Here is a 288,358-nt window from a genome sequence, read left to right on the forward strand (position 1 = left end):
AATCCACATGCATACAGCCATCTTTTTTGTTAAAAAAAAAAAAGCTCAGGTAATACAGTGAAATAAAGATAATCTCTTCAATAAATGATGCCGGCAAGACTGGATTTATAAATATAGAAGAATGAAATTAGATCCGTACCTCTCACAGTATACAATATCAACTCAAGATGGATCAATGGTGTAAATTTATTACCTGAGACTTGGAAGTTACTGGAAGAAAATATAGGGAAACACTTCAAGACATTGGTATAGGGGATGATTTCTTGGATAAGACCCCCCAAAGCACAGGCAATGAGAGCAAAACTAAATAAACTGGGTTCTATCAAACTGAGAAGCCTTTCTCACAGCAAATGAAATGATCAATGGAGTGAAGAGACATCCAAGAGAATATGAAAAACGAAATTTGCAAGTCACCTACCTAAAAGGATTAATATCCCAAATATATTAACAACTTAAAAAACTCAACAATAAGAAAATAACCAATTGTCAACAAATATCTTAGAAAATGCTCACTATCACTAGCCATGAGTTTTCACATCACCCCTGTCAGAGTGACTAAAATCCAAAACAGAGAGAGTAACAAATGCTGGCAATAATGTAGAGAAAGATGAACTGTTTTACACTGCTGGTGGGAGTGTAAATTAATGCAACCACTGTGGAAAACACAGTGGAGATGTCTTAAAAACTAGAAATAGACTTCCCAAATGATCCAGCAATCCCACTACTGGGTATATAGCCAAAAAACTTGAATACAATCTATCAAAAAGATATCTGCACTACCATATTCATAGCAGCACTGTTGACAGTAACCAAAATTTGGAATCAACCAAGGTATCCATCATCATATGAATGGATAAAGAAATTATGATATACATATATATATATACATATTCATACATACACACACTATAATATTATTCAGCTATAAGAAAGACTAAAATTCTATCATTTGCAGCAAAGTGAATGTAGTCAGAAGATATCATGTTGAATGAAATAAACCAGATTCAGAAAGACAAATGCTGCATGTTCTTTCTTAAATGTAGGAGTTAAAATTTAAAAAACAAACAAAAGAAAAATAAAGAAATGTCTGTGTGTGTCAGTATGGCCTGCAATATAGTTTTTGTGAAACTTTGATACCTTTGTCAAAGAGTGGTTAAGATTATTATACTACTACAGCTTTAACGATCATGATTAACTTTACTGTATAAGAGTGAAATGTTCATTTTTCCATTCAATTATTGTTTTTAGCCATTGTCTTTATTCCCATTAAGTTAGTGTCTTTTGCCTTTTTACTTTTTAAGATTCTTATTCAGTAGAGTTAATGAGAGAAGGGGAGGGAGTGAGAGAATATCATTTATGCTCTTAGAATTATAACAACAAACCATATACAATCTGTTAAAAACTAAAAATTTAAAATACATGAACAAAAAATTAAAATTAAAATAAATTTTAAAATGCTTTTCAATTTAAAATATTTTCAAAATTTGATGGCCTATTGAGACATCACTCTATCATAAATCAAGGAGCAACTGTACATATGTAATCTAGGATAATTTTTCTATTTTAAACCAGAGTTCCTCATTAAGAACTTTAATTTCATCTGCAAAATCCTTTTCATTCATGTAATGTGACATCTTCATTGGCATGACACTATGGACAAAGGTCATGGGAACAAAATTCTCTCTATCATAGGTAGAGAATTAAGTTATAAAATGTTTTGATACAGTAGAGGCATATCAAATAAATTATGTCTGAGAATAAAGCTCTACCAACTCACAATTAATCTTTCCATGATGAAAACTGCATTAAAATTCATTTTAAAAGTTTCTATTTGGTGGACAATAACAGACAGTCAAGAAATGTACATTTCATATTTGTTGTAGACTAGAACTACTGGAATCAAGATATGATTACATTTAGTACCTTTTGGTCTCTGGTATATAGCATAATATCTGACAAAAATACTCTCAGTATTTTTTTCAAACATAATCATAGGATTAAAATATTCATCATTTTTGATCCAAAACAACTAACAACTAAAATAGTTTCCAGTATAAGAAAACAAAAAGCAGCTTTTCTATTGTTTACGACCAATGTCTATAAGAGGTAAATGAGAAGAAATTGAATCTGGAACATTAAGCAAGAGTCAGGTCATAAAAGTGTTTCTAAAACTGGCTGAAAAAATGATGTTTGTATAAACAGCATGAAGGCTTTTTTAAATGATCTTTTGATCTTTAATGTAAATTAAAGCAATGTATTGCCTCCTAATAGGAGGGACTATGAGGGATTTGAGGGATAATATGTGTGTCTTATTAAATGCACTATAGGCACTAATAAATAACTGATGCTTTGAATAGGTAGTTTCTATTTTTCTATGAAATCATATAAATTATTACCTGTTCTATCTATATGTAGCTAAATGTCATGATCTTATTACAGATTCAAAATCATAACAAAGTGTACATATTCTCTTTGATTCATGATTAGATACAAAGAAGATTCTGATTGCAAAATTTGTGAAATTATCATAATCAAACATATTTCAAGTGAATGCACCTGCTTAACTCCATGGTTCAAAACTCTCCAGTGCCATTTAAGTTAATGACAATCTCCTTGACAACTTGGAAAGTTTTGCATTTTCTACTTCCTGGCTACTTCTGCATTTTCTTATAGCAGCTATCTACCTTACTGTTTGATACATTAAAATTGAAATGTTTTTTTTTAATTAAAAAAGTTCTTTAAACATTTACTGTAATGCCTACTTCCTTCAAGATCTTTTACTCATAATTGTGTCAGTTGCAATATACCACTTTTTATTTTAAAAAAAAGGCTCAATTCAGTATAGATTTGTTATTAAAAAGACTTCAGAAAGTTTTATCCTTTCTCCCCTACTCTACATTGTAAAACATTGAAAACAGCATAAAAATATTTATAGCTTAAAAGTTTCAGAGCTGGCATTGTGGCATAGCAGGTAAAGCCACCAGTCTGCAAAGCCAGCATCCCATCTGGTCAACTGTTTGAACCCTGACAGCTCTACTTGCAATCCAGTTCCCTTCTAATGCCTGAGAAAAGCAGCAAAAGATGGACCAAGTCTTTGGGCCCCTATCACCAACATAGGCGACCAGATGAAGCTCCTGGCTGTGACCATCAGACAGTTTGATATATTCTTTTTATTTATTTGAAAGTAAGAGGCATTTTTTTATTTGCTGTTCACACCCGATGTCAAAATAGCCAGGATTGTGTCAGGTTGAAGTCAGGAGCCAGAAACTCAATCCACATCTCCCATGTGGGTCATAGGGGTCCAAGTATTTGAGCCATCATTTGTTGCATACAAGGATACACATTAGGAAAAGGCTAGAATCAGGAGTGGAACCATAAGTTAGCCCAAGGTTCTCTACCAATGGGATGTGGGCATCCCAAACAACTGTCTAACCACTAGACTACATGCCTTATTCCTTCTATTTAGTGTTCCTTCCTCCCATTGAATGGAGTAGTTTGGTATTGGAGTTTCTGAGTTAATCCTTTAATTTTTTTCCCCCAATCTTTATATTTTTGTGTTGTTCTGCTTTCCAGAAACAATGCTAGAATTATTTCCCAAGTATAATACTGAATTTTATAATCATGCCATAACATTTTTAACTCCTAAAATATCTTTGTTTTTGTAGTATTCTACTCCTTTGTTTCTTCATGTAATACACTTGCATTGTTTTGAGAATTTAAATATAATTTGTGAACATTTTTCTTTTCTTTCTCACTGTCTGTCTCAATAATATGACTTTTTCCTTCACATATATTTTAAATTAATGTAAATTTTAATTTTCTACATTTAACTAGAATCTGCAAATGCACTCATATAGTTCTAAATAGAAGCAAAATTGACCATTTATTTTATTTTATTTTTTTGACAGGAAGAGTGGATAGTGAGAGAGAGAGACAGAGAGAAAGGTCTTTGTTTTTGCCATTGGTTCATCCTCCAATGGCCGCTGCGGCCAGTGCATCTCGCTGATCCGAAGCCAGGAGCTAGGTGCTTCTCCTGGTCTCCCATGCGGGTGCAGGGCCCAAGGACTTGGGCCATCCTCCACTGCCTTCCCTGGCCATAGCAGAGAGCTGGCCTGGAAGAGGGGCAACCTGGATAGAATCCGGCACCCCAACCGGGACTAGAACCCAGTGTGCCGGCGCCGCAAGGCGGAGGATTAGCCTGTTGAGCTACAGCGCCAGCCAAAATTGACCATTTTTACTAAGACCAAAACCCAAATACAAGGAGGTATATCCTGTCTTTTAATTTTACTTATAGACTTATATTAAATTTCTTTTTTTTTTTTTTAATTTTTGACAGGCAGAGTGGACAGTGAGAGAGAGAAACAGAGAAAAAGGTCTTCCTTTGCCGTTGGTTCACCCTCCAATGGCCGCTGCTGCTGGCACGCTGCGGCCGGCGCACCGCGCTGATCTGGAGCCAGGAGCCAGGTGCTTCTTGTGGTATCCCATGCAGGTACAGGGCCCAAGCACTTGGGCCATCCTCCACTGGGCAACCGGGACAGAATCTGGTGCCCCCCCCACCCCGACTGGGACTAGAACCCTGTGTGCCGGTGCCGCAGGTGGAGGATTAGCCTAGTGAGCCGTGGCGCCGGCGAATTTCTAGAGTGACTTTAAATGTGCAGTATTGTAATGTGATTTTCTAAACTTCATATCTAAGCCTTTAGTTTTATTTCACTGAAACATATTCATCAAGTGATCAGTTTTGTTACCCTGATCAGCAAAGAAACTGAGAAGGAAACATTAAATCAAATCTTATAAGGATCATCCTGATGAATTTTTGCCTCTGTTGAGACATAATAATCAATGGCCTCAAATCTTCACCCTTGTTTTGGCCACATAATGGTTGTAGTATCTTCTCTGTCAGTTGGCTTTAGGCTTGGACATTTGTTAGTACTGGTTAATAGAATAGAATGCAGATAGAACTATCAGTGTTCTTAGACATTAAGAAATTTCACATTTCTTTTTTGTATTCCTTCTTCACCTTATGCCATGTCATTAGAAAGAGATTCCACTGGATTCACTGGTGAACAGAAATAATCAAAAGGATGTATCCAGGCCGACGCCACTGCCCACTAGGCTAATCCTCCGCCTGCAACGCTGGTACCCTGGGTTCTAGTCATGGTTGGGGCGCCAGATTCTGTCCCGGTTGCTCCTCTTCCAGTCCAGCTCTCTGCTGTGGCCTGGGAAGGCAGTGGAAGATGGCCCAAGTCCTTCGGCCCTGCACCTGCATGGGAGACCAGGAGGAAGCACCTGGCTCCTGGCTTCGGATCGGTGCAGCGAGACACCCGCAGTGGCCATTTGGGGGGGGGGGGGTGGTTCCGTGAACCAACAGAAGGAAGACCTTTTTCTCTGTCTCTCTCTTTCACTGTCTAACTTTGCCTGTCAAAATAAAATAATAATAATAAAAAAATAGGATGTATCTGGGGAGGAAGCACCAGGGTGTGGAGGGGGGCATGGATGGAGACGGAGAGAGATACAGAAAGAAACAGACAAAGAGGCAGGGAGAGTGTGCACAATTTATTATAAGGGATTGGCTCCAAGATTATGGAGGCTGAATATTCCCCCTATCTGCATACAGCAAACTGGAGACCCAAGAGAGTTGATGCTGTAGTTCTGAAAACTAGCAGTTCTGAGACCCAAGAAAAGCCAGTATTTCAGTTTGAATCCAAAGGCAAGAAATGACCAATATTCCAGCTCTAGACTGTGAGTCATGAGCAATCTGCCCATACTTCAGATATAGTTTGCTTTTATTTTTAAATATAGATCTTTTATCAAGATGTATTTATTTATTTTAAAGGCAAATGATGAGAAAGACAGGGGAAACAGGACAGGGAAAAGAGACAGAGAAAGAGATACAGAGGATCTTCCAAATACTGGTTCACTCTCCAAATGGTACCAATAGCAGGGGAGGGACCAGGAGCCATGAACTCCCAGCAAAGGCTCAAGTGCTGAAGTCATCTTCTATTGTCATCCTAGGTGCATTAGCAGGATGCTACATTGGGAACAAAGTAGCTTGGGACTCCAATGAGCACTTCAGTATGGGATGTTGTATTGTAAACAGAGGCTTAACCCTGTGATCCACAATGCCCAGCCCAGTTTACCTCTTTTGTCCTAATCAGATCTTCATCTTATTATATGAGCTCCACGCAAGCTAGGGAGGACAATTTGCTGTAATGAGTCTACCTAATCAAGTGTCAATCTCATCCTTAAAATTTCTCATAGATACACTCAGAATGTTGTTGCAGCAATTTCTTGGCCTCTTGGTGACTCAGTCAAATTGGCACCTAGCTGCTACTACCAGCGAATGGGTCCCTGTATAAACTAGAGTTGTACTAGTAGAACGTAAGTAGACATAGCTCAAAACATACTCCAATAATCCAACAAACCACAAAAATAAATTATTTTCTTTAGTCATTGAACTTGGAGTATATAGTTACATAGAAATCATTAACCTACATATCCAGGGGCCAGTGCTGTGGCTTAGTGAGTAAAACTGTCACTAGCAGTGCTAGCGTCTCATATAGACACTGGTTTGAGACCCAGCTGCTCCACTTCAAATCCAGCTCCCTGCTAATGTGAAAGCAGTGAGGATGGCCCAAGTGTTTGGGCACCTGCACCCATGTAGAAGACCTAGAAGAAGCTCCTGGCTCCTGGCTTCAGATCAGCCCAGCTCCAACCATTGGAGCCATTTGTGGAGTGAACCAGAGGATGGAAGACCTTTCTCTCTGACTCTGTCTCTCTCTGTCTCTGTCTATCTCCCTCCCTCCCTCCATGTCTATCTCTCTCTTTCTTTGCCTCTGCCTCTCAAATAAATAAATAAATCTGTAAAAAATACATCCAGCACTTTTCAGATAACTAAGCTGGCCAAACATACTAGTAAGATTACCAAGCAAAGTCATACTAAGACATTCAATTCAAAGATCACCACTGATAGCATAAATATTTTTTATTTGGATTGTTAGCACATTTGCAGTATTAGAAATCACAAATACATGCTGGCGCTGCTGCTCACTAGGCTAATCCTCCGCCTGTGGTACCGGCACTCCAGGTTCTAGTCCTGGTTGGGGCGCCTGATTCTGTCCCAGTCGCTACTCTTCCTGTCCAGCTCTCTGCTGTGGCCCGGGAGTGCAGTGGAGGATGGCCCAAGTGCTTGGGCCCTGCACCCGCATGGGAGACCAGGAAGAAGCACCTGGATCCTGGCTTCCTAGGGGTGCAGAGAAGGCCATAGTGGCCATCTGGGGAATGAACCAATGGAAGGAAGACCTTTCTCTCTGTCTCTCTCTCTCACTGTCTAACTCCGTCTGTTAAATTAAAAAAAAAAAAAAAAGATAAATAACCAAAGCACTTTTATTTTTCATTTTGCATATAGCATGTCTGTGTAAGTACTTGCTTTCTATACTTGGTTTTCTAATATAATTTCTCCCATAATTTATGTTAAGCTAACCAATTTTCTGTTCCTATACTTGTCATCATTTAATGTCTTTCTGATAAGTGTGTTATGACAACCACTTTCTAGTCTTAGGGAATTTGATGTGTCAAAAGTGCACTTCTAAAATAGAATTTGCAACCTCCATAATTTCTGCTCTACTCACTACAAAGTCTACGGAAGTGTATCCTGTGTATTTTCAACACAGAGTATTTATTTCCCTGCAGAACACCTGTTGATACCCAAATGAGACTAAAGATTTTTGTGAAATGAAATAAATTTCCTCTTGTCTAAATTTCACCTAACCTCCAATGTAAAGTACTTAAATTATTCTAGAAATAAAGAAAAATCTAGTGACAATTAAGTCAAATGTTGAATCCAGATGAGACGCCCGGACTTGAATGCTGTGCCCACCACTTACTAGACACATGCTGTTGGACAAATGACTTAAGTCTCCTGTCATTTGTTTTCCTCACATTAATTTCATGTTTGCTGATTCCTTATGATTATTACAAGAGATATGTTTGCAGATAGTTTAAATGCAGTAAAATTTTCAATATGGCACTTTAAAAATTTTTATTTATAGAATACTCAATTAATATGTGAAGAAATTACTAAGGACACATTTTACTCCTACAGAATATTTTATTACTAAAAGCTTCATGTAGAGTCTATTTTGTAATGATTACTAGAATAAAAATAAGGAGAAATGATTAGCAGACTTGTGAGATCATAATATCTGTGTAGGGAAATACATTAAATAGATCATTTTGTCATTTATAGTCATTAGAACTTAGTCCAATTGGGAAACTGCTATTGTTACTAGCAGTACAGTGCTATTATGTTTGTATTCCACAAAAAAGAAAGAGAATATCTACTAAAATTGGTTTTAGTACCATATTACATTAACTATGAAGAGTAGAAAAATTTTATATACTATAAAAAGTATATTATAGGGGCTGGCGCTGTGGCGTAGCAGGTAAAGCTTCCGCCTACAGTGTTGGCATCCCATGTGGTGGCAGTTCCAGTTCTGGCTGCTCCAGTTCTGATCTAGCGCTCTGCTATGGCCTGGGAAAGCAAAAGAAGATGTTCCAAGTCCTTGGTCCCCTGCACCCTGCATGAGAGATCCAGAAGAAGCTCCTGGCTCCTGCCTTCAGATCTGCACAGCGCTGGCCCTGTGGCCATCTGGGGAGTGAACCAGCAGTTGGAAGAACTTCCTCTCTCTCTCTCTCTCTCTCTCTCTCTTTTTCTCAGTGCTTCTGCCTCTTTATAACTATACCTTTCAAATAAATTAAAAATATTTTTTAAAAAGTACATTCTACATAGCAAAAATAGCATTTATGGAGAATTCATCATGCTCTAGTACTTTGCTACACATTTTTGACACTGATTAATTGAAAATCCATCAGTCTATGAGAAAGCTATTGTTGCTTATCTTCATTTTATCAGGTGGAAAACCTTTGTTGAAAAATTTATGTGGCTTGCTTTAATCAAAAAGCTGGAAGCAGGCACAAAGCCAGTGTCCATAATAGCTGTAGACCATTTACATCCATAACAAATCTGAGATGTTGGTTGTAACAAAATAACATACACTGTTGAAATTTACATCTATAATTCTGATTTCTCAAAAAAGTCTTGATTTTATAGTTCTCTCAACTATTAGTTCTTCTTTTATAATAACAAATGCATGTATTGGACCACTAAGTGAAGATTCTCTTGTAGATCTCTAAGTTTGCTGCTAACTGAACACAGGATTTTTCAAGTACCATTGTGTGCATTGTATGTTAAATGCTTGCCACCATCCTTCAATTCATCCCTAAAACAATCCCTCTTAGTTTGGGAAAATGAACTTGTCAACAAGCTATTCCTAAATTCCTGTTGTCTCTTACTTGAGTATCACATCACCTCCACTTTTACCTGAAGAATCAGAAATGTTTCATAACTCACAGGCTTTTTTTTCCACCTAGGATATCCAAAATGAAACGTTCCTCCCACAGGAAAATATCCCGTTAAGTGGTGTTTAAATCTGAGTAGTGTTAGCATACATCCAAATGCTCAAGATAAAACGCTGATGTCACAATTTGTACCTATTCTCTTATATTCCATATCCATCAGCAATTTCTGTGATCCTATCTTTTGAAAATTCCTAGACTCCTTAAAGCAAGCTACCAGAATCACAAATCTGTATCATTGTAATGCAATTCTATTAAATCATTCCTCTGCAACCACTCTTACCATTTTTACCAAGGCAGTTTGTTTACAGAGCAACTATAATTAGGTCAAGATCCTTATTTTAAGATATTTCAACTTCTTTAAAAAGTAGTTTTGATAAGGCCTGTTATTGTCTATTGCCACTACTATCTTCTTTGCTCTACCATGTTGATCTTTTTTCAATTCCTTTAAATGAAACTTAGCCTTCACTGCTGGTCCTTATTCATGGTCTTTCATTGTTTCAACTTGCTCTTCATCTAAATTTTTATTTTGTATTCTTCATATCACAGCATAAAATTTCCTCACATAAAATATTGCTGATTCCAAATATTTATATTTTCCTTAGTCTCACAGCACTGTGCACCTCATCGTCACAGATTTTCCCTATTTTAATTGCAATTTTTTTGTTTGTAGCTGTTGTGTTAATGTCTGTAAAAGACCTGTAAATTCCACATGAACTTAGATAATGTCATTTACTGAGCACTGAAAATAGAGAACCCTTCACAAATGTTGTTATATTCTTTAAATTATTTATTTACTTTCATTTGATTTGAAAGGCAGAGAAATAGATATCACATCCACTGATTTACTCCCTAAAGGTCTGCAAGAGCCAGGGCTGGGCCATGTGAGACAGTCATCTAAAACTCAATAAAGGTCTCCTAAATGGGTAATAGGACCTTTAGGAGGCATGTGTTAGAGATCAATAATATGCTTGACTTCATGAATTCATGCACGAAAGACAATTTAATGGTAAGCAAAATTAAAGTAGGAATATGATGCATTTATTTTACTTGGAAGAACTTACATTGTCTGGGGACTTATAAAAAAATGCAGATAAAGGAAAAGGCTGGCAGGGGTTGTCCATCAATAGCTTTTCCCTAAAGGTTTTCACCTGTACATTTATTTCAAATTACAAATGGAAACTATTCAATATTGTTTCAGCCAGGGACAGCATGATCTGGCTTTACTCACTAGAATGGATTTTTGAAAAGGTTTGAAGCAAACAACTGAATTATAAGCCTTCATTATACCCAATTGTTGAGGATAAGTAGAATCAGTGCTGAAAAATCTTTTCTAAAATTTACTGGATACATAGAAGATAGAGATAATAGAGAATGAAGTGATGGGGACAGAGAGGACAGATTACATCTTAGTTAGCAACTATTTACTGACCATAAACTCTTACAGGTCTTAGATGAGTTACATGTTATTTGTAAGTTCAGATGTATTTAATTAAAAACTAAAGAAACTAAAATTTAAGGAAAAAAGTGATATTATATGATTGTTCAATCATAAAAAGTGATCGAATTTGCAAAAAAAGTTCAATCTAATATTCAACAGATCCAAAATCATTCAGATTAAAGTCCTCTAATTAAAAATAAACTAGTAAGTAATATACATAATAGTATTTGAAATATTTTAAAAGCATGATACAAAATTAATGAAGACCAATCTATTCATCTGAAGTTTATCCACTCTTTATCAAACATGAACACAACAACCTCCTTCCCAAGAAATGTCAATTTACCTTCACATATTCAGAAACGTTTGCAATAACTTCAGTCTATTCTTTGAAGAATTAAATTCTGAGTACTCAGTGCATTCTTTATTTAGCGCATTATTCTATTCTTCCCCTAAGCCAGCTGCTTAGTTACCTACTTAGATTTTGAATTTTCAGCAGTTTTTAATAATGCTGACTTTTCAGAGTTTTTACTGTCATTTCAATTATAATTTTCACCAATATATCTTTTCAAAAACACAATGTGCTTAGCGATATTAAGAAGCATAATTGCTCCTGGGCTGAAAATGCATGGTCTAACAAATATGCAGGCAGTTTTCTTCAACTTTCTCCAAAGTAGCTTTTGAGTTAGAACTAACAAACATATTATTAGTTTTTCTGAACAATTTATAAATAATAAAATTGTGTGTACTGATATCTTTTGATTATAAGTACTGTGTCTTATTTTTCTATTTGTAGACATGAATTCTATCGATTTCTTGATTTTTTTCCTCTTCCCTTTAAAGAACAAAGGTTTCCGAACTGACAGACTTACGCAATAGAAGAAAACTTTTTACTAAAATATAGATAGCTGACTGAAACAATAAAAAATAGTGAAAATATGAACTTGAAAGTAATTAAAATTTCCAGCTGCAAACAAAAATCTCTGAAACTTACTATATAGATACACTTATCCTTCATTCATGCAATAGCTCAAGAAATGTTTATTGAGTACCTACTGGAAGCCTGATACTGTCTTAGACATTAGTGACAAACAATGTAACAACATCCCTAAGCCCAACTCATCTATACTCTAGCAGAGGAGACAGTTAACAAGAAAGTGCATGCTTGGATTATGAGAAGATAAGTGTCCTAGGGAGAAAGAAAGTTGGATAAGGGAGATGTGCTAGTCAGTGTCTAGGAGCACCCAATGATCTCCCCCTCCTGTTGTTCTAACTCTTGTATAGTACACTCCCTGACTATCATAGTTAAGTATATTCAAGTACTGTACCTACAACAGTACTTGAACACAGTATATCAAGCAATCTGAAATGTTCACAGAAAATGAGATTAAAATATAAGCTTATTTTAGTGCAAAAAGCTTTGAAATGCATGCACAGTTATTTTTCGTAGTATAAATTTTTTGAACATGCATTTTATAATAAACTGTTATCTATATCATGCAACAGAAATGATCATATATCACTTCCAAGATTAAATTATAAAAGAGTCCTGCTTTTTCTTAGGTATGTCATCTATCTAGGCTTACTTGCTTTGGAGAAAGCCAGCTACACACACACAAACACACACACTTACATACTATAAAAGGCTGCAGAGAGGGCCATGGTTCACACGGTAAGAATCTTAAGTCTCCAGTCAACAGTCAGTGAAAATTTGAACATGCCAACAGTCACATGTCTGAGTTTGGAAGCAGATTTACTTCCAGATAAATCTTGAGATATGAACGCCGTCCCAACTACTCTGTTGTCTCTGATCCCACGAAAGACTGTGGCCAGAACCACATTTCTAAATGGCTCCCAGATACTTGATCCATTTAGAATCTGTGGAATAATAAATTTTATTTAAGGTATAAATATTACAAAAATAGAAGGCCGGCGCTGCGGCTCACTAGGTTAATCCTCCGCCTGCGGCACCGGCATCCCATATGGGCGCCGGTTCTAGTCCCGGTTGCTCCTCTTCTAGTCCAGCTCTCTGCTGTGGCCTGGGAAAGTAGTGAAGGATGGCCCAGGTGCTTGGGTCCTTGCACCCATGTGGGAGACCAGAAAGAAGCACCTGGCTCCTGGCTTTGAATCGGCACAGCTCCATCCGTTGTGGCCATTTAAGGAGTGAACCAACAGAAGGAAGACCTTTATCTCTGTCTCTCGTTATCACTGTCTGTAATTCTACCTGTCAAATAAATTAATATTTTTAAAAATTACAAAAATAATTTAATATACTTAAAATCTGTTTATACATTTATCACTAAAATTATAAATATATAGGATATATTAATAACTTCCATCCACTAGATGTAGAATTTCCTGGTTATCAATTTTTTCCCTACTCATCAATTAACATGTGTTAAACATTAATTGAGTTGATCCATTAATAAAAATGGACCATGTTGTTATATAAGTATATGTTATTGACAAACATCCAGCTCACTTATAGATACATGTGTATATATACAAAGGTGATCATATATATATGTATATATATATATATAAATTTAAAACTGTTTTACCAGTCTCATTTCCATGAATTAACTAGATACAATCTGAAGTCTTCTTTCTTGATGAACAATTGGATTAATTCTAATAATTTTTTGAAATTTCATAAATAGGCCTGTAACAAAATCTAAATTGCATCATAAAAGTAGACATATGAACAGTTTCTTGAAAACACTGAAAGAATGATGAATGAATTCAACTGAATAATTCATTGAAGTTTTGACAGTTTTTTCCTAAAATTGAATTAATGTAATTAAAATTATTCAATTATTAACCAAAATGCAATATCTAAATAATACATCCTAAGCTCTCTATTTCTTAATAACAACATAGTAATTGACTGAATATTTGATTGATTTAGTGGATTCGGAATTGATTCTTTGCCTGTCTGTACCTCCTTCCCTCTTTCCCCTTCAAATATAAAACCAACATTTGATGAATAGAATAACAGCGCACCCTTATTGTGAAGATATAGTCAAGTCAGTCTACATTAATACACATTGTTTCTAAATGTAAACATTTTAATGAACTATTCAGATTCACTTAAGATCAAGTCTCCACCTTTAATCTATCAACCATTAAAACTGAAAATATATCTTAATAAAAATAAGAATGGAAATAGGAGCAGAAGGAGGAAGAAGGGTGGGAATCTGGGTAGGAGGGAGGGTAGGGTGGGAAGATCACTATGTTCCTAAATTTGTATTTATGAAAGGCATGAAATTTGTATACCTTAAATAAAAAGTAACCGTGTAGCAATTAAAGATGTTAGAGGGCCCAGTGCTGTGACATAGTAAGCTAGGCATCCCTTGTAGTTAGCTGTTCTTGTCCCAGCTGCTCCTCTTCAGATCCAGCTCACTGCTTGTGGACTAGGAAAGCAATGGAGGATGACCCAGGTACTTGGGCACACACATGGGAGACCCTGAGGAAGCTCCTGGCTCCTGGCTTCTGATTGCCTAGCTCTGGGCATTGAGGTTTATTTGGGGAGTGAACCAGTGGATAGAAGACCTTTCTCTAAGTCTCTCCTTTTGTCTGAGACTCAGCCTCCTAAATAAATAAATAAAATCTTTTTAAAGTACTTCTATAAAATATTAGAATTTAAACACCTTCATGATTTTTGGAGAAACAAGTCCCACTCCACACAAAGCATTCTGGCCCTGTTTAACCAAAATTCATGTCATTCTCACATGCAATATGCTGTCAAGTCCATTCTCCAAAGTCTCAAAGTCTTCACTCAGTTCAACATTAATATAAAACTTGTTATAATTTAGTAACATGTCATGAAGGGGGCGGAGCCAAGATGGTGGAAGAGTGAGGGCGCGCACCAACAGTCCGGGAAAAGATAGTTTAACAAAAGTGAGTTACTGTACCCTCAGGAAAAGACTCAGAAAAAAAAAAAAAAACTGCAGAGGAAACTTCCGGATCTAGTGGATGTGACAAAAAAAAAATAGTAAATATCTATAGTTTTATCTGAGACCCAAGGCAAACTTCATGAACTTGTAGAATCAAAACAAGTTACTTAGTTCAAAGATATAACAGCAAGGCAGGAAAAAGGTACTCATTTCCATTCCAAATTGGAGAGACAAGGAAACAGAAAGGATTAATAAGTTAAAGCAAAACCAAAACCAACAAGATAAACATTAAGTTCTACAGTGTTGGGTGCTGAGCTACCCATGTCTTGGAAAGCCCCACCCTACAGCTTTGCTGGTTGCAGCCCATTCTTCATTTTTCACAGTTGGAGTCTTTGCAGTTCCACTAGGCATTACCCTGGTTGGGATTCCTTGCAAGGGTTCTTTCTGGCCACCACTTTTTCCAAAAGATCATTTGAAGTCTTGGTGGAGTTCTCCATGCCTCCATGACTCCATTGGTCTTTGCCCATGTGCCTGCTGATGCTTGTACCCTTTCCAAGATTGTCTGCGTTACTGCTTGTAGTGTTTTTCAGCAGATGACTCACATTTCCGGCCCTCTACTATTTTGGAGGTTCCTCTGCGACTGTAATCTGAGAGCTTCACTGCATATTACTTCATGCAAGGGTTCCAGCCCCACTGCACTACTCTGCCTAGCCACCAAAGGTTTCCTTTGAAATCTTGGTGGAAGCTGACATGACCTCATAATTCTTGAATGCCTGGAAAAAAAAGCCCTATATGGATGATGCCCAGATTTGCCACCAGCAGCAGCCTCAACTAGAACTCCTTGCTGAAAGGACTCTTTCCTGGAAGACCTACATTCCTTAGTTAGCCAAACTACAAATTTTCAAAATGTTTATATTCTGCCTACTGATTCCTCCAGTTCTCATTGTAAAACTTTCTGAGAGCAGTCATTAACACTCATGCTGCTGCCTGAACACTTTCCTGTCTTGAAATTTCTTCTAATAAACAGCCCAATCCACCATTAGCCTCCCACAAAGTCTCAGGATAGGGGCACAGTGCAGCCAGATTTTTGTCCACAGTATGGCAAGGGTGATCTGTCATCCAATTTCCGATAAGATACTCATTTCCAACCAAAACATCCTCACCAGCATGGCATTCATTATCCGCAGTTCTACTTGCATTCTGGTCTTCTGAACCCTCATCTGAATTTCTCATAGCACTCAGCTTACAGCTTTCTAGACTTTCTCTGAATGTTATGAGCAATTCTGATGAGAGTTCTACTTTTTATTACCTTAAATAACATATCAGATAGGAGATTTTTGGGAAATAAATTGTTTAATTCAGCTCATACATTAGATGTTACAGTTCAGATTCAGACGTCACAATAATTCTGTATCATATGGAGGTTGAATACGACAGGTTAGGGGAATGACCTTTTTTGTGAGCCTGGAAAGCAAAGAAAAAGCTTGGAAGCACTAGAACTAAAATAATCAATGCTTTCATGAGGACCACCCTCTGAGGACACAGCCCCTCTAAACACCTCCCAGGAGACCAACCTCTCAAATGCCATAATTACATCAAGTATCCACTCTTAATCCATCAACAATTGATATTAAGACATCCGAGTTTAAATACTGTCATGAATTTTGGGCAGATAAAGCCTACTTAGCCCATAATAGCAGCTGAAAATGGTATGGTGAGACATAAGAGGAAACAAAATTGAAATGGAAAATGTAAGCAATGTTCGCCCCAGAACTTTTTGGAAGAGGGAGAATTAGCATCCCTCTTTCAGCTGTTTAGATCACTGACAAATCTCACATAATATTAGAAACTGTTACAAACATCTGTTTTAAGTTATACTATTTTTTTAAAAACCAACTTATCTCAGGGCCAGTGCTGTGGCATAGCAGTAAAGTTGTCCTCTGCAGTGCTGCATCCCTTATGGGTGCTGGTTTGAGTCCTGGCTGCTCCACTTCCGATCCAGCTCTCTGCTATGACCTTGGAAAGCAGTAGAATATGGCTCAAGTCCTTTGGCCCTTGCACCTGCTTGGGAGACCTGGAGGAAATCTCTTGGCTCCTGGCTTTGGATTGGTGCAGCTCCTGCCTTTGCAGCCATTTGGGGAGTGAACCAGTGAATGGAAGACATCTCTTTCTCTGTCTCTGTCTCTGTCTCTCTGTCTCTGTCTCTCTCTGTCTCTTTGCCCCTGCCTCTATGGAACTCTGCCTTTCAAACAAATAAATAAATTTTAAAAAAATGATTATACCAGGGCAAACTCATCTACAACTCATCACATATTCGATGCATGTCACTATTTTTGTGACCATCTTCCAATTAAACAATGCAAAAGACTAGCTTGGGGAACAGGCTTGTGCAAAAGTCATATGAGTGACTTTCAGGCTGAATATTTGAGAACTAAAATAATTTTCCCATCTTTCCAATAGAAAAATTTTGTTAAGTCAAAGATAATTTTAGAAGTTCACATGTTTTTGCAATGTTAACTAACCTATTTGCCTAATAAACAAACTCACTTTATTATAGCTTTATATTCATTAAACAATTTAGTTTTTGACTACCTAGCTCTAACTATTAAGAATGTGTCATCATGCCCCACAGAAAATTTATGTACATTTACAAGTACATATCCTATTGTAAATTAGTAAATCAGTAGAAGAATTTTAATTTTAGTCTTTCAAAAGGATAAGTGCACTTCTTATATGTAAAAAAAGTTTTAGATCTAAAATACAATCATTGACTGATCTTCAATAATTCTTCTATGAACCGTACTCTTTTTTGATAAAGATTTATTTTATTTATATGAAATACAGAGTTACAGAAGGAAAGAGAGGGGGGAAAGAGAGAGAGAGAGAGAGAGAGAGAGAGAGAGAGAGAGAGAGAGGTTTTCCATGTGCTGGTTCACTCCTGAAATGGCCACAGCGACCAGGGCTGGCCAAGGCTGAAACCAGGAGCCAGCAGCTTCTTCCAGGTCTCCCCTGTGGATGCAGAGACCCAATCAACTTGGGCCACCTTCTGCTGCCTTACCGGGTGCAATAGCAGAGAAGCGAAGTGGTCGGGACTCATACTGGCATCCACATAGGGTGTCAGCACTCTAAATAGTGGCTTAACCTGATGTATCACAGTGCTGTCTCTGGTACTCTCTTCTGATGCACACAAATGCGTCCCAGCAAAATGTATTCATGTATTTTCATTCTCCAAATGCTTTATATGTTTTATATTTAAGTACTTTTTACAATATAAACTTATAAAACATTTATTAAAATCGTAGAAGAGTATATAGAGATCAAAATAAACTATGTATTTTCATTTTATCCAAGTATCATAAATATCATTCAATATCCTTTTGAGTTTAAGTTTTTGCCTTATAAATGCTCTAAAAGCCCCAAGATCAGAAGTGAATTAAATGTACAACAATACAATTTATATTTAGGTTTAACCTATTGTCTGGATACAATTTAAGTATATCTTTTACTTGTTCTGCTTTTGGCTCAAATACAATTTTCGGCAACTCATTCCTCAGGATTCTCTTTTTTAAGCAAACTGTCTTTTTAGCCCTCTTTATATATCCTATTTTCCAGACCATTTAGTATTATCATCCCTCAGTGCAGTGCTCTCTGGATCCTTTACAGATTTTTTTTTATGTTCTTTAAAGTTTAAGACATAAAAGCCTCAGAATAATATAAACTTAGCACAAATAAAAAAATCCATGTGTACTGATATTTTTGTGAGTCAGCTGTTCTCTGTATAATTCAGAGTAAAAATCAAGTCTGAAAGATAACATGATTTGACAAATAAGATATTTTGCTTTTAAAAAGTTGCTTTGATAATATGATGCTTCCATGACACTATGAAAATGCATTTGGATATACTTCTTGTTTCCCACTGATGTCAAAGTGAACCCAATATACATTGAAATCTGGTCAGTGATTTAGGCCAGTGATTGCTTTTCACATATGTTACAGAGATGCCAAGCAAATGTTAGACATAAATTCAAGCATTTTTTATTCTATATGTCTTTAATAGTATTTAAACATAACCTTAAACTTTTTTATTATATGATTGTTAGTTTATTTATATCTTTTGAAAAAAAAGAGCTATACTTGGTTGAGTTCTTTGTTTTGGTTTATATTTTTATGTTATGAATTACTTATTTTGATTTTTTGCATAAGTGTAGCATAGATATTGTGTTTGAATTTTAACACATCTTTAAACTAGTTTCTTTTTTGTAGAATAATAAGTAGACTTCAGGTTCAAGTGCTGCACAATTGATTCTTAGTCTTAGATTAATTGACCTCTGAGACCTAAAATTAGATTACAGGCCAATATACTCATTTTGTTGTGAATTACTTAGGAGACAATAATCCTATTAGTGTCCCCCTTAGAGTCTATGATTTCATTCCTAAATACCAACATCATGGTTTCCAAAGTTTTCTTATAGAACATTAGTTCTTCAATGTTTTTTATCAGCAGTAGTTTCCAATGCCAGTTAAGTTTGGGAATCAAGGCATATAGCATACCATTTAAGAGGTGTAAAATGTCCATTGAAACTGTCAAAACTCCAAGGACTACTTAAATAAATAAATGTATTTAATTTTTAGCAACCAATTTTACTGAATAGTTGTTTATGTATATATAAATGTGTACAAAGTCCATCAATATTCCACAGAACTTGTGCAAATTATGCTCTATAAAAAAAAAAACAAAATTTTCAAAATGTATCTCCAGACCAGTGATTTCCAACTTCAGAACTATTGAGATTTTAGAATGGAATATTTTTGTTGGGAGATAGAGGCCGCTGTCTTGTGTGTTGTAGGATATTTGGCAACATTCTGATCTGTAACCTCCATATTTTAAAACCAACCAAAAATGCCTCCAAATGTAGTCAAATGTACCATGGGAAACAGAAATGTTCCCAGTTGAGAACTATGGCTGAATGAAGACAATGAAAAGCTCTATTCAAACAAGTATTTTCCACTAAGGTTTGGACTTACTGACTGGAGGGAGTTCTCAATATCACAAGGAACATTTAGGTAGAAAAACTGAGCCAAAAAAATGTAGGAAGATATAGGACATTAAATGATTGAGGAATTAAGTGTGTATCCCTGCCTTCTCTTAATTTTAGTACAATTTATGGATATGAAACAAACACGTTTTATCCTCAAAGAACGAAATATTATTTTCAATCGCTTATTTTTTTGTATTCTTGCCCACCTTCTTCCCATTGGAAAGAGTTAAGGTTTCTTTAAACCTCTTCTTAATTCACTTGCACAAGCTCCCTGAATAACTTAAACTACTCTCCTGAGTTCTAATAGTGCCTCTGTCTGGTGACCTGAATTAGTGTGGCAGCAATCTTGACTTTCATCCAGATATTTCCCATCTGGATTGAAAGCTTTACACAGTACCTTATTCCCTGCATCCTGTTCCTCATTTTTAACTTATTGAAGGACCACCATCTTCCTGATCATGAGTGATAATCCCAATTCTTGATGCTCCTTTTTCTTTTTTTTTCTCCCCTAGTCTCTCCTCTCCTCCCCTCCCCTCCCTTCTCCTTTCCTTTCCTTTCCTTTCCTTTCCTTTCCTTTCCTTTCCTTTCCTTTCCTTTCCTTTCCTTTCCTTTCCTTTCCTTTCCTTTCCTTTCCTTTCCTTTCCATCTTCTTTTCTCAATCATCATCCTACCTAATATTCTTTTGTTTGCATCTATTTCCTTCACACTAATCTTTCACTATGTCTAATTTCAGATCTTTATCACTTTCAAGGATCCCTTATTTGCTCATTCACACCCAGTCTCTTCTTGAATCATTTGTTTCTAGGGCCCTTAGAGCTACTTTTATAAAAAGAATACATATCATCCACTTTATTTTTCTTTCATTTATGTGTACAAAAATATATTCTGACTTTTCTACTGTGCATCAAAAACTATGGTAAATGTTGAGGAAGTTATAAAGCTCCTTCTCTTACAGCATTTACACAGTGGTAAGCAAAAATGGAAAATAGCAAGTAAAGAAATAGGTAAAATGAATATAAATTATTATAACTTCTTAGAAAGCAATAAACAAAATACCAAGATAGTATGTAACTAGAAGAGTAACTGGGGATTGGGACGAGGTCATATTCCAGATAATGTCAGGGAAAACCCATGAGAAGAGCTACTTAGTTTGAAACCTAAAGGGGAAAGAGCATCTAGATCTATCAGTTGTGAAAGAATTGAAGGCACAGAATCCCTTTCTTTTAACGAACTGACCTCACACAATAATGGGAGCTGAATCAACAATCTCTGTGAGGTTTCCGTCATCGCATCCGATATTAGAGGCTCAAATTAGCAGAAAAGGAAGTTGGAGAGAAAAGAGTTAGGTGAGGAGAGCTAAAAAAAAATCAAGGATGGATAAGAATGTACTGGAACATACCTCAGTTTTTCACGATCTCCAAATTACCAACAATTCAAGTTCCCAGATAAACTGGAACCTTGTCACAAAGTTAACATGTTCCTATATCAGAAACTGAAGAATTCAAAAGAGGATCTGGTACTGTCTGCAGGATCCATAGGCTAAACTGCTCTTTCTCGCTTTAAAAAAAGTAAAAAAAAAGTTGAACCAGTAGATATCAAAAAGCCTGTGAAAGCAACCACACCTGCATACAGTTCCCAACTATCCAAGTATAAAAATAAAAAGTTATGCTCCTCTTCCGCCTTCCAAATCTGATGCCAAACATCTTTTGTGTAACCTGCTAATTTACATCTATGCTGGGAAGAGATTTCTAGAAAATGTGTTTCACCCTTAGTTAAACTGACATAATCAAATTCTACTATCCTAGCTAGACAAGGAACAGTAAAGGGGGCATCCTAGAAATTAGGGCTAATATAGGTGAAATCCCAGAAGCATTAAAGAGCTTGGTGTGTTTCATAAATTGACAACAGAAGAGGATAAACAACAGTAAAGGAACAGGAGAAGAGCATGAAATATTTAGGAGATAAGCAGGGTTGAGACAGTGCAATGTCACGAGTTATGTAGGACCAAAAAGTAATGTTTCTGTCAAAATCATCTGTTTTTTGATAAGGCAGGATCAAGTATCTTAGTTGTGTGTACTAGCTGTAAAGTGAGGTTACAGCATCGATAGCATTACTTGAAACTCAGAATGCTTACCATAATCCTCTGGAGAGCTATGAATGATCTCATTTGAACCAGAATAACATAGACATTGGTTCACAACAGAGTACTCCTGTTAATTTGAGTGTTTTCCTTCAAAATTCACCTTTCTTTTTCTTGGGCCCTAGAGGATGACAAGGTAAGATATTAAAGAGAGATCAAGTTAATTGGAGGTAAAGTATTGAATATTCTTGTATGACAACACACTAGAATATAAGCTAGGCCCTGCTTATATTCTTAATAGAAAGATCTTGAAGCTAAATTCAACTTCAGATGGATTACAGTGAGAACCCCTTTGCAGGACTGCTTTACTTTATATCCCTCCTCCTTATCCCAGGTTTTGAATAATGTAACTCTTCCCTCTTCTTCCACTTACACAACCCACTTCCTTCTAATGGAAGATATTTAGATCATGAGGGATTCTTCATGCATTAGTGCCATTTAAACAAGGGCTTGAGAGTACGAGCAGTTTGCTCTCCTTCTTTCTCAAATGTGTCACGTGACGCCTTCTGCCATGTCGTGATGCTACAAGAAGGTCCTACCCAATGTGGCCCCTAGAACTTGGCCCTGCTGGTCTCCAGAACAGTGAGCCAAATAATTGTTTATAAGTTACCAAGTCTGTAGTATTCTATTAGAGCAATACAATATCGACTAAGACACGGTATGAAGCACTTATAACAGCATCAGGCATTATATAAATTACCCTTCAGTGTGGATGTGGGTGTGTACACATGCATTCATATGCATGTTTTACAGATATATATGTGTTTTTAGTATGCATGTTTTCTGCATATGTATGTATATATTTGTAGTATGCCATTATATCTCCTATCATAAAATGATGATTTTTTTAATTACCAGATAACTTCATAGCTTATGACTTCTAAGGATCTGAAGAGCTGAGGTATCTTAGACTCCTCAAGAGAAGAGAGATGAAACTGCTGCAATTAAGCTTATTCACTGCATCAATGAGAAAGGCTGCAATCTTGTATGGACTGAAAAGAAAGTGAGATTTTCACAATTGCCATGTAGCAGGATAACATTTCAATTATTATACTGTTTAGGAAAGGTTAAAGTCTCAAAAATGTAATTTTTATTCAGCATTATTGCAGGGACTACAATTTGTTCCATCATTTCAGTATAGAGAATCAGAATCGTAGATGATGAATGTCTTTTAAAAGAAAAACATTTTCAGCTCTAGAGAGTAATTTATGAGACTATATTCATATTATGAACAGAATACAGAGTGACACGAGATGCTCACAGTGCCCTGTTATTTACCAGTGGTCCCTTGTTACTTGTCTCGATATCTATTACTCTAAGAAGTGGTGTTTATTGGTTCTTATTTTTCTCCTTCATGTGAGAAGAACAATAGCTGTGCTCCTCTTCACAAGGTCATGTTGGCCTTTCCCATCCCTTCCTGCTTTTTTTCTGCTGCTGTAAATTACACACATAGCGTTTAATACAGCTAGGAACAACAATCAAGATGATGTTTCATGTAGGAATTATCTAGATTGTTGCTACTTTTTCAGAAGATGCTGTATAGTCTGTTACCTCTGATGTCCCCAATTGTACTAATGGGACCATATATCAACTGAGTCGCAGTTGTTGAGCAAAAGCAGGCATGAGAATTAATCCAATCAAATCTCCTCATTTGACGCAAGAGCATACAGAGGTCCATAAAGGCAATACTGACCAAGCTAACTGTAATCCCGTTCGTAAAAAAATAAATCCAATTTCATGATCAAAAAAATAAAATTATCACCATCATAATCAGAAATAGCTGTTTAAATAAAGAGGCAAAGTAATTATGCCAAGAAATTTAAAATTATAATAGATTATAAAAAAAAACAGTAGGGATAAAGAAAACAGCTAGTTATAAAAGGATTCTAAAGAGACATATCAACAAATGTAACTAAGTAATCAAAGTCTTATTGAGAGTTAAAAATCCAACTCTGTTCCTAGATAAATCATGACTGGTCCTTTGCTTATTTCCCCAAAATGTTCAAAAATAAAGAAACTACATTAATGAGGTACAGTTGAATATGTTCTAGATGTTTCATTTATAGAGGAAAGGACTCCTGTGAACACAATAATGCTATTAAAATTTTCCAAAGTTCTCTTTAAAGAAAACAGTACAAAATAGTCTATGAAACTGTAACGAAGCACTAAGGGAAATAAATGTGGAATATGATTTTGCTTTTCTAGATATAAAAGAAGCAGAAAGTGAGGAAACATCTCTGGGAGTGATCAAATGCAGGGAGGAAGAGCAAGACTGGGGGACCAAATGTCAGGGTTTCCTCCATACAACAAATAAGACAAACTCCTTCCAAATGACATTCCTGAGCTTTCTCACTGAGATTCTGTTACTCATGGCCTAAAATAAAGGGTGTGCTTGGTTCCTTGGGCAGGTGGGTAGTCAAAATAGGTCATCAAATCATCAAACTGAAAGAAAAAAAGATGAATTAAAGTATCAGATGACCTTGTTTCTTTACTTCTACTTAAACAAGTAATACCATTCTTTAAAAATTTATTCTAGATGCATTGCCAACTTCCATTTCAGCTTACCTACAATGGCCTTAATGTCACTAGCTATAAAGTATATTGTAGGCCCAGAAACATCACTTATAGCCTTCATGTTCTTGTCTGTGAATTCTTACCAAACACATTTCGTCAGTTTCAACTTGTCCTAGTGATCTATTACATTCCGTTCCACCTCAGTCATAATACTTATTTCATTTTAAACAGTTATTTACTTTCCCATGGCCTCTACAGGACTGGAAGCTCCTTAAACACATGGTTTCATTATTTTTGTATCCTCATACCTAGCAGTGTGTTTGGCACTTTGCAAGCTTCCATTAAATCTTTGTAGAGAACTAGAACAATGAATATGTAAATGAGCAAATAAATAAGAATAGCCAATCTGTTAACTTCAGGTTATCTTTTTAAAGTCTCAGCAATCCTCACAAGGGTTCATCTCAGGTCTTATGTTTCACAGTGTCCTACACTTTTGTTGAATTGCATAGCATAGAACAAATACTAAATATTATTGTATGCCATAATTTAACTACATACATAGTCTACTGTGACACACTGCAACAACATGTTAGATTACAGCTTGTTATGATTTGTGTGCTTTACAGATACCCCTCTATAAAGTAAACCCAATTTAGAATTTATCATTTAGAGGATTATTATAATATATAATCTTTCACAGTCTTGAAATGCATTATACTCCAGGTTTCTAAGTGAGGAACTTGAGAAACACACACCTATCCACATATAAAAGAAACAAAAACACAAGTCATGCTGGCCCTAGTGGATTTTTAGTACAAGTGGGGAGTCTCACCAGAAGCAGGAAAGAGAAAAATCAAGTGGTGTTTTTTCTAAAGTACTTTATGATATCACTCATTGTTACTCATTCAACATTTGTCAAATAGCCATTCTGCAGAAAGCTCTAGGGCTATTAAGGCTAGAAAGAGAAGAAAAAAAATCTCCCTTTCTAATTTCTTATATAAAAATCACATTTGAAAGAACATTTGGGGCCAGCACTGTGGCACAGTGAGTTAAGCACCAGTTGTGATGCCATCATCTTATACAGGACTGTGAGTTTGGAGGGTAGTTACTCCGCTTCTGACAAATTCAGCTGTCTTCTGATGTGACTGGCAAAGCAGCAATTTATGGTGTACATCCTTGGACCAGCCATGTAGGAGACCTAGATGGAGTTCCTGGCTTCTGTCTTCAGCCTGGACTAGAGTGACTGTTGGGGCCATTTGGGGAGTGAAGAAGCACATGGAAGATCTCCCTCTCTTTTCTCTCGCTCTCTCTCTCTCTCTGTTTTTCAAATAAATAAATAAATATTTTATAAAAATACCCAAAATCTATTAGTAATGTTTTTGCCAAGCATTGTTCCTAGTTCTGTATATAACTCATCTCATAAAATTTTCACAGCAATTGAACTGAGATGACAGAAACTAAGTGACCTGCCCAGTGTCCCACACCTAGAAACAGCTGAGGTTAGGATTCACCCTGCAGTCTGGCTCTGCAGCTGACTTCACAGAAGTCATCCATTCACGTCACAAAATGCATTTTAATACATAAATATATAAAGTTTTATTTATCAATAATAGAAAACAACATGTTACATGTTTGATCTTTACAAAGACATTCTTTTCTCTCCCCCCCCCCCCCCCACACCTGAACAGTTCTCTATTCTTTCCCAGGATTTCACTTGTAAGTGGAGTTCTTGCACCAAACTCCCTTATGGGAGTTTTTACTTTCCAGGAGATGTTGTTTTAAAGGTACTGAGTATAGTGGCCAGGGCTGTTGTGTAAAAGGTCAGTCCTTCACCTGCAGGGCAGACATCCCATCTGGGCCTGTTCATATCCCAGCTGCTCCACTTCCTATTCAGCTCCCTGCTAATGTACCTAGCAGCAGAAGATGGTTCAAGTACTTGGGCCCCTATGCCCATGTGGCAGACCTGGAAGAAGCCCCTGGCTCCTGGCTTTGACCTGGTCTATCCCTGGCCTTTGCGGGCATTCGGGGAGTGAACCAGCAGATGGAAGATTCTCTCTCTCTCTCTCCTTTCCTCTCTGTATTTCTGCCTTTTAAATAAATAAATTTTTTTTAAAAGTACTAAAAAATAATAATAAAGAAAAATGGTGTGTGTAGTTTTCCTATCATGCCACTTGCTAGTTCTATAAGTTAAATTATATAACTTGATTGAAACTTCCTGATCTAGTCTGTGAACAAAACAGAAAAATGATTGAAAATGAAGTAATTAGCCTCCTTGAGGACATCTGTTGACAGTATCATGTGGCAGTAGGGGAAAAAAGCACTAAAAAAAATTTCTAATAGACAAATGCTGAAAATATCACTCAATCAGTTAGGACTGGTATTCATCCAGCAAATCATGATAAGAAAATATTGATGATTAAAATATTGAGGTACTTCCTAGAAAGTTAGTAGCTGCTTATGGATCCTAAGTCAGAAAAATAAAAGGGGCCAGGACTGTGGCATAACTGGTAAAGCCGTTGCCTGCAGTGCTGGCATCCCTTATGGATGCCAGTTCAAGTCCCAGATGCTCCACTTCCGATTCAGCTCTCTGCTATGGCCTGGGATAGCAGTGAAAAATGGCCCAAGTCTTTGGGCCCCTGAACCCACACAGGAGACACAGAGCAAGCTCCTGGATAGAAAATATCTCTCCCTCTCTCCCTCTGTGTCTCCCTCTCCCTCTGCCTCTCCCTCTCCCTCTGCCTCTCCCTCTCCCTCTCTCTCTCCCTCTCCCTTTCCCTCTCCCCTCTCTGTGTAACTCTAACTTTCAGATAAATAAATAAATCTTAAAAAAAGTAAAAATGAAGCCTGCTTCTGTTAGACTCCTCCAAATGCCTGATTCAGATCCACAACGTAATCCTTTCTAATGAACAGACCTTGTGATATGCTCTTTGAAGAGATGTTCGGAAAAGACTCTTGCTTTAACAAATATTTCTTGAGCATACCAAGTACCTCTCAGAATGAGACTTATGTGACCCTGTAAGAGAACCCAAGGTCTGTGCATAACCGTTTAGAAAAGAAAATCAGTTTTGCAAGCATCTGTTTTAGAATATGACGAAAGTCTGACTTGAAAAATCAGTATGACATACAATTTTCTTAAGTGTTTAGATGATTCTCTCTACTATCTAAGTGGATTACACTTAATGAGAATTAGGGATTTAAGCATTCTGTTTTATTCTCTACTAAATGGTATAAATTGTTTGTGTTCTTCTCAATAGTTTATAAACTCACAGGAAGATTTGGCACCTGGATTCTCATTTACATTTGGTTCTTGCTGAATGTTGCATGTGCTGCAGAGCCGTTTATTACTTTCCAGCAATTTTCCCTCACCTTAGCCACTAACGACTCATTACTAATCCATTATACTCCAGCTATTCAACTTCTTTACGGCATAAAATTGTACTTCATTTTTTAAAAAAAAATCTGTGCTTTCAATCTAAACCGGGGACTCCACTGATGTACAGATGCAAAATATGCTTGAGTAAGCTTTCACACGGGAAACATTTTTCTGCAAGATAAAGCTTGTTTCATTAAAGGAAAATGAAAACGTTGACAGCCAGATATCAACTAATCAGAATCTTAGTCATTAATAGATATTATATCAAGTGTAAGTATACAAGAGAGAACAGTTTGATCTAAAGACAATGGGAGTAAAAAAAACATTCTGATATTAATAATGAAAAGCATTTTACAGTGGATGCTATATCCACCTAACAGAGTAAATTACGCTGAGAAATGAAGTTTAATGGGGACACAGCATGGAGCTTTCTTTCTATGCTCCTATGTTTGAAAAACTGTCTTTATTGTCTTAAATTTAATAGCTGGTTTATGAAACAAACTGATAACAGGCAGAGTAAAGGGAGAAAAGGCATAAAAACTTGTTAATTGTTAATGTCACACACAAGAAGATTATTAGGGGAAAAAGTAAATATCCACACTATTGGTGAATTTGAAAGTTTACATAGAATCTTAATAGAGGAAGGAAGAGAAATACATGTCAATTATGAGAAACTACATGATTTTAGGAAGGATGAGTATGTTCTTTTAGAAATAGTTTGGACATAGCATAATATTTGACAAAGTTTGACTATATCTCAACTTAAACTCTCCTCTCCTCTAGGAAGAGTTGATTGTTCCTGGTTGATGAAACAGCTGCAGGATTTTTGACAACTGAATTCCTTTTTGTCAATAAAAAAGGATAACAGAGTTCAGAGAAAGTTACCCTCTCCTCTATTTCTCAAATACCTTCAGCTTAAAATTATTGATATACTAAAGTATCATATTTTGGAGTGGCATGCATCAAATAAATTCACAATCATGTTTTGAGATGGTACACTCTGGTATGCAACAATTGAGATCAGATAATAGAAACCTAGGTACTAAGTCAACTATTCCTAGATGAGCCTACAGAGAATAAGAATATCAATGTGCTGATCATAACTAATTTGTTTATTGCAACCCTGCAATGAATTTACAAAGGCAAATTACTTCCAAGGATGTCCTCTAAAGTTCAAAAATTTCCCATTTCTAGTTTTATTCACAAAATGTTATACATTAGAATACCTTTCCCTATCCAATTTGGTACTTTGTATAATCCTGAGTCTTAAGTGAGAATTTAACTCAGCAAAAATATGCAAATACATTAATTCTTTTGTTATTTCAGGGAGTCTTCCATGGTGGTGTAGTTTAGTGGACATGCAAGTTGGACTAAGGGTTCATTTGTAAATTTAAATTAAAGGAAAGCAAGCTTAAAGACAGAAATCATAACTGTTCCCTAAATATTTATTGCCTATGCTCTGTAGCTTTTCAGTGAGATTAGAAAATCAACAATTGGGGCCCTGCACTGTGGAGCAGTCATTAATGCCCTGGTCTGAATCGCTGGCATCCCATATGGGTGCACGTTCAAAACCTGGCTGCTCCATTTCCAATTCAGTTATCTAATATGGCCTGGGAAAGCAGTAAAAGCAGCAGAAAATGGCCCAAGCCCTTGGACCCCTGAACCCACGTGGGAGACCCGATAGAAGCTCCTGGCTCCTACCTTTGGATTGGCCCAGCTCTGGCCATTGCAGCCAATTGGCGAATAAACCAGTGGATGGAAGACCTCTCTCTTTCTCTCTTTCTCTCCTCTCTCTGTGTAACTCTGACTTTCAAATAAATAAATAAATCTTAAAAACAACAACAACAACAACAACAATCTCAGGATGTTATAAAAGGAAAAATAATAGATTAATGAGAACCCAGAAAATATTTTGCAGCCAAAAAAAGAAGGAATATATAAAAGGATATGAGTTAGATTGCATTGGTTCTAATGCATTTCCAGCTAACACGGAAATCATAATTATTTATATTATTCACACATGCATTTTTGTGAAATCTTCCTTATGAAAAGAGCCTGTATAGAATTGTTATATATCATAGATGTGATTTCCATTTATTCATTTTATCATTTCATAGGCTGTTAATCTTCTTAGGAATGAGTTTGCCTTCTTTATTTCTGTATTACTAAAAAAAAGTTTAGTTTGTGATTTAAAGTACCCCAATATAGTTATTGAAAAGATCATATGAAAATATTTCAAAATTTATGAAAAAACTTTGAATAAAAGATAAGTTTATGTTGACACAAAAAGTTTGAGACTCATGCATATTAGGGCTGTTCAAAATACTGTTGGAAAATTCACATTATGAAAAAAAAACTACATGTGATTTTAAAGTTTTTGAACAAAATAAGCTTATCTTTCAACTCCATTTTTTCACAAAATTTTGAAGCACCCTTGTTAGCAGAGATGACTGGAATAGAGGTCCTTGTCTTCCCACAAGAAACGAATTTCATTTCAGATGTGAGACAGATAAGTAAGCAAAGTAGCAAAGTTTGATAAGGAAGTGCATCTGACTGGCCATATGGGCATTTCTTCAGATGAGGCTGAGAGAGTGTGCCAGGCTGGACTCACATACATTCAGACTGGAGTTCTGTGGGTATGTGGTCCACTTTTTCCCTCCCACTCACTTTTCTTCTTGGATGAAGGGCTTCCTGTCTATAAAATTTATTAAATTCCTCCCAAGGTTTTATTCCCCAATGCCATCAAACTGGGTAGGCTTCTTGGTGTCAGGTCAGGAAGCTTCTCCTGTGGTGTCCCCAAGGCAAGAAGGCTGGGATCATCCACAAACTTATTGGAGGACTTTGTGTAAAATGTGTAAAGTGTGGCTGCTTGCAAGGCATGCTTCTAAGGCTGTGACAGTCCTTCCTGTAGAAGCTTTTTGTCTTTTCCTTTCAGCCCCTTTCAAAAAGATAGGCTAAAGTCTATCTTCCTATTTAACACCCTCATAGAGTCCAACAATACTCAGAAAAAGGCTGAAAGAAAACAGTTGTAAAAGATAAAAAAGCAACTAAAATTAATTATTAAAATCTAATTACTTCATGAGATTTATTCGTTGAGATAGTTTTTAAATAAACAAATGTTAAATTCTAATTCTACCACTTTTGAGTCATGTATAACATTACCTCCTTTAGCATTTATTGTGCTAGTATGAATTATACAATATCTATTCATTTACTACTTACTGTAAAATAAGTCACTAATCATTTCTAAAACAAGTTATTAAAGTTGAATTACATGGGGGCCAGCGCTTTGGTGCAGTGGATTAACGCCCTGGCCTGAAGCACTGGCATTCCATATGGGCGCTGGTTCTAGTCCTGGCTACTCCACTTCCAATCCAGCTCTCTACTGTGGTCTGAGAAAGCAGTGGAAGATGGCTCAAGTCCTTGGGCCCCTGAACCCGCGTGGGAGACACAGAAGAAGTTCCTGGCTTCTGGCTTCGGATCTGCGCAGTTCCAGCCATTGCGGCCAATTGGGGAGTGAACCATTGTATGGAAGACCTCTCTCTCTCTATCTCTCTGCCTCTCCTCTCTCTGTGTAACTCTGACTTTCGAATAAATAAATAAATCTTAAAAAAAAAAAGTTGAATTATATGAGCAACTTTTGGGATGGTTAAAACTTAATGTATGAGGTCGGCGCCGTGGCTTAACAGGCTAATCCTCCACCTTGCGGCGCCGGCACACCGGGTTCTAGTCCCGGTCGGGGTGCCGGATTCTATCCCGGTTGCCCCTCTTCCAGGCCAGCTCTCTGCTATGGCCCAGGAAGGCAGTGGAGGATGGCCCAAGTCCTTTGGCTCTGCACCCGCATGGGAGACCAGGAGAAGCACCTGGCTCCTGGCTTCGGATCAGTGTGATGCTCCGGCTGCAGCGGCCATTGGTGGGTGAACCAACAGCAAATAGGAAGACCTTTCTCTCTGTCTCTCTCACTATCCACTCTGCCTGTCAAAAAAAAAAAAAAAAAAAACTTAATGTATGAGATGGTACAAACTACTAAATGATAATTTTTAAAAAAATCAAAGTTGATTTTGTAGTATGAACTTCATGATATTGTAGGTTTTCAGAAAAAGGAAATCTTAAATTAGTAATCATGGGTGCAAAAACAAAGGAAAATTTCAAAAGACATTTTTTAGAGTAAGAGGAATATATAGAGGTAGAATTAAGTAATGGAAGCGAGGATAATGTTGACAAGTAGTAAAAATGCAAGAAGATTTTAAAGGGAATGCACATTAAAACATGAAATAAAATGTACACTTGATAATAACTAGAGTTATGCATAAGCTGTAAGAGAGACAGATATCTGAAAGAATTGGGATACCATATATAAGATTTGATTTTCGAAGTACTTTCCAGTATCCACAGCAACACTGGCCACATAGATACAGAAAAAAAATAAAATAAAATGAGTGCTGATGGAATGTACTACAAAAGCTAATGCACTTGGAGTAGCTGAATAAATTTCAAGCTACTAGATTGTCCTGACATTATTTTGAACATCTCCCTGTGGAACTAAAACTCATATGTTTCATCTTAAGATGTGATAGAAAGTAGCAGGGAATCTCACATAACATATTACCTTTAAGACAAATGTGTTATCCCAAGTGGTCAGTCGATTCATGTCTAGACTTCAACAACTATTCCAATTTGAGAGAGAAATGTGGAGAACAAACTCATTGCTAATAACTGAATGCTGCTACTGTCCAATGTTGCTAGGTTTTAGTAATGTTAGAGCATGGCAAAGAAACCAAATCCAGCACTGAGGTCAAGGTGCCTGCAGGTGGGGACAAAAAAGTCATCACCAAGAGTTTTTGGGAACACAACAGTTCAATCTAAGAAATGGATATGGTTTTATCAACAAGAATGGAACCAAAAAACGACACATTTGTCTGCCAGACTGTCATAAAGAAGAAAAACCCCAGAAGTCCCTTCTCAGTGTAAGAGACTCAGAGATTGTGGTTTTGGAAGTTGTTGAAGACAAAAAGCGTGTGGAGGCAGCAAATGTTATGAGGCCCTGTTAGAGCTCCAGGGCACAGCCCTAAACATTACAGACTCTCTCTGTTGTAGTGGTCCTCCATGCAATGACCAGAAGAGTTACCAGAGCAGTGAGATTGGGGAAAAGATGAGGAATCAGGGATCACTCCTAAAGGCCAGGCCCAACCATGCCAGTCCTACCGCAGGCAAAGGTTCACACCTTAGAATATATGGAGACCCCAAGGGAATGGATCATGGTGTTGCCAGCCTTCTGTGCTGTGATAGGAAGTGCTGGCAACCAGGGCTCAGAACAAGGTAGACCAGTGAGACATATTGTGTATCTTCCTTACATTCCTCAATTCTGCAGGGGTCCTCCTCACCAAAAACAGCCTACAGAGGACTGCAATGAAGGGGATAAGGAAAATCAAGGTGATGAAACTCTAAGATAGCAAAGAAACAAAAGTAGCCAGCCTACCAGCTGAGAATTCCTTGGCTAAGAAGCTGAAAAGGGCATGGGTGAGCAAATGCCTGACTAGCATCTCTACCATCATCTGGCTTAGGCATCCAACTATAAGGACTGAATGCGAAATGCTAGCAATAAGAAATGAACAAAAGATTTAGCATAAAATTGTTTAGAGAAAATTGGGATTTGAAAATTCTATTGGCTACCAGATTTCATCTTATGTAAGGAGTTATAAAGTATTTGTAGTGTGTGGTCTTGTTACATGAGAGTCTTAGTTATTGATCTATAGAGCTTTCTAATGTTGTCATAAGTGATTTTGAAAATTAGACAGGATAGAATATCTGTGAGACTTTCAGCGGTGAGTGGCTATGGAAAGCAGAGGCTAAAAGCAGAAGTGGATAAAAGCAACATTATAATATTGTAGGATCAGTTGGTAGAGAGGTTTATAAATCAGAAAATTACAGATTATAAATAAAATGTATATGAATGTTCTAAATTGGTTATCTCAAAAGAATGTTGAGAAGGAGTATAAAATTGAAGATAAAGGATATTCAGGAGAAATAACATTCCAAGTGTATTGTGAGATAATAGAATTGAACAGTCCTGATATTACTAAGTGTTAATAATGAATAATACATGATGCTAAGCTGTTGATTGTATTAAAATCTGTAGTTGATTAAGTTTATTACTATTGATAGCAGTTGAAATATTTTAGTCCTGTTAAAACATTAAGGGTAGGTTGCAAAGGAAGATATGCAATATATTTAAAATTTCACAGAATACATTTTTAGACACTGATATTCAGTCAAAATTAGAATCAGCTCAAATTTCCTTAATGCTTGTTACAGACCAGGCACTATTTTAAGTCCTTATCTGTATTGACTCATTATAATAGTGCATTTCTTTTTCCAATCAGTCCTCTAAGAAATGTGCTATGATTACAATTTTTAGTAATAATTTAAAAAAAGAACTTGAGGCACAGTCCATTAAAAAAGCAGAAAATATCTAAATTAGATAACATATTTTCATCCAATATATCAAATAAAAGTTTAAAATCACAGTAGATTTTTAGAACTGAAAGGCAAATTCAAGCTTCTTTGACATGGCATCTCATCTTACAAAACAAAAGTAAAAATAGTTGAGCCCTATGCCTCAGCCAAAACCAAGACCACCATGATATCCAAGCTCTCTTAATACCCAACCATTGCTTAACATAAATATGTTTTATTTCAGATATGGGGAAAATAATAATACCTATGCTAAATGGTGGCTTTGAGAAGCAAATTGGCTAATTCTCATCAAACATTGACAATCCTGTCTGTTACATAATTACTGCTCAATCAATTTATACTAATATTGTTTTATTAACAATTCACTTTCCTCAGCTTAAAATATTAATTTCTTCTGAAATTCTCAGTTTTCTCTCAGGCAGTTCCATCATCCTCAGGCTTTAAGTCTTTTAAAATGGCAATGAATTGCATAAATGCTCAAATCCTAAAATTCATTACCAATCACCTAAATAATATCTAAAGATTTTTAAAACTATTTTTATACTTTTAAAAGTTGAAAATGAATGATGTTTCCATGTACTTATTAGTGTCAATTATTATGTTTGAACAATTTAAGGATGTTCTGAAAGTAGTCATTGTGTTTGTTAAGTAATGCATGCAGGAGTGAGGTTAACCCTGATGCTACAATACATAACTTCTTCTTTTCCCCTGGTTTGGGATACTTTTGCAATACATAAATTCTTTTCAAGGTAATACTGCTGAAGTTGGGAGAAGATGGGAAGTCTTTGAGAGATAGGAATTACATATTTCACCACCTAAATGGCAACAATGGCTTGGGGCTTGGCAAGGCTGAAATCAGGAACCTGGAACTAAATCTAGGTCTTCCACATTAGTGGCAGGGGCCCTGGCACTTGGACCATTTCCCACTGTTTTCCCTGGCACATTAATAGGGAGCTGGATCAGAAGTGGAGTAACTAGGACTGCAACCAGAGATCAAGTGGGATGCCAGCATTACAGTCCGTGGTTTAACCCACTGAACCACAACACTGGTCCCACAATTTTGCTGTTGAGTTATTTAGCATCACATTATGATTTCCAGTTCCATCTCCATTAATTATTCTCCAATGGAAAATAGTGGCTGCATTCACAGTAAAGCGTTTTGCAAAAACTTTCACAAATAGAGTAAAAAATTCCTAGATAACAATTTATGCTTATTTTCCCACCATGAGCTCAGTTTGTGCTACATAAATCTAGAGTGTATCATTTTACCATTTATGTAATTGACATTTACTGCAGTTGTTAAATTTTCAGTTAGAATACTCACAATACAGTCTTGTCAGCTTTAAAACTATTGGATGTCAGGTGCTATTTGTGGGGATTTGTATTTTCAATAAAATGTCCTCCAACATTAGCAGCTGTGTTTTGTCAAGAAGTTTTAAATCCATAGCATTCAGTTCCTTCTTCCTTTCTTGAATTCTACTTGCACTCCTATTAACTTGGCAAAAATTTATGTCTGAGAAAAAGTTCAGATGGATAAAGAAAGGGAGAGAAGAAGGGAAAAGCAAAACAGATAATGGTAATTTCAGAGCATTTTCTCCTTGGCTTCTCACAAACCATGTGTGGACAAGAGAAGTGGCCATGATTATATTAATTCACCCGCTATTTCTGTTCTCTAAAAGTTATTGCATAATTTAGAATTTTTAAATATTATGAGAGTTTTTCTTAATTTATATTAGAAAAGTTAATATTATTTACTTAAGACTAATTAAACCAAAGAACTAAATATTTATGTTAAAACACAAAATAGATCCTGTGGAGTTCAGTTTAACTTATTACGTCAGTTACTAACCAAATCACATAATCCTTATTGTCAGAATGAGAACACTTGTATACCTTCACAGTAAGTTTTTTTCTGTCTCTCTACCACTTGTCCTGGTAGCTCGCTTTATAAACATTTTATTTTTAAATGATTTTCATTTTATAAATTAATTATAAAAATATTGAAATTTTCAAAGAATACACAACACTCATATTTATCAAAAATTTTGAGGGCTTCACAAGGAAGACAAAAGGAAGTATATCCCTTTCCCAGAAATGGCAGTAATCAGATTTAAACATTTTTGTTAATTGCAAAACACTTAACAAGGCACAGAGAAGAGGAGAGGAAACATCCAAAGAATTTTATGAGTTGTAGAACAAATATGTAAAGGACAAATGAATTACCATACCCAAAGAAACCAAATCCCAAAGGTCAATTTGTAAATTCTGAAGTCATGGTGTTAGTGTTACCCATCCAAAACTGTGAGCCTACACCCTAGCAAGTTCAATTAAATGTACTAGAAGGACTTGAAACACAAAGTTGTTTATTTGTAGCACATAAGCAGACCACAGAGATCCCTTTCTCAAAGCCATGACCCTGAGCAAGGGAAATCAGGTAATTTTTTTTTAAGAAAAAATGATTATGCAAGAAGGAAAAAACTTGTCATCACAGGTAGAGGGAATTGCAATGTCACATAGACCCAATCCAGAAACATGCAACCACAATGCATCACATGTTACGGTAATGGGCTGAAGATCATCCTTAGTGGAAATTGTAGTACTAAAATAAAGTCCAGGGTGATTGCCTTTGCAGTAGTAGATGGAATAGTTCAGGATGACTTGTGATTATATCTTTTCATGGACTATAAATGAAAACCTGCAAAGCAACTTGCAGCATATTAGACACCTTGGAAACCCTACGTCCTTTAAGTAAAAATGAGTCTCCACAAAGATATTTGTGCTGCTTTGGCATTAGCGATGGTATTACCATTGAAGTAACATATCCTATCCTCCAGAAATCCAAAGGTTCAGAGATTTTTAGCATCTAGTATTTCTGAGGGAGATGAGAGAGAGTGAAAGAAAGATTAAACTAAGTAAGAACAGTTGGAATATTTATTTATCTTATTATATCTTATTATATCTTATTATATCTTTATTTATCTTATTAAAGATCTTCACACATGCTGCACTTCAAGGTAGTTTCTCTTCCTTTATTTTATCAGAGGTTTGGAGTTTTATTCTTTAAGAGAGCAAAATGGAGACACTGAGTACAATGGTAGTCCCAGGTGTAGATATAAAAGGGGCTGAGTAATTAAAATTTGTTGTTATATATAATGTTGAAACACCCAGTCACCTCTGCTTCTTCTAATGAATTCTAGAAAGACTTATATACAGCTTATATGTGCCAGACATGAGATTGGAAGAAGTTTCTATGAGGAATATGACCCTAAAAATATGAAATCTAACATAAAGTTTCCTCAGTGAAACTGTACAAGCAGTATACACTATAATGAGGTTCACAGTTAACAATCCCTATGCACAGACACTGAGTCATTGATCATTTAGTATTCAGTATCAGATAGGAACATGCAGATATTGTTAGGCATTTCAGTTACCTCTGTAATACATAAAAAAGCAATGAAGCGGATATCCAAAAAAATAATAAAAACATCTTGCAGGGAGCAGAGTCTATGAGTTAATAAAAACTTTAAAATAACTATTAGAATTTCCTATCAATAAAATAAAATATTACAGATGTAAGAAAATATAATATATCAAGTAACACAAATATCAAAAAGAGCTCAAAGAAGTTAATAATATGATACACTAAGTAAAAGGGTGAAAGAAAAAGTCGACAAATTTTCTAAAAAGTAGAGCATGAAAGTTGAAAATTAGGAGAGTAAGAACAAAATTATTGAAACATTGTTTTCATATGTTTCATGAATAATAGAAATTCCAGATAGATACATCAAAATAGAAGACTAACAATTAAAGAGAAATAACTTTATAATGTCACGAGAACTGAAAGAGGTAAGTTTCTAATTGTAAAGGACCACTGTTTCTCCAACAAAGAAAACGGAGAAAGAACAATATCAATTCTTACCATCCTGAAATTTTACAGTACAGAAAGTAAACAAATTATTTTAAGGAGTTTTTTTAAGGGGTTTGAGGCATTAAAAAAATCAGTTACTGATATTCAAAGACTGTGGACAGAATGACATGCAACTTCTCTACAGCTACATTGGAAGCTAAAGAAATTAAAGCAAAGGAAAGTAACATTCACCCAGAATTATATATATAATCAAATTATCAACTAGATGCACAAGTAGACTAAAGGAGTTGAGGCAGTGTGGCATTTGGCTAGGGTCAAGATGCCAAATGGGGTATACTTTTCACATTGTACAGCTTAGGATTGACTCCTGGCTCTATGCCGCCCTCTTCCAGCTTCCTTTTAATGCATACCCTGGGAGGCATCAGATGATGGCTCAGTTAATTGGGTCCCTGCCACCTGAGAGACTTGGATTGAGTTCCCAGCTACGGACTTTGACCAAGCTCATTTTTGTGTATTATGGCCATTTGGGGAGTGAACCAATGGATGAGAGCTCTCTTTTGTCTGTCTCTCTTTGTCTTGGTCTCTCTGTCTTTCAAATAAATAAAGTGAAGACTTAAACTTTTTTAAAAGAGTAGACCATGATATTTTCAGCTTTGAAAATACCCTCCAAAACATGTGTTTCTTTCTCAAACTCAGAAAACATATTGTGGGGATAAATTGTTTTGGTTTAGCTTTTGTTTAGTCAACAAACTTCTTAAATTATAGAGAAACTGAAGTCATATTACTTTTATATGAATTTTTCCCCATTACCCATAAGCTTAAATCAGCATTCAAATATTATTACTCCTTTTGGAGTTATCATTATATGATTTTTTTAAAAAAGCTGATCTAGTGACACAAAATAATGCTTACAGAGTATACAAAATAGATTTTAAAGAATTGAACTTTGTTAGATTGATAGGACCCACCTCAATAAAGGAATATATGATTTGCATTTGTCTGTGCTAAGACAAACTGAAATCCAAAGAGAACTTCCAGCATTGAGAGGGAGAAATAATGTAAGTCATCCCTCAGTACTCCTCAGAGCCATGTTGATTCACAGTGAACCTCTGAAGAAAATGGAGCAATGACTGTGAAATTCTGAAGGCCCAAGAAAGGCGTGCATGGCTTTTAATTGTTCTTTCCTTCCTTTTGTACCATTGTAACTACTTTAAAGATTTATTTATTTGTTTGCTTATTATTTGAAAGGTATAGTTATAGGAAAGAAGGGATGGAGAGAGTAAAAGAGAGAGAGAATGAACTTCCATCCACTGATTCAATAACCAAATGGCCACTATGTCTAGGGCTGGGCCAGGCTGAAGCTGGGAGCAAGGAACCACATTTGAATCTCCCATGTAGATGCAGGAGTAGGCCAAGTCTCTTGGCCATTTCCCTGGCTTTCCAAGGCATGTTGGTAGGAAGCTGGATTGCAAATGGAGCAACCAGCACTCAAATTGACACTTACATAGGATGCCAACATCATAGACAGAGACTTAAACCATTACTCCACATTGCCAGCCTTATTGGAAATTTTTAAACATATGCAATTCTAAAAGCTTAGAAAAGTATCAAATATTTTTATTGGTGCAGAATTCTGAATTTCTGTTTTCTGCCAGTTCCACCACATGCAATGAAGCAAAATTATAATGAAATCAAAGAAACAAATAAAATAAGTACTGGATAAATAGATTAGCTGTTTATCTCTTGAGATATTTCAGTGTAGGACTTCTCTTCCTGTACTTAGATTCTTACTAGCCTAATACTTGGGGTGGTTTTTTAAAATTAGAAAATCATTTCTAAATTCTGTATAAGGAAAGAAATAAATAAGGGACTAAGTATTTCCTTCAAAGACAGTTCTCAGTAAAACTATTAAAAGGAATTTTTAATAGTATTTATGGCTTTGCTTCTTACTGGTCAAAATTTAGTAAACCTTATTGTATAGAGACTGAGAAATATAGATCTTATGTTTCTAAAATAAGCCCAAATTTCATAGTGTTCCATTTGAATATAAAAATATTTATGATACATACTGCTCAATAAAAGAAAAAGCACTAACTACGTCTACTTTACATTTAATAGAATATAAAAGTATGTCTACAAATAGATAATGGATGACAAGTAAACAAGAAAAAAATTAAACTACTATAATTGCTTGGGATCAGGAAGTTGATTTTTTTTTCTTTTATTTCATTTAAATTTTGTGTTTTACAATAGGTATTATCTTAATTGTTTATCAGGGGCAATTAAGGAAAGTAAGAAGGGACCTTGAAGTTTCAATTTGACTTTTTCAAGTTTCTATGTAAATATTTTGATTTCAGTGATCACTAGGGCACTTGAACCACTGAGGATCTTCAAACTGAGGCAAGGATGAGCTGAGGTTATCAGTCTCTCCCTGCAGCCTTCCCTGCATGACAGCCTTGCCTCCACAAATCAAACCTTACTGCCACTCCCATGCAATGAAAAACCACCGCTTCTGTAGTTTGATTGCTTAAAACTAGTACAGGCTAAAAATAGTCAACAAGGCAGCCAATAGCATACCCATAATGACTTTAGCTAAATACAATGTCATTATAATAAAATTACTATGGCTCACACCCCTACTCAGGTCACACACCTGAAAGAGTGCCATTTGTGGCATTTCCAAAACATAACAAGGAAATGAGGAGTCGGGGGGACTAAAGTCCCTACCCCCAATACTACTCTCTACCACCTATGACTCTTGATAAAATGAAGGAGTGGACATAAGCGTGTTTTATGTAGCTCTGTCTTGAACATGCCTGCACACCATTGTGAGTCTGTACTTTGGCTTTGCATGCAAATAAATCTTGCTTCTCTGCTAACCTTTACCTACAAAATGAACACAAAGAAAGCTTATTATTCACTGAAGACTCCATTTATTCTGTTCTTTTAATTTTTGTCCTGTAATTATGAACAGCTGATATTTTAGTGCAAGCAGAGGAGGCATTATATAAAGTCATTTAAGCAATTCAAAGATTGCTGATAAATTATTCACTTCCTAAAATTAGTAAATGGAAAGCTAGCTAACTATTATCATTACCATTGTTTACCAATATTTGAATCACCACCCTGGCCTTCCAGCCATGTGGAAGATACACTCTCTAAAATGATAACGCACATGAATTTATTCTGATTGATGGACTGTATGTAGAACCAAATTGCCTTGGTTTCCTTCTTTCATTCATTTAGTTTTTATTTATTTGAAAAGAAGACTGACAAAGAGAGTGGGAAAGAGAAATAGAGGGAGATGCCTTCCATCCACTGGTTCACATCCTAAATGCCTGCAATATCGAAGACTATGCCAGGACAGAGCTATGAGCCAGGAATTCCATCTAAATCTCTCATGTGATTGGCAGGCACACAAAGATTTGAACCATCTTCCTTGACCTTCCCAGGTGCATTAGCTGGAAGCTGGTTTGGAATTGAAATAGCCAGGATTTGGACCACTGCTGTGAAATGGGATAACCACTGCACCACAGAGCTGTCCTTGCAAGCACCTCACTTTCTTACTGGAGACTTCATTGTCATAGGCTATAAAGTTTCATTTTCTCTGTTTGGTCATTGTGAAAGGCTCATTACCAAAAGATTCTGCTGACCAAATCCCCTATCAGTCATTTTAGATATGTGTACCTAACAAGAAATAAACTTCATTGTACTTAGTAACTGAGAATAAGGGCTATTTGTGCTCACAGCATAAGCTAACCTATCTTGATATAAAAGTCTTAATGTATAAATCAACAATTACATTGAGGTTAAAGTTTAATAGTGTGAAAGGTATAAGATTCATGAATTCTCATTATATAGACTTGGACCCCAATTTCATTAAAAGCGATTAATTATATTTTAAAGGTTTATTTATTTATTTGAAAGGCAGAGTTACAGAGTGACAAAGAGAGAGAGATACAAAAAGAGAGAGAAAAAGAGATCATCCATCAACTAGTCCATTCCCCAAATGGTCTCAAGGGCTGGAGCTGCGCCAGTCTGAAGCCATGAGCCAAGAGCCTCCTCCAATCTCCATGTGGGTGCAGGTGCCCAAACACTTGAGCTGTCCTCTGCTGCTTTCCCAGGTGCACCAGCAGGAAGCTGTTGGGACAGCCAGTACTTCTAATCACTCCCACACAGGATACCAGCACTAAAGGCAGTGGCTCAACCTGCTATCCCACAGCACCAGCCCCCACTAATTGTTTTATTATTTAGAAAAGTTAAATGGCACATTAATGTAGTACATATTTATGAGGTACTTTGTGAGGTTTTGATGCTTGTATGCATTGTATGAGGAACAATTAGGGTACATATACCTACCTTTTCAAACATTTAACATTTTTAAATGGTGAAAACATCCAAAATGTTACCTTTCAGGCTCTTTTCTTTTTATTCATAAATATACATACATTAATATTATCTATAGTCACCATATTGTGCAAGACAACTCAGAATGTGTTACTACTATATAATTATAATTTTTTTCTGTCTCTGCCTGACTTATTTTTTGTTTTGTTTAAGATTTATTTTATTTATTTGAAAAAAGAGTTACAAAGTCAGAGGAAGAGAGATAAATCTTCCATCCCCTTCCATCCCAGCTAAAGTTGTCTCTTCATTCTGTTGATTTTTTCCTATGCTATACGGAAGCTATTTAGTTTCATGAAATCCCACTTAACTATATTTTCTCTTGTGCCCTGTGTTTTACAATCTAATCCAAAAAGCCTTTGCTTATTTCAATATCCAAAATGTTTCCTTTAAGTGTTTTTCTTATAGTTTCAAAGTCTAAGGAATAAAACAAGCTTAAAATAGAAAGTGTAAACCACAATTTACTTTTTTAATCTTAATATTTTTGTTGGATGTTTAGATTTTGGCAATATGGAGTTACAGTGGTCAGTTCTAGTTTTAAACACTCCCATATGTACACGTGTTTATACATGTGTATGTGTTCATAATAAGTCAAGTCTAACTAAATGTAACATAAATATGCCTGACTTTAGATATTCACTTTATTGAGTTCTGATAATTTAAAGCTATGATCACCATTGAAAACAAGATGAAAAATATTTTTATCACACCAAAGTATTCTTTTTGCTGTTGCTTACTAGTCAATCTCTCTTTCTTGTTCTCCAGAAACCTGCTTTATAATTTCTATGGTGACAGACTAACTACTCTGTTCTGAAATTTAATATATATGGAAACATAGGATTGAACTCTTTTGTTTCTAGCTTCTTTTGCTTAGCGTAGTGTTTTTCTTACCATCCTCATAGGTAATAATTGAGGCTATGAAGATGAGTGCTATCTCCACTGGAGAGCAGATAGAAAGTGCCTTTAGGGTTAGAGAAGAGGAACATTCTGCAAAAAATAAAATGGAAATAATTATAAATATGATGGTCTCTAATTGAAGAGTCTCCTGAAGCTGCACTAAGGATTCCACGGGAAAAAATGGGAATCCCTTAAGAATAATGTTACTGTGTTGAAGAATACTATTTAGGAGGGATGTTGTGGTTGCAATTTTATGTCCTCCATAATTAGAACAAGCTTTCTACTTCCAAGTTATCTTCAACTGTGCATGCCTTAGTGGAAGATGTTACATCTGAAAAAGTCAATTAAACTTTTCTTTCTGCTTTGTGGTTGGCTAGAGAATAGCTATTCTGACTCTAAAAATTAAATGCTTACACTTCCAGGTTTAAATTCTGAAAAATTAGCTACCAAATGGCATGTGTATATGCAGTCATTTTTCATGCAGTTTTGGCAGTCATCACTGGGATGGTCAAGTAGTGGAGACAGTGATAAGTGCTCAGCGGCTTTAGTGCCAACAGTAGTAACCAGAAGATCCCCCAAGAATGATGTTGGCTCTCTTTCCCACTTCCTAGATGCTCTGGGCAGTTGCCCAGTAGCTAAGCCTGTTTTTCAAGTCTTTTAATATTATAGATCATGCCATATCTTTCCAGCAAATTCTTTTCATGCTTGTGTTTTAAAAAATATTCTGTGAAATGTTGTGTTACTCTGTTGCAACAAGATGGACACTTACTAAAATTATGCTCTACCTCACCAAATCTGCTGTTACAGCTTTTCATTGTATTTTTAATCTGGCATATTGAATTTTTGATCTATAATATTTCAGTTTGATTTCTCTTCAATATCTCTATCTTACTGAAAAATTTTACATACATTTCATGCATGGATTTCTTTAAGTTATTAATTTGCTTCTCATTGCTTTTGAGTAATCTATGATAATTTTTTAAATTCATTTTCACTCATTTCATCAATCTCTGTCTACACATTCTAGTATTGAAGTGTTATTGTGTTCCTCTGGGGTAGTCATATCGCCTTCCTTGTTTGTGTTTCTCATGATCCTACATTTACATTTTTTAGAAAATTTATATTTAATAAATATAAATTTTGAAAGTACAACTTTTGATTATAGCAGCTTTCCCCCTATGACCACCCTCCCACCTGCAAACCAGCCCATCTCCTACTCCCTACACTTATTGTTTTGGCATTTGTGTAACCACCTGTTTGTTTTCTCCTCTGATGGCTTTTATCTTTGAAATACACCTATGTGGCTTAATGGAGTGTCTGTTCCTTAATTGGATATTCAGAGGCATGTGCTGAGTGGGGCCATGGAAGTCTGGTCAGTGCTTGTGTATGGTACAAGAATACAGGATGAATGACTCTCACATTGGGAATGGTAGATCTCCTCTAGTAGCAGCAGAAAGGAGGGTATGACCATGTGAGCTGGTGTGATCACTGCCTCATCTACTCTCTGCTGAAGAGATCAATGCCCAGCATGAGCCTACAGAGTCTACACAACCCTTCCACACATTCACCAGAACCACATGAAGGAGCAGCGTAGTCCTTAGTGTGAGCACAGAACCCTCTGCAATGATCCACTCCAGGCACTCAGGGAATTCTAAGCCTCTGAAACCAGACACAGTGATTACACAGAGAAGTAGCTACACTTCACACTCTATTGTGCAGTCACAAATTTCACACAGTCAGTACTCATGGCTCCCATAGTCACATGGAGCAGGGGTCCACACTCAGTCCAGAGAGGCTGCTCCATCCATGAAGAGAGCCAAGGCATTTCTTGAGCCAGCAGCCTGTTGGTGTTCCATCTTGGTAGTTTTTGTTCAGGTGCCAGTTATATAGAGTGGAGGAGAGTGTCTCAAAGATTTGAATAGTTGCCCTGTCCTCTTCCAACCCTCCAGGCCAGATTCAAGCTCAGTGAATGCTACAGATTTATCCCTCAGAAAAAAGAATCCCATAGTCGCATGCACACAAGCCTTAACATCCTGTACACACCTTTCAAGATGGTACTTCCTCTCTGCTATTTCCAGGAGCCCTTGACAGAGCGTTGGGGGTGGGGAGGGCAGTAGACCATGTATAGGCACCATGCTTCCCTGCCGGAGCTCCAGGCTATACTCAAAGTCAGTGTGGTCCTCAAGGTTCTCCCTCAGGCAATATTACACAGGATACTGCAGTCTCCTCTCATTTCTTTTTTTTTTTTTTAAGATTTTATTTATTTATTTATTTATTTATTGAGAGGTAGAGTTACAGACAGTGAGAGGGAGAGACAGAGAGAAAGATCTTCCTTCTGTTGATTCACCCCCCAAATGGCCGCAATGGTAAGAGATGCACCGATCCGAAGCCAGGAGCCAGAGCTTCTTCCAGGTCTTCCATGCAGGTGCAGGTGTCCAAACACTTGGGCCATCCTCCACTGCACTCCCGGGCCACAGCAGAGAGCTAGACTGGAAGAGGAGCAACCGAGACTAGAACCGGTGCCCATATGGAATGCTGGTGCTGCAGGCAGAGGATTAACCTACTGCGTCCTCTCATTTATTTTTAAGAATATTGAATGTTCCCTATATTAACTATGTTGCCATGAGCCAGGTATTTAATCATTTTTAAAGGTTTATTTATTTACTTAGTTGTTCGAAACAGAGAGAGGGAGAGTCAGAGACAAATACACAGACAGAAAGAGACAGAATCCTCCTTCTGCTGGTTCACTCCCCAAATGGTCAATGGTCAAGACTGGTCCAGACCAAAGCCAAGGGCCTAGAACTCCATCCGTGTCTCCCATCTAGGTTATAGCGGTCAAGAACTTGAGCCATTCTCGAATGCTTTCCTAGGCACATCAACAGGGAAATGGACCAGAAGTTGATGCTCCAACATAGGATATAGATGGCACAAGTGGTGGCCTAACCTGCCGTGCCACAACATCAGCCCCTATTTAATCCCTTTAAGCTTCAATTTTCTCATTAAAAAAAAAGATATATACCAGTCTTAATGGGGACATGTGTCCTCAACAAAACTCAGAATAATAGTGCTACCCAATAATTAAGAATGTTATATTAGGAGTCACAGGGCCTTCATTAAAATCTCCTCTTTATCATTCATCAACTAATTATACTTGAGTAAATGATAAAACCTCTTAAAGAACAAGTTTTTTCATCTAAAATGATATGAATATTTTGAAGATGTTGAAAAATAAATTGATCAGAGTTGCTCAGAGTAATAATTCACTAACTCTATCCATGAAATAGTTCCAACTTAACAATGCATTACCAAGAATTGCATAGTTGACTGGAAATACTGAGAGAATGTGGGATGAGGGTTCATGTTATACAATACACATCAAAGTCTTATTCAAATTGCCTACATTATGGTTCACTTCTTCTCCATTAAGATATTTTTTCTGTAGTTTGCTGGTTCCTCTCTGTTCTTCCAAATACATTAAATGATCTCATAAATCATTTTTGTTATAGTTATTACTCTTGATTCCAGTACCTTGATTAGTTAAATGAAAACCCAGAGGCACCCATGGCATTGATAACTTATTATCCTCTAACAAATTTATGAGAGAGACTCATTTGCTACCACATCACTAGCGACTTATCTTATTAACTCAACAAAGCAAGACTCTGTATGAAAGACGACATGTCTCAAACAAAAATGATTATGTCTAAATAGAGACATATAAGAATTATCCTTTTCTCATGAGCCTGTGGAGGGATTAATGTAGGTAACTGCTACGAGAAACTACTTCAATACCTTGCTCATAAAAGGTAAAATGTTCATGTTAGTAATTTATATTAGTTACTCTAATTAATAGTGTAAGAATCTCTTTACAAATTTCTCAGGATAGTATTTTAGCTTTTAATGATGTTTACCTTTTTAATCCTATTTGTTAAAAATTATTTCTTACTCCTGAGGTTAGTTTATTCACCAGATTCAAATTTAATTCACATTTGAATGTGAATTTATGCTATTCAAGTCAAAATGAAAGACTAATTAAATGAAAACCGTAGAATTTTTTGCCTGCCCAGATTATATTGAGTCTTATTTGGTGATTTTAAAGTCTTCATTAGTGTTTCAAACTATCTTTTCTCTTTAAAACTATGTAATATAAACAACTTGGAAAAGAGCATGAGAATAAAAGATCATGAGAAGCTCTTGTATTTAAGATTTTTAAAATTATTTAAGATTTTTGTTGTTATTATTTTTTTTATTAAACTTTTATTTAATGAATATAAATTTCCAAAGTATAGCTTGTGGGTTACAATGGCTTCCCCCCTCCCATAACTTCCCTCCCGCCCGCAACCCTCCCCCCTCCCGCTCCCTTTCCCCTTCCATTCATGTAAAGATTCATTTTCAATTCTCTTTGTATACAGAAGATCAATTTAGTATATATTAGGTAAAGGTTTCAACATTTTGCCCATATAGCAACATCGAGTGAAAAAACTACCATTGGATTACTAATTATAGCATTAAATAGCAATGTACAGCACATTAAAGACAGAGATCCTACATAATTTTTTTTTTCAAAATAATTAATTTTCTATGCCATTTCCATTTTAACACCAGGTTGTTTTTTTTTTTTTTTCATCGGGATCTGTCCCTAATGTGTCGTCTAAAGCCAAGTGATGCTATGACTGGTACTGAAACAGTATTTTTATACTTTGCGTTTCTGTGTGGGCGCAGACTGATGAGGTCTTTGCTAATTATATACTGAAGTGATCTTCTGTATATAAAGAGAATTGGAAATGTTATTATTTTTTAAGAATTATCTTATTTATTTTAAAGTCAGAGTTACTGAGAGACGTAGAACCAGAGAGAGAGAGAAGAGAGAAAGGTCTTCCATTCTGCTGGTTCCCTTTTCAAATGACTGCAATAGCCAGAGCTGAGCCAGGAGCCAGGAGCCAGGAGCCTAGAGTTATTCGAGGTCTCCCATATTGGTGCAGGGGCCCGAGGAGTTGGCCATCTTCTGCTGCTTTTCCAGGCCATACCAGAGAGCTGGATCAAAAGTGGAGTGGCCGGGACTCAAACTGGTGCGCATGCAGGATGCTGGCACTGCAGGTTGGGGCTTTAACCCACTGTGCCACAGTGCTGGCCCCTATTTATTATTTTTAAATTTATTTATTTGAGAGGCTTAGTTACAGAGAGAAGGAGAGACAGAGAGAAGAGTCTTCCATCTGCTGGTCCACTCCCCAAATGGCTGCAATGACCAGAGCTGTGCTGATCTGAAGCCAGAAGCTGGATCTTCCTCCAGGTGTCCCACATGGATACAGGGGTCCAAGCACTTGGGCCATCCTCAACTGAAGTCCTAGGCCATAAGTAATAAGCTGGGTCAGAAGACGAGCAGCCAGGCTACAATAAGTGCCCATATGGGATGTCAGCACCGCAGGTGTAGGCTTAGCCTACTACACATCAGCTCTGACCCCAGGAAGCTCTTTTTTTATATCATCAAAATATTGTAAGATCATACATTTTAGAATTTGTTTCTTTTTCATTATATTAGTATACTTTAACAAGTTCATGGAAAAAAAGGAAGTAAACAATAAATTTAGATGCTTTTTTTTTTTTTTTGACAGGCAGAGTGGATAGTGAGAGAGAGAAACAGAGAGAAAGGCCTTCCTTTTTGCTGTTGGTTCACCCTCCAATGGCCGCTGCGGCCAGAGCATCTCGCTGATCCGAAGCCAGGAGCCAAGTGCTTCTCCTGGTCTCCCATGCGGGTGCAGGGCCCAAGGACTTGGGCCATCCTCCACTGCCTTCCCGGGCCATAGCAGAGAGCTGGCCTGGAAGAGGGGCAACTGGGATAGAATCCGGCACCCCGACCGGGACTAGAATCTGGTGTGCCGGCGCCGCAAGGCAGAGGATTAGCCTGTTAAGCCACGGCGCCGGCCTTAGATGCAATTTTTAAAAATCTATACATAGCTACTTTCATAATATACTTTTCGAATACACGTTTGTTTTTAATTTGGAATGCACATCAACAGAAAGAGAGATCTTCCACCTGCCAGTTAACTCTCCAAATTGCTGCAAAAGCCAAATGGGGCTTCTGAAGCCAAGAACTACATCCTGGTTTCCCACTGCACATCCTGGTCTCTCAAATGGGTAGCAGGGTTTCAGTACTTGAACCATCTTCTGCTGCTTTCCTAGATGCATTAGGAGGAAGCTGGATAGATTGGAAATGGAGCAGAGGGACTTGAACCTGCACTCTGATATGGGATGCCAATATCACCAGTCACTGCTTAACCCACTGTCCCATATTGCTGGCCCCACTATGAAATTTCTGATGACTCCAATATACTGTTTTCATGCTTACCGAGCCTCTAAGTCAAAATTGCAGTGAACATATATTTAATTTGAAATGTTTAAAAAATCTGTTTAAAAATGTGTGGCAGATTTTCTTAGTTTTCTTAAGACATACTGAACAATATTCAGGAATATTTGGATAAGGTTTTCTAAAATTATAACCTCCAATCTTCAACAAAAAAAAATGCTTTGCACATTTTCTTTCTGAATATTTAAAATTTTTACTATTAATTATGATAAAAGTGAAAAATACTAAATGAAATCCCAGAGTCCCATTCACTTCTCAAAATCAGAAGACAGACCTAAGTTGCTGAGAAAACAAGCAGCAAAGATTCGTGTATTGATAGCATACAAAATGCATGATTGTATCTGCCTCAAGAAGAAAAAGAAAGGACCCAGTTACGTGGGAAGATATTGATATTTTTAAATCCTAAGACTGTTGGACCAAAGCTAGTGTGAAGATGCAGGAAATTTAAAGCCTTGAGAAGAGATATGTAAGGGGACTTGTTTGGTGGACAATTCTCATTCTGAACAACCAATATTATATTTCTCCCCACTCAATAAACTCTCTGCATCTTTATCAGAGGACAAGCACTCTGCTTAGAATGTCATTGAGAAGGAAAAGTGTCTTTAAGCCTGATTATATCTAGTTTGAATGATAAAAATCTGAAAATAAACTATGAGCAAGCAATCACCAAGGGCAATATAGATATATATGCACACAGCACAGATGTGGTCTGTGGAATATCACCATGTGATAAAGCAATGTCTTAGACTTAGAAGTTACTAGTAAGTGTTTTGGGAATTTAATTGAATAGATATATTCCTAAAATACTTTCATTTAAGAAACAAAGTGAGTATTGGAAAACTAGAAGACATTTTGGAGCTAAAGCCATGTTTCTGTAAAACCTGACTCTACATTCCACCACCTAGATCTTCCCAATATTAGAAATTTCATAAAAGATCCCAATAAAAAGGTAAGACTTTCCATAAACTTGGGGTCCTCAGGGTTACAGACTGAGTGCACAGATAAAAGAGAAATAACCCCACTTTGAAATACAGTAATTTGTTATGAACTTCGCATTGAATTGATGAGAGAAGATATGCTCTGGGAGTTTGCAAGCACAAAATTATCATTGTAAGGCTTTGATCAAAATCCATACTAATGCTCTGCTCTGAAAACATCAATAAATTTTTTTCTTTAAAATGTCACCTAGTTTACTACTGAGAGAAAACTAAATTATTTCTATAGAAATGGTACTTCAATTTTCTCTTTAAAATATGGCCATAAATTTCTAGGAAAAATGGGCAGTTCATATTCAATTCTTCAAACATTACATGAAACAATACTCCATTAGTTCACCAAAGTTAGCAGAGATAGGGGAGAAAAAGTTTTACATTATCATATCAAAATTAGATATAAAATTTTCCAGAAACACAATATACAGTAAAAAAATACATTTTCTTTAAACTTTAAAAAAAAGAAAGATAATGAGATACTTAATTAGATTTACTGGGGCCAGTTTTGTGAGATAGTAGGTAGTTGCCACTTGTGACACCATCATCTCATATGGGTACCAGTTTGTCTCCTGGCTGCTCCACTTGCAATCCTGCTCCCTGATAATGGTCTTTGAAAAGAAGTAGAAGATGACCCAAGTGCTTGGGCCCCTTCCACCCCAATGGAAGACCCAAATTAAGCTCCTGGCTCTCGGCTTTCTCCTGACTCAGCCCTGGTCGTTGTGACAACCTGGAGAGTTACCCAGCAGATGGAAGACCTCTCTCTTTCACTCTCCTCTTTTTTCTCCCTCTCTTTTTGTAACTCTTTCAAATAAATAAATAATCTTTCTAAAAAATCAGAATTTTCAAGTAACAAAATAGAGCTTTTATAAATCATTATATTAAATAAATATAGATCAAATAACATATTAAATGAGTTAAATGAGGATTATTGCAAGGAAAATAGAGAAAAATCAATTATCCACAACATAACCCAAAGGGATAAAGTGAAAGGAAATATTAAAGGCATTATATGGAATATTAGGCATTGAAAAATATAGAATATTAGGCATAAATAAAGGCATTTTATGGAATTTTTTCAGAGGTATGTCTCTTTGGAGTTCAAGAAGGCAATAAGACAGAGTAAATGAGGCAATAAATGAGGAACTGAGAAGACAATTACTTAAATTTTTTTCTACTTGTGAATAATGAAAAAGAAAACAGAAATCAAAACCAAATCCAGAGACTGGCATTTAGCCTAGAGAGAAAGAAGAGAGAGAGAACTGGAGACATCAAGGGTCCTCCTTGAGTAATTAGTGGAATTCCTCCCATTCAGGTCATGCAAGTGAAGAAAATAACAAAGACTCATTTAACAGACTAGAAGGAAGAATACATGGCATTCACAAAGGCAAGAAATAATACTCAAATGAAACAAACTGGAAACACCCATAACTCATGAGACATTTGATTGAATACTCAAAAATAGGCAATGCTACTAGGCAATAAGTACCACCATGGTATTGCAAATACCATGTAAAAATATCTTAGGGAGCCAGATAATTGAAATTTGTATTATTGCTATATTCTACTTATTGAAATAATTAAGAGACAAGTAATTTCATTTAAAAAGACCCAAATTAAACTTTCTTATAAGAATATTACAGTGTCTGAGATAGAAAAGTCATAGCATGGGATCAGTAACTGGCAGAAGACTTGAGTAAGTCTTCCACAGAAGAAAAAATGCTGTTGTGCCATAAATTAAAAAGTACTAAATCTCATCAGTAATAATGAAAAGGAAAATAAAACTAAAAAAAGGCTTCTACTTGATAATCAGCAAAAAAAGATAATTTTATACTTTGATAAAGTGTAGTGAATAGGACAAACCATGAAAATTCTTTCATCCTTAGTTTCAGTTTTTGGAAGGAAGTTTTGCACTGTCCTATTAAGTATCTGAAATATAGGTTCTACAAAGCAGAAATTCCATTCTCAAGTAAGCATTCTAGAACAAAAAGCCCATACATGTGCACCAGGAGACTTAGAAAACAATTATAAAAGCCTTAGGCAGCACCAACTGTAAGAGAAAAAATAAAACTAGAAATGCCATAATTGATCATCAAAAATTTTAAAAATTTATAAGTTTATGTATATAAGATAAAACTATAAAGAATGACAGTGTACCTATTCCATGACAAATTAATTTGGGTGGGATATGTGTTAGAAGAGGGACTTGGAATCATCCAGAAAGTAATTTTAATGATATATTTCTTAACATGAAGTGTATACATGGACCTTGCTGTGTAAGCAAATGTAACATGCAAACAAGGCATGTTACTCCAGGCCTGCTGGAGTCACATTATTGGTGAAAACTAATAGATACAGAATCAGCAAATCATATCTAAGCTTTCCATTCACCTATAACAACCTCTGGTGTTAGCTGAAAAGCCAGATATTGGACTCAAGGAGTCAGTCTCCAATATTTGATCTATATATTTCTTGAGCCACATGATTAAAGAACCAGCAATTCATTTACAGGTGTGATCAGTAGTTGGCAGTTCTGTGTTTGTGGCTAGGATTAGCAGCATCTACCCAAACATTACAGGGAGTTAGTGTGCAAATCCTTTACTTGAAGCTTTATGTCATAAAATTAAATTGTTAGGATTTACCATGCCATCATTATTTATGGTTATGGAAGCACAAGCTCTGTTCCTCACACCTGGGATCATATTACAATTGGGCTGAGTGAAGACTTGAAACTCACCAAGATTAATGGCCTTAAGCACTGGACCATGCTGGTTTCCATGGCGCTTGACAGGAGTGTAGTTCTTTTCTAGAAGGGCAACATACGGAAGATAAATTTTATACAAATTAAGGACCAGCATTGTTACACAGTGGGTTGAGTTGCCACTTGCAAGTGCTGGCATTGTATATATGGTGTCTGTTCAAGCCCCAGCTGCTCTGTTCTAATCAATCTGCCTACTAATGCACCGGGAAAGGCAGCAGAAGATGGTCCAAGTATGTAGACATCCGCCACCCCTGTAGGAGGCCAGGATGGAATTCCTCGCTACTGGTTTGACTGGTTAATGGCTGTTGCAGCCATTTGAGGAGTGAACCAGCAGATGGAAGGTCTCTTTATGTGTTTCTTTGCATGTATCCTTCTCGTTATCACTCAAATACATAAATATATAATTTTTTTTAAGATTTATTTTATTTATTTGAAAGAGTTACAGATAGAGACAGAGAGAGAGGTCTTCCTTCCACTGGTTCACTCCTCAGATGGCCGCAATGGCCGGAGCTGCGCTGATCTGAAGCCAGGAGCCAGGAGCTTCTTCTGGGTCTCCCACATGGATGCAGGAGCCCAAGGACTTAGGCCATCTTCTACGGCTCTCCCAGGCCACAGCAGAGAGCTGGATTAGAAGAGGAGCAGCCAGGACTAGAACTGGCGCCCATATGGGATGCTGACACTTCAGGCCAGGGCTTTAACTCACTGCACCACAGCCCCAGCCCTAATAAATAAAATTTTTAAAAAACACCTCAGCTGTTACAAATGCATCCAATATCAGCACACTTCAATCTATCAAGTATAATGGCAAATACCAATGGATCTAAAGGCAGATATTGACAATATAATAATAGTTGGGAATACTTTACTTACTCTAACAGTTGTAATATTCAGATAGAAAATCACGAACACTAGTTCTGACTTACAAACGGATTTAACTGACATATACAAAACTTTCTACCCAACAGCAGAAGAAGACCATGCGTTCAGGCAAATACAGAACATTCTCCAGGCTAGAGCATATAATGAGTCACAAAATGAATCAACAAATGTAAGAGAATGAAATATTTTCAATTACCTTGCTGAACACAACAGAATGAAACTGGAATTCAACAATAAAAATTTAAAAAGGAAATTTACAAATATGTGGAAACAAAGCAACATAGTCTTAAGCAACCGCTCAGTCAAGCAGGAAATTAAAGTGAGAGACAAAAAGGGTAGGACCACCTCAAAACCAATGGAAAGAAAAGTGCAGCACACCAAAACCTATGGGATACAGCAATCAGTTATAGGAAGAAAATTCACAGTGATAAAGGCCTATATATATATATATATATATATATATATATATATATATAATTGACCTAATCGTATACTCTATGAAGCTAGGGAAAAAGCCTAAAATAATTTAAAAAAGGAAATAATAGTAACTAGAGCAGAAATAAATCAAATAAAGAACAAAAATAGAAAAAATAAAACTAAGAGTTAACTTTTAAACATTATGTATTTATTATTTTTGAGGAGAGAGAGAGAGAGAGAGAGTGAGACTCTGAGACAGCACTCCCATGTACTGGCTCACTCCCCAAATGCTCACAATGACCAGGGTTGGGCCAAGACTGAAGCCAGAAGCTGGGAACTCAATCTAGTTCCCCTGCATGTTTGGCAGAGAATCAATTACTTGGGCAATTATCACTGCCTCCCAGAGTCTACAATAGCTTGTATCAGGAATCAGAGCCAGAAATTGAACTCAGGTACTCCGATTTTGGATATGGACATCTTAATAACCAGGCTAAATGATTACTGCTAAGAGTTTGTTTTTTAAAATAAGAAAAAATTGAGAAAGAGAAAGATGATAAATAAAGTACATGAGAGAACACATTACAATAACTGCCTCCGTAAATGAACAGAGTCATAAGGGACTATTTGAAACATTACACATCAATATTGTATAACCTAGAAGAAATGAATAAATTCCTAGAAATATACAACCTGTTAAAACTGAATCGAGAATAAATGAAAACACAGACAAATATCAAATAAGGATATTAAATCAGTAATGAAAAATCTCTCATATGTGGTAGGTGTTGTAGTGCAGTGGGTTGAGCTACTGCTTACTCTGCTGGCATCACATGTTGGAGAGTTAGTTGGAGATCCATTTACTCTACTTCTGATTGAGCTTCATGCTAATTTTCCTGGGAAAGCAGGCACTTGTCACCAAGGTGGGAGATGAGAATGGAGTTCCTGACCCCTGGTTTCAGCTTGGTTCATCCCTGACTGTTGTACCTATCTGGGGAGTGAAACAGTGGATGGAATATATCTCTCATTCATTCTCTCTCTCTCTCTCTCTCTCTCTCTCTCTTGTTCAAACAAATAAATCTTAAAAAGAAAAGAAAAACTGCAATCAAAGTAAATTTAGATTCTGAGAGCTTGACAGATGAATTCTACTAAACGCTCAGAAAGAATTAATACCAATTCTTCTTTTTTATTTTTATTTGAGAGAGAAAGGTCTTCCTTTGCCATTGGTTCACCCTCCAATGGCCGCCTCGGCTGGCGAGCTGCGGCCGGCACACCGCGCTGATCAGAAGGCAGGAGCCAGGTGCTTCTACTGGTCTCCCATGGGGTGCAGGGCCCAAGCACTTGGGCCACAGCAGAGAGCTGGCCTGGAAGAGGGGCAACTGGGACAGAATCCGGCGCCCCGACTGGGACTAGAACCTGGTGTGCCGGCGCTGCTAGGCAGAGGATTAGCCTGTTGTCCTGTTGAGCCATGGTGCCAGCCAATACCAATTCCTCTTAATCTCTTCCCAGCTTCCCATGGCATCCCGGCTTCACTTCTGATCCAACTCCCTGATAATGCACCTTGGAAGGCAGTGGAGGATGGCCAAGTGTTTATACTCCTGCACATACATGGGAGACCTGGAGGAAGCTCTTGGCTCCTTGATTCAGGACAACCCCTCTCTAGCCACTGTGGCCATTTGGGGAGTGAAGCAGCAGATGCAAGAGTCTCTCCCTCTCTCTCTCTCTCTCTCATTCTGTCTTTCAAATAAATAAAAATTAATCTTAAAAAAATAACTCTCTCAAAACAAAGAAGAGCAGAGAAGACTTTCAACTTGTTTTATGTGGCACTGTTACCCTGACAGAAAAATCTGGCAAAGATATTGAAGAAAGGAAAACTGCAGATAAATATCCCAGATGAACAAAAATGCAAAAATCCTTATCAAAGTTGCAAGCAAAATTCGACTGCACATTAAAAAGATTATACACCATAACTAAGAGGAATTTATTCCAGTAATGCAAGGATGATTCAACAAACCCACAAATCCTCTGGGATGCAACCTGTTAATAAAATGTTTTAAAAAATCATTTCAAGAGACACAAAATCATTTAACAAAGTTCCACACCCATTCATTATGAAAAAATTCATCAAAATAAGGATGAGAAGGTTAGGAAAAGCTTATATAAAATGCATGGCTAGCATCCTAGTCAATGGGGAAAATTGAAGCTTCCCGTCCAAGACCTGGTAAAGTGTAAGGAGGCCCACACTTGCCACTTCTTCACATCAAAATTCTAGAAATTCTAGTCAGAGTTGCTAGACATAAAAAATAAGCACATTGGAATGGAAAAGCTAAAATTATCTTTGTTTGCACATTACAGAGTTATGTACATAGAAAATACTAAAAATTCACAAAGAAACTCTTAGAGGGGTAGGAATTTGGCAGTGGTTAAGATACTGCTTGACATTAGTGCATCCCACATCTGAGTACCTAGTTCAAATCTCAGCTCTTCTGTTTCTGATGTACCTTCTTGGTATATAAGAAGATAATGATAATTATCACTGGGTTCCTGACATGCAGTGAGAGACTCAGACTGATTTCTGGGATCCTGCCTTCTGCCTATCCGAACCATAGCTATTGCAAGCATTTGAGAAGTATAGTCTCTCTCTCTCTCTCTCTCCCTCTCCCTCTCCCTCTCCCTCTCCCTCTCCTTCTTTCTTCTCTTTCTCTGTCTCTTTAACTTTCAAAATATAAAATAAAAACAACACCACAAAAACAAAGAAACTTTTAGAACTAATATGAAATTTCATATTTCCACATAAAAAAACCAATGTACAAAGACCAATCATGTTTCTATACACAAACAATAAACTCTCAGGAAAGAAAATTAGGAAAACAATCCCATTCAAGCAGGAATAAAAATAATAAAATATGCGGCTGGCACTGTGCTGTAGCAGGTAAAGCCCCCTCCTGCAATGCCGGCATCCCATATAGGCACCAGTTCTAGTCCTGGCTGCCCCTCCTCCGATCCATCTCTTTGCTATGGCCTGGGAAAGCAGTGGATTATAGTCCAGGCTCTTGGGCCCCTGCAGCCATGTGGGAGACCCAGAGGAAGCTTCTGGCTCCTGGCTTCTGACTGGCCCAGCTCTGGCTGTTGCAGTCATTTGGGGAGTGAACCAGTGGTTGGAAGACTTTTCATTCTGTCTTTCCTTCTCACAGTCTGTGACTCTAATTCTCAAATAAATAAATAAAATCTTTAAAATAATAATAAAATACTTATAGATAAACATAACCAGAGAGGAGGAAAGACTAATATGCTTGAAAATATAATATATTAATGACATAAAACAAATAAATAAGTAAAAAGAAAGATATTGTAAGTTCATGGGTTGGAAGAATTAATATACTTGAAATGTCTTCACTGCATATTCAATAAAATCTCTGTGAATAAACCAATGACATACTTGACAGAAGAAAAAAATCATAAAACTTTAATGGGACAATGAAAGATCTAAATAGGCAAAGCAATCGTGAGCCTGTAGAAGAAATCTGGAGGCAACACACTTCATGATTTAAATATACAAAATATACATTACAAGCTACCATAATAACAATTTGATATTGATATTAGAAACTGGCATATGGATCAATACAACAGAAGAACCTATACTCCACTTATCTTTAACAAAGGTGCCAAGGACACAAAGCTGATAAAAATTTGTCTATTCAATAAATGGTATTGGGAAAACTAGATATCCACATGCAGAAAATGAATTTACACCTCTACCTTATACCATACACAAAAATGAACTCAAAATTTATTAAAGACATAAACATTAGACCTGTCAACTTAAAATTACTATAAGAAAACATAGCAAAAAATCTACATGACATCGGTCTGGGAAATGCAGTTTTAGATACAGCCTCAAAAGATAACAAAAGCAAAAATAAACAAAGAGGCTTGCCTAAAACTATAAAAGATTCCACAAGGCAAAGATAACAAAGAGAGAAAGCAATCTACAGAATAGGTGAAAATATTTGCAAGCCATATCCCATATGAAGTGTTAGTATCCAAAATATTTAAATAACTCATACAAATTATTCTTTTTAAAGTAGCTATCTGATTATAAAATGGGCAAAAGAACTGAGCAGACATTTCTGAAAAGCAGATGAATAAATGAGTGACAGGTATAGGATAGGCTACTCAACTTTTCTAAACATCAGGGAATTACAATACACAATGAGAAAATATCATACAACTTGTACAATGACTAATATTAGGAAATTAGAATATAAACAATGGTAAGGATCTAGAGAAACAGAACCCTTGCACATTGTTGGTGGGAATGTAAATTGGCAAATCCAATTCAGGAAATATAATGGAACTTCCTCAAAAATTAAAAAGAGTATTGTCTCATGATTCTGCAACACCACTTTTTGTATAGATGCATAGGAAATTAAATCACAATCTGAAAAGCAATATCTACACTCTCGTTCATTTCAAAACTATTCACAATTGCCAAGATATACAAAGAATATAAAAGTCTAAACATTTATGTTCTTGTCACATCTTGGCTAAAAGGCATATATATATATATATATATATATATATATATATATAAACATATATATACACACATATAGATGGAAGGATATAAATATAGATTGATGGATATAGATCTACACTTAGGTATCTATCTATATATAGATAGATACATAGACATAACTATCTATATATATGTAAATATGTATAGATTTATATAGAGAATACATTTTTTGCAAAGATTTACTTACTTGAAAGTCACTGTTGCAGAGACAGAAGGAGAGATAGACAGAAAGGGACATAATTTTATCCATTGGTTCACTGCCTAGATGGCTGTATTGGCCCTGGGCTGGGCCAAACCAAAACCAGGAGCCAGAGGTTTTATCTGGATCTCCTGTGTGGGTGGCAGGAGCCCAAACACTTGGGCCATCCTCTATCACTTTTACCAGATACATTAGCAGGGAGTTGGAAAAGAAATGGAGTACTGGGACTTTACCTGTGGCAGCCTTACCAACTGTATTACAAAATGGGCTCCAAGAATACATTTTTACAAAAAGTTGATGCAAATTCAAATTAAAAGGTAAGCTTATTTTCATGCAAAAAATGAAATATGTGCATATGAAGTTTTGTCAGAATTTTTATGTAGGGTTCGATGTTTGGACTAGCAGTTAAGACCCTGATTTTGATGCCCACATCCCATATCAGAGTGTCTAGATTTGAGTGCTGGGTATGGGTTCCAATTTCAGCTTGCTACTGCAGCAAACAGCATGAAACATTAGGTTATGGTTCAAGTATTTGGGTCTGTGCCACAAATGTGGGAGATCTAGATTGAGTTCTTGTTTCCTAACTTCAGTCAATCCAAGCTCCAGTGATTGCAAGCCTTGGGAGAGATTTTTGCTCCCTGGGGAAAGATATGCTTATGGCATATATATAGATATTGAGAGAGAGAGACAGAGAGAGACAGAGAGACAGAGAGAGAGAGAGACAGAGAGAGAGATGTCTCCTGCTTTCTCTATATATTAGTAATCTCTCAGCTTATCTCTCTTATCTCTCATCTATGTCTCTTATGACCCCACCAGTTAGGAATCATGCTTCAAACCATAGCTATAATAATTGGTTCTACGCAGCACTTGCACCATTTTTTAAACAAAAATACACTATGTAAACATTTCCTCTACCATCACCTCCAACCTCAGTAAAAAAAAAAAAAAAAAAAAAAAAAAAAGTTTAGCTTTCCAACCTTATATTTGGTAAAGGGAGTCCATTATGACATAGCACATGTCTTATGATCTGATTTTGTCTCATTAGATAGAAGCATCCCTTGGGTAATACTTTTGTTCCCTTAGATGACATACTTAATGCAACATGGGATTCAGAAGGGTGAAAGTATGGTATTGTAAGATGGAGAACCAGAGAAACATAAGTGGGAAAAAAAAAGCCTAGGAATGATTTAGTGACATAAAATGAGAGATGTGGAAGCAAACCTTGTTGAAAAACTGTAGTTCACTGAAGTTCCACTAGTAGAGTATGGAATGTGTGAGAGATGTAACCCAGTGCTTGGACTGAATTGTGTGTCCATCCCAAATTCATATGTGGAAGCCCTAACCCCTGTGAGACTGTACTGACTGGTGAAAGGGCTTTTAAAGAGGTGATTAAGGTCAAATGAGAGCATAAGGATGGAGCCCTGATCCCACAAAAGTGGTATTCTCATAAAAGAAGAGACATCAGAGGTCTCTTTGTAATGTGAGGTTACATTGAGAAAGTGGCAGTCTACAAGCCAGAAAGGAGAGTCTTACCAGAACCTGAATCAGCCAGCACCTTGGCTATATGTGAGAAATAAATTTCTCTTCTTAGAGCCATCAGTCTATGATATTATTTTGTTATTGCAGTCCAAGCAGACTGCAGCAAAATAAGTAGAGATTGAGGATACATATCCATGGAAATCAGGTGAAATAAGTGGAGCCTGCAATCCTGGGAACAGTGCAGTTTGATTTCAGTATGCACGAAGGCATTTCTTAGCGGAAGCTGCTTTGTTTTGAATGGGAATGTGCATGCTGCTATGGCTATGTGGTGTCTTAGCACTGCCTCACACTTGATCTGTCAGATTTCAAGTGTTTCACATTTCTCTGGACCAGAAAAAACTCTCAAATTATTTGTTATTTTAGTCTGAATTAGTTATTGGAAAATTTAAACTAAAATTTTAAATGGCTCATGGAAATGGGTAAAATATTTATTCCAAAAGCAAGAAAGGTAAATATATTTCTGTCAACACTAAGCTGGATACTAATAATACAGATCTAAATATAGTTCTTATTATTGTGCCCAAATATTTCAAAGTTGAGACTAAATCTGGGAATAAAACTGCCTAAGAAGTGAATCCCAGAAAGAAATGATTCCAGGAATTAGTCAAAATAGAAAGGATGCTTATCATAGGAAACCTAGGATACATGAAATGTTTTCTAAATGATCATAAATAATAGCGTGGAAAATTGGACGAAGCTTCATAAAATCAGAGTGAATCAAATACAAAGACTAAATAATGAATAGCATGTTTACTGATGAAGAAAAAAATCAAAGGGGGATTAGACAGCACTCTGAATTAAAGTGAAAAGCAAGCTGTTTCAAAGTGGTAATACTCATCATGCCCCTGGGGGCAGCAAGGATTAAAGAATAGTTCAGCTCTGAACTATATTTCAGATATCATCAAGTATTTTCCAATTCATTATGCATTTGTTCAATACAAAATGTTTGAGCATATTTCCTGTTTACACAAAAAAAGGCTCATAAAACATAAAATGGGGAGACTTAAAATGTAGGATTCATTCATTCTAGTGGAAGTCATTTGATATCCTACCATGGCAGTAAACAGTTCATTTTTATATGATTCAAAGTCAGGAGAGATGACCTGGGATATCTCATTAGTCATCCTGGAGAAACTCCTAAACCTGCCTTACTGCTTTTAGAAGTGATCATAGAGAAAATAAAGCCACCATATTTTTGAAGATGAAGAAGGAAATGAGATTTTGGATGAACAACAGCAAGAAATTTAACTGCTTTGAAATTTACTCCAACAGGGACTGGTTGTCTGATTGTGGATCAAAGGTTCATGGGATGTAGTTTTCCAAAGAGGAAGCCAGACCTTAACGAAAAGGATGGAGACAGTTCTTTGGTGAATGGTCAGCATGATCACTAAGCCTTATGGCCTTGCAAGATAGACAAAATTTTTGTAGCTGAATTTAGCAAGGAGCATCAGAAAAACCATCATCACTGGCTAGGGTTCAAAAATTAGGAATTAAAACCAGTGTCAGTGGCTGGAATATTTCTTTTAGTATGATGCCATCTATGTTATACTTTCACAAGTGGCAGGGTTTACTTTGCTTTGAAGCATGAACAGTATTTTGTTTCAGTACTTTTACCTCATCCATTCTCCCATCAATGAACATGTTGCTGTTTCTCAGCCTTGTGTATAGTGCTACACTGCTAATGGACATAGCAGTGTAGATATCTCTTCATGGTTCTGATTTCTATTCTTTTGGCTATCTACCCAGAGAGACAGTATTGTTAGAGTGAATGATTGTTCCAGTTTTAACATTCTAAAACAGCCACCATTGTTGTCCTACAGTGGTTATATTATTTTACCTTTTTACATCCCAACAATATACAAGGGATCCAATTTCTCCACATCCTCACCAACACTTACTTTTTCTTTTATTTAATAATGGCCATATTAAAGGTGTGTGGCAGAATCTTTTCATTGTTTTGATTTGTAGCTTCATGAAGTTTATTAATCATGTTGAACTTCTTTTTTTTTTTTTTACTTTTTTTTTTTTTGGACAGGTAGAGTGGACAGTGAGAGAGAGAGACAGAGAGAAAGGTCTTCCTTTGCCGTTGGTTCACCCTCCAATGGCCACTGCGGTTGGCGCGCTGCGACCAGTGCACTGTGCTGATCCGATGGCAGGAGCCAGGTGCTTATCCTGGTCTCCCATGGGTTGCAGGGTCCAAGCACTTGGGCCATCCTCCACTGCACTCCCTGGCCACAGCAGAGAGCTGGCCTGGAAGAGGGGCAACCAGGACAGAATCCGGCGCCCCGACCAGGACTAGAACCCGGTGTGCCAGCGCCGCAAGGCAGAGGATTAGCCTAGTGAGCCGCGGCGCCAGCTCGTTGAACTTCTTTTCATACATCTATTGACCATCTGTATGTCTTCTGAAGAAAACTACTTGAGATTTTTTCCTATTTTCAATTGGATAATTTGTCACAGACAGAAAAAATATTTCATGATTCAACTTAATGGGATATCTAAAGTAATCAAATGCATAGACATAGAATAGAATCATGGTGCCCAGGGCCTCAAAGGAAGATGGCAATGAGAAGTTGCTGTTCAGCAGGTATTACATTTCAGATAAGCAAGATGATCACTTCAAAAAGATATTCTGTACAACATTGTGCATATATTTAATAATACCATATTTTTCACTTAAAAATTTGTTGAGAGGAGTTGGCATTGTGGCACAATGGACTGAGCCACCATCTGTGACACAAGCACCCCATATAGGCACCAGTTCAAGTTCCAGTTGCACCACTTCTGATCAAGTTCCCTGCTAATGCAACTGGGAAAGCAGTAGAAGATGGCCCAAGTACTTGGCCCCTGCCACCTACATAGGAGACCTAGGTAGTGTTTCCAGTGTCTGACTTCATCTTGGTCCAGCCCTGGCTGTTTACAGATCCAGGGGGTGTAAGATCGCTCTTATTCTCACTCTCACTCTCATTCTCACTCTCACTCTCACTCACTCTCACTCTCACTCTCACTCTCACACTCTTTCACTCTCATTCTGTGTATGTGTGTGTGTGTGTGTCGCCCTCTCTCTGTAACTCTTTAGAATAAATAGATAAATAAATAAGTATTTAAAAAATTGTTGAGGGGCCAGTGCTGTGGTGTAGCAGGTAAAGCCATCGCCTATAATGCCAGCATCCCATATGGGCACTGGAGTTGCCAGCTGCTCGCTTCCAATCCATCTCCCTGCTAATGTTCCTGGAAAAGCAGCAAAGATGGCCCAAGTACTTGGGGTCCTGCACCTTTGTAAGAGACCTGGAAGAAGCTCTTGGCCCCTGATTTCAGCCTGACCTAGGCACAACTGTTGTGGCCATCTGGGAAATGTACCAGCAGGTGGAAGACTTTCTCTCTCTCTCTCTCTCTCTCTCCTTTCTGCCTTTCAAATAAATAAAAATAAAACTTTTAAAAAGCATTGAGAGTAGATCTCATGTTCTTACCACAATAAAAAAATGAAAAAAAAACACATCAGATGGAATATCATTATCAAATTTTTCATAAGAGCATTGTATAATTGCAAGGGTAAGTGCAGCAGGCTTGACCACATTTGGTATACTCTAGTGGCTTCAAAAAATCTCAAGTAGACTCTACTAAGAAAAGTCAAAGTAGGGACTGTTAGATTTCTCTTCTTTTTTGATTTTGAATTAAATTAATATGGAACTTCTTAACTGAGTTTCCATGATATTAATATCTTCCTAATATTGTAGACACTGATATGTTTTACAATAAATTCACTTATCTTTTTGCCTCCTTAATGGCCCTAACCATGTACCTTCTCTGATATAATTGACAAAATAGTGGTGCTTCATTTTCTTAGAATGGTGGTTGCAAAAGTATGTTCAAGTCATAATTAAATATGACATGGGCTATACTCCAAATATCTTGCTGAATTTTGTAGATGCAGCATCCATGGAACTGGGGTATATCAGAGACTATGTCAGGTACGGTAATTCTTTCACATGACTGCATCATGAATAAATCTGGTGAAAGATGTACACATCTTTTAAAGTGAGTTAAAATTGACAATAATTTATTAGGTAATTAGGAGTATTAAGTGTTTCGGCGGCTCCCCTAAAGTCATATGTTCTCAGTTAACTGTGATCACCTCTCATTTCCTACTTTTTGGCATACTTCTCCAGGCTACCTCACAAATTCTGCTATTCTACCACAGAGAAATTAGTTACAAGTTGGAAAAATCGAATCGTTGATGTAATAACCTACTGTAGAGGAGAGTACAGCTGGACACGACTGATGATTCCTTGCTTTACTAAAGTTCATACAATGTAAAGTCATTTATGTAGGCTCCTAGAAGTACCAGTTGCACTAATTTCCTGAGTGACAAATTCTCTACTCTGTCACTTCAAACAGATGAACAGACTTGTCAGGGAATGCAACTGTGGACTTGGGCTGATTTATCTCTTGTTGATCTCTGACTATAGTTTATTTCTGGGGGAATACACAGACCTCTAACCAGCCATAAAAAAATGGATGATGGCTCATCTCCATTAAACTAGGATAGGGAAGTAATGGAATTAGAGTTCAACCTTAGGGAGATTACTTTGAAGAAAACAACTGCAGTTGAGAACAACTAGAACACATTTATGCTTCAATCACAGAGATGGGGACTGGAATTACAAAATCATAGGAGATATGAATGTTTTTCTGTAAGGAATTCATAATTAAGGTAATGAGACATTATGCATGCACAAACCAATTAGTGAACTACATGTCTTAAAATGAATATCTCAAATATTTGAAAATCATTCAACAGCAGAAAAATATTTCAGTAAAAGAAATAATTTAGAACAAATATTCATGGTCACTCTTTCTGTGGAAGTCAGGAAACAAAGAAACTACTCCAGTCTAGGTAACATGACTAAGTTAATGAGTTTATAGGTTGAATTATTTTCTTTGGTGGAAAAATATCACTTCTTTGTAGTCCTCTGTCATTGCTTCTGCTTTTTATTGTTACCAGAAAATGTTATTTAAGAGTCAATTTCATTGTTGGTTCTTGTCAAATCTGATGGAAATATGAAAATTTAGATGAATAGGAAAATGGGTTGACATCGTTGTTTTTTTCTCTTTGAATCCATCTTTATTAGGGTAGTCATGGTGCCAAAAATTTGCTAGTTGCATATATGCTCCAAGAACCATGAAGATGCTCCATGAGCCCTGAATATCAGAGCACAAATACATTTTGGTTTGCATTAATTGTTACCATATCCCAACACAATGGTATTTGCTATTTGAACATTAACACATTATGTGAAAGCAGTGATGGTAATGGATTCCTTTAGCATTGTTATATTAATCCTTTAAGGAGTTTGAAACCAAATTAATCAATGGAAATAAACTTTCTAATTTGATCTAATTTAAATTAATAAATTAAAATCCTTTCATCCTAAATAAAATGAGGTTTGAAGTTGAGTAGAAAATTTGGTGTAGTATTAAAACGATGTGGTAAACTTCATATAAAGCTAACAAAATATAGATATGTTTGTCCAAGTTTAAATGATTGAATTAATCTAAGATATTTAGTTAAAAACAAAAAATACATTGGCAAAAATGATTCCCTTTATTTTTTTTTATTTTTTAAAACAAAATGAGGGCTTATATTTCATGTTGCTTTATACACTCTTCTCCTCACACAGAACCAGGAATGTTAGTTTTCCTAACCCAGGTAGGCACTGATACTGATGGACACTGCACACGCATGTACACACACACACACACACACACACACCCTCCCCCCAAACAACAAGATCTATAGCATGGCAAAGGGAAAAGGTTTGCTATCGTATTGATCAAAACCCCTGGAGTCAACAGTCTATCTGAACTTAGAGGATATGCTATTTTGATCTTGAGTCTACATTAAAGGCATCTATTTATCATGTTCTGAAATAAAGAACTTTGGATAGTAACATCATTTTTTTCCTTAAAATTCTAGAAATAACATCAAAAAGCATGATTTTGTTTTGTTTTTTGGGATGGAAGAGGAGAGAGTCTAGATTTTCATTTAGCTAAAAATCAAAACAACTCCGGCAAAAGGAAATAGGCAATTCACATAGCCGGCCAACATCTGAGGTATCATCAGTGAGAGACAAGGTCCCAGTCCATTCCTACTGGCCGAGCCAATGCTAATAAATGGGAAGCTTATGGATCTGCACAGCAAATTCCAGCAGGACAAGATGACTCTAAGCTTGTATTCAGAGCCTTAGAAGCAGGACATTAATAAGCATGTAGTATTTCAGTGAAAAGAGTACAGGAACACCTGACAGTGCCCTTCCACCTGCTTTATCAATGTAGCCCAGTCACAGCTGCCTTCTACAAAGAAACAGAAAGCCTTTCTAGATAAGTACACTGAACCCAGCAAAAAATCTGCACAAATGCTACTATATACCATTTCTCAAACAACCCAGGCCTTCTGCTACTCACTGGGCTGCTCCATGTCTCCAATATGGCCTGTGGACACATACTCACTAGGCATTGCTGGTTTTGGAAAACCTAGTAAAGTAACAAGGCAATCAGTGGTTTTACTGAACTGTACATATAGGTGGCAATTTGGAAAAACACCTACCACAGGCATTTCTCAAGCCTAAAATACTGTGACCTTGCTATTGCTCCTTTGACCAGATAATTCCCTTTAACTAGTTATCTATCTCATTTACACTAATCAAGTTTTAAATATCCCACTGTTTTATAATATTATACTAGTTCTTAGAGTACTTCATAAACTGTATGTACCCAGTAAGAATTTGTAGGGTTAAGAAGTCAAGAACAAAATTTAAAAAAAAAAAAAAAAAAAGGCTGGATTGTGAAGTAACCACTTGAGACACTGGCATCTCATATTGTACCACCAGTTCCAGTCCTAGCTACTCTCCTTCCATTTCAGCATTATTGTTGATGTGCCTGGGAATGTCATGGAAGATGGCCCAAGTACTGGAGCCTCTGCCACTTATGTGGGAGGCCAGTATGGAGTTCCTGGCTCCTGACTTCTGCCTGGCCCAGATCTGGTTATGATCATTTGGAGAGTGAACAAGTGAATGGAAGATATATATATATATATCTCTCTCTATCTCTCTCTCTCTGCCTCTCTCTCTGCTTCTCTCTATGTCTCAATCTCTCTCTGACTCTGCTTTCAAATACATAAATAATAAATAAATCTTAAAAAAATACAGAAGATGGTAGACTCCACTTGGACCACAAAATTGACAGAGTAAGCACTATTTTCTTTCCTTAGAAGCCTAAACATAAAGAGAACATAAATGGATGTAAACCATATATATTTTGTATCCTTTAGTTCATTGTAGACTGATCTTTACAGAATGTATGCCTTTAACCTGTACTACAGGATGTTATAAGAGAACTCATTTGTATATATGCATCTATAGGTTGATGACACATAGATGATAGATAGATAGATACATAGATAATGTACAATATTTGAGGTATTACTTGAAATATAATCTATAGTATCTTATTTTCTTTTCTAAATATTTCATTTATTTATTTGACAGGTATAGTTACAGACAGTGAAAAGTAGAGGCAGAGAGAAAAGTCTTCCATCTTTTGATTCACTCCCCAAATGGCCTCAACAACCATACCTGGGCAGATTGGAAGCCAGGAAACAGGAAGTTCCTCTGGGTCTCCCATGTGGGTACAGGTGCCCAATCATTTAGGCTATCTTCTGCTGATTTCCCAGATCATCAGCAGAGAGCTGGATCAGAACAGAAGCATCCAGAACTAGAATCAGTGCCGATATGGGATGCTGGCACTGTAGGTGGAGGATTAACCTACTGCGCCACAGTGCCTGCCAGTATCTTCTTTGTTATATGCTATGAAGATGGTCTAAATACATACTATCAGAAAAACTTGAATTTATCCTAAAAAGTGATGTACATTAATCACATATATACTAAGACTATCATTTGATTGTATTTATCCTTTATTTTTAATGACCTGAAAAAGAATACAGGTCTTTATAGTGTAGATTTTCTTAATTAACATTAAATTTGGCTTCATTATATGATGATGTCATGCTCACTTTTTCTAATCCCACCAATTGTCATATTAGCTTTTCTTAATCATGATACATGTAGTTATACTTTAAATTGTACCAAACTAGACAAACCTACTTGTGATTTATACTTATATATATATATATATATATATATATATAAATTTCTTTTTTTAACTTTTATTTAGTAAATATAATTTTCCAAAGTACAGTTTATGGATTACAGTGGCTTTTCCCCCCCATTACTTCCCTCCCAACCTCACCCCTCCCATCTCCCACTCCCTCTCCCATTCCATTCACATCAAGATTCATCTTCAATTATCTTTATATGCAGAAGATAGATTTAATATATATTAAGTAAAGATTTCATCAGTTTGCATCCACACAGAACATAAAGTGTAAAATACTGTTTTAGTACTAGTTATAGCATTAATTCACATTGGACAACACATTAAGGACAGAGATCCAACAGTGACTTCTGTTGTTGACTTAACAATTTGACACTCTTATTTATGGTGTCAGTAATCTCTGTAGGCTCTTGTCATGAGTTGCCAAGGCTATGGAAGCCTTTTGAGTTTGCCAACTTCGATATTATTTAGACAAGGTCATAGTCAAAGTGGAAGTTCACTCCTCCCTCCAGAGAAAGGTACCTTCTTCTTTTCTTCTTTGATGGCCCATTCTTTCTACTGGTATCTCACTCGCAGAGACCTTTATTTAGTTTTTTTTTGTTGTTGTTGTTGTTGTTGTTGTTTTTTTTTTTTTTTCCAGAGTGTCTTGGCTTTCCATGCCTAAAATACTCTCATGGGCTCTTGAGCCGGATCCGAGTGCCTTAAGGGCTGATTCTGAGGCGAGAGTGCTATTTAAGACATCTGCCATTCTACGAGTCTGCTGTGTATCCCACTTCCCATGTTGGATCATTCTCTCCCTTTTTTATTCTATCAGTTAGTATTAGCAGAAACTAGTCTTATTTGTGTGATCCCTTTGACTCTTAGACCTATCATAGTGATCAATTGTGAACTGAAATTGATCACTTGGACTAGTGAGATGGCATTGGTACATGCCACCTTGATGGCATTGTATTGCAATCCCCTGGCATGTTTCTAACTCCACAGTTTGGGGCAAGTCCAATTGAGCATGTCCCAAATTGTACATCTCCTTCCTCTCTTATTCCCATTCATATTTAACAGGAATCACTTTTCAGTTAAATTTAAATGCCTAAGAATTATGTGTTAATTAAAGAGTTCATTCAATGATTTTAAGTAGAACAAAAAAAGGAATAAAATAGTACGTTGTACTTCGACAGTTAGGACAAGGGCTGATCAAGTCATTGTTTCTCATAGTGTCCCTTTCACTTCAACGGGTTTCCTTTTAGGTGCTCGGTTAGTTGTCACTGATCAGGGAGAACATATGATATTTGTCCCTTTGGGACTGGTTATTTTCCTCAGCATGATGTTTTCCAGATTCCTCCATTTTGTTGCAAATGACCAGATTTCATTTTTTTTACTGCTGTATAGTATTCTATAGAGTACATATCTCATAATTTCTTTATCCAGTCTTCTATTGATGGGCATTTAGGTTGATTCCATGTCTTAGCTCTTGTGAATTGAGCTGCAATAAACATTGAGGTGCAGACAGCTCTTTTATTTGCCATTTTAATTTCCTTTGGGTAAATTCCAAGGAGTGGGATGGCTGGGTTGTATGGTAGGGCTATATTCAGGTTTCTGAGGAATCAGTTTGGGACTTACCACCAACCAGGTACATCAGAATCTCTGAACCTGACAGTGGAACACAGATAATGTTTTAATTTGACACTCTCCTGTTCAAACTTATGTACAGAGAAATTTGAGAAGCACTTTCTTAATGTGGCAATCAATCTCCGTACATAGAGATCAGTTTAGAACAGAATATATGACTCAAAATACGTACCTAAACATATTAATCAGGAAAATCGCTGATAGTTGAAAGAAAAGAAAGTTTCTATATCAGGAGAACTAGCTTCTGGAATCAAGCTGTCCAATATGGTAGCCACTGGCCATAGGTAGCTATTTGGGGTCTGAAATGTGGCTATGACAACTGAGAGCTGGAATTGCTAATTTTAGTTTATCACATTTTTACTCTTGGAAAATGTTTATTTTAGAATAAAATTTTAGAATATAAATCCATTTTCTCAACTGTATATTTTATGAAACATGTATTTACATACATATATACTTAGTGTGAAAAGTAATATAAAAGGTCTCAATAATTTATGCAAATTTTGCGATGGAATAAGATTTTTAATCTATTAAGTTAAACACAACATATTACTAAAGTTAATTTCTGTTATCTTTGCTTTTGTTAAAATTGATAACAAGAAAATTTTAAATTTTATATTTTTGGTTAATGTTACACTGCTCCTGGACTTCACTGTGCAAGTATGGGTGATTATAAGGCATTCAGTGGGCATCTTGCCATCAGCATGAGACAAAAGCACAGGGTATGGGAAAGTCGAATTAGAAAAGAGAAATAACAAACCTTTTTGAAAACTGCTGATTTTGCCAGGCTGCCTGAAAATTTCAGTTACTTTTCCATCCTTTCTGAATTACTTATCCATTGCTGCTTAACAAATTATCCCCAAAATAGTGGTTTAAAACAATAGATTGGTCTGACACTGTGACACAGTGGGTAAAGTCACCACCTACAGTTCAGGCATCCCAGAAAGCATTGGTTCAAGTCCCAGCTGCTCTACTTCTCATACAACTCTCTACTACGGCCTGGAAAAGCAGTAGAAGATGTCCCAAGTACTTGGGCCTCTACACCTGCATGAGAGACCCCTATGAAGCTCCTGGCTCCTGGCTTCAGATGGGTGCAGCTCCAGCCATTGCAACCATTTGGGGAGTGAACCAGCTTATAGAAAACTTTTCTCTCTCTCTCCTTCTCTCTATAACTCCACCTATCAAATAAATAAATAGATGCATTTTTTTAAAAAAAGATATTCATTATTTTACAATTTCTTGAAACATGAATCTAGACAAACCTTATGAATCTTGACTGGTTACCTGTGCCTCAATGTCTCTCACAAAGTTGCAAGCAAGGTGTAACCAAGGCTTATTCTCACCGATGGTTTGACTGGGGAAAGATCTTCTAAGACTACTTATATTTTTATTTGTCAGGGTTTGGTTCTTTATACAATGTTGGAAAAGAACATTAGGTCTGGGGCCTGCATTGTGGTGTAGTGGGTTAAGCTGTGGCTTATACAAACCACTATCCCTGCTCGGCTTCTGATGCAGCTCCCTACTAATTCACCTAGCAAGGCTATTGAAGATGACCAAATACTTCTGCCATTGCCAGGAAAGTGTTTCTGGCTCTTGGATTGGCATGGACCACCCTTGCTGTAGCAGCCATTTGGGGATTGAACCAGTGGATAAAATATTTCTTTCTCTCTCTCTTTCTCCTTCTCTGTGCCTTTTCTCTATCACTCTGCCTTTTAAACAAATAAATCTAAAAAAGGAAGAAAGAGCTATTAGTTCCTAGTTGACTGTTGGCCAGCAGGCACCCTATGGCCTTCGCTGTGTTATCTCCTCTGCACTGGACAGCTTACAACATTGTAACTGTTACCTCAGAGCTAGAAAGCAAGTGAAGAAATAAAATGAAGGCCCAAAATGATAGTCTATTACTTCTCCATATTCAGTTCATTCTTGTATTAGATCCAATCTATACTTAAATGAAGTGAATATGAAAAAACACAAATCATTAACACCATCTCAGAGACTTCCTGCCATTGTTCTTCATGCTCCCTATCTCCAAGCTCAGAGGTAATCATTGTTCTGATATTGGAAAATAATATTTATAGTTAATTTTTATTCTTTTATCTCAAATCATTACAATTATAATGTTACTAGGTTTTCTAAGGTTTGTTTATACACATATCTATTTCGTACTTTTATTTTTCTGTCTTAACAGAAAATTAACACATAATATTGCATGTATGAGTTACATTCATGCTGAATGTAATTGTTGTTACTGGATCATCTTACTTACAGTTTACTTCCTATGTAATTATATTACTAAATGAATAAGCCACACTTTATTTATGCCTTCCTCTTCTAAGTAATATTTTCTTTTTTGCTGCATATTTATTCAAATGCAATATTACAAAATACATTGTTATAAATTTTCCTGTACATCTATGAGAGACTCTATTTTCTAGGATTACTTGGGTATTAAATGTATACAACTTCAAATGTGTTATATATTGCAAAATTGCTTTCCAAAAATTTACACTAATTTGTGATCTCACCAACAAAGTTGTTAGTTTTTATTTTACTAACACTAAAATCATTGAGATTAACTACATTCTTTCTCTTTGATGGTTATAAAAATTGTACTTTACTATGGTATTAATTTTCATTTTCCTGATTACTCCTGAAGTGGTTCATATGCAATTTACTTTAATATGTGAGTTTTTGAGGCTTCAATGTGTGTATACTTTGTCTCTTCTCTAATTAGCTCTTTATGGTTTTATTTATTTAATCACTGGAGCATTGTATGTACTCCTGCTACAAAATCTGTATCCAATATATGGGTGATATATATATATATATATATATATATATATATATATATATGCCAATTTACAATTTGCTGTCTTTTGGTTATGTGTTTTAATCATACAAAGACTAATTTTAATGTATTACTTTCATTACTATATTTTTATGATTTATAGCTTCAGATCCTGTTTAAGGAACTGTTACTACCCCAAACTCATAAGTATATTCTATTATTTACATTCTCCTTCTACTCCACTATCCACTTATTTCTATTTTTTAAGATTTATTTTATGTATTTGAAAGGCAGCAATAGAAAAGGAGAGAGAATGAAAGACAGAGATATTCCACCCAATGGTTCGCTGGTTCACTTTCCAAAAGGCAACGGACAGAGCTGGACCAGGCTGCAGCCAGGAGCTGAAATCTCACCTGTGTCTCTCAAGTGGATGACAAGGGTCCAAGTACTGGGAGCATCTTCTGCTGCTTTCCCAGGCACACTAGCAAGGAACTGGAGTGAAAGCAGAGCAGCCAGAAATTTAACCAACAGTCTGAAATGGTATGCCAGCGTGGCAGGCGGTAGCTTAACCCTCTGTGCCACAACACCAGCCCCCACTTGCTTTTTAGTTGTTTGCATCAGTATTTCTTGGCATTTTGTAACAAGAGGTTTTTTAGATTTACCTTAGTCTGTTTTCTTGTCTGAACCACAGACAATCCAACTTAACTTTTAAGCCACTCTGTAACTTTTTAAATTACTTGCAATTAAAATAATTCATAATGAAATAAGATACATGAAAATAAATATTTTAATAAATTTATATATTATTGAGATATACTGTTATGCTGTGGTTATAAATTCCAAAACCCCAATGAGAAAGGTTTATTTCCCCATTATGCATGTCACCCTATGCATAGACTCATGCAGGTGGAGTGTAAAATCAGAATCAAAATGGAGTGAGTGTGGCTAAAAGTTAATTGCAGATCTCTTGCTTCTGTACATATTAGCTTTGCTTGCTAACGTCTAAGGGTGTATCTTGTGAAACTATGTGGGCCCAAATTCCCAGGAACTAGGTTGACCGAAATGTGTGCTTCACTGTTATCCTACAACCATATCTTGGATCTGTTATTGGGTTTGTTGTTGTTAACTGTTATCTTACAACCATATTCTGGTTTTCCTCTTTATTGTTCACTGCATACCAGAGGTCCGGTTTGAAATTGTGAGCCCTAGTGGACAGAATACTATAAAAAGCTGTGTAACCTGCTGTTGGGGGCTGCACTCTGGTAAGGAGTGTTGGTCCTGATCAGTGGCTGGTCCCGATTGGTTACCTTGCCTCTCATTTGTCTCTCATTTGCTTCTCATTTTCAATAAATTTAATGTGTGACTGTCACTGGTTTTTGTAACATTCTATTTTAGCTGACAAGTGGATGCAACAGGAGGAGCATATCATAAAATTCCTGACTCTGGCAGAGGGAAGAAGCATAATGGAGAAACAAGTTTTTCCACTGGGATTTTGGAATTTATCACCATGGCATAGCCTAGTCTATCTTGGTAATAAGTAAGTTGATACAAATTGGGCAAGAATTCATGTCCATATCATAATAGCTTTTTTTTTTAAAGAAGTATCTTTGTATTTCTCATGTTACAAGTCCTTTATGGCTTTACTTTTGGCTCTGTTCCCCATATTCTCACCCTAGGCCTCAAGAAAACACAGGCAATAACTATCTGGATCATTGCCACTTGCCAGGTAGAGGAACCAACTAGAAGGAAAATCACCTTTGACCTGAGCTCTGTCAGCCTTGGTCTGACACATCAATTTCACACACATTTCCTTTTAGTTGGCTTCCTCAGAAGTGATTGCTCATGTTAAAGTGACATCATTAATAAATAATAGCAGCCGAACCCAGAAGTGGGAAAGGGAAGTAGGACCAAAATGAAAGGAACTCACTAAGTTTCTACTAGCAAGTAAAGTGCCCTAAAGGTAAATCTGACCTCATCATCAGGGCAGCTCTGGAGGCTGGTGATCAGTCCCAAATATTGTCCTGACCAGAGGGCACAGGACCTATGTGACTACACCCCTTCCAGGTCAGTAACTCTTTTAAGTTGTTCATTGTGATGCTGTAAAATTCCATGTTTCTGGGATGTAGTGCACCTGAAACATCATATATCTGGATTATCTCAGTGAAAACCTGAAAGCCATTGTAAACACAGTGAAGGGTTTTCAGGGGTAGGAGGAAGGTACATTGATAACTAACACAAAGGCACATTTCAATGGCTCTGAATAACACACAAATGTACACACATACACACCTACCCATTTATGGAGAAAAGCAGTTGTCATCCTGTCATATTAGCAGGAAGAAGAACTGACAATAGTTAGTGAATGACACTAATGACATCCACAATGCAACATGGGATAGAATAGTGGTAAAAAAAAAAAACTGAGACTAGTTCAATTTTTTCTAAGTTACTTGAGCAAGAAAGGAGTTATGGAATCAGGCAACATTCCAGACAAAAGACGGTTTGTAATGCTTCCCACCCCAATATATGTATAGGTTGTATTTACAGTAAGAGAAAAAGTGACATACAGAAACAGCCAGATTGCTTGCAGTCGGTGTTTGCTTTACATGATCATGCATTAGCAGCTTTCAATTTCTTTTTAGTTGGAAGCTCAACTATTATGATCATGAGACTCTATTGTTTATTACAAGGGCATATTCTTCAGTTAAGTTACAGTTTCTTTCATGTTAAGTTAGTACAGTTTGCTATGTATGATGGCTTCTTTAGGTCAAACTTAGCATTCACATACAAAGGCTGATTTGACTCGAATTTGTTTCAGTGTAATAATTGAAAGAAATATAATAAACACTTTCTTAGTGAAACATTATGGGATAACGAGCTGCTTCCAATGTGTCCTGGAAAGCTGAAAGGAATAATTGGAGGAGATAGAAGACAGAATCAAGAAAGATGAAAGAAAACAAACAAGGGTTGAAGAAGTGTTTTATTAAACTTAAAAGTCCTTAGGGGACCTGCACTGACGCCAGTTAGCTAATCATCTGCTTGTGTCACCAGCATCCCACATGAGTTTGAGTACAGGCTACTGTGATTCCAATCCAGCTTACTGCTAATATGCTCAGGAAAGCAGAATATAAGCCAAGTACTTGGGCTCCTTGCATCCATTAGGGAGACCTAGATGGAGTTTCCAGCTCCTGGCTTCGGCCTGGACCAGCTCTGACTGTTGTAGCCATTTCAGGATTGAAGCAGTGAGTGGAAGATCTTTCTCTCTATCATTTCTTCCCACCCTCATCACTACCTTTCAAAATATATAAATGCATATTTCAAAAATAATAACAAATAAAAGTCTTAGAAATATGTACTTGCTGATGTAATAATATGAAAGGTGAGTTTGAAGATATACAAAAGAAGAGATAATAGATGACAAAGTTTTATATGAAACACAGAGAGTGAAGTCACTTGTGTAGGAAAAGACTTTGTTTTCAGCAAGGTGAAACAATACTATTTCGTATATAACAATAATTGAGCATGCAAATAAACCTACAGACATGGGGAAGGGAAGTAAGGAAGTGCTCAAATGTTGGCACCCCTTTTGTTCTGAATTTTAAACACCAAGACATATCCTGAAAGAGTGGAAAGAAGGAATCTGGGTGTAAAAATAAATTTGAGGTAGATCCAGAGGGGAATGTACAAGGTGTGCCCAGGTTTATGATGAGGGATGTATGACAAAAAGGAGGACCTAGGTAGTGAGTTTGAAGTAGAATCAATCCACACAGTTGCTCTGTGCATTGAGCATTTCTGGTACTATTGCACAGAAGAGTGTTGTAGAGTCTGGGCACAACATTCAATAGGGAAAATGGCTTAATGCTTTTGACTAGAAAGTTATTAACAGGAATTATTGTTTTGAAGTCTTGTAAGAAAATAACAAAAGCCAAGAGAAGGTGGAGTAACAGAGAGCATAGAAGGTTAAGGGTTTTATCTGAAAAAAAAATCATCAAGAATAAAACTAAATAGAATAAAAGATTAGAAATGGAAGAGATTTTAAAAATAAAGGAAAGAAATTGTAAACATGTACAATATTGAGTTTCTTAATGTGGGTATTCTGGTATTTAGAGGATAATCATATGGACTGTATGATCTCAAACTGATGATAAAATCAAGAGGTTAAGGTAGGTTTTGAGTAATTAATTTACATGTAATGATTGAGAGGCAGACATTATAGCTAAATAGTGAAGATGCTGCTTAGGCCATGCACATCCAATAACATAATGCTTGTGTTTAAGTCACTCTGCTCCTAACACAACTTCCTGCTAACGTGCACCCTGGGGACAGCAGATGAATGATGAAGTACTTGAGTTTCTGCTACTCCTGTGGGAGATCCAGAGGGAGTTCCTGACTCCTGGGTTCATTATGGCACAATCCTGGTTGTTGTGGCATTTAGGGATTGAATCAAGGAATGGAAAATCTTCGTTTCTGTATCTCTCTTTCTCACCCTATGAAATAAATGAGTAAAAAAATAAAAAAGGAAATTGGTTTAATACTATAAAGAGTTATATGCCAACAGATTGGAAAATCTGGAAGAAATGGATAGATTTCTGGACACATTCAATCTACCAAAATTGAATCATGAAGACGTAGAAAACCTGTTGAATCAGTAATAATGATACCCAACAAAGAGCCCAAGATCAAAGTCTTCACTGCTGAATTCCACCAAACTTTTAAAGAAGAACTACTTCCATACTTCTGAAACTATTCAAAACAATTGAAGGGGAGGGTATCCTCCCAAACTCCTTCTAGAGGTCAGCATCATCTTAAATCCAGAACTAGAAAAAGATACAACAAAGAAAGAGAACCATAAACCAATATCACCAGTAAACATAGATGCAAAAATACTCAACAAATAATAAAATACAAAATATAAAATAATTAAATCCAACAACATATAAGAAAGATCATTCACGTGGACCAAATGGGATTTATCCCTGGTATGCAAGATTCAAAATATGCAAATCAAATTGAAGAATAAAAACCATACTATTATCTCAATAGATTTGATAAAATACAACATCCTTTCAAGATAAAAACCTTAGGCCCTTAGGCTAATTGGGTATAGAAGGAACATTCCTTAACACAATGAATGCAATATATAACAAACACGCAGCCAACATCTTATTGAATGAGGAAAAATTGGAAGCGTTTCCACTAAGATCCGGAAACAGACAAGGATGTCCACTTTCACAATTACTATTCAATATAGTACTAGCAGTTTTAGTCAGAGCCATTAGGCAAGAAAAATAAATCAAAGAGATATAAATTGGAAAGTAGGAAGTCAAATTAACCCTGTTTGCAGATGACATAGTTGTATATATATATATATATAATATTACATATTATATATATATTATATGTATATAACATATATATTACATATATATGTGTTATATATATTTTTGTTCTTACATATATGTAAGAACATACATAGATATATATGTAAGAACAAAAAGGCTCCACTATGAGACTATTGGAACTCATGACAGAATTTGATAAACTCACATGTTATAAAATTATCATATAAAAATCAATAGTCCTTGGGCCCCTGTAACTGCATGGGAGACCTGGAAGAAGTTCTTGGCTCCTAGTTTTGGAGCAGCCCAGCCTTGTCCGGTGCAGCCATTTGAGGAGAGAACCAGTGGACAGAAGATCTTTTTTCCTCTGCCCTTGCCTCTCTGTAACTCTGCCTTTCAAATAAATAAAATAAATATTTTTAAAAAATCAGTGGCCTTTGTATATATAGACAATGCTATGCACTAAGAAGGAACTTGTAAGATCAGTACCAATCTCAATAGTTATAAAAAACTTAAATATCTTGGAATAAATTTATCCAAGGATGTGAAAGAGCTCTGCAATAAAAATTATGAAATGTTAAATAAAGAAATAGAAGATGACACAAAAAAATGGAAAAATCTTCCATGTTGATTGATTGGAAGAATTAATATCATCAAACTGTCCATACTAGCCAATGCAATTTACAGATTCAGTGTGATATCAATCAAAATACCAAGGACATTCTTCTCAGATCTAGAAAAATTGATGCCAAAATTCATATGGAAACACAAGAGACCCTGCATAGCTAAAAGCAAATTTAAAAAATAAAAATAAAGCTGAATGCATCACAATACCATATTTCTAGACATATTACAGGGCAATCATAATCATAACAGACTGGTACCATCACAAAAACGAACATGTACTCTGTTGACTTTCATGACTTGGCTGGGCTGGGAGGAGAGCTGGCCAGGTAAAGGCAGGGGGCATCTCTAACAAGAAATTTACAGTTCTGCCTGCAATGTTGCTGACCCTACTTGACCACACCCTCAGCTGCAGTGGTCACTTTGGAAGTTGGGCTGAGTGAAGGGCTTTTCAGCTTAGAGCCAATAAGATCTGTGGCTCTGACCTGGGCATCCTTCGACTCCAGGGCAGGTCCATTTCCAGTGATCCAACTCTTGGCAGAGCTGCCAGGGCTCTTCACAAGCTGACTTCTGCTGAAGCCCAGGCTTACCACATTGAAAGCCACTGCAGTGGACTGGCCTGTTGGGTCTCCTTGAGGGCAGATCACTGTACAGATCAGCCATTAATAGGCCTGCCACCCATTGCTTCTGATGCCTAGCTTTCTTTTCCTCCTGGTTTGTGTTAAAGCAGACCAGAGGATGCAAGTCAAGGGAGTGCCCAAGTCCCATCTCTAATCTTCGGTGGCCTGAACTACAAGTCTATAGTCACAGGCATGTTCTGTAGTAGTTTTTCTAAGGTACACAATGCCCATGAGGAAAATTGTATTCTCACTTTAAAACTTTCTTTCCCTTTGTTCTGAAAGGGAGGTTTTTTCTACTTACTGTATTCTTTGCTGATGGCGAAGTGAATCTAGCTATGAGCTTATAAATTAAGCTCTTATTTTGGCTATGCTATTCCAGAAAAATGTTAGCCATCTCTTTTATAAGGTCTAAAGATTAAATTGTGCGTCCTACAGATTCCTTCATAACAGAATTAGTTTCCTACCTTGAAGAGAATAGAGAAATGAAAGAACAAGTTGGGCTTAGAATAGAGAAATGAGGGAGTAAGTCCTAGATCGCTTGCTGACAATAGCAATATCACATGAATACTTAGCAAACAGTTTCAACCATTAGATAACAACTTAAGAAAACATTTACCAGAAGGTCCAATGCCTTCTATAAATTTTAAGAATCATGTATTTGAAAACACCTCTTAAATATCTAACATGGTGTAGTTTGTTTAGCCAGTAAACTTAAGCACAACCATATAAAATGGTTTTAGTTTCTTTCTACCAACAAGTTTAAAACATATGATACACAGATTCAGGTCACACAAATTAAAATGTATCTTTGATTGATTTTAGCAGCTTAAATTTATGGACAATCTTATCTATAAGCCATTTAAAATAAAACTCTTAATAAAATTTCCCCATGTGGACATACAATATGTACACACATATAACATAGCATAATAGACCAATATAGCAATTTTAATAATAGCTTTTAAAATCTTTAACTCTTTTTGTAGATTGTCAATGATTTGAATTGCTTTTTGTTTTTAGTAACCTCAGTTAACCATACTTTCTCTCAGTTGGTACTGTTAATACATTATTGGCTTCATCTGTTTACAGAGCCATCCCAAAGTACTGAATACAATGGAAGTGGCTGGAAAAAGTCCATAGGAACCTATAGGAGGACAGCTACACACAGAACCAACAACGCTTTAGTTTTATGAGCAGCACATCATATATAACTGTGGATGACAAAAGACTTTAAGTCGCCATATTTAAAATTATAAACTCATAGACCAAATTTGATCTTGTTATGAGGTGATTATTCAAATCTTTGAAAATAAGCACATATTTACATAACCCATAGCTCTTAATAAAAATTCAGTTGTTTTTGAACAATTAGAATTTAACAGACATCAAGAGAACATAATAGATTACTTTAACACATTGCTTTAACAGAGCATCAGAGTTTAATTCTATGTCAAAGAGAAATTGAGCTTCCTGTGATCTTTTGCTGTGAGGTTTCCTTCCTTTACCTTCTTGCATATTGGTGACCATGTTTCTGTGTTTCTGTGTGTAACACATCTTTAAGCATCTTTTGCAGGGCAGGATGAGTGGCAACAAATTCTTTCAGTTTCTGTTTGCTATGAAAAGTCTTAATTTCACCTTCATTCACAAATGAGAGCTTTGCAGTGCCTTCCCCTAGGAGGTTCACACCTCCCTTAGGATATACCCCATGTGAAGAGATAGATAGGTCTGGGCCTCTTAACTTACAAGGCCTAAAGCCCACCAGATTATTATCAAGCCCCTTCTATCAGGTTCTATTTGCCTCTCAATCAGAAAACTTAATTGTAGCTTAGACAGCACCTTTCTTAGCTCCTCTAATAATGACTCTGTCCTTTGTTCTAGACCCTGTCTAGCGTACTCGGGCCTCATTCCTTCGTAATCATAACCTCTACTCTACCACCAATGGCTCTACTCCCAACCTGTGTGTACTGATGGTCCTCTTCCCCACTTAATGCTGTATAATTGTTCAAACCTGGTTAATGCCACTCTTAGGATCATTGGTTACTATCCTCACTCTGTCTTTTATGACCTTGTCTAAATATGATCAGAGTCAGCAAACTTGGAAGGCTTCCATAGCCTTGGCAACTCATGACGACAGCCTAGGGTGGTTACTGGCGCCATAAACTAGAGTGTCAATTTGTTGGGTCAACAACAGGAGCCACTGTGCACTTGCTCCTCATGTGGGATCTCTGTCCTTAATGTGCTGTACATTGTGATTTGATGCTATAACTAGTATTCAAACAGTATGTTTCACTTTGTGTGTCTATGTGAGTGCAAACTGTTGAAACCTTTATACTAAATTGATCTTCTGTGTATAAAGAGAATTGAAAATGAATCTTGATGCAAATGGAAGGGGAGAGGGAGCGGGAGAGGGGAGGGTTGCGGGTGGGAGGGAAGTTATGGGAGGGGGAAGCCACTGTAATCCATAAGCTGTACACTGGAAATTTATATTCATTAAATAAAAGTTTAAAAAAAAAAACGAACACGTAGACCTTAAACAGAAAAGAAATGCCAGAAATCAATCCACACATTTACAATCACTAATCCATCAATCTACAATCTTTGATAAGTGAGTTAAAATTAATCCCTGGAGAAAGGACAGTCTCGTCAACAAATGGTTCTGGAAAATTCAATCTTCACATGCAGAAGTATGAACCAAAACCTTTTTTACAACTTATATTAAATTCAACTCACAATGAATCAAGGATGTAAATACATAGTCTAATATATCAAATTACTAGAGAAAAATATCAGGGAGCTCTGTAAGACATTGTCCTAGGCAAAGACTTCTTGGAAAAATCCCAGAAGCAGAGGTAATAAAAGCAAAAATAGAAAAATAGGATTACATCAAGCTAAGAACTTCCGCACTACAAAGGTAGTATGCAACTGATAAAGGATTAATATACAGAATCTGCAAAGAGCTCAAGAAACTCAACAACAAAACAAACCCAAACAATTCAATTAAGAAATGGGCAAAGGACTTCAACAGGCATTTTTCAAAAGAGGAAATTCAAATGGCCAACACACATGAAAATTGATCAGGATCAGTAGCCGTCATGGAAATATAAATCAAAGACACACTGAGATTACATCTCACCCAGGTAGAAAGGTAAACATCCAAAAATCAAAAAACAACAAATGCTATTGAACACGTGGGAGAAAAGGTACCTTAATATTCCATATTGGAAATATAAACTCATACAGTCATTATGGAAGACAACATGGAGATTCCTCAGAAATATGAAAAGAAATCTCCCATATGATCTATTCATCCTACTCCTGGATTTTTATCCAAATAAAATGAAATCAGCATATGAAAGAGTTACCTGTGCATCCATGTTTAGGGCAGCTCAATTCACAATAGCTAAGATATGGAATCAAGCCAGATGTCCATTAACTGATGATTGGATAAAGAATATGCAGCACATATACTCTACACAATACTACTTATCTGAAAAAGGAAGAAATCATGTCTTTTGCCACAAAATGGGTGAAACTGGAAGCCATTATGTTTAGTGAAATAAACAAGTCCCCAAAAGACAAATATATGTTTTTCTGATTTCTGACAATTAATATACAGAGCACAAAAATATAATGTATATGAATAAAGTTGACATTTTGAGATTTGAATATATTCTTGTCTATATTCTTGAAGAACAGAAATTTTTCTACTTACCACTTTTTGAATTATTTATTAGGTGGAGGGTTAAGCTTATGATTCTAAAACCAACTGAAAGTAAGTCATTGTATCAAAAGAAAAAATAGAAAGGAAGAAGGAAAGAGAGTGCAAGTGTAGGTAGCCAGGTAGGATAAAATGGGAAGTATCATTATGTGTTTGAATCAGCATATATGAAATACATTAAGTTTTTTCACCTTATATAAATAAAATTTTTAAATAAACAAAAAATAGAATAAATTGTTTGAGATGCTGAGAAGTCCAGGATATCAGATATAATGTAATTTTTGAACATTATGCCTATCTTGTGAGAGGCACACAATTTGTTGTTGAAATACTTTAGTTAGAATCTTGATCTCAGAGCCAGAGTTGTGATGTAGTGTATTAAGCCTCCTCCTGCAACACAAGCATCCCATGTGAGAAGTATTTGAGTCCTAGCTGCTCCATTACTGGCTTTGGCCTGGCCCAGGCCCAGCCACTGTTGCTGTTTGGGGAGTAAAGCAGCAAATGGAAGATCTCTCTGTTTCTTCTCTCTCTCCATAAATCTGCATTTCAAAGTAATGAATAAATTTTAAAAGTTGATTTTTCACAAAAAAATTCTTAAAAACAGATTACTGATCTCTATGAGTCAATGTCTAAAATTAAAAATTGTGATTGTTACTTTCTGTCCTACCTCCTTGGCTAGTTGATATTATTAATGATATTCTTTATCTTGGCAATCAAATAGAATAATAAATATATTACTTAAAATATCAAGTGCTGGACAAATATTATGTTGCTGAACTGGATTATACACTGGAAATCTCACATAATCACCAGCATAATACTGTGCATTATAGCTCTGTAGTGTGGTAAATTGAATTGGTCCAATATTTGAAAATATTAGGTATCTGTACTCTTTCTCAAAAGCAGTGTGATTAAGGAAAAAGAAGCAGCTGACATGAGATCATATAGAATTGATCAAAATTCTCCCTAGATAAACAAGACTAATTTGATCTAAGTTACTACCATTGTCTAGGAAATATGATTGAATAGTCAGCAGGAAAACCAAATCTCAACTCCATCCAAGTAATAAAACACAGCAGGATACATTATTGTTACATTAAACACCTGAAGTGAGTTAATGTGTTTATAATGTGCTTTCTTTAAACAAACCAATTGTAGCATGCACAAGTAGTAAATTATTATCAAGATTAGTAACTGAGCCTAGGTCTTACTTTTTATATTCTTCCATAGATTAATATTCATGTTACTACTTATGCTTCATATTACCAGAAATGTTTACTCATCATGAATTATTAATTCTTTCATATACATGTTTATTATTTCCTTCTATCACATAAAATACTTCCTAATTAGAATTATATGTGGAAGTCAACTATAGTACATGCCATCCAGGTGGCATATGTGTGAGCTATGATTATTTTCTAAGAAAAGTCACATTACAGCCACATTAAGTCTCTGGTCAGGAGGAGGAGACACAAATATAGCAATAGCAAAATCTACTGCTTCTTAATATTTAAATGGAGATGTCCTCAAGGAATTTATAATCTGATGGAGGAAGAAAACATAACAAGAACAATAACTATAATGTAACAAAAATTAATTTAAGCTCCACAGAGAGATAAGCTGGAGGGTACACACGGAGATTAAGAGGGCAGCCTATAAGGCATTTCTCTGGAAGCCTGAGGGAAACTTTCCTAGGGAAGATGATATTTTAAGTAAGCCATGAAAGGTAAGCAGAAATTCTACACCAGAAATGGGAAGAGTTGTTAACAGAGTATAATGGACAGTTATAATAGTTCTGAAAAATGTTTTGAAAGCACGAGGTATCGCTTTTTAAACTATATTCTCATTATAAGTGTCTTATACAATATTTTTATTAATAAATGCATATGTAAATTCAATAAATAAATATTTACTGATCTTTAATCCTGTTCCATGCACAATGGAGAGAGTTTAGGATGGCTTGACAAAACACTCCTGTACTAGTGGATGAAAAGACAAAAAAACCAGGAATATAACCTATTTATAGATAAAACTACCAGAATTTTCTGTGGACTATAAGAGTGTAAATGAAACAGAGAAGTTAAGAATAACCACAGCACTCTGATTTATCCAGTAAATAGATAATGCTGTCATTTACTAAGGTGGACAGAGATTGAAGGCTTTTCAGCTTAAGAATTCTGGGACCCATTTCTTACCTGAAATATGATCATGAATGTGTTTCTGCATAGAAATCGTTTTTCCCATGTTTAAGAGACTGTAGACATGAATGGATCTTTTTATTTTTCTCTTGAGATTTGGGAACTAAATTAGGTTAGATCTTGTACCTTCTCCACCTGACCAACCCACCAATCCATCTCTCCCCAACACTTCCATTTCTACATTGTCAGAGACAGGTCACTACGGACCCTTTCTTGGTATACGTTGAACCACATACAAAGATACTGACTACTCTTCCTCAAACTCCCTCCCCTTAGATTTGAGTAGCAAGGTCAACCACAGGTTTCCTTTGCTTGAACTTCTATAGAGAGTTATATCCTCCTTCACAAAACTTATCCTGACAAAAGAGTATTCCCATTTTCTCTTCATTTATCAAATCAATTTGACCACTCTAGTAGGGTGGAAAATGGAACTCCTGCTTTGGGAATTTAAACTTTAAGTGGCAATCACTTTGTGTTCCTTGTGCTGGTTTCTGCATGGTAAACACTCTACTATTTAGCAAACTCTATGAACAGGAAAATACTGGTTATAATTTGCACCTGAGTTTATTTTCTTGTTTTCAGAAAAATCAAATGCCTTTAAATAGATCTCTGTCAAAAGTTTGTATATTTAACTTTTATTTACTGGGCCACTGAATCATCCTAATCTATATAGTAAGCAAATTATTATTACTATTTTTTGACAGGCTGAGTTAGAGAGAGAGAGAGAGAGAGAGAGAGAGAGAGAGAGAGAGAGAGAAAGGTCTTTGTTTTTCTGTTGGTTCACCTGCTAAATGGCCGCCACGGCCGGCACGCCATGGCCAGCAAGCTGCGCAAATCTGAAGCTAGGAGCCAGGTGCTTCCTCCTGGTCTCCCATGGGGTGCAGGGCCCAAGCACTTGGGCCATCCTCCACTGCCTTCCCAGGCCACAACAGAGAGCTGGCCTGGAAGAGGAGCAACCGGGACAGAATCCGGTGGCCCGACCGGGACTAGAACCCCAGGTGCTGGCGCCGCAGGTGGAGGATTAACTGAGCTGCTGCACTCGCTGCAAATTATTTCTTACTCATCCTTAAGGAACATTAGATTTCACTGACGCAATTGTAGTTATTGTTTTGGCTTCCAATTTCTTCTTTGTTTCTCTCATATAGCATTGATTTTCCCCATGGGAAGTGATTTTCTGATGCTCTCAGTTCCATACTAGTCTTAATTTTGTGACATACACATACAAGACTAAATCAAGTTAGCCACAAAAATCATATTACTGGTTCTGAATACTCCCAACATATTGAGATTTTATTTTTCAGTATGGTTTTTGGTACCACACTTTTCCATGAGTTGTGATTTCTCCTTAATAAATGCATCAAATTAGTTTTATATACAGTACACATATAAAGAGTTTTGGAATTCTAATGGTAGTATAGGGGTTGGTGTTGTCATCCAGTTAGTTCAGCCACCACTTTGGACAAGAGCATCCCATATGTGAATAATTGAGATAGAGTTTGCTTGCAATCCAGCTACTTGATAATATGCACCCTGGGCCGGCACTGCGGCTCACTAGGCTAATCCTCCGCCTTGCGGCGCCGGCACACCGGGTTCTAGTCCCGGTCGGGGCACGGATCCTGTCCCGGTTGCCCCTCTTCCAGGCCAGCTCTCTGCTGTGGCCAGGGAGTGCAGTGGAGGATGGCCCAAGTGCTTGGGCCCTGCACCCCATGGGAGACCAGGAGAAGTACCTGGCTCCTGCCATCCGATCAGCGCAGTGCGCGGGTTGCAGCGCGCCTACCACGGCGGCCATTGGAGGGTGAACCAACGGCAAAAAGGAAGACCTTTCTCTCTGTCTCTCTCTCACTGTCCACTCTGCCTGTCAAAAATAAATAAATAAATAAATAAATAAATAAATAAAAAAGATAATATGCACCCTGAGAGGCAGCAGGTGATAAATCAGGTAGTTTGGTACCAATCACACATGTGGGAGGCTCGGATGAAGTTCATGTCATCTGGCTTGAGCCTGGCACAGCCCTGGTTATTAAAGGCGTTTTTAGAGTGAACCAGCTGATGGTTCGGTATCTATGCCTCTGACTTTCAAATACAATACATAAATAAACATTTTAAAAAGTTATTGATGTGTGTCAAACTAAGGAGTGACATGACATATTAGTATATAATGTATTAGGATAATTAGAGTTAATATAGTGAGAGAAATATTAGTTAAGAGAATTTTTAATTCATCAAAAGTAAAAAAGTTTTCAGAACTGAAATCATGACAGAGGAGATGAAAAAAGTGGAAAATTTTAAAATATAATTTTAAAGTATAATAAACAGCAACTGGAGACAAATTGATTATGTGAAGTGAGAGTAAGAGGAACACAAGGCTGATGCCACGTTTTTGGATTTGCCAACTGAGTTGATGGCCATGTGATTCTATGAGACTGGACATTCAAAAGAAAAAATAAAAAAGTAAACGATAGTTTCAATCATGCTGTTCCTGAGCTAATTGTAGAGTTTAGTGTTCAGTTGGACATGTGAGTCTGAAGCTTATTAAACTGGTGTTTAATTATCTAATTGACAGAATCATCAGAATAAATGGGAATTGACTAATACATGAGAAGATTATCAAAACCTTGAACTGTAAAAGATAAGGAAAAAGATTCTAGGTGCCAACTCTTTGGTGAACTAGGTTAAGCCTCCTCCTACAGCATGCCATCCCGTACTGGTGCTGGTTCGAGTTTTACCTGCTCCACTTCTGATCCAGATCCTTGCTAATGGCTTGGGAAAGCAATGAAAGATGTACCAAGTGCTTGGGCGCCTGAACCCATGTGGGAGACCCGAAAGAAGCTCCTGGCTCCTAGCTCCTGGCTCCTGGATCCAGATTGGCCCAGCTCCAGCTGTTGCAGCCATTTGGAAGTGAACAAGCAGATGGAAGACTTCTCTCCCTTGCTCACTCACTCTCTCTTCTCTTGGTAACTGTGCCTTCCAAATAAATCAAATAAATATTAAAATAAAAAAGAAACCTGATAAAATACATCAAGATAAAAAAAGGTAATTCCAGAGTGTATGGTGACCTAGGCTTCTTCTTTAATTTTTTTTTTTTTCAAATGAAAATTAAAGACACAGAAAGACAGACTGAGATCTTCCATCTGTTATCTCACTTCCACAGGCAGGGGAGCAAGAATCTTATTCCAGATCTCCCATGTGGGTGGCAGGGGCCCATGTACTTGTGCCATTACCTGCTGCCTCCCAAGGTGTGCATTACCAAGATGCTGGATCAGAAGCAGAGGCTGCACTCAAATCCAGGTATTGAGCGCTGTGGAATACAGGCATCCCAAGTGTGCCCTGAACTGTGCAGACAAACCCTACCCTGACCGGAAATTCTCAACAATACTTCAAGAAAAAAAAGAACAATGGCAAATACCCAGGTATTCGATCAAATAAAATCTATAAGTCTCCACTGCATTTCTCAAAAATAAAGGTGTATGTGGTACTTCAAGAGAAATGAGTAAGAACAGAGGACAGATAACAGTGAATTGTTCATGAGTGGAAGTGAAGATGAAGCGACCCAAAGAAAATCATTTTGAAGGAATGTAGAGAGGGTTGGGATAGAGACTGGCTGAGAAGTATGACTAAAAATAATGTGAGCATCAGAGATGTTTCAATATTTGTAGAAGGATTAAAAAGAGAATTAAAAAGAGAAGTTGAAGACGGATAATAGCAACAGTGTGGCCTCTTCGGAGCAGAAGTAGCAAGTTTCAATGGCCTGGTAGAATGATTACTCTATTTCAATTGCAATTTAGTGGAGAAAAAAGCCAATGACTTAAATTACAGGTAATTTTGCAGATTTGATTGTTTAGTCTTTGGGGAGAGCCCATCTGACCATTCCAGTTCTAAATGAGTAGATGATAGAGTCATCTCCAGAGTGACATCAAGAGTCCTGATAGAATTAGAGATTTAAGAGAAGTGAAGAAAACATAAAACTGCTTTTATGAAGAGAACAAGGGACACTAACAAACAGGCTGAAATTTCCATGCTGCACTGCATACCCAACAAATAGCTAAACATGGATTTATTAAGGAAACACTGCTCAGTTAATGAGTGTTTTTCTAATTTCTTTTTTTAATCCCTTAAAGTGAAAGATAGGCTGGTTAATGGTTTGTTAGCCAGCTGAACTTATTTCATGTAAGAGATTTTCCAAGCAGTAGCTCAGCAAGGAATGAGAATATCAACAAATGTCAATGGGCATGTATATAAGAAGTCATAGATACTGTTTCACTCAGTCATATAATGTAAGTGCCATGTTATTGTGCAAGGTAGCAACTATACTTTGCCTTAAAGTCAGAAAAAATATTTTAAAAGTATTTACTTTCTGGCAGGAATTAATGATTAATTAATTATAAGAGCTTGTAAATATGTAATTACTTTTCTTTAGAATTATGTTAAAGGATATATTGTTATTTTTGTGCTTCAGTTAAAATACAGTTTGGAATGTACAACTATATTTTTATGTATTCTGTCATATTGAAGATGTTTTAAACTATCTATACCTATATCCAAGAGTTAAAATAATAATTTCTAGAGACCTTCCACTTCCTTGAAATTATTGCATTTCCCATAAGCAAGATTTACATAATTGGTTTGCATTACATTTTAAGCTGATGAAATTTTAAAGTAAAACTTAAATTGACCATTATTTAACAGTTTTCTGTAGCTTGCATGTATGGGGCTTCCTTAGTCTGTGAGTACAAATTGAATCCCATTAGTGTTATAGCTGTATCTTAGTAATGCCATTGCTTCATCTGTGTAATAATAGGGTGCCAAATGACAAGCTTCCCTTTAGTAGTGTCTCTGCAAGTCTTTAAGAGTTGTGCATGTGCCCTTGATCCTTGAAATAGTTTCATAACTCCACCCGACCACTCACAATTATGCTACTCATACTGTGCTTCTCAAGACCACCTGAACTCCAAGAATGATTTGCAGTCCTGCATGTTCAGCTCCTGGCTGTGTTCCCAAGATTTCTTGAAACCACATGCCATGTTTCCTAAGTCCATGGCATTACTTGCATTGTATGCCATTCCACTCTTTTCTTCTTAGGCCACATTTCTGCCATGCACTGAATTCCGATCACTAACTTGTGACCTTCCAGAGGCTTCCTTGAGGTTTCCTGCTCCATTTCCCCTTATTTGGGCTTCCCTCTCTGGTTCCCTGATACTACTTCTCCTATTAGCTTTACTGTTTTGGAGCCAAACATGGATGTCTCCAATAATAATTGCCCTTTTCTCCAGTATCCTTCAGCTGAAGAATCATGCTATTTGTATACTTTCTTATAGTAGTAATGAAACCACCTTTGTTTTGTTAATGGTAAAAATATTTCTATTCATGATTAAAGAGCATCATTAGACCATTAGTTGTTAGAAGTCTTTCATTTGCAGCTAAGTCATGCCTCTTGCTTGCTTTATACTTGCGTGTGTTTTTTCCATATGTCCAACGGCATGAACATGCTGCAAGACTGATTAGATCCAAAGTAAATTTAAGTACGGTCACTGGGTTCTCCTAGAAACTACTTTACTCTGGCCTCAGAATCAGCCCTTAAGGCATTTGGATCTGGCTCAAGAGCCCATGAGAGTATTTTATGCATGGAAAGCCAAGACACTCTGGCAAAACAAACAAACAAACAAAAAACCTAAATGAAAGGTCTCTGCGAGTGAGATACCAGTAGAAAGAATGGGCCATCAAAGAAGAAGCTACCTTTCTCTGAAGGGAGGAGTGAACTTCCACTTTGACTATGACATTGTCTAAATAATATCGAAGTTGGCAAACTCAAGAGGCTTCCATAGCCTTGGCAACTCATGACAAGAGCCTAGGGAGATTACTGACACCATAAATAAGAGTGTCAAATTGTTAAGTCAACAACAGGAGTCACTGTGCACTTACTCCCCATGTAGGATCTCTGTCCTTAATGTGTTGTCCAATGTGAGTGAATGCTATAACTAGTACTGAAACAGTATTTTACACTTTATGTTCTGTGTGGGTGCAAACTGTTGAAATCTTTACTTACTATATACTAAATTGATCTTCTGTATATAAAGACAATTGAAAATGAATCTTGATGTGAATGGAATGGGAGAGGGAGCAGAAAAGGGGAGGGTTGTGGGTGGGAGGGAATTTATGGGGGGAGAAAGCCATTGTAATCCATAAGCTGTACTTTGGAAATTTATATTTACTAAATAAAAGTTTTAAAAAAAGAAACTCCTTTTATTCCCTGATCAGAGTCACCTTCCATAAATCAAGATTTTTTTTAAGCACAGTAGATTTACCCTCAGGAACATCATTCACCACCACCCCCACCCCCACCCCCCACCACCAAATATTTTAGTTTTTGTCATACTCCCTATTTATGTTAGTAACAGTCTTTAATAAAAGATGCTTTTCAAAGATTTGCCATTACATGATTAATGCTAGATCATGGACAGAGCTTAATTTATTTCCCAGTGCATCTTTGACTTATTTATTGATTGGCTGATTTGAAAGGCAGATTGACAAATGAAAGATGGAGGGAGGGGGTAGAGATAGATACAGACCTTTCCATTGTTGATTCACTTCCCTAATAGCTAGAACAGTCAGGTCTGGGCCAGAACAAAGCCAGCTAACAAATTCATCCCGATCTCCCACATGGGTGGCAGGGAACCAAACACTTAGGCCATTCTTCACTGCTTTCCCAAGTGTATTAGCAAGAAGATGCTTTGGAAGTCAAGCAGCAAGGACTCAAATTGGAACTCAGATATGGTATGCAAGGTCCTAAGTGGAGGCTTAACCACATGTGCCACAATGCCTGCCCCATATCTTTGACTTTCACACAGACCGTTTGGTGCTACTAAATTCTAAGGTCAGATAATATTAGCCAATTTTTAGGCATGGAAAGCCAAGACACTCTGGAAAAAAAAAATTAAAACCCTGTGATAAATTATAAGTTCACATTACTCAAAAAATCCAGAGCTCCTGGTGCAGGAACTGGGTCATAAATACTTCTGTTCTTTGTCATCCTCAAGTCTGAAACAAGAATAAGCTCACAAAGTAGCAAGTACAGTTTCTGTTTATTTCCCATTGGCTAGAGTTTAACAACATGACCACACTCTGTTACACTGTTTACTAGGAAATGGTAGTCTATATTCTGGGCAGACATATGTCTTTCCAAATTTGAGGTTATATTTCTGTGTGAGAGAAGAGGGTAGTAGGTCTTGGTAAACACCAATAATCTCTCCTACAGAAAATAACTGCCTATGTTTAATTTGATACAGTGTGGAAAATCCCAGTAAGATCTGATCATTACTTAAGTTTCCCCAAGAAGAAGAAATACTCAAAGCTCTACTCCTTTGATAGAGAGCTTCTTTGGATATGAGTGAATGGTTAGTAAAGAAAGAGTGCAAATGAGAAGGGGCTGGACAAACTATATACTTTTGAAATTCACTTAATCATTAATGTTCTCCAGAAATATGTACCATTTTGAGTTGAACTTGAATAGTAAGAATGTTTGTTCCCCTTGTATTCTCAAGGCTGTTTTGCTGATAACATTTCTTACATCCAGAAAACAAAATGACCTCTGTCTTTTTTTTTATGCCAGAGGCATGAGAAATTGATAGATTCATTCACTCAACACATATTTTTCAAAGGAACTGCTATATACGAGTGTGTGTTTAAATGCGGAAACATATTATTTTGTTTTCACTTCAAGGAAAATGGGATGTTTTCTCCCCACCAAAAACCATTTCAGAGGTCCAGATTGATGATTCTATGTATGCCTTGAAAGAGTATAGAAATATTTATGACTCATACATGGAGGCTTTCTGAGGTTAGGAGGAGAAGCATGCAAACCACACCATTTGGCTTAAGCAGAAAGAGTGGATTGGCAAAGGGTTCCTGTGCATATATGAGGTGGGGGAGGGGGTTGTGGGCTTTGGACTTCCTGATAATTACCCAGGGAAGGAGTTAGTGTGTGTTTGTTGTTTTGTTTTGTTTTTATCAGCTTGGCCACATGTTTGGAAAGAAGGAAAGATAGTAATCAAACAACAAAAAATGGAATCATATACTTTATTATAAATCCCATTACTAGATTTTTTCATATATTTATTTTATTTTTTATTTTTGACAGGCAGAGTGGACAGTGAGAGAGAGAGAGTCAGAGAGAAAGGTCTTCCTTTTGCCGTTGGTTCACCCTCCAATGGCCGCCATGGCCGGCACGCTGCGGCCTGCGCACTGCACTGATCTGAAGCCAGGAGCCAGGTGCTTCTCCTGGTCTCCCATGGCGTGCAGGGCCCAAGCACTTGGGCCATCCTCCACTGCACTCCTGGGCCACAGCAGAGGGCTGGCCTGGAAGAGGGACAACCGGGACAGAATCCGGTGCACCAATCGGGACTAGAACCCGGTGTGCCGGCGCGCTGCAAGGCGGAGGATTAGCCTAGTGAGCCACTGTGCCAGCCCCCATTACTAGATTTAATGTGTCCTTGTATATAACCTTAGTTTTCAAAACTTCTTATACCTCGTAATATAAAATTGCCCGGCATTTTAGTACATTTTCTGTCACTATAATGAAATACCCAAGGCAGAGTAACTTATAAAGCACAGAAGCTTACTTAAATCACAGTATAGAAGGCTGAAATTCTCAAATCAATGGGACCCATGTGTTGTACCTCTGCATCTCTGGTGAGGGCCCAACAGTAGATGACAGCATGGTGAGAGATCATGTAAGAGGGAGTGATCCCAAGCCAGAGGGCAGGAAGAACCAACTAGCTTTTTTATAACAACTTGCTCTCACAATAACTATCCCAGTTGTCCTACAAGTGGTACTTGAATCCCTTCTGGAGGCAATTCCCAATGACCTTCCAAGAGATTCCATTTCTTAAGATTTATTTATTTATTTATTTGAAATGCACAATGACACATACCCACATACTCAGAGAGAGGCACACAGAGCAAGAGAGAGAGAGAGAGAGAGAGAGAGAGAGAGAGAGAGAAAGAGGGCTCTTTCATCCACTGGTTCACTCCCACAATTATCACATCAGGACTGAGCCATGCCGAAGCCATGAGCCAGGAACCTCATCGAACTCTCCCACATGGTTGTGAGGAACCCAAGCACTTGGACCATTCTCTGCTGCTTTCTGAGGCAGGCAGACACTTAACCCACTGTGCCACAACACCAACCATGATGACCCTCTTCTAATGGTTCTACAACAGCTCCAACATCGCCACATTGAAGACCAAGCTCTCAACATGAGTGTTTGGGGAACATGAGCAAACCATATCCAAATGGTAACATGTTGCAATTATCCAACCAAGTCATGTGTTATTAACTCTAGTACATGAAAACGTGATTAGGATCTGATGTGGATGCCATTTAAATAACCAAGAATGAAAAAAAAATGGAGTTTAATTTACTGTTTCAGGTAAAATTCATATTAAACACATGAGCTTTTGAAAGAGAAACAAGTATGAAGAAAAATAGAAATGATTCATGGTATTATTTGAAAAAAAAATATGTAATTGTTTCTTTCTCATCACTTTTGAATATACTAGAGTACTTCAAAAAGCATATGAAAAATGGAATTAAAAAATAATGTGCATTTTCCATGATCCTATTGAAACCCCTCACATAAGTATCTGCGTATGATTCTATGTTTACTTGTTTATATCTATATATAATTATGCAAATCTATATCTTCATATAATTTTTCAAGTCTGACAATAATTATATTTTAGCTTAACATTGTCTAAATTACCATTCTCTATGTAAAATACCTTTCAAATAATTGTACTGTGTATATATTTCAAATATATTTAAACATGATTTTTATATAATAAATATTTAATTTTATCATAATGAATAGAGGAATTAATTTTGTCACTAAAAAGTCTGAATACCATTCTAGTTAATTAGCTTATGTTTTTGTAAATGAGAGCATAGAGTCAAATACATAAAAATATTTCATGTTTTAATAAAACTTACAATAATTCCCTATCACATTATGAGATTAAATATGAGAGGCCAGTGTTGTGGCGTAGTGCGTCAAGTCCCTGCCTGCAACTCCGGTATCCCATATGTGCACCAGTTCAAGACCCAGCTTCTCCACTTCCATTCCAACTCCACGTTAAAGTACCTCGAAAGTCAAAAGAAGATGAGCCTTGAGGCCATTTGGGGAGTGACCCAGTGGATAGACGATCTCTCTCTCTCTCTCTCTGTCTCTCCCTGTCACTCTGCCTTTCAAGAGACAGAGAGTGAGAGAGAGAGAGAGAAGAGTAAATATGAGTAAATTTTATCCAGTAGTGCATATGTATGTTTTTGCATCCCTCATACATATGTGTATTTATATTATTTGTGATAAGATGGCTGAGAAAGATGTCAGTTATTTTATCCACACATTCTTGCTGCTGCTAGACAGTTCTCCACGAATTTCTATTGCATCAACATATCCACAGTTTACAGGTCCTGGCTCCAGAGGTATTTTTCCCAGAATGTTTTTACAGGACACTCTGGAAAGCTCAAGACAGGGACTCCTACAGCACATGTATTTACATTTCCATGTAGTGAAGATAACATCAGTGATGGCTTGTGGACTGATTTAAAGATGATTTTCCCATGAGACATTGCAGATTAATATAGAGGAAACTCTTCTCCAGAAGACATTGGCTTACATTATAAGGTAATAATGGCCTCAAGAGGGGAGGATGGATAGGTGCGCCAGCAGCCATTTGCTAAGATCAGGCTGTCCAAAACACAGGAGACCTCTCCTGCAGCATTTCCTCACCATAATTTCATGTACCACCTGGCCCTCATCATGTTGCTCTGTGGAAATTAGGGCTTGGAGAATGGAAGCAAGATGTTATTCTGCTTAATATTTTTTGCAATGATGAATAAATTTTGCCTCTTGCCTAGAGGTCTAGTTCTTCCACTGGGGTAAAACTACAGTTATGACAAGTTAATTTGTTAGCTTGCCAGTGTAGTGAAATCTTAGACACCAGTTACTAGTGTGATGATTAAATGCTATATTATTGGTGGAGTTGAAAATTATTTCCTGTATTGAATGGAATTTGTTTTTTATATATACTAAATTGACTTCTTATAGGTTTGTTCACATTTTAAAGTTATTTTTGATTACTAAATAATGTGTATCCTTATGTACACAATGTGCATCCTTTGTTGTATTTTCTTGCCCCTTTGATCTTTAGCTTTTAATTCTATTGATTAGTTTTTTCAATGTGTACTAACATTTGTGAAGATATACTATAGTTTTATATTTTTATTCTTCTCATTAATATTTATGTTTAGAAAAAATCTTCCAGTTCCAAAACCTCTTTATTTCCCTATTCTGAACTTTAACCATCTCATAGTTCAAGAAATTATCTTATTGCTTTTTATATGGTGATTTTTTTAAAAAAAATTAATCTTTAACAAATCTGGAGTGTATTTTGGTATGTGGCGTACCATCAGAACTTAATTAAAAGTCATAAAGTATATTATCGCTTTCACAAACACTATTTGTTGAAACATCCCTAACTTAATTAGCTCTCAGTGTTTTCCTGTAGATCTGTTCCTTACATAACTTAGAGCAAATGTTAAAGTAGTTTTGTGTTTGAAATTATCTTATAACCTTGATTCTTTAATAAAAAAGTATAATTTAAGTATACAATTGGGATAAATTCTGATAGTGATTTAAAAAAATGATAAGGTATATCTTTAAGTCATTCATTTTATGAATTATTTGATTACACAGTTGACCCTTCTCATTTCCTCATGGGTTCAGACTCAGTAGTCCTGAAATATTTAGTCCCAAGCACATGTCTATATGAGGACACTTCAAAAAAATTGTGGAAAACAGAATTAAAATAGAAGTTGATTTGTGATGCAAAAAAATTGAAATTCATCCAGTTTTTTCAAAACATGTATTTTCCATAAACATTTTTGAAGGCCCCTTATATTTTAAGTTCTCTCCTTGAAAATCTGTGATTCAGCAAACTTTAAAAATCCATCTTATACATATTTGAAGGTTGATGATCCTTGATTTATGTATCTATTTAACACAAGAGAAGAAAACAAATTACCATGTCAAAGCATAATTGCCTTATAAAAGTGAAGTAAATAGCCTTAAAGAAAATCTCAAAGACTGGTCTTTTGTGATGCTAACAGAAGAAATGGTGCTTCTCTTTAATATAGAAATGTTCATAGTAAGCTAAGCTGGGTTATAGTAATTAGAGAACATTGAGTTACTGTATAGGATAATGTCAAGAGAATTTATGTTCTTTATAAGTCCTCAATGCAAGATCTATAGAGTCTGGGATGGCTTTACAATTGGCACAATAGTTCAGAGAAGGGTTTTAGGAGGAAGTATCTAATCTAATTAAATGGTAATTTTTCACTAAAACAAGCAGGTACAGAATGTGTGGAAATAGTAAATGTATAGCTAAAAGAATTTACAAAAGGAAAAGTATGTAGCCAGCATGGATGCTGGCTAGGGCACATCATAATCAATAGCCCCCTTGCTGCCTTTATAATCAAAAAGTCAAATGGGTGTGGATACCAGCTTGTACAAGATTCATGGCCCAATTAGAAGTCCATACTTCCTCACTCCCTGCAGTTCTCAACCATAATTGTTTCCTAGCCTTCCTCTGAGGTAGCTAACATTGCAGAAATAAAGGATAAAGGATACCTGACTACCCACACACATAGAACCTGTTTTTGCACTTACCTAGGGATTCTAAGTCAATAAGACAGTAGATAAACATTGTTTGTTTAGATCTTTTTGCTTAATCTCATGAGAAAAATCTTACCTGCTTGTTTATTGCCAGTGGTAGCAGCTGTAGTGTTAACTAAGTTCTATAAAGACTTCTACCCAGATCTCAGCACAATTCTTATATCAAAGTATCCAATTAATATTTTTGACAGAACTATGGTATCTTTTAAAAAATAGTAAGTATTTATTTTTATGTATTTACTTGAAAAACAGGCAAGAGAGAGTGTGTGAGAGGGAGAGAAACAGAGAGAGAGAGGGAAAGAAAAAGAGAAAGGGAAAAGGAAAAAGAAAGAAAGAGAGAAAGACTTCCCATCTGCTGGTGCACTCCCCAAATACCCTCAACACCTGCTGTTGATCAAGCCAAACTCAAGAGCCTAAGATTCCATCCAGATCTCCCACATCAGCGGTAGGAACTCAATGACTGTGCCAACATCTTCTGCCTCTCAGAGTGTGCACTAGCATTAAGCTGGATTGGGAGTGGGCCAGGTCTTGAATGTAAGCATTCTGATATGGGGAACAGGCTCCTCAAGTGGCAGTTGAACAGCTATGCTTCAATGTCTCTCCAAGCAGCACTACCGAAAGCAAGGAAAGAAACAAAAACATCCCACATTAGAAGGGATAAAACTATTTAGTCCATTCAACATCTCTGGAAACAACAAGACACCCTTATAAACTGTCTTACAACATTGAAATGGACATTCTCAAAAAAATTTTAACTCATCATGTAAAATAAATTTAGTAATCTTCAATAATCTTTAGAAAATTTCAATACATTACAGGGGATATTTGCAGTTCATGTCCCATCTAGGAACCCCATATGCTGAAAAATCTCTAAAGATGAATTTTGATCATAAGCCAGTGTCTTCAGTTTCCTTCAAACCTCTATGTATGAACTTAATTGAGTCTTAGAGGTTTGTCAACATACTCATTATTTTCTGCAAGTTTTCTGGTTAACTTGAGTTTGTCCTTATCACAAAGTACCTGCTCTTCTGGTAGGAAACCTACTTTTAGGCTTTCATTTCCCTCTACAGCAAATTCAGCTGCCTAGTGATAAGAGTATCCATTCCTTTTGAATAAAAACTAAGGTACCTGAGAAGGTTCTGTCTGTTGCTTTGAAGCTTTACTTTCAAAGTTCTCAAAGATATTAGAATGAATGAATGCTATACTAAAATTAATAGTGACAAAAGTATTTTAAGAATTTCAGTATCTGTGATAAAGGTTTTGCCCTTAGCTCCTGTAACCGTTGTCTCTGCTCCAAAACAGAACTCATGAATCATTCTCTATGAGCTCCTTCTGATAATGCCATTCCCTATTTTCACTCAGAAGCCTGATGAAGAAAACTTTTGGGAAAGTTTAATACAAATGTATTATCAGTATGTCTTAGTGTCTTTCCCAAGAATAAACAACATGTACTCCTACATGATCTTTAGTCCAGAAACTCAGCTTACCAGAAATACCTGCAATTTAAGACTGCTCTTGAATTTTATTGGAAAAAACCTTATGAGGCATTGTTCACTTTAACATGTGCAGTAAAATTTCACAAAATTGATATTTGGAATCCTGTACCCCAATTAAGGATATATATCCACCTCCTAAATTAAAATGCATAACAAAATGACTTGTTAAGAAATTTGGATCTGGTATGAACATTATGGTACAACGAGATAAACTGCTGCTTGGGACATTCACATACCATAGCAGAGTGCCTGGTTGAAGAGGCAGATATTGTGAGCTTCTGATACAGTTTTCTGCCAATATGCCTTGGAGGCAGCAGATTGTGGCCCAAGTACTTGGGTTTCTGCCACCTATAGGGGAATTCAGGATGGAGTTCTTGATCCCTGGATTCAGCCCGATTGAATCTCAGCTGTTGTGTGCATTTGGGGACTAAACAAGCGGGTGGAAGATATTTTTTTTCTCTCTTTTTCTATCTTTTCTCTCTCTTTCTTCTTTTTCATTCAAATAAATAAAAAATTTTTTAAAAAAGAAGTTGGACCTAATGCAGACAACTAGAAAGAGCCTCTACACCTCTACCCATATTTTTCAGATCAAAACATTGATCTGTATATAATGAATGAAAAAACTCTTACTACTATCAGTGTTTCTCCTCTTGATTTGAGTGGCTTTTTTTCCCGTTTTGCCTTGGATTTAGAGATCTTGATAATTGAAATGAGTTTACACAAGTTACTTTCCCAATCATATTAGTATGGGTACCAATGATTAAACCTTGGCATTTAGATGACACTTGGCACCTTTGAGTTCACTTTCTAGCTAAAGAGTTTAATCAGATTGCTGACTTATACCATTTAAAACCATATCTTGGTAGAAGAGAATAACATAACTTTCTTGTCATTAAATATTGCTAAAGATATTTTAGAGGAATTAATTTAAAAAGGGGAGGGTTGTGGGTGGGAGGGAAATCACGGGGTGGGGGGGAAGCCATTGTAATCCATAAGCTGTACTTTGGAAATTTATATTCATTAAATAAAAGTTTTAAAAAAAATAGTAAAAAAAGAAAAGACAAATATGAAGAGAAACCCTCTAGACTAGTATTCCCCAAAAGATGCTGAATGTTTAATTGTATCTAATGATTTAAGGTCACTGAATCAGGTTTTGCAAAGAAACCATAAATGAACTTCCTACATTTCTACCTTCCAGTAACAAATTAGAGTACTCATTGCCTTCTACAATCCTTTAAAGTAAATTCATATTTTCTCTGTTAGCTTCATGCCATCTCTATGAAATGGTATAAGATATGTTCATGTTCAGGAGACAAAAAGCATGTGCATGTTTTGAAACAGTAGTCTCCCCCCCAACTCCCACCCCACCACCAAAGTTTCTATGATTCATAAGGAAATGCATGTTCCTGTGATGAATTTTTATGATTTTTAGGCTCTCAACCTCCTAAAATATACAATAATTAAAAATGCATTTAAGTTTCATTTAAGAACATTTGTTCCCCCAAATCATTCAGGATTACAAAAAAATTATCTGATTAGTATGTTTTGATATTTAAATATGGCCTCTAGGTCACATTACTTTAATATTTTTATATCTCAGGGATCCAAGGTTACTAGAAACTTCCTACTAATTAGACAGGTATTACAAACTACCTCAATTTTCTGGTCTTCTAATAATAGACCCCAATTCCTAACTATATGCAAAAACATTACCCTTATTTTGCTTAACGTTTTGAAAAGCTTAAGTGAATATGGCCTCCATTTAGAAAGACATGATAATAAATTTCCAGCAATATATTAATTGGAATCTGAAGAAGTTAAAGCCTGAATAAAGATATAACAATCTATTTCTACCAGTGAGTCCTGAGTGGTTGTTTTCTTTCCTAGTATGCAACTTTGCCAGTGAAGCAAAAACTCAGAAACAGGAATCATTATGTCATGCTGAAAGCAAGTAGGCAGCCTAAGTAAGATGCATTGGTCTAAGCTACTGCTTAGGAGGTCCACATTCCACATCAGAGCACTGGTTGAAGTTCTGGCTACTCCACCTCCGATCTACCTCACTGCTAATGAGCCCTGGCAGCAGTGGACGATGGCTCACTTACTTCCGTTCCTGCTTTGGAACAGCTATAGTTATTGCAATCATTTGGAGAGTGAAGCACTGGATGAGACCTCTCTCTCTCTCTCTCTCTCTCTCTCTCTCTGCTCTCTGTGTGTGTGACTTTCACTCTACCTTTAGAACAGGTAAGTAAAAAAAAATTATAAAAAAAAATAGATATAAGAAAGGAGGTTTGTGTTTAGACAGGCATTTGGGCTAGTGGTTCAGGCACTGGCTTAGCATCCTCCATTGGATACCAGGATCTAGTTCCTAAGTAAAGCTTTTGCTAATACATACCCTGGCAGGCAGTGCTGATGGTGCAAACAATTGAATTCTTCTCACTCATATGGGAGATGTGGATTGTGTTTCTGACTCTCAACTTTGGATTCAGCCCAGCCCAGCCCCACTGTGGAAATTTCAGAAATAAATCAGCAGATGAGTGCTCCTGTCTGTCTCTCTATCTCTCCTTGCCTTTTTCATATGTAAATAAACAAAAATTTAGAAACAGTACTTTGGCTTTTCATTTTTTTTTTTTACTTTTTTATGTCCTTATATTTAACCTTCAGCAGTTTTGTTTGGTTTTCATTTCTTTGAATTCAGTTTAAGTTTGTATTGAATTTCCATTGTTATGAACTCTGTTACTGATAGCTGTGGTAAAAATCTACTATTTTCCTCTCTGTCTTATGTTTTGTACTAGTTTTAAATTGACATAAATTGGTCAAAATATTCTCAAAACACACAGGTATAAAAGTTTAATGGAGAAGAAATAGAAAACCTAAATAGTCCTATATATGATAAATATATAAAATTTTCATTATAAGTAAATAAATTGCCAGTCCTTATTTCCTGGTGAATTCCATCAACCTTTTGAGAAACCATAATACCAATTTTAAACATATTTTACTTTAACATAAAAGAAGACAAATACATTTTATAGAGCTAGAATTGCCTTACAAAGGCAGAGAAATAGCAAGAACAACTACAGAACTATCTTATGTAAGAATGTAAATGTAGAAATCCTTATCAAACTATCATAAGAATAATCACATACAATAGTAAATAAAATGATAAACAATCATTGTTAGGTTTCAGGATCTTTTAGGTTCTAAGATGATGATGTCTAGACAGAGGGCATGGGGTATGAAGCCAAGCTTCCTTCTGTTTGAGCAGCAGGCAATATATTATCTTAGCAGTTTGAGATGTCCCAGGTGAGGGTCTTTCCCAAGCAATACAAATTCCACTAGCCTTTGAATTATCTTTGCCCACTTTCATTGAGATTTGGCATGGGGGGGTAGGGATAGGCCTCAGTAAGATTTATCTAGAAATGCATTGTGGCATGTATATGGAAAAACTCCCATTAGTTACACACTGTTCAAATTACTGCATATGACAATGAATCTTCTAAAAATATATTCCTCACCTTACTTAATGCTCTCAATAACAACTTTCTCAAAGAACATCAGGTAGGCTGGCGCCGCGGCTCACTAGGCTAATCCTCTGCCTTGCGGCACCAGCACATCGGGTTCTAGTCCCGGTCGGGGCACCGATCCTGTCCCGGTTGCCCCTCTTCCAGGCCAGCTCTCTGCTGTGGCCAGGGAGTGCAGTGGAGGATGGCCCAAGTGCTTGGGCCCTACACCCCATGGGAGACCAGGAGAAGCACCTGGCTCCTGCCATCGGATCAGTGCGGTGCGCCGGCCGCAGCGCGCCTACCGCGGTGGCCATTGGAGGGTGAACCAACGGCAAAAGGAAGACCTTTCTTTCTGTCTCTCTCTCACTGTCCACTCTGCCTGTCAAAAAAAATAAATAAATAAATAAATAATTAATTAATTTTAAAAAAAAAAGAACATCAGGTTTGTTCTAATGATATCATTAAAGTTTTTGTCTTTTTTTTTTTTTTTTTTAGTATTTTATTAAGCCACTTCACAATGTTCCAATATCTGCTAATGTGTATTCACAAGGATGTCTCCATACATTTCTTTCTGCTTTGTCAGTTCACAAATTCTGGTAATAAAATCTCTTTTATGTATTAGTTTAGAAAAAGTGCCCGTAAGTTCAGTGACCTACTATAACAATGAAGTCTGTTTTGTTCACAAATCTAAAATCTTAACTCTTGTTGGGGATGCTTGTAATTTATTCGTGTTGTATTATGTGGGTCACCTGCAAAGCTGTGGAGGAATCATCTGAAGTACTATTCATTTCTACTGATTTATATATTGGTGATTTGTGTGAAAAGCTCAGAGATAAGGCTTGGAAAACTGAATTTCTTCTGATATTTCTTTTTATCTCAGTGTGGTTTCTGTACCTAGTCTTAGGATGTCAGACTGTTCACATATTACTTTAGGATTCTCAAGATATTTACTCTAGGAGATCCAAGTGGAAATCTGATTTTCTGTCTTACCTCCAAAAGAAGTTGTTATCATTTCTTTCACACTTTTTTGGCCATTATATTAGTTTCTAAGGGCTGCAGTAACAAAGCACTGAGACTGTGTTACTTAACAGAGATTTTTTTTTTTTTAAGATTTATTTATTTATTTGAAAGAGTTACACAGAGAGGAGTGGCAGAGAGAGAGAGAGAAAGAGAGAGAGAGAGTCCAGAAATTAAAACACATACAAGCAGCTAACATATTTTTGACAAAGTACCCAGAACATACATTGAAGAAAGGATAATCCCTTCTATAAATGGTGCTGGAAAAACAGGATGACGCAGCCAGCACTGTGGTGTAGCCGGTAAAGCCACTTCCTGCGGCACTGTCATTGCATGCAGGCACTGGTTCAAGTCCCAGCTGCTCCACTTCTGATCTAGCTCTCTGCTATGTTCTGGAAAAGTGGTAAAAGATAGCTCAAGTCCATGGGCCCTGGCCCCCATGTGGGAGACCTGGAAGAAGCTCTGGCTCCTGACTACGGGTCAGCTCATCTCCCACTGTTGTGATCATCTAGGGGGCGAACGAACAGAAGGAAGACTTTCTCTCTCTCTCTTTCTCTCTCTCTCTCTCTCTCTGCCTCTTTGTAACTCTACTTTTCAAATAAAATAAATAAATCTTTAAAAAAAACGGGATGAATATATGTAGAAGAATGAAATTATAACTATACTTCTCACCAAACACAAAAATTAACTCAAGATGAATCAAAGACCTAAAGTTAAGTCCTGAGACTATAATTTGCTGGAAGAAAATATAGGGGAAACACTCCAAGATTCTTAGAGAAGAACCTCAAAGCATAGACAACAAAAACAAAGCCAAACAAATGGAATTATACAAACTCAGAATTTCTACAAAGCAAAAGAAACAGTTGATATAGTAATGAGACATCCAACAGAATGGAGAAAAATATTTGTGATAAAGACTTTAGTTCAGCATTAATATAGGCAATGAGTTTACTAATACTCAACTGGAAAGATGTTCATTTCACCCATATACACTGAACATTAAAACAATCATCTGAAAAAAGGATTAATATCCAGTATATATCAGCTATGCTGAAAGCTCAACAACTACAACAAAATACAATAAGGTTAAGAAATGGGCAAAGGACCTTTTTAGACTGTTTTCAAAATAATAAATACAGATGGTCAACAAATATATGAAAAAAATGCTCAATATCACTAGCCATCAGGGAAATATAAATCAAAACTAAATGAAATATCAACTCATGCCATAAGAATGCCTAAAATCCAAAAGAAAAAGAGTAGCAAATGCTAGTGAGGATGTGGAGAAAGGGGAACACTTACACACTGTTGGTGGGAATGTAAATTAGTGCAGCCACTGTGGATGACATTATGGACATTTCTTATAAAAGTATAAATAGGGAGGCAGTGCTGTGATGCAGTGGGTTAACCTGCTACCTGAAGCAAAAGCATCCCATATACAAACCTGATTAAGTCTCGGATGCTCCATTTCCATCCAGCTCACAGCTAAAGTGGCTGATAAAGCACCAGAAGATGGCTCAAGTTCTCGAGTGTCTGCACCCAGGAGTTGCTGGCTCTAGGATTAGGCCTAGCCCAGCCCTGGCTGTTACAGCTATTTGGGAAGTAAGCCAGTGGATGGAAGATCCCTCTCCCTCTCCCTCTCCCTCTCCCCCTAACCCCCCCCCCCAACAATCCTGATTTTCTAATAAGTAAATAAATAAATCTTTTTAAAAATCTAGAAATAGACTAGCTATATGAGTCCTCATTCCCACTACTGGATATATACCCAGAATATGAACAGGATGTGTCAAAGAGTTAACCTGCACCACCACATTTATAGCACTACTGTTTAGAATAGCCAAAATATGGAGTCAACCAAGATGTCCATAATCATATGAACAAATAAATAAAATGTGATATGTATGCACAATGGAATGTTATTCAGCCATAACATAGAATGAAACTCTACAATTTGCTTAAAAACGGATGCAACTTGAGGACATCAGGCTGAGTGAGATAACCCAGACAAAGAAAGACAAATACTGCATGTTCTCCCTTATATGTGGGAACTAAGATTAAAGAAGATAAATAGATCAAATAACAAAAGCCAAAAGAAGAAAAACCCTGGTGCAAATCAATATACTATGAATATATTTTTTTGGCAAACTTTGTTTTATATCTTTGTCAAATCAGTGGTTAAGAATGTTATACTACTATAGTTTTAATGATCTGTGATTGTTTTAATGTTTATTGTATATTGGTGAAATGAACATCTTTCTGTTTGAGTATTGTTAAGCCCATTTCCTATATTGCTGCTGAACTAGATTCTTTTTACTATTTACATGTTGATCTCCTTATTTAGTGGTGCATTGAGCTCTTGACTGTAATATTAATTAAAACTATGTTATCTCATAAGCTTAAAAGAGAGAAGAAAAGGAAGGAAGGAAGGAAGGAAGGAAGGAAGGAAGGAAGGAAGGAAGGAAGGAAGGAAGAAAGAAAGAAAGAGGGAGGGAGGAAGGAAGGAAAGAAGGGAGGGAGGGAGGGAGGAAGGAAAGGAAGCAGGAAGAATGAGGGAGAGAGGGAGATAAGAAAGTTGGGGAAGCCTGGGAAGGAGGAAGGAAATATCATATTCTTAGAATTGTGTCTATGAACTACATTGAATCTGTTCTCTTTGTGTTAAATTACTAACATGAAAAATATAGCAGCATTTAAAAACTGCGCATACATAAAGACTATATTTAAGGATAGGAAACAAATCAAGTGACCTTTTAAGCAGTTCTTGAATAAGTACATCATTTTATAACGCACTCATTGTTTAATAATTAATTTCTATACTCTGAGAACAGTTTATCATTTGTCCTGTCCAGTTCCTTTCTTTTCTTTCAGTAAAACTATACTTCTCATTGACAATAGATACATTTAGGGCACTTGATTTAAAACCATTTATTACAAAAGACATTCTGTTTCTGACAATGCATTAATTGTGAGCCCTTCTTTTCCTCTCCCTAATTCTGCAAGACAGAAAATTCCACATGGCATTGCATGTGTATTAAGATACTCCTGTACTGTAGCTTGGGGGTATTTTTCTCAAGAAATTGATTGATTTATATAATTTAGATTCTACATGGAAAAATATTATATTCAAACATACTGAACATAAAGTTTAATCTGTTATCCAATTTCTGCCCATCTTTTATTCAGTTTAACTACTTTCTTCTCTTCTCTAACTCACTATTTTATCTGACCATTCAGATGTTTAAAGATAAGCCAGGACCTTAACATTACAATGGAAAATGTGTGTTTTCTAAGGAAATTTAAGAACAGTGTTAAAAATGTTCTAAATCCTATCTTTTTTACTCTATGATCATAATTTTTGCTTTCATAATCCTTAATGCGAAAATTTTAATGGATTCTATATTCTTTGTGTGATCTTTAAATTTTGTTATTTGTTTCTTAATATTAATTGTATTTGCTTGTTTAATCAATGAGAATATTGTTACCAAAAGTAACTTTTCCTATAAAAAAGTCAAGTTGAATAGGATTGCCATAATTAAAGTAACAGTGCAAATGACTGCAATAATTATTTCTCTGATTATGAAATAGAGACTAGCAAAAAAAAAAAACCTCCAAAGACATTATAAGCCCTAATATTTATTTAAAGAGAGTAAGCTACAGAATTGTCAAGTAATTTATAAAAGGGTCAAATAAATGTATTAAAATTGTATGCTGACACATAATTTAAAAATATAGAGCACATCTCAAGTCCGGGGATCTTCTCCAACTTATTGCTTATTGCTCAAATACTTAGCTCAAGTTAATTTGTTTTATTTTTCTGAAAGACAGTTCTATAATACTTGGGGAACTGTTATCTAAATTCAACTTCTCCAAAGCAATATTTTCAAAGAGACTAAAGATTTTCCAAGTTAAGTACATCGATCAATTGCCAGAGGGCATTAGTCATTTTTAACATGGATTTCCATAAAGTATTTGTTTTTCCCAAATTCAGAGGCAACAAGGTATGCTGAAGAGTAGCCACTGAATAACGAGATTAAAAATCCACAATGGGAAATTCCCATACTATTCAAGGCCCTTTACCTGATATTACTTAGTAAAACCTCATACATTTTATAAGCCATCAGAATGTCTCCTTACCTGGAATTTATTGTTACAAGAGTTTTTTGCTAGTTTTTTGTTGTTTTTTAGCTGATTTTTAAGTTTCTACTTTTGTTTACTCCAAATGTATGACTAAGCACAAAACTCTACTGTGGCTAGGAGCTGTAGCTTATCACACAAAATTAAAAGAAATATTAATTTTAGAGAAAAAAAAAGAATAGTTTTCTATGTGGTTTTAACTGTCTAAGGGGATTGATTCTAGATTTTTCCTATATGTGGCTTTAGTAGATGTGATAGTCACCTTTTCATTTGCATTGGAATCATTTGAGGTCTTACCCTTTGTGCCACATAAGGAGAGACTAACTTGGTATGTCTGGGGGATGGGAGGCAATAGTGGCTTTGGGAGAAACTAGAAACAATGAGGGAAACAAATCCATTTTTTGAATAACTAGGAATCCACAATGCAATTTTACTGAGGTTTAAAATATGATTTGTAAAATGAAATTCATGTTTTATGGAGTGGATGAAAATGATATAAATAAAGGCAAAACAGTTAAGTCAGTACTAAACAAAGCAGTTCTCAGTAAGAAATAGTTTGTCATCTAAAAGACAAGTCCCCACACACTCCTCATCTTTGTCCTATTTTCATTTATTATTCCTGTTTCATTTTCTTGGAAGGAAAATAATGGACTCTGTATTTGATGGGACATATATGATCCTGTAGAAAGAAACTCAATGAGAAATTTTTTAAAAGATTTATTTATTTATTTGAAAGACAGAGAAAGAGAGAAGGAGAGAGAGAGAGGGAGGGAGAGAGGTATTTCATTAGCTGGTTAACTCTTTAAATAACCACTCCTCAAATGGTCACAATAGCCAAAGCCAGGAGCTCTCTTCTGGGTCTCCCATGTGAATTCAGGGACCCAAGGACTTGGGCCATCTTTCATTGCATTCCAAGGCACTTTACCAAGGAGCTGTATCAGAAGTAGAGCAGCTGGGACACCAGCTGGTGCCCATATGGGATGCTGGCACTGCAGGCGGAGGCTTAACCTATTGTGCCACAGCTCTGGCCCTTCAATGAGAAATTTTTCAGAAGAGTTTTTGCTATTTTTATAAGAAATTTTCTTTAAATATGAAATCACAATTTCATATGTAGTCTAATTGGAGAGAAATTTGCACAATCAGACTAATAAATCAAAGAAACAACCTGGCTTAATGAAAATAGTCTATTCCCACTTCTTATTAAGGTAACATTTTTTTTTGGTTAGATGATTTCTATATGTAGTCCAAAAATATTCTAAACATAGAAGAGTAGTAAGTTAATAGTAATTTTCAAGGAATTCAATAACCTTAGAAATGATCTTTTAGTATCATTTTTCCCACACGCCTAGCTATAATTTATGTATTGTTTTACTATACTTCTCATATTTTCATTTTTAAATGATCATTTTACAATAATTATGTAGATATCAGTATATCAGTGCCGGCATTTTGGCATAGCAGGTAAAGCTGCCACCAGTAACACCAACATCCCTCAGGGGTACCTTTCATGTACCAGCTGCTCCACTTCCATTCCAGTTCTAAACTAATGGCCTGAGAAAAGGAGTGGAAGATGGCCCAAGTGTTTGTGCCCCTGCCACCCATGTGGGTGATCCCACTGAATCTCTTTCTTCCTGGCTTTGGCGTAGCTTAGCCCTGGCCACTGCAGCCTTCTATGTAGTGAGCCAGGAAGATCGAAGATCTCTCTCTCTCTCTCTCTCTCTCTCTCTCTCTCTCTCTCTCTCCATCTCTCCCTGTAACTCTGACTTTCATATAGATAGATAAACCAAAACTTAAAAAATATAAATCATTATTTTATGTTCATAAAATGTCTAATATTGCTTTTAATATGTACCACACCATCTGTGAAAAAGCACAAAAACATACTGCTTATATTCATAATATTATTTACAGTAATATTAAAGGATTTGGTTTTAGACTTTATTTATTTGTAAAACCAAAAGCAACAGAGAGAGAAAGAAAGACACAGAAAGAGATTGATTGTCCATCTGCTAGTTTACTTCCCTATGGGATTCAATAGCCAGGTCTTGGACAGGATAAAGATAGGAACCAAGAGCTCCATCCTGGTCACTTACATAGGTATCATGGGCATAATCTTTTGCTACTTTCCACTTCCATTAGCAGGAAGCTGCATGAGAAGGAAAGCAGCCAATATTGGAACTGACACTCTGATATGGGATACTGGCATAAAAATTGGTAAATTAACCTGCTGAGCCACAAGATAAATGCTTTATATGGGTGACTAGTACCTTTGAGTCTATTTATTCAAGAGATTAAGCAATTATAGCATTTTTGTTTGTGTCTCATGAAAGAAGACACTGTGCCAAGTATGTAATCATTTAACTGATATCTTGATTAGCAAACTAATGCTTTCAAAATTCTCTAATATTCAGTCACAGTTTATAAATATATGACTTAGGCTTCTTTGGAGCAGAAGAAAAAAATAAAAATACTTGAAACAATATTTTAGAGGCTTTTATTAACTTTTATAATCTTCAAAATAAAATCTTACTAGAATATATCATATTTAGAGTTGGAAGAAAACTTAAACCAGTTTGAACATCTGCTCAATATAATAATCATCTCTTATAACAATGTACACATTCATTTAAAATACATATTAAGGGGATCCCAACATGTCTGAAGACAGAAAAGACATACTGCTTCAGAAGAGGGGAAAATACCAGCAAAAAAGCTGAGGAAGTGCATTTGCAGGGGAGTGTTAGAAGTTTGCAGTGGAAATTCTATATAAGAAAAAGGGATACCATGGTGCAGCATGGAAGGTGTAGATGGACAGAAACAAGCATTAACACCACACACAGCCACCACAGCCATAGCTGTAGGGTACACCAGCTTTGGAGAACAAGGTGGGAGTAGACTGTGACAGCCCGTGCCATTGATAATACTGCCAGAGAGAGAGAGCATTGTGGATCACACTCTTTGAACCCAGCCTGGATCCCTAATTGTGTGCAGGGTACCCATCCACTCCAGCAAAAGAAAAGCACATTTCTTTTCTCCTCATCCACCCACAAAGGTGCCCAGAAACTGGCAGGTAGAAGGCAGCATTTTGATACCATTAGTAGCTATGGCAGCTCGTGTGCACCCATGTGTTATAGGGATTTTACAAGAAGAAAAAATCCACATACCCCAGTGACTTTGAGTCTGGCAGGGAGTGTTGACAGGGTTCTGGGCACCCACATAGGACTGTGAGATGCCACCATCCTCTCAACATATCACCAGCTCTAGGGCTCAAACTGCCAAGGCAGAGCACCCACAGGGAGCTGGCTCTGGGAATGTCTCTGCTGTCTCTGTGGATGAGACAGGCTAGTGGGGTGGAGTAGACCCTCTACATCCTGTGACTATGAGATCCTTATGTGTTGTGACTCTGGGAACTCTGTAACTGTTCTATAAGTGTGGGGCTGAGTCTCAGCACAACAGTGTGTAGAGCACCAGGGTTCCAGAGAGCCCTGATTACCTGGGACAGGTCATTGCAGAGGGATTTGTGCTGACACTGAGAACTTCAGCATGGATACTTTTAGCAGTTCATGTGGCAATGTGGGTCAATGTACCACCCAATGTGGGCTAATCCTAGGTGTCAATAATATTGGAAGACAGTAGGTGAGCATGTGATTATACCAACAGAGAAGGCCATATCCTTTCTACTGCTGACAATAGAGGAGATCTATCATGCCCAACTTGGGTGTCATCCTGGTTACTCACCCCACCCTGGGGCACTGATCAGAGCTCCCTAGTCATATCCAGCACATGCTTTCAGACATTCACTGAAAGAGCAGACACTCCACTAAGCCACAAGGCATAGATCAAAAATAAAAGCCATTAGAGGAAAAAAAACACACACAAATATTTTCACAAATGCCAAAAATAAATGCATAATTAAAAAAAAGAATAAGGAAGACAATGTGACCCCTCCAAAGGAACACAGCAGCAGTAAAATATTAGAATGTGAAGATGAGGAGAAATGCCTGAAAAGGAACTTAAAACAATGATTGTAGGATTCCTCAGAAGCAATGAGAAGGAAATTCAGAAGTTAAAGTAATCCACACATGACATGGAGGAAAACTTTTCCCATGAGATTGAGTTTTTGAAGAGAAATCAAACTGAAATATAAGAAATGAGTAATTCATTATGTCAAATGAAAAATATAATGGAAAGCCTTAACAACAGACTTAGTGAGGCAGAAGACAGAATATACCAGCTAGAAGGCAAATCTTTGGAAATAGATAGACAAGGAAGGAGGAGGAGGAGAAGAAGAAGAAGAAATTAGAAAAACTAAAAACAGTGATGGGGATTTATGGAATGCTATCAAATGACTCAACATTATGGTCTAAGGAAGTCCTGAGGTATGAAGAGAGATAATGGATTAGAAGGCCTATTCAGAAAAACAATTCAGAAACTATTCAGAAAAACAATTAAAGAAAACATACCTAATCTGGAGAAAGAAAGGAATGTCCAAGTACATGAGGCACATAGACTCCTAATAGACTTGACTAGAAAAGATCTTCACCAAGACACATTGTAGTCAAGCTTTCAACAGTAAAACAGAAAGAAAAGATTCTAAAATGATCATGAGAGATATACCAGAGGATCACCAATTAGACTCACAGCTGACTTCTCATCAGAAACACTACAGACTAGGAGACAAATGGAGAGACATAGCCCAAGTCTTAAAAAAAAAAAAAAAAAAAAAAGTCAACCTGGTATACTATAGCCTGCAAAACTCATATTTCTGAATAAAAGTGAAATAAAGGCCTTCCATAACAAACAGAAATTGAAAGAATTTGCCTTTGTCACCACTAATCCAGTTTTACAAAAGATGCTTAAGGATGTGCTATACACAGAAACACAGAGAGATAGTCATCATTAGGTAAGAAAATAAAAGCAGAAAATCTCCCAGTAAAAGTACAAAGGAAATCCAAAGCAAACAATGGGAATATATTTGGAAAAATTGTAGGGCTAAGTTGTTACTTATCAAAAGTAACCTTGAATGTAAATAATCTAAATTCTCCAATTAAAAGATACATACTGGCTGAATAGATTTAAAAAAAGACCCTTCTAATTGGTGCCTACAAGAAACACACTTCACCAACAAAGATACTTGTGCATTGAAAGTGAAAGGATGGAAAAAATGTTCCATGCTAACAAAAAGAAAAGTAAGCAGATGTAGCCATCACAAAATCAGACTAAGTAGACTTTACTACAAAAATTGTTAAAAGCAGCAACGAAGGGCATTATTTAATGATTAAGGGATCAATTCAACAGAAGAGGTGACTATAACAAATGTATATGCACCCTATTATAAGGTGCCTGGCTATTTGAAACAAATGTTAATGGTACTAAAGGGAGACATAGAGGACAATGCAATAGTAATGGGGAATGGAACCTCAACACTGAACTTTCATCAATGGAAAGGTCCACTACACAGAAAATTAACAAACAACAGAGCTAATTGACACTATAAACTGAATGGACCTAACTGATATCTTTAGAACCTTTCAAACCACAGTTGCAGAATACACATTCTTTGATCAGTGCATGGAACTTTCTCTGGGGTAGACCCTATGCTAGGCCACAAAGCAAGTCTCAGCAAATTCAAAAAAACTAAAATCACACGAAGTATTTATTCTGACCACAATGGAAAAAAAGCTGGAAATTAACCACTCAAGAATCTCCAGAAAATAGGTAAGCACATGTAGACTGAACAACACATTCTTGAACAAAAAGTAGGTCATAGAAGAAATTAAAAGGGAAATAAAAAAAATTTCCTAGACATGAATGAAGACAATACAACATATCAAAAGTTATTAGATAAGCAAAGGGAGTGTTAAGAGGGAATTTTGTATCAATTAGTGCCTACATTAAGAAACTGGGAAGGGATCAAATTAATCAATGCATCTCAAGGGCCTAGAAATACAAGGAAACAAACCCAAAATTAGTAGGAGGAAATAAATAATTAGAGATGCCATAAATTAAATTTAAGCAACATGTAGTACAAAAGATCAGTGAAATGAAGCTACTTTTTTGAAAATATAAACAAAATTGATATACATTATATTGATATAATAATATCATAATTATTATTTATACATATTATACTCAAACACATACCAATTATCAGTTGATATCCAATCATAAGCTGATAGACATCTGGGTAGATTCCATATATTATATATTGTTAATTTAGCTGCAATAAACATGGGGGTACAGATAACTCTTTCATGTGCTGATTTAATTTCCCTTGGGTGAATTCCCAGCAGTGGGGTTACTGTGTCATGTGGTAAATCTATTTTCAGCTTTCTGAGATAATTCCATACAGTCTTCCACAATGAATGTACTAATGTACATCCCCATGAACAGCGGATTAGTGTACCTTTTTCCCCACATCCTCACAAGCATTCATTGTTTGAATAGACATTTTTCAAAAGAGGAAATTCAACAGACAGAATTGTTTGTGGTAATTCTGACCTGAAGCTTCATATTTTTTAAAGATTTTAAGGCAAAAATATTTGAAAGGCAGAAATATATATATATATATATATATATATATATATATATATATATGAGAGAGCATATATATGTGAGAAGGAGACAGAGAAAGAAAGAGAGAGCGGATCTTCCATCTACTGGTTCACTTTCCAGCTGGGCCAGGCCAAAGCCAAGACCCAAGAACTTTATCTGGGACTCTGTTGTGGATGACAGGAAGTCATCCACAGGAAGTCCTAGGGATATCATCCACAGCCTTTCAAGTCACATTAGTAGGTAGCTGGTTTGGTAACTCAGAGTAGCTGACTCAAACCAGGCACTCCAATATGGGCTGGGAGCATTCTAAGTGGTTGCCATACCTGATGCATCACAATGCCTAATTCAGGAAATTTTGCACCTCATAAAAATTTTAGAATCAATTTGTTCACATTTGTCTCCCCCCAAAAAAACAGTTATTGGTAGTTTGAATGTAATTGTATTATCTTTATATTTCAGTGGAAAAAATTCAGCATTTTCAATACCGAGTCTGAATATTTATGTACGTTAACATCGTTTCATTTGTTTAACTCTTCTTTTATGTCTTTCAATGATATTTTGCACTTTTCTTTCTAAATTTCCTTCTCTTTATTTATCATCTTATAGTATTTATCTCATTCATTTTTATATATATGAAACAAATTATATGAACATGTAGAAATTTTAATGAACCCCTATATGATTCATTAAGTATATTATACTCATATCATTAATATATAAACATATAGTTTGAATTTACCTCAATTTTAAAAATAATAGCCTCCACTAAGAATAGATAGAGCACAACAACAGAAAAACTAAAGCTGGAGAATGTCAAAACTTGCATCTTCATCTTGGATTACTTCATGGAATAATCTGAAGTAAATGCAATTATTTTTAATTTTTAAATAATGGTATATGTGAATGAATTGTACCCCTTATTTGAGTTTGTATATAATTTAAAAAGAATACACAAGGCAAAGATTTAAAAGACAAACACAATAAAATAAGTTTTGCAAATAAACACGTAGCTAAAAAATGCAGTGTACCAACCATGCATTTGCTATTGGGGATTTACTCAGAAAAAGTGTTTCCCCTTGGCCACAGGGTTGAGATTCCAGAGTCAGTAACACAGTTTTCCAAGGCTGCACTGAGAAGCCCAGGCAGGTACTGGACCCTGCTTGGTGTCAGCAGATCTTCATTCAGCCTGACATTATAAGGATGGTTCATAGCCCAAAACTTCACATCCTCTTGAACCTCACACGACTGATACTCCCACCGATGCTACCTTGTGTTTCCCTCTTAACCATTTCCACAGTGCTCTCTGAAACCCCTTTTTCAATGAAAAGATCCTCCTGTAACCTGAAATTCTGCACAGAATTCTTCCTCTCTGCCTAAAGCTAAACCTTGCCTCACATCCCCCAAATTGAGGCTTTCCTAAAGAGAAACTATGTTCATTTTTCTGTCCTTTTTCTATCTCTGGACAAAGATATAATTTTGTTACTATTCTGCCATGCTTCCTTGTCATTTCTAAGTAATTTTTCCTTCAAGAATAGTGTGGACTTTGGGGACAGATTGCTTAGTAAAGTTTGGCTCCACCATTTTCTAGCTACATGGCCTTGGGCAATTAATAATTATTTCTGTGTCTCTATGTTGTCAGCTAAGAAAACAGACACCCAAAACACTTACCTTGTAGGCTTGTTGTTAGAATTAAGTGAGCCAATAAAGTTAACACACATAGAAATGGCTTCTGAAGCATAAATTGATTACAATATTTTTCATATACAATCATTGCTAAATCTGTATCTGTTAGTCTCCACCATTGGTTTCATATACAGTCTTCATAACACCAAAAAATCTTAAATATTCCATTTAAAAAAACACTCTTACTGTTGTTTCCTCTATGGAGAATTCTGCTCACTTCATATATTATCTTGTGATATAATTTCAAACAAGTTTATCTAGCTCTTATTTGAATGATGGTTTGACATTGGTTTACATATGTGTATGATGAACATATAAACTGAAAAAAATTACTGATTTTATAAACATCACTAAAAACATCACTAAAGAAAAATTAGATAAAAATTTAGATTGGTACTAGTTCTTAAATCTATGGAGTAAATATGATTAAAAGCAAATACAGAAGGATACTTAGGTACTATAACCATATATATATATATATATATATATATACTCACGTATTAGACAACCTTCAAGAAATGACTTAGTTTGATGTTGTTCCCAGTATCTCCAAAGGAAATATGGAAAACATAAAGTCCTTCCAACACCTACTTAAGTAAGCGTGGAGGAAGATCCTCCTCACAAGGAATCTTTCAGATGAAACCACAGCCCCAGCTGCCAGTTTGAAACCCAGTGTTTATTGACTAAATAATCAGGTACCTGACTTACAGAAACTGTAAAAGAATAAATGCTTGTTGATTTAAACTTTAAAGATTTGGGTCAATTTATTATATAAGAGGAGACTTGGAAAAGCTCATGACAGGGGCATACTACCTTTAAATTTCATTTCTTCAAAGATTTATTTAGTTGAGCGGCAGAATTACAGAGAGAAAAATAGATAAAGAGAGACAGAGAGAGAGACAGAGATAGACAAACACACACACACACACACACAGAGAGAGAGAGAGAGAGAGAGAGAGAGAGAGAGATCTTCCATCCATTAACTCATTTCTCAAATGGCCTTAATTGCCAGGGTTAAGCCAGGCTGAAGCCAGAAGCCAGGAACCTCTTCTGGGTCAACCACACAAGTCTCAGGGAACCAAAGACTTGGGCCATCTTCACCTGCTTTCCCAGGCACCTTAGCAGAGAGCCAGATTAGAAGTGGAACAGCTGGGAGTAGAACCGGTGCCCATAAGGAATGCAAGTGCTGCAGGCAGCAGCTTAACCTGAAGTGTTATAGTACTAGCCCCTAAATTTAATTTTTATGAATGTTTTAAAGCCCACTCACCCTTCATTTTTCCTATATGAATCTAATGTGAATTTTCTTAGTGCAAAATCTGGATTTTATATTGGCTTCTTCATAGGTCTTTATAACTCCTATAAATGTATAAGCCAGCTAAAGAAAGATCATTAGAAAATCAAGCAGAACACTTAAATTCTGTATCCAGTAGCAAGAGTTATTAATAATGCTTAAATCAAATCTTAATGCATACCCGTAAGAGTATCAGGTAAAAAGGCAATTAAGGTCAGTAACACTTGAAGCATATACAATGCTAAAGGGAGTTATTGTGTTACAGTTTTTGTCAAATTACCAATAGCTTCTTTCATAATGAATATGTCATGAGAAAACCAGATTGAATTACATTTAATATTTTTATAAAGATGGCTTTGAGAGCAATAGTAATGTTTACCTTAGAATTCTTAGTCTATATTAACAAAACTGCTTTTTGAGGAAATATTTACATTACTTATTTATGATTTGACTCATCATATATTGGAATAACTACACTGATATGTCTCTTTTACTATTCATTTAGTAACTTTTGAGGAATAGTTTTCATTGTTGCTACTTTTTAAAAAAGCACACTGAAGCCTGGAGTGTTTTAATAGCTTATATGGTAATATCTCAGTTAAAAAGGAATAATGAGCTGGATAGCAAGCAAATGTGGGAGATTTAAAATCTCATTTAAAAACAAAGAATTATAATTCATTGTTTTAGATTTTAAAACTCAATTTTATAATTTATTTCCCACTGTAATTCAGACAGAATTATATATGTAAGATGTTAAAATGAGTTATATTGAAATAAAAATTGAGTTGTGGGTCTTGGTGTAAAATCAGTTTGAACAAAACTGAGTTATGTGTATGTAAACAGATTGTGTTAAGGAATTTCAGAGCTGTTATCTATATTGAGAATTATGTTTGCTACATAGACAATTTTAAGCAAAATTTACTTGAAGAAAAATCTATAAATAAGAGCACAGCACTTACAAAGACTTCCACAAAACAAAGCGCATGTGTTGCACCATTTGAATCACAAAACATTGTAAAACACAAAGTGCTTATCATGCTCTCCCAAGCCATGGCTAACAATCATAATGACTGCATAATGCGTTTTTCCATCACTGTATAAATGCAATCACATGTCTGATTTCTATCACTCAGTTTGCATTTGTGATTTTTATTTGTGAATTAATGGATTGGTGTGTATGTGTATGCGTGTGTGTGTGTGTGTGCAGTTATAATTTATCCATTGTCATTGCTGTGTAATGTTCTAGTTATGGATATATAAAAATTTAGGAGTTGTATAGTTGCAATGAAATTTAATGCTAATAAATGGAGACTATTAGCAAACTACAGTTGTGGAAATTCTTGTACATATCAGTTTATTTTCACATACATATGTATGTGTGTATGTATATGTCTCTTTTTTTTTTCTTTTTTTTTTAGACAGGCAGAGTGGATAGTGAGAGAGACAGAGAGAAATGTCTTCCTTTTTGCCGTTGGTTCACCCTCCAATGGCTGCTGCGGCCGGCGCATCTCGCTGATCCGAAGCCAGGAGCCAGGTGCTTCTCCTGGTCTCCCATGCAGGTACAGGGCCCAAGGACTTGGACCATTCTCCACTGCCTTCCCGGGCCACAGCAGAGAGCTGGCCTGGAAGAGGAGCAACTGGGACAGAATCCGGTGCCCCAACCGGGACTAGAACCCAGTGTGCCGGCGCCACAAGGTGGAGGATTAGCCTGTTAATCCACGGCGCCGGCCAGTATATATCTTTTTATTTTATATGGGCACTGGTTTGTGTTTTGGCTGCTTCATTTTTTTTGGAAGGTTTATTTATTTATTTGAAAGGCAAAGTTACAGAGAGGCAGAGAGAGGTCTTGTATCCTGGCCAGCGCCACGGCTCATGAGGCTAATCCTCCGCCTGCGGCGCCAGCACCCCAGGCTTTAGTCCCAGTTAGGGCATTGGACTGTCCCGGTTGCTCCTCTTCCAGTCCAGCTCTCTGCTGTGGCCCGGGAAGGCAGAGAAGGATGGCCCAGGTGCTTGGGCCCTGCACCCGCATGGGAGACCAGAAGGAAGCACCTGGCTCCTGGCTTTGGATCAGCGCAGCACGCCAGCCGTAGCGGCCATTTGAGGGGTGAACCAACAGAAGGAAGACCTTTCTCTCTGTCTCTCTCACTGTCTAACTCTGCCTGTCAAAAAAATTTTAAAAAAAAGTCGTCTTCTATCCTCAGGTTCACTCCACAAATGGCTGCAATGGATGGTGCTGTGCTGATCCGAAGCAAGGAACCAGGAGCTTCTTCCAGGTCTCCATGTCACATGGGTACAAAGGCCCAAGTTCTTGGAACATCTTCTACTGCTTTCCCAGGCCATAGCAGAGAGCTGGATTGGAAGTAGAGCAGCCGGGACTGGAACCGGCACCTATATCGGATGCTGGCACTACAGCAGCTTTACCCCCTACACCACAGCACAGGCCCTTGCATATGTCTTTTGGTAGATGTGCACTTGCGCAACTGTAGGGGGATTAGAATTATAGGGGAATGGCCTGTTTATTGCAGTGGACTGAATGTTAGCGTCCCTCTAATGGTCTTATGTTAAAATTTAATCCTCTCTGTGACAAAAGATGGTGCTGAGAAGAAGTAAGTCATGAGGACTCTGCTTTCAAGCGAGGACATGGGAAGAAGGCATCATCTATGAACTGGAAAGCAGGCTCTCACCAGACCCTGGATATGTCAGCTCTTTGATCATAGATTTTCCAAATGCCAGAACTATGAGAAATAAATTTCTGTTGATACTAACCTGATTAATTAATATTGTTATAGCAGCCCAAGCAGACAAACACAATTTAGTGTGAGTAGAAACTGCCATTTTTTTTTCTCCAAGGTGATTATAATAATGTGTATTTCAATGGCCGTGTAAAAAGACTTTCCCTTTGATTTATTATTTTGCCAAACTTTGGTATCTGACTTTACTAATTTTCCTTCCTTTCTGATTAGCTCATCTTGTGTCTGACATGCTATTGTGGTTTTGATTTGCTGATCTTTGATAATAAATGGAAGTTGCAACTGTCTACTTCATTATTTGCCATTGGATAACCCATTAGAGCATTTTTAATGAACATATACTCTTCTATTGAATGGAATCCAATTTGCTAATTTTCCTTAATAGCACTCAGTATACTATTTAAATTTTCCTTCATGAAATATTATATAGATAGCCCCATAAATTGTCCTCTGAAAGCCATGATCTGTCACATTTAAATCTACATTTCACTCAGGACTGTATTCCAGGTGTCCGAAGTAGTCCTTAAGATTATTTTATATACATATGAATATGAAATTTGCACAGTAAGTATAATTTTTAAATATCCTTCCACATTTATGGAAGATCTTATTGATTATCAAGTGAATATATATTTGAAGGTATATTTCTGAAGTTTATATTTAATATAGTTTTATATCCTTATTCCATACTACAGATACTGCTGTATTTCCTATATGCACTTTTTAAATTTTTAACTTTTATTTAATAATATAAATTTCCAAAGTACAGCTTATGGATTTCAATGGCTTTTTCCCCCCCATAACTTCTTTCTTTTTGCCAGAGTGTCTTGGTATTCCATGCCTAAAATACTCTCATGGACTCTTCAGCCAGAGCCGAGTGCCTTAAGGGCTGATTCTGAGGCCAGAGTGTTGTTTAGGACATCTGCCATTCTATGAGCCTGCTGTGTATCCTGCTTCCCATGTTGGATTGTTCTCTCCTTTTTAATTCTTTCAGTTAGTATTAAAAGACACTAGTCTTGGTTATGTGATCCCTTTGACACTTAATCCTATCACTATGATCAATTGTGAACTGAAACTGATCACTTTGACTAGTGAGATGGCATTGGTACATGCAACCTTGATGGGATTGAATTGGAATCCCCTGGCACGTTTCTAACTCTACCGTTTTGGGCAAGTCCGATTGAGCATGTCCCAAACTGTACATCTCCTTCCTCTCTTATTCCCACTCTTATATTTAACAGGGATCACTTTTCAGTTAAATTTAAACAGTTAAGAATAGTTGTGTATTAATTACAGAGTTCAACCAATAGTATTAAGTAGAACAAACAAAAAAAAATACTAAAAGGTGTAAAGTATTAAGTTGTCCCTCAACAGTCATGACAAGGGCTGATCAAGTCACTGTTTCTCATAGTGTTCATTTCACTTCAACACGTTTCCTTTTTGGTGCTCAGTTAGTTGTCACCAATCAGGGAGAACATATGATATTGTATTTTTGGGATAGCTTATTTCACTCAGCATAATGTTTTCCAGATTCCTCCATTTTGTTGCAAATGACTTGATTTCATTGTTTTCTTTACTGCTGTATAGTATTCTATAGAGTACATGTCCCATAATTTCTTTATCCAGTCTACTGTTGATGGGCATTTAGGTTCATTCCATGTCTTAGCTCTTGTGAATTGAACTGCAATAAACATTAATGTGCAGACAGCTTTTTTGTTTGCCAATTTAATTTCCTTTGGGTAAATCCAAGGAGTGGGATGTCTGGGTTGAATGGTAGGGTTATATTCAGGTTTCTGAGGAATCTCCAAACTGACTTCCATAGCGGCTTTACCAGTTTGCATTCCCACCAGTAGTGGGTTAGTGTCCCTTTTTCCCCACATCCTCGCCAGCATCTGTTGTTGGTAGATTTCTGTATGTGAGCCATTCTCACCGGGGTTAGGTGAAACCTCATTGTGGTTTTGATTTGCATTTCCCTGATGGGTAGTGATCCTGAACATTTTTTCATGTATCTGTTGGCCATTTGGATTTCCTCTTTTGAAGAATGTCTATTGAGGTCCTTGGCCCATCACTTAAGTGGGTTGTTTGTTTTGTTGTTGTGGAGTTTCTTGATCTCTTTGTAATTCTGGTTACTAACCCTCTATCTGTTACATAGTTTGCAAATGTTTTTCCCATTCTGTCGGTTGCCTAACTTTCCTGACTGTTTCTTTTGAAGTACAGAAACTTCTCAATTTGATGTAATCCCAATTGTTAATTTTGGCTTTGACTGCCTGTGCCTCTGGGATCTTTTCCAAGAAGTCTTTGCCTGTGCCTATATCTTGCAGGGTTTCTCCAGTGTTCTCTAATAATTTGATGGTTTTGAGTCATAGATTTGGATCTTTAATCAATGTTGAGTGAATTTTTGTGTAAGGTGAAAGGTAGGGTTCTTGCTTCATGCTTCTGCACGTGGAAATCCAGTTTTCCCAGCACCATTTATTGAATAGACTGTCCTTGCTCCAGGAATTGGTTTAGATCCTTGAACAATTATAAGTTGGCTGTAGATATTTGGATTGATTTCTGGTGTTTCTATCTTGTTCCATTGGTCTATCCATCTGTTTCTGTACCAGTACCATGCTGTTTTGAAAACTACTGCCCTGTAGTATGTCCTGAAATCTAGTATTGTGATGCCTCTGGCTCTGTTTTGTTGTACATGATTGCTTTAGCTATTTGAGGTGTCCTGTGTCTCCATATGAATTTCAGCATCATTTTTTCTAGATCTGAGAAGAAGGTCTTCGGTATCTTGATTGGTATTGCATTGAATGTATAAATTGCTTTTGAGAGATTGGACATTTTGATGATATTGATTCTTCCAATCCATGAACTTGGAAGATTTTTCATTTTTGGTATCCTCTTCTATTTCTTTCTTTAAGATTTTGTAATTCTCATCGTAGAGATCTTTAACATCCTTGGTTAAATTTATTCCAAGGTATTTGATTGTTTTTGTAGCTATTGTGAATGGGATTGATCTTAGCAGTTTTTTCTCAGCCATGGAATTGCCTGTATATACAAAGGCTGTTGATTTTTGTGCATTGATTTTATATCCTGCTACTTTGCCAAACTCTTCGATGAGTTCCAATTGTCTCTTAGTAGAGTTCTTTGGGTCCCCTAAATAAAGAATCATATCATCTGCAAAGAGGGATAGTTTGAGTTCTTCCTTCCCAATTTGTATCCCTTAAATTTATTTTTCTTGCCTAATAGCTCTGGCTAAAACTTCCAGAACTATATTGAGTAACAATGGTGAGAGTGGGCATCCCTGTCTGGTACCAGATCTCGGTGGAAATGCTTCCAACTTTTCCTCATCAATAGGATGCTTGTCGTGGGTTTTTCATAAATTGCTTTGACTGTATTGAGGAATGTTCCTTCTATACCCAGTTTGCTTAGAGTTTTCATCATGAAAGTGTGTTTTATTTTATCAAATGCTTTCTCTGCATCTATTGAGATAATCATATGGTTTTTCTTCTGTAGTGTGTTAATGTGGTATATCACATTGGTTGTTTTGCTAACATTGAACCTTCCCTGCATACCAGGGATAAATCCCACTTGGTCTGGGTGGATGATTTTTCTGATGTGTTGTTGCATTCTATTGGCCAGAAGTCAGCTGTGAATCTAATTGGAGATCCTCTGAGAGTAATCTGACTTTTCTGTCTTGCACATTTTAGAATCTTTTCTTTATGTTTCACTGTGGTGAGTTTGATTACAACGTGTTGTGGTGCGGATCTTTTTGGTCATGTTTATTAGGGGTTCTACGAGCTTCTTGTACTTGGATTTCACTGTCCTTCTCCAAACCCAGGAATTTTTCTGCTAGTATCTCACTAAAATTAAAAAGGCATTCTAATCCTTTCTCTCTCTCCATGCCTTCAGAAAATCCTAGAACCCTAATATTTGTTTTTTAATTGTATCCTGTAGATTCCCAACAATAGTTTTTAGATTTCTAATTTCCTCTTCTTTTCTTTGGTTTGACTGTATACTTTCATGTGCTCTGTCTTCTAAGTCTGATTTCTCTCTTCTGCTTCACTGATTCTGTTTTTAAGGCTTTCAAATGCGTTTGTCATTTGATATATTGAACTCTTCATTTCATTTTGATTTCTCTTCAATATCACAATTTCATGTCCTACTAGATTCTTCATTTCATTTTGATTCCTCTTTAAGATTTCATTTTCATGAGAGAGATTTTCTATCTTGTCCAGTAAGGATTTCTATAGTTTAAGAATTTGTTTTTGAGTACTTCTAAATATTCTTATAAATTTTTTGAAATCTGTATCTTGCATTTCTTCTATCTCATAATCTTCATAATCTTGCATTGGAGTGTCATGTTCATTTGGGGGCATCGTAATGTCTTCCTGGTTCTTGTTTCCTCGTTTTCTGCATTTGTTCATTGGCATTGTGGAGATATTCTTTGGTTTCTTTTTTTTTCCCTTTTCTCGTTATACTATAACTCTAGATTAAGTGGACTGTCTGCTTTTGGTGGATCTTTAGAGGCTTGTGATGGGTGTGGCCAGAGAGCTCTGTTTAGTTCTTCAGGGTTAAGGTTGTGTCAAAGGTGACACACCCAGGTTTGGTGTGGTAAATCTTCTCTCTCTCTTTCTCTCTTTTTTATTCAGAAGAGATGTAATTCTGCACAGATGAGCTATTCTCCTTGAAGGCAGTCAGTGTCTGAGTGCTGGTCCCTATGGGTATAATATTCGTCTACTCTGTCCCAAGGACCACACAAAGATCTGTGCATTCCTCAGTGTAAGCTCAGATTCCCCTGCAATCACCCACTGGGTTACCAAGGTTACCGAGTTTCTGGCATCTCCCACCAAGTATTCACGTCTCAGGCACTCCATGAGTTCTCTCACACATCCTCAGTTTTTTTTTTCACAGTCTCAGTTCATAAGCTCCACACATTCACTAGGTCTTAAGTTTCTATTATTTCTCCCCACCAGAGTCAGGATTTTCCGCTTGGCTGAGGGCAGGCGCAGCCCTGAGCTGGTGCAGCTGTTACATATGTCCAAAATGGTGTCTGCTCTTTGCCTTTGTAAGGTGAGTGGAGAGAGAGAATCATGTCTGTTCTGGCCCCTTTTATTATTATTTTTTCTCTCCTCTAGTTAGTCTGGTGAACTTTCCCCCACGGAGCTTCATGCCTCATTCCCTCTAGGCTCTTCCTGCCACTTCCCTGCCAGTGTCTCTGGCTACTGAGGTTTTGCCTTTCCAGAGCTGGTGGCTAGACTCGGCAGCTGGGGTCCCGAGCCATAGATGCCTGTGCCCACCACATAGGTCCACTGTGTACCACTAGTTCCAGAAGAGTTTCCTCTGCAGTTTTTTTCCCTAACTCTTCCCTGTGGCTACAGTATCTCCACTTTTATTAAACTATCTTTTCCCGGACTATCAGTGTGCTCCCTCCCTATTCTGCCCTCTTGGAGGACTCCTCCCAATCCCGCTCTTTTATATGTAAGTTGTGGTATATGGTGAATCATTCCATTAGCTACTTCATCTTCTATAATGTTGTTTGCCTGGTGTAGTTCAGATATGTGTATGTCCAAATTAATTTTAGAAACAGCTTGTGAATTTCAAGAAAAGAAATATCTGCTAAAAGTTTGGGATGCAATTTAATGTATACATCAACTTGGAGGAATTTATATGTTAACAGTATTGAGTCTTAATTTAATGAACATTTTATCACATTGTACATTTAAACTTTTGATTTTTCTCATTAATATCTTAATTTTTAATAAAGATATCTCACACAGCTTTGCTAAAATTATTATAAGATATTTGATATTGTAATGCTATTGTAAAATACACTTTAAAATGTTATTATTTATTACTGGCATACAAAAACACAATTATTTCTACATTTCAATCTTGTAGTGAGCATTTTTCTCTAATTTCCTGTTAATTCTGATAGTTAAATATGCCAATATGTTTGATTTTTATGCATAAAATGCATATCATATCTTCTACAAATAATGAAATTCTATTTTTATTTCAGTTTATATTTTTCTTTTCTTATTAGATTTGCTAATTTTAACTAAAGGTTAAGTATAAGTAAATAAAAATATCAAAGGTAATGGAGGTATTAATTTTTAATAGCCTACTTTGAAGTAGGATATTTGCTGTAAATTTTTGGTAGGCATTATATATTATCTTAAGAAATTTCTATTCTGTGAACATACTTCAAAAAAGTTTGTGGGAAATGGTATTAAAAGTTGCATGTATTTTGCAGCAAAAATATTTTCAAATCATTTTGTAGAGTTTTCATTATGTGTAGTTTCCATTAAGTTTTTAAAATACCCTCTTATTTCTGGATTACTAAAAGCTTTTATCATGAATTGGATACTAAATTTCATAAAATACTTTTCTGTATCTACAAAAATATGATTTTTCATGTTTAGCTCATTTAACTTATAAAAAAGTTATGCTTATAATGTTTTCAACGCAAACTTCCCTTAAGTTCCTGAAAAGTAGCACTTAAATAATATTTTTCTATGTATTGTAAGATTCTATTTGTTAAAACTTTTTGCAGGATTGAATCCCTCTATATATCTATATATGAAATTAATTGGTACATCATTTGCTTTCATTATTCTCTTTATTTATTTTTAAAATTTTCATTTTATTTGAAAGCTAGAGAGAATAGCACAAATACCCAATGAGATTAAAGCTAGAAGCCCAGACATTATTTGCTTTTTCCAAATATTTAAGCTTAACTTAATCCCTGATTTAATCACAGATACTTTATAAGTCTTTATTTTAATTTTGAAAGTATTTAGAGATTAAGCTGAAATTATTGTCTCAAAGTAGACTTCAGTAAAATCTCATAAATTATAATATACCCAACTTCATCATTTAATTGAAAATATCAAATTTTTGATCGACATGTTCTGAATTTGTGAAATAAGCATTATAATACTATGCCATTACACATTTTCCTGACTTAAACCATAAATTGTGATATAATAAAATTTAATAAATAAAAATAAAGATAAAAGTCCGCATTCTGTTATAAAGTATCTTTATTTTCTTTATATCTGAGTTTTCGCTTATTGTTGTTGTCCCTCAGCTCAAACAGCACTTGTTGGCTTATTTTTTGCAATACACATCTACTAGTATAAAAATCTCTTTGCTAGGAACTATAAGAAGACATTTTAAAACATTTTTATTTGATCATTTTATTTATTTGAAAGACAGAGAGACAGCAAGAGATACAGATAGATATCTACCATCTGACGTTTCACTCCTCAAATGCCCCTAACAGGTATCATTCTGGACAGGCTGAAACCAGGAGCCATCTAGGTGTCTTTGTTGGTGGTAGAGATACAACTACTTCAACCATCACTGCTGCCTCCCACAATGTGTATTAACAGTAAACTCTAATTGGGAGCAGAGCAAGGATTCCCTCTCTCTCTCTCTCTCTCTCTCTTTTTTTTTTTTTTTTCAGGCAGAGTTAGAGAGAGAGAGAGAGAGAGAGAGAGAGAGAAAGGTCTTCTTCCATTGGTTCACCCCCAAATGGCTGCTATGGCAGGCGCGCTGTGCCTATCCAAAGCCAGGAGCCAGGTGCTTCCTTCTGGTCTCCCATGCGGGTGCAGGGCCCAAGCACTTGGGCCATCCTCCACTGCCTTCCCGGGCCACAGCAGAGAGCTGGACTGGAAGAGGAGCAACCGGGACAGAATCCAGTGCCTCAACCAGGACTAGAACACAGGGTGCTGGCACAGCAGGCAGAGGAATAGCCTAGTGAGCTGTGGTGCCAGCCAACAGAGCAAGGATTCTAACATAGATGTTATGGTATGGGATGGGGGCATTTCAGCTGCTACACCAGATACCCAACCCAAATACATAATTCTATTAAATCTTCATTTTAATATAACTTTTTTTTTGCTGAGCCTGAAAACGTTTTTTTTTATTTTATCGTATTAATGAGATTCCATTGTCTTCTGACTTTCATTATTTCTTTATAAGAATTCTATACTTTTTCTGATTGTTTTTATTTAATGCATGATGTACCATTTTTGGTCAATTTCCAAAAGTTTTGATAATTAATAGTTTAATTGTACTGTGATTTTATATACTTTTTTCATTGCACTTATCATGATTACCCTTCACCAATCTCCTGGAATATGTATAATGAAGTCTTCAACATATTTGGAAATATTCCAGCTTTCATTTATTTTTCTGTTCCATCATTTTTGGTATACATTTTTTTTAAAAGATTTATTTATTTATTTGAAAGTCAGAGAGAGAGAGAGAGAGATACCTTCCATCTGCTATTTCACACCCTGGATGGCCAGTGACCAGCTCTGGACCAAGCTGAAGCCAGGAGCCAGGAGTTTCATCCAGATCTCCCATGAGGTTGGCAGGGGTGCAAACACTTGAGGCATTTTCCACTGCTTTTCTCAGGTCATTAGCAGGGAGCTTGATTGGAAGTTGAGCAGATGGGACACAAATCAGTGCCCATATGTGATGACAACATCACAGGTAGAGGCTTTACCCAGTACACAACAATGCTAACTGCTTTGCTATCCCTTTTTATAACTGTAGTTACATGCATGATACATAATTTTATACTATCCTAAAACTGTTTTTTTCCTTAATATGTGATACCTTTATTAGTACTCAATGCCACTGGACACTTGCTCTCCAATATACAATATACTATTAAGCCCATGAATGAAATTTGTCATTTCAGAAACTGCATTTTTTGGGGCTGGCGCCATGGCTCACTTGGTTAATCCTCTGCCTGTGGTGCTGGCATCCCATATGGGTGCCGGGTTCTAGTCCAGGTTGCTCTTCTTCCAATCCAGCTCTCTGCTGTGGCCCAGGAAGGCCGTGGAGGATGGCCCAAGTGCTTGGGCCCCTGCACCTGCATGGGAGACCAGGAAGAGGCACCTAGCTCTACCTGTCAAATAAAAGAAAAAAAAACTGCATTTTTAGTTGTATAATTTTATGTGGTTCTTTTCCAAAGTCGACTTTAGTAGCTGATAAGCTGATATGCTTACATATAATAATTGTTATTAGTATAATTTTCTAATAAGTGTTTAATTGTACTCAAAAAGACTTGGGAGATGCCATTGTGCTATAGGAAGTTAAACCACCACTTGCTTGTTCGTTCAGATCGAGTCCCAAGTGCTCCACTTCAGACCCAGTGTCCTGATAATACACTTGGGAAGGTAGTGGAGAGAGGCTCAGATTCTTGGGCCCCTAGCACCCATGTGGGAAAACCAGAAATAATTCCTGGCTCCTGGCTTTGACCTGTGCCAGACTTGGCTGCTGTAGCTATTTAGGGAATCAACCAGCAGATGTAACACATCTCTCCCTGTCTTTTTATGTTTCCACTACTTCCTTTGTCATTCTGCCTTTTAATATATAATTAAACAAATATTTAAAAGTAAAATACCTGCCTACATTTCATTTTTTTTTTTTTACTGTTTATTCAGTTGATTTAGATAGCATTTCCCTGTTCCTTCACATGTCTAGTGGTATTGATTACTTGTTGGGGATTTTTATTATATATTGGAAGGACTCTAAATTGTTTCTTTTTGCTGAAAAGATATTGATTTTCTTATGTATAGACTGAAAATTGCTGACTTGTGTCCTTGATCATACACAAGCTTGCTGTTTACATTTTAAGAGTAATTTTATTTTCATTTTTTATATTTTTTGTAATGAAAACTCCTTATTTCTGAGCAGTCTTTCCTCCTGAGACATTGTCCTTTTTGGTGGTCACAGGAATATCTAGCATGTTTACAAATCCCATATTGCTTGTTAAGATTTAATTTATAAACTCTATCACGTGGTAGATAGAAGTAGAAATTTAATTAGGTTATTTTAATCTGCTAGCTACTGCTCTCCCTGACGTTAAGAGGCCGAAGATGAAGTCTGTCATCAAAATGTTAAGCTCCCTTCTCTGTGGCTCATTTCTTCTTAATTTAAAAAATATTATTTAAACAGAGCATATTTATGGAGTACAGTGTGATATCTGGTACATATATTCAGTGAGTGATGATCAGATCAGCTTAGTTTGCATTTCCTTAGCTACAAATATTCTTTCAATTTCTTGGCTTGTTGTTTAGGGCTGATGCTGTGGTGACTTAAGCCGCTGCTTGCAATGCTGGGATTTCACATCAAAGTGTTTGTTATAAACTGCTACCAATCCAGATGACTGCTAATGCTTGGGAAGGCAATAGAAGATGTCTCAAACTCTTGTGCTCCTGCCATTCATGTTTGATACCAAGGTGGAGTTCCTGGTTCATGGCTTCTGATTGGCCCAGATTTGCCTGTTGTGGCCATTTGGGGAATAAACTATTGAATATCTCTCTCTCTCTCTCTCTCTCTCTCTTTCTCTCTCTCTTTCTCTCTCTCTCTCCCTCCCTCCCTCCCTCCCTCTCTCCCTCTCTCCCTCCCTTCTTTTTAAATAAATAAATAAATACTGTTTTGATTTAACAATCAATAATTGTATGTACTTACGCGGTATGAGGCACAGTGTGAAATCTTGTCACATACAATGCACACGGATCAAGTCAGGAGAATCAATGCTTGCCTCTCCTTGTCATTTACTTTTTGTTAGGAAGCACAAGCTCCTCTCTTTTGTTTGTAACACTAAACACATGATAGGCTGTTGTAAACTGTAGTCTTCCCACTGGGCTGTAGAACACCAGCGTTTATTCATTCTATGTTTCATTACCCATTACTTAATGTCCTCTACCATTCTTTTTTTCAAACTTGCCAGACTATAGTAAACAATATTCTATTTGTAGGAGAACTTTTCTTAGTGTCTATATATAAGGAAAGGGCTCAAAATTTTTCCTTCTGTGTCTGGCTGATTTTGTTTAACACAATGTTCTTTTTTTTTAAGATTTATTTATTTATTTGAAAGTCAGAGTTACACAGAGAGAGGAGAGGCAGAGAGAGAGAGATCTTCCATCCGATGGCTCACTCCCCAGATGGCCGCAATGGTTGGAGCTGTGCCAATCCGAAGCCATGAGCCAGGAGCTTCTTCCCAGTCTTTAACATGGGTGCAGGGAGCCAAAGACTTGGGCCGTCTTTTGCTGCTTTCCTAGGCCATAGCAGAGAGCTAGACAGAAAGTGGAGCAGCCGAGTTCGAACCATCTCCCATAGGGGATGCCGGCACTTTCAGCCAGGGCGTTAACCCACTGCACCACAGCACCAGCCCCAACTCAATGTTCTTTAGTATCACACATTTTGCTGCAAAAATAACAGGATTTCATGGTTGAATATAGATTTTTTGTGTTTATGTATTACTTTTTCTTCATTCATCTGCTAATGAACACTTTGGTTGACTTTATATTTTGGCTTTTGTGAATAGTGTTACAATAAATATGAAAGTGCAAATGTCTCTTTGACAAAGTGATCGCATTTCCCTGGGACCAAATAGTCAAATAGTGGGTTTTCTGTAACAAATGATAGATTTATTTTTTAGTATTTTAAAGAATGTCCATACTGGGTTTTTTTTTTTGTTTGTTTTGTTTTTTTTTGTTTTTTTTTGTTTTTTTTTTTTGACAGGCAGAGTGGATAGTGAGAGAGAGAGACAGAGAGAAAGGTCTTCCTTTTTGCCATTGGTTCACCCTCCAGTGGCCGCTGCGGCCGGCGCATCTTGCTGATCCGAAGCCAGGAGCCAGGTGCTTCTCCTGGTCTCCTATGCGGGTGCAGGGCCTAAGCACTTGGGCCATCCTCCACTGCCTTCCCGGGCCATAGCAGAGAGCTGGCCTGGAAGAGGGGCAACCGGGACAGAATCCGGCACCCCGACCAGGACTAGAACCCGGTGTGCCAGTGCCACAAGGCGGAGGATTAGCCTGTTAAGCCATGGCGCCAGCCTACTGTTTTCTTTATTTTTAAAAATTTTACTTATTTTATTTGAGAGGTAGAATAACAGACGGTGAGAAGGAGAGACAGAGAGAGAGCTTTCTTCCATTGGTTCACTCCCCAATTGGCTGCAACAGTTGGAGTTAGGCCAATACGAAGCCAGGAGCTAGGAGCTTCATCTGGGTCTCCCACATGGGTGCAGGGGCCCAAAGATCTGGGACATCTTCTACTGCTTTCCCAGGCCATAGCAGAGAGAGGGATTGGAAGTGGAGCAGCCAGGACTAGAACCGGTGCCCATATGGGATGCTGGTGTCACAGGCAGAGGAGAACCTACTGCCCCTCATACTGTTTTCCATGGTGGCTGCACTAATTCAAATACTCAACTTGTATAAGAATTCCACTTTCTGGCCGGTGCCGTGGCTTAACAGGCTAATCCTCTGCCTTGCGGCACCAGCACACCAGGTTCTAGTCCTGGTTGGGGTGCTGGATTCTATCCTGGTTGCCCCTCTTCCAGGCCTGCTCTCTGCTATGGCCCGGGAAGGTAGTGGAGGATGGCCCAAGTGCTTGGGCCCTGCACCCGCATGGGAGACCAGGAGAAGCACCTGGCTCCTGGCTTCAGATCAGCGAGATGCGCCGGCCGCAGCGGCCACTGGAGGGTGAACCAATGGCAAAAAAAAAAAGGAAGACCTTTCTCTCTGTCTCTCTCTCTCACTAGCCACTCTGCCTGTCAAAAAAAGAAAAGAAAAAGAAAAAGAAAAGAATTCCACTTTCTGTAACCCTTCAACAGCATTTTTTAAAATTTTGATCCTAATAATAACATTCTAAATGGGATGAGTTGATATACCATTATGGCTGTATCTTTGTCTTGAAAATTCATGAAAAAAGATGTGATTTGTAGATACAATTCTTTTTTTTTTTTTTGATAGGCAGAGTTAGACAGTGAGAGAAAGAGACAGAGATAAAGGTCTTCCTTCAATTAGTTTACCCCACAAATGGCCACTATGGCTAGCACCGATCTGATGCCAGGAGTCAGGTGTTTCCTCCTGGTTTCCCATGCGGGTGCAGGGCCCAAGGACTTGGGCCATCCTCCACTGCCTTCCCGGGCCACAGCAGAGAGCTGGACTGCAAGAGGAGCAACTGGGACAGAATCTGGGACCCCAACCAGGACTAGAACCCGGGGTGCTGGTGCCGCAGGAGGAGGATTAGCCTAGTGAGCCGCGGCACCGTCCCTGTAGATACAATTCTAACAACAGAACTATTTTCCCTTTTTCTCTCCCTCTCTCCTTGTCTTTCCCTCCTAGTCTACTTCCTTCTCTTTTTGTTTTTGTTTTTGAAATTATGTATTTTAAATTTACATTAAAATAAAAGTCTTAATACTTTACTGAATACAAACTTTTTTCTTAACTTTATTTAATAAATGTAAATTTCCAAAGTATAGTTTTTGGTTTACAGTGGCTTCCCCCCCCCATAACTTCCTTCCCACCCACAGCCCTCCCATATCCCACTCCCTCCCCCATTCCATTCACATCAAGATTATTTTCAATTCTCTTTATATACAGAAGATCAGTTTAGTATATATTAAGTAAAGATTTCAACAGTTTGCACCACACAGAAACACAAAGTGAAAAATACTGTTTGAGTACTAGTTATAGAATTAATTTACATTGTACAACACATTAAGGACAGAGATCCTACATGGGAAGTAAGTGCACAGTGACTCCTGTTGTTGACTTAACAATTGACACTCTTGTTTATGGCATCAGTAATCACCCTAGGCTCTTGTCATGGGTAGCCAAGGCTATGGAAGCCTTTTGAGTTCGCCAACTCCAATCTTATTTAGACAAGATCACAGTCAAAGTGGAAGTTCTCTCCTCCCTTCAGAGAAAAGTACCTCCTTCTTTAATGGCCCATTCTTTCCTCTTTCCACTGGGATCTCACTGGCAGAGATCTTTCATTTAGGATTTCTTTTTTTTTCCCCTGGGGTATCTTGGCTTTCCATGCCTACAAAATTCTCATTGGCTTTTTATCCTCATCCAAATGCCATAAGGGCTGATTCTGAGGCCAGGGTTCTGTTTAAGACATCTGCCATTCTATGAGTCTGCTGTGTATCCTGCTTCCCATGTTGGATAGTTCTCTCCTTTTTAATTCTTTCAGTTAGTATTAGCAGACATTAGTCTTGTTTATGTGATCCCTTTGACACTTAATCCTATCATTATGATCTATTATGAACTGAAACTGATCACTTTGACTAGTGAGATGGCATTGGTACATGCAACCTTGATGGAATTGAATTGGAATCCCCTGGCACGTTTCTAACTCTACCATTTTGGGCAAAGTCCGATTGAGAATGTGCCAAACTGTACATTTCCTCTTTCTCTTATTCCCTTTCTTATATTTAACAGGGATCACTTTTCAAATTTAAACACCTAAGAATAATTGTGTATTAATTACAGAGTTCAACCAATAGTATTAAGTAGTACAAAAAAATACTAAAAGGGGTAAAGTATTAAGTTGTTCATCGACAGCAGGACAAGGACTGATCAAGTCACTGTTTCTCATAGTGTCCATTTCACTTCAACAGGTTTCCTTTTTGGTATTTGATTAGTCGTCACTGTATAAAAAGTTTAACACCTGCGCCAGCATGGGAGACTGGGAGGAAGCACCTGGCTCCTGGCTTTGGATCGGTACAGTGCCGGCCGTGGCGTGGCGGCCACTGGGGGCGTGAACCAATGAAAGGAAGAACTTTCCATCTCTCTTTCACTGTCTATAACTCTTTCTCTGTTTCTCTCTCCCACTGTCTAACTCTGCCTGTCAAAAAATAATAATAAAAAAATAAAAAACTTTAACAAGTTAAAAAAAAGAACCAAATGAGAATATAGACAACAGCTATATACAATAATTGAATGGAAAAATGACAATTTCACTCATTTATAGTAAATTTTAAAGTAATCACATTTCATTAAGCTATAGTACTTAGTAGTTTAATATTCTTAACTATTTGTTTGGTAAAGGTATAAAACTAAGATTTCCAAAATATTTTGCTTCCTTTTTGAAGAGTACTTCTTTTCTATATCATTGAAGATGCAGGGGTGGCATTTATCTATATCCAATTGTACATCTTCCCTGAGGAATAGCCACTAGTATGGGCATTTTTTTTCCATCCATCTCATATTTTGAGTTTTAGTTCTTCCTACTTTCAATTAAGGTGGAGTGTGAATGTTTGTTTCTAATATATGGTGTGACTGTTGGATGATTTCTTTTATTTACTTATTTTTTGTTTGTTTGATGTGTAGAGTTATTGACAGTGAGAGAAAGACAGAGAGAAAGGTCTTCCTTCTATTAGTTCACTCCCCAAATGGCCGCTACCACCAGCGCTGTGCCGATCCAAAGCCAGGAGGGTCCCAAGCACTTGGGCCATCCTCCATTGCCTTCCTGGGCCACAGCAGAGAGCTGGACTGGAAGAGGAGCAGCTGGGACTAGAACCCGGCGCTCATATGGGATGCCAGCGCTGCAGGCGGAGGATTAACCAAGTGAGCCATGGTGCCCGCCCTGGATGATTCCTTAGCACAGACTGAAAGAAACAATTTCCAGAACATTTACGGTTCAGAAAGATGTCCCTTTTAGATTAATAGTGAGTATGTATTTTGTAAGTAGCAGATTTATATGAAACCATAACATTTCATTAGAATTTCCTAAATTATTTATAATTTATAATTGAAAATACCTAATATTTTCCAAAAAGTATAACATGTAATTGTGACGGAGTGCTTTTTCCTAAAGATTCATTTATTTATTTGAAAGTCAGAGTTACACAGAGGCAGAAGGAGAGGCAGAGAGAGAGAGAGAGAGAGAGAGGTCTTCCATCCACTGGTTCAGACCCCAGTTGGCCACAACAGCCCAAACTGCACTGATCCGAAGCCAGGAGCCAGGAACCAGGAGCCTTTTCCAGGTCTTCCCACATGGGTGCAGAGGCCCAAGGACTTGGACCACATTCTACTGCTTTCCCAAGCCATAGCAGAGAGCTGGATCGGAAGTGTAGTGGCTGGGTCTTGAACCGGTACCCATATGGGATGCCGGCGCTTCAGGCATCAGCTTTACCTGCTACACCATAGCACCAGTCCCCAGAATATTTTTTTTGTAACTTTTATTTAATGAATATAAATTTCCAAAGTACAGCTTATGGATTACAATGGCTTCCCCCCCATAACTTCCCTCCCACCCGCAACCCTCCCCTTTCCTGCTCCCTCTCCCCTTCCATTCACATCAAGATTCATTTTCAATTCTCTTTATATACAGAAGATCAGTTTAGTATATATTAAGTAAAGATTTCAACAGTTTGCACCCACATAGCAACACAAAGTGAAAAATACTGTTTGAATACTAGTTATAGCATTAAATCACAATGTACAGCACATTAAGGACAGAGATCCTACATGAGAAGTAAGTGCACAGTGACTCCTGCTGTTGACTTAACAAATTGGCACTCTTGTTTATGGCATCAATAATCACCCTAGGCTCTTGTCATGAGTTGCCATAGCTATGGAAGCCTTTTGAGTTCACCGACTCTTATCATATTTAGACAAGGGCATAGTCAAAGTGGAAGTTCTCTCCTCCCATCAGAGAAAGGTACCTCCTTCTTTGATGACCTGTTCTTTCCACTGGGATCTCACTCACAGAAATCTTCCATTTAGGTCACTTTTTTTTATTTTTTTATTTTTTGACAGAGTGTCTTGGCTTTCCATGCCTGAAATACTCTCATGGGCTTTTCAGCCGAATCCGAATGCCTAAGGGCTGATTCTGGGGCCAGAGTGCTGTTTAGGACATCCACCATTCTGTGAGTCTGTTGTGTATCCCGCTTCCCATGATGGATTGTTCTCTCCCTTTTTTGTTCTATCGGTTAGTATTTTCAGACACTAGTCTTGTTTATGTGATCCCTTTGATTCTTAGTCCTATCACTATGATCAATTGTGAACATAAATTGATCAAATGGACTAGTGGGATGGCATTGGTACATGCAACCTTGATGGGATTGAATTGGAATCCCATGATATGTTTCTAACTCTACCATTTGGGGCAAGTCAGCTTGAGCATGTCCCAAATTGTACATCTCTTCCCTCTCTTATTCCCACTCTTATATTTAACAGGGATCACTTTTCAGTTAAATTTAAACACTTAAGAGTAGTTGTGTATTAATTACAGAGTTCAACCAATAGTATTAAGTAGAACAAACAAAAAAAAACACTAAGAGGGATAACGTATTAAGTTATTCATGAACAGTCAGGGCAAGGGCTGATCAAGTCACCGTTTCTCATAGTGTCCATTTTACTTCAACACGTTTCCTTTTTGGTGCTCAGTTAGTTGTCACCGATCAGGGAGAACATAAGATATCTGTCCCTTTGGAACTGGCTTATTTCACTCAGCATAATGTTTTCCAGATTCCTCCATTTTGTTGCAAATGACTTGATTTCATTGTTTTCTTTACTGCTGTATAGTATTCTATAGAGTACATGTCCCATAATTTCTTTATTCAGTCTACTGTTGATGGGAATTTACATTGAGTCCAGGTCTTAGCTATTGTGAATTGAACAGCGATAAACATTAAGGTGCAGACAGCTTTTTTGTTTGCCAATTTAATTTCCTTTGGGTAAATTCCAAGGAGTGAGATGGCTGGGTTGAATGGTAGGGTTATATTCAGGTTTCTGAGGAATCTCCAGACTGACTTCCATAGTGGTTTAACCAGTTTGCATTCCCACCAACAGTGGGTTAGTGTCCCTTTTTCCCCACATCCTCGCCAGCATCTGTTGTTGGTAGATTTCTGAATGTGAGCCATTCTCACTGGGGTGAGGTGAAACCTCATTGTGGTTTTGATTTGCATTTCCCCAATTGCTAGTTTATGGATCTTAATATGAAAATGTAATTTTATGCTCTGTTTTGCTATATTAAACGGATGGCAACACAAAAGTGCTCCTTATTTTTACAGAAATCTATATATCTAGATTTTCCTTTTATCAAAGAAAGAGCTAGCTTTAAAGATGTAAATGTTTCTAAATTTAGATTTAATAGGCGATACATGCCTCTTCCCATATAAGAAGAACAAATATAATTTTAGAAGAGATAAGAGATATAATTCCTCTGGGGAAATCCATAAGGAAGGAATAATTTTCCCCTTGAAAGGAGTATATCATTGGTTTGGTAAGAGAGCTGTTAATACTTGTGCTCAAGCCAAGTTGTTGATTCTGGTGAGATTTAGTGGTGCTCAGCATTAGAAGAGCTGAATGAGAGAAGCAAATAAAGAATCACTATGAAGAGCCTTCTGGGAAAGCCCTGGAGCCCTATTGGAATAGAAACATTGTCCAAACATTTCTCAGCCTTTACATTAGAAAGAATATCTCACTTCCTAGCCCAAAGGATTATTATCATTTCCAAGTGGTCATTAGTAAGATCCATTGAATAAAAAGTCCTCTTGCAGCACATTTTCCAAATAACTTAAATTATACATTCCTCCAGATTGAATAAATTTCAAATGTACAAATTCAATCAGGACATCTGGATCTTTCAAGATTGTTGCCTAGAGATCATGTATAATAGCCATTTATTCAGCACATTATCACTTTCTCAAAGAACAATTAAGCTCACAATCTTATTTACTCTCCATAATAAAAACTGACAGTGAGGTACAATTGAAAAATTCTGGCCTAGGATACAGGAATTTCAGGCCCAATTTGGCTTTGTTTCCAAAGTCACTTAATTTCACTGTGAAAAGTCACTTAATTTCAGCATTTATGGAGTGCTGGAATGAAGTTTTGTTCTTTTGGCCTGACCAATATTCAATCCCACTTATGCTAGTAACAGAACTTCATTGTCCTTTGGGGAAATCATCTTTAATCTAGTAATAGTGTATGTGTTCAGGTGCGGACAAGTTGCTCGCAGTGGTTCAAGAGTTGGCAGCATTATATTTGGGGTGTCAGTGATTTGCTCATGCATGGACAAAAAATTAGCTATGTTCAGTCACAGTCACACATGAAATTTTTGCTAGAGCTATGGAAAAGTTAGGCTCATTCCCCCTGGGCAACTACATTGACAGACTGTAAGTCCCTGGAGATGTTTGGAGGACCTGAGGTGGGCAGCCTGCCAACAAATAAGGCCAATGCAAAAGAAAATAGAATAGATAAGTAGGAAAACAGAGAGGACTTGATTTGGCATGAGTTCCTATATTTAGGCATGATTGCTCAGTGAAGTTTATTTTAAGTAACTTTGAGTTAGAGTTGTCTCATTTGCAGCAGAACAAGTCATGACTTATATGCTATCTTCCATGCTAAAATCATGTGATTACCAATGTTAAATCACTGTTATGCAAACCTGCAGAGAAAGTCATTACATATAGAATCTAAAATCTGTTAAGTGCATGGATGTTTTTCCCTTAACTGATTCTTTTCTACTTATTCTACTATTAGAAAAAATAAAATATCATATGCTTTAATTGGGTGTGATACTAAGGTAACTCATATCTTTAATTGACAATTAGGATTCCATTAGTTGTTTTGGAACATCAATATCTTTTGTTACTGAATTTTCAAGACAAAGACACAGACATCTCTACTTATTGGTGTAGCTGAATATGAATAAAGTCATATCCACAAAGATAAAATATCTGTTTTATCACAATTAGATTTTTACTTGAACGCAAATTTTTCACAGGTTTATTTTGCTCATGAGAATCCCATGGTTATCAAATATTTATTGAGCAGTTAGTAAATGCTAATAATTGTACTATTGAAATGCATGTTTTAGGAGAAAGTGCTTGTTTGGGGCAACACAATTTAAGACTTAAATTAAAATTGGATCATAGTTTTTGAATGTGAGTACTTGCATTGGCCCAGATATGATCATTGTTGCAGAATCTGATCTAAATGGCTCTCCTTGGAAAAGAATTTCTGAAGGAATGTTCACAGAAATGATACAAAGTTGTTCCCTTGGGTCACACCAGTTACAACGACCATTTATCTAAATTGTCTCCTCATTTTGCTGTCATTGAAACCCAGGTCCCTTTTAAAACATCTCAAATCGGGGGCCTGTGCCATGGCGCAGTAGGTTAATTCTCCGCCTGTGGCACTGGCATCCCATTAGGTGCTGGTTCTAGTCCCAGCTGCTTCTCTTCCGACCCAGCTCTCTGCTGTGCCCTGGGAAAGCAGCAGAAGGTGGCCCAAGGCCTTGGGCCCCTGCACCCACATGGGAGAGTAGGAAGAAGCACCTGGCTCCTATTTCGGATTGGCACAGCTCCGGCCTTTGCAGCCAATTGGGGTGTGAACCAGAGGAAGGAATACCTTTCTCTCTGTCTTTCTCTTTCCCTCTTACTGTCTGTAACTCTACATCCCAAATAAATAAATAAAATCTTTAAAAAAAGACTCAAATCATGTACATATCCTCAAAGTCTGCATTACATATGCTGACGAACTGATTCACCTTCTTTTTTTATCTCCATATTCAAGTTCCCATAGGGAGGTATACTGCCAAGATCACTGTTAAAAAGGTTTGGGAGGCCATTTTAAGTTAACCCCTGCACCCCACGGTTGACCTGTCCCCACCAGGCATTGGCAGTACTTTTACCAGTCTTTACCACTGCCACTGGCACCTTCACCTTCCCTAGGGATTTTCATTGCCTCCTCCTCCTCTTCCAGGCACTTCCATCCCTTGTGAAATGAACATCTCAGAGAGCCAATGTGGCACTTGAAGTAGATGAAAATAACAAAAACAAAGCTATTATTTCAAATCTTATTAAAATATGGAAACAAGAGGATGACTCATGACTGTTTCATGAAATGAGTTTGAAGTCTATTTAAAAAAAAAAAAAAAACTGAGTGTGGCCATAAAATGCCTAGTTATTTCTAGTGAAGTTTCATGGTTCAAATTCTTGAAAGGCATGAGAAAACTCGAGAATTAATCATGAGACAAGATGCAGGATGGCAGGACTGAGCCCATGGTTTAGTGAGTGTTGATCAACTGAGTTTGGTAATAGGTACAGGGAGGAACTTCTCAGTGTCAGTAGAAATGTATTACTTCCTCAGACTCTTTAACACTCAACTCAGTGGATTCTCTGTGGACACTAGGTTCAATGCAAACTGAAGAATTCCTTATTGCTTTTGCAGTTGTGGTTTATCACAGAGATATAATGCTTCAAAATCTCCATCCCTGGAGTCCTCCAGAGGAAATAGATATAAATTTAAGGACATCAATGCCAGAGACTAATTTTTATAGGCACAATATTTTACTTAGTATCATCCTTCCTGCTATAGACTGAATTGTGTGTCCCACAACACTCAAATTTATATTCTGAAGTTCTAATCTCCAGTACCTGAGATGTGATTGTGCCTAGAGATAGAGTTGTTAAGGAGGCAATGAAGTTAAAATAAGGTCTCTATTATGGGCCCTAATCCAGTAGGATTTGTGCCCTTACAAGAAGGAGAAATTTGAACATAGATATTTTCAGAGGGAAAATCATAAGAAGGCCTTGATCTCAGATTTCCAGCCTACAGAACTCTGAGAAAATAACTCTTGCATAAGTCACCCAGTGTGTGATACTTCATTCTGGGGTAGTTTATTGATTCCTGGCAAACTATTACACTTGTCATCTTACATTATAAGTTTTGTTAATAGAAGGGGCCTACTCTCATGTCCCCTGCATCCCTTAAGATGAAATTTCCCTCCTCAGCTCTCCACTCCTTTGCCACACACATCCCCATGACATATCCAGTAGGTCTGAATTCTCGGGTGTTGGATAATTTTAAGTTTTATATGAATCATGCACTTTCTTTTCTCACAACAAATACTCTTGTTATACATTCAATGAACTGCTGCACCACTACTCCTGGACCGCTCACTATAATGGATACTCCCTTAAATGGAAGGAATCACTTTGTTATAAATCATCCTATCATCAAGGTTCTTAGACATGAACTCATATAGGGTAAAGGGCAAGCCCAACTTAAAATGGATAGTATTGTCTCTTTTCACTGCTCCCACTTTATAATAGCATCTTTAGGAGAATCTCTTTATTGCTCATCTATTTGCAAGTTTTGGTCAATACCTGAAGTAATGGTGTTGTCATTAGACTTGCTTAAATATAAAAGCTTTAAGATGTCAGAGAGAATGTGCATTGAAAAGGGAATTGACTACATGGCACACTTGAGTGTGCTTGTACTTCTAAATGAATTGGAAAGTTCATCCTGATTGATGACACATTGGGCAACATTTTGCAAGGTTGGAAAAGGAAATTAAATGCACCTAGATTACACACTGATAAAGGGTTAGTGGTCTTTCCATTGCTCACTGTGATTTAAAATTTTGCATTATGTTAGACTAATCTCTTTTCTCTCTTTATAAAGTAATAGATAGGCTATGAAACATGGAGGTAAACAGTAATCAGTTAAAACACTGGGGCTTCTACTTAGAACTGTAGGAATCTCCCACCTTTTATAATCATGAAATATCCTAATCTGTTAACTGGGGATAATAATGCTAACTCCACAACAGCTATGAGTATTATTAATGCATAGCGCTTGGAAAGTTGTAAATGCCCAATAAACGTTGGTTGCTTTCAATAATGTAAGTTATAAGAAGCAAAAATGTTAGCATTGTAATAAAATTAAACTGAATATAAATATGCTTACATCCATGTTTTACTTAAGGGGATATATTAACTTCCTTGGCTGCAGTAACAGAGTACTACAAAGAGGATGGTTAAAAACAACAGGAGTTTATTTTTCCCCAGTTCTGGAGACTGTGACTCTAAAATCAAGGTGTCAGAGACATCGACTCCTTCTGGAGGCTCTGAAGGAATAACTCTCTCATGTCTCTCTCTGTTTTTTGGCAATCTGTGGCATACACTGGCTTATAGATGCATCACTCTAATCTTTGTCTCCACCTACCCATGGTTTTTTTTCCTTGTATATCTTCATGCGGTATTCTGACAAGGGTACCATTCATTAAATTGAAGCTTCACCACAATCCTGTGTGATCTCATCTTACCTTAAATAATATCTGCAAAAACCCTATTTCCAAATAAGGTCATGTTCTTGGGTTCCAGTTGGATGTGAAGCAGTACTAAATCAAATATAGCCCACCTTCCATCCAACACAAATTTAGATTTGACTCACATACAAAATACAGTCTCCCCAATTCAAAATTCCTATAATTCTTGACTCATGCCAATATTAATTTTAGATAAAAAATTATGAACTCAAAACATTTCAAATATCATCATTCAAATGATCTAAATCATACTCTGAATGCAATTCATCCTGGCATACAACTCCTGTGATTATATAAAACTAGAAAACAAGTTTATTTTCTTAATACGGAGGTGGGATAGGCTTATAAAGGATATTCTGGGGCCAGCATTGTGGTTCACAGGTTAAAGTGTCTCTTGCAAAGTCAGCAGCCTATAGCTAAGTGTCAATATGATGCTCCCCTTTTGATCCAGTTTCCTGCAAATGTGCCTGGGAAGGCAATAGATGACCCAGGTACATGGGCCCCTGCTATCCATGTAGGGAACCCTCATGATGTTTGTGGTTTCTGGCTTGTGTCTAACCATTTGGGGAATGAACCAATGAAAGGAAGATTTCTGTCTCCTCTCTACCACCCCCATCACCCTGTCTTTTAAGTAAATAAATAAATGCTTAAAAAATTCTCATTTTGAAGGAGAAAACATAAAAGGAATAAAGCGCTCACTGTTCTAAAGCAAGTTCACAGCTCAGTGGGTCAAATTTCACTGGGTTTAAACATCTCAGAATAACTTCTGTATCTTTGATCCTGTAAAAGCTTCTCTGGCTACTCCTCTGTGTCACCCTCAAAGCCATTCTTCTTTCATTTCCTCCCATCTCTGTTCCTTTCCATCCAGACTGGCAGTATTGATGCTGGTATAAAATGTTCAGAAAACATGTGAATCTTCTGTGCATTTCAAGGGAATCCACAATACCACATGGTGGAATTCTTCACTGGTGCCTGCTGAATAAATCTCTCTCTATTTCTGGTGGAGGTGGTGAATTGGACCCATGAGTGATACACCTCATCTCTTAGACAAAACTTTGTCTAGCCACAGTCTTGGAATTGTCTCAAAAGTATGCCTTAACACATTTTGCAATATGGATAGACTTAGAATACTCCAAAACATCAAGTTCTGGTTCTTTTTGCTCTAGAGTTCCTTCACTCTTTCTTCTCTTGCATCTTACTTTAAACAGGAAGAAGAGGCCAGGATGCATCTCCTGCATTTTGCTTAGGGATCTTTTCAGCTAAATATTCAAATTCATTTCTTTCAAAGTTTTTTCACCTAGCCCTAAAACACAAATCGGGTAAGTTTTCTACCACCTCATAACAAGAATCAGGAATCATCTTATATTCAGTATCAAATAACAAGCTTATCTTTTCCTTCTGACAACGCACTAGAATCAAATTTAACATTCGTATTTCTACCAAAGTTCTGTTAAGATGATATATGTATTTTCTACAATGATAGTTTTCCCTACCCTCATTCTCACTCACATCTGAGACTTCATTAAAATCTCTTTTGACATTCAATCTTTGTCAACCTCTTCAAGGCAATCATGTTTTTTGTATCAACTGTATCAATCCACTACCCAATTCCAAAACAACTTTCACAATTTTAGATATTTGTTTTCAGAATAAAAATGGATTCACTTTCTGGAGAAGCTATAATAAATACCATGAAACTGGATTAGCTAAAGCAATGTAAATTTTTTTCTCTCAGTTCTATAAACTGGAATTCTGAAAACAAGTTCTTATCAGTGTCATTTTCAGCTATATATTCTGATGAAGAAATTATCTCATGACTCTCCTAGCTTCTGGTGGTTTGCAGTCACCCTTTATGTTCTCTGGCCCATGGATAGAGAACTCTAGTCTCTGTCTCTATCATCTCACGATTTTGGTTCCTATGTGCTTTATTAGACCTTCTTATAAGGGCACCAGTCACAGAATTTAATGATCATTGTAAAACTGTATCATTTCATTTTATTTAATCATGTCTGCAAAACTGCTTCTCTTACAGACAAGGCCAAATTCTGTGGCCCTGGGTTCCATGATCTCCAGGGGACACTGTTTAACCAGTTACAGAGAAGATAATGTGTTTTACATAAGCACATGCACCCAACAGGGAAGTGTCTATGACTCAGAGGGGGCATTTAACACCACACCTTGATTAGGACAAAATAAATCAATACAAAGCATTATTCTTCTACTTCCTGCATAAAAACATTTTTCAATAAAGTATATTTTGATATAAAAATGTAATCTTGATACCAAGTGTTTTCAGAATTCCACAAATAACTGAGGCTCAAAATACAGTTACATATATGCATTGAACACTGCAAATAACACAAATTTAGAGTATTTCCCTTTATTTAATTCAAGGAATGTAAAGGTAATAAATCTGAAAGAAATTAAGAAAATGAAAAGGAATTATAGGCTGAAATTATCACTCAATTGAACTTTTCAGGTTATGCTTCTACCATAATGTAATGTGTACATGATTGGGGGTTAATTTCAAGTTGCTTATTGTTTGATGTTTGAAATGAACACTAATCCTCTGAGGGCATTGGTTGTTTTAAGTTCTGACATTACTCAGACTTGAGGTACAAAGGGAGGGTGAAGCAGGTAGAGCAATGCATCGCTTCCTGTGGTGCCAGGCTGCTTTGAAAAGTTCCCTGCAGCTGCTTGGCCTGGTCCTCCAGTGAGCAGCAGGACTGGGAAGAAGGGCTCTGGTGGCTCCTGCCAGCCATACTCCCTGCAGCCAATGATGGTAAAATGACTTTGAACAAGGACTCAGAAGAATAGGATGACCAAAGCAAGGAGTATTGTGCTGGATTAGAACAGAGAAGATAAAAGTAAAATGAAGCTGACTAAGCAGGCAGGAGTAGGGGAACTAATGAAATATTCACATGCCACCTGTTTCCTATCACTCTCACTGCTAGCTATTCCTTTCTTAGGTGAAGGAGAGTTATTTAGAAGCACTTGTTTGTTATTCCGTCTTGAGCATTTCTATTTGACTATCCTTAAATTTATCCAGTGCTTTGTTTACTTGCAGTGACCATGTTTTACTAACTATATGAAAATTCATTACTATCTGAAGGCTTGACCGCAAGCGTTAGCTCCGAGGTAATTCGAATACACGTATCTTTCATTAGCAATCAGAGACTTGTAATTTGTTCCTTTCTGTATTCCACCTGTGCCATGACCCTGTTTCCTGATATATTATCCTTGGGGTGCACAAGCATTAATACTACATGCAAACTGCTTTTTAAAGTCTCGAGTTTTCTGTCAGGTCTTTCCAGACTTAGGGGATGTTCAGGTGCAGGATTGCAGAGGAATGTCAACCATGTTCAAAAACAGATGCTGACAGCATTGAGGTGAGGTCATTTTCTGAGTGTTTTCCCACTATTTGTAGACCTACTGAATTCTTTGCTGCTTGCATAGAGCTGCATTGCCAATTCTTCCAGCAAAATTAGCCAATCAACTTCTGTTTAGGGATCATCAATGTCCCCATGGAACACTGACATTCTGCTACAAATGTGCCTGATGGAAGGTGCCTGCCTTCTCTACAGAACTTTGTGTGGCTGTGCCCACTACCTATCATGCAAAAGCAGACAACCATCTCTTTTTTCCCTTTACATTTATTGTGTTACATTGTTTCTAAAACAGTGCTGCCAATATGCCGATGCTTACAGAGATTTTGTTGAAATAAGCTCCTTTTTAGTATATTTAAAAGCTATTTATTTTGGTATATTTGTGGTTCTGATTTGCATTCCCCTGAAGATTAGTAAGCCTGAGCACTTTCTCTTGTGTTTGTTGGTAATTAGTATTTCATATTTTGAAAACTGGCTATTCATGTCCTTTGCTCATTTATTAATTGGATTTTTTGTTTTATGGTTCCTGAGTTTCTTGAGTACCTTGCATACTCTGGATACTAATCTTTTATCAGATGGATTGCTTCTGCAGGTTGCCACTTAACTTTGTTGTCTGGGTTGTTATCTAACAAGGCTTTCCTTATGCTAATGCCTCCCAGTATTTCACCATCTTTTCTTGTAATTTGATGGTTTCAAGTTTTAAGTTTAGGTCCTTAATCCACTGTGAGTTGGGTTTTGCATAAGCTGTAAGATATGCATCTTATACTTCTGCATGTGGAGATCCAATGTTCCCAACACCATTTGTTGAACAAAGTATCCATTGTCCTGGGACTGATTTTAGCTCATGTGTAAATGATTAGTTAGTTGTAGATGTGCTTAATTTCTGGGTCGCTGTTCTTTTCCACGGGTACAAGTGTCTATTTTTTTGCCAGTACCAGGACATTTAGATTATAACTGCCTTATACTATGTCTTGACATCTGATATTAAGATTCCTTCAGATTTTTTTTTTATTGTTTAAAATCTTAAATAGCTTTTGCTATTTGGAGTCTTTTATGTTTCCATGTGAATTTCAGGTTTTTTTTCTGGATCTGAAAAGAATATCCTTGGTACTTTGATCGGAATTACACTGAATCTATAATTTTTTTTGGATAGTTTGGATATGTTGGTATTAATTCCTCCAACCCACAAACATGGTAGATTTTTCCAAGTTTTCTGTCTTCTATGTCTTTCCTTAATATTTCAGATTTTCATTGTAGAGATCTTTCATGACCTTGGTTAAATTTGTCCCCAGGTATTTAAAATTCATTTCACTTTCATTCTTTACTTTATGTTTTATTTTTGAAAGTTTGACTTTGATGTTTCATAGTGAAACCTTTTCTTATAATTTCCATTGGGGATTCTATGCACTTTTTGTATTTGGATATCCATAATATTCTTCAAATTAGGGAAAGTTTCTGCTATTATTTCACTGAATTATTTTTATAAGTCATTCTGTTTTTCCCTTCCCTACTCCTTAGACATGTATATTTAATCATTTTGTAGTACCTCATAGATCCCACTGTTTTTAGTTTCTCTAATTTTTTCTTCTTTTTTTTCAGACTTAGATATTTCCAAAGATATGTCTTCTAGCTCTGATAGCTTTCTTTTTTTCATCAATTATGTTTTAATGCTTTCTACTTTGTTGTTTATTTATTATATTAAATTCTTCATTTCTAATATTTCAGTTTACTTTCTTTAATATCACTACCTCTTGCAGAATTTGTCATCCATGTTATGTATAAATTTCCTTTGTTCATATAATTTCTTCTCTGTGTCTTTGAGAAATCTTATAATCATTCTGTTCAATTCCTTCTCAGGCATTTTGTCAATCTTTTTGTCTTCCCAGTCTAATTTTCAAGTATATTTTGCTCCTTTTAGGAAGTCATATTGTCTTCCTTGCTCATGTTTCTTGTATTTCTGTTACTTTTGCATATCTAGAAAAATATTTCTCAGTATATCTTCTGAAATATTTGTTCTTGAGTAGTTCTTCTATGCCTCGTTGGAATGCCTGCACTTTCAGTGAATACCTAAAGGTATGTGTTGTGCGGGACCAAGGAGGTCTTGCCAGCATTTGTGGATCAGGCTTGAGTGCAGAGTGACACCCAAATTGCACACAATAAATCTCTTCTATCATCAGTAGGGGGTGCAGGCAGAGATCACACTGGCTGGCCTGTTCACAACCTCAGGCCTTTTCCACACCAAAGTGAAAAAACTCCCTAGGGACAGTTCACAGTAGCAGTGCATCCCACCTACTCAGGCACCCTAATCATCTAAAGGATCTATGAACTCCATAGTGTTATCCTGAGCATTGTGCAAGATTTCTCCCCAGCACTCAGGCAGTTCTGAACTCCTGCAATCACACAGTGCAAGGGATCTGCTCTCTGCCTTGCAGGAGTCCCCATCATGGAGCTAGCAGCCTGCCTGACAGGTGTTGGTAAGTGCTCCGCCACAGCAAGCTGAGTCTGGTCTTATGGTGGGAAGAGGGGAGGGAGGGAATAGAACCTCCCTTCCCAGAACTAAGTGGGCATCCTCACCCTTTGTCAGTTCTCCAGGCCAGTCTCAAAGTCATTGGGGACTGCAAGGTTTGGACAAGATCACTGGTGGCATGGAGGCTGCTATAGGATCCTCTCACCTTGCTCTGAGAGAAGGGCATCTCCCCACCAGCTGTTGGATGAAGTCACTAGTAGCATCCAGCCAGCTGTCGCATGTTTGTACACTGTTTTTGCTATTCCACAGAGTCTCTTTCTGTTCTGTAAGCTTTCAACTCAAAACTTGTCTATAACTGTCCCCTGGGAACATGATCACTACCCTGTTCCTCTGGAATCTTCCTGTAATCAAAATCAGTGTGTCTTTTCTCTATCCGTCATCTTGGATGCCCCTGTGAATGAAAATTTCTTCTACGTATTAACAGAATTTAGGAGATTTATATTGTTCTGGGAATTATTTCCACTATTGTATAACTTTGTTTCTACCATCAATTAGAAGTAATAATTGCTAATCTTTTGCTATAATGTTTGTATTTATGATCATATTGGCCATCTTGCCCTCTTGAAATTAATTCAGAGAACCCATTAAAACACTATCCCCTGTGTTCTTGTGTGTTTTAATTTGTGCATGAGGAATAAAATCTTCACTGAGCATAAACATTTCAGTTTCTTCTTTGCTTGAGAAATTGAAAAGTACTGGGGGTTTGAGAAGCTTTCTTTTCTGCAACCACCATAAGCATCTTCATCCTGTTTTCTAAAAACTCAAAGAGTTATTATTATTATTATTATTTACTCTGAAATTTAGGAAGGGTAATTAGCATTACAGCAGTTTTACTTTAGACAGTATATCCAAACTAAACACTAAATATTTTCTAATAATGTAATATATAAGATAAAATTTTAATAGTTTTAGAAATGTTTGTATTATATTTTTTCTTTTACTCAAGAGAACAAGCTATATATTTTGAATATGCTCTGGGTATCTTACTTGTTGCTCTGTTCTTTCTAATCCTTTTAATACCAATTATTGCCTGATTACTCCACTTTCTCAATCTGGATTTTTTTTCTTCCCATTCCAGGAGGGTCTACTTCATTTGATGTTTTCTATGTGTCCTAGTTCTCTGAATGACCTATTTTCTCTTTTACTCTCCTGAAACCTGCCAGTTCCTGTTTTATTTATTTTTCCAACGACTTCCTCATTCTGTTATCTCTCTGCTTTGAGTTTCTGTTCAAAATTGGAATATTTTCTGCATAGTATTGTTAAAATTTGTGTTTTCTCCACAGTGATATTTTCCTGCTATGTGTTCCTTCTTTGTTATTTGTATATTTTCTAATTCTAATCTTTAATTTGTTTAATCTTTTTAGAAATGACAAGCAAAAATATTAAATTATTACATATAATATCTGCTAGGAGATGTTTAGAGTGCAACAGAACAGTTTACATCTTACCAGGATATCTCTCTCATTCATGGAGAAATTTCTTATGATGCAAGACTTTGTGTTTATTTGTACAGTGACAGGTATTAAATAATATCAAATTTAGAGATTATATAAATTTATTGGGCATGTAAAAGAACAATTTGCAAACTAAGAGACCATAAACTGTATGCTAAGAAACTTGCTTTAGAACAGTTACAGTGGTTTATAAATCATAAAAGAGGAAGAATTTTGTCCTTTTTTTGATTGGCTGTCATATGACTACCCTAAGAATCTTCTCAATGCAAGCAGAGCTAGTTAAGCTGATTTTTTTTTCTCTAGATGATTGGTTTAATTTCACTGAATCATGCTGACAACATGTAAAGCTTGTGTCTTGTGTTTAATTTATGATTAGAACTGACATTTCAGTAAAATCAGGATAACTTTTGGCTTTGTGGCTTTAAGCAATTGTCTTTAGAGTATGTACATCCATATTTTGACTGTTTCTTCTGTTTTAACTTTTCTTTAACAATGTACATATGCATATGATTTAAACAAACTCATGTGCATATGTAGAAGCAGAGAGAAATATAAGGAGACAGATTATTTAGCTTGTCCATTTTCTCTCAGATGAAAGAAATCAGCAGCTGCAGGGCTCACAGAGCAGAGGCTTCCATTATCTGGCCTCCCTGGTAGATTGTTTTCTCTACATCCTAAATGTTTGTGTGCTTTCTTCCTTAGCCACTCTCTCCTGGCTTCTCTGTGATGTTCAAAAAGTTCTCTAGAGGCTTTCCCTGGCTGTCCTACCATCCTGGAAATTCAATCTCTAGTGATATTTTATCCCTTAAGATGGCCATTTACATCAGAGAATTCTCTGTGCCATCATTATCTAACAATACAGCTGTAGATTCCTTTCTCAGCATTTTCTTGCACTGTATTATTGTTGTCACTGGATTTAGGCTGCCTTTGTGCATTTTTTAGGTTTACAAGTAGTTTCGTTTCATCAAAGATCAAGGCCCTTATCTCTTTATTACAATTCTCATTATTTGAGAATATTTTCAAAAAGAAAAGAGGCAATAGAGATATCATTATATCCTTGTAAACCAGGAACAAATTCTTAAAAATTTATTTTGTTGTTGCCTTTGATGTTCATTGTCAGCTGTAGACTTAGTCATTAACCCATTGAGTGTTAATGTGGAGAGAAATATAGGAGAGAGTAACATTGATGTCATATTCTGTCAGAAACCAAAGGCAAAGTTGCCGGCTCAATCAAATGTCTTCAGGATATCTGGGTTATGCTCTTATCAGGAATTTCCCTATAATCTGATTCTGATATGATATTGCTCCTGCCAAGATAGGGGTCATAGCTTCAGTTAAAGATGAGAATACTCCTGTATGCAGATAATTAGACATGAGTGATTGGGGAGGGGCCATAGACCTTCCTCCAGGGGTGAACCCAAGGGCCCTGCTCTCCATCAGGACCCACATAAGACCACCTACTTTCTGGTTTAACTTGATAAAGTATACTGATCAAATGGGAGCTTAACCAAACTAGAAAAGTCTATTCTGTAGCCACATGCACAGATTGCCCAAAGGTATTTACACCCCATATGTCAATCCTAAATGTCAGTCATGAGTGTAAGGCCACGTCACCAGTCAAATTTTAGGGATAAAAGTCTGAAATCTGGAAGAGAAGCTGCCATGTGCTCTCTCAACTGGCCCATTCACATGCTTAGCTTTACTATCCCTACAGGGCACCACATGCTCTTTCCTCTGGCCTCTTCCTCCCTGGGAACATATTTCAACAAAGTTTTATTTTGTTATTTTTACTTTTGTCTTTCTGAACTATAATTTGTTACTCTGTCAGCAAAAAGAAATCGGAGCAAGCCAAATACTCCTGGTGACAATCTTGCTTTCACATAAAAGACACATGAAAGGGGAAAATAGTAGAACAGTGAAAAAAATCTGAGGGGATGAATGAGGGAAAAATGAGATAGGGAAAGCTGTTCTGCAGGGCAAGGATTCCCAGAGTAGGCAAAACATGAGTTAGATCTTGAAGGAAGGGTTGAGAAGAGGTATTGGACCTTAGGTAAGATTTCTGTACAGGACATGGTGGGTATGCTGGCTAAATAGTAGGGGCCTGACGTCTACAATGTAAGAGTTTGTACATGACTTTGTAGATAATAGAACATTATGGAAAGATTTTAAGAAGGTAAAATCTTTATTTTTCTAGTAGAGGTATGGGAAATAACTTAGTAGGATATGACTTTAGAAAAATTTTGATAGAGAATACTAAAGTGGCCATGGAAAGAACTAGTAAACTAAAGTTATTATAATAAATGAGCATGACAAAGTTCACCTTTAGATAAACAGGGAATAGACCAAATGCATTCATGAAATATTTATATGTATTTACTGACTACTGTTTGCCTAACACCATTCCAGGCATATGATTAGAAATAAGTACAAAATAGACATTTTTTTTCTCAGAAAGAAATAGGAAAAGACATACAGAAACAAGGAAATGCATTGCCTACATGAAGAACACCGTATAGGCTAATGGACTAGAAAACATGTCAGATAAGCTACTGTGGTGTGAAGTGAACCGGATACCCAATTTCAAATGGGTTAAGTAGAAGTAGGATTTATTATTTTAAGTAAAAAGATGACTAGATGGGGCCAATGTCGTGCCACAGCATTCTAAGCCATCATTTGTGATGCCACTTTCCAATACTGGAGTGTTGGTTCCAGTCTTGGTTGTTCTGATTTCCATCCAGCTCCCTGTTAATTTGCTTGGGAAAGTAGTTGATGATGGTTCAAGTCCTTGGGGCCCAGCCATGCCCATGGGAGACCTGGGTAGAGTTCTGGACTCCTGGAGTCAGCTTGGCCCAGATGTGGTGCAGACCTGGCCTTTGCAATCATTTGGTGAGTGAAAAAGTGGATGCAAGATTCCCCTCTCTCTCTCTCACTCTCTCTCTCTCTCTCTCTCACACTCTCTCTCTCTCTCCTTTCCCTCTCTCCCTCTCCCCTTGTCACTCTTTCAAACAATAAATAAATAAATCTTAAAAATAAAGAAGACTCAAGTTACTATTTTGTCACATTATTCAGCAATGCTATTTAAATTTTTTCAAAGATTTGTTTTTATTTGAAAAGTAGGGTGACAAAGATAAAGGATGGAGAGAAAGAGGGAAAGGGAGAGGAAAGGAAGAGAGTAAGAGAAGTCTTCCTTCCACTTGTTCACTCTGAAAACCCCTGTAACAACTGGGGTTGAGCAGATCAAACCCAAGAGCTAGAGATTGTATTCCAGTCTCCTTCATGAGTGGTGATAACCCATTGTACTTTGACCATCATTCACTACCTCCCTGGTGCAGTAAAAGGAAGCTGGATCCAAAGCAGAATCGTCAGGTCTTGAAATGGCATTCCAACATGAAAAATGGGTCCCTCAAGTGGCTTAACTAGCTGTGGTCATTTGAAACCTCATCTTTTTGTCTTTTTTTTCCTCTGTCAACTTTAGGATATTGGCTTTTATCATCAAGCTTTTATCGTTCTAAGGCACATGATAACCACAATAGTGCCAAGCTTCATGGCCTAACAGAACAACACCCATCTTATTGCTGAAAGATCATTTCTTCTTTGATCCACCCTTTTAATAAGGCAATGAGCATTTTCAGAATCCCATCAGCAATCTTTTCTTTCACATCTCATTTACCGAATTGTAACCTACGCCCATTCCTATACCTAATCACTCCAAGTTGAATTTAAAATGTCGTACATGGTTTGGAAAAAATAGTTTTCAATCTCAGAAAAATAATTTTAGAATTTCTATGTGCAAGGCTCTGGCATTGGTTGACAACTTCTCAGTTGGACAAAATAAGAGAGAAAACCATCAAACTTAAACCAATGAGGATGAAGTGCACATCCTCCTAACCAAGTGGGATGCAGGAAGAATGTACAAATTCCAAGTGTTGGAGCTGGCGCTGTGATGCAGCTGGTTAAAGCCATGGCCTGAAATGCTGGCATCCTATATGGGTGACAGCTCTAGTCCTGGCTGCTCCTCTTCCAATCCAGCTCTCTGCTGTGGCCTGGCAAAGCAGTGGAAAATGGCCCAAGTGCTTGGGCTCCTGCACCCATGTGGGAGACCCAGAAAAAGCTCCTGGCTCCTAGCTTTGGATTGGCTCAGCTCTGGCCGTTGCGGCCATCTGGGAAGTGAACCAGCGGATGGAAGACCTCTCCCTCTGTCTCTACCTCTCTCTGTAACTCTGCCTTTCAAATAAATAAAATAAATCTAAAAAAAAAATTCAAAATGTTATTTGAAATTAATAAACAGTTGTCTGTTACAGGGGTAAGGCTTTTGGCATAGCAGTTGAGCTACTGCTTTTGACATTCCTTGGTTTGAGTTCTGACCCCACTCCTGACTCCAGCTCCTGCCACTGAACACTCTGAAAAAAACAGCTTGCAATGGCTCAAGTAATTGAATCCATGCCACCCTTGGGAACAACCAGATTGAGTTCTTGGATCCTGGCTTCAGTCTCATTCAGCTTCAGCTGTTGTGAGCAATTGGCAAATAAACCAGAGGATGGGAGTGCCCTCTCTCTCTGTCTCTCTCTCTGTCTCTCTCTCTCTCTCTCTCTCTCTGTGTGTGTGTGTGTGCATGTGTGTGTGCAAGTCTTTGTCTTTTAAAATAAATAAATAATATATTTTTAAGTAAAAAAAAATGTTGCTTCAGAGAATAAGCATGGGATATTTAATAAAAGCAGTTAAAAACTGGATTTCCTGAGGAAGTGATAAATGAGCTGAAACTTAATGCTGAGAAGGCAACTAGCCAGATCTGGGAAGAGCAGAGGGAATTGAAAGGTTTTCAGTTGCACATGATCTTGGCATGTTGGAAGACAGAAATAAGACCAGTGTTAGAGTAGTTGGCAGAGTCAGTTGCTATGACTCCGAGGGCCACAGTGAGTCCCTGAGCTTGTACTAAATGCCACTCCACACTATTTCATAGTATAAAGCATGGCTGTAGTATAATAGGATTTTTTTCTGGCCAGTCTGTTGTGAAAGAATGTATCCTGCAGAAGAATTAAGTGAAAAGTAAGAGGTCCTTTAGTAATTTATTCAGTCACTCTAGTGATAGGTTTGTAGAAGAAGTAAAGTGAATGGATTTAAAAATAAGCTTAGCAAGTTTTGTTGATGAATTGAATGTGGGAAATAGAGAAAAGCGGGGGGGGGGGCAGAGAGAGAGAGCTACAGCGAGAGCGAGAGTGAGAGCGAGAGAGAGAAGGAGAAAGGATCCTTTGTATATTTTAGACACTGAACAATTAGGCACACATGAGCAAATGTAGCTGAATAAAACAGTCACAAATTAAAATGAAAGTAGAAATAGATTTCAAAAATTAATATTAGAGAAAAACCCTAAGGCATTGGATAAAAGAAACAACAAATATAACTAGTACATATAAATCAAACTGTACAACATGAAAAAAATAACACAGGGACTCTAGGCTACTACAAACATGAATTATAATTTTAAAAAGTAGATTAAAAAGTAGTCCCTGAAGATTTTAAGAAATATCCTCAGCGAGAGTGATCCCAGTGGAAAGAACAGGGCCATGAAAGTAGGAGGTACCTTTCTCTGAAGGGAGGAGAGAACTTCCACTTTGGCTATGACCCTGTCAGAATCAGATCGAAGTCGGCGAACCCTAAAGGCTTCCATAGCCTCGGCAGCTCATGACTAGAGCCTAGGGAGATTACTAATGCCATAAACAAGAGTGTTAAATTGTTAAATCAACATCAAGAGTCACTGTGTACTTACGTCCCATGTGGGATCTGTCCTTAATGGGTTGTCCAATGTGAAGTAATGCTATAACTAATACTAAAACAGTATTTTTACACTTTGTGTTTCTGTGTGGGTGCAAACTGATGAAATCTTTACTTAGTATATACTGAATCGATCTCCTGTATATAAAGATAATTGAAAATGGAAAAACAAAACTTGGTGTTAAATTGGAAATTGCATAGAAAATTAATAAATTTAAAAAAAAAATCATGTGGGATCTCTGTCCTTAATGTGCTGTACACTGTGATTTAATGCTATAACTGGTACTCCAACAGTATTTTTCACTTTGTGTTGCTATCTGAGGGCAAACTGTTGAAATCTTTACTTTATATATACTCAACTGATTTTCTGTATATAAAGAGAATTGAAAATGAATCTTGATGTGAATGGAAGGGGAGAGAGAGCGGGAAAGGGAAGGGTTGCGGGTGGGAGGGAAGTTATGGGGGGGAAGTCATTGTAATCCATAAGCTGTACTTTGGAAATTTATATTCATTAAATAAAAGATTAAAAATAAATAAATAAATAAATAAAAACATGGAAAAAATATAAATAAAAAAATTTTAAGAAATATCATCAACTTGTGATGGTAGTTTCAAACTATAAGTTTCTGGAAATAATCAGTGATGGACAGATATATTACGGAGGTGTTAAAGCCATATTCTAGAAAACTGTAGGCCAGGATTTCACCAAAGTTATCAAATGGAGGTGGCCATTTTGCTGGAACTATGGATGGACACTCGATAGAAGGAATAAAAGTACATTCCAGTTCCATTCAGTTCATCATCTTCCTTCGCAAGCACATTTTCATAAACTCATATATGTCTGGTCACAATAAAGAAAGATGAAGGGGGGAGTATAATTATAGTATTAGAATTGTATCTATAAACTACTTTGAATCTGTTCTCTTTGTATTAATATCACATTAACATGAGGATTGATAATTATGTTCTAGTAATTATCATACATTTCTTGTGACCCCAAGAATCTAATGTATTAGTAAATGCCTTAAATAAAAAGTATGCCAAAAAGTATTTTTAAAAGTTTTTATTTATTTATTTGAGAGACAGAGAGAGAAAAACAGAGAGAAAGGACTTCCACCTGCTTGTTCACTCCCTAAATAACCACAATGGCAGGAGCTGAGATCATCTGAAGCCAGGAGCTTCTTCTTGGGTCTCCATGTGCGTGCAGGGGCCCAAGCAGTTGGGCCATCTTCCAGTATTTTTCCAAACAGAGAGCTGAATTAGAAGACAAGCAGCTGGGACACAAACTGATGCCCATATGGAATGCTGGCTCTGCAGGTAGAGGCTTAGCCTCCTACATAGCAGTGCCGGCCCCATCCAAAAAGTGTTTGAAATAATGCAATTCTTAAAAAGATAATCAAGAGAGCAAATCAGATTACATTTGTATTCTTGACAAGGTAAGAACACTGAAGAGTATATCAACTACTATTTTCAGGAATTTGTTGATAAAAAAAAAGAAAATTTTCTAAAAGCTTATTTCCCTGTGAATAGCTACCTTGGAAAAATAAAAAAAAAATAAACACACGGTAGATAGTACACTTTTCAGTTACTGATACTGAACCAGTATTTGTTAGTTATTAAGATGTAACAAAAATATTTATAAAATAACCCATTGTAGGCCCAATTTTGTTAACTAAAATTGAAAAAATAAAATTCCACAAATTTCATATGTAATGAGACAGACAATAAATGTTTATATAAATGAAACAACAAAATATACAATACAACATAATGTTTTGTTTCAAATAGTAAACACCTACCACTTCATTCATTTATTTTTTCAGTGAGTATATGTTGAATGACAACATGTGCCAGACTCTAATTACTGAACAAACATAAAATTATTGTTCTCATGGAGTTTACATTCTAGTATTTGGGGGATGGGGGCACAAAAATGAGTGAATCGAGAAAAAATAAATAAGTCCACCAAGAACATACAGGATATTCTTGTTTCTCAAGGGGGGGGGCAAATTTCTGGGGGGGCATTTTGCTTGGCAAGCCATGTCTTACTTGTGCAGATCTAGAGCAGTTGGGCTTGATGCAGTATTCACTGGATAGGATTATATTCTACAGCAAGATTTAAAGCTTTGCCACTAAAGGTGAGTAAAGTGAAAGTTGTTCTTCAAGTAGTTAAGATAATGTACTCCAGCTCTACTTAAATCAATGTTTCTCAATCTTTTCCTGCTGCAGCCCCATTCCCATCCACCAGACAGTCCTACAAGCAAGAACTCAATGTAAATTATGAGAGTAAGAGTTCTAGATTCTACAAGGGGTAGAGGTGGAAAGGAGTTTTTCATAATTCCAGGGAGGTTTAGAAGAAGAAAATTCTTTTCTTCTACTTCCCTCTGAAATTTAATCATTTCTCAGTAAAAACAGTCTGTGCTTTTCAATAACCAGTATTTTAACAGAGTCTACATAGAAATCATAAAAGCAGCTAATGCATACTCTGTTGAACACTGTTCCAAATGTTTAAATACTATAACTCAGTGATACTCAAATCCTTAATGGAAAAATTGAGACTGGCCGGCGCCGCGGCTCACTAGGCTAATCCTCCGCCTTGCGGTGCCGGCACACCGGATTCTAGTCCCGGTCCGGGCGCCAGATTCTGTCCCGGTTGCCCCTCTTCCAGGCCAGTTCTCTGCTGTGGCCCAGGAGTGCAGTGGAGGATGGCCCAAGTGCTTGGGCCCTGCACCCGCATTGGAGACCAGGCGAAGCACCTGCCTCCTGGCTTCGGATCAGCAAGATGCGCCGGCCGCGGCGGCCATTGGAGGGTGAACCAACGGCAAAGGAAGACCTTTCTCTCTGTCTCTCTCTCTCTCACTATCCACTCTGCCTGTCAAAAAAAAAAAAAAAAATCAAACAGAAATATCAGGACTGTGATAATAAAGACTATACAAAAGAACACAATACATACCCTTGATTAAAATATATTTTTCAATTAATCATTGATTATAACTTATATATTCCCCATTTCTTTTGAGCCTGATCAGAATTCTAGTATTGAATTCTTCTGACCATGCTAGACTAAAAAAAGACTAACTATGAGTTTCAAATGCCCCTGTAGCTTTAATAGCTCTTACTAAAAGCAATAAGCTAGGTTTACTTTTCTGTTTGCTGAGATTTCCAACTGAGTCCTCATCCTTGAGGTAGTGACACTTCGCTATTCACCACAACTCTGCTGGTATTCTGTTCTTGTAGTAACCTAGACCTGGACAATATCAACCATAACAGCAGCGACAATAGCAACAAAACAGAATCATCTGCTTCCTCTTTTGTTTCTTGCCTTGCATCAATGTGAGACTACATCTGGGGTGTGTGGTGCTTGAATTCATAGGCTCTATTCAACTGCAGAAGTTGCCAGATCACTGTATGACAGTTTCGTCTGTTATAGAAACCATTTAGAAATGCAGCAATAACTACATAATAAAATATGAACATGTAAACACTTGCTACAGTGCATGACATATATAAATGATTAATAAACAATACATATCTGTTTTATTCACCTAAATTTTTATCAGAAACAGGTTTTTCTTTACTTGGTAATTGTATTGAGTATCTAATCTTGAAAAATTCTTTAATAGAAAATTCTTAGGATGAAATTGAATAATTTATTCTTTCAGTTTTTACTTTTCCATTTTTCTGCCTTATTGAAAGGTGATAAGACTTTTACATAACACGTACTAGCACATGTACATATACACATACATACACACATTATGTCATGAACACACATGCCTACATACACATGCATCTATGCAGGAGATCCTAGTTGAAATAGCTTGCTTTTCCCTAGATTATAATATACATATAGTGTTCCTTCCAAAGTCCTGAAAGTTGATAAAGTTTTTTTTCCTACCAATTGAAATTCGACTATCTTTTTCATTTTCTCTCAGAACAAAATCCTCCTCTATGCTTTCAAAGTTGTTAGCTACCAAATATGATAAAGATGTCCTACTAACAGTGTGATTGAAAAATAGTACAGCATCTATTTCTAGGTCCACATAATACATAAAAGCTCCAAATAATACATAGTGTGTTCCTGGTAGCCTCTTAGACACAAGAATTCCATATCCATTGCTCTTTCCCAAAGAATAATTTCAATGATGAGAGTTTAATGTCAAAGAAAGAAGAAGTGATTACAAAGTAGAATTGTTTGAATTTCCAAACACTCTCCATTTTATCTGTGTAATTTATTTTTTTTAAATAGCCATACCTTACATTAATTCAACAAATTTATTTCACTCACTTTAGGCATTATCAGTAACAAAAAGATTTTGAATTTTTAGGCAAATAATGACAGTGGTGTTTTTAATCATAAAAAGCATTCATACAACTTGCATTTATTATGTACCCATTCAAACACTCAGTGTTCAAAAAGCACCATGTAAATGTTGCAATTTACCAATTTACAAGGCATTGCACTTTCCTATGTGCTCCAGAGTACAATGCATGTCCTATGGGTAAGAAGTACATAATCAGGCCGGCGCCGCGGCTCAATAGGCTAATCCTCCGCCTAGCGGCGCCGGCACACCGGGTTCTAGTCCCGGTCGGGGCGCCGATCCTGTCCCGGTTGCCCCTCTTCCAGGCCAGCTCTCTGCTGTGGCCAGGGAGTGCAGTGGAGGATGGCCCAAGCCCTTGGGCCCTGCACCCCATGGGAGACCAGGATAAACACCTGGCTCCTGCCATCGGATCAGCGCGGTGCGCCGGCCGCAGCGCGCTACCGCGGCGGCCATTGGAGGGTGAACCAACGGCAAAAGGAAGACCTTTCTCTCTGTCTCTGTCTCTCACTGTCCACTCTGCCTGTCAAAAAAAAAAAAAAAAAAGAAGTACATAATCAAACTGGATTAATCAAAGGAAAATAATGATAGTATTGATTTACATTGGCAACTATTAAATTATTTGACTCACCTTACAAAGACTGCATAATTGTCAGTACCTTAAGTTTGATCTATCCAAACCTCATTACAGACTATAAATAAGGAGATTTTACCTATATCCACATTTTGTGTCCCCTCCAAGTGTCTTTCTTATTTCTATCTATCCTTCTAAAGTTATTATACCCATCAGAACAACCTTCAAATGTTACATCTTCCATTCTCATTTTCCATTTTGTAAACCTCTGTTATGTTTTCAATTGAACCTCAAAAACCTGCTGTTTCTCCTTCAAGATTAGGCAGTTGTGTGGCTGTTCTACACATCACTAGTGCTTCTGTAAATGCTAGAGGCAAACACCTGGAAGTTAAAAATTATGCCTGTATTTCCTGAAATACAACCAAAAGTATCTCAGCAAGTGTATTCACGCCATAACATTTTGACAAATGTGATAACTGAAAAGATCAATAGCAACATTCCTTCAGCATGCACTCTTTCCTTTATCATTAAGCTTTAATTAACTGAGTCAACATGGTTCAACTCTTTTGTCTCTGTAGTAACTGATTAAAAAAAACTAAATATTTATCTCTATATGTCCCCAAATTCATTGAAAATATTAAGCCTAGATATTTTGAGTTCTTATGCATTATTCCATATTGCATAATAACATTATATTGATATTTGAATAAATGACTCTCTCTCTACATTTATATACATATATATTCTGAATATTAAGAACCTAAATAAAAATGATTACATTCTCAAGAATCAATATAACTCTTTAGATAATCAATTACTACCTTAGTGCCCACAGGTAATAGTGATGGTCACAAAGTGACATCCCTGCATCGCACTTCAATGGAAATGATTGCAATCAGAAAAATATGAAATTCAGTTTGCTCTGGTCAGATGATGACTATGAGTGGCTAAATCTGAATAGATTTTAGCGTATGGCCTTAGACAAAATCTGCCACCACCCACATTTTCACATGTAACTAGAACACATTCCTGTTGTGTAATATTTTCATTTTGTGGCTTTTATCTCACAAATGATATTTTAATAGAGGACTGTTCCATTAGTAAACAGACTGGTCTTGCTGACACATCTTTCCTTTTAAAATATACTTTGGCTGAATTCTAACAAAACCATTTTGAATGCAAAAGGGATGCTTTTCAAGCCAGATGGTTTATCTAATAGGAATGTTTTCTGATTAGAGAAACAGCAGTAGACTCATGATCACAGCAGGTGCCAAACTGGTTCTGTAGTTTACATGAATTTGCAACTGAACAAGTCATGAACTAAAGGGAATCTATTTTTCAATGTGCCACAGTCTTTTAAAAGTCTAAGAAGGAATGTCAATGATGCTACCATGTCCTATGTGGTTTATATATCATCTCTTAGCATGAATGTAGCTATTATTATTGCCTTTGTGATAATAAATTTATTTATTTTTATTTTTTTAAATTTATTTGACAGGTAGAGTTATAGACAGTGAGAGAGAGAGACAGAGAGAAAGGTCTTCCTTCTGTTAGTTCACCCTCCAAATGGCTGCCATGACAGGCACTGTGCCAATCCAAAGCCAGGAGCCGGGTGCTTCTTCCTGGTCTCCCATGTGGGTGCAGGGGCCCAAGCACTTTAACCATCCTCCACTGCCCTCCCGGGCCAAAGCAGAGAGTTGGACTGGAAGAGGAGCAGCCAGGACTAGAACCCGGCGCCCATATGGGATGCTGGCGCCACAGGCGGAGGATTAACAAAGTGAGCCACAGTGCAGGCCATGAATTTCCTTGTATATGGAATTCTGTGAGTACATTGTACATAAGATTCATAAAATTTTGAAATCACAATTTTTTAGAGCATTTTATGTTGGCATAACAATCTAAAGTATATTTTTATAAAATAATCAAAAATATTTTATAGAAAAAACTAGGACTGTTTTTCTTTCTCATTATCATTATTCCTTGCCACCATATTGGCCTTTTATTTCAAGAAAACATTACAAGAACATGTACTTATAATCATGTAAACAGAATGTTATTGGAATGGTAGGCTCAACCATTCCTTATCATGCCTAAAACAGAACTTCTTAGGTCTCTGTAGAGAAGGCATGGGGACGCAAGTTCTAAATAACAGAATTATTAAATTTTACAATAGTGAAAGTTGCTCTGGGGACTGACATGACTATTGGGTGCTTGAAAAACAGTACATGCACAGACACATACTGTGCTTATTAGCATACCCTTCCCACGATCTGCCATGAACCCCAAACTGTTCCACCTCAGTGGCATGCAAAATTAAAGATGCATGCAGTTAGGGGGACAGTATGGGTCCACCACACTTATTTTCCTTTCTAATTTATATTATTCATCTGCTCTCTTATCTCATTTACTTCATTTGTTCCTTATATTTTCTGCTTTGAAAGTTGAATCCAAGTCATCATTTCCACTTATCCTAACCACAAATATATTCCATAGTCTGTGCTAGAACAGTTGCTTAAATAGCAAAGACTGTTGGTTCCTGGAACATGTTCAAGTCAGAGATGCAGTTTTTCGAGAATAATCATAATTTCCCAAATTTTTAGAAATTCAAATTGGAAAATGAAATTATATTTCTATTACTATATCAAAATTAATTCTCTCAAAAAATGTTCAGTTAGTATCAAAATATGCTAAATGTAAATTAAAACTTGGAATCTCATTTTTTAAAAAAGTAAGCATTTAGCCAGTTTTATTAATACATCCATTTGTCATTTGGTCTAATTAATAAAACTCAGAATTTTTAATTTATCATTACTTTTTTAAAGATTTTTTTATTTTATTTGAAAATAAAAATTACAGAGAGAGAGGGAGACATAACAGAGAAATCTTCCATCTGGTAGTACACTCCCCAAATGGACACAATAGCCAAGGTTGTGCCAGGCCAAAGCCAGGAGCCAGGAGATTCATGTGAGTGCAGGTGCAGGGACCCAAGGGGTTGGTCCATCTTCCAGTGCTTTTCCAGTGCATTATCAGTGATCCAGATCGGAAGTGAAGCAGCAGCCAGGACTCAAACAGGTGCCCAAATGGGATGCCAGTACTTCAGGTGGCAGCTTAACTTGCTGTGCCACAGTGCTGACCACGATGTATTATATTTTTACACTTCTTTTGGTAGCTATTCAGACAAAGACTTGAAACTCAATTACATCTAACTATCTGACGTATCAAGCCTTGTTCCTTTAGGTCAACAGTAAGATTTTATATCATAAGAAACATATATCTGGAATATACTATCAAGTCTCTCTATAATTCTTACTGTGCATGACAGACAACTAATGTGATCAGTTCATTAAAATGGTGAGGTTGTTTATTAGAAGTTGGATTTGATTGATTTTTAACTCTGTTAAAGTTCTAGGAGTCTATTCTGTAAGTGACTCCAGCATTCCATAATAATAGAGCATCATTTATATCTGCATTAACCAATGAGCTAACGACCATTAACCTGAACTTCCTTTCCGTTAAATATTTCCATTTTTTCTGTGAGTCACTTCTTTTTACACAGAATAGGAGTGTACAAATGTGTATAGGGAATCCACAAGTTCTCCGTAAGAATGGTTTCATTTTCCTCTCCGTTTAAGAGCTCATGTCAACTAAGCCTGATGGTAATCAAAATTCATGGATTTCCAGTGTCTGCATGTCCACATTGCATATCACTTTGATAATGAGTTGGTGTCAAGAAGAGATAGTGTCCTTTTCCTGACAAAATGATAAAAACAACAGAGTTTTAGAACATCAACTATAGAGCTGGCGCCGTGGCTCAATAGGCTATCCTCCACCTTTGGCTCCGGCACACCGGCTTCTAGTCCCGGTTGGGGCGCCGGATTCTATCCTGGATGCTCCTCTTCCAGTCCAGCTCTCTGCTGTGGCCTGGGAGTGCAGTGGAGGATAGCCCAAGTGCTTGGGCCCTGCACCCTCCTAGGAGACCAGGAGAAGCACCTGGTTCCTGGCTTTGGATCAGCGTGGTGCGCTGGCCACAGCGGCCATTGTGGGGTGAACCAACTGAATAAAGGAAGACCTTTCTCTCTGTTTCTCTCTCACTGTCCACTCTGTCAAAAAAAAAAAAAAAAAAAAAAAAAGAACATCAACTCTATGATCTTTCTTCACTTATGATATGAGCTTAGAAGTCAGATCCAAATGATTCCAGCATTTTCTGCTCCACTAGAGGATCCAGGTTACTGTGAGTGGAGAAAATCAGAAGGAAAACTGAGTCATCAAAGAGAATGCTGTGGGGTCCATGTTCCAAACTCAGAAGAGCCTGTATGTAAAACCAAGTAATGCCAATTCTGTGTGTGCCAAGTACTGATTTAGTCTGTGCAAAATAACATCATCATTAACTCCGCTTAATGTTCACATTATTTTTTAAAAACTTAAGTTACAAGTATAGGAGAATATACCTAGGAACGTGTTTATTCAGATTTTAAATAGTACACAATCAAAGAAATTAAAGCCATAACTGCTGGTCTAATACAATACTTTTCATCCTTTGAAGGGCTTAGTTACATTTTTCAAGTATGGTAAATACTGTTATAGTCTATGTGGCTTCAGTGGTGCAAAACATAGTTCAGTTCAAGAAGTAACACTATTTCTGCAAAGGGCTGAATAATAAATACTTTAAGTTTTGAAGACTCACCTCTGCTACTGAATTTAAAATGTGGTCATAGACAATACATAAATGAATGGGTTATAACTGTGATCTCATAAAACTGTATTTACAAAAATATGAAGTGGGACGGCGCCGTTGCTCAATTGGTTAATCCTCCGCCTTGCGGCGCCGGCACACTGGGTTCTAGTCCCAGTCGGGGCGCCGGATTCTATCCTGGTTGCCCCTCTTCCAGGCCAGCTCTCTGCTGTGGCCCAGGAGTGAAGTGGGGGATGGTCCAAAGTGCTTGAGCCCTGCACCCCATGGGAGACCAGGAGAAGCACCTGGCTCCTGCCTTCGGATCAGCGCAGTGCGCTGGCAGCAGCGCGCCGGCCACGGTGGCCATTGGAGGGTGAACCAACGGCAAAGGAAGACCTTTCTTTCTGTCTCTCTCTCTCTCACTATCCACTCTGCCTGTCAAAAAACAAACAAACAAACAAACAAAAATATGAAGTGGACCACACTGAATCCATGATAGTGTATCTGGAGATACCTTTCTCCAGCATCTAAAAAGGGCATTCTAGTACCATTAGCACAGTTGTACATCTCATGTCTTTCTTACTTTAACTTAAAAGTGGTTTATTATTTAGAAAGATTGAACAAAATCAGCGTTCTTCAAAAATAACAAGTTTTGTAGTAAAGTTTAAAAGAATTTGACAGTTGCATAAATTGGCCATCTCATTGAACATTTAAAAAGAAATGATCGCCATTCTAGGAGCCAATGTTTCATTTTTATGTCTTAAGTATAGAATTTTCAAAAAGATCCATTATTATGATTTTGAGTGTGCTGACTTTTCTTGGAAGAAATGTGTCAAAGTAACATATTTTAGTAATGGGAAAAAACTAGCTTTCTTATATCAGCCTGGATGTGTGTAATGTGTTTTGAGTACCTTGAGTTCTCATTTTTTGAACAATAATTACCATTAGAAGGAATCAAATGAACATAATAGGCATTTATCTCTCTTGCCAATTCAAAGGTATTAATTGAAAAGAAATAAACAAATTACCAAGTAGAGTGCATAATCTTTTTAAATGACAGGGTTTCATACTAAGTGTGATTGGTTCTGATAAGTAATGAAGAACAGATAATTTAATTCTTTGAACAAAATAACAATTACTCTCCTCATGATACACTTAAGTAGCTATAAAGAAATCCAGATGCTTTGAAGAAATCAATGAAGGCTGTGTTATTACAAAATAAGCAATTTGAGTGTGAAGTTAGTTTGTTTTATTTTAAAATGTGCATCATCATGTTTTATTTTGTTTGTAAAATAATGATGAAATAGATAAGTATTTACACCAGTATCCATTGGTTTTTATTTCAATTAAAATGTTTTGCTGTTTAGTGTATCATTTTATTTTGAAAATTCTTTGTAGTAGATGGTAACTTTCTAATTTGTCACTCATTTTTCTTCTTTATTTCCCCCAGTGTTACCTTAGTTTGTTGATTCTTTCACCTGTTAGGTAATTTATTTAATCATTTTGATGATTTATATCCATTAATAATTTCATTTTGAATTATGCTTCATGGGTAGTATTAAGAATTATGCACTTGTTATTTTGCACCTGATATTTTTATACGAATTAGTCATTCATAGTGTGATAAATGATCTAATAACATCAAGGAAAACCAACCTTATTGGAGGAGGGCACAGAGTACATCCAACTTTGAATAACACTGGCCTATAGTTTAAAATAAATACTCTTCTGTATATAAAGATAATTGGAAATGAAAAAAAAAATCCTGGTGTTAAATTGGAAATGGCATAGAAAATTAATTAATTTTTTAAAAAATATCATGTAGGATCTCTGTCTTTAATGTGCTGTACACTATTATTTAATGCTATAACTAGTACTCCAACAGTACTTTTTCACTTTGTGTTGCTATGTGGGGGCAAACTGTTGAAATCTTTACTTAATATATACTAAACTGATCCTCTGTATATAAAGAGAATCGAAAATGAATCTTGATGTGAATGGAAGGGGAGAGGGAGTGGGATAGGTGAGGGTTGTGGGTGGGAGGGGGGAAGCCATTGTAATCCATAAGCTGTACTTTGGAAATTTATATTCATTAAATAAAAGTTTAATAAATGACTTAAAAATAAAGAATAAATACTCTTATGAAAAAGAAAGATTTTTTTAAAATATTCAATCATATAGAAGTGCAAAAATTGAAAGTTACTTTTTTTTACCTATCCCCTAAACTCTGAAGCACTACTTAAAGTCTGTGAACACACTGATAAACACAATTAAAGACTTTTTATATGAATGAAAGTATGTTTATGCATGGGAACCAATATGTATATATGTATATGTATGTGTATGCTGGAAAATACATAACAGTGTATGTGCTTTTACAAAATAAAACCTGAGCATAGATACTACTGTTCTGTTTTCTCTCCAGCATTCAACGAACGAAATAGCCTGGATCTCTGCACATCAATGCATCACATTTGTACTACATCCAGGTGCTCCACATTGTAAATATACCCTCCTTTACTAAATAATTCTCTCGCTGATAAAATACAAGATGTCTTCATTTTTTTCTTCCTAATAATGAAATATTAAACACCTCAGTGGGAGAATTTCTATAAGATTGAATTCTTTAAGAATTTTTATTCACAGTGTTTGCATGTTTCAGATATTGGTAGGAGAAAGCACTTTGCTTCCAATTTACTTTTCTAAAAATTGCATATTTAGAACACCATCACCCTCACTAAATCATTGCCTTTTTTGAAAAAAACAAATTTACACAAATGAGAAATTATGAATGGTGTTCCTTTCAAACACATTTCCCAATCACTGGCACAGTTCAACTTTTTTTTCAGTTATTATCTTTATTTAGGTTTTTACCTTGAATTGCTTTTTTTCCTTGTCCATTGTTATGCTATGTTATTTAAACATTTTGTCAATGATTTGAAAAATTATGAATAAATAATGACAATCAAACCATAATTTACCATATTCCTTGAATTTTAACCAACTAATTGTGGTATTATAACTCATAAATAACATAAAATAATATTACAGGGAATCTTCAAATGTTTCATTTACAATTTTTTGCCAAAATAAATTTATTTTTTCAAATAAAGCAACTGAAATCAGGAGTAGAGTCACAAATCTGACCACGCATTCTGATATATGATGCAGCCATCCCAAGTAGTGTCCTGACCACCACTCTGTACACCCACCCTAAATTTATCTTTAATAACATCTTCCCACTAACTTCTGATATAATTGCATTCATCACCATATTATGATATCTTTAATAAGAGTGTGTGTTTCAAGTCAAGAAAATAAAAGTGTTATGTTAATAATACATTGTGTTGGGGCCAGTGCTATAGCACAGCTGGTTAACGCCCTGGCCTGAAGTTCCAGTATTCCATATGGGTGCCAGCTGAGTCCCAGCTGCTCCTCTTCTGATCCAGCTCTCTGCTATGCCCTGGGATAGCAGTAGAAGATGGCCCAAGTCCTTGGGCCCCTGTACCCAAGTGGAAACCCGGAGGAAGCTCCTGGCTCCTGGCTTCCAATCAGCAGAATTTAGGCCATTGCCACCATCTTGGGGGTGAACCAGTGAATGAAAGACCTCTCTCTCTATTTCTACCTCTCTCTGTATCTCTGGCTTTCAAATAAAATAAATCTTTAAAAAAAAAAGAAAAGAAAAAATAATACATTGTGTTTAATGTTTTATGTACAGTAATTGTGAACTATTTAATGAATTTAGTGTGCATTTTATTTGTTTGTTCAGTTACTACTCCAACCAGACTTTTCCTTAATAATTTGAAGTGTGATATCCCAATCTCATCATGTTGGATTAGGAATTTCTAAGGCCAAAATATAAAGAGCAGTTTTATTGCTTCATACTCTTGGCCCCACAGGCACAGTCACGACCATTTTAAATTCATATAGTCAGACATTAAAACATAATTTCATCTTTGATAATTTTCTATATCAATATGACTTGGTCACAGTAGCTAAATATTTGGTCACACATTATTCTAGATGTGTCTGTCAAGATATATTTTGATGAGAATAACATTTAAGTCAGTGAATTCTAGTAAAATAGATCACCTCTCATAATGCAGGTGGGCCTCATCCAAGCAGGTGAAGGTTGCAACAGAGAACTTCCCAGATGAGGAGATTATGTTTCCTAGAAAGTCTGCTGACCTACACCACAGATGTTGAACGTGGCATCATCCACTGTCAAATCATTTTCTTAAAATAGGTTCGTGCTTCTCATATATACATCCTGTTAATTCTATTTCTTTGGAGAACAAATATGTAATATTGTCAGATTAACTGGATACACAATACATAGCTGCTTTATCTAGTCCACTGTTCCTGACCAATAAACAGCTTTAATGATCTTGAGATGATATCACCTTCACTCTTCATGAGTTCCCTCCTATAGCCTCTAGTGACTTTGTCTGCCAGCATACCTTGGTCAGGACCATCTTAATTCATCCTTTTAGAACTCTAAATCTTCAAATCTCATAGATCAGGAAGTTAAATTGGTATTTTGTTTACCAGGGTACCCCTAGCATCTACATGCACATCATACACATCTTATCCATATGTACATACAGTACTCTTCCTCTTCATTATTCTAACTATATGAATTTAATGGACTGCTTAATCTCTGGGAAGCAATTCCACCACTTGGAGTAGTTCACTTCCAACATTCGCATAGTTTTCCTCACACAGTCACATTTCCAGATAACCATGGGGAAGAGCTAGACAATTCCATGCTAAATTTTGACTACAGTTGCATTGGATGCATAGAATCACCTGCCATATAGATGGTATTCTTACATTCTTGCATGTTTTATTTACTTCTTCAATAAACAGTTACTTTTTGTTTACAAAAATATTAATCATTCCATGCTTAAAATATTGCTTCATATTTCATGGTTATTTTCTCATTAGTGGGAATATTTTTCTCCTAATGTTCTTATGTTGAATATAAAAAATTGTGTCTGCTTTAGAACTCTACTTTTAGTAATTATTCATTTGAATGTCTTAATAGTTCCTATGTAGAAATATAATCTACCCTTTTCTAATGGTTGGCCTTTCCACGCCTTTCATTTAAACTTAGAGATACTATTTTCATGACCTATTTTTAAGAAACTTTTTTTTATTTCCTTTAAATTTTCAAATTTTTAGAATAAAATTCTAGATACAGTAATTTTAAAATAAACTCTGAATTTTTGGTTGTGTTTACTACTTTTAAAAAACAAACTACTTTTTTTCTAGGTTTTGAATCAGAATTTCACTTATTTTTCTTTTTTAATTGCCAAATAATTTTATTTTATTTTTCAAATTTCAATGTATTTTTCTTTTGTGATGTCACTATGGTTAAATGTCAGGCTTATTTGTATGTAACTAATTTTTTCTTCAACGTCTTCTTACTGGGTCACGCTCCAACCCAGGTTACCCTATTGCATACTATTGTTTGATTTTTAGTGTCTTCTGAGATGTAATAGTTTCTTGGTTTTTCCTGATTTCTATGACTTTAAAAGTTTTGATGTACACTGGACAGGTTTCATGCTTGTTGTTTCCAAATATGAATATGTCTTGTTTTTCTCATGATTAGAACAGAGTTGGAAGTTTTTGGAAGCAATATCACAGAGGGAAGTGCTATTCTCATCACAACATATCAGGGGGTAATGATGTCCATATGGCATCCCTGGTGTCATTAGCCATTATCATTTGGTTAAAGTAGTGCTTACAAGATTCCTCAACTATAAAATTTGTGACTCCTCCCTATCCCTACATTTTGGGAAATACCAGCAATTCTAGCTCACCTTTTATGAGTAAGGACAGAGAAAGGGAAATAATTAAGTTCCATATCTCAGGAAATGTGTCTCTCCAAAAATTACTTGGAATAATTCTGTGAAAAAAGGCTTGTACTTCTCCTCCATTAAAATAACTGTTTTTAATGTTGGTTGATGCATTTCTCTTCTTTCGACTGTTAACATCCCAATATACATCCAGAAATAGTGATAAAGCAAAGCTAAGTTTATCAGACTTCATGTGGTACAGAAGAATAACACTTTTGGTGGAATTCTAAGTCTCAGAAAAGAGAAGTCAGAAAGAGTGGGAAATAATTGTTACATTAAATGTTCGGAATTGGTGATTTTCAAGTGAGTCACGCCAGATGGAAAACGGACTGGCATTACGCAGGGCTTAGGAAATAGTCTCAGATTAATGGGCACCATGAATCCAGGGTCTTGAAATAAGTACTGCTAAACAAACCATTAGTCTTTATTAAAAAGCAGCTTTATTTGGTTTACAGTTTTATCTGCCAAGAGCAAATATTTCCTAAAGCAATGGTTGGCTTATTTTTGTTATCAGTATCAGTTAAGAAAAGGAAGTGGAATTTTTCTTGGTTACAGTTTGCTTAACAAGATGACCAGAAACTATATTGACCTTGGTTCTCAATTTTTTGTTTTGACAGCTTCTTGAAACAAATGTGAATTGCATTTGTCTGTCTAAATTTTTACTTGGTACTATATGTTTTTGTTATTGCATAATTTTAATGACATATTGATTTGTACTGAGATTTATTCAGTTTTTATTCAAGATTTGCTAATTGATTTGAAAGGCAGAATAACAGAGAAAGAGGGAGAAGCAGATAAAGATATCATCCATCCACTGGTTCATACTCCAAAATGCCCACAAAAGCCACTGCTAGACCAAGCCAAAGACAGGAGCCAGGAAATCCATCCAGGTCTCTCACAAGGGTGGCAGGAATCCAAGTACTTTGGCTGTCATCCACTACCTCCCAGGATGTGCATTAGCAGCAATCTGGATCAGAAGTATGAAGCAGCTGGGACTGGAGCATGGCATTCGAGTATGGGATGTGGACATCTCAAGTGGCAGCCTAGCCTACTGCACCAAAACACCTGCCCCTGAGATTCTTTGTAAATGCCTTTAATTTAAACCTTCTTTAATTCAAATAATAAAATAATCTTCTTTTCAATTAATTACCTTGCATTTCTATTATGGCCCTTCAAATAGTTTGTGGAAATAGGAAATTAAAAATTAAATTTGTTTTGCTGCAAAAATATTTGAAATCAGTGCATAAGCTATTTTTAAATGCATGTTTTCTTTTTTTTTTTTTTTTTTTTTTTTTTTTTGACAGGCAGAGTGGATAGTGAGAGAGAGAGACAGAGAGAAAGGTCTTCCTTTTTGCCGTTGGTTCACCCTCCAATGGCCGCTGCGGCCGGCACATCTCGCTGATCCGAAGCCAGGAGCCAGGTGCTTCTCCTGGTCTCCCATGCGGGTGCAGGGCCCAAGCACTTGGGCCATCCTCCACTGCCTTCCCGGGCCATAGCAGAGAGCTGACCTGGAAGAGGGGCAACCAGGACAGAATCCGGCGCCCCGACCGGGACTAGAATCCGGTGTGCCGGCGCCGCAAGGCAGAGGATTAGCCTGTTAAGCCACGGCGCTGGCCTTAAATGCATGTTTTCTATTAACGTTTTAAAGATCTCATGTATAAGATATATTGATTTTTATTGTGAGTTTTTAAATTATTTTTTACTAACATTTTAAATACTTTATGAATATTTCAGTAAAATTCTTTATTCTTTGTTTTTCTTGGAAATTATAAAATATATTATTCTGTGAAATGCTTTTGGTTGTTTTGCTTTTTATGACTTCTGGCTTTTTTTCAGGACACATAGGTTTACAGTGGCTTGATCTTGCTGGTGGGCACACATCCTTGTCTTTTTGTCCCAGTTGTTGCTCCTCTGCTGTTCTATGCCTCATCTCTGCCACCAAGATCATCAGAGGGACAAGTCTTTTGGGATCACAGAAGGACTCTCAGGAAAAGAGCTCCTTTGCTTTTTGGCATTTAGCCCCTAATTTTCTATCATCAAGTCCTCAGAATTCTCCATAGAGGAAGCTGGAATTTTCTAGAACAGCCAAGTCCCATCCTATTAACAACAACAACAATAACAGCAATGCCCAGAAGGTTTCTATCTGTTGAGGTGTACAGCAGTGGCCACATTTTGCATTATTATACAGACCATCTTTACTGCTTATAATCAAGATTCTGAAATAGCTTTCCTGATACTGTCATCTACTGTTTATTTGCCTTGTTACATAGTTTATTCAAGTTATTTTTCTACAGCAAAAGAATCTACTTTTAAGATATATCTATAACCTCTCTTTCAAAATAGAAACCAGCTATTTCCTTTGAAACATCACAAGGGTCATTGCAAGTTCTCCTCTTCCTTTCAAGGTTTCAAAGAATCTAGGGGCCACATCAGAGTTCAATTTCAAAGCAACCAGCCACATAACCTTAGAAATCTTCAAGAAAAAAATATTTCCCCAAACTCACAGAAACAATTTAGTATAGTAAGTGAAATCAGGCATTAAGAGTCAGGTGGCATTTAGGTGAATATTGTTCTGATATTTAGTTGAGAATTTTATTCAATTTATTTGTAATTATATTTATTAAAATATGAAATAGAAATAATACTAAATCTTGTCTTGTCTCACTATTTCCAGGATGAAATAAGATCTGGAATGTGCGTTGTAAGAGTTGTCATTGAATGCAGATTTAATGCAAGGTGGCTATTATTAGCAATGAAAGCTCTATCCTGAAATGATAAATACATGCCCAACTTGCATATCTTGTTCCTTTTCTCTGGGCAGAGATCACTACTACACCTAGAAACGAGGGCCAAGGACCCATCAGCATCTATAAAAGCGCATGGGGTAATAAAAGACAGGGAACAGGAAGCAGGTGCTGACTGATCCACTTAATTCTGATGGATGGCATGTGTCTGGCTTAGGGCTATTTTTAACAGGTCCAGAAAAACTAGCAGATCATACTCTGTAGCCTCTTAAAAGACACTGCCAGTACTTGCCAGTTTTCAAGACCAATGGGAACTCTGTGCAATTGTATTTGTTATCCTTTCTAGCCAAGATTTTGCCTTAATTATAGATGAAATCCCTTCCTATATTAATACCATATCTCATTTCCACTATCAATCTGTCATAATGCAAACAGTAAAAATATACCTCTAGCACTAGAAATTTTTTAAACTCTTGACGTTTCTGAGAGTTACCTACTGCAATACACCAGCAAGAAGAGATATAAGATATGTGACTTCATGTGCACACTACATTATTCCAGAAAGGGGATGCAACACTTTTAGGGAAATGAATGTTGGGAAACATAATTCCAGATTAGCCAACTGCCCCAAAACAAACCACAATATTCTCTAATTATATGTCAATTAGCATCTCAAATTTAACGTGTCAAGGAGCAGGCATTCGGTGCAGCTTGAGATGCCTGCATTCCATATTGGGATACCTGGGTTCAAGTTTCACTCTGCTTCCAATTTTAGATTTAGTACATTATTATGCACCTAGGAAGCAACAGATGATGTCTCAAGTACTTGGGTCCCTATCACATAAATAAAATATATTGCAATTTTTAAAAAAAAATTCCACAAAACTCAACATCTCCAGACATGATATCTGACCTCTCATTATCCTCTGTCCTTGAATATTCTTGGTCTCCATCAAAGAAAATGATATCACCATTTATCAATCCGTGTCTCCCATGTGGGTAGCAGGAACCCAGGAGTTTGTAATCATATTCCATCTCTGTTTCTCTGAAACCTAGTTCCTATTTAATACCTTAAAAAACAGCTGTCAGAGAAAAGGTAAACAGAGCTCTTTCAGGCACATGTTCTTATTTTTACTCTTTCTATTACATCAGCCTCCATTGCAATTGAAATTCCCATCATGTCTTACCTCAACAACGTCTGTAGTCACCTAATGTGACTCACTGCTAACGCTTTTACCCACTCAGATTATTCTCCATGTTACAGAAAGAATTTTACAATTTCTTGATTTAAAAATGACTTTTAAATGGTAAATCAGATGGTTCAAAACCGCTCCATGATGTCTTAGATTACTTGAATGTAAACTCCATGAGAGTGGAGCTTGCTCATCACTATTCATTTTTCAGTTCCCAACACATGTATCACAACATAGCTCATCATAGACACTCATTGAATGAATCATCTGTTTACTTCTTGGTTTAGGTTTGTTTTCTCTTTGCAATAATTAGTGTGCTTTGCTGAGGGCCCTAATGGGAATCTGCTATATGGAGTTGATCCAGGGTCATGAGATACATATTTGCAGCTTGTACAATTCAGAAAATGGGGGACATTTCTTGGATTTGTATCATGTACAAATTCTGCAGCTGTTCCTAATGGCCCAATGAACATGAAAAAAGAAAAGAATGTACAGGTATCCAACCTTGAGATTAATAGAAAAGACCAGGAGAAACTGATAAATTTAGAGCAATTGGTACCAACAAAATTCTTAAATCTATTGTTAATAATCTCATGAATCAGGTTATAACACCAGGGAAAATGATTTTATTGAAAGTAATTTTTTCTCCAGATAGACAAATTCTAACAATTACATAATTGAAGCAACTTATATAGGTATAATTAATATTTAATAAAAGAAATATGCAAGCAGAATTGTTTAATGTTAAGGAAAAATGTATAATAATAGAAGACAATGAATTTGTGAAATGTATTTGGAAGAATAAACGACAATAATCATATAAAACTAAGTGTGCTCATAGTATTTTTTCTAACTTTTTTTGAGAATGTGGGGAATTTGCGAAGCTTCAACATGAGTTTCATGTGCTCAGAATGTGTTTTCATTCTTCTGTCCGTATGCAATGAAGTGATAGAGATTTCAACTTTAAGTGTACTTTGAAATGACCAGGATAGAGGAGTCATCAATATTAAATCTTTCCTTCCTTTTCTTTTACTATTCCTTGGGTCATTTTATGTCCTGGACCATTTAACTCCCACTTTCTATGGTCTCTATCTCTCATCTCAGCTCTCAATTACTTCTCTATTCTGACATTTCACCTCTGCTTTCTTCCTATGAAAGCCATTACAAAGCTCACAAATCATGGCCTCTGGTAAGCCATTTATCTTCCATTCTCCAGTTTCATCACCTATAAAATGAAAATACTACCAATCGTTTATGTATTTCACAAATATAGTATGACATAAGCATAATAATATAGATGGAGAACAATGCAAGATGCGGTGAGACTCTGAAAGAGAAGGAAAGTGAAGGAAGTTAGACCATGAGAGAAGCTGTCACTAATAGAAGAAGCAACTCAAGCAGAATTCTAAAGAAATAGACCAGGAGCTGATAGTGGGAAGCAGGTGGTGGGGAGATTGACTGCACATAATAGCCTAAGGGAACAGTATGGAAATTAATGGGGCATCTTGTGAAACTGCAAGAGAAGCATAAGTAAATATAATCTTTTTGCTCATCAGGGAGAGTTAAGCACTATGATAAGCTAAATTTGTGTTATTATTTAGATGCATTGGAAATTGGTTAGTAAATGCATGGGTTGGTTTGTTTACAGTAAGGAATTAGAATTAGGTAATGATTGCTGTTGCTGTGTTTGTGCTTAAGAGGAATTGCACTATTATTATGTTAATAGAATAAGACATAAGTGCAAAATTTATTGACATCTCAGTCTGATTCTTATCAAAGAAGTAAGAGCATAAGCAAGAAATAAAGGCAATTAGAGTCTAGCAACCACTATTTCCAGGAAATTCTTATGCAGGCGTGGAGAGTAAAGGTTGTTAAGAGCAGGTCTATGAATGACTCACAACATGTTGTTTCTTGGTGTAAGACTGTGACTTTCTTTTTATGCTTCTCAAACTATAATTATTTTATGTACCTCTCTCAATAGAATATATATAAATATGTCACAGAAAGCTGCAAATATTAGAATATGACATGAACATAGCCAATGTAGAAGCTTGATTTTATTCTATATTAATGGTTGTATTAATTGTATATTTCTGTATAATAATCCATTCCAACAGTTAATGGCTTAAACAAAAAATATTAAGGTTACTCAACCTAAAAATCTGTAAGAATCTGTTGCATCAGCTGAAATGGTTAAGTTGGAGGCAGGCATATTCAAGATGGCTTACTCACATGAGTGTCATGTTCATTCTGGCCATGAGCCTAATTCTTCTTCAGATGTTTCTCTGCTAAACAAGTTTACTGGGCATATACAGCACAGTTGCAAAATTTTTAGAGCAATTATCATGAATGAAGTATGAATATTTAGTATATGTCATGACCAACTCTTTAAAGTTTTATAGCATTAATAATAGCATTTCTGCCCATATTCAAGGGAAAGGAATACCTCTTGATGAGAAGAGTATCAACAACATATTTTAAGAAAAGGGGTGAAATCGGAGACTTTAACAGACATTTTTGAAGATGTATTCATTTGAAAGTCACAATTACAGAGAGGGAGACATACACACAAACACACACATAAAAAGAAAGAGAGAGTGAGAGAGAGAGAGAGATCCTCCATCCATCGTTTTACACCCTAGATGGCTGTAATGGCCAGGGATGGGCCAGGTCAAAGCTAGAAGCCAGGGTCCCAAGCACTTGGGTCATCTTCTGCTGATTTTCCCAGGCCATTAGCAGGGAGCTGGATCAGAAGTGGAGTAGTTGGGACAGGCACTGGCACACATAAGAGATGCCAGCATCACAAGGAGCAGTTTTACCCACTAAGCTACAACACTGAATTCTTAATAGACATCTTAAATTATAATCTAAGTCAACAAGAGTATGTATCCCTTCATCATGCAGAATATACTCATTCACTTCTCCAGGAAGTAAAATCTCATCCTATAATTGCATCAGCTCAATGTCTAGTCTTATCATCTAAATCAAATTTAGCTATAAACGATAATTGTGCAGTTTCTCAAATACTGCTCATTAAGCACTCTTTCTTCCTTGTGACTTCCCTGATCTATAGTGACAATTTTTCTCATTCTCCAAACATTCAAAATAAAGAGATGGGACAGGCATTGGATAATGGGCTGTAGATACTAGCATTCAAAATGATGAGTAGAAGGAAAGCACATGGTAGTCACAGGCATACATTCACTGTGAAAAACTGGCACATGCTGCTAGTATCTTAAATAGACCTCAGTTCTACTTCCTGGAAATTGTTCTCCCTGACTTTTTGACAGAATGCACTAACTCTTATTCTGTTCTTTGAGTCTACCTTAAGCCTATTTCCTGACTGTTAATGTTTGTGGTTTTAGGGCCTTTTCTTATTGCATGCTGTTTCTTTCCATTTTTCTCAGAAACTGATACTTTTAAAAAACATTTTTGAGAGCTTTTTATGTTGAAGATAATTCAGTCCATCAGGAAAAAAATAGCTATTTTTTCAAGTTAAACTATCCTCTCACTTGACCTCACCATTAGATTGCTGTGGGACAATATTCCTCCAATTTTTATAAGCTTCATTGTATACTGAAGAGCACAGCTAAAGCACAGTACTATGATCCTTAGAAGGGTATTTGTCTGCTTGAAAGTTTCTATGAGAAATCATCTTAGATTTCTCTGAGTTCTTAACAGTGGATTTTACTGTACAATTGTTCTTCTGCCCTAAGCCAGTGCTTAATTTAAGGATTGTTTGTAATCTAGAGATTAAGAATGAATAGTATACTTATTTTCAAACTCAGGAACTCCTGGATCTTTCACATTTGAGAGTATATTTTTATCTCATCTTTCCCTCATACTTTATCATAAGTAAGGATAATTCAATGGACACTTTCAATATATCTGCCTAGAAATTGTTAGTTTGATCATTTTGATCATCAAGTTCTTTAGTGTATTTTTATCTTCCCTATGACTTCAGGTAATAGCATTGTCAAAATTTCCACACTACAAAACATATTGCAGTTACAATTTAGTTTCCCTTTTACCTATCAAAGGTAGCTTCCTCATGGTTCTATAGCCCTCTAGTAGCACTTTGTCAAGCCCCCTCTACATTCTTTATATGGTTTGTCTCAAAACCAGTACTGATTTTCTAGGACTTTGACAGCCATAGCCCATTTTCAGATACCAAACTATGTGCAATAATCTGTTATTGTGTAAAGAAAAATCAATCCCCAAGCTAAATAACCTAAAGAAATTATAAATATTTACTGTGCTCATCACTCTTCAATCAAAGCAGAGCTTAATAATGATGGGGAAAATCCTATGCCTGTTCCAACTGTCAAGATATCTCATCATTTTTCACAATGGATTTGCTACCAGAAGACATGTCATGAAGACCATTGCTAAATGAAAGCCAAAAGGGGAAAGAAAAACTCATATCAATATTATTGTCATTGAACACATAGTATTGGGCAAGTCTGTCACTATTGTCAAGCTGATCTACAAACATGCTTGGATCAACAGAGGAATCACCAAGAAGTTTAAGCAGGCTGCTGAGATGGGAAAGAGCTCCTTCAAATATACTTGTGTCTTCAATAAACTGAGCTTGAGTATGCTATGACCATCAACACCTCCCTGTGGAAATATGAGACCAGTGATCATTGTGTGGCTATCATTGATGCCCTAGGACAAAGAGACTCTATCAAATTCATGATTATAGGTGCATCTCAGGCTGACTGTGCTGTCCTGATGGTTTCTGTCGGTTCCAGTGAATTTTAAGCTGACATATCCAAGAATAGGCAGACCCATGAGCATTCCCTTCTGGCTTACACATTGAATGTGAAACAACTAACTGTTGGTGTTACAAAATGGAGATTCCACTGAGCCACCATATACCCAGAAGAGATATGAGAAAATCATTAAGGGAGTCAGCACCTGCATTAAGAAAATTGGCTACAATCCTGACAGTCACATTAGTGCCAATTTCTGGTTGGAATGCGAACAATACACTGGAGCCAAGTGCTAATATCCCTTGGTTTGAGGGATGGAAATTCACCCATAAAGATGACAATTTTAGTGGATCCAAATGGCTTGAAGCCCTGGATTGCATCCTATCACCAATTCATCCAACTGACAAGCCTTATGTCTGCTCCTTCAGAATGTCGACAAAATTGGTGGCTTTGATACCGTCCCAGTGGCCCCAGTGTAGACTGTTGTTCTTAAACATGGCATGGTTGTAACCTTTACTCCAGACAATGTCACAACTAAGGTAAAGTCTGCTGAAATGCAACATGAGGCTTTGAGTGAAGCTCTCTCTAGGGTCAACGTGGGCTTCAATGTCAAGAATGTGTCTGTCAAAGATGTCCAACATGGCAACCTTGAAGATAACAGGACAAATGAGCTACCAGTGGAAGCAGTTGGCTTCCCTGCTCAGGTGATTTTCCTGAATCATTTAGGCAAAGTCAGCACTGGCTATCCTCCTGTACTGGAGTGTCACACAGCTCACATCGCTTGCAAATTTGCTGAGCTAAAGAGAAAGATTGATTGCTGTTCTGGTAAAAAGATGAAAGATGACTCTAAATTTTTAAAATCTGTTGATGCTGCTATCATTGATATGGTTCTTGGCAAGCCCATGTGTGTTGAGAGTCTCTCTGACTCTCCTCTTCTGGGTCATTTTCTGTTCATGAAATGAGACAGACAATTGATATGGGTGCCATGAAAGCAGCAGACAGAAAGTCTACTGGAACTGGTCATATCAGCAAGTATACACAGGAAGATCAGAAAGCTAATTAAATAGTAGCTTTGTGACTTGCCTCCACAGTCTTAAACAACAATGGAAGAAGAATCTTAGGACTCTTGGTATCAATTGGCCACTAAAGTTTCATTGTAAAAGGCTAGTTAATGATAAAATACATCTTAATTTACTGCATATGGATGAAATGGTCATTCTTCCATTCAATTATTATTTATCACCATTGTTTTATATTCCCACTACACTAGGGTTTCTTTCCTTTATATTTGTTAAACTTTGTATTTTGTGAAATGTTAAACATTTTTGTTTTAATTTGTTTAAAATGTTTTCACAGAAACAAGAAAAAGAAAGAATGAAAGGAAGGAAGGAAGGAAGGTAGGAAGGAAGGAAAGAAGGAAGGCAGGAAGGAAGGAAAGAAGGAAGGAAGGAAGGAAGGAAGGAAGGAAGGAAGGAAGGAAGGAAGGAAGGAAGGAAGGAACAGAAAGGGGGGGGGGGAGAGGGAGGAACGGAGGAAGGTCCATGAGAGTGGGGGGAGGGAGAGAAAGGGAGAAAGGGAATATCTTAGACTTGTAGCTACAAAGCATATTAAATCTGTTAAAAAGCTAATTAATATTAAAATAAAAATAAAATGAAATGTGCCCAATGCCATGGAGAGTTAAAGAATACACAGAGTGCATACAACAGGGTGGAGAAAAATGCAATTTTTGTATAAAGACAGTGTAGAATTTGAATTCAATATTTTATACTTCCTATTTTGATGTGGTATTGTTGCATAATTCCAAATCACAAATTGATAGTTTCCTGAACTTGCCAAGCTGTCATAGAAAAGGGACACTGCAGCACCATGCCATTTCTATAAAATCTAATTTTACATTTTTCACAATCAACTTGCTATTCATATATTATGTGATTTGTGATTTTGACAAATAATATTGTGGCATGAGCTTTGCCAATATAAAGCTTATATGTTTTTGTCAATAATGAAAAATTAAATTGGTTTTGCCACATCAATATTTTGAAAGATATCTCATTTTTTCAGATGTTGTTAAACATCTTCTATTTAATTACATTGTTTGATTTTGGTTATATTTTGCATGTGACTTGGTTGAATGCAGTACAATGTGATATATTCAATGGATTCCAAAAATATTTCTAATATGCGAAAAATTTTATAACTAGTCTAACTTTTTGTAATATTTAATCTTTAATCTTATAAGAGGAAAGGATCTCTCAATGGAAGTTCTGCACATTATATTCAAAGTGCTGCAATAAATTGCCAATCAAGATTATTGTATCTATAAAACTCTCTTTCAAAAATGAATGAGAGAGGCCAGCGCCGTGGTGCACTAGGTTAATCCTCCTCCTGCAGTGCCAGCATTCCATATGGGCGCTGGGTTCTAGTCCTGGTTGCTCCTCTTCCAGTCCTGCTCTCTGCTGTGGCCTGGGATAGCAGTGGAGGACCGCCCAAGTTCTTGGGGCCCTGCACCCGCATGGGAGACCCCGAGGAAGCTCCTGGCTCCTGGCTTCAGATCGGCGCAGTTCCGGCCGTATTTGGGGAGTGAACAAACGGAAGGAAGACCTTTCTCTCTCTCTCTCTCTCTCTCTCTCTCTCTCTCTCACTGTCTGTAACTCTACATGTCAAATAAATAAATAATGATCTTGAAAACAAATGAATGAGAAATTCAGACATCAGAGAAACAAAAACTGAGTTCAATACCACCAGAGCTGCTATACAAGTCACATTTGTGCATATATATATAAGGACACTAAAGGGTGTCCTTCAAATTGAAACAAAAGGACAAAAAAGCAGCAACAAAACAATATGAAAATATAAATACCATGGTAAAGTCAAATATATTGAAAATAGTTAAGTCCTAAAACATTGTATTATAGGTGCATGAATAACTTAAAATCTGGCATAGAATTTAAAAAAACAGAATCATAATAAGCAACTGAATCTATACTAACAGAGACACAATATAAAAATTAATTTGGGGGCCAGTGTTGTGGCATAGTAAGCTTAACCTCTGCTGGAGGAGCCAACAGTCCATAGGAGTCCCAGTTTAGGTCCCAATTGCTCTTCTGATCTAGCTCTCTGCTTGTGACCTGGGAAAGCAGTGGAAGATGGATTGAGTGCTTAGGTCCCTATGTTGGGGTCTCAAGCTTGAGGTTGGCCCCTGACCAGCAGGTGCAGTACAGGCATTCCCCAACAAGGTGAAAGGGAGAGGTAAGGTCGACAGGTGATGAACATACCATAGCACCCGTGAGTGCTGTCGAAGCAGGAACTACTTTATTGGGGAAGTGTACAGGCTTATAAAGCTTACGAAAGACATGCGCAGTAGGGGAGCCAATCAGAGAAAAGGTCATGCAGGCATGGGTGGACCACGCACAGGGGCATCTTAAGCAAAGTATAGGGATCACGCACTGTCCACGTTTCCGGAACCAAAGCAGACCTATCCCTGCCTTATGTAGCTTAACCACAAAAGCCTGAGGCATGCCCCTCAAACATCCGCCAGGTGCCATATTGTAATGGAGATTTTAGGCAATGCCCAACACCCCTGCACCTACATGGTAGACCCAGAAAAAGCTCCTGAATCCTGGCTTCAGTGTAGCCCACCTCTGGCCATTGTGGCTATCTGGATAGTGAACCAGTGGATGGAAGACCTTTCTTTCTGTCTCTCCCAGTCTCTGTCTGTAACTCTACTTCTCAAATAAACAAATAAAATTTTAAGAAAAGTAATTAGTATAGTGAATAACATAGGAATAGAGAGTCTAGTCTTTTATATATGATTGAAGTTATACTCAATTTTAAATCAATTTTATAGCTTCAATATATAATTCAAAATGCGATAGTAATCACAAAGCTAATATCTATAGAATGTACACAAAGACAAATGAGAAAGGAGTCAAAAATGCCTCTAAAAAAGATTCAATGAGACAGAAAAACAAATATCATAGGATTCGGCTTATGAAGCATCTAGAATATACAACTTCATATATACAGCAAGTATATATGATGGGTTATCAAGGGTTGGGATAAGGAGGAGTAGAGAGTTATTGCTTTCTGGTTAAAGTTTCTGGGGGTAAGGAGATATTTTAGAACTATTTTATGCTGAAAGTTACACAACATGGTGAAGGCAATTAATGCCACTTAGCTGTATCCTTGGAAGTGATTAAAGCAGCAAGTTTTATATTTTACCATATTTTTAAAAAAATATTAGTTATATCAGTAAACAAAAAGCCAACAGGCTACACACTGTAGGTAGATCAAGTGCAAGTGATATATCAGTGTATCTCAATGAAGATTTTCTTTTCTTGGAAAAAAAAAACAGAAACAAAGGAGAATGTTTTCAGGAATTTTGTGTGTATATCTGTACGTGTGTGTGTGTGTGTGTGTAAGTGGCAATTTTAACTTATTAGCTTTCAAAAAAATACTTCAAGGGATTGATGTTGTGGCATACTTGGCTAAGCCTCAGCCTGTTGTGCCTGCATCCCATATAGGCACCAGTTCAAGTCCTGGCTGTTCCTCATCTGATCCAGCTCTCTGCTATGGCCTAGGAAAGTAGTAAAAGATAGCCCAAGTGCTTGGGTCCTTGCACCCACTGGGGAGAGCCTGAAGAAGCTCCTGGCTCCTGCGTTTAGATGGAACCCAGATCTAACCATTGTGGCCATTTGGGGAGTGAACCAGCAGATAGAAATCCTCTCTCTCTGTCTTTCCCTCTCTCTATCTATAACTCTACCTCTCAAATTAATAAATAAATAAATCTTTAAAACAATAAAATAAAATCAGCACTTTTTAATAGAAAACTCTACTTAATGGTAACAAAAACCAGTAACAATTTTAACACTCATTAAAGCAAAGTTTAAAGATAAACCTTTATCTTCTAGTATTGGTAAATGCTAAACGTACAACACAGATTCTTGGGTAGAGTTCAAACATAAGTCTTTCTGATGGGCAGAGACTGCTGAAATTTTAAAATTTTGAGATAACCTTTTTTTTGATAAGGATTCAGTTTTCCACCAATTTGTTGTTCCAAGTATCTATTAAAAAACTGTAAAGGAATCTTAGTTGTAATACTATTGGCTAGAACAGAAAAAGCCAATGAACTTTATGGAAGTGTAGTCTGGTTTAGAAAGCCAAAACTTGAAATACTAAAAGATATGTGTTGCATACAAAATTTTGTAACTATAGCAATGTTGAAAAATTTTATTGGATTTTGACAAAAAGATGTTTTACCTACATGGCTGGAAAATTAATATTGGATATTTGCTGTTGAATTTGGCAGGAGTTGCAAGGCCCAAATCCTCACCATATGAGCCTTCCCACAGGCTACATGTGCTTATTCAGGCATAAGGAATCAGTTCAAAAATCAAACATTCCAAGAGCATCAGACATGTTTTTTATCTGTTTTATTACCTATAATGTCACCTCCACTGGTCTATCCATATTTAAAGAGGAAGAACATAGACTCCCACCTTTCAATGATAGATGTAGCAAGTTACATCAAAGCAGCAGATTACAGCTTAGGAGACCCTCTTTGGAAAATAAAATGTGTCTAACTGAGAAGATATTGAATGGCCTTGAGGTAGGTAATAATGCGATCTGATTTTTGTTGAAACAGTTCACTCTGGTTATTATGTTGGTGATTGATAAATGTGTGGCAAAATTGGAAATCTGGAGACTGTTAAGTGGTTTATTGCTATAGTTTAGGAAATAGATAATGTTAATTTACATAGGAAGAAGCAGAAATGGATAACACTAAAATATGTTCTGGAGGTATAATTAATGAAAATAGACTATGTGTAGTCATTGGAAGAAAGGAAAGAATCAAAAAAATTACTTATAAATTTTCCATGTTAAAAATTGTGTAATTTGTAATTTATTTGCTGAGCTGAGTATGACAAGAGGATGAATAATTTTCATGCACTATTTTACAGGAAGAAGAAATCCAAGAGCTCAAATATCCATATGTTAGTTTAGTTCCTTATTAAATATTTAAGTGGAGATGTGAGGTGGGTCATTACATATGTTCCAAATCCAGAGAGTACAGAGGAGACATCAGAGGTAGAAGTGAGAAGTAGTGAAGTAAAGAAGGCCATTTGCATGTCAATATTATGTGTAAATGAGATAAAGCAATTTATATAATACAGCTAGAAATGATGGGCAGCTCAGGATCTTGGAACATTCTAACATTAGGATATTAGGCACAGAAATAGGAGCCAAAGGAAGAGAATGAGAGCTAACAATGAAGACAGGGAAAAATCCAAAATGCTTATTATATCAGCAAAGACAAATGTCTCAAATTTTATGATTATGTGATAAAAGCACCCCAAAACTTGGAACTGCTTTGAAATGGCACCCTGAGCATGGATGCTCAAAGTATCAGCTGGAGCAGCTTGAAGGCAAGAAGCTGAAATTATTCAAAAGCTTCCTTCATCATTTGATGACCTGTGCTGTAAAGAGTAACAAACCACTTTGAGCTGAGCCAGCTAGTGTTTCTTAGAGCATCCTTCTCTTTTGTTAGGTAGTGTCTCCCTGTAATCACGCCAGGATGAGGGTTTTTGATAGCTGGAATTTTTACATTCAAGGAGCTCAGGGCTCTGTGTGTGTCCCACAAGAAGGAATTGCAAATTTTTATTAGCTTCAAAAGCCAGGAAACACTAAATTCACCACATGTATTGGTCAATGCAACTTCAGAAATCCTCAGAAGTCAAGAGGCTGAATCCAAGCCATGATCACTCAGTGCAGGAAGCCTAGACCCCATATCTCAGTGTCACTCTATTAGAAGAACATGAGGGATATATTGAGGCTGTCATCTTTGGGAAATATAATCTGTTATAGATAAATAAAGCCTGTCAATTAGAGTCAGCAATTTTGGATTCCATTAAGATATCTCTCTCCGCTCACCCCTCAAAGGCTAGCAAGACAAAGAGCAGGCACCATTTTGGACATACGTCATAAGCAGGGCGACCTCAGGTCTGCACCAGCCCTGAACCTAGCAGAAAAACCTGACTCTGGGGGGAGGGGTGAAATAACAGGAGATTAGCATCTAACTTGGCAACCCAGTGGGAGACTGCAGGAGAATTGGAGCCCACACTGAGGGCAGCAGAGATTCCCTGTGTGGTCCTTGGGAAAGAGCTTCCGATCTCTGGCTCCTGTGGGTATATCATTCGCCTGCTAACTACCTCCAATTACGTTCAGCTGTGCTGAATTACTTCCTTTTTGAATCAAAAAAAAAGAGAGAGATTTACCACGCCTAACCTGGGAGTGTCATCTTTGACACACCCTCAACCCTGAGGAACCAAACACAGCTCTCAGTCCACACTCATCTCAAGCCTCTAAGGCTCCACCCAAAGCAGACAGTCCACTTAATATAGAGCCATAGTGTAACAAGAAAAAACACCACAGTGAAGAAACCAAATATCTCCAACATGCCAAACAACAAACACAAAAACCGAGGTAACAAGAACAAGGAAGACACTATGATGCCCCCAAATGAAAAAGACACCCCAACTCAAGATTATGAAGATGATGAGATCGAAGAAATGCAAGAAGGGGATCTCAAAAAATTGATAAGAACATTAAGAAGTTCTCAAAAACAAATTCTTGAACTACAGAAATCCTTAATGGACAAGATAGAAAATCTCTCTCGTGAAAATGAAATATTAAGGAGGAATCAAAATGAAATGAAACAACTAGTAGAACATGAAACTGTGATAGTGACGAGAAATCATAATGAAATGAAGAATTCAATAGATCAAATGACAAACACATTAGAGAGCCTTAAAAACAGAATGGGCGAAGCAGAAGAGAGAATATCAGACTTAGAAGACAGAGAACAGGAAAGGAAACAGGCAAACCAAAGAAAAGAAGAAGAAATTAGAAATCTAAAAAATATTGTCGGGAATCTACAGGATACTATTAAAAAACCCAACATTCGGGTTCTAGGAGTTCCTGAAGGCATGGAGAAGGAGAAAGGATTATAAGGCATTTTCAGTGACATACTAGAAGAAAATTTCTCAGGTTTGGAGAAGGACAGAGGCATCTTAGTACAGGAAGCTTACAGAACCCCTAATAAACATGACCAAAAGAGATCCTCTCCACGACACGTTGTAATCAAACTCACCACAGTGAAACATAAAGAAAAGATTCTAAAATGTGCAAGAGAGAAACGTCAGATTACTCTTAGAGGGTCTCCAATTAGACTCACAGCAGACTTCTCATCAGAAACCCTACAAGCTAGAAGGGAATGGCGAGACATAGCCCAGGTACTAAGAGAGAAAAACTGCCAGCCCAGAATATTATATCCGGCAAAGCTCTCATTTGTGAATGAAGGTGAAATTAAGACTTTTCATAGCAAACAGAAACTGAAAGAATTTGTCGCCACTCGTCCTGCCCTGCAAAAGATGTTTAAAGATGTGTTACACACAGAAACACAGAAACATGGTCACCAATATGAAAGAAGGTAAAGGAAGGAAACCTCACAGCAAAAGATCACAGGAAGCTCAATTTCTCTTTGACATAGAATTAAACTCTGATGCTCTGTTAAAGCAATGTGTTAAAGTAATCTATTATGTTCTCTTGATGTCTGTTAAATTCTAATTGTTGAAAAACAGCTGAATTTTTATTAAGAGCTATGGGTTATTTAAATATGTGCTTATTTTCAAAGATTTGAATAATCACCTTGTAACAATGATCAGATTTGGTCTATGTTATGTCATGATTATAAGCAATCTTATTTCAACCAGATATTTTGGATTTTGAGCCTTCTTGGCATTCTTGACAGGCATTCAAAAAATCAAAGTTTCAAACAATCTGGACTCTAAAATTTCCAGTAAATCTTGGACTTTGGTTTTTCCAGTTTGGGCCCAACTGAAAAAAATCGAAGGACCTATGTCTCTCATCTTATAGAGACACCAAGTAATCAGGCTATTTGGATTATATTAGAAGTACTGTCAAGATGTGATGTGGTACCAAACTTTAAGTTTCTATAATGGAAAATGCTATTAATACAAATGTTTGAGAATTTTGTGTTACTAGACATGATAGTTATCTTAATGAGAAAGCCCCAGAGGCCTAAAGGGTTAAATACTTGTAAAATCCTACAGGTGCTTTCAAAAATACTGTGAAGTAGGCCGGCGCCGTGGCTCAACAGGCTAATCCTCCGCCTTGCGGCGCCGGCACACCGGGTTCTAGTCCCGGTCGGGGCACCGATCCTGTCCCGGTTGCCCCTCTTCCAGGCCGGCTCTCTGCTGTGGCCAGGGAGTGCAGTGGAGGATAGCCCAAGTGTTTGGGCCCTGTACCCCATGGGAGACCAGGAGAAGCACCTGGCTCCTGCCATCGGAACAGCGCGGTGCGCCGGCCGCAGCGCGCTACCGCGGCGGCCATTGGAGGGTGAACCAACGGCAAAAGGAAGACCTTTCTCTCTGTCTCTCTCTCTCACTGTCCACTCTGCCTGTCAAAAATAAAAAAAAAAAATACTGTGAAGTAAGCAAGTGCCTCTTGTTGGTTGATGAGTTTATAATTTTAAACATGGCGACTTAAAGTCTTTTGTCATCCATAGTTATATATGATGTGCTGCTCATAAAACTAAAATGTTGTTGGTTCTGTGTTTAGCTGTCCTCCTATAGGTTCCTATGGACTTTTTCCAGCCACTTCTATTGTATTCAGTACTTTGGGATGGCTCTGTAAACAGATGAAGCCAATAATGTATTGACAGTACCAACTGAGAGAAAGTATGGTTAACTGAGGTTACTAAAAACAAAAAGCAATTCAAATCAATTGGCAATCTACAAAAAGAGTTAAAGATTGTAAAAGCTATTATTGAAATTGCTATATTGGTCTATTATGCTATGTTATATGTGTGTACATATTGTATGTCCACATGGGGAAATTTTATTAAGAGTTTTATTTTAAATGGCTTATATATAAGATTGTCCACAAATTTAAGCTGCTAAAATCAATCAAAGATACATTTTAATTTGTGTGACCTGAATCTGTGTATCATATGTTTTAAACGTGTTGGTAGAAAGAAACTAAAACCATTTTATATGGTTGTGCTTAAGTTTACTGGTTAAACAAAATACACCATGTTAGATATTTAAGAGGTATTTTCAAATACATGATTCTTAAAATTTATAGAAGGAATTGGACCTTCTGGTAAATGTTTTCTTAAGTTGTTATCTAATGGTTGAAACGGTTTGCTAAGTATTCATGTAACATTGCTATTGTCAACAAGCGATCTAGGACTTGTTCCCTCATTTCTCTATTCTAAGCCCAACTTGTTCTTTCATTTCTCCATTCTCTTCAAGGTAGGAAACTAATTCTATTATGAAGGAATCTGTAGGACGCACAGTTTAATCTTTAGACCTTATAAAAGAGATGGCTAACATTTTTCTGTAATAGCATAGCCAAAATAAGAACTTAAATCATAATCTCATAGCTAGATTCACTTCGCCATCAGCGAAGTATACAGTAAGTAGAAAAAACCTCCCTTTCAGACCAAAGGGAAAGAAAGTTTTAAAGTGAGAATATAATTTTCCTCATGGGCATTGTCTACCTTAGAAAAACTACTACAGAACATGCCTGTGACTATAGACTTGTAGTTCAGGCCACCGAAGATTAGAGATGGGATACGGGCACTCCCTTGACTTGCATCCTCTGGTCTGCTTTAACACAAACCAGGAGGAAAAGAAAGCTAGGCATCAGAAGCAATGGGTGGCAGGCCTATTAATGGCTGATCTGTACAGTGATCTGCCCTCAAGGAGACCCAACAGGCCAGTCCACTGCAGTGGCTTTCAATGTGGTAAGCCTGGGCTTCAGCAGAAGTCAGCTTGTGAAGAGCCCTGGCAGCTCTGCCAAGAGTTGGATCACTGGAAATGGACCTGCCCTGGAGTCGAAGGATGCCCAGGTCAGAGCCACAGATCTTATTGGCTCTAAGCTGAAAAGCCCTTCACTCAGCCCAACTTCCAAAGTGACCACTGCAGCTGAGGGTATGGTCAAGTAGGGTCAGCAACATTGAAGGCAGAACTGTCAATTTCTTGTTAGAGATGCCACCTGCCTTTACCTGGCCAGCTCTCCTCCCAGGCCAGCTAAGTAATGAAAGTCAACAGAGTGCCTTCCCCTAGGAGGTTCACACCTCCCTTAGGATATACCCCATGTGAAGAGATAGATAGGTCTGGGCCTCTTAACTTACAAGGCCTAAAGCCCACCAGATTATTATCAAGCCCCTTCTGTCAGGTTCTATTTGCCTCTCAATCAGAAAACTTAATTGTAGCTTAGACAGCACCTTTCTTAGCTCCTCTAATAATGACTCTGTCCTTTGTTCTAGACCCTGTCTAGCGCACTTGGCCCTCATTCCTTTGTAATTATAACCTCTACTCTACCACCAATGGCTCTACTCCCAACCTGTGTATACTGATGGTCCTCTTCCCCACTTAATGCTGTATAATTGTTCAAACCTGGTAAATGTCACTCTTAGGATCATTGGTTACTATCCTCACCCTGTCTTTTATGACCTTGTCTAAATATGATCAGATTCGGCGAACTTGGAAGGCTTCCATAGCCTTGACAACTCATGACGAGAGCCTAGGGTGGTTACTGGCTCCATAAACTAGAGTGTCAATTTTTTAGGTTAACAACAGGAGCCACTGTGCACTTGCTCCTCATGTGGGATCTCTGTCCTGAATGTGCTGTACATTTTTATTTAATGCTATAACTAGTACTCAAACAGTATGTTTCACTTTGTGTTTCTATGTGGGTGCAAACTGTTGAAATCTTTATACTAAATTGATCTTCTGTATATAAAGAGAATTGAAAATGAATCTTGATGCAAATGGAAGGGGAGAGGGAGCGGGAGAGGGGAGAGTTGCGGGTGGGAGGGAAGTTATGGGAGGGGGAATCTATTGTAATCCATAAGCTGTACATTGGAAATTTATATTCATTAAATAAAGTTAAAAAAAAGATATCTAGTAATTGAACCTATTAAAGTGAGCACTGTAAGGTCACTGTTAACCCTGACATGAGCAATATTAGGGGATGAAAACAAGATTTAGGAAGACTCAAAAGGAAAAGGTAATGAGAACATGAGAGCAGTGACCATAGATGATGATTCAGGAAGTTTTCACTTGAAGGGAACTAATAAAAATAGTAGAAGCTGGTAAGGTATATGGGTTCGAGGAAAGCTGCATTTAAAGATAGGAGATAAATGAGTGCTTATGGAAATAGTTTAGGCGATAGATACTGATGATGTTAAGGAGAAAAGGAAAGATTGTAGGCATGAATTATTTGAGAAGTGAGTCAGAAGTTCAGAGTATAGTTGAAGAAATTGGATTTTTATTAGGATAGTGGGTGCTTTTGGTAGCCTCCTGAGGGATGTAAGAGAACGTGAATGAAAATGCACTATTCACTAAGACCAAAATTAGTGTTTTTTGTGAATGCAAGTAGGCCAAAATATAGCCCAAGAAATTAGCAACATCATCTTTTAAAGTGTATTTATTTACTTGAAAGCCAGAGTTACAGAGAGAGGGAGAGGAAGACACACACACACACACACACACACAGGGTTAAGAGAGAGAAATTTTCCATTTGCAAATCAGTCTCCAAATGGCAGCAACTGTCAGGGCTGGGCCAAGCTGAAGGCCAGAGCCAGGAACTCCATCCTCCTTTCTCACATGTAGGATGCAGGGACCCAAGCAATATCTTACATATATATCACAATAAGATTTTAGCAATATTCCATGGTACCTTTGCTATAAGTCATTAGATTCTAAGAGAAAAAACAACTTTAAGATATAAAAAAATTTGTACCTATGAATAGTTTATATTTTAACATCATGGCCAATATTTCTTCAAGTTTTTATTTATTTGCAAGGCTTCAAGACAGAGAAAGAGAGGCAGACAGACTGAGAAAGTTCTTATCTACTCATTCACTCCCCAAGTCCCTACAACAGCTAAAGTTAGGGCAGGATCAAAGGTGGGAGCCAGAAATGCAATGCAGGTCTCTCATGTGTTGACAAGGATCCAAACACTTGACACAAGTACCAATGATGTCCAAAAATAGGAGATGGTGGGTTGAGGTTATCCACCATCTAAGTCTGGGTTAGGCACTGGGATATCCCTGGTAGCAAGCCAATTTTTAAGGTTTGTTTTAATTTTTTATGAGAGAGAGAGAGAGAATTCCCATCTGCTATTCTACTCATCAAATGCCTACAATGACCTGGTATGAGCCACACTAAAACTGGAAGTCAAGGAGTCAATTCAGGAGCTGACGCTGTGGCATACGAGGTTAAGCTCCCCTGCAGCACAGGCATCCCATATGGGTGCCAGTTTGAGTCCTGGCTGCTTCATTTCTGATCCAGCTCCCTGCTAGTGGCCTGGAAAAGCAGCAGAAGACAGAACCAAGTGCTTGGGCCCCTACACCTATGTGGGAGACCTGGTAAAACTTCCTAGATCCTCATTTCATTTCAGCCCAGCTCTAGTCATTGTGGCCATGTGGGGAGTGAACCAGCAGATGGAAGACCTTTCTCTCTGTCTCTCCCTCTCTCTGTCTGTAACTCTACCTCTCCAATAAATAAATAAATCTTAAAAAAAAAAAAAATCAACCGAAGTCTGTCTTGTGGGTGGCAAGGATCCCATTACTTGCAGGAAGCTGGAGTCAAGAGCTGGAGCCAGGAATCAAAGCCAGGTACTCTGATGTGGGACAAACAGGGGTTTAATCACTAGACTAAAGGCCTGTTCCCAGATGTTTACAATATTACTTTTAATAGTCCTTTGGTTTGTGTGTTAACTTTTAAAGTCCACCATTCAGGTTTTTTTAATATATTATTTATTTATTTTAGAGGTAGAGTTACATACAGACTGTGAGAGGGAGAGAAAGAGAGAAGTCTTCCATCTGCTGGTTCACTCCCTAAAAGGCTGCAATGGCCAGAGCTAGGCCTATCCAAAGCCAGGAGCCAGGAGCTTCTTCCGGGTCTCCCAAATGAATGTAGGAGCCCAAAGAGTTGGGCCATCTTCTTACTGCTTTAGAAGGCCATAGCAGAGAGCTTGATTGGAAGAGGAGCAGCCGGAACTAGAATTGGCTTCCATATCAGATGCTGGCACCACAAGGAGGAAGATTACCTACTGTACCACAGTGCCGGCCCCACCACTGGGTTTTTAAGCCTCATAAAACTAGAAAAACTCATGTCTTGTTTTGGTTTTTGGTTTTTGTTGGTTTCCTTTAAAATCCTGAAAATCAGTAGCAGAAACATAATATGTGCATTGTAGCAACACAGTTTGAATTTCTGTAATGATACAGTCACTTTGTTGGCTATGTACAGCAATCTAAATACCTGAAATCTATTAAATAATTTTATGCTAACAATATATAATAGGTAGAATTTCTGCCACAATTTATAAAAACACCAAAATGTCAGCTAAAATTGAACAGCTAATATTTTGATGCGAAGTCCATGATCTTAACTACTGATCTGAAATGTCTCTTTGATAGTAATTAAGTTATTGATTATAATGGTTAACAAAGTGATGCTGAGAATTTTGTAGCTGGATGATAATTAAACAGATGAATCTAATTCTACAAATGCAATGCTTATTTCGAGGTAAAAGACAGTAATTCAGAGGAAATTAGATTTCAAGTGGGCTAGTGCCTCCGGAACACAGGAAGAGTGGCAGAAGATGAGATTGAATAATCACTTTTCTGAACTGAAACTATGAAACACAATCTCTTCCATGCTATTCATGGTGTATGACCAATCAAAACTTGATTATCAAACAAAATAACAAAATCATCCTTTTTATAATTAATCAGAAATAACAATACATTTAATCCTTACTTCTAACAGGATCTAAAATTAACCTCAATTTATGAGTTAAAACATAAATACATAATTGTATTAGGATTCTTCAGAGGCCACAGACAAAATGATACACAGAAGCAAATACATACACATGGATGTATTTCAAAAACTCAATGGAAAATGCATATTATATCGGGGCCAGCGCTGTGGCTCACTTGTTTAATCCTCGCCTATGGCGTCAGCATCCCATATGAGAGCCGGGTTCTAGTTCCGGTTGCTCCTCTTCCAGTCCAGCTCTCTCCTGTGGCCCAGGAAGGCAGAGAAGGATGGCCCAAGTGCTTGGGCCCCTGTACACGCATGGGAGACCAGGAAGAAGCACCTGGATCCTGGCTTCAGATCGGCATAGTTCTGACCATAGCAACCATTTGGGGAGTAAACCAACAGAAGGAAAACCTTTCTCTCTGTCTCTCTCTCACTGTCTAACTCTATCTGTCAAATAAATAAAAAAGAAGAAAAAGAAAATGCATATTATAAAAATTGTAAATTTTAATTTTTTGCTGCCAAGACCAATATCTTTTTCAAGAAATATTATTCATTTATTTGAGAGGTGGACAGAAAAACAGAAAGAGCTCCATGTCCTATATAGTCTACTCCTCAAATGCCCACAAAGACTGAAGCTGGGCAGAGTTGGGCCACAGCCACAGGCTGGAACCAGAAACTAAATCCAGGTCTCCCACATGATTGACAGGAACCCATCCGCTTCAGCCATCACGGCTGCCTTCCAAGGTCTGCAGTAGCAGGAAGCTGGAGCCAGGATCTGGAGGCAGTTATCAAACCCAGGCATTCCAACAATGAAACAAGAACATTGCAACCATTGTCTTAACTGCTAAGCTCAATGCCCACCAGACCTATATTTTCACTTCATTTTCCATGAATATGATGAAGTTTCTTCACATGTACATGCAGGCAAGCACAGATGTGTGTGTGTGTGTAATAAGGAATTCACTCTAGCAATTAACAGAGATGTCCCAAGATCTGTATTCAGCTTGCTGGAAAACCAGAAGAGCCAGTGTGTACTTCCAGCCTGAATCCAATGGCTTGTGATCCTGGGAATTTGGTAGTGCCAGATCCAGTCTGGCTCTAAACCCAAGAAAGACAAGTTTTAAAGACACACACACACACACACACGCAAAAAAAAAAAAAAAAAAAAAAAAACCTCAAAGATTCTGTCAGCAGGAACAGGCAACAAGAGTTTCCTCCTACCAATCCCTTTCATTTTATTCACATCTTCAACTGACTGAATGACACTCACCCACAGTAGAGGAGGCATCTTTTTTTTTTTTTTTGGAGAAAAATTTTACTTAATAAATATAAATTTTAAAAGTACAACTTTTGAATTATAGTGGTTTTTCCCCCCATAGCAACCCTCCCACCTGCAGATATCTCATCTTATACTTCCTCTCCCATCCCATTCTTCATCAAGATTCATTTTTAATTATCTTTATATACAGAAGATCAATTTAGTATATACTAAGTAAAGATTTCAACAGATTGCAATGACATAGACAAAGTATAAAATACTATTTGAATACTAGTTTTACAGTTAATGTGCAACACATTAAGGGCAGAGATCCTACATAAGGAGAAAGTACACAGTGACTACCGTTGTTGATTTAACAATTGACACCCTTATTTATGACATCAGTAATCAATTGAGGCTCTTGTCATGAGCTGCCAAGGCTATGGAAGCCTCTTGAGTTCACAAACTCCTATCTTATTTAGGCAAAGCCATAATCAAAGTGGCAGTTCTCTCCACCTTTCAGAGGAAGGTACCTCCTTCTTTGATGGCCCCTTCTTTCCACTGGGATCTCACTCACAGAGATCTTTCATTTAGGTCATTTTTTACCACAGTGTCTTGGCTTTCCATGCCTGAGAAACTCTCATGGGCTTTTTAGTCTTTTTTTTTTTTTTTTTTTTTTTTTACAGGCAGAGTGGACAGTGAGAGAGAAAGAGAGAGAGACAGAGAGAAAGGTCTTCCTTTTCCGTTGGTTCACCCTCCAATAGCCACAATGGCAAGCGCACCATGCTGATCCGAAGCCAGGAGCCAGATGCTTCTCCTGGTCTCCCATGCGGGTGCAGGGCCCAAGGACTTGGGCCATCCTCCACTGCCTTCCCGGGCCACAGCAGAGAGCTGGCCTGGAAGAGGAGCAACTGGGACAGAATCTGGAACCCCAACCGGGACTAGAACCCTGTGTGCCAGCGCCACAGGCAGAGGATTAGCCTATTGGGTCACGGCACCGGCCCTAGATACGAAAGTCTTAAGGACTGATTCTGAGGCCAGAGTACTGTTTAGGGCATTTGCCATTCTATGAGTCTGCTGTGTTTCCTGCTTCCCATGTTGGGTAGTTCTCTCTTGTTTAATTATATCTTATTATTAGCAGACACTGGTCTTATTTATGTAATCCTTTGACACTTAATCCTATCTTTATGATCAATTATGAACTTAAACTGATCACTTTAACTAGTTAATATGGCATTGGGACATGCCAACTTTATGGGATTTGGAGTCCCATGGCACGTTTCTAGTTCTACCACTAGGGGTAAGTCTTAGTGAGTGTGTGCCAAATTGTACATAAATTCCCTCTCTTATTCCCACTCTTATTTTTAACAGGGATCACTTTTCAGTTAACTTTAAACACCTAAGAATAATTGTGTGTTAATTAAATAGTTCAACCAATGGCATTAAGTAGAAAAAGAAAATACTAAAAAGAATAAAATAGTGCGCCAGTGTTGTGGTGCAGTGGGCTGAGGCGCCGGCATCCCATATGGGCGCTGGTTCTAGTCCCAGCTGCTCCTCTTCCAATCTCTGTTCCAGCTCTCTGCTATTGCCTGTGATAGCAGTAGAAGAGGGCCCAAGTTTTGAGCCCCTGCACCTACGTGGGAGATCTGGAAGAAGCTCCTGGCTCCTGGCTTCGGTTCGGTGCTGTTCCGGCTATTGCCACCATTTTTGGAGTGAACAGTGGATGGAAGACCTTTCTCTCTGTCTCTCCCTCTCACTATCTGTAACTCTACCTCTCAAATAAATAAATAAAAAATTTTAAAAAAAGGGAAAAAAATCTGCTGAGAACCATTTTGTACAAGGCGTTTCATACACAAATGATTATACTTCTATTGGTTAAATAACTAGGAGTGAAATTGCTAGATCATACCAACATATTTGTTTCTTTAAAAAGGAAGTATAAAACTGGGGTGAGTGGCAGAGTGGCAAAGGTCCTACCTGGGTACCTATATCCCCTATCAAAGTGCCTGCTTTGAATTTAGGTTCTGCTTTTCATTTGAATTCCTGCTAAGGCATGCCCCAGGAGTTAGCAGATCATGACTCAAGTAAGTGGGTTCCTGCCACCTGGATGGGAGGCATGAATTGAATTTCAGGCTTTCATCTTCCATCTGGCCCAAGACTGACTCTTCTGGGCATTTGAGTATTGAACCAGAGAAGGGAAGATTTCTCTCTCTCTCTCTCTCTCTCTCTCTCTCCCTCCCCCAACCCCTTTCAAATAGAATCAAAACAAATTTTAAACATATCTAGTCCCAGTTAGGGTGCCGGTTCTGTCCCGGTTGCTCCTCTTCCAGTCCAGCTCTCTGCTATGGCCCTGGAGGGCAGTAGAGGATGGCCTAAGTCTTTGGGCCCTGCAACCACATGGGAGACCAGGAGGAAGCACCTGGCTCCTGGCTTCAGATTGGTGCAACGCCATTTGGCGGCCATTTGGGGGGTGAACCAACGGAAAAGGAAGACCTTTCTCTCTGTCTCTCTCTCTCTCACAGTCTAACTCAGCCTGTCCAATATATATATATATATATATATATATATATATATATATAAAAGTTTTAAAGGAGAAATACAAATAACAAAGTAGTTGATCAACTTAATAGTAACAGACATCCCAAATCCTCATCAAAATTTGATGTCAACATGTTTAATGCTAGCCATTCAACTGACTGTGAAATGGTATCTGCTTATAGTTAAATAATTTGATTATGATATTTTTGATTTGCAAAAGAAAAAAACACACAGGATTTGTTGTCCCTGGGAAAAATCTCTCTTATTATAGTTGTGAGAATTTTTTTTATCATAAATAAAATGTATCATGGAAACTTAAAGACCAAATATAAAAAATGTTTGGCCATGAATTCACAGATAACTTATAATAATAATATAATTATAATAATAATTTCTTTTTATTCCCTTTCTTCCTTGCTGCTTCATAACTTTCTTTTTTCATTCTTTTCTTGTAGATTTTGTTCTAAATCTAATTTTTGCTCACCTCCATTACTAGAAAAATACTATTTAAAATATATAGTATCATAATTTAAAAGCAAATACTTGTACAATATTTCTCTTAAAATTTAATTAGCACATCTTTCCTGATTTAATGTGTTTTCTCATTTAAAAAAAGTAAATGGGAATAAATTTGAGAACAAAAATAGTACAATTATGTCAGAATTCTGGTAAATAAGAGTATGAGAATTATCTAAATTATGAACTTAGAGTTATATATCATCTAAACTTTATATTATCTTTATATTAGTTTTAGTCTCTAAGATGTTAGGCCAGGGTTTCCATAAAAATTGTTTACTGGTTAGAATCAAACAATTCAGATCTTGTTATCTACTTTAAAATAAAATAGATGACAGGATCCTTCCCTACAGTGATATAAAATTAAGAGGGACTTTGGTTTTTTTTAAAAGATTTATTTTATTTTTTGAAAGTCAGAGTTACACAGAGAGAGGAGAGGCAGAGAGAGAGAGAGAGTTTTCCATCCTCCAGTTCACTCCCCAGACGGCCGCAATGGCCGGAGCTGCCATGATCCGAAGCAAGGAGCCAGGAGCTTCTCCCAGGTCTCCTACATGGGTGCAGTGGCCCAAGGACCTGGGCCCTCCTTCACTGCCATCTAAGGCCATAGTGGAGAGCTGGATCAGAAGAGGAACAGCCTGGACTAGAACTGGCGCCCATATGGGATGCCCAGTGCTTTAACCCACTGCGCCACAGCACCAGCCCCGGGACTTTGATATTGGTTTACAACAAACATGCTATGTTTGACTTGTATAGAGTTTAACATGTAAATAAGCTTAAATTTAACAGCTGTATATTTAACAATAATTCTAATGTGGTCTATTATTCAGCCTTTCATTACAATAGCAAAATACCCTAGGTCAAGTCATTTGTGAAGTGAGGAGATTTATTTTAATGTATGTTTTTGGGGTTCCACAGTTCAAGACTAAATGTCCTCCATTGATTTGGATTTTGGTGATATAATTCTTCCTGGCTGAATCTTGAGATACAATGGAGCATGACACAGAAAGTATGTCTTTGTCTTTCCATGTGTTTCCTTATCAAGACACCATAATTTATCAAAGAGCTCCATCCTAATGTGCTAATTCCATGCAATCAGTTCCCAAAGGTTTCATCTCTAAATGCCATGGTTGAATTAAGTTTCTATTCCCCCGTTACCATTAAAATTGAACTTTATGGGGCTGGTGCTGTGGCATAGCAGGTAAAGCTGCCTCTTACAGGGCCAGCATCCCATATGGACACTGGTTCAAGACCCAGCTGCTCCACTTCTGATCCAGCTCTCTGTTATGGCCTATAAAAGCAGTGGAAAATGGCCCAAGTCCTTAGGGCCCTGCACCCATGTGGGAGACCAGGAGAAGCTCCTGGCTCTTAGCTTGGATTGGCCCAGCTCTCGCTGTTGTAGCCATCTGGAGAGTGAGCCAGCAGATGGAAGACCTCTGTCTCTCTCTCTGCCTCTGTCTCTCTGTAACTCTGCCTTTCAAGTAAATAAATAAATCTTAAAAAAAATGAACTTTATGGATATCAAGTCCTTACCATATGACCTTTGGAGAACATTTAAACTAATATCCAAACTGTAGCATAGACCTGATATGAGTAGCTATACATTCACATCGGGAGCCAACCACTGAGGATGATAAATGAGTTCCACCTGCAGGTGAGGTGTCCCTGTTTTTATGTGCCTCAAATATGCCCATTTTCTCATATTCTGTTTCACAAATTTAGGTTAAATATCTATATTAAATATGTATTATGAGTTCTTATGTAGCATGCATCCATGCTTTTCTAAGTAAAAAATTGAATCTTAAAGCTGCCATCATCATCATTATATTATTGATAATACTTAGGTAATCTTATTACATGGGTATCTTGATTAATCTTCAGGTTGACTCTGTAAGGTAGTAACTTTATTATCCCATTGATCCCAGTTCTCACAATGAGTTTCCTATGCCCTGGTATTGGGGCCTAAGTATTGTAATTTTTAGTCTAGTATTTTCTCAGCAGGATTCAACATGCAGATCTCTGATCACTGATTTAGCACCCAGGGGAGAATGGGTAAATTCCACTCAGCAACTTAACTTGAAATAGGAAGAAGACTAACCCTATGGGATAGGTCACTTAGTAATGGAATTTAAAATAAGTTCTAAGAAAAATAATTTCTAAGGAAAGGTAAGTCGATGAGTCTTAATTTGTCTGGAAAGATTTACTGTCTTCCTTTCCTGACATTGACCCTGTCCTTTCATGTTATCACAAAGACACACATGACCAGGAATTTCAGATCCAGTAAAAAAGCCCACTGGTAAGCACATGGTCTAGGAGCCACAAGATTCTGCTGGTGGTGATTTTCAGACTCTGGTGTGGAGCAGCTTTGTTGTGCTTCCTGCTGAGTTATAAAATGGACAGACTGCAATGTGGTGCTAGTAGCACTCGCTTTCTGTCAAAGTAGAGAAGGCCCATCTTCCAGAGGTAACAATGGCACTGCCAAGCAAAGCCAGACATGTAGAAGGTAGAGGGTCTGAGAGGGGAGCTGGGAGCCCCAGCTTTAGAAACCATGCTTTCCTCTTTAATTTAGCTTCTGCTACATTATTTGGAAACTTAGCTATTTGTCATTACTATACTAGAAAAATAAGCTGATCCCTCAAGCTGCTAAAGAGTGGTTTGAAGATGACAAATCTAACTACCAGAAAATTACAGAGTCCAAGTCTAATTCAGGAGACTCCAGAATAAACTTCAGTTCTGGGAGTCAGAAGCAGGACCTCATAAACCCCAGATTTCGCCCATGCTGTCTGGAAAAGGATGCAGCATAGTAATGTTAACCACTATATTCCTGTGACTTAGAATCAGACAACACTGTTATGAAACATTAGTTACTAGGAGGTAAAAAAGGAAAGACCACAGATTTTCACAGTCTGAGTGACAATGAGCTGTTTTCACATCCAACTTGCAATGCCATGGCAAATCAAGCTTAAAAGAGCAAAGAATTGCAGAGAGATGCTGTAATTCATTTAACTGTGAAGAAGAAGTATCAAGAGCTAAAACAGGTAACAACCTGATAAATATTAACAAATTTATGGTATATAGTATTTAAAAATAAAAGGAAAGAAATAATTTTTGACCCCCAATCTGATTTAAAAAAAAAAAAAAAAACTCGAAATTATCATGGAAACCAGTAGAAAATAAATTGGTCTTATTAGGTCAAACCAATTGGTTGTGGAATGAAATGATTCCAGAACCACTTGCTATAAATTCATGGAATGGTTGCAGATGTACCTCTTTTCATGTCATTTAACCAGTCAGCTCCACATCTTGGTCTCCTATGAACCTCTTAACATCCTTCCTTACAATTGCCTGTTAGGATTTTATGGTTAGTGTTTACTTTGTTGTGAGTGGCAAAATGTCAACTTTTTTTTTTTTTTTTTTTGGACAGGCAGAGTTAGACAATGAGAAAAGTCTTCCTTCCATTGGTTCACCCCAAAAATGGCTGCTATGGCCGATGCGCTGCGCCAATCTGAAGCCAGGAGCTAGGTGCTTTCTCCTGGTCTCCCATGCGGGTACAGGGCCCAAGCACTTGGGCCATCCTCCACTGCCTACCTGGGCCACAGCAGAGAGCTGGACTGGAAGAGGAGCAACCAGCACAGAACTGGAGCCCCAACCGGGATTAGAACCTGGAGTACCGGCGCTACAGGCGGAGGATTAGCCTAGTGAGCCGTGGCGCTGGCCGCAAAATGTCAACCTCTGTCATACTCTTTCTCTTGGGTCATCAGCAATCCTCACTCATTACCAATTCAAGCATTTAAGCAGATTGAATAAATAGTAAAACAAACTTACAGAAAATCAAAAAAAAATAACAAAAACTGCATTTGGGGATTATCACATAAGACAACTTTACTGTTTCAGACAATAACCAAACAATCTAGGGGGCAGTGCAGGAAGAATTCAAACCACATAAGTAAGACCGTGAAGTGAGAAAAGCCATGGAGACATTCATACTGTCTTTTCGTTTCAAAATTAGCAAAGTAAGTAGAAACTCCTACTGAGTATTGGTCATTTAAATTTAGAATCTTTAAGAATTAGTAGAGACCATAATTCATTCTTGCTAATAGCTCAAAATGCTTTGATTGGCATTTTGAAATGTGTTCACTCAGTCCTTCTTAGAGGTTATTGGGCAAAAACAGTGTGTTTACAAGCTTTTAATAGAACAAAGAGTGTATCTGTCAACTCTACCCACGAATTCAGGCCTTGGTGCCTCTGATCATCAATTTACTTTAGCTTTGCTCCTGACTCACAAGAATGTTAAGTACTCACGGGATTAAATTCTGGTCCTTTGGGGTTCTGTACACAAATAGGCTGATTTGGTCTAGTAATCAAATGAGATTTGTTTTACAAGAAGATACGAGGGCAATTACTGAAACTAAACACAAATCGAAAGAGGAGCAGGATGCCAACCCAAAAAGAGTGTCAGTGTTTCAGAACAGGGAGATAAAGACTGTCTATAATAGGGCATTCACTATAAACGAGACACAGATCTGCCCAAGTCTACAAGTAAGTCCTTGGCTAAAATCCTCCTCTTAAATGCTACACATGTTATGAAATGAAGTAAAATAACTCTATTTAAATTTCTCACTTACATTACTCCCCATAATCACAGCTCCAGATTAATTCAGAAATACAAAATTCCTCCAGAGGATTTTACAATTAATAGAAATAAAAATAGATCTTAAAATTCGGGAAGAATATTGAGTATGTATAAACAATTCCTTCCTTTTAATTCCAATATTTTTCTCCGATACCTTGTATTTTTCTAATTTTTGTGCATACCCAGAAACTGTTGGAAGGGGTAAAGAATAAGGTTATATTTAATTACTTTACATAGATCTGTGTTTGAAACTAGATTATTTATTGCAAATTCACTCCACATATTAGCTTACCACCCTTTATTTGAAGGGTTTATAAAATAATATACAGTTTTATTATAGATGCAATATACTTTAAATATTATAAAATATATTTTAAAATTTTATTATAAATACAATATAGTATAAACAGTAATGAGAAAAACCTGATACATCAAAGTGATGTTTAACATATGCATTTCAAGTAAGATATATAATAATATTTTTAAATATGTTGTGATTGCAATGGCTTAATCAGAAAATAAGAAGAAACTATGGAGGCATAATTACTAATTATTCTTGAATTCTCCCTGAAATTCTATTTTTTCTCTTTTTCTAAGATTTATTTATTTATTTGAAGGAGTTACACAGAGAGAAGGCTAGGCAGAGAGAGAGAGAGAGAGAGAGAGAGAGAGAGAGAAGTCTTCCATCTGTTGGTCTATTCCCCAGATAGCTGCACTGGCCGGAGTTGCGCCGATATGAAACCAGGAGCCAAGAGCTTCTTCTGGATCTTCTACGCAGGTGCAGGGGCCCAAATGACTTGGGCCATCTTCTACTGCTTTCCCAGGCCATAGCAGAGAGCTGGATCAAAAGTGGAGCAGTTGGGACTCGAACCTGTGCCCATATGGGATGCTGGCACCTCAGGCAGCGGCTTTACCTGCTACGTCACAGCGCCGGCCCCAAATTCTATTTTTCAATGAGAAAACATAGATTTAACAAGGTTGACATCTAGCAGCATTGGCTTCATATATAGATATTATACAAACATGCACATATCATAATTTTTCTGAAAAGTGTGTGAATATATTAATATTACAAAATATAGGGTTCATTAAAAAGATCATGAAATGAAAGGGGAAGATATATTTATTGTAAGGGGTATAATTCAGTGGAGAAAATATTTATAAATATCTATACAGCAGATTTTAAGGCATACATATTTTTTTTTTTTTTTTTGACAGGCAGAGTGGACAGTGAGAGAGACAGAGAGGAAGGTCTTCCTTTGCCGTTGGTTCACCCTCCAATGGCCGCTGCGGCCAGCACATCACGCTGATCTGAAGCCAGGAGCCAGGTGCTTATCCTGGTCTCCCATGTGGGTGCAGGGCCCAAGCACTTGGGCCATCCTCCACTGCCTTCCCGGGCCATAGCAGAGAGCTGGCCTGGAAGAGGGGCAACCGGGACAGAATCCGGTGCCCCGACCGGGACTAGAACCCGGTGTGCCGGCGCCGCAAGGCGGAGGATTAGCCTGTTGAGCCACGGCGCCAGCCAACATACATATTTTTTTAAAAAAACATTTTAGGACGGTGCCGCGGCTCACTAGGCTAATCCTCCACCTTGCGGCGCCGGCACACCGGGTTCTAGTCCCTATCGGGGCACCGATCCTGTCCCGGTTGCCCCTCTTCCAGGCCAGCTGTCTGCTGTGGCCAGGGAGTGCAGTGGAGGATGGCCCAAGTCCTTGGGCCCTGCACCCCATGGGAGACCAGGAGAAGCACCTAGCTCCTGCCATCGAATCGGCGCGGTGCGCCGGCCGCAGCGCGCCTACCGCGGCGGCCATTGGAGGGTGAACCAACGGCAAAGGAAGACCTTTCTCTCTGTCTCTCTCTCACTGTCCACTCTGCCTGTCCAAAAAAAAAAAAAAATTAAAAAAAGTTAGAAAATTCAGGACACTAAGGCTGATTTGTTTGTTTTTCAAGTTTAAATATATGTGTGTTTTTAGCAGTGACATGCTTACATTTTTTTCCCATAAGTTCCAAGTGAGAACATTTTCCAGACATGTGTATTCGTGACTCTGTATAGCACTTTTTATCCAGTAAGCAAGAACTTATTGTGAAAATTTCACTTTTACTTTGAAGGTGCAGATATTCTCATAATTATGTAGACAAATAAATTATTTCCTTTTATAAATATAAGCAGCTAAATAATCATCTAATGTGTAATCCCAAATAGCTTTCCATATTTTTTACTGGAAAACGTCCAACCAACTGAAACTAGCAAATACCTACATGTTCAGATGACTATTGTGGTCCAGATCTCTCTTATTATTAAGTATTGGAATTTTATACTATGTAAGATTATGAAATCTATAAATCTATTCAAAAGACACATTGCATTGCAAGCAAGTCAACTTTTTTCTGTTGTGGTATGTTGTCACAGGCTACCTTGTTTATTATCAAAGGTTAAGGTGATTGATCATCTAGAAAATATCCAGAAAACAGAATTAATATCAATCCCTATAATAAATATTATAAGTAAAAATCTGTTTCTTGCTTTCATAAAACATAAAATACTAAGTTTTTTTAAATCTCAATGGGTTTTCCTCTAACAACAAGCAAACAAACAAACAAAAAAATCTAGGCTAATGCATGCAAGAGCTGAAAGAAGAAACAAGTTTAAAGAACTAAAGGCTAAGCAAAATGGGAAAAAAAAGAAAACTTAAATGCTGAATATAGGTGACATTTTCTTGGTAGATATTTGGATGCAATAGTCAGCTTCTGAATGAAAACATGGTACATACATAAAGAAATTTGGTTTGCAATGAAAGGAAAAGGCAGAGATAATCATCATTGATCAAAACAACAAAACATGTGGATTCTCCCTATCAGTTTGAATAGATTCGTTATATATATGTGCGCAAAATCCAGCACAATTTAATTTTATCCAGCAACAAATTATTTTTTAAGATTTATTTATTTTATTTGAGAGTTAGAGTTACACACAGTCAGAGGGAGAGACAGAGAGAAAGGTTTTCCTTCCGTTGGTTCACTCCCCAAATGGCCGCAACAATCTGAAGCCAGGAGCCAGGAGCTTCTTCTTGGTCTCCTACATGGGTGCATCGGCCCAAGGACTTGGGCCATCTTCTACTGCTTTCCCAGACCACAGCAGAGAGCTGGACTAGAACTGGCACCTATATGGGATGTGAGATGCATTTGTATTGCTGTGCTAATGTCCTACTGCTGTTGCAAAAAATCAATGCATTATAGGCCTAAGAGAGCGAAGATTTATTCTCTTGTAATTCTGGAATTCAGAAGTCTAAAATAGTTCCAAGGAGTTAAAATCAAGGTGTCAGCAGAGATGGTTCCTTGTGCAGGTTCCAACAGACAATCCATTCTCTGCCTTCAGACAACACCATTCCCTGATTCCTGAATGCATCACGTCAATCTGATTTTGTGGTCATGGCTTTCTTCACACTTTATTCCTGTCTTTGGTCTGCTGCCTCCCTCTTATAAGAATCTCCATGATATAACAAGCCCATCTAAATAATCCAGGATTATGTCTTTATCTCAAGTTCCTTAATTAAATCACATCTGTGGAATCTTATTCAGATGCTGGGGCAATGTTTCAAGTTCTCGGGAGTAGGATATGGAAATTGCTTACCTTACAACATAGCATATACTAGTGGTCAGTATTATATCTGAGAAACATTTCACTGTGTAGATTTGTCACAGCTTGTTTATCTATAACCATATGCATATGGATGTTTACATTAGTTCCTGTTTTGAGCCATGATTCAAAAACCTACTTTGAATGCTAATGCATTAGTCATTTTGTGAACATATTCTTTTCATTTTCCTTGGCCAAATACCTAGGAATGGGATCTTAGATTGTGAAATAAGTATTTAATTCTGTATTCAGTAGCCAAACTATTGTCCAAATTATGTGTCTTCAATCTATCACCCCCAGAAATGTATGAGGGTTCCACTTACTCAACATCCTCACTAGCAATTCAAATTCTCAGGAATTTGGCTTTTATGCTACCAATGGTTTCTTTGCAATTCTAACAGGTATATAATAGTATCTTACTGATTTTTTTTTAAATTTTATCTCTGTAATGGAGCTGTATGCACTTTATCTCAGGGTGGTATGCAAAGGAAATCTGTTTAGGGAAAGAAGAATTAATAAAGATATGCAGTAGAGATGTAAAGAGAATAATCTCTGAATTTCCTTTAGATAGTCCCACAGGGACATGTTTCAAATTCTGAGGTCCACCAATTTATTGACCTCTATTTTTTGAAATTTTTAGCTTTACTTCTATATAAACACTACTTTGTCATTTGTGAAAGCTGCTTTTGAGGGCTGAGTGGATTTGCCCAAAGGTATACTATGCCTGTTTGATTTGAAAGACTATGCTTTTAACTTTACTAAGTCAATCCTTAACAACTTGATATGGTTTGATTATTTCTCCTGAGTTCCAAATGATGCTAAGAATGTGGAAACTTAATCCAGTTACAGTGTTAGCAGGTGAGGTTTTTGGGAAGTGATTAGATTGAAGTACGTCATTAGAATGGGTAGCTTTAAAAGGAAAGAGAACTTACAGGCAAAGACTGACAGACAGGCATCCTCCTTGTGTCTTGCCACATAACAACCATGGCATACAGGACTCTGCCAGCAACAAGACCATCACTCAAAGCCTGCCCAGTCTTGGACTGTGAATCTCCATAACCATGATCCACAACAACATTTTCTTTACAGATAGTCAGCTTCAAGTATTTCATTACAGTAATAAAAACTAATTCAAAATTCTCTTGAGAATGCTTATTCAGTCCCTCTCCATTATCTAACATCTCTATTTTGTAAACTGCATTACTCATAATCTGTTTTAAAGTAAAAGGTTCTACTACCAGTGAAGGTTACACGTGGATAAAAGAATAGGTATTTAGAAACAACAAACAACAAAAAAAGTTATCCATGGTCTAAGAGTGAGCTTGTGAAAATATGGACTGGATATCCTGATAGCAATCTAATTTTAAAACATTGTTTTAATTTCTTATGAGAGGGGGGGGGGGGGGGGGCTTAGAATCTCAAGCTACCATTTCACTCCCAAATTTCTGCAATGGCCAGGGATTGTCCAGGCAGAAGCTGGGATCCACGGACTCAATCCAAGGTCTCCCATGTGGGTGACAGGAAGCCAAATAATTGACCCATCATTGCTGCCCTCAGGGTCTGCATTATCATGAAATCGGAGTCAGAAGCTGGAGATGGTGTGAAATGCGAGTACTCCTATGTGGGAGGTGAGTATCTTCATCAGTGTACTAACCACTAGGCTAACAACTTGCCTCAGCAAACTAAGCTAATTTTACCTAAATTTGCTTTTGTATATTCACAATATATAAACCAGGAAGTATATATTAAACTGGGGACACAGAAGTGCAAACACAGAATTTCTATGTAGAATTGCCTAATCTACCACGTTCTGTGTTCTTTCTTATTCTCTGTGCTCTAGTTTCTTTGCATTAAAATGGAGATCACAACACTACATACCTCATGTAGTTAGTTGTTTGGTGATTAAATTAATATCTGCAAAATTCTTGGAGGAGAACCCACCACTATCTTACATGTATATGTGTGTGAGTATATATATATATATATATATATATATATATATATAATATGTCTCTGTGTATGTGTGTATATACACATACATACATTTTATATGATGAAAACATAAAGCTTTGTAAAGTTTAACTACTAATTCTGACAGAGAAATCTTTTTTTTTTTTTTTTTTGACAGAGTTAGACAATGAGAGAGAAAGACAGAGAGAAAGGTCTTCCTTCCGTTGGTTCACCCTTAAAATGGCTGCTATGGCCAGAGCTATGCTGATCTGAAGCCAGGAGCCAGGTGCTTCCTCCTGGTCTCCCATGTGGGTGCAGGGGCCCAAGCACCTGGGCCATCCTCCACTGCCTTCCTGAGCCACAGCAGAGAGCTGGACTGGAAGAGGAGCAACTGGGACTAGAACTTGGGCCCATATGGGATGCCAGCGCTGCAGGCAGAGGATTAACCAAGTGAGCCATGGCTCTGGCCCCAAGAGAAAACATTTTGAGAAGAAAGATTCTATCTTAGTCAGTGATGAATCTTATTCAGTGATGAAAATATAATAGGAAAAGGGTAACTATTTATTGGTAGTCGATTTTTAAAATAATTTTTCTAAGTAACAGTGCTAATCATTTTTAAAGGCATTTATTTATTTGAAAGGCAGAGTTCCAGAGAGAAAGGGAGAGAGAGAAACCTTCCATACACTGGTTCACTCCCCAAATAGCCACAATGGCTAGAGTTGGGTTGGGCAGAAACCAGAAAGTAAGAGATTCATCCAGGTCTCCCATATACCAATGTGGGAGTGTGCAAGTACTTGGGCCATCTTTCACTGCTTTCCCAGGCATATTAGAATGGAGGTGGATCTAAAGTGAAACACCTGGCAATTGAACCTACGCCTATATGGGATGCCAGTCTAGCAGCTGACAGTTTAACCACCTACACCATAACTTTGGCCCCGAGGCTAATAATTTTTACTGTTACTTTCCTAAAAGTATAAATTAACAAAAATTATTTTTATTAAAATATTTGAGCTTCAAAGCTCAAATAAAAATAGTAGTAAGCTATTCTGCTCACTAAACATCATCCTTATAATAAAATACTATCTTATTTTTTATTTTTTAATCACAACTGTAATATTGAGCAGCCACATTTGTGAATTTTGGGGGCATGTATTTCAAATCATGCTTTGTTATTTCTGTGATTTCTTTATCTGTTACATTAAAGTATGTCTTTTAATAAAATGCACAAATCATAATGACTTCAATAAATTTGTTTATGTAGTCTTTATTAACCATGGCCACATTTTGGAACATTTCTAACTTTCCAGCAGGCACCCAGCCAATAATGCTATGTCACTCCTGAGATTAGTTAATGGTCATGTCATTTTAGACATTCCCTCTCCACAGTACTAAAATCTTACTATAAGGCCTCATTTAGCTGCTCAAGCTGAATGACTGCATTTTGAGATACTGTCAGACTTCACCATTCAAATAAACTTTGTTTAGTTCACATAGCATATGGTTAACTCACATTATTCTTAGTATATTTGCTATATTGATGATAATTTGTGTTCATTTTTTAGAAGCAATTGGGATTCAACTGCCTCTCTTTTAAAAAAAAAAAAATGTTCCTTAGGCTGGCTTCGCAGCTCAACAGGCTAATCCTCCACCTTGCGGCGCTGGCACCCCGGGTTCTAGTCCCCGTCAGGGCGCCGGATTCTATCCCGGTTGCCCCTCTTCCAGGCCAGCTCTCTGCTATGGCCTGGGAAGGCAGTGGAGGATGGCCCAAGTCCTTGGGCCCTGCACCCACATGGGAGACCAGGAGAAGCACCTGGTTCCTGGCTTCAGATCAGCATGATGCGCCGGCAGCAGCGCGCTGGCCGCGGCGGCCATTGGAGGGTGAACCAACTGCAAAAAGGAAGACCTTTCTCTCTCTCTCTCTCTCACTATCCACTCTGCCTGTCAAAAAAAAAAAAAAAAAAAAGTTCCTTAGCTCCTGAAGCAAAATCATGGTTTGCTAACAGTGAATTTTGAAAGTAGCCCATCCCAGGACCAGTGCCACGGTGTAGTAGGCTAAGCCTCCACCTGTAGCAATAGAATCTCAAGTGCGCGCCTTTTCGTGTCCAGGCTACTCCTCTTCTTTCCAGCTCTCTGCTTGTGGCCTGGTAAAGCACTGGAAGATGGCCCAAGTGCTTGAGTCCCTGTACCCATGTGGGAGACCTGGAAGAAGCTGCCGGCTCCTAGCTTCAGATGAGCTCAACTTCAGCGATTAAGGCCATTTGGGGAGTGAACCAGCGGATGGAAGACCTTTTTCTCTGTCTCTCCTTCTCTCTGTTATATAACTACCTCTCAAATAAATAAATAAATAAATAAGGAATGTAGACCAACCCATCCCAAACATGTTCTGTCCAAATTTGAGAGCAGTAGATCTTGCTGATTTCTGATGAGGTGTTAATAGATAAATAGGCTAAAATTTACAGAAATGAATTGGATTAATTTATGTAATATGCAATCCATCTTTAAATTACAATGTTCAAAAATAATTTGCTAGAAAAATCTAAAAGTGGAATGAAATAAGAGTCTGTGACATAGAAATGGGAAAGCTGAGTTCTAGCTCACTGTTTTCATAAATGTAAAACATCATCAGTGGAAGATGGGAAATGTCCTTCACTGTTACTGAGGCTAGAACCAAAATAGTCGTCAAATTTTAAAAACTGAAACATGTGTATTTCAGATTAGGAATAAACACTCTCCAGAAAGGAATTGTCAAATCTAGAGAACCTCTGTCTCCAAAGGTCTGTAAAGGGAAAGGAGATACCATTCTCTCAGGAATGACTCAGCTGTAGTACTTTCAGGAAAAGAACAATGCCATCTGGAGATCTCCTTTATCCCTGGTATATTTCAGTTCTTTTTTATTTATAAATTTTAATGTAATATATACATGCATATATACATATATATGTATGCGTGTTGAAAAGGAAGTTTATCTTTAACAATCTAATGTAAAAATTCAACTTGAATAATTTCAAACTTATTTTACCCTATTAGCATCTAATGGATAAACTAAACATGAAACTACAAAGAGACACAGTTGAAAAGATCAAAGATTCAGATTTTATAAACCAAGTGAGATGCCTTTACTTGGCACCAACTTAAAATATAGTGATTCTTTTTTCTTTTTTTTTAAACTTTTATTTAATGAATATAAATTTCCAATGTACAGCTTATGGATTACAATGGATTCCCCCTCCCATAACTTCCCTCCCACCCACAACCCTCCCCTTTCCCGCTCCCTCTCCCATTCCATTTGCATCAAGATTCATTTTCAATTCTCTTTATATACAGAAGATCAATTTAGTATAAAGATTTCAACAGTTTGCACCCACATAGAAACACAAAGTGAAACATACTGTTTGAGTACTAGTTATAGCATTAAATCAAAATGTACAGCACATTAAGGACAGAGATCCCACATGAGGAGCAAGTGCACAGTGGCTCCTGTTGTTGACCCAACAAATTGACACTCTAGTTTATGGCTCCAGTAACCACCCTAGGCTCTCGTCATGAGTTGCCAAGCCTATAGAAGCCTTCCAAGTTCACCGACTCTGATCATATTCAGACAAGGTCATAAAAGACAGAGTGAGGATAGTAACCAATGATCCTAAGACTGGCATTAACCAGGTCTGAACAATTACACAGCATTAAGTGGGGAAGAGGACCATTAGTACACACAGGTTGGGAGTAGAGCCATTGGTGGTAGAGTAGAGGATATGATTACGAAGGAATGAGGGCCAAGTGTGCTAGACAGGGTCTAGAACAAAGGACAGAGTCATTATTAGAGGAGCTAAGAAAGGTACTGTCTAAGCTACAATTAAGTTTTCTCATTGAGAGGCAAATAGAACCTGACAGAAGGGGCTTGATAATAATCTGGTGGGCTTTAGGCCTTGTAAGTTAAGAGGCCCAGGCCTATCTATCTCTTCACATGGGGTACATCCTAAGGGAGGTGGGAACCTCCTAGGGGAAGGCACTCTGTTGACTTTCATTACTTAGCTGGCCTGGGAGGAGAGCTTGCCAGGTAAATGCAAGTGGCATCTCTAACAAGAAATTTACAGTTCTGCCTGCAATGTTGCTGACCCTACTTGACCATCCCCTCAGCTGCAGTGGTCACTTTGGAAGTTGGGCTAAGTGAAGGGCTTTTCAGCTTAGAGACAATAAGATCTGTGGCTCCGGGAAGAGACAGTTTAATAAAAGTGGAGATACTGCAGGTTCAAGGAAGAGTAGGGGAAGAAACAGCAGAGGAAACTCTTCCGGAACTAGTGATTCACAGTAGACCTGAGTGGAGAGTGTGGGAGCCCACAATTCAGGACACCAGCAGCAGAGTCAACACACCAGCACTGGAACACAAGGTGAGCTGAACCTCAATAGCCGAGACACCAGTGGGCAAGCAGAAAGAGGAGACTAGAGGGAATGAGGCTTCAAATCCTATGGGGAAAAGTTCACCAGGCTAACTAGATGAGAGAGGGAAAAAAATATGACTGATACAGACACGAGTTTCTCTCTCTCCGCTCACCTCTCAAAGGTGAGCAAGACAAAGAGCAGGCGCCATTTTGGACATATGTCATAAGCAGGGCGACCTCAGGTCTGCACCGGCCCTCAGCCTAGCAGAAAAACCTGACTCGGGGGGGAGGGGGTGAAATAACAGGAGATTAGGACCTAGTGAATGTGTGGTGCTAATGAACTGGGACTGTGAAAAAAGAGACGGTGAGGGAGAGAACTCACAGAATTCAAGTGAGTACTCTCCAGAGACGCTACAATTCAGTAACCTTGGGAACCCAGTGGGAGACTGCAGGAGAATTTGAGCCCACACTGAGGGCAGCACAAATTCCCTGTGTGGTCCTTGGGAAAGAGCTTCCGATCTCTGGCTCCTGTGGGTATATCATTCACCTGCTAACTATCTCCAATTCCATTCAGCTGTGTGGAATTACTTCCCTTTTTGAATCAAAAAAAGAAAAAAAAAAAGAGAGAAATTCACCACGCCTAACCTGGGAGTGTCACCTTTGACACACCTTTAACCCTGAGGAACCAAGCAGAGCTCTCAAGCCACACCTATCTCAAGCCTCTAAGGCTCCATCAAAAGCAGACAGTCCACTTAATCCAGTCATAGTATAACAAGAAAAAACAACACAGCAAGGGAAGAAGAGTTCAAAGAATATCTCTATAATGCCAAGCAACAAATGCAAAAACCAAGGAAACAAGAACAAGGAAGACATTATGACACCCCCAAATGAACAAGACACCCCAAGCCAAGGTTATTAAAATGATAAGATGGAAGAAATGCAAGATACGGATTTCAAAAAAAATTTATGATAAGAACAATTAGAAGTTGTCAAAAACAAATGCTTGAGATACGGAATTCCTTAGTGGACAGGATAGAAAATCTCCTTCGAGAAAATGAAATCTTAAGGAGGAATCAAAATGAAACGCAGAAACTAGTAGAACAGGAAAGTGTGATAGTGAAGAGAAATCAAAATGAAATGAAGTGCCCAATAGATCAAATGACAAACACATTAGAGAGCCTTAAAAACAGAGTCAGTGAAACAGAAGAGAGAATATTGGACTTAGAAGACAGAGCACAGGAAAGTACACAGTCAAACCAAAGAAAAGAAGAGGAAATTAGAAATCTAAAAACTATTGGTGGGAATCTACAGGATACTATTAAAAAACCCAACATTCAGGTTCTAGGAGTTCCTGAAGGCATGGAGAGAGAGAAAGGATTAGAAGGCCTTTTTAGTGAGATACTTGCAGAGAACTTCCCGGGTTTGGAGAAGGACAGAGACATCCTAGTACAGGAAGCTCATAGAATCCCTAGTAAACATGACCAAAAGAGATCTTCACCACGACACGTAGTAATCAAACTCACCACAGTGAAACATAAAGAAAAGATTCTAAAATGTGCAAGAGAGAAATGTCAGATTACTCTCAGAGGATCTCCAATTAGACTCACAGCTGACTTATCATCAGTAACCCAACAAGCTAGGAGGGAATGGCGAGACATAGCCCAGGTACTAAGAGAGGAAAAACTGCCAGCTCAGAATATTATATCCTGCAAAGCTCTCATTTGTGAATGAAGGTGAAATAAAGACCTTTCATAGCAAACAGAAACTGAAAGAATTTGTCGCCACTGGACCAGCCCTGCAAAAGATGCTTAAAGACGTGTTACACACAGAAACACAGAAACACGGTCATCAATATGAAAGAAGGTAAAGGAAGGAAACCTCAGAGCAAAAGGTCACAGGAAGCTCAAAGCATATATTAGAAAATATCTTTGGTAAATGGCAGGGCAAAGTTACTCCTTCTCAATAGTCATATTGAACGTTAATGGCCTGAACTGTCCAGTTAAAAGACACCTACTGGCTGATTGGGTTAAGGAACAAAACACAGCTATTTGCTGCTTACAAGAATCACAACTTTCCAACAAAGATGCATATAGACTGAAAGTAAAAGGCTGGAAAAAGATATTCCATGCCAACAGAAATGAAAAAAGAACTGGCATAGCCATCTTAATATCAGACAACATAAACTTTAACACAAAAACTGTTAAGAGAGACAAAGAGGGGCACTATATAATGAATAAGGGATCAATTCAACAGGAAGATATAATGATTATCAATGTATATGCACCTAATTACAGGGCACTGGTTTATTTAAAAGATTTGTTAATGGACTTAAAGGGAGACTTAGACTCCAATACAATAGTACTGGGGGACTTCAATACTCCACTCTCAGAGATAGACAGATCAACAGGACAGAAGATCAACAAGGAGACAGTAGATTTAAATGACACTATAGCCCAAATGAATCTAACAGATATCTACAGAACTTTTCATCCTACATATAAAGCATCTACATTCTTCTCAGCAGACATGGAACCTTCTCTAGGATTGATCACATACTAGGCCATAAAGCAAGTCTCAGCAAATTCAAAAGAAATAGAATCATATGATGCAGCTTCACAGATCATAAGGGAATGAAGTTGGAAATTAGCAACTCAGGAATCCCTAGAGCATATGCAAACACATGGAGATTGAACAACATGCTCCTGCATGAACACTGGGTCATAGAAGAAATCAAAAGAGAAATCAAAAACTTTTTGGAAGTAAATGAGGATAACAGCACAACATACCAAAACTTATGGGATACAGCAAAAGGAGTATTAAGAGGAAAGTTTTAATCAATAGGTGCCTATACAGGAAGTTGGAAAGGGACCAAATAAATGAGCTTTCAAGTCATCTCAAGGATCTAGAAAATCTGCAGCCAACCAGACCCAAATCTAGTAGGAGAAGAAAATAATTAAAATCAGAGAAGAAATCAACAGGATTGAATCCAAAAAACATTACAAAAAATCAGACAAACGAGGATCTGTTTTTTTGAAAAAATAAAAATTGACACCCCATTGGGCCAACTAACTAAAAAAAGAAGAGAAAAGACCCAAATCAATAGGATCAGAGATGAAAAAGGAAACATAACAACAGACACTACAGAAATAAAAAGAATCATCAGAAATTACTAGAAGGACTTGAATGCCAACAAACAGGGAAATCTATCAGAAATGGATATATTTCTGGACACAAGCAACCTACCTAAGTTGAACCAGGAAGATATAGAAAACCTAAACAGACCCATAACTGAGACAGAAATTGAAACAGTAATAAAGGCCCTCCCAACAAAGAAAAGCCCAGGACCAGATGGATTCACTGCTGAATTCTACCAGACATTTAAAGAAGAACTAACTCCAATTCTTCTCAAACTATTCAGAACAATCGAAAAAGAGGGAATCCTCCCAAATTCATTTTATGAAGACAGCATCACCTTAATTCCTAAGCTGGAAAAAGATGAAACATTGAAAGAGAATTAGAGACCAATATCCCTGATGAACATAGATGCAAAAATCCTCAATAAAATTCTGGCCAATAGAATTCAACAACACATCAGAAAGATCATCCACCCAGACCAATACTTTTCAAAGTATTGAAGAGGATAGAACTCTGCCAACCTCTTTTTACAATTCCAGCATCAATGTGTTACCCAACTTGAACAAAGACACAACAATAAAGAGAACTAGAGACCAATATACTTGATGAACATAGATGCAAAATTTCTCAACAAAATACTAGGAAACTAAATCCAACACCACATTAAAAAGGTAGTACATCATGATCAAGTGGGATTTATCCCAGAGATGGCAGGAACATTCAATATTAACAAATCAATAAATGCCATAAATCAAATCAACAGAAAAATGACTAATAGATCCTTAAAAATAAACACAATGATAAACTATGTATTTACTGTGAAAAACAATATATATAAGCTTACACTTAATCCTATTAATACTTAACACATCTATTTCATTTCCTGATAGATTATAATATTGATGACTTCAAGATACTCTAATGTTTCAATGATTAGCTAATTCATGGTAGTGAATTCATGTTAATACAATTAATGTTCAAATTTATCTGATATGTTCATACTAAAATATTCACAATACAGAAAAACATTGATCTAAATTTATATACTTAATCACAAACTTTCTCATCATTAATATGGAATTGAAATATTTATTATATGCTGCTAGTTATGATTTAATCCTTAATTGAATAAATACTACACATACCATGAATGTTATTCAACATATGACAGAACACATGAAACAAAGTTCAGAATAAAGGTTGTACATAAATTTTTAAAAATCAAGATACCTGGATAATTACCAAATCTTTATTTTTAACTTAAGCAAAATTCAATTATATTTGACACTTATAATTGTCTTGATTGGAGTTGCCAGAAGAGAGTCCACAAATAAATGCTAATGTGAAAATTCCATCAGTAATATCATCACCAGTGCCATTTCACCAATGCCCCAATTTTCATTGCCATTGACTCTAGACAGTGAAGTCTCTTGTCCTACATAATAATTTGGTGTTATTCCCCTATAAAAATAATAACATAAACAACTCTATCTCAATAATATGAACAGAGGTATCCTATTATGCTGATTCAGTCTTCTCAAATCAGTTTGTCTTTTTCTTGGTTGTAAAAGTAATCTCATGCTTTCAAACTGTTCAACATAAACTTTTAAATTTACAAACATATATTTCCCACAAGGACTTTTATTCTCATATTAAATTTCATCTAGAAACTACAAGTGTCAAAATTATTTCTACTTTGCTGAATCAGCCCAAGAATAAAATTGCATTTTGGAGAGAGAAAATTAAAATCTTTTTTTTTCTCATTATATATTTGAAGTGTTTTAAAGATGTGTTGAATATATAGAAACTTCAGTGTGTTTCATAAAATCCAATTCTCTTTTTAAGTCTTCCTAGCATAATGAACTAGCAAGTCAGGTAATTTTCAACTTCTTAATTTTATGTGCTTGAAATATACACATATTAATACTTTAATACAGATAATTTTCCAAGCAGTAACATTGGCAATATGTAATTAAACTCTCTATTTTCCTATATAAATACCCAGGTTTATGCAAATATTTGAAGTCCTGTTGAAAAATCTGTTTCTCTAGAAATCAACACCTAGAACTACTCCCAATCCCATGATAGTATCTTTATGAGTTGGAATTGTACATGGTTATCAGAACTGTAATATAGACACATTTTTGTCTTCTTAAGTTATATGAAAGAATAATACTATTTTATTGGATATACTGATAAATATTTTTTGCAAGTTCAGTCTTAAATGAAAGTAGCTTGGTTTTTTGGTTTTTGACCTATAGAGGTATTTCATTATGATTGATGATTAATTCCCAATCTCTTTTTTGCTTTGTCAAACCTAGAGCTAAATAAGTGACTAGGAAAAAAGAACCAAAAGATCACACAAGTGCACATTCACATGCAAGATACATACATATATTTTTGTGCCTTGGCATATTAGATGTAATGAATATAAGGGAAGTAATCCTGGCATTATGTAAAATAGGTAATTTTTTAGCAATTTTCTAACCCATGTCCCTTTCTGAATCAGATATTTTTAAATTTACTTCTCTTATTATATGTCTAATAGAAAATTTCCCATTAACCACCCTAACCAATATACCCTTCTGAGGGTGCTACTCATGTAGTTGTTCTTTACTGGGTAATAGATTTCTCAAAACATTAAGAAGGAGGCCAGCGCTGTGGCTTAGAGGGAATATCCGCCTCCTGTAGTGCTGGCATCTCCAATGGGCACCTGTTCCAGTCTCTGCTGCTCCACTTCTGATCCAGCTCTCTGCTATGACCTGGGAAAGCAGTGGAAGTGCTTGAGTCCCTGCACCCACGTGGGAGACCCGGAAGAAGCTCCTGGTTCCTGGCTTCAGATTGGCCCAGCTCTGGCCTTTGCGACCACTTAAGGGAGTGAAGTGAAACTGTGGACGGAAGATCTCTCTCTCTCTCTCTCTCTCGGCCTCTCCTTCTTCTATGTAAATAATTAAATCTTAAAAAAAATGCTGGATTAAAGCAAGATATTTTTATTATATCAGAATTCTTTAGATCGAGAATCTACATACTTGTTCAGCCTAGTAGTTCTGGTTGAGCACTTCTCAAGAAACTGTGGCCCAACATTGCCATCATGTCACAACTCATCTGAGGAATGTTTACTTCCACATGTGTTCAATCCGTTATTAACAGGCTTGAGGTCCTCACTGGCTCTTGGTGGAAAACATCAGCTCTTTTCTTTCTGAGCTCCTAATAAGCTGGCATCTGGAGTCCCTCAGAGCCAGCAACTGACAAAGTAAGAGAGGACACCTACGTCAGAACAAAGCCTTCCTGCCACCTAACCTCAAAGATGACAATCCATCATGTTTTTCATACTCAGTTAATTAGAATCAAGTCAGCAGATCAGCCACACTCAAGAAGAGAGAATTACACAAGAGCACAATGCAAGAGGTGGAGAGCATTGTGCCATATTAGAGGTGGATGACCATACCTATGTTCCAAAAATAAAAAAAAAAAAAAATCCACAAAATAAGTTTTTAACCCCTTAATTATCAGAATCAAAATGGAAAACAGGCCTATTTTTGGAGTGCTTCTATGTTCCATGACTATGATTTAAGAAAATGGTGGCGATATGTCTTTCATTCTAGAGGACAGAACAGAAAACTAGGAGAAAATATAATTATCATTAAGCACCACCAACAACAAACACAGAGCAATAGAATAAAATGACTGACACAGGAGAGGCTAATTATTGGGATTAATCAGAGAAGGTCTATCTGAGTAAGTACTGTTCAGATGAAAGCTGAATGGTGACAAAGAACAGGCCTTATGTTTCTTAGTGGCATTGTCGGCAGTTTAACATTGCAAGGAAGGGAAAGAATAAGAGTAAAGATTCAAGGTCAGGGGGCTGACTGGGGCAATAGTAGGTAAAGATGCTGCCTGTAATACTGGGATCCCAGATGGGCACTGGTTCAAGTCTCAGCTGCCCCCACTTCCATTGCAGCTAATGCACCTGGTAAAGCAGCAGAAGATGATCTAAGAGCTTGTGCCCCTGAATCGGTGTGGGAGACCCAGATAAATCTTGTGGCTCCTGGCTTCAGCCTGATCCAGCCCTGGCCATTGTGGCCATCTGGGAAGTGAACTAGTGGATGGAAGATTCCCCCACCCCTCTCGCTCTCACTCACTATCGCACTCTGTCTTTCCCTTTATTTCTATTACTTTAAAACATTTAAAACATTCAAGATAGAAAAATCCTGGACAGGCAAATTATAGAAAGTTTCTCAGACAATGAAGTTAAAGGAATCAGATTATATAGAACCACGTAGGATGGAGTAAGGATTTGGACTTAGCGAAAGTGCAATAGGAAGAAATTGAGTATCCAAGGGCAGGCCTTGTGGCACAACGGGATAAACCACTGCCTGCAACCAGTATCCTGTATGAGTGCTGGTTGGAGTTCCAGTTGCTCCATTTATATTCGAGCTCACTGCTATATGCCTTGGAAAGCAGCAGAAGACAGCCCAAGTGCTTGGATCCCTCTCATTTTTTTTGGGAGACCCAGGTGGAGTTCTTGACTTCTGGCTTCATCTATTATTCAGAATTTTGTTTTCTATGAGAGAGTGAGCCACTGGAGAATATTGAAACCAGAAATATCCTAATTTCAAGATTATGAAGGTAGAACTTCTGATATATTAAATACAGAATGTGAGAAAAAGGAGTGACATTTATAATTTATGGCATTGGGTTGGTGTACAAGAATAGAGATGCCATTTGCTGAGATACACAAGACTGAGGGTAGATCCACTTAGAGCAAATGTCATGTGATAGATTTTGAATACAGTAAGATAAGATGCTCATTAAATACTTGATTGAAGATATTGATTTACCAGTTCTGTAGAGAAGTGTATACTTCCAAGGAAAGACCAGCAGGTACACATAAATTTTAGAATAATTAGCTGGTAGAGTAGGACTATGAAATTAGAAGAGATCATGCATGAAAATATGGGTGACTGTGGGTATTAAAAAGAAGGGCTCCAAGGCTAAATCCTGGGGAACAAATAAATATATATGCTGTACAGGTCAAGGAGTTGAAGCAGAATTAGCAAGTGGGACTAAGGAAGTTACCAGAAAGGGGGAAAAAAATCATTAGAGAGTGTTGGATTGTCAGAAGACTGCCAGGTCTAGTAAGGAGGAGAAAGATAAGTGATATAAAAATTAGAGATGAGGGGAAGGAAACCACTCCCTTGCTGATATTAGTAATCTTCCATGTAGTTAATGGTCTAAGAATTATATTTACTTCTTAAAATCCAGGATTGGTACTGGTAACATAAAAATATTGACTTTTCTGTACATTCCTCATTATTGGTTCCCCAGAAAATAGTTATTAAGAGTTTATGAAACCAGATTAAATATCCATATTCACTTCAGCCTTATTTTTTCAAATAAAAATTTGAATTTTCAGCTTTTGTGTATTTGGTGTTCATCACTGTTCATGAAATAAAGGATCAGAAAGGAAGTGGAGATGAGACATCTCTGTATTTCCCTTTGCACTTCGGGTACAGTGAGTGACATTAGTGTGCACTAGCTGCGAATTTACAGTACCTTATGGAACTAAGTAGTGTTTATTTATTATAATAGAAAAGTTAAGCTGCACTTCTGTAGATAATTGACTTTGCAGAGTGTAAAGCTATCATATCTTCCAACAGGATTTACTCTTTCATTCTTAATTGTTTTTGAAAAATCTTAAATAGTGTAACATTCCTTTATATCCTTTTTAATAGTTTTGAATCTGGAGTAGAAGGGATTATTTTTTCCCCCAAACGGCTTCATCATTGCTATCTTTTAATCATGCTTAGGGATCCAGTTATAATCAATAAACTTTAACAGTTTGTGGTCTCCTATGTCAGCACTGCAGTGATTGGTTGTGAATGTAAAATTGATTACTATTTTTCCCTCTGTAGCATGTAATTGCTATGTTTTTGCTAAGAAGGTGTGACTAGAAACAAATGTGAAAGATCACTTAAACCAAAGCCAGTTTAAAGGAGTATTCTCTCCTGTTGGTTTACCTTCACCTCAGAATTACAATAATATTACAATGCATAGTGAATAATTGTTTATAACATTTCTACCAGTTTCAATTGCATATTGGCCTTGGCATTTCTTAGCACTATGGTTCTCTGTGATGTCTTACTGTGTGTGAGGTTGTTTTTTTGTTTTGTTTTGTTTTATTTTTAATAACTAAGTGGGACTATAAAAGTAGATATCTGTCAGTACTGAGTACTTTTCTCAAATCCCCAAATTTCTGGTTTCCATTCAAGTCTTTTATTATATATTTTTCTTCTTGCTGAGTAGCAAAAGACTTTTATTTCCACTTTTCCTATATACCTACAAAGTATGAACACTGCGTTTCAATTGATTGTATTGCATACTTTTTTGTTGAAAACCTTTTCTGTAAACACAATTGCCTTGTTCAGTTTTGTTGTAAACTGACTTATCATAAGATGCACTGTTGATATGCTTTCTGATGTGTTTTATAAGAGTGATGAAATAAAGCTTAAAAAATAAAAAAAAAGGACTTGTTGTAAATCAAATGACATGTATGATGGATGTCATTCTTGACACCTCCTGTATTCTAGAAAATTATTCTTCAAAATTGGAGCAGAAATAGCAAATTTTGTAGACAAACAAAAAGCTTACTTCAAAAAGATCATGAAACAATATGTTATAAAATACAATTCAGAAAAATTTACACCAAAATAAATCCAAATTCCGAAACTTCAAAACGAAAAATAAACAATGGAAGGTAAAATATAAAGAACAAGACCAATCAACAGAAAATAAATGGTCTAAACTAATAATAATAGTAGTAATAATAGTAGACTCAGCAACACATTTTCTGTAAGAAACATACTGTAAACACCTACACTTTAAAAATAAAGTGGTAGGGAAGGATACAATGTTAAAACTAGTGAAAAAAAAACAGTGGAAATAGTTATATTAATTTCAAGAACAGAGTTAGGAATAAAGAAAGTTGTTAGTGATAATGGGAGCATTGTATAATAATTGAGGAGTCAACATTTCAAGAAGATATAAAAATTGTTAAATTTATGAGTATAATTTCAGACCATGAAAATACATGAGGCAAATATGAGAGAATTGTAAAGAGAAATACATGTACCCACTATCATAACTGATACTTAAATGCCTTCTTTCAGAAATGTACACATCAAGTGGACAATCATTAAGGACACAGTTGAAATATGAATTGCCAGAGGTCAAAACTCAACAGCATTATCAATAAGCTAGATAAAACTGACATCTATAGACAACTTCATCTAACAAAAGCAAATTATAAATTCTTTGGAAGCTCACTTGGAACACCCATGAAGACAGACCACATTTTGGGCCACAGAATTCACCTTAACAAATGTAAAAGGATAGCAATCATATAATGTGTGGTCTCAGTCTACATCAGAATTCAACTAGAATTAAAGAACAAGAAAACAGTAGAAACAAATCCACAAATACTCATAGAGAAAGCAACACTATCAAAATCATGCTGGGTTTAAAAAATGTCTCAAGGGAAATTAAAAAGATATTTTAAATTAAATAAAAAATACAGCTTATCAAAATGCATTGTATATAGAAAAAATCAGTGCTTAGAGAAAAATTGATAGCATTTGATGTATATAGGTATATTAGAAATGAAGGAAGATTTAAAATTAATAATCTAAGCTCATGCTTAAGAAAAATAGAAAAAGAGAAGCAACAGACAAAATAGGCAGAAGAAAAAATAGTAAATATTAATAGAGAAATTAATAAAATTAAATACAGGAGAAAAGACACCAAAACTAAAAGCTGATTCTTTGAAAAGATTGATAAAACCTTTAAGCCTCTACCCAAGTAAGAAAGAAAATGATAGGACACAAATTAGTAGTAACATACATATAAGAAGACACAACACTATATATCCCATGGATGTTAAAAGAATAATGAAAAATATTATGAAGAATTCTATGTCTACAAATATGACAACTAAATGAAATTGTCTAATTTCTTAAAAGACGTATTATGTCAAAATTCATGTATGAGGAAACAGATGATCTTAATAGGCATAAATGTATTAAGAACCTGGATCAACACATAAGGCATTTCAATTTACATGAAATTGAGTTGGTGAACTTCCAAAATAGAAAGCACCAGGCTCAGATGGATTTGCTGGTAAACTCTACCATACATTTTAGAAAGAAATTATATCAGTTCTCTGCAATATGTTCCAAAAAAGCCTGTGGGAATACTTTTTTAACTCATTCTATGAAAGCATTGCCTTAACATAAAAACAAAGACAGTGTAAGAAATCCACTGCAGACCAATATCTTTAATAAATACAAAGTCAAAAATATTGAACAAAATGTTAACAAATGATATTCAATATTCTGTAAAACTAATTATGCAAGCAGGATTTATCTCAGGTATGCAAGGATGGATGGTTCAGCATTTGAATATTTAACTAATATAATCAACTACATAAACAAGCTGAAGATCAAAATAACATGATCGTTTCAATAAAAGTACTTGACATCCACTTGCATCCACTCATGTTGAACTTTCAGGAAATGAGGAATAAAGAGAAACTGTAACTCTGACAAAGAACATTTATCAAACTCTATAGTTAACATGATGGATGGTGAGAAACTTGAAGCTTTTCTGTCACACGGACAATATGAGGATGTCCTCTCTATTGTTTTTTAACATAGTATTGGAAGTGCTGGTTAATTTAATAAAATAAGGAAAGAAATGCCATAAATATTTTTTAAGTTATTGCTAGTTTGAATGTTGATTCAAGTTACTTAGTTTGCTATTACAAAAATTCCAATTCTAGGCCGGCGCTGTGGCTTAACAGGCTAATCCTCCACTTTGCGGCGCCAGCACACCGGGTTCTAGTCCCAGTTGGGGCGCCAGATTCTATCCCAGTTGCCCCTCTTCCAGGCCAGCTCTCTACTATGGCCCGGGAACGCAGTGAAGGATAGCCCAAGTCCTTGGGCCTGGCACCCGCATGGGAGACCAGGAGAAGCACCTGGCTCCTGGCTTCAGATCAGCGTGATGTGCCGGCCGCAGCAGCCATTGGAGGGTGAACCAACAGCAAAAAGGAAGACCTTTCTCTCTGTCTCTCTCTCTCTCTCACTATCCACTCTGCCTGAAAAAAAAAATAATTCCAATTCTAGAATTAAGTTTTTAAAAATATCTGAATAACATCAAGACAAAATATCTTTATAACTATAGTTTTAAAATAATGCATTATTAAAATATGAATATTCTGCAGAGCATGAATTAAATTATGATTTTAAAATTATAAAATTTAAGCACAGAAATAGATATCTCCTTAAAATGTTCTCTTTATAATGTTTACACGTATTCATATAACATTAAACAACATTGAAAAAATGTCTCTTTTATATTATTATCTTTGTACATTGGATATTACCTGGCATGTATGAAGGACTTAACATATCTTTTGAATTAAACCTATACAATTTTTTAAAATTTGCATCAGTGGATACAGTGGTTCTTTTAAATTGGCTATTTTTTTAAAGTGGTTACTTTAACCTCTATAAAGCTGCATATAAGTATATAGCTGGGGCCAGTGCCATGGCATAGCGGGTAAATCTTTCACTGCAGTACCGGCATCCCATATGGGCACTGGTTGGAGTCCCAGCAGCTCCACTTCTAATCCAGCTCTCTGCTATGGCCTGGGAAGGTGGTGGAGGATGGCTCAAGTCCTTGGACCCCTGCACCTGAGTGGGAGACCTGAAAGAAGCTTCTGGCTTCAGATTGACGCAGCTCCAGCCTTTGTGGCTAATTGGGGAGTGAACCTCTCACTCTCTGTGTAATTCTGACTTTCAAATAAATAAATAAATCTTATTTTGGGGGCTGGCGCTATGGCGCAGTGGCACAGTGGGTTAAAGCTTTGGCCTGAAGTGCCAGCATCTCATATGGGCGCTGGTTTAAGTCCTGGCTGCTCCATTTTCGATCCAGCTCTCTGATATGGCCTGGGAAAGCAGTAGAAGATGGCTCAAGTCCTTGGGCCCCTGCATCTACGTGGGAAACCCAGAAGCTCCTGGCTCCTGGCTTCAGATAGGTGCAGCTCCGGCCATTGGGGTCATTTGGGGTGTGAACTAGCAGATGGAAGACCTCTCCCTCTGTCTCTACCTCTCTCTGTAACTCTGTCTTTCAAATAAATAAAATCAATCTTTAAAAAAATAAATAAATCTTATTTTAAAAAAGAAATAATTAAAAAATAAAAATATAGCTAAACATATATTTAAAAAAAACTCTATTTTAATAGGTCCTAAGGCCCAAAATGCCAATATAATAATACAGTGAATTTACTCGGTAATTTTTAAACAAAATATTATACATATATCCAAATTAACTGGTACAACATATACATATTTATGTATAATAATCTACAAATACTCTACATATTTGACATGTTAGATGAATATATATTTTTGTAATAATTTTCCAGTCCCTCTGGAACTTCTTAAAACTGCAATGGGTAAAATTAATGAAGTAAACAGGCAAGATTTCATTATCATGTTCAGTGTAAATCAAAGATGTAGCTACAATCATTGTTCTTCTCAAGTATTTGGTCTGTTCCATTATTCTTGGCAGAGTATGCAGTGCCACTGTGACCAATAAGTGAAATAAAGTCTGGCTGTGTTTAGTTCCATCTTGGTCACCAATATACTATTTAATTCCATTCATCTATATTCAAAATGCCTTCAATGGTTCAAGTTATTGGACAGAGTTTTTCCCTTATTGGATAGATTGGTAAGAATTCATCTACTGGATATATGTTGGTGTTTAGTCTCTTTTGACTGTAATGCCTGTAGCCCAAGCTCTTGAAAAGTCCATCAAATGTTTGTGAACCCTTCTCTCTGCTTCTCTAGTCCAAGTTATCCATTACTCCTCAAACTTGTCCCCCTCTGCATGCAGCTCCACTCTTGTCGGAGGCTACAGTGGAAGCATATAGTTGATTCTTCATGTCTCACACTCACATGTGACTGTTCATCTTCACCACATGCAAGCTACAAAGGGAAACAATGACCTTGGAAAATAATGCCACAAGAGTGAAGAAAATATAAAAAATATGCCGATTCATATTTAAATATACAATATTGTTAATGGAAAAGTGATCTCTGTTAAATATAAGAGTAGGAATAAGAGAGGGACGGGATGTACAATTTGGGACATGTTCAAGCTGACTTGCCCCAAGTGGTGTAGTTAGAAATGTGCCAGGGGATGCCAATACAATCCCATCAAGGTTGCATGTACCAATGCCACCTCACTAGTCCATGTGATCAATTTCAGGTCACAATAGACCATAATGATAGGTCTAAGAGTCAAAGGGATCACATAAACAAGACTAGTGTCTGCTAATACTAACTGATAGAATAAAAAGGGAGAGAACGATCCAACATGGGAAGTGGGATACACAGCAGACTCATAGAATGGCAGTTGTCCTAAACAGCACTCTGGCCTCAGATTCAGCCCTTATGGCATTCGGATCTGGCTCAAGAGCCCATGAGAGTATTTTAGGCATGGAAAGCCAAGACACTCTGGCAAAAACAAACAAACAAACAAACAAAAAAATACCTAAATGGAAGATCTCTGCTAGTGAGATCCCAGAGGAAAGAACGGGCCATCAAAGAAGGAGGTATCTTTCTCTGAAGGGAGGAGAGAACTTCCACTTTGACTATGGCCTTGTCGAAATAAGATCAAAGTCGGCGAGCTCAGGGGGCTTCCATGGCCTTGGCAACTCATGACTAGAGCCTGGGGAGATTGCTGACATCATAAACAAGAGTGTCAATTTGTTAAGTCAGCAATAGGAGTCACTGTACACTTATTCCCCATGTAGGATCTCCGTCCTTAAGGTGTAGTTCAATGTGAATTAGTGATATGACTAGTGCTCAAACAGTATTTGGCACTTTGTGTTCTGTGTGGGGGCAAACTGATGAAATCTTTACTTAATATATACTAAATTGATCTTCTGTATCTAAAGATAATCAAAAATGAATCTTGATGTGAATGGAATGAGAGAGAGAGTGGGAGATGGGAGGGTTGCGGGTGGGAGGGAAGTTATGGGGGGGGAACCATTGCAATCCATAAACTGTACTTTGGAAATTTATATCTACTAAATAAAAGTTTAAAAAAAGATACAATATTGGTACATACCTTATCCTATTTATGCATTCAAATGTCTTAAAAATATTCTTATGTAATACTTGCATGGAAATGGTGTTTCCATTCATTATAACTACAATTTGTAAGGCATGGGTTTGCAAGTGAGGAAATTAAATTTCAGAGCATTAACTGACTTTCTAAATGCCACATAGGAATAAGAAAAATAAGTAATATTTCAATCCTGATCCTGATGGTTTCTAAATTAGGCCTGAAATTTTCTACTTCATATGTAATACTTCTGTAGAGGTATGAAAGTGTGCATAGCTAAATCTGTGTCTTTGCTGGTTTTAGATTTTATAAGTGATTCCTGTGCACTGACTAAAGTCATTTTTTACTGGCATAAATATCTAAACTTGAGGAATTTTTATAGCAATGAGTTGAAACTCAATTAACATGTTATTAAAATGAGATTAAATTAGATCTCTTTTTTCTTATCTTATTCCCTCTAAATCAGACAAACAGCAACAAAAGATCAAGATCGTTGGTTTTCCTGATCCACTGTGGTTGCCATTCAAATGGTTAATTAGTTGTACCAGGTCCCATGTTGTAGATGTGGTTGTATTGGCGTAAAACAGACATTTTGAGATTCAGTAATTGTTTATTGCCCTTTTCTCTTCTGTTGAGGAGCAGTGGTGTTTTTGTTTTTGTTTTTGTTTTTTCTCTTCATATTATTTGTTGAAGTCTTTTACTTAGAGTAGGGCTAACTATATGATCATTAAATACATTGAAAATAGATGTTTATAAAAATTAAGAGTGGGAATGCAAGAGGGAGTGGAGGAAGGGTTGGAGTGTGAGCGGGAGGGAGAGTAGGAGGGGAAGCGTCCCTATGTTCCTAAATCTGTATGTATGAAATATATTAAACTTGTATAACTTAAATAAAATTAAGAAATAGGTTGCTGAATAATCAGAAGAGGCAGACTTGTGTAGAAGAATGGATTAATAAAAATGATATTAAACATACTTATATTTTATAAAGGTTTGCTATTGGCTGGCAACCTTACAGAAAGAGCTTTGCATTCATTATCTAGTTAATAACATCATGTATCATTAAATATCCCCCAGAACTTGATGGAACAGATAGCATGTTGTCCTCTTTTTATAAATGATGAAATAAAATAGAGAATGCCTAAGAATAGTTTTACTGTAGAGATAACTTTAAGTAATTTAACATTTTAATTAGGCTACCTTTCCAATGTTTGTTGCTTATATTTAAATCTGTGCTTTTTAACATTAAACTACACATGAGTCACCTGGGAGTCCTATGAAAATGCAGATCCTGAGTTAGTGGATGTCAGGATGAGTCTGAGATTCTGCACCCAAATAAACTCCCACAGATCATACTGAAAAACAGGCTCTAGATTATTCTTTTTTTTTTCCATCAAACTAAGTCCTGTTCCTCATAGGCCTTTATACTGATTTTATATTAGTTGAAAATTAGCTAAAAATGAATTTTTAAATTGACTAACTACATTTGATCCCCAGATGCACATGTGATAAGGCCATTGATAACCTAGACTGTGAAAAAGAGAGGATTGTAAACTGTACTTTGTGACTGTAAACCTGTCATCCTGGCCCTATTATTCTCCAGGACAGGCTCATGTTTCCTGACTTTTTCAAATTCTGGATAGTATTCCCACTCAGACCCTTCTCTGTGAACCACTGGATCTGATTTAGCCTCGAATTAGTGTCCTGTAACTACATTTAGTGGCTTTAAACATTACAGATGTAGTATTTATAAATCTGTGGGTCAGAACCATGGTGGCTGCAGAGAGATCCTGTTTCCTTCTTGCTTAGGTTGCTGGCAGAACTCAATTCCTTTCAGTGGGTAGAACTGGCAGCTGTCTCCTCGCTTGTTGTCAGCGCTGTGACCCCTTTCTAGTGATCACTCACTTTCCTTGGCTCTTGGATCCCTTCCTCTCTCTTTAAAGCCAGCAACAGCTGATTGAATTTTTCTCAGGCTGAAAATATATCCTGCCTTTTGATCACAAGTCTCAGAGACCCTCTGGGTTTCACCAGGAGAAGTTTTCTGCTTTTCAGAACTTACATGAACAGACTGGGGCCCTGGAATAATTCAGGATAAATCCCCAATTTTCAGGTCTGTAATCTTAATCACATTTGCAACACCTTTTTCGCTGTGAAGCTTCCTAGCTTCCTGCATTCAGACTCCAGCGATTAGCACAGAAACAGCTTTGACGGGTCATTATTCTAACACAAGCCTGCTGTGTAGGATGGAATTATTTTAATCACCAGGAGAAAAAAAACGAAGTGAACCAGAATAATAATGTATCAGAGACTAGAAACTCAGAAGTGCCAAGGGGGCCACATAATGGTTTAGAAATGTTGTAGTCAAAAATAAAATCCAAGCTTTCTAAGCTGTCCACAGGCCAGATGCCAGGCATTGCACACTTTAGGTATGGGATCCCACCCCCAACCCGAGTTTGGTCATATTTGCTTCTTAGAGTCAGTGCTATGTCAAATTCTGCCATATTTACCTGGCCAGGATTCAGCAAAAAGCTTGCATCCTCTGTTTATTTCTTGTTGAACTGAAATATTGTAGAGGTACATTTCACTGGGAGAACCTTAGTTAAATGTCTGTCTAGCAGTGGCCAAGATAGCTGGCAAACTCAATCTTAGATTCTTTGGCATTACTTATGTTAAACAGAGAGGAAACGTTTTGATTTTGTTTTTTGATTTTCTTCTTAAGTCTTACCCACTTATTCTGTTCCCAGATGGCCAAAACATCCAATGCTGAGCCAGACGAAGCCAGGAGCAAAGAGCTTCATCTCGGTCCCCCTAATGGATGGCAGGCATTCACAAACTTGGGCCATCTTCCACTGCTTTTCCCAGGACATTAGCAAGGAGCTGAATCTGAAGTGGAATAGCTGGGACAAGAACCAAAGCCCATATGGGGTGCTGGCATCACAGGCATTGGCTTTACTCACTGCACCACAACACCAGCCCAAGAAAAAATGTTTTAAAAAGTGCTGGGGGTGTGGCCAGCACTGTGGCATAAGCAGTAAATCTGCTACCTACAGTGCGGCATCTCCTATAGACACCAGTTTGAGTCCTGGTTGCTCTGCTTCTGATCCAGCTCTCTGCTATGGCCTAGGAAAGCAGTAGAGGATGGCCCAAGTCCTTGGGCCCTTGCACCTGCATGGGAGACCAGGAAGAACCTCCTGGCTCCTGGCTTCCTATTGGCCCAGCTCCAGCCATCACAGCCATTTGGGGAGTGAACCAGCGGACTGAAGACCTGTCTCTCTCTCTCTTCCTCTGCTTCTCTGTAACTCTACCTTTCAAATAATAAAGAAATAAATCTTTAAAAATTAAAATAAATTTTAAAAAAAGTAAAAACAGTGCTGGGGGAGGGCCTGGCATTGTGCTGCAATGGGTTAAGGCGCTGCTTACAATGTCAGTATCTCATATGAGTGCTTTGGCGTTCCACTTTTGATCTAGCTTTCTGCTAATGTGCCTGGGAAGGCAGAAGAAAATACCTCAAATATTTGAGCCCTTGTCACCCACCTGGGAGTCCCAGATGGAGTTCCAGATTTCTGGCTTCTGGCTGTAGTAGCCTTTGAGGAAGTAGTCCAGCAGAGTTCCAAAATCCTGGCTTCAGCCTAGTCCAGTCCCTGCCTTTGCAGCCATTTGGCAAATGAACCAGTGGATGGAAGAGGTCTCTCTTTCTCTTTTTGTAACTCTGCCTTTAAAAAAAAATTGCTGGACCACAAATATGTCCCTACTTGATGAGCCACCTCATCAAGATGAAGCTCTGAGAAGGACAATGCCAGCCCAGCTACTTCTCATCTCCAAGGCAGAATGAGAATGTTCACCCATGTCTCTGAGTTGCACAGAGTCCCAGTCACGCTGTGCTGGCTGATACACTGAAAGACGTGGCTGTACTTTGAAAAAAAAAAAAAACTGACATTTTAATAATCAATACCTCACAGAATTATAAAAAATAAGTCTCATTTCTTTTATTAAATCTTTTTTTTATTTAAAGATTAGAATTACAGAGAGAAGGAGAGAGACAGAGTGAGAAGGATGTTCCATCCACTGGTACACTCTCTGAATGGCTGCAATGGCCAGGGATGGGAACAACCCAAAGCCAGGAACTTCCTTCATATTTTTCACATGGGTGCAGGGGCCCAAGCCCCTGGGCCATCCTCCACTGTTTTCCAGGCACATTAGCAGGGAGCCGGATCAGAAGTAGGGCAGCCAGGACACTAACCGGCACTCATATGATTTGCCAGCATTTCAGATGGCAGCTTAACCCGCTACAGCACATCTCCGGCCTCCTCAATATTTCTTAACAACTCTTATAATTCTATAGCTGGTATCCCTTGATATGTTTTATATGTGTGGAATTTTATATCAACTCAAGATGTGTTTCCCCCATTGTAGAGCTCTGCAACCTGGATTAAATCATAATTATACCCTGTGTTGTACACATCATATTTATCTAATAGATCACAGTAGTCACAGTGATTTTCTCATATTTACTGTTCAGAATATGCTCTGAATAACATTGCACCTATTGTCATCTTCATTTCATTTCAGAATAATCAGTCATGTGAATAGAGACATAAAATTTACTACTGTCTCACTTTTCTTATCTTTGAAACAGGGATGCTACCATTTATCTCCTGGAATTGCTTTTAGAATGAAAAGGCATAAAATGTACATCATTGGTTACTATTAATTCAATCTACATTCAGAGCCATAAGGGGCTTATTTAAAATAGTATAGTTCCGTAGCAATAGCTAATCAGTCACCTGATGCTTCAGGGTCTGAGACAGGAAAGGCTGAGAGCTGCTAGTGTTGGATCCGGTAGTTTCCCTTTACAACAGGATGGCATTTTTCTCTAGAGTTGAAGTTACAAATTCTGTGGAAAAAGAAAGTTTTGTTGGAAGATCTAATTTTCCCTATAAGAACTGAATCAATGACGCTAGCCATGAACTCCCTAGGATCATGATATGCAGTATAAACTGTAACTTGCAGACATTTCCATAAATAGCAAACTATGAAATCACATCATAGGAACAACAAAATGATTCAATAAAGCTACTCATTATACACACAGTTTATTCAAGAGCAAAGTTTCAAGTCACTGAGAAATATACCCATGGATTTGATGCTTATATTCTGTCACTTACAATTTCAAATTAGTTCCCGAGAACGGGATCAGAAGCTTGGCTCCAACCCCTTTGTTTCAGTGACTAGCTGTTGGCTTCTGCATACACTCCACTTTTGAACAACTCCTTACACAGTGACTCCCTAACATGTAAGGTCTTATACTAGGTTCTGGGGTTTCAGTTCACAAGGCAGATAGCATCTTGGTTTTTACAGAGTTTATTCTTTTTGGAAAAGTAGTTGTAGAAAGACAGACATTAAACAACTAATTACATAATTATTTCAATTAGTTTGAATGAGAGCTATCAATATAAAATAATATGTGCTCTATAAAAAATCTGCTCCAAATTAGAAAATACGTAAAATATGACTTAATCAAAAGGAAGTTATGTCCTATATCACTCACTGTAAAAATAATAAAGCAGAAACCACATTAAGTTTAGAAGTGGTAAAGGATTTTGACTAATGATGGTTAAAGAGATTGATTACTAGCACTTTACTAGTTATTTCTTCCTTTAACATCACTTTTAATTTGAATGTTGTGACTCTTTTTTTTTTTTTTTTTTTTTGACAGGCAGAGTGGATAGTGAGAGAGAGAGACAGAGAGAAAGGTCTTCCTTTTTGCCATTGGTTCACCCTCCAATGGCCGCTGTGGCCGGCACATCGTGCTGATCCGAAGCCAGGAGCCAGGTGCTTCTCCTGGTCTCCCATGCGGGTGCAGGGCCCAAGGACCTGGGCCATCCTCCACTGCCTTCCTGGGCCATAGCAGAGAGCTGGCCTGGAACAGGGGCAATCGGGATAGAATCCAGAGCCCCAACAGGGACTAGAACCCAGTGTGCCGGTGCCGCAAGGCGGAGAATTAGCCTGTTAAGCCACGGCGCTGGCCGAATGTCGTGATTCTTTAAAATTGATCAGAATTTATTCCAAGCTGCCTCACAATGTAATCTAAAACAACTGCTTCATTGAGGATCTGCATACAATAATTGCTGTCTGCTTATCAGCAGTGATCTATGATAATTGGGCTGATAGTGTTAATGCTGATCTTTTAAAGTGAATGCATCCATGCTAATATATTCCAAAAGAGTACAGAACAATTGATTCTTATTTGTTTCATTTTACTTATTTGAAAGGCAAGGAGACAAAGACTGAGACAGAGAGACAAAGATCTTTCATCTGCTGGTTCACTCCGCAAATGCCCCCAACAGCTGGGGCCAGGTCAGGCTGAAGCCACGAGCTGGTAACTCAGTCCACGTCTTCTGCGTGGGTGGTACAAGGGGAACTAAGTACTTGGGCTAAAACCCATTGCCCCCCAAAGTGATATCAGTAGGAAGATGGAGTTGCAGGCAATTTGATCTTATTTTTGCTTTCTCTGGATTCAATTATATTTTAAAATCTTAATTGTTAAAAATAAGTTAATTTTGGCTTTTCATCTAGCTGTCCTTTTACAACACTGTCATTTGAGATACTAGAATTAAGCAGTTTAAATAAGTATCTCAAGGATGACCATCACAACAGCTAATGTTACATAGTTTAAAAAATAAAGAAATTACTTATATCCCATCTGGAGTATTTTCATTAACCCAAGACTATATTATTATCTATAAAGGAATCGCTGTACCATAGAATTTCTTTTCTATTAAAAATAAGTTATCTGAAATTTTTGGCATATTTTCATTTTTTATAACTCTGTTGAGAAGTTTTAACTAGAACTCCTAACCAGAATGTCTTTTTCTTTCAAATTAAGTTGCTACTGTAAAATCTAATCATTCATGTCATCACTTGCAGTGATTCAACACACTAAAACTATAGCTCTCTGCCAGTGACGCCAAGAATCATGTGCTTCTCTTTAACAACCCAGTGTCTCCCTTTGAAGCTGTTACGATCTTACTGGAACCATCTTAACTTGCCTGTGTGATACATTTTCTTTAAAAAAATCTAATTTGGAATAAATTATCCAGCTGATGTCTGCAAAAGCCATTAACACACAGCCAATAATCATTAATATTATTTTTAATTCAAGATGTTACATTCAATATGTGGACGTCACTTTGCTGACAAAAAGATTCTGTTTATTCCAAAGAAAATATATATTATCATTATCTAGTGTCATTTAAATATTTTGTATAACTTAAAATTTTTTAAATCCTTTAATTATAAAGGAATATGAGCATTCAAAACGAAAAGCCTCTGAATTCAGAAAGAAATATTTCTAATACTTCCATCTGACAGTATATCCATCTTTGAAAAAGGTATGTAAGAATCTTCAAATACTAAGATTACCTGTATAAGGACATGTGAGCAAAGTTGTTTTTTCAACATGATTTTTCAGAAAACTAACGCATATACTGATTTAGTCATTGCAACAGACAGAAAGGAATGACAGTTAGAAAAGCTATCTGTCATAGTAATTATTGATGATGAAATCTTTATCTGACTCTCAGTGGGATTCTTTCCAATTAGCTTCTGTAGCTTTCCAAATCTGCATAAATTTCATAAAATTTGCTTGTTTCCATCGTGATTTTTCTGAGGCTCTCTTTCCTGGGCGAATCTCCAGATTGGCAAGCTCAAGCAGATTTTAAAATACCCTTTCCATATATCACCCACACTTGTCCTGTTTGGGGATGGATTGACGTCTGAGCTCAGATGGTTGTAACTAAGCTGCTTTTCTCGGCAGAAAAGTTCATTTTGCTTCAGCTGTTGCAGATAGCTCCTTTAGCTCCCTCTAACTCGTGTTTTCCAATTGTTTCAGTCAGCCTTCTAACTGTTCTAGGGCCGCAGCAAAAAAAAAAAAAAAAAAAAAAAAAAAAAAAAAAAAAAATGCCAAGTAAGGACATCTTTCCCAAAGTCCTACTTCTCTCTTGACACATTTTGTAACTTTTCTACCCAGGTAAAGTATGATCACCTACCTTATCTGTCTCTTCAGTCCAGGCAAGGAACAACTGATATACTGTCTGAATTAACAACTGTTTTCAAAACATAGACATTAAACTTACTATCTTTAGTCTTTATAATTTACCTTGTTGAATGATTTTAAAATGTTCAAATTACCTGCATCCCTTTCATGTGCTTTGTTTTGTAAAAGCAACGGTTTTAGAGAAGGAAGAAGAGGATCCCAAAATGGAAACTAAGAAGAGGAATATTAAATCCAACAGGATCTATCATATACAAACTAACAACCTATTATATTTCATTGGGCCATAATTGTAACTAACACCACTAATGAGATTCTGCAACATAGAAGCCTACAATGCTAGAATAGACGTGGAGGGAATCTTCAAGTTGATCTAGGTCAAAATTCTAAACTCTTCATTTTTTATTATTTTTTTAAAGATTTATTCCCTTGAAAGGCTGAGTTACAGGGACAAGGGACACAAACAAAGAGGTCTTCTATCCACTGGTTCACTCCTCAAGTCCCCTGGTTCATTTTCGTGTTAGCCACAACAACCAGGACTAGGCCAGGCTACAGCCAGGAGCCGGGAAATTCATGAGTCTCCCACATGGGTGGTGAGGTCTGAAGCACTTGGACCATCTTCCGTGTTTTCCCAGTTGCATTATCAGGGAGCCTGGTGGGAATCAGAGAAGCCAGGACCAGCGCCCATATGAGATGCTGGCCTCACAGCTGAAGGCTTAATCTGCTATGCCACAACACCAGCTCCTGCTTGCTCACTTTTAAAACAAAGGAAAATTATTCTCATAGAGTTAAATGATTTGGCTAAAACAAAATAGCTACTTATAAAGCAGAAATTAAACCCTAGGCCCCCAACTTCTATGCCACTGCACTTTCTCCTAAGAATGATTATTATGGCCTCTGTAATCCTTCATTAACTGTAGAGTCAACCCCATGTATACTTGCTCATTCCAGGAATCAGGGTTGTCAGATTTTTAGTAAATAGCAAACTAAATTATTCAAACACTGTTTAAGAGATGTGTTAAAGCACATGATTTTCCACTTGATCAGTAGATTACACCTAATAACCACCTACTGATTTATGTTCAGAGACAAAACAAGAGGAGTAATTAAATAGTATTCAGATCATGGAAGTTTTGGGCAAATGTGTATGATTATAGTTTCAATGTGTATTACATGGTTTTAAATACTGGTTAGGGGTACAGGTATTGGGAGTTTGTTTTACAGAAGAGAATTTTGCAATCCATAGTGACTGAATTCAAATTCCACAATTTCCTCAAATGTAAAGGTCATAAAAAAGGGTCACAGGGGCCGGCGCCATGGCTCACTTGGTTAATCCTCCCCCTGCGGTGCCCACATCCCATCTGGGTGCCAGTTCTAGTCTCGGTTGTTTCTATTCCAGTCCAGCTCTCTGCTGTGGCCCAAGAGGGCAGTGGAGGATGGCCCAAGTCCTTGGGCCCCTGTACTCTCATGGGAGACCAGGAGAAAGCACCTGGCTCCTGGCTTCAGATTGGCATAGCTCCAGCCGTGGCAGCCATTTGGGAAGTGAAGCAACGGAATGAAGACATTTCTCTCTCTTTCTCACTGTCTATAACTCTACCTGTCAAAAAAATAGGGTCATAGAGATCTTTGGAGATGAAATATGTTCCTATGCCAATGCTGATGTGGTTGTTGTTATTGTTACCATAATCATTATTTTCTTTAACGATTTGTAATAATAAACTATTTTAAAAATCATGACTATATGTTGTTCATAATAGTTTGTTCTCTATCGAGTATGTTCCTTTTAATAAAACATTTACTGGAAAATTGCATCTGAGGAATTTTCCGAGTTGAATTTATAGTCATGAGTAATAAGATTTCAACATTAAAAATGTATTGTATATAAATGACTTTATACTAAACTCCAAAAAATAATTGCTGATCAAGGTGTTAAAACTTTAAAACACAAAGTAGAAAAAATTAACATGTATCTTCTATTCCTCAGCTTACAGCATATTATCCTGAAGTTGACTGTGTAAAGAAAACTTATATTGAATGGGATGCTCTCCAGGAAACTACCACTCCTGAAAATTTGACAGTATTCTTTGGTTTTGTATCATTTCAAAGAGAGCCTTTGCACTCTCAGACATAGGTCACAAAAAAACCCAAACTTTCCTTAGAATTATCTATTTTGGCTTCAAATGATAGACTGATTATCTTTTGGATTATTCTACAGCATTTTTATGTGTGTTTCTTTTTCTAATATTTTATTTGTTATATAAATTTCATGTATTTCATATATATAGATTTAGAACTATAGTGATACATTTCACCCTACCCTCCCTCCTGCCCATTCTTCGACACTTCTTCCTCCTCCCTCTCCTATTCCCACTCTTAATTTTTACAAAGATCTACTTCAGTTTACTTAATGATCATAAGGTTATCCCTATACTAAGTTAAATAGTTTAGCAAATAGTATGAAGAAAAAAAAAAAGCAACACTCTTCCCCAACAGAAGAGACAAGGGTTGTAAACAACCACTGAATCTGAAAATGTCCATTTCACTCCAATACACTACATATGTGTTTTTAATTGTTAATTCTCTAGTGCAAATATTGAAGTAGTTTAGCTCAAGGAGTGAGTTTGTTGAAACTAAATGATAGGGAACCCATAAAAAAAGTGGCTTTAGCATATTGAAAATTATTTGAGAATGGGTGTTGAGTTAAATATGGCTTTAAGTAAATAGGAAATGAGATTTACTTGAAAATGAATTGAGAGAATCAAAACTTTTGTCACTTCATATCTAGAAGTTTAGACTTCACAAGGACTGGATGGAGCATGGGTTAGGAGAGAAAAGATGCATGGATATGCAATTTGTTTGTTGGTAGTCTCCTAGAATGTATGTAGAAGAGTCAAACCTGATATGGATTATCTTATGAAAGCAAGGTGCATACTCACAGTAGATATTGTTGGCATTGTACTCATATACCCTGGGACTGTTTCTACTGCTTTCCTAGGGTGCTTCTGTTAATATATCTCATTAACTAATATTTCTAGAGGATTTCAACCAGACTGTGAAAGCCATCTCTCATTTTATAGGAGAAACAGAACATATGAGAGAAAGAGAGAGATACATTACATATGCATTGCTATGGAGTCTGTGAAGTTCTAAAACCTGCAGTCAGCAAGCTATATTACCAGTAGAATTAATGGTATGATTCCACTCTGAGTCTGACGGCTTAAGAACCAAGAGAGTTGATGATATAGAACAGTCAGGGCTTCCATTTGAGTCTAAATGCAAAAGAAAATATAATGTCTCAGATCAAAAGCAACTAGATGGGGTGGGGGTTCCTTTTATTAACGAAAGAGTCAATATTTTTTCTTCTATTCAGTCCTTCAACTGATTGGATGAGACCCAACCCCATAGGAGAGGGCAATCAAATCAGACTAGCAATTCAGAAGTTAATTTATGACAAACACTCTCACAGACACACCAGGTGTTTGACCAACTATCTGGGCATGCCATGGCTCAGTCACACTGACACATAAAATTAACCATTGTACTCACTTTCCTGGAATGATGAGCAGTTATACCATTATGTCCTGTCTCCCTCTGCCTGGCAACCTAGAGTAAACAATAAACAGGGATGTGGTTGGTATATAAAAGCCCCGGTTCTTGACCTGATGTTAGGACAAACTGTTCTGTCATTTATGCTCCAAGGCTCCCCAGACCAGAAAGAATAAATCTTGTCCTTGGAATCACATCTTGTATACCTCCTTTTCTTCCCTATCTTGCTTTTCTCATGTCCTTCCTGATTTCTCCTCAGTGCACTCCCTTAGTAAATCACAAGGAAAAAAGTTCCCACTGGAGCTCTACTGCTAGAGAAACAGATTTAAAAATAGTCTCCAGACTTTGGGTAAATTGTGAGGGAAGCCCAAGAAGGGACGATTTTTTCTAACCTTCTCTGATCCAGTCTTCATATCCCAATTTATGCATTTATAAACCTTAAATTCACAACATATATTATGGATATTTTATATACATATACATTAACATCCATTCATGTATATAAAATTATTTATAAAATTATATCTAATATTTGTGTTCTAGTATGTAGTAATAGTTCTCCTCTGCTATTTATGTGTATGATTCCCTAAACTGGAAAGTCACTACCCAGCATTTAAGATATGAGATCATGTAAACAAGTACCCTGTGTGGAATCAAGGAGGGGGCTTGGATTTACACAAAACAAAATATGACCTGATATCCTTAAAACAATATGACTCAAAGTAGAATCATCCAAGACTAAAGTCAATTGGTCTTTACTCTTGTTTTGTGTGGTATCATGGTTACTTCATACTGCATCTCATCCCTCAGGGCAATCGCCTTGTTTTCTTTTTTTCATTTTGCTTAAAAATATTCTTTTCATGTAATGCCTTTGTTTGGTTAACATTTCATAACCAAACTCCTTCAATGAGATGACCATTGCCTACGAACTTTGTCTGCTTTTCTTTATTTCATATCCTTGCAATGAATTTGTTGTCAATATATAATGCACACAGCTTGAGCTCACTAGCTATTTAGACATTAAAGACATGTTAGAGACAGTGTTTGTGTATGCCTGGGATGAAGTCCTGTCTCTGCCTCAGATCTAGCTGCCTGCTAATGCATGTGGGAAGCATCAGATAATCACTTATGTACTTGGGTATTTTGCCAAATATATAGGAGACCTGGATGGAGTTCCAAGCTTCTGCTTTGGTCTGGCTCAGTCACACCTGTTGAGGGCATTTGGGATGTGAACTAGCAAATGGAAAATCTCTCTCTCTCTTTCTCTCCCAATCTCACTCAGCATTTCAAATAAATAAAAATAAAGGCTTAAAAATGAAATGTGTATTACTAGTAAATAAAAGTGTAAAAATAAGATTAACAATGCATCCAGGAAGGATATAGCATTTTTAAATTGTGAATCATAGGTCATTAAAAGAAATATTCTGTCTACTTCTGAATTTGAAGAAACTTGGCAACTGATTAATATGTATTCTATGCTAACAGAGTGTTTTGCAGTAGTTCATAAATGAATATGTATTAAATAAGTTGACTTTTTCATTTCAAATTCTCACTTTATTTCAAAAATTTCACAGTGGAGGTGGTCCAGGTGCATGAAATGGTGGTTAAGCTGGTTAAAATGTCCATATTCCATACAGAAGTGTCTGGATTCAAGATCCACCTCTACGCCTGATTCTACATTCCTGATCATGCATACCCTGAGAAGGAGTAGGTTATGGTTCAAATATGTGGGTCCCTGTTACCCACATGGGAAATTCAGAATGAGTTCCAGGCTCCTGACTTCATTGTGACCCAGCCTTAATTCCTGGCTTCATACTGGCCTAGCCCTAGCTTTGCAGACATTTGATAAATAAACTAGCAAGGCTTCTCTCTCTCGCAATCTTTCTCTCTCTCTTACCCTCACCCTTTCAAATAAATGAATACACAAAAAAAAATTTAGAAAAATACAGCATGAATGCTGAAATTACAAGTTAACTTCCTTATAGTAGTAGCAACCAAAACAGTAGAACCCTGAATTATAGAAGCCAGTAATTAAGACTATCAGTTCAGAAGAATTAGATAGATATAAGATAAATTCTGTACAGGATGTCTCAAAGTGTGATATATATATATAGAATAGCAATCCCACAAGATGCGCTGTAGAAGAGAAACATTTTTTTTTTTTCAGGTTCAAACAGATTAAGGAAATATTGATTAGTGTAAGTCTAATTTTACAAAGTCATACTGACCAGTGGTTTATTAAATAATTTAAATTGTTTTACAGCAAAAAAAGTTGTCTAACTTTATTTAATTAAAGTTTATCAACAATGGACCTGGATTTTTTTTTTTTTAAACTAACACCTGCTTATAAGAGCATAAGTGCTCTGAACCGTATTTTGGCTAATAAAAGTTTTAGTTGAAAGTAAAGTTTTAGACTAAATTTAAAAGTTATTGGTGGTAGACAAAGTTACTGACTAATCATCAACACTAGAATATCTTTGAGAATAGTCCCTGTTTTATGTACGGCTTTTTGATACACCATCAAGTAAAACAGACAGTTCTTAACTTGCTTGATACCACAACATAATATTTTCACTGTTTCTGGTTGATCACAAATATTACCATTCCAACTCCAGATTAATAAAAAAAAGTTTGCCAGACAGAGTTCTTAGGTGGTGAATACATAATTGGTGTATATTTAATATTTTCACATAACTAATTGAAACCTCACATTCAGATTATAGAATCAGGTTCCTAAATTTTGGATTATCAAAAGTTAAATTTTCATTTCAGTCTACTTGATAGGAAAAAAATTCATTCAATTAGTATTTACTTATGGGATATCCACTTTGTTTTCTGGGACTGTTCTAGGCACTTTTGATTTGTCTTTGAAAAATAGACAATGCTCCTGCCCTAGCAAGGCTTATGGAAAATTAAAGTTGTATGCAAAATCTAGTTCTTTGGTAGAGTTTTTAAAAAATATTTATTTATTTATTCATTTGTTTATTTGAAAGAGAGAGAGAGAGAGAAAGAGAGAGAGAGAGAGATTGAGAAATCTTCCATCTTCTGGTTAACTCCCCAGTTAGCTACAACAGCCAGGGTTGGGCCGGATTGAAGCCAGGTGCCAGGAAATCCATCCAGGTCTCCCATATACGTGGCAGGTTCCAAGTATTTGGCCCATTATTCACTGCTCTTATAGATACATGAGAAGGAAGCTGGAACAGAAGCAGAGCATCCAGGATTTGAACCAACATTTTGATATGGGATGCTGGCATCTCAAGTAGCAGCTTATACTACTGTGCCACAAAGCTGTTTCCATTGGAAAATATTTAGGAAAAGTAATATAACATGAATTAAGTTGATGTTAATCATTAATAGTAACTAAAAAGAAATCTTTTACAGATTAAGTCTTATTATCAAAAAGAAAGTTTATGTCTAATATCGATAAACTCAAGATGAATAGTTTTACTAGTTGTGAATTTAAGACAGAATGTACTAGATTTTATTAAGCTTATTAGGGCAAAGCAAGAGATATTAGGTGAGTTCATCAAAAAACAAATTTAAAATTTTGAAGTTACACAGTTTGAAGTATCTTAGCCAGTGAGGATTTTGTGAATACCAGCTATTTCTCGTTAGGATTTGGCAGGTAAAGACAGAACAGAATGCATGTGAGGTTGTCAGGCAGCAACAACATAGGCAGTGTAAAGTTGCAACTGTTAATATCCCAATTCTGCAGAATCTTAACATAACCATCTCCACATCCATCCATGTTGTTGCAAATGACAATGTTCCACTTTTTATTACTGAGTATTATTTATTTGTATTAAAAATCTATGTATATATCACATGTCATGTATTCATTCATTAATGAATTATTAAGAGGACATGTTTCTGGTAGAAATTGTATTTTTTTTTTGGTCCAGTGAATTAAAAAGACTAGTATAAAAAAAAGAAAAAAAGAAAAAGAAAATGACCACTATGCAACTGTAGACTGCATAACACCAGCTCTCAGAAAGGGGAAAAGCATCTGTGATGCTCTTATTTTTCATTTTCCAGTTGTTGAGTGTCAAATTTGTACAGGGAAGGATGAAAAAATATAATACTGAAGCATGAACACACTTAAGGAACTCACACATACAGAAAGACAGAGAATATTTAATTAACACCCACTTGGTACATATCACAAAAAGAAAACAATGTTGACATTTTTGGTATTTCAATGAGATGAGTTTATCTTTAGTTTGGAAAAACTTCATGAAATGAAGGAAGACAAATTTTGGGGAAAAAATCAAGACAAAAATTTTAAAATCTTGAAATATCCTCGGATTATTTACACATAATGCAAAACTAAAATATATGAGGCAACTCTAAATGTTTATATTTACCTAAAGTCAAAAGATTAATAAGATGAGCACTTGGTCTAGTGGTTAAGATGCCCATGTCTCATATTGAGGTATGGATTTGAGTATTGGTGCAATTCTAGCTTTCAGGTATGGCACACACCAGGCTCACAGTTTTTACTGGTCTCAGTCCAGGCCATTGCAGGTCTCTTTCTCTTACACTCAACTCTAAAATAAATAAAAGAAATTAAGTAATGTTTAAAACTATAAGACAAATGTAATTTCCACATTTTATTTGTGTATGTATATAATATATATATTAAATTAATACATAATGTATAGATTTATGGGAAATAATGAAAGGCAATATGATATTTTGAAACAGATTTGCACTGCATGATGATTTAATCAGGACATCTTTTTTTTTTTTTTTTTTAACTTTTATTTAATGAATATAAATTTCCAGTATACAGCTTATGGATTACAATGGCTTCGCCTTCCCATAACTTCCCTCCCACCCGCAACCCTCCCCTCTCCCACTCCCTCTCCCCTTCCATTCACATTAAGATTCATTTTCAATTCTCTTTATATACAGAAGATCAATTTAGTATACATTAAGTAAAGATTTCAACAGTTTGCACCCACATAGAAACACAAAGTGAAACATACTGTTTGAGTACTAGTTATAGCATTAAATCAAAATGTACAGTACATTAAGGACAGAGATCCCACATCAGGAGCAAGCGCACAGTGGCTCCTGTTGTTGACCCAACAAATTGACACTCTAGTTTATGGCACCAGTAACCAACCTAGGCTGTCATCATGAGTTGCCAAGGCTATGGAAGCCTTCCAAGTTCCCCGACTCTGATCATATTTAGACAAGGTCATAAAAGACAGGGTGAGGATAGTAACCAATGATCCTAAGAGTACCATTTACCAGGTCTGAACAATTATACAGCATTAAGTGGGGAAGAGGACCATCAGTACACACAGGTTGGGAGTAGAGCCATTGGTGGTAGAGTAGAGGTTATGATTACAAAGGAATGAGGCCCAAGTGCACTAGACAGGGTCTAGAACAAAGGACAGAGTCATTATTAGAGGAGCTAAGAAAGGTGCTGTCTAAGCTACAATTAAGTTTTCTGATTGAGAGGCAAATAGAACCTGATAGAAGGGGCTTGATAATAATCTGGTGGGCTTTAGGCCTTGTAAGTTAAGAGGCCCAGACCTATCTATCTCTTCACATGGGGTACATCCTAAGGGAGGTGTGAACCTCCTAGGGGAAGGCACTCTGTTGACTTTCATTACTTGGCTGGCCTGGGAGGAGAGCTGGCCAGGTAAAGGCAGGTGGCATCTCTAACAAGAAATTTATAGTTCTGCCTACAATGTTGCTGACCCTACTTGACCATACCCTCAGCTGCAGTGGTCACTTTGGAAGTTGGGCTGAGTGAAGGGCTTTTCAGCTTGGAGCCAATAAGATCTGTGGCTCTGACCTGGGCATCCTTCGACTCCAGGGCAGGTCCATTTCCAGTGACCCAACTCTTGGCAGAGCTGCCAGGGCTCTTCACAAGTTGACTTCTGCTGAAGCCCAGGCTTACCACATTGAAAGCCACTGCAGTGGACTGGCCTGTTGGGTCTCCTTGAGGGCAGATCACCGTACAGATCAGCCATTAATAGGCCTGCCACCCATTGCTTCTGATGCCTAGCTTTCTTTTCCTCCTGGTTTGTGTTAAAGCAGACCAGAGGATGCAAGTCAAGGGAGTGCCCATGTCCCATCTCTAATCTTCGGTGGCCTGAACTACAAGTCTATAGTCACAGGCATGTTCTGTAGTAGTTTTTCTAAGGTAGACAATGCCCATGAGGAAAATTATATTCTCCCTTAAAAAGTTTTTTTTCCCTTTGGTCTGAAAGGGAGGTTTTTTCTATTTACTGTTTACTTCGCTGATGGCGAAGAGAATCTAGCTATGAGCTTATAAATTAAGCTCTTATTTTGGCTATGCTATTCCAGAAAAATGTTAGCCATCTCTTTTATAAGGTCTAAAGATTAAATTGTGTGTTGTACAAATTCCTTCATAATAGAAGTAGTTTCCTACCTTGAGGAGAATAACGAAATGAAAGAACAAGTTGGGCTTAGAATAGAGAAATGAGGGAGCAAGTCCTAGATCACTTGCTGACAATAGCAATATTACATGAATACTTAGCAAACCGTTTCAACCCTTAGATAAGAACTTAATAAAACATTTACCAGAAGATCCAATGCCTTCTATAAATTTTAAGAATCATGTATTTGAAAACACCTCTTAAATATCTAAGATGGTGTAGTTTGTTTAACCAGTAAACTTAAGCACAACCATATAAAATGTTTTTAGTTTCTTTCTACCAACAAGTTTAAAACATATGATACACAGATTCAGGTCACACAAATTAAAATGTATCTTTGATTGATTTTAGCAGCTTAAATTTATGGACAATCTTATCTAAAAGCCATTTAAAATAAAACTCTTAATAAAATTTCCCCATGTGGACATACAATATGTACGCACATATAACATAGCATAATAGACCAATATCAAAATCTAAAATATCTGGTTGAAATAAGATTCCTTAAAATCATGACATAACATAGACCAAATTTGATCGTTGTTACAAGGTGATTATTCAAGTCTTTGAAAATAAGCACATAGTTAAATAACCCATAGCTCTTAATAAAAATTCAGCTGTTTTTGAACAATTAGAATTTAACAGACATCAAGAGATCATAATAGATTACTTTAACACATTGCTCTAACAGTGCATCAGAGTTTAATTCTATGTCAAAGAGAAATTGAGCTTCCTGTGATCTTTTGCTGTGAGGTTTCCTTCCATTACCTTCTTTCATATTGGTGACCATGTTTCTGTGTTTCTGTGTGTAACACATCTTTAAGCATCTTTTGCAGGGCAGGATGAGTGGCAACAAATTCTTTCAGTTTCTGTTTGCTATGAAAAGTCTTAATTTCACCTTCATTCACAAATGAGAGCTTTGCAGGATATAATATTCTGGGCTGGCAGTTTTTCTCTCTTAGTACCTGGGCTATGTCTCGCCATTCCCTTCTAGCTTGTAGGGTTTCTGATGAGAAGTCTGCTGTGAGTCTAATTGGAGATCCTCTAAGAGTGATCTGACGTTTCTCTCTTGCACCTTTTAGGATCTTTTCTTTATGTTTCACTGTGGTGAGTTTGATTACAACATGTCGTGGTGAGGATCTCTTTTGGTCATGTTTATTAGGGGTTCCATAAGCTTCCTGTACTAAGATGCCTCTGTCCTTCTCCAAACCTGGGAAATTTTCTGCTAGTATCTCACTGAAAATGCCTTCTAATCCTTTCTCCCTCTCCATGCCTTCAGGAACTCCTAGAACCCGAATGTTGGGTTTTTTAATAGTATCCTGTAGATTCCCGACAATATTTTTTAGATTTCTAATTTCTTCTACTTTTCTTTGGTTTTCCTGTTTCCTTTCCTGTTCTCTGTCTTCTAAGTCTGATATTCTCTCTTCTGCTTCGCCCATTCTGTTTTTAAGGCTCTCTAATGTGTTTGTCATTTGATCTATTGAATTCTTCATTTCATTATGATTTCTCGTCACTATCACTGTTTGTTGTTCCACTACTTGTTTCATTTCATTTTGATTCCTCCATAATATTTCACTTTCACGAGAGAGATTTTCTATCTTGTCCTTTAAGGTTTTCTGTAGTTCAAGAATTTGTTTTTGAGAACTTCTTAATGTTCTTATCAATTTTTTGAGATCCCCTTCTTGCATTTCTTCGATCTCATCATCTTCATAATCTTGAGTTGGGGTGTCTTTTTCATTTGGGGGCGTCATAGTGTCTTCCTTGTTCTTGTTACCTCGGTTTTTGCGTTTGTTGTATGGCATGTTGGAGATATTTGGTTTCTTCACTGTGGTGTTTTTTTTTTCTTGTTATACTATGACTCTAGATTAAGTGGACTGTCTGCTTTTGGTGGAGCCTTAGAGGCTTGAGATGAGTGTGGACTGAGAGCTGTGTTTGGTTCCTCAGGGTTGAGGGTGTGTCAAGGATGACACTCCCAGGTTAGGTGTGGTAAATCTCTCTTTCTTTTGTTGATTCGAAAGGGAAGTAATTCCGCACAGCTGAACGTAATTGGAGGTAGTTAGCAGGCAAATGATATATCCACAGGAGCCAGAGATTGGAAGCTCTTTCCCAAGGACCACACAGGGAATCTCTGCTGCCCTTGGGGTGGGCTCCAATTCTCCTGCAGTCTCCCACTGGGTTGCCAAGTTAGATGCTAATCTCCAGTTATTTCACCCCTCCCCCCAGAGTCAGGTTTTTCTGCTAGGCTCAGGGCCGGTGCAGACCTGAGGTCACCCTGCTTATGACGTATGTCCAAAATGGCGCCTGCTCTTTGTCTTGCTCGCCCTTGAGGGGTGAGCGGAGAGAGAGAAACTCGTGTCCGTTTCGGTCACTTTTTTTTTTTCCTCTCTCTCTTCTAGTTAGCCTGGTGAGCTTTTCCCCACGTAGTTTCAAGCCTCGTTCCCTCTAGTCTCCTCTTTCTGCTTGCCTGCTGGTGTCTCAGGCTATTGAGGTTCGGCTCACCTCGCGTTCCAGCGCTGGTGCGTTGAGTCTGTCGCTGGTGTCCCGAACTTGGGCTCCCACGCTCTCCACGCAGGTCCACTGTGAATCGCTAGTTCCGGAAGAGTTTCCTCTGCTGTTTCTTCCCCTACTCTTCCTTGACCCTGCAGTATCTCCACTTTTATTAACCTGTGTGTCTTGCTGAACTATCAATGTGTTCCCTTCCTATTCTGCCATCTTGCCACTCCCCGCTTAATCAGGACATCTTATCTACCTGAATATCAGACGTTTATCTATGGTTTATGATGATAACATTCAAAATTCTTTCTTCTAGCAATTTGGAAACTCAGAATATAATATTGCTACCTAATCTTGAAGGAAATTAGACAGGTTTAAAGAAAGAAATTAGGCAGCCTGGGTTTAAAATGGAGTCGCTTGGCTAACTGCATATTGTTCTGCTTTTGTACAAAATAGCTGGGCTTGCAAAATGCTTTCATGAGCTAATTGAACTTTAGTTAAATTTGTAGCATGTGATGATTGTGCTAATGCGTTTATGAGATAATTGAGCATATGATTATTATTTTAGGAGCTATGTTAAGTTTTTGGTTATGATGACCCCGTGTTTATGCTTGCTTAAGGTCTTTTGTACCCTCACCCTGGATCTTATGATGGTTTGTCATGCTGCGGTTTATCTTGTGATTCTTTGTGTCATGCTATGGAGATATGCTAATGTTGTGGTTTTCAATCTTAAATACGCTGTGCGGTTGATGATCAGTGCCTCTCTTCTTGCACAGAGATGGCCCATCTGCGCAGATGTAATAAACTTCCTCATGCACTTGCAGCGATTGGATTGGAATCGTGTTTCTGGGGTCGGTAAAAGTGTGAGACACCTGTCGGGGGTCTTACATTCTTGGAGGTCCCACCGAGATTCGAGACCCCAGACCCACGCTCCATTTTCCAATCGGAGGTAAGTTTTTGCTGTTTTAAGTGTTTTTGTGTGTTTTGTTGATTTTGTTATTATTTTATTTTCTTCCCGGGGCGCTTGACGTACCGGAGGTTTATGTTTTACTGAAATTGTGCCTGCAGGACCTGTATCTGTATTGAGCCAGTAGTAGGAAGGACAGACGTGTCAAGACCCCTGGCTCAGGCCCTTGGAGGACGCTCCATTGGCGGTATTCTGGGGGGGGCCTGGCGGGTGGCAGCCGCTTCGCTCCCATTATTAAGCTTACCAGGGGAGCGTGGCGGGTGGCAGCCGCTTCGCTCTCATCGGAAGCTCTGGTTAGGATTCAGTAGGGTTTTTTCCCCGGGAGAAGAGCTGGTGGCAGCAGCCACTCCCGTTTTGGTTTCAGTTTTGTTGCGCGCAGGTCTCGTCTCATTAGGGCGCGCAGGTCTCGTTCCAGTGTTGTGCGCAGTGTCTTTGTAAAGTCTTGTGATTTGTGAGTCTTGTGGTTGTTTTTTGCGTTTTAATATACTTTCCTTATTTGCCTTTCCCCTTCAATATGGGACAGGAATTAACTACATCTTTGAGTCTTACTTTATGAGTCTTAATTGGGAAAACTGCAACGCGAAGTTGTTTATGTTGTTTATCTGTTTTCAGTGTTTGAGTGATTACCCAATTGATTAGAAGTGTACTAATTGTTGGCCAAACTGCTTGACTCTGACAGCTTAAATTCTAAACTGAGTCTTCCAACTTTGGGCTTCCAGTCGGATCCCTGGAACTCTCAAAGGATGAGACTCTAAAATTTGTTAAAGTAACCGCTGCTTGAGTCAATTTAGATTATGTAAAATATATTAAAATGTTATAAATGGTGTCAGACCTATGCTGTCTTTTCAAAGTTGTGCCCATGTTTGCTGTTCAGGAGGAGTTATTCTTATGTTACTTAAAAGCATGGAAATGTAATTTTGACTTTTAATTCAGAATTCAGTGTCTTAAGCCATCTAGGCATCAATGCTAAGCAAAATGTAAAAAAAATGTATTGTACTTTTCACATCTTAAATTTGATAGGAGAAACTGTTTGAGTTTGTTAACATGTATTTTCATAGATTGTTTATACATAACAATTTAAGACTATGTAAAAGTAACTACAGGTATAAAGTTTCAGAAAATGTAAGCAAGTCATAAAAAGTTTTAAAGGGTTTGCAACTTTAGAATTGTTTACAGAGTTTTCTTTGGGTTAAGTGCTAATGCCAAAATTACATTGACCTAAAGTTAAAGTCTGATTTTCTGTTACAACAAAATACCTAAAAATGGTTTAAGTTTTAAAATCTGTTTTTGCAAAAATTGTAATGTCTATTTTAACAGTGTCTACTGAATCAGTTATTCACAGACTTTCTAAAAATCCAAGTTCTAAATTATCCGAACTTTTGACACCCCCAGAGGGCCCCTGGAGATGTCAAAAAGAGATCTCTCATCTTGCAGAGATAATAACCAATCGGCTGTTTAAATTAAAAGTGCTAAACTTCAGCTATAAACATGTTTCTTTCTAGCTGCTCCAGTCTCTGGCTCAGAAGCCAGATCCTTTAAAGAGGGACCGATGAAGTCTCCGTCCAGCTAACGCTAAACAACCAGGCGTTGCTAGTTCAAATGTATTGCTAGTTCAAATGTGGATCAAACGGGAGGTCTAGCCAAAAGGGAAACAAATAGTTAAGATTGTACAAACCTACAAAAATGTAATAATTAAATGGTTAATGCAAAATGTTAGCTCATTTGTTAATTGGACTGTGTGCGCCTCAACATGTCTGTTTATTGAAATGGTACTGTTTTTTTTATGCTCCTGACATTGGTGCCCTTTTTGGAAACCAGAAGAGAAATGGAGAAGGAAAAATCCGATAAAACAGAGGAGGATGAAGCAGAGGAGGGAGGACCCCCGGCCCGTTCTAACTGGCCGTCCTCCTCCTCCATATAACTGGGAAGGCAAGCCCTGACAGGACTTGCAGGGCCTGTTTTACTAACATTAATTTTACTACACTTAAATGGAATTTTGTAAAAGATTCAGTCTCTACTGCCAGACTCCCCTGAGGAGTTTAGCTGAAGGGGTTAAAGTTTTTTTAGTTAAAAAAGGGGAAGTTTAAAATGGGCTAAGAAAGAGGAACTAACTAGGATCCTGACCACCACAGTTAACAGGAAGCAGAGTAAGGGAGAATCAGGGTAAGCAGGGACCCCCGGAGACTGGCAAAAGCACAGAGAAGTGCCCAAAAGGACAAGTCTGCCTAAGGTCCGACTAACAACGGGAGTCAAGTGGTGTACGACTGCCACACGAGACTGAACTGACCGAAACGACCCCTGCAAGACGACAAGAGAAAAGATGACAGCAGCGGAGTGGTGAGACTGGGCGACAGCGGCCCCTCGGCCCCTCCCTCATTGGGACACGTCTGGGTTTCCACCTTCAACCCCCCGAGGACTCTGCTCTGCAGGCAGGGCTGATCGCTATGGACCATGCACTCCGTGCAGCTAAGAAAAAGGAGCGGGTGGCAATGCACAAGAACAGCAGGTACGCTCTCGCCACTACCCACGGGGAACTCAAAATGGACAGAGGCTTTATCGACCAGGAAGAAGAATTGCGCCAATGTTTCCCTGATTTGGACTACCAAAGGTACTGGGGTCAGACACCGGGCCGGCCTTCGTCTCCAGGGTAAGTCAGATGGTGGCACAGGTGTTGGAAATAGAAAGTTATAGGGTAAGTCAGATGGTGGTAGCGGTAGCCAAGGTACTGGGGATATAGTTAGGAAAAACATATAATTAATGGTGGGGACTGGCACTGGAGACTGGGTCAAATTGCTGCTACACATTTTTATAATGCTACATATTTTTTATATGCTGCTACATTTTTGCAACTTCCCTATTTTGCCAGGCTTTGCTTAAATGTCTGCCTTTTAGGGCTTTCTTTAAAGGCTTCCTGAAGAAGCAGTCCTTGGCTCTGCTCTCCGAGCAGCGGAAGATGAGTGACTGCGAGTTTGCCTATGTACATATGCTGGCTTAGGATTATTTGCTGTATATCCTGAAGACGCCGCAGCCTGGACAGGGATCGAGCAAGACGTCCAGAGTGCTGCAGAACGTCACCTTTTCCATCCAGCAAGAAGTGGAAGAGGCTCTACTTTATATATAATTCTGGTTAAGAGATTTTTCTGGAAGTTACCAAATAAATCTGTGTGATACTGTTATTGCTAAAGAAGAAGTATTGCTGACCCTGCATAATGAATAGACTTCTTTAGTTTATTAAAAGTAGAAGTGTTTATCACCCATACCTTGGTCCTGACCCAGCAGTGCCAAAGTTTAAAAATGAAGGACATAAAAGAAAAGAGTATTGTTGGTGAAAAGGGTTTAAAAGAGAGAGAGCTTTTTATATAAGGAAAGGACATGGTTTGTCAGAATGACTTTATCCGGATGGCTAGTTTACTCTAGACTAAAATGGAAATGGTAAAATGTTTAAAGTAAGTCGAAGAGGGTGTGTGAAAGTCACAGAAAGTATTTGGGTCAATTCAGCTGAACAGGCACCAGGTATTAATCCAAATTTGTATGACTTCTTTAGGAATGTGTTTTCTGTTTTTTTGTCTCTGTTGTATTTTCTGTTTTTGAATTTTGATGCCTTTTTGTAACTTTGTATTCTGCGGGGCCTACTTCCCCTACCCTGCAGACTTGCTTTTGTGCTTATAAGATTGGCTGTATTGTTTTACCCCGGTGATGGGCAGCCCACATATCCCAATAAAGATCACGTGGGAGGTAATATCTGGTACCGCTGAGGTTGTGTGGCCCGCGTGGCCCCTTCTGGGATATGGTGGCCCTCCTTGCACCTGTTTTCTGATCAGACTCCCCTATGAAACAAAAAAATTGTTACCAATATGGGACAAAATTTAAAAAGTAATTCCTAAAATTTTAAGATTAAAATTTGACCAAAAGAAAAGGGGGGAATGAAGGAAATTAGACAGGTTTAAAGAAAGAAATTAGGCAGCCTGGGTTTAAAATGGAGTCGCTTGGCTAACTGCATATTGTTCTGCTTTTGTACAAAATAGCTGGGCTTGCAAAATGCTTTCATGAGCTAATTGAACTTTAGTTAAATTTGTAGCATGTGATGATTGTGCTAATGCGTTTATGAGATAATTGAGCATATGATTATTATTTTAGGAGCTATGTTAAGTTTTTGGTTATGATGACCCCGTGTTTATGCTTGCTTAAGGTCTTTTGTACCCTCACCCTGGATCTTATGATGGTTTGTCATGCTGCGGTTTATCTTGTGATTCTTTGTGTCATGCTATGGAGATATGCTAATGTTGTGGTTTTCAATCTTAAATACGCTGTGCGGTTGATGATCAGTGCCTCTCTTCTTGCACAGAGATGGCCCATCTGCGCAGATGTAATAAACTTCCTCATGCACTTGCAGCGATTGGATTGGAATCGTGTTTCTGGGGTCGGTAAAAGTGTGAGACACCTGTCGGGGGTCTTACATTCTGAACTCATAATGAGTTTTCATAGTAATGAAATGTTATAGTATTTGTTTCTGTGTGCCTGGTTTATTTCACTTAACATAACCATCTCCAGGTCCATCCATGTTGTTGCAAATGACAATATTCTATTCTTTTTGTCATTACTGAGTGGTATTTCACTGTATATATACATATATATATATATATATACCTCACAGATTTTATGCATTCATTTATTAATGAATTTCTAGTTTGATTATTTAGTATCTGCTATTTTTTGACAAGTCCTGCAATAAACATTGGAGTACGTATATTAAATATGCTGATTTCATTTATTCTAGTAGTGAAATTAATGGATCATATATTGTAGTTATAGTTTAAATTTTTTGTGGAACCTTTGTATTGTTTTCTAATTTACCTCCCCACAATTCATTTGTAAGGTTTCCTCTTTCCATACATTCTTGCTTTAATAGCTTTTTTATGTAATAGTCATTCTAAGTGGAGTGAGGTAATACCTCATGGTGGTTTTACTTGTGTTTCCCTGATGATTGGTGACCCTTTTTTAATAAACCTATTGATTATTTATAACTTCTTTTTTGTTTTGTTTTGTTTTTGACAAGCAGAGTTAAATAGTGAGAGAGAGAGACAGAAAGAATGTTCCTCCTTTTCTGTTGGTTTACCCCCCAAATGGCCTATGTATATTTTTGGCCTGTTTTTAAATTGGATTATTATTATTATTGCTATTACATTTGATCCTTTGTATATTGTGGATATTAAGCTTTTTCAAGTATATCATTTGTGAATATTTTTTTCATTCTGTTGGTTGTGCACAAATCCCTACAATGAAAAATAAAATATTGATTAAAAATGAGTAGGACACATAAATTAAATAACACTTTTTGTTCATGGATTAGAATAATTTATGTTGTTATATTTTCCATACAACTCAAAATTATATACATATTCAGTGTAATTCCTATCAAAATACCACATTCATATTCACTGAAATACAACCAAAAAATCCTAAAATCCATGTGAAACCACAAAATACTCAAAATAGTTAAAGTAATCAAGTAAAAAAAAAACAAAGGAGCTATCACACTACTCAATTTCAAACTTTACTTCATAGATACAGTCATCAAAACAGCATGATAAATGGCACAAAGATAGACACATGCACCAATAGAGCTAAATAAAGAATTCAGAAATAAATCCAAATAATTACCATAAAATAGCATTTGCCCAAGCAACCAAGAACACATACTCACTCCTTCAGTAAATGGTGTTGAAAAAGTGAAAGTCTAAATGTAGAAAAATGAGAACAGACCTATATCTTGCCATATACAAAACTCAACTCAGAACAGAATATGGGGGGCCGGTGCTGTGGCATAACAGGCAAAGCTGCTACTCGCAGTGCCGGCATCCTCTATGGGCACCGTTTCCAGACCCGGCTGCTCCACTTCCAATCCAGCTCTCTGCTATGGCCTGGGAAAACAGTAGAGGATGGCACTAGGCCTTGGGTCGCTGCACCCAAGTGGGAGAGTGGGAGACCAGAAAGAAGTTCCTGGCTCCTGGCTTTGGATAAGCACAGCTCTGGCCCTTACGGCCATCTGGGGAGTGAACAAAAGAATGAAGACCTCTCTCTCTCTCTTTCTCTCTCTCTGCCTCTCTTTCCCTTGTGTAACTCTGACTTTCAAATAAATAAATAAATCTTAAAAAAAAAAACAGAATACAGGATTAATGTAAAATTTGACATTATAAAACTACTAAAATAAGTAATAGGTGAAATAATCTCTAATTAGTGGTCTGCGCAAAAAATTTTGCAATAATAATCTAAAAGCAGGACTTAAAAGCGAAATTAGACATATGAGACCATCTCAGATGAAATCTGCACAAAAAAAGGAAATAATTTATAGACTTATATACTTCATTTTGAAATACATTTTTTGCAATAACTTCTGACACCAAACATTTGATGTTCAACCAAACTTCACAGGTTAAAGGCATAGATTTCCAAAAGTGTCCTCACTCTAGACACTATCTGAGTTTGGGAGTCCATGGACAACCCAATCTTCTCAACAGCTGGTTACCAATCTGAAGTTCCTATTACCTGCTCAGGTCCATAAATTCACTGAATAATCTGTGGAACTCAGAAAAAAATTCTTTGCCTAGCATTATAGTATTATTATGCCAACAGTTTACAAAGCAGAACCAGCTAAAAGAAGAACTATCTAGGCAAGTATTGGAAGGTCACAAATGAGGAGCTTCTATTGTCCTTTCCCAATAACACATTAATGTGTGGCAATATTTAAAGTACTGCATATCAGAGCATCTCATCTGAGTTTTTTAGCACTTTCAGTTTCTTGGCTCAAGTAAGTCAATTATATGAAAATTTTGGCATCAGGTTTATGTAACAAAGTAATATTTGGAGGTAAAGACCTCATATTCGTATAAGAAAATTATTTAGTTCAGGGATTTAAAGTCATTTAACTAAGGCGTCAGGAAAGATATGAAAAGAGTGAGGCAATTCAGGCATTTCTATATAATTTCCCTCCTATATACTTGAGTACCCACTATGGAATGTAAGAAGAACCATGCACTTTATTGCTCAAACCAGAACACTTTGGGGAATGAACACAGATATAAATAATTACTCTTTCATATAAACCGGCAAGTATTATTGTGAAATAATTCAGAGAGAAATTATCTATAGCCATTTAAAAATCAGTTTATATTTTCTTCTTTGCCTATGGAATAAATATACATACAAATTAGTTCTAGTTGAGCAAGCATTTCTTCATCTGTGTTCCTACTTAACATGCATGTAGATAGCTTATGCCAAGCACTGTTCTACCACTGGGAACTGAAATATTAATTTGGGTAGATGAGAATTACAAACTGAAGTTACAGGTTTGCAAACACAATTCTTTTTTTTTTTTTTTTTGACAGGTAGAGTTAGACAGTGATAGAGAGAGAGGCAGAGAGAAAGGTCTTCCTTCCGTTGTTTCACTCCCCAAATGGCCCCTACAGACAGTGCTATGTCAATTCGAAGCCAGGAGCCAGGTGCTTCCTCCAGGTCTCCCATGCAGGTGCAGGTGCCCAAGCACTTGCATCCTCCACTGCCCTGCCGGGCCACAGCAGGGAGTGGCCATTTGGGGAGTGAACCAATGGAAGGAAGACCTTTCTGTCTCTCTCTCACTGTCTGTAACTCTACCTGTCAAATAAATAAATAAATAAACTATTCTTAGAGAACATCAAAGTGATACAGTGGGTTAAATCTCTGCCTGAAAAAAAAAAAAAAAGCATTCAGCAGAGATCTTTTCTCATGTTGAAACATAACAGTTGACAATTTCATACTTAATTTTTATAGAAAGTTCTGAAAGACACTTCTCAAATTATTTTTTAAAGATTTATTTATTTACTTGAAAGGCAGAGTCACAGAGAGGCAGAGAGAGAGAGAGAGTCTTCCATCCACTGGTTTACTCCTCAGATGGTTACAACAGCTGGAGCTGCGCCTACCCAAAGCCAGGAGCCAGGAGATTCTTCCGGGTCTCCCACGTGGGTGCAGGAGCCCAAAGACTTGGGCCATCCTCTACTGCTTTCCCAGGCCATAGCAGAGAGCTGGATTGGAAGAGGAGCAACCGGGACTCGAACCGGCACCTACATGGGATGCAGGCACTACAGGCAGTGGCTTTACCCACTACACCACAGCACCAGACCCTCAAATTATTTGCATCAGTGTAAAAATCAACTTAAAATTATTTTCAGTATTATTTTCAATCTTAGCATAAATGTACATATATTTAAAATAAATACAAATAACTTAAACTTTCATTTAGAATTTTATCTGATAATCCAGGTGTTGGGGCTTTGAAAGTAAAACTCCATCAAGAGTCACTGAACACTAATTCCCCATGCAGGACCTCTGTCCTCAATGAGTTGTATTGAGAGTTAACTGTAAAACCAGTTCTCAGTTTGTGTGTGTGTGTGTGCAAATTTTTGAAACCTTTACTTAGTATAAAGTTGTTCTTTTGTGTACAAAGTTAATTGAAAATGAATCTTAATGGAGAATGGGACTGGCAAGGGGAGAGGAAGAGGAGGAGAGGTAGGAGTGTGGGTGGGAGGGCAGATATGGTGGGAAGAATAACTATATTCCTAAAGTTGTGCTTCTGAAATTTGTAGTCCTTAAAATAGATGAAAATATAATAAAACAAGAAATGAAAAAAAAAGAAAGAAGGTAATACTCCAAACTAGGTGCTTCGATTATGCTTAGCTGGAGTTATTGTCTAAGAACTAAGGTCACTCTGAGCTTCTCCATCCCCTACACCCATGTCCTGTTTCAATCATCTTTGATCTTCTTTCTGCCCTGAAATACAGAGAGGCTTTCTCCTAATTTCATTATCTCACAAAATTAGATCTCAGAAAAAAAAAATACAATGGTTATGAAACTTCATTAAATAAGTGGATAAAATGACACAGAAGAGACCAAAAGTGTCTCACCTGAAGCCAACAGGAACTTTGTGCCAGGCTGTTTTCTTTGGACCCACCTATTTGCCTTAAGAATCATTTACTACCCCTCTAAAACTGCTGAAAGCCCCCTACTTCCTTTTCTCCTATGAAAATGGTATTGAAACTCATACCTTTTGATACTTTTTGAGTTTCATTTTTTTTTTTTTACACTGACATACTTTAAGGTTTATTTTAAAGCCATAATGCTCAGGAAAGAGTGGTACCGTGGCAAAGACCTATGAATCAACATAACTGGGAGTTCAGAAATAGACATGAATATAGTCACTCGATTTTCTAACAAAGGCACCACCAAAACTGAAAGCTCAGGAAATCACTCATAATCTCAGCATGGCTGGGGATGTTTCTTCCAGTTATTTCCAGAGTTTCGTGTTTTATAAGTTCTCATGTATGTACATGTGCACACATCAATATGCTTGTAAAATTTTTTTCTCCTGTTGATCTATTGACAGTTTATTTCAGCTGACTTAAAGACAAAAATATTCAGAGTAGGGAGAAATTTCTTTGACTCTTCACACAAGTCTCACTAAATATATCTTGATGGCCTTATCAAATGTAAAAATAAGGGTGGGCATTTGATGCAGTGGTTAAAAGGCTGCTGGGGACATCTTAGTGTGATATTGAAATGCCTAAACTCAAGGCCCGCTCTTCTTCCAATTCCAGCTTCCTGTAATGTACACTCTGGGAGAAAGCTTTTTAAGACTCAGATACTTGTGTTCCACCATCCATGTGGGAGACCTGACTTAGGTTCCTAGATCCTTGTTTTGGCCTGGTACCTCCTGGGGCTGTTGTGAACATTGGGGGAGTGAACCATTGGATAGCAGAGTCCTCTCACCCTTCCTCTGTCAGTCTTTCAAACTCTCCCTCTCCCTCACTCTGAATCTCTCTGCCTTTCATATAAACAAAATTAATTTTAGAAACAAGAACTATGCCACAAATGTAAATTCTGTAAAAAGTTGAATAACTGTGGAAACATTTCATACTCAGACTTAAAATGTAAAAACATGCAGAATTTTAATATTTATTTATTTTTAACTTGCACATGTCTCATAAATGCCCACTCTCCTACCCATTCTTCCTGCTCCTTCCTGCTTTTTTGTTTATCCAAGAAAGATAAATAAAAATAAACAAAAAGAAAAAAAAGAACAAGTGGAGTAAGAAAAAATAAGAGAAGTATTACTCCACTGTCTATACAAGGGCTGATCTATTATTGCTTCTTGAAGGTGATTTCACTTTTTTTCCCTTCCTCTTTTCCCTTCCTTTCTGCTCCTTTTTCCCTTTTAAAAACTTAATCATCTTTAAAGAAGAACTCAAGGATGGTACTTATTTTGTGAGCTCTTGGACATAACTATAACTTCTGAAACATAATAATATCTTCCTTTTAATATACTAAAAGGAAGAGATTCTTGAACAAGTTTTACTCTTAAGTTCTATGGTACAACTCTTTGGGGACAGAAGTCCTGCATGGGAAGTTAGTACACAGTGATCTTTGTTGTTTATTTAGCAAGTAACACTCTTAAGAATTACATCAGTAATAGCCCAAGGCTCTTAAAATGATCTGTCTTGACTGTGGAAGGCTTTTTCTCCTCCCTTCAGAGAAAAGTACATCTTTCTTTGGTGACCCTGTCTTTCCTCTGGGGTCTCACACCTAGGGGTCCTTTGTATAGGATGTTTTTCACTGGAGCGTGTTGGTTTTCCATGCCTGATGTGCTCCTCCTGGGCTTCCCAGCATGACTGGAATGCCTTAGGGGCTGATTCTGAGGTTGGAGTGCTACCTAAAGCAATTGTCCTTCCGTGAATCTGCTGTATGGACTGCTTCCCATGTCAGAGCCTTCTATCCTATTTAATTCTGTTTATTGTTGTTTCCATATACTTAGTCCTATTTATATGATCACTTTTCACTTGATCCTATCTATGTGATCACTTCAGTACTTAATCTTATCTATTTGGTCTTTATAACATTTAAGTTGCTATTTTTATCAGCCAGCTTAAGGGATTTTGGAATCCTATGGCATTTTAAAACATGCAGATTTTTAAGGTATTAGTTCTAACATTTACGAGGACCTTGTTAAGCACACAAAATTTATATAAAATTATTTCAAATGAAACCCTATGGAAGACCAAAACACGAAGGTTTGTTGAGTTGAAAGCAATTCAGAAGAAATGTATACAGAGACTGTTTCACCCTTCCTCTATTCACATAAATGTAACAGAGATTTGGAAGACAAAAGCTATCCATGTATACATAGATAGATAGATAGATAGATAGATTATATATATATATATATATATATATATATATATATATATCTTATGTGTGCTAATGAATTTGTTTCTTTTTCTCTTTTTAATCTATTTTTTGTTACAGGAATCTATTCCAACTAAGAATTTATAGGGGTTATGGCTTTTACTCTGACATTTGAACTACAAAATATGTAAAAGAAATTTTATCGGAACTTCTTTTGTCGGCCTAAAGCAAAACTTTCCCCAAATATAGCTGCCATTAACCTCTCTAAAAGGATTTTCAGGAAACTGGTCTTCCAAGAAGAAAGATTGTCCTCTTTCATTAACATAAAAAAACTAATAGAGAAGTGGACATTTGACCTAGTGGCTGACTCAAGTTAAGATGCCTTTTACACTCCCACATCCCTTATCAAAATGCATGGATTTGTTGCCTGGTCTGGTAACCAGTTCTAGCATCTTGCTAATGCAGATCTTGGGAGTCAGCAGATATGACTCAGCCCTGACACCCATGTGAAAAGTCTTGGATTGAGTTCCCAGGTCCTGACTCTGGACCAGCCCAGCCCCTGATATTCTGGGGATTTGGGGAGTGAACCTCTGAATGGGAGTTTATCCTTTCTTCCAAATAAAAAAATAATTTTTTAACATTTACCATTCAAATCACCTCTACTGTCCCATGGAAGCCCTGAAACTCATTTAATTATGTTTTAATTTTATTTATATATATATATAATAAATTGCATAATATAAATATAATATATATCTAATGTAAATATACTCCAACATAGACAAGTAAATTAACATTGTAGTTTCTCTTGTATATCTTTCTGTTTATTTTCAGGCTCCCAACCCCTAGACCTAAACTAAAAGAGAAAAAAATTCCTGTCAACATATTCTATATTTCTTCAATTATTTGAAATTATTTATAGACAAACTTTTAATAAGTTGTGCTATAGTCTGAGTGCTTAAACCATGAGGGTAAAGCACTCATGCAATTTGTGGTTGTATAAATGAGGTTCCAGAGCACTGCCTTGCCCATTCTTCCATGTGAGGACATAGAGAGATGAAAATGGATTTCCTAAAGTTTATTTTTCATTTATTTGAAAGTCAAAGTAACAGAAAGGAAAGAGAGGGAGGGAGGTCTTCCTTCTGCTGGTTCACTCCCCAAATGTCCACAAAGCCAGCACCAGGAATTGCACCTAGGTCTTCCATATTGATTATAGGGGCTCAAATACTTGGGCCATCATCTGCTGTCAACCAAAGTATGAATTATCAGGAAGTTGCATTAGAAGCAGAGGTGGTTCTCCATCCAAGGCATTCTAGTATGGGATGCAGATGTCCCAATCTTGTCTTAACCCACAACACTCACTTTTACATTTTGGTCTTGAATTATATAGATATATGGGTTTTGACAGATGCTAATGTCATGTGTCTACCAATAACTTTTGATGCATAGGTGATGCACAGAATATTTCTAGGGCATTTATTCCCTCTTCATCCAAAATTCTTATACACTACTGATCTTTTTTATTGTCTCTGATGTTTTACCTTCCTTAGAATGTTGCATGATTGGCATCATGTAGTAGAAAGTCTTTTCAGACTGGGTTCTTTCGTTAAGTAATATTCATGTAAGATTTTTCAACATGTTTCAGTGGCTTGACTTCTCACTTTGTTAAACAGTTGAATTCTATTCCATTGTACAGATGTACTACAGTTTATCTAGTCCCTACCTTTTAATGAACATCTTGATTGCATCCACTTTGCCACAGTTATGTATAAACTTATTACAAGCATTTGTGTATATTTTTTGTGTGAACATATTTTTCATCATGCTTAATTAAATAACAATTTAAATGGTGCTGGGTTATATGGGAACACTATACTTAGTTTTTTAGGAAACTATCAAACTCACTTCCAAAATACTCATGCCATTTTACCCTAGGAAATACTCATGCCATTTTCTCAACAAGAAAACACTGAGAGGTCCTATTGTAAAGTGTCCACTCTAGCATTGGATGTTATCTGTTGCTTGGGTTTTTTCTCATTCTTTTTGTTTTGTTTTAGATTTAATCATTTTTAACATTTTGTTTCATTCATTATGTATATACATGTTATATACATATACATACATATCATTCTGCTTGAAAACAGGGGTATTGATATCACAGAATAAGGAATTCATGACATTAATCAAAGTGGGGAAATAAGTGTATATTATTATGTAGAGACTATAATTGAGTGAAAACATATATCTATCTATATGCCAAATAATATGATATTTACACATTTTTATACTCTGTACATTAACCTCCATATATGAGAGAAAATGTGTTTTTTGCTTCTCTGTTTCTAACTTATTTCACTTAATATCACTTAATGATCTCCAGTTCCATCTATTTAATTGTAAACATCAGGGTATCATCCTTTTTTATGGCTGAATAATAGTCTATCATGTGTGTGCGTGTGCGTGTGTGTGTGTAGGTGTGTGTATCACATTTTCTATATCCAGTCACCTTAGGAAATTAAAAAGCTCTAAGATTCTAAATTCATGTGGGAATGTCAACAGAATTAAATTTCAAGGTGTCAAAGAATGATTAATTAGGAATCCAGTTTTAGTTGTGAAAATGTTTTTAAAGTTACTCTAAAAGTATTATAAAGAGTAATTGAAAAAAAAACACAACAATTTCAAGAGAAATAAATAGCGTATAGGAGATATTTTAAAAGCCAACCTAAATAGCAGTGAAAACTTGGCTCTTCATTCTGGACTTTAAAACAAGATGCCTGGCCATTGCACACAAAACTACCAGCTTGTGGGAGACCTACAACTACAGTACACAATTCAGAGCAATGCTAAATAGCACATGAGGAAATCTGTCTCAAGAGATTTAGCAGACATAGCAGTCAATTTTGCCTTTTTCAGAAAACTGTCTTTATACATTATCATAAAAGACATTCTAAAAATATTTGCAAATAGTCATGAAAGTGGATTGAAAAGCAAGGCATAAGCAATCTGAGGAGGGTATTTCTTTCACATAAGAGGCATCTTTACTGGAAAGGCTTGACAAGAGAGAGAGACATGTGCAATCCAAGGTATTGGTGACACACATTACACAAAATGTCACACTGAGTAGAGGTCAGTGAAACAAGCAAGAAAACACTAAAAAAGAAAGGAGAAACAAAGAGACGTTGTTCAGTAACCAATTGGGGAGAAAGCTCCAAATATAAAGAATATGAATTAAGGAAAATTTACCAAATGATCTGTTAAAAATGATAATAGAAGACTCTTATTTTGGCTATGCTATTACAGAAAAATGTTAGCCATCTCTTTTATAAGGTCTAAAGATTAAATTGTGCGTCCTACAGATTCCTTCATAATAGAATTAGTTTCCTACCTTGAAGAGAATAGAGAAATGAAAGAACAAGTTGGGCTTAGAATAGAGAAATGAGGGAGCAAGTCCTAGATCGCTTGCTGACAATAGCAATATCACATGAAGATAATAGATTGCCTGTCATTGAGGACAGATGCTGCTTCTAAAAGTTCCGGTGACACCAGTGTGAGTGAATGGGAGAGGAATAAGGTGCACCCTTCCTTTAAAATACAGGACAAGGTAAACCACAGAGGAAATTCTGGACAAAGGTGAATAAAAACAAGAAAATCACCTTTCCTTTACAAGTACATTTTCTTCAGATTACATCAAGTACCAAATATTTGCATCCTTTATCATTTCAATTGCATATGCCCTTGAGCTAAACACATATATTTTCCACTGTATCCCTCCATCTCCCTCATTAGTTCTTTCGTCTTCCTTCTCAGTTCCTCCTCCTTTCCTTTCACTGATTCTGTCATAAGGAAATTGGGAACTGTTTTGTGTGAACAAAATTTTATGTGAACCAATTCTGAAGAAAAGCAGAAAATGTAAATTGAAGTGTAACATGTTAGCAGGGATATTGTTTTCCATACTTTGATACTAACACAAAACCAGCAGAAGCATACCATTCCAATTGTATCTTTATAAGAACAGATTATGACTATTTTTATCAATACTAAATAGAACTCATCTGATCCAAATATATTTGAATGCTGGTTACATTACTTATGTAATGTATAATGTATAATTACTTATATAATCTTTTAGCAGATATATTGTAAGGGTCATGAAAAGCAATGATAAATTTTAGCAAACTTTAATTAAAGAAAATAATTAATTTACAGAACACCAGTATCAGACTAGGAAATTATCTTTCTTATGTACAGAATATATGCATCATTCGATAATGAATGTAGCTCACTATAAAATCTTTCCCATACTTTTTCAAAATATAGATTTTATATTCTAATAGTAGTATTAGTAGTAATAAAAATAATAGCGAGGGACAGATCCAGATAATCATCCAAGTGCTTTACTCAAAATGGAACATGAACAGAAAGAGTTAATCTAAAATTTTCTTTTTTTTAAAGATTTATCTATTTTACTGTGTAACTCAGAGTTACACAGAGAAGGAGAGGCAGAGAGAGAGAGAGAGAGAGAGAGAGAGAGAGAGAGAGAGAGAGGTATCTTTCATGTGCTGGTTCACTCCCCAATTGGCCACAATGGCCAGAGCTGGGCCGATCAGAACGAAGCCAGGAGCCAGGAGCCTCCTCCGGCTCTCCCATGTGGGTGCAGCAGTCCAAGCACTTGGGCCATCCTCCACTGCTCTCCCAGGCCATAGCAGAGAGCTGGATCGGAAGAGGAGCAGCCAGGACTCGAACCGGCGCCCATATGGGATACAGGGAGTGGCTTTACCTGCTATGCCACAGAGCCGGTACTGCTAAAATTTTCACCAAAGTAAACTTTCTTTTTTTCAGAAAAGGGCACTTGGCAAAGCAGTTAAGATAGAACTAGAATGCCCACATCCTAGGTTGGAATGCTCAGATCCATTGTCAAGTCCAGCTTCCTGCTAATTCAGGAAGGCATTGCCCTGGAGGCAACCTTGACATTTCTATTTCTTGTGGCCCTGCCACCCATAGGTAAGAGCAGCACTGAGTTTTAGACTTCCTGATTTCTGCTTGGCTGAGTTCAGACCGTTGTGTGCATTTGGGGAGTGAACCAGTGGTAGAAGATCTTTCTCTGTCCCTCTAGCTTCTCAATAAAATAAGTAAATAAACACTTAAGTACTTTTTAAAAGAGTTAATTATTTATTTATTTGAGGGCAGAATTCGGGGCTGGGGGACAGAGAGAAAGGTCTTCCATTCATCGGTTCATGACCCAAAACAATGGCCAGAGCTGAGCTGATCTGAAGCCAGGATCCAGGAGCTCCTTCTGGCTCTCCCACATGCATGCAGGGGCCCAAGAGCTTGGGTCATCTTCCGCTGCTTTCCCAGGCACATTAGGAGGGAGCTGCACTGGAAGTGGAGCATCTGGGACTCAGATCAGCGCCCAAATAGAATGATGGCACCACAGCTGGAAGCTTAACCTAATAAGCTATAGTAATGGCCCCTATAAATACATTTTTAGAAAGAAATAATTTCTAATAAATTTCTTAAATTTTCAGGCCAGCACTGTGGTGCAGCGTGTTAAAGCTCTCTGTAACTCTATCTTTCATATAAATAAAATAAATCTTAAAAAATTCTTAACTTTTCACAGAAAATAAATTGTCAGGTCAGCGCCATGGCTCAATAGGCTAATCCTCCACCTGCAGCACTGGCACCCCAGGTTCTAGTCCCGGTCAGGGCGCCGGATTCTGTCCTGGTTGCTCCTCTTCCAGTCCAGCTCTCTGCTGTGGCCTGGGAAAGCAGTAGAAGATGGCACAAGTGCTTGGGCCCTGCACCCGCGTGGGAGACCAGGAGAAGCACTTGGCTCCTGGCTTCAGATTAGCGCGGTGCGCCGGCTGCAGCGCGCCTGCCGGAGCAGCCATTGGGAGGTGAACCATTGGAAAAGGAAGACCTTTCTCCCTGTCTCTCACTCTCACTGTCCACTCTGCCTGTCAAAAAGAAAAAGAAAAGAAATTGTCTATAATGCACTAAAAATTAAAGTATTGATATCAGTTACATTTCTAGTTTTGTGATTTTGATTAGGTTAATGTTCTAAATCAGGACAAGTGTCACCTTAGCATATTAAATATTTTAAACTGAAGAAATTTGAGAAAAAAGTAGAAGCAGAAATGTCTGATATTCTCCCTGGCCTTCTCCCCTGAAGGAATTCATAAAACCTAGAACAAATTTTTCTGGCCTTCCTGGTAAACAAGTTCTAAGACCCCAAGTGAGAGGTGCCCTCCCTATAAGGGAAGGAAAGGAAAATTCTTGATCCTAAATATGAGGGTCACAGAGAAGAATCTGAGAAAATAGGGCTTTCTGTTTCCTCTGATTATAACCATTATATTGATGGGATTCTGTACACACTATGCCAAAATATGGAACTTGATGTTTGCAAAAATAGCAGAATCAGAAAAGTTCCTCTCAACTTCCTTTTCCTTATGCAATAAAATCATTCATAAAACCTGGAAAACTCAATCTCAGTCCTCTGCTTTAGGCAAGTGATAAAGATTCACATTTACCGCCTTACGGCGCCGGCACACCAGGTTCTAGTCCCGGTCGGGGCACCGATCCTGTCCCGGTTGCCCCTCTTCCAGGCCAGCTCTCTGCTGTGGCCAGGGAGTGCAGTGGAGGATGGCCCCACCCCATGGGAGACCAGGATAAACACCTGGCTCCTGCCATCGGAACAGCACGGTGCGCCGGCCGCAGCGCGCCTACCGCGGCGGCCATTGAAGGGTGAACCAACAGCAAAGGAAGACCTTTCTCTCTGTCTCCCTCTACTGTCCACTCTGCCTGTCAAAAATTTAAAAAAAAAAAAAATTCACATTTAAGAGCTACCTTCCTCAGGTGCCCGCATTGGGCATAGCCAAAGTATTTGCGCCCCTGCACTTACATGGGAGATCTGGAGAAGTTACTGGCTTCTGGCTTCAGCCTGTCCCAGTAACGGCTGTTGCAGCCATTTGGAAAGTGAACTAGCAGATGGAAGATCTCTCCATCTCTCCTTTCTCTGTAACTATGCCTCTCAGATAAATAATAATAATAATAATAATAATAATAATCTAATAAAAAAGAGCTATCCTCCTCAATGTGGAGGAAGGAAATGTTCTTATCTCTGAAGACTCAAGGATGCTAAGAAGAATCTGAACAAACAACCTTGGTAAGCCATGGTAAAGCCTCCATTTTATTACCATCAGATCATATACTTTTGTCTTCAATATTTCTCCAGGAATATTTACTGTGCATCAAACTTAAGCATAAAAATATACACGTTTATTATTTCTTTGGGTTTTTATCTTTAATGAAGTCTCATGTATCATGTAGGACTTATTTTTTCTTAAATACATTTGAATTTTCTTATTTATCACCCATTAGTTTTAGAGACCTCAACAATGAAGCAATGATGGGAAGAAAAGCTATTTCTTTTCCTTCATATAGTATTATATATTTCTTTGTTCTCTTATATTTCTTCATGATAGTGCAGGCTACATCATATCATATGCTATATTTATAATTCTGTAAAAGCATTTAGGTTTGGGGCCATCATTGTGGTGTAAGAGGTAAAGCCACTGCCTTTGATGCCAGCATCCCACTGGGGTGCCAGTTCTTGTGTTGGGTGCTCCACTTCCAATCAAGACCCCTATAATTGCCTTAGAAAATCAGCAGAAGATGGACAAAGTGTTTGGGTCCCTGCCATCCAACAAGGAAGACCCAGATGAAGCTCCAGTGTTCAGAATGGCCAGGCATAGAATTGATCTGCCATTACGACCATCTGTGGGATGTGCCAGAGGATGGAAGATCCCTGTCTGTCTTTCCCTCTCTCTCTCTATTACTCAGACTTTCAATTAAGTAAATAAGTTTACTGACGCCATAAACAAGAGTGTCAAATTGTTAAGTCAACAACAGGAGTCATTGTGTACTTACGTCTCATGTGGAATCTGTCCTTAATGTGTTCTCCAATGTGAAGTAATGCTATAACTAGTACTGAAACAGTATTTTTACACTTTGTGATTCTGTGTGGGTGCAAACTGATGAAATCTTTACTTAGTATATACTGAATCAATCTTCGGTATATAAAGATAATTGAAAATGAAAAAAAAAAAAAACCTTGGTTTTAAATTGGACATTGCATAGAAAATTAATCAATTTTTTAAAAATATAGCCGGTGCCGCGGCTCACTAGGCTAATCCTCCGCCTAGCGGCGCCGGCACACTGGGTTCTAGTCCCGGTCAGGGCACCGATCCTGTCCCCGTTGCCCCTCTTCCAGGCCAGCTCTCTGCTGTGGCCCGGGAGTGCAGTTGAGGATGGCCCAAGTCCTTGGGCCCCACACCCCATGGGAGACCAGGAGAAGCACCTGGCTCCTGCCATCGGATCAGCGCGGTGCGCCAGCCGCAGCGCGCTACCGCAGCGGCCATTGAAGGGTGAACCAACGGCAAAAGGAAGACCTTTCTCTCTGTCTCTCTCTCACTGTCCACTCTGCCTGTCAAAAAAAAAAAAATATCATGTAGGATCTCTGTCCTTAATGTGCTGTACATTGTGATTTAATGCTATAACTAGTATTCCAACAGTATTTTTCACTTTGTGTTGCTATGTGGGGGCAAACTGTTGAAATCTTTACTTAATATGTACTAAACTGACTTTCTGTATATAAAGAGAATTGAAAATGAATCTTAGGCTGGCGCCGTGGCTCAACAGGCTAATCCTCTGCCTAGCGGCGCCAGCACACCGGGTTCTAGTCCCGGTCGGGGTGCCAGATTCTGTCCCGGTTGCTCCTCTTCCAGGCCAGCTCTCTACTATGGCCCGGAAGTGCAGTGGAGGATGGCCCAAGTCCTTGGGCCCTGCACCTGCATGGGAGACCAGGAGAAGCACCTGGCTCCTGCCTTCAGATCAGCACGGTGCGCCGGCCGTAGCGTGCCGGCCGCAGCAGCCATTGGAGGGTGAACCAACAGCAAAGGAAGACCTTTCTCTCTGTCTCTCTCTCTCACTATCCACTCTGCCTATCAAAAAAAAAAAAAAAAAAGAAAGAAAGAAATAAAAAGAAAATGAATCTTGATGTGAATAGAAGGGGAGAGGGAGTGGGAAAGGGGAGAGTTGCGGGTGGGAGGGAAGTTATGAGGGGGGGAAAGCCATTGTAATCCATAAGCTGTACTTTGGAAATTTATATTCATTAAATAAAAGTTTAAAATAAATAAATAAATAAAAGATTCATTTGTTTATCTGAAAGACAAAGATACAGAGAGAAGGAGAGACACAGAGATCTTCTATCCACTAGGTCACTCCCCAAATGGCTTCAACAGCCAGGGTTCTGCTAGGCCAAAGCCACCATCCAGGAGCTTCTTCCAGATGTCCCATGTGAGTTCAGGGGCCCTAGCACTTGGATCATCCTCGGCTGCTTTCCCAGGCACATTAGCAGGGAGCTGGATAGGAAGTGGAGCAGCCAAGACACAAACCAGTGCCCTTATTGGATGCTGGCGCAGCAACCCCTTGAGCCACAGTGCTGGCCCCAGTAGCAGTTCCTTTGGCATATTCACTTCCTGATGAAGGCCCTTGTATCACATTGAAACCTATATTAAATAGATTTCTATGATTTTCTCTAGTTCATCTCTCTTTTGTTAGAGGACTTCAACTATAACTCTGGGATAGAAATAGAAAAAGAATGTTTTCCTAGCCTACAATATCGGAGAACACTATACCACAAACCTATATTTTTTATATGATGGGAGTCATAGCAACTTAATTTCTTACTTGTTGTCCATGTCTCCTACAGGATATTGAAATTATCGAAATACATGATTTACTCAGACAGAACACACAGAGATTCTGTGCTAAAGTGAGAACTACTAAAGAGCCCCTCATGCCACACTTAAGACCATTACTAATCCTTTATACAATTACAAATAGCATTTACTCATTAATGTGAATGAAGAATGAAGGATTACTGTATATAAGTTGTGTGTAGTAGGGAGGACAAATTCAATAAAGTTAGTGCAAGGAATAAATTAAGAAATACAAATAAATGACATTAAGAGATAAAATTAGGGGCTGGCACTATGGCTAGTAGGCTAAGCCTCCACCTGTGGCACTAGTATCCCATATGGGCAGTGGTTTGTGTCCCAGCTGCCCAGCTGTCCCTCTTCCAATGCAGCTTTCTGCCTGGGACAGCAGTGGAGGATGGCCTAAGTACTGGGGCCCCAGCATCCACACGGGAAACCAAGAGAAAGCTCCTGACTACTGGGTTCAGATTGGCCTAGCTCTGGCTGTTGCAGCCATTTGGGGAGTGGACCAGCGGTTGAAGGACCTCTCTGTCTATCTCTCCCTCTGTCTGTAACTCTACCTGCCAAAGAAATAAATAAAATCTTAAAAGAAAAAAAAAGAGAGACAAAACTTTCAGGATAGAAAAGATAACATAAAACATTTATAATTACTGCTCTTGAGGATGTTTAGTATATTATATCCATAAAATAAGAAAATGAAAAATGGAAAATAAATAAACAGGAAAGAAAAAAAATTTCTTGTGAAAAAATTTGCCCAATATATGGAAAGTTGAATAAACTCTGGGCACATTTTAATTTTATATTTGCATGAAAATATATAAGGTATGTTTATTAGTTTTGTATGAGCAAGATTTTTTTAAATGTTAAATTTTTTGTCTAATTTATTTTTACTTTTTGTTTAGTTTTTAATTTATATTTAACAATAGTTATAAATACTTATGAGCTATAGTGTAACATTTCACTAAACATATAGAATGTGTACTGATCAAACCAATGTAAGCAACATTTGCCCTTCATTGATACTATTTTATGATTGTAACTGTGGTGCTCTTTTCTTCAATTTGATAGCAAAACATATATTTTGTTATTGTGAAAAATCATGTTTTTAAAGCATTAAGACTTACACAGGTCATTTGCTTTGATGTCTAAGTGGATGCACTTGAGGAAATCAGGTAAGCCTGCTTGGCAGAAAAGTACACCTCAGGGCCTGCTCAAACCAGATATTTATTTTCTTGTCTTTCAGAGTGAGGCTCAGAACTTTAAATTTCAGGACTATCTAGTTTTGCTTTTTAAATGACTTATCTTGGTGTTTTGTTTCGAGTTTGTGTATAGCTAGTAAGTTTTTCTCATCAATGGCTACAGTAATCGGGAATTTGGTTTTATGATTTAAACTATTTGAAGATCTCAATCAGATGGATGGTGGTGACCTATTTTTCATTGATTGAGAGATGACAAACTGGTTGGCTAGTCTTACATTTCTGTTGTCTACTGATGAACTCAAATCTCTTCATTACTCTCTAACCACTGGGAATGGAAGTAGCTTTTTGAAATCTGATATGGCACATCTTTGAATTTATGATTTCATTCTGATCTGTGACAGAGTTGTAGAACTAAAACTATATACTTGTCATAATCTCAAAAGTGTTTACCTTTCCTGGGTGGCATTTCTTTCTACCACCAGAGGGCATTACAAATTAGATTTTTGGAATTCTATAATAAAATGGCTTTGCTCTGATTGCTGTATAAATACCTTTACATATAGATTCCAAAATTTCACAGAAAACAAGGAAAGTTTGTGATATCTTAAAGAAGCTAGATGTCTTTTATAAAAAAAAAAAATTCTTTCTAGATCACTAGCTTACGATCATTTGAGGCCCAGCATTGTGGCTTAGTAGGACAAGCTGCCACCCACAGTGCCAGCCTCCCATGTGGGTGCCTGTTGAAGTCCCAGCTGCTCTAATTCCAATCTAATTCCATGCTAATGTTCCAGGAAAAGCAATGGGGCATGGCCTAAGTGCTTGGATCCCTGCAAGCATGTGTGAAATCTGGAAGTAGCTTCTTGCTCCTAGCTTCAGCCTGGCTAAGCCCTGGCTGTTGTGGCCATATGGGGAGTGACCCAGTGGATACAAGATACATCTCTCTCGCTCTCTCTCTCCCCCCCACACACACACCAGAACTCTGCCTTTCAAATAAATAAAATTTTTAAAAAATCCAAGCTCATATACCTAAAGTAAAACTTTGGAATAAATCAAACGTATTTAATGTTTTGCATTTAAAAATAAAAAATAAAAAAAATACAATAAAATAAAAGCTCCATGTTTTTCTTAAATATTTATCAGTATGGCAATTGATATATGCTTATGTTTATTTTTAAAATCTGTATTTGGATGAGGAGACTGTTTAAATTGAATTCCCTGAATTCTTAAATTAATGTATTGATTAAATAAGCTAATATTATTATACATAATGTCTAAGATTATAAAACTATTCAACTTTTATTCAACTAAACTGAATCATAACTATGATTCTAATAATCGGACTTATATTTTATATTCTTCCTAAAGATAATTTTCAAAATTATTGGGTAAGTTAAAACTATGCATTAATATTAAACTAAGGCCGGCACCATGGCTCAACAGGCTAATCCTCTGCCTAGCAGCACCAGCACACCAGGTTCTAGTCAGTTTAGTATATATTAAGTTAAGAAAGAAGACTAGAGGCTGGCGCCGTGGCTCAATAGGCTAACCCTCCGCCTGCGGTGCCAGCACACCGGGTTCTAGTCCCGGTCGGGGCACCAGATTCTGTCCCGGTTGCTCCTCTTCCAGGCCAGCTCTCTGCTATGGCCTGGGAGTGCAGTGGAGGATGGCCCAAGAGCTTGAGTCCTGCACCCCATGGGAGACCAGGAGAAGCACCTGGCTCCTGCCTTCGGATCAGCACGGTGCGCCGGCCGCAGCATGCCGGCTGCGGCAGCCATTGGAGGGTGAACCAACGGCAAAGGAAGACCTTTCTCTCTGTCTCTCTCTCTCTCACTATCCACTCTGCCTGTCAAAAATAAATAAGTAAATAAAAATATTAAACTGAGTAAATAAATAATCATTGAATCTTCATCTGAGTCTATGGTTACAAAGAATCATTTCAAGTTTACATAACTTTTTATTATCCTTGCAAACTATAAAATGACTATATATTTGGGTCCTGATACTTAAAGTGTTCATATTTGCAACTTTAAAGTGATGTCAAAGTAAATTGATAGGTCACAGCAAGTCAGCTTTGCTGGCCTGCTAAAACATTGATATATGACAGATCTCAGAGATCAACTTCCTTGTTTGCTGTGTGGAATAGAAGGCAGTCACTTCAAAAGAAACAAAGAAGCAGGGAATGAAGGAAGGAATGAAGCAAGGAAGGAAGTGAGGTAGGAAGTAAGGAAGGAAGTTTATTGTCTTAGAACTGTATCTATGAACTACATTGAATCTGTTCTCTTTGTATGAACATCACATTAATATTAAAATGATGAAAATTCTGTTGCAGTAATTATCTTGAATTTGCCATGACCCTGAGAACCTAATGTATTAATAAATTTCTTAAAAATAAAAAAAAGCATTGAAAAAGTCATATCCACTGCAAGCATTTAGGGACACTGGCGGCAATGTTGTATGCATGCATATGCCAAGTAAAGGTATATGTTTTTGTTTCTTAAGATGAAAAGGGAATAGGTTTGTCTTAAGTTGTCTGTGGCTCAGAATGTGAAAGAGATTGGAGGAACACAGAACTAGAACAGCTGCAGAAAGTTGTAGAAAGCTTGCCAAAAGTGAATTTTTATTTGCCTCAGTTTAAAATACCAGTGTGTATTAAGAGCTGAAAAAAGCAATGAAATGTGTTAAAATTTTGTCAAAGATGGCTCTGTTTTGATGGGTTTAGTGACAAGAAAAAAAGCCTAGATTCCTCAGTGCCAAATATTACATTTGACTGTCTCTCTGCTAAAGATAAATTAGTCTTAGAGCTTTTAACACAAAGTAGTAAAAAAAAAATTATTCTCTATTCTCTGTGTAATTTGCTCAGATAGGCATGAGCTTTTAAGTCTCTTTGCTCTGTGTTAACTTGATCGTATACTGATTATGTTAAACAACAATGACAACAAAAATACAAGAATATGAAGAACAAAACTCTCTCCTTTTTGGAAGACAAGAATTCTTTCCAATACTGCTCTTTTCTTCTGTTTATTTTAGAAGATTTCATCTTTTGGATTAACTAGGTATACAATTTTAGTTCCTCAACACCTGTTTTCCTGTTAAATGACCAAGACTGCTTTGACAATTGTTTTGAGTTTGCTTTCCTAAGATTTCTTCCTAAATTAAAGCTATATTGAAGTAAAACTTTTATACTAGCTTTAACAGCTAAAATTCTTTGTGATTTCTGAGAGGACCACAGGAAAGTCACAAAATTTATACTATCATCTCACAAGAGAAGATAGTGTTCTAGAAATGATTGCTAATTTGTCAGACTTCATATTTCTTAAGTTCCTCAATACTATCGTAAGAGGCACATGGAAGAACTCTCAAATCATAGAGACAATCACATTTCCTTAGGTTAAGTTGGAGAAAATGTTATTCATGCTAATATCTAGAAATTGTATTATTTTGAGGAGGGCCCTGTGGAAGTAATATACTCAGTGTTCATAAAATATCCTTGTTCTTAAGAGAAATACTGATCAATCCCTTATGATATAATAATGCAGTATAACCCAATAGAGAATTTGCTCTTCTTCATTCTATATAGTTATTATAACAGTCTCATTATCGAATAGGTTTCTATTTTCTGATGCTGGCCAAAAGGTTTTGCTGTAACTATAGACAAGAATTTCATGTCTTCAGTGAAGAACAATGTCAACACGTCATGGAAAGTACTGTTCCCAGTGCTCTAGACTACTGATGTTTCAGTAGTTCAAAAAATATAATTTTAGATAAAGTCTCAAGCTGAAGTTTCTTACGCAACTTTCAAATTATACTGGTAGACTAATTCAGATTTTCATGCACATTTCTCAGCCTAGATGTAGACATACCCCATGGAATTCCACTGCTAACCAAGATGCAGCAAAAGAAGTAATAATATAGACTCAATGAAAGGAATTTGAGTCTATATATATATATATATATATATATATATATATATAGGACAGGCAGAGAGAGAGAGAGAGAAAGGTCTTCCTTTTCCATTGGTTCAGCCCCCAAATGGCATCTACGGCCGACACGCTGCGCCGATCCAAAGCCAGGAGCCAGGTGCTTCTCCTGGTATCCCATACGGCTGCAGGGCCCAAGGACTTGGGCCATCCTCCACTGCACTCCTGGGCCACAACAGAGAGCTGGACTGGAAGAGGAGCAACCGGGACAGCATCCAGGGCCCCGACCAGGACTAGAACCCGTGTGCCGGAGCCGCAGGCAGAGGATTTAGCCAAGTGAGCCGCGGCACTGGCCTGATTAATTTATTATTAATACAGACTAAAGAAAGGAATTTTATTATTTGTGATATTGTTAGGATTATGTTTAATTTATCTCCTTTTCATGTATATGAAAAGATCCAGCTTCTCTTTATCTCTAACTCTCATTTTAGTAGGCTATATTTTATAAACTGAAATGAGCCATTTTTTTTAAATATTCTCCCTATCACTCCAGAATTCAGAAATACATACTTTCTCTGAGTCTCATTATTTCTCTTGGAAATATAGTTATTTAAATAGGTTCCATAAGAAGCTCTCCTTCCCCCCCTCACCCAGGACATATTGGGTCAAATTGTCTGTGTGCCTAAGACCATGACTGAGTGTCATGTTTGAGAAAAAAACCTCATTTATTTGGATAGGACAAGCCTACCATTAAGAAAACAAATGGAGTTTATATATGAAATCAGTGTTTGCAGAGCTCTCCTTGGCCCACTGTATCCCACGAAAAATGACTTGAGTACCTGGCTGAATATGTCAACAGAGAGAAAAACAAATTCCCTCGACCATGACAGCCTCTTCTCTCAACTGTTTGTTTGTGTATAATCTGAATTTCACTAACATTTCATAATACAATTTTTAAAAAATATTTTGGCATGCAATCAATCAGGAAACATTATTTTCTTCTTACCACTATCCTTAAAACACTACTATTTGGACTCATTGTCCCTACCCTTACAGGAGACCCAGGCAGAACACATAATTCTAAGGAATTTTAGAGCATAAAATATTCTCAGTGCACTGTTAGTCAATAAGGAAAAGATCTGTTTCTTGGTGATAAAAAATCCAACCTCAATGAAATGCTATAGAACAGGGTAGATGTGCCATTGCTATCACTCACTCTCTGATGCCGTCTCTTGAGAAAAGAAGTGCTTTATTCAGTAAGGGATTTCAGTGAGGAAGCAGCAAATATGAATAAAATGTGCTTCTTTGACCAGGAGATCTAGGGAAAGCCTATGGATAGGTAAGTAGGGAAGCCGGTGTGTAGAGATGCCCAGCAATGCAAGTTCTGGATGCCGGGGCTTATAATCAGGCTAGGAAAATAAAATGGGTTTTGAGTTCCAGATTTCTGCATTTAAGGAAGCTCTCATTTATGAAAAGTCTCCAATGTATTTAAGTTCCAGTGTTGCCCCATTTTCTATGGTAAGGTCTGTTAGATTTTCCTCTGCACACACTCAGATTGCATGACATGCAATTCTCTGCTCTGGGTTCCCTCTACACATGTGTCACCATGTCCTAAAATACAGGGCATTAAAAACTATGGTCAAATGCACTGTTAAAGCATAAGATAAGGAAAGTTTAAAAAAAGAATGAGGAAACAATAAAAGTTTTTGAGCTGCTGGCAATAGGATAAAGGGGCAGTCTGATACCACAATTTTCCCAGCTTCATGTGGTTTTATTTTACTTATTTCCCAGTTTGAGTCTACTTTAGGATAAAAACCTGCAGTAAACAGAAAGACTTGTAGATTTATTTTCTCCTCCTGGTTTTGTCTATTTCTTAATGTTTAGATGTATTTGGGAGGGATGTGGCTTAGCTAGGCTACAGCCACAAGGCTGGGAGATCACAAGCCACACAAACTCCTGCCCCCTTGAATTCTACCCACCTGCTTCCCATCAAGCCACCTCTTTCCGAGGATGCATTTTCTCTCACCTGCAACCATGGGTGGGTGTGAAGTGCTATGTAACCACTCCACTTCTGACCTCATGAGAGAGGGTTTTGTTTTGTTTTTGTTTTTGTTTTTCTCTCTCTCTGCAAACCATGAATGGAGGAAGCACTGAGTTGACCTCTCCATCTGCTTCCCTCCCCCAACCCATTCCTCCTTCTGACCCACTCCACTCCTCACCTATGCCATGTGTGTATTTGTTTTCTCATCTTTTAAATAAATGTTATCACTTTAGATAAATTTTATCACTTTGTGTACTGTATATGTGACTTAGAATGCTTCTCTAAGTAGAAGGCAATGATCTGGAATAAAAATTAGACTCCACTTCCTCCACTTCAGTAGCAAATCCATTTTTGTGGAGTTGGCATCAGATAGTGGTAAATGTCAAGAAATATGTTCTATCTCACTGGTAAAATCGCACACCTTTTCTCTGGATACTGGTTCGAGAGATGCACAATTGCTGCTTTTTTTCTCCAGAAGCACATGTCAAAGAAGGGGTTCTTCAATGGCTCTCCATCCCTATATGCTTCCTCTCCATATATTTGCCCCTTTCATGGGTGCTAATTCATCCAGCTGGCTGCTTAAGACTTCCTCCTTCATCCTTCTGTTGCCTGAAGATACACTTCCAGTTTGGATTGACCTTGTCCATCTATGTGGAAGACTAAGAAGACATTATTCTCAAGATGTCCACATTTTTCCATATTGTTTGTGCATCATTTTTTCTTTGAGAAAATGTGAAAGAACAGAATGCCAGATGGCCCCAGTTGCTTGCTGTGACTATACAGATTCCAGTTAGCTCCTGTTACTTTGCTTGAGACTTTTCAGTCTCTCACAGTGAGGGAAAAAGTGCAAAACTTTCCAACAGACTCTTTCAGAGCTTTCCTCTCTAGCTAGAAAGAGGGCAGGAAGTACCCAAGGAAGAGAGAGAACACAGCACATGGAGAACTCTCGACAGAAATCAAACGCAAACCTCTTCTACTTCTTCTCTATTATAGCCTGTAGGTGGGAGATGCAGTAATATGTCAAGGTGTGAAAATATTTCAGATGTCTTTTAAGGTAATCTACCATCTTCTTTAAGATATAAGGTTTTTTTTTTTTTTACAAAATTCCAAGCAATAGACTCACACTTAAAATACTAGTACATTTGCCCCCTTATGTCCCTATGAAATCAAATGATCTATAAAGTAATCCCCATTCCTGTTTGCTACTGATAAATATCTCAGTAGGTTTCAGTAGTATCATAGCAGTAATTTCTATCTAGTAGCTTATGTCTCCATTTTCTGGTCAGCAGGCACTTGATGAGCCTGGGGCACATCTTTAAAGTTGAATCTTGATTCTGAGAAGGTCCTCAGGTGAGTCTCCCTAAAACAGTTGATTTATGGATGAATGGATTCCAGTGAAAGATGAAGCAAAGCAAGCTCATCTCTTTGCACTACTCTCCCTGAGTACATCTTTGTAGACTTTTCCTACTGCCTCCTGAACAAGTATTTTCCCATCCGTTTTTCTATTACTTAGTGAAAAGTTCAGTCCAATTTAAAATCTCAAAACTTAACAGCAATTAAAGCTTCCTCTGTCAACTCTAATCTATCTTAGGTCAGATAATCTTTGATGTCGAAACTTGGAGTGATTTTTTTTTCTTTATTTTCTTGATCTAATTTATTCTCCTCTTGTTAACTGCTGTTTCAGGATTATCTAGGGTTAGAAAAGCAGAGCAGGGCAGAGAGCATTTATCAAGTCACTTTGATAACTCTTTATAAAGAACTTCTCAATAGGCCTTTCAACCTAAATTCCTTTTATAACATCAAGAGGAATAAAGATCAAAACTAGCTGAAATAACCAAATAAACTGTTAATGTGTCTGAGTGGGTGAGTTGGCCTTTTATTTTGGAATGAGGAGTCATTTGCACCTATCTTGTTATCCTCGACTTTAGAGATGTTTGCTTAAACTCTGAGATGCATAGAAGTAACACCCTGACACCTTAATAGATATTAGAGCTTATCACATGACAAGTACTTTACTGAACATTTTATGTCTATTAACTCATTTAATCTTCAATCATACTAAAGGATTGTAGAGCCATCCTCATTTAAGTATATCCAAACGGTGATATAGAAATATTAAATATATGATTTCTAAAAGTTAGTGCCAGGAGCCAGAGCGAAGTGTAGTGGGTAAAGAGGCCATCTGTGGTGCTGGCATCCCATATGGGCACCGGTTCGAGTCCTGGTTGCTCCACTTCCAATCCAGCTCTCTGCTATGGCCTGGGAAAGCAGAAGAAGATGGCCCAAGTCCTTGGGCCCCTGCACACTCATAGGAGACCCAGAAGAAAGTCCTATCTCCTGCCTTCAGATCGGTGCAGCTCCGACTGTTGTGGCCAATTGGAGAGTGAACCAGTGGATAGAAGACCTTTCTCTCTCTCTCTCTCTCTCTGCTTCTTCTTCTCCCTCTGTGTAACTCTGACTTTCAAATAGATAAATAATTCTTTAGAAAAAGTTAGTGATGATAATGCATTAAAACTTCTCTCTATACTGAATCTAAGAATAAGAAGGTCATAATACAATAGAAAAAAGGAAAAGTATGATAAAACAACCTGATCCGCTATGATTAATAAAATAATCTTAAACATGAAAAAATTGAACAGAAGTGGAAGAAATTTACATTCAAAATTCTAAATGCACATAGTTTAATGTGCATCTTAGAAATTAAATGCATTAAAATAATAACATTCTAAATATTTGAAGCATACTACCAACAAATTAAATATAAAAGTCATAATAATCTACTTGATTTAAAACATTCATTTCTTACTATTGTCCAAAAAGTGCATGCCAAAGAAAAATAAAGCAATTTTTTTTGGCAGGCAAAATGGATAGTGAGAGAGAGAGACAGAGAGAAAGGTCTTCCTTTTTCCGTTGGTTCCCCCCCTCAATGGCCGCTGCAGCCGGCACTCTGCAGCTGGCACACCACGCTGATCCGAAGCCAGGAGCCAGGTGCTTCTCCTGGTCTCCCATGGGGTGCAGGGCCCAAGCACTTGGGCCATCCTCCACTGCACTCCCGGGTCACAACAGAGAGCTGGACTGGAAGAGGAGCAACCGGGACAGAACCGGTGCCCCGATAGGGACTAGAACCCGGGATGCCGGCACTGCAGGTGGAGGATTAGTCTATTGAACCGTGGCACTGGCCAAAAAACAAAGCATTTATGAGTGAGACAAGAGAAGGAAATGGAATAAGGATGAGTAGGGTTTACATATAGCTGTAATGTTTGGTTTCTTAGAAAGAAAAGACATCAGAAAGAAATATAATGAAATACTAATATGTGTTAATCTACACAGTGGATTATTTGTGACTGTTACTTTATGCTTCTTATTTTTTGCCTTATTGTACACTTGACACTTTCCAACTTCTGAAAACAAGAATGAAAAATAAATCTGAGTCAAACATTATCTTCAATATGTCTTATAGCTAGAATAAAGTTTGGTTATAAAACACACTGTTTTTCTTTGACAACATTTATTGTTTTGTTGCTCAGGAGAAGGTCATTTGCAATAGTTGCTTAAAGTTATGCCTGTGCAGTGGCCTCCTGGGGAAAACTAAAGCCTTTACTTCACTATTCCTAGCCACACAGCTCCTATTCAATACATTTTGCCCCAAACTAGCTTCATAGTTTGTTGTCCTTTTTGCCAAAACCAGAAATAATCATGCACCACATAAAGCTGTTTCCGTCAATAATGGATCGCATAAATGATGGCAGTCTCATAAGATTAAAAGGTGGCAGACACCACAATGGTCATATTGTGAATATCACATTGCATTACTCAAATGTTGGAATAAGGAAACATACTGAGCTGCCAGTTATGTATAAGTACAATACACACACAGTACATAATATTTGATAATAATAAAAGGTGACAATGTTCACATTTTTACTATATTATACTTTTTGTTATTTTATAGTCCAATTTATTTAAAAAATGTTTACAGTTAAATAATCTGCCAAGTTGCACAAGAGTGATTGACATATATCAAATAGGTTGTATTAAGTATACTTCATGATGTTTACACAATGACAAAATTGCCTAGCAATGCATTCCTCAGGATGTATTCCCATTGTTAAGTGACATATGACTTATGTGTCGGGAGCAGGAAGGCAAAGAAAGTACACAGAAGTACAAAAAAGTTAGTGCTACATGACTGTAATACTATATGTGTAGGGATATAATTACTAAAGTATGAACACACTTTAAGAATATCATGGAAAATTGAATTAAAACCCAAGTTTTGTGTTTTGGGCAAAAAAAAAAAAATTGAAATCCCTATATATGATGATAGCTGTTCAAAAACCTCATTATTAAAAAAATCTATTCATGGATTTCAAAAATTTTAGTGCCAAAATTAACTTTGTGTTTTTAAGATTTATTTATTTGAAAATGAGAGTTACCAAGAAAAGGGAAGAGATAGGGAGAGATGCAGAGACCTTCCATCTGCTAGTTCACTCCCCAGTGCCCACAAAGGCCAGGGCTATGCTGAGTCAGACTAAGCCATGAGCCAGGATCCAGGAGCTTCATCAGATCTCCCAAGTGGATGGCAGAGATCTTTAAGCACTTGGGCCATCTTCCATTGTTTTTCCCTTTCTGGATTGGGGATCTGAATTGGAAGAGGAGCAGCCTGGACACAAACTGACACCTATATGAGACACAGGCAGGCAGAGGCTTAACTATGCCACAGCGCCAGCCCCCAACTTATATTTTAATTTTATTTACTATAAGCTATTTTAAGTACTTTCAATTATGAGTTGCAGATGCATATTTATAATTTGCAGTAAAATACAAAAATCCTGAAAGCTCAGAAGTCAATAGAAAAGATATAATAGAACACCAAAAGATATTCACTTAGTTCAATTAGTTCAGCATTGGTGACCACAAAGAAATAAAATGTAAATGAAACAATCAGAAAACAGTAGATGGTAAATTGAAACTCTTCCTTATCAATTAATTGCATTAAATTTAAGTGGCCTAAATCCCTAATTAAAAGGCATTGGCTATAAGACTTAATAAATACCAATACTCAAATGTCTGTTTCTATTAAATATATTTCTAAATTTAAAGATTTAGGCAGGGGGCCAGCGCTGTGGGGCAGTGGGTTAATCCTCCACTTGTGGCATCCCATATGGGCATTGGTTCTAGTCCTAGTTGCTCCTTTTCCCATCCAGCTCTCTGCTGTGGCCTGGGAAAGCAGTGGAGGATGGCCTAAGTGCTTGGGCCCTGCACCCGCGTGGGAGACCAGGAAGATTGCAAAGCTCTTGACTCCTGGATTCGGATCAGCGCAGCTCCAGCTGTTGCGGCCATTTGGGGAATGAACCAATGGAAGGAAAATCTTTTTTTTCTCTCTCTCTCTCACTGTACTTCTCAAATAAATAAATAAAATATTTTAAAAAAAGGTTTAGGCAGAGAATAAAAAGATATGGGAAATTATATAATATACCAGCACTAGGGGCAAGAATCCTAGTGGGGTTATAATATCAAACTAAGCAGACTTCAAGGAAATAATTGCTAATGGAATCATTTTATGATAACCATTCAGTTCAGTGAGAATATATAACAATCCTGAATGTTTAAAATTTAATCACGGAGCTTTAAAATATGTGAAGCAAAAAGGAACTACAGTTCTAAAGGCAGAATTGAAGACATAAATGGAAAAATCCATTATCTTAGAGATTTTTCATACTCTTCTCTCAGCAGATTACAACATAATAAAAAGGAAAAAAAATGGTATTGAAAATCAAATAATTTGACAAAGTGTTAGAATGATGAAAGAAATTTCAATTAACTCCCCATCCTACAACAGAAGAAGACACACACTTTGACAAATGCAGATATAATATCTACATAAGATACCATATGGTAGACCATGAAAAGTATCAGTAAATTTCAGTACTGAAATCATAGGGAGTATGGTCTGTAATCACAACAGTAGAAATAAATAAAAAAAAAAGTACAGAAAATTCTCAAATAGGTTGATACTTATTTTTAATTAAGAAGAAATGAAAAGAATATAAAGTATATTAGAGTATTTACAGACATGATGACAAAGAAAACATGGTGAGAGATACAAAGTTAAGACTAAAGTAGAGGAGCTAGATTGTGGCACAGTGAGTATCTGAGCAAGTGCTCAAGACATGGATGCTCTTCTTATTCAGCTTCCTGCTAATGCACCTGGGAAAGCACTGGGATGGCCTCAGTGCTTGGGCCCCTGCCACCCATGTGAGATACCTGGATAGAATTCTGGACTCCTGGCTTTAGCACTAACCAGATCTAGCCATTTATACCATTTAGGGGGTGAAGTGGTGGCCAGAGGATCCATCCTTCTCTCTCTGTCTCTGTTTCTGTCTCTGTCTCTGTCTCTCTCTCTCTCTCACATTCACCCTCATTCTCACTGTCTCTTTCTCTCTCCCCCATCACACTGCCTTTTAAATAAATATATCTTTAAAAATAGTAGAGCAGCAATCAGTATAATATAAAATAAATAATAGAAAAATTTTAAAAGTCAAATGTCACCTTTAAGTTAATAAAGTTGATAAAATCACAGAAAGTCTAGGAGTGAAACAGCAGGTAGGAGCTCTCTGAAGCTCTTTTCCTCTTGTTTTTTTTTTTTTCTTTTTCTCTCTCTTTTTCAAATAAGGTGACAGTAAATAAATCAAAAATTAAAAAGAAAACTTAAGGGAGAAAAAAAAGAGAAAGTATGAGATTCCTGTACTAATGAAGGAAATTAAAATTGTAGTGGAAAATCTTTCCCAGGGCTAGCATTGTCGCATAGTAGGTAAAGTGGCCACCTGCCACATTGCTTTGAGTCCTTGCTGCTCCACTCCTGACCCTTGTCCTGAACACTTGGGGAAAGCAATGAAACATGACCCAAGTACTTGGGCCTCTGCTGTCCCTGTGGGAGATGCAGATGAGGCTTCTGGCTTCAGCCTGACTCAGTCCTGGCTTTTGGGACCATCAGGGGAGTGAACCACTATATGGAAGATCTCTGTTTGTGTCTCCCTCTCTCTTTGTAACTCTTTCAAATAAATAAATAAATCTTTAAAAGAAAAAAGAAAGAAAAAGAAAGAGAGAAAGAAGGAAAGAAAGAGAGAGAAAGAGAAAGAAAGAGAGAGAGAAAGAGAAGAAAGAAAGAAAGAAAGGAAGGAAGGAAGGAAGAAAGAAAGAAAGAAAGAAAGAAAGAGAAAGAAAGAAAGAGAAAGAAAAGAAAGAGAAAAACATTCCCCAAAAGAAACTTCAGGCACATATGACTTTATTGTTGATTTCTACTAGATATACATCAAGAAAGTAACACCAATGTTAAAAAAAAAAAAAAAAAAAAAAAAAAAAAAACTTTTTTAGGGAAAAAAATTCCAAGTTTCTTCAAGGAGGCCAGATAATACAGATACCAACATCTGGCAAATATGTTTTCACTATGGGAGATTAGAAAAGGCTATCCCAAAACACTTTTTTGATTTTATGATTGCTTTTAGCTGAAAGCAATAAAGAAGTACAGGCAGGAAACCTCTCTGCACTCCCTCTATTTTGCTTACAAGTAAAAATTGAATGTATAAAGATAAAATGTATTCTGTCTTTAAACACATGCCAGCCTAGAGATGGCACCAGAGGAATTTACATTAAACAAGATTTGTTAACCAGCTTTTATCTGCTGTTCATTTACCTTTCCACAGTTTGTCATCCCCAGATATTCAAAGTTCTTTCCCTTTGTCTTTCAAATTTGTACAAACTTAGTGTTCTTTTTTGAACAGTTTTTAAAACTGAAATTCAAAGCCATCTCTTTAAGAAACATTTATTCCTCAGGTATCAATAATGGATATATTTAATGTATATGTTAACCTGCCTTTTATTTTTTTTCTTTTTCTTTTTTTAATTTTTGACAGGCAGAGTGGACAGTGAGAGAGAGAGAGAGAGAGAGAGAGAGAGAGAAAGGTCTTCCTTTCCGTTGGTTCACCCTCTAATGGCCGCTGTGGCCAGTGTGCTGTGGTCGGCACACTGCGCTGATCCGAAGGCAGGAGCCAGGTGCTTCTCCTGGTCTCCTATGCGGGTGCAGGGCCCAAGGACTTGGGCCATCCTCCACTGCACTCCTGGGCCACAGCAGGAA

The 288,358-nt window shown here is 37.2% G+C and overlaps 1 pseudogene; it reads left to right on the top strand.

Moving 5' to 3' along the window:
- Positions 1-36,704: 36,704 nt before the first annotated feature.
- On the top strand, positions 36,705-182,578 carry LOC133751567 (elongation factor 1-alpha 1-like; annotated as a pseudogene).
- The last annotated feature ends 105,780 nt before the right edge of the window (positions 182,579-288,358 follow it).

Source organism: Lepus europaeus, chromosome 2 (genome assembly GCF_033115175.1).
Source record: "Lepus europaeus isolate LE1 chromosome 2, mLepTim1.pri, whole genome shotgun sequence".
NCBI classification, from domain to species: Eukaryota; Metazoa; Chordata; class Mammalia; order Lagomorpha; family Leporidae; genus Lepus; species Lepus europaeus.